Source organism: Eleutherodactylus coqui, chromosome 13, assembly GCF_035609145.1.
Source record: "Eleutherodactylus coqui strain aEleCoq1 chromosome 13, aEleCoq1.hap1, whole genome shotgun sequence".
In the NCBI taxonomy this organism is placed as follows: domain Eukaryota; kingdom Metazoa; phylum Chordata; class Amphibia; order Anura; family Eleutherodactylidae; genus Eleutherodactylus; species Eleutherodactylus coqui.
The window spans coordinates 83,993,679-84,282,036 of record NC_089849.1 but is presented as its reverse complement, the minus strand read 5'-3'; the positions used below and the strand labels follow the sequence as shown (position 1 = coordinate 84,282,036).

At 45.3% G+C, this 288,358-nt stretch overlaps 6 protein-coding genes and 2 long non-coding RNA genes across 12 annotated transcripts; 4 read left to right on the top strand and 4 right to left on the bottom strand.

Annotated features, from left to right (window-relative positions):
• Positions 1–11,355: 11,355 nt before the first annotated feature.
• Positions 11,356–83,462, bottom strand: GCGR (glucagon receptor). The gene is made up of 15 exons (XM_066588173.1): positions 83,294–83,462; positions 45,063–45,119; positions 38,392–38,528; positions 37,281–37,377; positions 32,154–32,261; positions 31,955–32,076; positions 31,054–31,154; positions 27,837–27,990; positions 27,373–27,526; positions 23,527–23,587; positions 19,711–19,780; positions 17,538–17,626; positions 17,237–17,375; positions 17,093–17,134; positions 11,356–13,302 (listed from the first exon to the last, which is right to left on the bottom strand). Exons 3-15 carry the CDS (start codon positions 38,443–38,445, stop codon positions 13,018–13,020), a joined length of 1,476 nt encoding a protein of 491 aa, XP_066444270.1. The 5' UTR covers positions 38,446–38,528; positions 45,063–45,119; positions 83,294–83,462; the 3' UTR covers positions 11,356–13,017.
• Positions 83,463–129,274: 45,812 nt separating this feature from the next.
• LOC136588575 (uncharacterized) lies at positions 129,275–132,921 on the top strand. The gene is made up of 2 exons (XR_010787587.1): positions 129,275–132,553; positions 132,660–132,921. It is a non-coding gene; the product is annotated as an uncharacterized lncRNA (long non-coding RNA).
• A 15,021-nt stretch (positions 132,922–147,942) lies between these two features.
• Positions 147,943–173,662, bottom strand: SLC25A10 (solute carrier family 25 member 10). Its single transcript, XM_066588098.1, has 11 exons — positions 173,508–173,662; positions 168,653–168,772; positions 165,774–165,888; positions 157,309–157,357; positions 155,596–155,637; positions 154,062–154,105; positions 153,910–153,980; positions 149,748–149,840; positions 149,025–149,102; positions 148,896–148,952; positions 147,943–148,769 (listed from the first exon to the last, which is right to left on the bottom strand). Exons 1-11 carry the CDS (start codon positions 173,595–173,597, stop codon positions 148,668–148,670), a joined length of 861 nt encoding a protein of 286 aa, XP_066444195.1. The 5' UTR covers positions 173,598–173,662; the 3' UTR covers positions 147,943–148,667.
• A 23,366-nt stretch (positions 173,663–197,028) lies between these two features.
• MRPL12 (mitochondrial ribosomal protein L12) lies at positions 197,029–209,305 on the bottom strand. The gene is made up of 5 exons (XM_066586317.1): positions 209,147–209,305; positions 203,623–203,800; positions 199,620–199,703; positions 199,403–199,540; positions 197,029–197,453 (listed from the first exon to the last, which is right to left on the bottom strand). Exons 1-5 carry the CDS (start codon positions 209,200–209,202, stop codon positions 197,337–197,339), a joined length of 573 nt encoding a protein of 190 aa, XP_066442414.1. The 5' UTR covers positions 209,203–209,305; the 3' UTR covers positions 197,029–197,336.
• A 130-nt stretch (positions 209,306–209,435) lies between these two features.
• On the top strand, positions 209,436–212,657 carry LOC136587895 (uncharacterized). The gene is made up of 2 exons (XM_066586703.1): positions 209,436–209,836; positions 211,494–212,657. Exons 1-2 carry the CDS (start codon positions 209,505–209,507, stop codon positions 212,404–212,406), a joined length of 1,245 nt encoding a protein of 414 aa, XP_066442800.1. The 5' UTR covers positions 209,436–209,504; the 3' UTR covers positions 212,407–212,657.
• A 10,505-nt stretch (positions 212,658–223,162) lies between these two features.
• On the bottom strand, positions 223,163–246,552 carry HGS (hepatocyte growth factor-regulated tyrosine kinase substrate). 5 transcript variants are annotated; one of them, XM_066587148.1, is made up of 21 exons: positions 246,432–246,552; positions 243,151–243,235; positions 242,914–242,989; positions 240,367–240,459; positions 239,167–239,290; positions 237,424–237,476; positions 237,263–237,331; positions 236,920–237,044; positions 236,209–236,296; positions 235,969–236,067; positions 235,608–235,703; positions 235,484–235,522; positions 235,258–235,404; positions 232,536–232,749; positions 232,261–232,433; positions 231,313–231,453; positions 231,045–231,222; positions 230,831–230,958; positions 228,780–228,884; positions 225,267–225,362; positions 223,163–224,545 (listed from the first exon to the last, which is right to left on the bottom strand). In XM_066587148.1, the coding sequence occupies exons 1-21, from the start codon at positions 246,466–246,468 to the stop codon at positions 224,444–224,446; spliced, it is 2,268 nt and encodes a 755-aa protein (XP_066443245.1). In that variant the 5' UTR covers positions 246,469–246,552; the 3' UTR covers positions 223,163–224,443. The 5 variants fall into 5 exon arrangements, with proteins under 5 accessions (XP_066443245.1, XP_066443247.1, XP_066443249.1 ...); XM_066587150.1 differs by having other exon boundaries at positions 232,536–232,746; XM_066587152.1 differs by having other exon boundaries at positions 236,218–236,296.
• Positions 246,344–259,612, top strand: ARL16 (ADP ribosylation factor like GTPase 16). The gene is made up of 5 exons (XM_066587154.1): positions 246,344–246,675; positions 254,129–254,184; positions 255,476–255,592; positions 256,537–256,652; positions 259,387–259,612. Exons 1-5 carry the CDS (start codon positions 246,615–246,617, stop codon positions 259,550–259,552), a joined length of 516 nt encoding a protein of 171 aa, XP_066443251.1. The 5' UTR covers positions 246,344–246,614; the 3' UTR covers positions 259,553–259,612.
• A 25,292-nt stretch (positions 259,613–284,904) lies between these two features.
• LOC136587986 (uncharacterized) lies at positions 284,905–286,352 on the top strand. The gene is made up of 3 exons (XR_010787526.1): positions 284,905–284,948; positions 285,260–285,301; positions 286,320–286,352. It is a non-coding gene; the product is annotated as an uncharacterized lncRNA (long non-coding RNA).
• Positions 286,353–288,358: the final 2,006 nt, after the last annotated feature.

Below are 288,358 nucleotides of genomic sequence, written 5' to 3'. Positions count from 1 at the left end.
AGCCTTAAACAGAGCAGCCAAGTCTTCTCTCACTGCTAAGGATATACAGTGGTCCTTCAAAATAAAATATTACTCTCTTCCGGAACGATCATTTTATGATGAAAATAATATACATAACTCTGTGGAAAGCTAGCAATTGGTTCCAAAGACACCAGAATGTAAACCAAAAGGAATGCATGATGAAGAAGAAAGAAAATTATGAAGCAGATTATAAAATACAAATAACAAAAGTCCTTACATGTAAAAAGTTAGAAAAAGTTGCTGAAAGTTATAAATCACTTTGTATGTAGAAGACAGGAATGTCTTCAGGGTTCTGTACAGAACATAAGGTTCACCAGAAAAATAGCATCATGCCGTCAGCAAAACAGCAGCTTATCCTGGCACAGGTAAAGGGCAGTATACTACATGCAGCACCACACTGTACCATAGAGAGGCGCTACTAAACAGCCAGTCAGTGCATGTACTTCACTAATACAGGGGTTTAACCAGTTGAATGTCCATGGTTAATGGCTGGAGTTTCAAGTGTATGTGTCGCAGATCTGGACTATTTGTGGCACTGTATGTTGGAGTTTGGTTTCAAGTTACAATGGCCCAGAAAGGATCATTGTATATTGAGAAATAAGAAATTCTGTGGAAATTGTAACTTGAGGCTCTACTGCCTGACAATCTATTCAATTGGGTTTTCAGGCAACAAGGCCATAGCAGCCACTCTCAACTCTGACACCTGTATGGTGTGACTTAAGTGGATCCCCTTTAAAAGAAGACAATTGCAGACATAATCAGTTCACGCTTTAGTGAACAGGACGGCAGATACAGTAATATAAAAGCTTAATGGTTGTGGCCCCTTTAAGAAGACACTATATTTTTAGTGGTTGTAATACTCAGATGAAACTCAGAATATGTATAAGTGGTTACAATTATATAGAAGGTGGTACTATTGTTTAAATGTTGCAAAGTTTAACTAAACACAATACAACAAGGAACAATGTTGTAATTTCCTATCTCCAACTCCTATTTACCTCACAGGAATCATACATAATGACTTTGTGCTACTTCACACACAGACCTAATTATTTATTTGACTCCCACTGACTATCAAATAGTTGGACAATTGTTCTAGGCCCTGACTCTCCTCTATTCCTCTTAAGGAACAACTCCGCTCAGTTTTGGAATGCCTCACAAGTCAACTGAGTCCAATAGGCAACACTCCAGGCAATCAGGCGCAGTGTCAGACTGGGCCACCAGAGGATCCTCCAGTGGGCCCAGGGTCTGATACAATAATGTGTGCCTCATGCCATGTAGGCCTCTAATGTCTATCAGAAATCTATTCCATTTGGAGCTAACGTTAGAACTAAACCTCCCCCTTTTCTAGACACTTTGGAAAACTGGAGTGAGAAGTGTGCAACAGAAAAAGTTGCAAACTTTTGAGCAAAACCCTACTTGCACAAAAATTTGCAACTTTCTGACAACAGGAAAGTACTGTACAGCCTTTGATACATTTCTTCTACGTCTTTTGACTTTTTGGAGCTCATCAGAATAGTACATAGTGATTTGGTTAGGAGTGTGAAGTGCGAATATTCCAATGATGCTGACTATTGAAGATGTATACACGGGGTAGTCAAAAAGACTGCTTTATCTCAGTACTGGTGTCCTATTTTTAAATAGCAGTTGTGTACTTGAATAGGAAGGGATGGATGTGCTAAACGAAGGTATGGTGCGCGGACCCCTCAGGGCCCTGAAACATGGATTTCAAATTTGTGTTGTGGCTACTATAAAAGATAGAGAGTAAAACCCAATTGCAAAGTTGAAGAATAGCAGGAGAGAAACTGAAAACCACTATCCACCTCTCTTTAAGTCAGCGTTTCTCAACTCCAGTCCTCAGGGACCCCCAACAGGTCATGTTTTTTAGGATCTCCTCAGTATAGCATAGGTGATGTAATTATTGTTGGTGCCTCCGACATTGCCACAGGTGTACTCATCATAGGATATCCTGAAAACATGACCTGTTGGTAGTCCCTGAGGACTGGAGTTGGGAAACATTGCTCTTAGTCCTGTGGAACCACTGATATGACTGAAGTAAGGAAAACATTCTCGAAGTGGCCTCCATCTGGTATGGTACATGAATGAAGCTGTTGTTGGACCTGTGTTCATTCCAGGGACTCTCAATGTGCATCTATACCTGAATCTCCTGCAGACGATGGTGGATGACTTCCTGGATGATCTGCTCCTACCGTAGCAGAAGGAGGCCACTTTGGGTATGCTTTCCTTACTTCAATCACAGCAGCGGTTCCACAGGACTTAGAGAGAGGCGGCTAGTGGTTTTCAACTTCTCACCTTCTACTCATCAACTTTGCAATTGGGTTTTAATCCATAGCCACAACACAAAATTGAAATCCATGTTTCAGGGCTCCCAGAGGCCGGTACACCGTAACATCACGTAATACATCCATGCCTTTCTATTCAAGTACGCTATTGTTATTTCAATATAGGACACCAGGATTGAGATATAGCTCTGAGTCAGTCTTTTTGACTACACCCTATATTTTAAAACCAAAGGGAACATACCTGGAAAGGGGGAGACTTCCACACCCCTAGAAGGGCAAGGATGTTTCTCTGCACAAAGGGGAAACTGCTGATAATGAGTGAGCATTCACTGACTGCTCTACCAAAAAGAACACTTTCCTAGTGAGGATCTATGGTATGCCAATAGAGACCAGTGCTAGGAGAGGAATTGACATGTGAATGACCTAGTGTTGGCCACTCTCATAGCACTGTTTTTGGTACACTTTCCCCTGGGCATTGTCTGGTACTGGTAATGGCGACACTTTGGCACTATGGTTGTCATTACTAGGGTCGGCCAATATTTGAGGGCATGGCTCGTATGCAAAAATGTTTCCATACAAAACTGTTTTAAAAGTTGGCAACTATGGCTAATTTCTTTGACTAAGAAAAAGTGTAAGCTTGAAAATACATTAGAATTCATTTTAATGGATTTCTTCTAAACTTCAGCGGAAAACAATTAGCTGTCATTTAATGGAAAAAGCAATAATACGATAAAATGTATGGCATCCATTAAAGTGTGGTTGGATCCATTAAAGTTTCACCATTTTTCTCACATAGATTAGTCTTCCTAATTAAAGTAGGTTTATTCATTTTAGTAAAACAAGTTGCATGATGTACTGAGAAACCACTATGTGGTGGGCCGTATGTAAGAAGAGCGCAGAGAGAACAGAGGAAGCTCCGACATGGAGAAATATTTATTGACATCATTCTGTAGGTTACCATAGCGACACATAGAAATCGACACGTCTGTACATATTTACAGTTATAGCACTGGCATAACAAGGAGTAAACCTGAGACACTCAACTCACACGCAGCTCACCTCTAGATGATAAAAGCAAGAAAAATCCAATGGAGCGGATAGTGTGTCGGTATAGACCACCATGGGCACAGCTAATTGTCTTCTGATAAGGCTGGTCACCATTTATGATAATAATGGTAACCGAACAATCAGATCCGGACGATCCAATGTTTCATTTTAGAATTCTGTTGCAAATTGAAATCAGTTCAGTAGTTGGTAGAATTCATAATCCTTCAGACATTTTCCTGTGGATACTTTGGTCTTTTTTTAGGTTATCGTGATATACAGTATAGCAGACATAAGTTTTCAGTAAGTTCTTTGACACTGGATGGATTGTCCCTATCTTTTTGAATTAAAGGGATTGTCCCAACTGAACAGCTCCAGTCCCAATGCACTATTTGGACATATTGACATTATGAAGGGAATCTTCACCTCTGTCCTGTATTAGCCAGGGATGAGAACTAATGCTAAGAATGGCTTCTGATTTTGAGAACTTGGCAACCTTGTATTTGATGGTCATCTATTCAGTTGGGCAATATTTAATATTACCTTTTACTTGTAGGAAATCTGTGGCTGCCCTACCTTCCCTGCTGGGAGTTTCGGTGACATTCCATAGGAGCAGGACCCTTTCCAATCCAATTTTGGATTCAGAGTTTTCTAAAAGGCTTTCTCTTTTTGCTCTTATACAATGGTACCATCTGCTGGCTAAAGCCAGTGTGTGTGCACCAGAGAGGCTCCGACAGCGGAGTGGCTGGCAATAGACGGTAAGAATACCCCGTCGGACATCTTCTGACATTGGAGCTGTACAAGTTTCAATCAGAATGTAGGAAGATGTCAGACAGTGGATTGGAAAAGGTTAAAAGGGTTGTCCGGTTGTAAGATATTGATGGCCTATCCTCAGCTTAAGTCATCAGTAGTAGATTGGCCAAAATTTGTTCTTCACGCCTGCCGATCAGCTGTTCGCCGAACCGATGCACTTGTGCATTGAGCTGATTTCTGCAGGAAGTAGACAGCTCTGTTTTTACTGTAGTGGCTATATGTGGTATTGCAGGCCAAGTTACCAGAACTTTGCCTGCAATACCAAGTCTGGCCACTACAGTAAAAATGAAGCAGGCTATTTGCTGCAGAAATCCACTCAGTGCACAAGTATGCTGGCACACACCTGATTGGCAGAGGTTCTAGGCATCAGACCCCTGCCAATTTACTATTATTTAATTATTCCAGGCCATCAATAGTTTACAACCAGATGACCACTTTAAGGAAAGACAGTATGCTTACTTGCAGTCCTATGTCTAACCATAGAGAATAAGACATTTTGATACCATAAAGAGTCGTGCTTCAGTCCTGCTACATGTTTGATAACTTGAGGAAAGGCAAATTTACATCTGTTCGTGATCTTGTGTGCATCAGATAATTTATCTTTTCGGGGAAAAATCTTTAAGTCTAAAGCCAGCTGTCCTCATCACACAATAAATCAGGTAGCTTCTATCTTTAGTACTTATCTGTGGTGCTCATCTTCTATTCTCTTCCCAGAGAAGGGGTTAATCATGTACTAGGCACTGGCTCTAAAGCCAAAGAACATGCCAGGAAAGGGTCATGGTCATGAGGGGAGGGTCTGTGACTGAGAGATTGGACTCGGCTCAAAAAGGTCTCAACAGAAGCTGGTGACAGCATGTAGATTTAGGAGACTAAATGGAGGGGTGAGCGAGAGGGGGAAGAGGGTGATCTGTGAGACAAGCCAGTGCTGGAATATTGGGACTGATGGAAAAAGCAGAGATTTGAGTGGGCTGTGTGCAGAAGAAGAGCAGACAAGCAGTGTGAGGTTCTTGCAGGGTAGAAAGTCACTTATGTAGCTGCGTCTCCAGAAATGTAAGATGTGCAACTTCAAAGCAGCACCGACAAGGCAATACATTTACAAGCAATATCTGCCAACACTTATCTTCCCCGCCTCATTTTAGGTTAAAAAGTGTTGATTTGGGGGGCACATTTCATATGTACATAATGCTGTCAAGGACACATCCTATACAGACATGTATTTGATTTTCTCATGTAGAGTATATATCATCTTCCGAGACATGAGCAACATTGGAAAATAAAGTCCAATTGGAAAAGTTAAGTTTAAACCCACATTGAGGGGTGTGGGGGTGTGGGGGGCTGTCAGGGGCCATTGGAGCAGAATATATTTCTCTTCCACCTATGTATGCTGCATGGTAGCAACAACATAGGTAATTTGGAATAGTGGTCTGAAAGAAAAGTGTTGGGCTTATTTGAGCATCTTTTTGTTGTTCTGATGCATCCAAAATAAAAGCAAAGCAGGTTTGAAAATTTAAACTTGTTTAAAACTACCTTGCCTTGTATTTCACAGAGTATATGTGTCTCCATGGTTACAGACTACAGACACCCCAGAAGTAGTCTGATCCTGTAGTAATATCCTATTCCATTTTTACTACCTTAAGGCTCCCTGCACACGGGCGGAAATTCAGCGGCGGGATTTCCCGCAGAATTTCCACCAGTGGCCGCAGCCATAGGATTGCATTACAAAACACAATCCTAGGCAGACGGACGCGATTTGTCCGCATGAAATAACACGCGGAAAACAAATCGCGGCATGTTCTATTCCTTTGCGGGTCTCGCAGAGGCCCGCAGAGAAATGTCAGTAGTGCCAGGCTGGCCCCGCTCTGCGCATGCGCCGGCTGGCAGGCAACCGGCACATCACAGAGCCGGAGCCGCAGGATCAGGTGAGACCCGCACTGGTCCCTGCAGGGGCGCAGGTCGGATTCTGCTGCGAGAATTCTCGCAGCGGGATCCGACCCGGCCGTCTGCAGGCGGCCATAAGGAATGAGGGGCAGATGGAAGAGAATACTACCTGATTGCGGAATCATACTATATACCAGTTGTTGTTTTTTCTCATATGTAAGCATGGAGACACATAGATCTGCATGGAAGCTGTAAACACAAAGCACTAAGGCAATTTTTGAATTAAGACTATTTGCAAAGTTGCTTAATGTTCTATTTTAAATCCTTTGGAGCAATAATCTACATACTCTTTAAAAGGTCATAAAACATTGGCCACATGTAAATGACTACTGCAGGAAGTAGTGGAGCTAGGCTTGGGATAATGTGTAAATTATGTGAATAGGCTGCCAGGAATACAAACTGCTGGACCCCCATGTTCAGTTATCTTTTATACTATTTTTATTATCCACACATCAGAAGAGCAGGGGTGTAGCTTGGATATCTCATGAGCTGGTTCAAAAGCCATACCTGGTCCTACCAGCTAACGATCGGTGGCTTATGACTATATCTAATGATCATGTGAATAACATACATATTTTTAAACATATTAAAGGGGTGGTCCAATTATAAACTATTGCTCGCCTATTCTTAGGATAGGTGTTACGTCCATGCGGAGCACTAAAGCACCACGCCTCAGCACGGACGCAAGAAGGTGTCCTAATAAAACCGCAACAACTCTCATAATGTTGCATAGACCAATTACACCTCTCCAGGTAAAGATGGAAGGACGCCTGTGTCTTACTAATCAGGGAAAGTGGGGAACCCCTGCCTAAAAGCGGGGTGATTGTCCAGATAAGGACAGCCCCATTGACTTCATCTGGGACCTGGCTATCCCTGATAGGAACCTGGAGAAGTGCACAAAACACAGGACACGGCCCTGTTCACACACACTGAACACAGAACATGACTGTTCACACCTCATGTCTAGCCACCTGCACAGACATTCAGAACACGTCGCTGTTCACACCAACACACAAGGTCATGCATAGCACACAGAACAGGACTGCACATAGAGCACATGTCTGGTCACTTGCACAGACATACAGCACAAGTTGCTGTTCACAGGCACAAACATGGTAATGCATACCACATAGGACAGGAACCTCACCCAGAACTCACATGCATAAAGGTAGCAAACTATAGCTAGTCCAAGTGTCCTTACTCCAAGGGGAAACAGAGTCAGTCACCGTGCTGAGATAGAGGAAACAGTGACAGGCATCACCCATCTGACACACACATGACATCAGATGCACCTGCCAAGGGATGAGGAGAAACCTGCGGGCACATGCACCTGTGTGGTCACCGTACCACACACTACTTGATGCACGCACCCTAGAACGCAAGGAGGATGGGGGACAACAGGTGTCCAGACTATCCTCAGGGAAGGTGGGAGAGACACTTCAGGCAAGCATGCACACACCAGCTCTGAATGGGTTTACAACAGAGTAAAAACAGTAAAGCTCTAGAATGACCAGCATCTTCTACCAAGAGATGCTGGTATTTATGTGCAACAGACCAGAGGGGATTGGCTGGAGCAACACCACACCCAGCCAGCACAATTAACCCTCATCTGTGAAGCTGTGCTCATGGAAACCTGTAGAACCACAGGTCCCAGAGCCACAACCTAATACTAATATACATCTACAATAGATCAGTGGGGGTCAGTATCCTTGGGGCTGTTTGTTGGGTCAGTGTGCTCATGCACTGAGCTCATTTCTGTAGGAAGCAGACAGCTCAGTTCCCACTGCAGTGGCCATGCAAAGTTCTCATTCACTTCAATGGTAACACTGCCTGCAATACCAAACTGGGCCATTGCAGTGAAGAGGGAGCGGTTTGCTTCTTGCTTCTGCAGAAATCAGCTCAATGCACCAGCTGATCTGAGGAGATCCCGGGCATCAACTTATTTAATAGTGATAGCTTATCCTACGGATAAGGCCATCAATAGTTAACGACTGGGCAAATCCCTTTAAGCTCCAACTAGCACATTAGTGCACATTTGCACCTCTGCTACACCTTCTTAGAATTCTGTGTTCTTATATAGGTAGACCATGGGCGCTGAAGGCCCAGTTGCGATTGCTATGTCAGCAGCGCCAATAGTTGTGCCACTGGATAATAACAATAACCATGTTTCTACTGCCAATTGCAGTTAAATACCAACCTCTAAAATGCCCTTACGAGGGATATATGCTCCTCAGACAACACACATTGGTTCTAGTTTTCTGTTTCCCAGCAAATGATTAGATTTTACCTATTTGGTTGAGTTCCATAGTTGATCATACGCCAGCGAATATTTACTATTATGAACCCCCTTAGGGCCACTAACAGTATATACCTGGTCTATCAGCTGAAGGGTGATAAAACTGTGTAGTATCTTAGAGAAGGTTAAACGGTCAGCACAAAGGCCGGAGAACATTACTCATTAAACATTGAACTGGCTGATGACCCTGTGATCATGTCCTCAAAACTGTTCTATATATAACAGACTGCCCTGGAATATAATCAGGGTCCTGGACACCATATACACCGATCAGATATAACATTAAAACCACTGACGGGTGAAATACATTGTATTGATTTTCTTCTGTGAACAGCCAGTTCTTTAAGGCGAGGTGTTGGAAGCAAGAAAAATGGGCAAGCGTAAAACTCAATGATTTTGAAAAGGGCCGAATTGCAGTTTCTACATGACTGAGTCACGGCATCTCCAAAGATGGCAGTTTTTGTAGAGTGTTCTTGGGATGAAGTGGTTAGTGCTTACCAAAAGTAGTCTATGCGAGGACAACCGGTGAATTGTTGATAGTGCCATGAGTGTTCAAGATACACATGGTTAGTGAAGGCTAGCCCTGTCTGGTCAGATCCCATAGAGGCGTTACCATAGCACAAATTGCTAAAGCTAATGCTGGCTATAATAGAGAGGTGACCAAACACAGAGGGCATTGGGGCTGTGTGGCACTAATATTTCAGAATTCCCATGTTGAACCTTTTCCACTGCCAAAAACGTCTGCAATGGGAACATGAGTGTGATTGCCTCATGTTTTTGTTTTTTTTTGCCTTCCTCTGGATCAACAAGGGGTTGGAAACAGGCTGAACTAGATGGATGTTGTCTCCTTTCAGCCTAACATACTATGTTAGAATTGGACTATGGAGCAATTGAAGAAGGCAGACTGGTCTGATGAAGCATTTTCTTTGACATTACTGTATGTGGATGGATGGATGTGTGTATCATTTGCCTGGGGAAAAGATGGCACCAGGATGCACTATGGGAAGAAGCAAGCCGACTGAGAAGTGCCATACTCTAGGCCCATGGTGGCGAACTTATGGCACGCTTGTCAGAGGAGGCACGTGCGCCAACATCTGGTCACCATGAAAGTGATTACCAGCCAGGGTGCCGCGACTCCCCGGTTGGTAATCACTCAGTGGCGCTGTTACAGGTGCACATACTGACAGAAGTGTGTGCACCCGGGATTCTTCCTCCCTGACCTCTCCTCCTTGGTTCCGCAAGAGGAAAGGGAGGAGGCATCCGGAGGCACACACTGCCACCCGCAGCAGCGCCAAGCAAAGGAGACAAGGAGGAGGTAAGTATATCGGTCTGGGGGGGGGGGGGCGCTATTACTACTTGGGCTACTGTGAGGGTCACCGTGACCGAAATGCACATGCAAAATATGTGCATGTGAATGAACCTATTGATTTGAATGGTCTCTATTTTCAGTATATTGCATGTGCAATTTTCTCTGCCCACAAATATACTCATGTGAATCCAGCCTAAATATGCTCATGCGCTGACTTGACCTTCAAACTCAGCAGATCTAAATGCAATCAATCATTTGTACAGGAAATAAACAAGTCTGATCCATAGGGACTAGAGATGAGCGAGCATACTCGGTTCGGGTGTTTTTGCACTCGAGCACCGCTTTTTCCGAGTAACTGACTACTCGGACGAAAAGACTCGGGGGGCGCCGGGGGCGGCACGGTGGAGCGGGGGGTAGCAGTGGGGAACAGGGGGGAGCTCTCTCCCCCACTCCCCTCTGCAACCCCCCGCTCACCCCCGGCGCCCCCCGAATCAGTAGTCAGTTACTCGGAAAAAGCAGTGCTCGAGTGCGAAAACACCCGAACCGAGTACGCTCGCTCATCTCTAATAGGGACCCAACTTCGCAGCTTATTGGACTTAAAGGATGTTCTGCTAACATCTTAGTGCCAGACACCAGAGGAAGCCTCGACAAGTCAGAGGAGTTCTGGGGGCACAAGCGGGACTACACAATATTTGGCGGATGGTTTTAATGTTATGCCTGATCAGTGTATATAGTAAGTTTACCTACAGTCCGGTGAAAAAGCACAAAACAAGTAAAGATAACGCACTATTTGGTACCAAGTAAACAGTTTTGTACCCGATCTATCTATGTTGAGTTTGTGTGTTAGTAGCAGTTTTACATAGGTTTGTAATTCAATGTCTAACTATACTCTGCAACATCTGTGTACAGGACGAACACTTCATGTATATACACCCCTGCAAAAATATACAGAATTAGAACAGTTGAAATAAGACCCATGTTGAACCAAGTAAAGGATGCTGCTAAAGGCGGAAAATGGGTTGGAAACAAGAATTCTATACATTTCTATAAGTGCTAATGTTATTTTGTTCTAAGAAATCATCTAAGAGTGTTTTGAAGCCATCGACTCTGACTGCTGTAACCGGATCCTGAAGTAGACTACTCCACTGATTCAGTTCTTATGATTTAGAAGCCTTTTCGCCTTCAGACATTGAATTTTTTAAAAATTCAAATGGAGGAAGAACTTTGTCTTTTGAGGGAATTTTACATTGAACAGACTGTCACCATATTTTTGTAAGGCCTTATTCACACTGGTGTAATTTTCATAGCTGTGCTGTCCATGTGTCCAACAGACACATAGACCCATATCAGCCAGGCTATGTCTCTGTCTCATAGGCTCATACCTTTTTTTAATACATAGCAATATCCTGCTGGCCTAAGCAGCTGATTGACATTGCATGAGGTTAGTCTATGATGTACAAGTACACCCTGATCCTCCTCTATGACTCTCCCAGTTTTGCTCCCCCTAGGACATATGGTGCATGCAGATTATTAGTACCCAGATGCATAACTTTACATTTATCCATAATGAACGTCATCTGCCGATTGGACGTCTTCACCGTGTCCACGTTGGCTTATAGCTTATGAACATCTTCCATAGACTACACTTTATTACATAGCTTGGTTTCATACTCAAAAACAGAAACAGTGCTATTAATTTCATCTTCTATATCATTAATAAATAAGTTAAATAATAGTGGACCCAGCAATGAACCTTGGGTTCCATCACTTATGATCGGAGACCATTCCGAATAAGAATCATTGACCAAAACTCTTTGGATATGGTCCTTAAGCCAGTTTTCATTCGGATTCTTTGTAAACCAATAGACCTTCCTGTACTCATTAGGTGCCTGTAAGATATTTGCAAAGTCCATAAACACTATACCCACAGCCACACCTCTGTCCAGGCTCCTAATCACCTCTTCATAACAACAAATCTGGTTGGTTTGCCAACTTCTTCCCTTAGTAGAACCATGCTGACTGTCACTTAGAATATTATTTCTATCACATACTCCAGGCTAAAGTCCCATCAAACATTTTCCCCCCAGTAGCTGTTAAATAATGAGCATTGTTTCTGGATTTATAAGTCATATGTACTAATTTGTTTGTTTATGGGTGGACTGAATACCAGTGATGTGCAGTAGTCACTTAAAGGAGGTGTTCCAAGATAGAATGTTATCTCCTACCCACAGGATACGAAATAACTTTCTGATTGGTTAGGGTCCAGTTGTTGGGACCCCAATTGATCCTAGGAACAGGGTACCAAGGTTTCCCATGTGAATGGAACATCAGTCACACATGTAGCTCCATTAATTTCAATGGGTGTGCCAAAGATTGTCAGTGCTCAATTGAATGGAGCAGCAGCACACAACCATGACTGTCACTCCATTAATAAGGGTACCTTTCGGATTGTTTTCTCTAGATCCCAGCGGTTGGATCCCCACTGATCAGAAAGTTATCAGTATCCTGTGGACAAGGGATAACATTCTACCTTGGCACAACTCCTTTAGGTCTCAGATAGTAGAGAGGTGAAACAGATATACAAAATGGCACATGTAACTTTTAGAGCAGCTTAAGCAAACTTTGGGTTTTGACAATGACAGCAACATAAATGTTAAATGCCAAGTAAAAATAAAAATGTCCTATGAACTTTGTGCAAGTTTCACAGATATACATTTGTTGAATTCATATATTCATTTGGTTCGGTTGATCCCTACAATCAGTATCTTCCGTATGTCTACTAGCTTATATAGAGTGGAAAAGTCTTCATCTGTAGGAAGGTCTTGATGCCCCCATTTTGGGCAGTGAGGATTGCGAGCCATGTTGCGGTGAGTTTGTACAATCTAGGTGTACAGGGTATGTCTGAGTATTTGCGTGTGTTGGATACTTTCCAGATTAGGTTCTCTGAGAAGCCACCTCAGAACATTGGTTGAGTCATATAATACTGCTGATTTCTGGAACATCCAGTAGTTTATTAATAGTAATATTTTTGAAAATGTTCTGAAATGCTATGGAAATAATCAAAACTAAGCTTATATCCAGAAGCAGAGGTACTTTATGTCATCTTGATGTTCTCTTCTGTTCTTTGTCAATATAGTTTTTTGCAACCATAGCTGATATCTGTTGTCTTCTTCTTCTTCCTTCACGACACCTTCTTAATAGTTTCTTTCCATCTCTACAACCAATCCTACTATCATTCCTCATTGACTCACTTAGATCCTTCCAAAATAAACAAGAACCTTCCATTCAGTGGCCTAGAAGACATGTTCCGAGCTGCTCTCAGGATACTCAAAGCTGTGTTGACGTTCACTTAAGGTGATTTCCTCCGTGGCACTGCTGCCCATCTTTTCATGGCACCACATACTGTGACTGTTTTGTGACTTTTCAGCTCCATTGTTACAGCTATCCACAAGCTTGTGTTTTTCACAGATGCTTCCGAGTCCAGCTCGAGGAGTTTGGCTATTTGTATTTCTGTATTCTTCTTCAATGTCTTTTCCAAGTTTCCAACGTTTCCATTTTTTTAGAAGCTCAGACTGGACCTGTGGGAGGACAGATTGAAAGACTGTGAAAGAAAGGTAGGTAAAAAAAAATACTAGAGTCACAAATTAGTCAAGTAGAGTAGACTGCATGCACTCCAGAACTCGTTTTTGTCATCTACTATATCTTTATGGGTATTACATGTGCCATCCTGATGGTCTTTTCTGCTTTCTTGTCCTTTTCCCTGGTGATCCAGATTTCAGTCTCACTGCATATTTCTCCCACCAGACAATTTGTGGGGAACTTTTCCATGAATTCTCTCTACATTTTCCCTACTCGGGTTACATATAGTCAGAATCTTGTGTAAATTGATATTTTGTATATGTGGAAATAATTAGCATTCTTTTAATTCCAAGAAGATCATGGAGATGACACAAGCATGAGGCAAATATTCAACCACTAAGGAATGCTACATGAAATTAAACCAACAGAATCTGTCCCAGGTCCGGAGTGAGATGTCGCATTACCTACTGTTCTCCCTTTGTGTCTTTGATCCACTGGTTCCCAGGACCCTTCTTCAGTCTTCCAAGATAGCTGCACCGCTCCTGTCACTATCGGGTGCACATTGTGCATCGGTATTTTGGGACACTTGACATTACTCTACTTGGCCACTGCTACTAACATGAGCAGCACTGGCCAATTGGAGCATCTCTCAGACTACTGATGTACCACCACCTGGTAGTCAAAAACGTGATGCAGCTATCTTGAAAGACCAATGATGGACCCAGGAACCAGTGGAGTCAGGGGACCATGGCACAAAGAGGGAGCAGCAGGTAATATGAGTCATGGCACGCTTCCGTCGTGGCTCACCTGCTTCTGCAGCTGCAAGGGGTCATAGGCATGATGCTTCTTCCTCTGCTCACATCCTGAATTCTGCCAGTAGGGCTCGTGCATGCTCCTGCTCAGTCTCTTAAAGGGCTAGTACACACTTTCATTACTCTTCCCCCGCCAATCCTGTCCTTGCATGGCCTATATTAGGCATATGCACCCAACGGTGGATGCCTGAGCAAATTGGTCTCATGCAGCCATTGTGACAAAGTGCCTGTTTGTGTGTATTCCTGATTCTGATCCTTTCCTGTGTACTGACTATTCTAATTTCTGTGCTCCCTGACCTCAGCTCTGTATCTTGGACTCTTTTGTCTGCTGTCTGCCTCTTGACTATTCATCTCTTCAGAGCTTCAGATACTGCATCTTGGCCCGCTGCAGCATCAGCAACTACAGAACTGAGACCGTATGTGTGTAATGGCTTGAAGAACCCACAGCAAAGCCGGTATCTCACCTGGGGGGAGGGTTAAGCGTGAAAACCGTGGATTCCCAAGTACTGCCACCTCAGTTAACCCACAACCAAACCGGTGTGCGGCAAAGCAGATCAATATCTGTTTGCCTGACAATATTACTCCCCACCTCCAGACCTGAGACAAATTTTGTCCAGAATTTGAGGTTTGCTTTAAAGGAACATATTTGTGACCCTTTAAGCATCATTATGTAGAAAAAGTAAGGTTTGTTGCTTTCACACTCCCACACACAGTCATGAGGTCTAGAATCAAAATCTGAAACAAAGGTCTCAGCTACCTGCTACTCAAGTTTACAAAAAAATATATATATGCCGAGTACATTTTATTACTTAAAGGGGTTTTCCAATTGTAAACTATTTAGCGCCTATCCTCAGGATACATCATCAATAGTAAATCGGCGAGGGTTTGTCACCTAGAACTACCACCAGTCAGCTGTTTGCCCTAATGCATTGAGATATTTTCAGCAGGAAGTAGACAGCTCCATTCCTACTGTAGTGGCAAGGCTTGGTACTGCAGGCCAAGTTCTCGTTGAAATGAATGAGAGCTTGGCTTGCAATACCAAGCCTGACCACTGCAGTGGAAATGGAGCTAGCTATCTGTTTACTGCAAAAAACAACTCAATGCATAAGAACAAACAGCTTATCAGCGGGGATCCCAATCAGTGGACACTCACCGGTCTACTATTGATGACTTATTCTGAGAATAGGCACTAAATAGTTTAAAACTTGACAGCCTCTTTAAGATGTTTCTAAATAACACGATTCACCATGCTAGAAATCATACATGAAAAGTAACATCAATGCGAACAGGCAGCCATGTATGTAGACTTACATGGCTGATATAGTCATCCCCTTCCCCCAAATTTCCTCTCATACGACTATGCATGATTGCTCATTACTGGAACTGCTGCCTCCGTCTCCCACATCTGTACAAATCTGCCATTAAATCTTGGCTGAAGGCTTGTGTTTACATATAGACAGGGCTTTCCATATCTTCTCTATAAATAAAGATGCAGATGTTCGGAGCAGGAAGCCGGAGTCCGCAAAGCAAGCGGAAGCCATAGACCGCTCTTACAGAATATTATGAAACTGCATATGGCAGGCAGTATGTATATGTATATGCACTTTCTTCCAGTAAGTGGTGGTGCAGTATGGCTGTACAAGTCCCCTAAGCATCCAAGTCCTCTGGCAGGTAGCTTCAAGGGACCCGTCCTAGTGATATGTTCACTGAAACTCTCACTTGCACTTGCAACCTTACTGTAGGAATGACGAGGCGCCAGAGCTGTTACCATTTTTAGGTGAGAAACATGAATATTAATATCAATCAAAGTAACGCCTGATTTTAAAAAAAATTGGGTTTGCACTTCTTTAATCCATTAGAGACCGCAGTACACTTTTTTACTGACGACATTTATGGACTCTAAACCTGTGTAGTGGCCCGGAGGGTCCTCTAGGATAGTCACAATCATTTGTCCGGTAGCACCTAGCTATGGGCTCCTAGGAAACACAGAAGGTGCTATACGTCGGAGAAAGCTTGTTTACCCCTTTCTGCTCTAAGCTAAAACTAATTGCTTGACAACAGCTGACTGCTTATTGGCTGCTTGTTGTGCTGCAACTGATTGGTAGAGGGGGATGGTGTGAGCACCCAGAGTGAGAAAATATCAGGGTGAAGACAGGAAGTGAAGGTGAAGTTAGAAGGAGGACAGTGAGAGAGTCGGGAAGAGTACCAATGTTTCTTGCAATGTGATGATGAAAATCACTTGGTCCTCAAGGCAAAAAAATAGGCTGGTCTCTTAAGGGGTTAACTCTTTCCAATCCAATTTGTATCCTGGTTTTCCTAGGGGGCTTACCCTTTTTTCTGCCGTTATACAACGGCGCTATCTGCTGGCTAAAGCCAGTACTGCATGAGGTGATACGTTGGATAGGCTCCGACAGCAGAGAGGCTGGCAATATACAGTAAGAGAACCCCGACAGATGTCTCCCAACATTGGAGCTGTACAGCCTTAAATCATAATGTCTTCAGACGTCAGACAGTGGTTTGGAAAGGGTTAATACGATGCTCTGAAATCGGACTTTGCTGCTTTGATTACTGTTTTGCTTTGAAGTTGAGGCTTCGACATCTAATGGATCCTTGAGCAACAAGTCCAGCTGGCTTTGCTCACCGCATCTTCTGTTGGTGGTTTTACACTTTAGGTGGAAGAGTCGGTGTACTTCAGAATTATGCTTTTATCTAATGTTATTTATTGGATTGGTCTTTTTAGCTATGGTTTTGGAGAATTCTGAATTCCAAGATGTTGCCATAGAGATAAGTAATTGTTATTTTATAGGGATATTTACTAAATGAGGCACAGTGTTAAGGAGCTAACAACTTTCCATTAAAGAATATTACAATGCTCAATAATTTCGGCAAAACAGTCTTTTATGACAATTTTTCTGAGGTAGTCATCTCTATCCAGTCGAAAATGTTCTACCACCTGTTCTAAAATGCACGCACTTACCTCCTTGTTAACAAAACAATACAGCACGGCTACCAGCATACCCTGCGGACAAGACAGTCAATGTCAATGATTCACATGGCACATGAAGCAACATGTTGGAGTTCTGGTGGGAAAGGGACACAGGAAAAGATCTGGAGAACCTACTTGGAATGAACTAAGGAACAGGTCAAAAAAGAGTTTGACCAGCCTCAGGGTTCCTTGTGCAGTTTCATCTGTGATCAAAGCAAATACCACCTCATGTATTCCGAGTAAAGGGATTAGGGTTAGTGTGGACCTGGCCAACCTGAGAAGAGACAAAAAAACATGTCAAGCTGTACCTCACGCACCTAGGTGTCTTTCCATATTGGCTAGTCCTTCAGTTGTGGATGGAACATTGTGGTCCCGTAGTCTGACAGCATTGCTAGCTGCTCATGATATTATTCCACTGAGCTCGTATGTCTCTCACCTGAGTTTATAGTCTGTGTACCTCATCTGATGAGCTCTCATCTTGGACAACAGAATCTGGATAATCCGCATGAATATTAAGAAGTTGATCTAAAAGAAGTAGGAAAACATGATTACACAGATGAACAGATGAGGTCACTTGGGCCCACCAGATGAAATGATGCCGAGGCCCATATGTAAAGGACCTTTAATTGCATAATATACTTTTAATCATACAAGCGCATCCTCTATGAGGTTTAAGGTTGTTTGTGAATCATCCCATAAGAATTAGACCCTAGTGGCAAGTCACTAACTCCAAAGCTAGCTCCAAATGAGATGGTCTTCAGCTTGATCTTTGGGGCCCATTACTCTGTCAGTTTGACCTTGCATATGAAATGTTATTTTAAAAAAAGTACTTTTTGGGATATTTTGACATAAAATAAACTGGTTTAGCCAAAAAAGACTATATAATATAAGAGACACAACTTCCACCTGATAACCATTCTATGTCACTATGCTGTAAATCATCAGTGGAACAGAAATATGTAAGCAATGGGTCTTCAATTACGACTTCTAAACCATAAGATTAACAGAAATGGAGGCTAAATTACTAGATAACTAAAGGAAATTGCCAATAAGGAGCATGTCAAGACCTAAATTGTAAGGGCATAGGCACTTTATCTCAGGGTCATTGTGAATATGCCACTAGGGTAACATGCCAGCACATAGCTTGGGGACAGGGCATGTACCCTTGGTGTTGGCAAGACAATGTAGAAACAGGACTAATGGTCTGTATCTAACTAAGTCCACTGTTGTAAAAGTTGTCTTGTAGATATGGTGCCTGTGATAGGATGGATGGATGGATAGATGGATAGATGGATGGATGGATGGATGGATAGATGGATAGATAGATGGATGGATAGATAGATATACATGAGATTTGGAGCTCACGCCCCTATTTTTCAGACAACATCCCTGGTTGCTAGTGTCGCATGGTTGGGCCTCCTAAAAGACCCAGTGATACTGCAGAAAGCTTGGAGCAGAGCACGGCCAGCAACCATCAAGTGTGGAAAGTTTAGCTACCTCCCTGATTGGAAGTAAAAATATTGCAGCCATCAATGTAAGTAACTATGTTGTTTATTGAAAGTAACTGGGTCAGCATAGGGACTAAATTACAAGGACCGCGGTTTATAAATGCAAGTTTGTAAAGAATTACAGTAGATTGGGATCACAGCATTTTACTGGCTTGCATGAGTGGGCAACAATGCTGGTACTTGGTGGCATACATGGGCACGGGGTGATCACTCAAACAAAGTCTGATCTTTTTCAAACCCTGAACAGAACTATTAGCCAATCAATGATTGAGTGGCTGGGTAGCTGAAGGAACAGTCAGTTATGCACAACTATTTTCATAAGGGCCCCAGGAGGATAACACCACAGGGGCCACTGCAAGTGATAGGATAAACACCTTAGGCACAGTTCTGTTGGTCTTGTTAGTCTTACAGCATTAGATTTCCAAATGTTGCAGTCTTTATACCACCCACTACTGTAGTGAGTACTAGCTAAGGAAATGAGGTTGTTGCATAAATGCTGGAGGTGACACCACTGAAACCTGTAGGCTCAGTGAACAAGGCTTGTAGTGCCTCAGTGCCTGAGATACTATGGAAAATGCACTACTGCACCTAGGAGATAGGTTCCAGGATGCAATAAAACAGAACATGCTACTGAATTTTAATATATCTGCATATATATAGAATCAGAATAAGTTGCAAATTAGAAAGTTGAACATCCAGGTTCACATCTGTGTTGGGACCTAAGGAGAGAAGTTCAGTTGCTGCATGCTGCGCTTTTTCTTCCATCCAAATCCGGGCACTTAAGTGAAAACCAAACAGACCCCATTACAGTCAATGGAGTCCATTCAGAGTTGTTTGGTTCCATCTGGAGACTGAGCCATTCAGCCGTGTGGATTCCCCTTTCTTGCTCCCCAAATGGAGCAGGAAAGTGGACGCCAGGGTAGAGGTATGAAGCCACCCTACCTTTGTTCTGATTCCAGCCTTTTGGACATTATTTCATTCTAATGTAGGACCCCTATTTTTAAATAGCCATGTTCACTCTTTATGACCTTGAAATAACTACTTTGGTTACAATCAAACTGTACATTCATTGTATATAATGAAATGTGTACTTTTAATTACCAGTATAGCAAGGAACACGGCAGACCGTGGGATCCACCAATAGGCCATGTTAACATTTATGGTCCAACACCTAAGGAGGAACATGAAAACCAAGGTTAATGGCTGCTCTTCAAGAGTGAGAAGAATGCATTTGGACAATGATTTCTCGCTGATGGCATCCACAATGGTCATTGATTGCACTGATTATGCCTCCAAGATCTTTCTTGAGTACCAAAAGACCAGACCTTCCATACTGGTCACAGGCTGATTGTTTTTACTTGACTTTTGATGTTTTTGAGAATAATAACTAGTAGTCAATCAATATCAACCCATTTGGTTTTGATGCTCGTCTGATCATTTTATCCAGGAAATTGACCTTCATAGCGTGAAAGTTGAGCAGCAACTACAGACCTTCACGTTACAAACCAGCTTCAGATTATAAATTGTGCTGGTAAAAAGCTGCTTATTGCATACATTTATCTTTAAAGAGCTGATTACCTTATCAGTACAGTTGTGTGTTTTCACCTTAGACACTTACCATGCGTTGCTAGCAACAACTTGGAGCTGTTAGCAACGCGAAAGGCTTTTTTGACTAACGAGATATTCATGGGAAGCTCCAGCTTGGCCCCACTTTAAAGATTCTATTAAGGAATTGTATACATTGTAATTCCCTAATCTATTATTAAGAAGGAAACCTAGAATCTTAAATTCCCTGTAGTTGACTGCAGACCCTCAGACACACTCATCAGCAAAGTGAGAAGCTCTGCACATTGAATATTCATTCCACTTCCATAATCCCAGGTTATTCGCTTTCATAGTGGTTCCAGATTGTGCTGTGCATCCCGTGTTTAATGCAAGTGGTCTCAATGGGGTCAATTTTGCACTTAAAGGAAGTATGTCACGAAAATATTCCCCATAATGCCCCGCTAATAGTAGACAGGTGCTATGTGGAGAGGCCAGAGCCTATCTCATTGTGCCTTAAAGTGCAGGCATATAGGAGATCTGAGCATTTCAAACGCTGCATGCTGTATGTAAATTAGCTGGAATCCATCTGATGGGTGGTCTTGCTCATAAGGAGACCCCCTGGCTGAAGCTAAGGGCGAAGCATGCGTGTTGGGGTGCAGGGATTTCCAGATCCTCGGTCACATGGTAACACTTTACTATAAACTTTACTTTACTATATGCGTGACATTGACATTGGTTGCACCTATTGTAGGTTTATATAAGCATGATTGTCTTTGGGAACTTCTTATGTGTGTCACCTGAAGTGATGGATTTCCCTTGTATTGATTCTGCGTTTCCTTTATGTTCTGTTTTTTAAATACTTTTATTATATTTGTAATTCTATTTTTGGGTCTGTCCTAGAGGTCTGGACTGTTTGTTCCTCTACAGTCCCTTCCCTTGCCTTATAATTGGAGCTGCATACTTGCAGTACTACTGAGTATATTAGCAGCTGAATATAATGCGATTATATTCAATCAGGGCAAGCCATAGATATAAGGGGGTCACCTGACAAAATGATTCGGGGCCACTTTTTCTATCACTATAAGGGCTACCGCACACTGGCGCATTTGCGTGCGCTTGTACGCGCAAAATATGTGCACGGAATACTCAGCGAATAGAACCCATTGATTTAAATGGGTTTCCTCACACTATGCTTTTTTCACGTGCATTTCAAGTGCACAGAAAAAAAAACACGACATGCTCTATTTTGGTGCACAATTGCACACCGAAGGCCAGGCGCGTAACTATAGAGGGTGCAGGGGATGCGGTTGCACCCGGGCCCAGGAGCCTTAGGGGACCCATAAGGCCTCTCTTCTCCGTATAGGGAGCCCAGTACTATGAATAAAGCATTATAGTTGGGGGCCCCGTTCCAGGTTTTGCATTGGGGCCCAAAAGCTTCAAGTTATGTCTCTGTGCAGCGTGGTTTAGTTATGGGTACGGGTACAGATACAGATACAGGGGGGCCCCAGCTTTCATTTTGCATCAGGGCCCCTGAGCCTTTAGTTACGCCCCTGCCCAAGGCCCTCGTATGCAAAAATAACACACTGAAACGCCTGATTTTGCACGAAAAATCGAATCCACCTAGGACTAACAGGTGCAAAAAGTATGTACAAAAAAGCATGGTTCATTCGGCAAACACACAGTGCTCAGGCGTGAAAAATATGCATAAGCTTGTGGGAAGGGGGCCTTATAGATCAAAAAGGCAACTGCATTGCTGAACCTGTTCTTTCCCCGTAGGTCCACACTGCCTATGAATGTGAGACTAATGTATTAATTCTACCCCAGTCTACACAGCAAAGTCAAAAAGTGAGCAGTGGAAAACAGGAATCAGTTTATTGTGTGCAGTCTGATGTCTTTGAGAAAACTAGAATATTTTAGTATAGTCCTAAGAATTGTATAGAATGAAAACCTCAGTGAAATGATATGTGATTGTCTTCTGGGTAATCGTGATAGACATTATTGTAACCATCTTAAAAAACTCTTGTGATTTTCCAACTCTTGGGCAAATACAGCGTCACTATTGAGCCCTAGACTAATACACAAGTGCGGCAGATAGAAGTGCCCCATTGAAATCAATGGGCAAACATCTCGTTCCTTTGCCACAGCTGTAGCAGGGGATTCTTTACTCCTCGCAGGGCGTGCCATCATTACTGAACACTTTGACAGTGCTGTCATAGTGCTTACTGATAAGGGGACTCCACGCGGGGAATATTGACACGCAGCACGGACCTATGCGATGCACGCATGTCCTATCTTTTGCAGGTACACGCATTTGCACGCCTGTAAAATATGGACATGTGAACACACCACAGGAAACCAATGGTTCTAATAGATGCGCTGTTTTGCTCGCACATAGGCATGCGAAACAACGCTAGTTTGACCGAGGCCTTAGGAGCATTTCTGCCAACTGAAGGAATTCCGTACAGCAGCACATTATTTCTGCAACACGCTGCTCCAGATCGTGTGAATGGGCATTTTTAACGCTAGTGAAACTTGATCGTCTTTTCACGTGATTTTTTGCGGAGTTAGCCGTGATATTTTGGCTTGGAGAAGTTTTGCGCAATTTGGTCCCTCATGTGAACGAGCCCTAATGCTGCTTTCAAAACTGCATTAGGGCGCCTTCAGACGACCGTATATCGTCCGGGTGCCGATATACGGCGTACCTCTCTGCAGGGGGAGGAGGCAGGAAGCGCCGGGAGCAGTGCACTGAGCTCCCGCCCCCTCTTCACCCCTTGCCACTATTTGCAATAGGAGGGGCGGGACAGGGGCGGAGCTAAGTTTCGTAACGGCTCCTGCAGCCTCCTCCCCCCCCTGCAGAGAGGGACGCCGTATATCGGCACCCGGACGATATACTGTCGTCTGAAGGCACCCTTAGGGTCAGTTCAGGGTTTCCATTGAAAAAACTGAATTGCTTTTTTTACCTATTGATTTTAATGGGGTTTCCAAAAAAAAACGGAAAGCAATCAGATAGGCTTCCATTCCATCAGGTTTACATTATTTTTAATGGAAAAATAGCTCAATCTGCAGTGCTATTTTTCTATCCCAAAAATCGGAAACCTGTCGGAATGGAAACCTATCCGTTTGCTTTCCATTTTTTTTTTTTTTTTTTTTTAAAACCCCATTAAAATTAAAGAGGAAAAGAACAGATCAGTTCTCTCTCCTCCATAAACGGAACAGAGAGACAGAAACCCTGAACTGACCCTAACGCAGGTGTGACAGCAGCCTAAAATAACTACGTAATGGGTTTCAATTTCTAATTTGGTTCAGGAAATCAGTATTTTTAAAACAGCAAAAACCTACTACATATTCTGGAGACCTCGTTCACGTACTTACAGCAGATTCTCGTAAGTATATTTCACAGCCACCCAGGGGATGATAAACAGAAGAGGAGCTCCTGCAAAAGAGACAACATAACCAATATAAACCCTGAAAAGGAGGGAGCAAGGAGGTCTTCTTAATTCATAAAGGTACAGTTCACCCAAATATGATCTGATTTTTCATAGAGACACGAGAGAAGACTTCACGGCAACCATCCATATATTCCTGGACAGTCCATATCATGCCAGCACTTTTTTCCAGTGTCCATAAAAAAAATTGATGTATCTGTGATTTTTAAATTTTTTTTTTAAGTAAGTGGAACTTGCACCGATTATTCTCATCATAATCATCATCATTTTATAGGACCAAGTAGATGCTGCTCATCCTCTGGTATTACTATTCTCGGTATCACAGTTTTCAAGGGTCATTATGGTTTTCCCAATGAGTCAGTAAAAATGTTGGCTGTCTGTAATTTTTGCAAAAGCTGTCCGGTAGGAATAATAAAACAGGTTGGCAACTCTTGGGGTTGGACCCGATGACCCTGGAGGTCTCTTCCAACTCTGCCATTCTATGATTCTCTGCGTCACGGGTGGATGTCATATGTTCTGACGGATTTCCAAATTTACATAGTGCCAAGACCTTAAGTCAACATTTTCTGGAGGGGTGGGCCAGTATCTCATCAATAGATGGTGATAGATAAGGGCGGCTTCATACGAGCACATTGCGCAAATAATAGAACCCATTGTTTTTAATGGGTTAATTCACACTTTCGCTTTTCCGCATGTGCAAACAATGGCATACTCTATTTTTGTGCACAATTTCGCAAGGAAAGAGAAAACCCGGTGACTAATTAGGTTGCACAGGCCTTTAAATCACGGAGCGGGTGTACCCCACATTGATGTGAGCAGTCCCCGGCAAAAAGTACAGTAAAATGCCATTCACTGCGTGAAAAGTCATGCTATTGTGAGCATTTTTGCACATACACCCATATGAGGCTCTAAGGGCCCTTTTACACAGAACAATTATTGTTCAGATTCTCATTGGATCTTGTGAATCTCGTTCAGTGTACACAACGAATGATAATTCATTTGCTTATTATTTGTCATTCAGTTAAATATCAAACGACAATTGGCCCATCTATAAACAACTGCCTGTTCCCTGTGAATGGATGCGGGCAGGCAGAAGCCATCTCCATCCCACTCCGCCTCTATTCACTGAGTGATCATCGCGCTGGGGCGATAATCGCTGGGATAACTGTCAGACGCCTTCAGAGTCACTCCAGATAGCTTGTTAATTGCTGACCACTAGAGATGAGCAAGTGTACTCGGCCACGCCCCTTTTTCGCCCGAGTACCGCGATTTTCGAGTACTTCCGTACTCAGGCGAAAAGATTCGGGGGGCGCCGTGGATGAGTGGGAGGTTGCAGCGGGGAGTGGAGGGGGAGAGAGAGAGAGAGAGAGAGGGCTCCCCCCTGTTCCCCGCTGCTACCCCCCGCGCCGCCACGCCTACCCCCGGCGCCCCCCGAATCTTTTCACCCGAGTACTGAAGTACTCGAAAATCGCGGAGCTCGATCGAGTAATTACTCGAAACGAGTAAGTTTGCTCATCTCTACTGACCACCACATTGAGTGCTCCTTTCCACATCTTTTGGTAGATGCCTTCTGCCATCCCGGGCTGAGTCCTGGAATGCATTAAATCTTAAGTAACCTCAGATCGCAAGGTTATTGTAATTAAAGGGCGCACATATTTAACATGTCTACAAGGGTCCTCGTTGTCTCGTGAGTCTCTACCCTGACAAGACAACTCAAACCCCAGGGAGTCAAGCCTGCAAGCAGGGTGATCATCCCAATAGGGACAGCCCCATGCTGGAACCTAAGGGGCCTCGCTCAACCTAGATGGTAAACGGCATGTAATCAAAACAGGACACTGTTCACACCAACAGACAAGGGAATCCCACCTAGAATCTCATACATGCAGCAACACCAAGCAAAGCATGCATGACTCCAAACATCAGGGTTCTGAGAATAAAGATAAATGACCAGCTCCCTCTAGCAAGAGTGGCTGGAATTTGTGTGCAGCAGACCGGTGGCGATTTGCAGGCTGGAGTACTCCACATCCAGCCAGCTCAATCATCCCACAACTATGGAAGTGTGCTCCTAGAAACCCATAGTACTATAGGTCCCAGGAGCACAATCTGACAGGAATAGTCAGACTGTCCAACTCATGACTCACTTGATTGATACTCCTTTGGCTGGGATATGTCAAAAGAGGGGCTGCTGACTATAGAAATGGTGCGAGGGGCACAATTTGTGTGAACAGCCCAGTGCCTATGGTACACATAATCTTCCACTGCCAAGTAAAGCACTTGGCTATTTTTTTCTCAGTCCCATAGGCTTTGAATTGGGAAGGGTATCTTTTCTCCTTAGGGAGAGCACCTGGAACATGGGAGGAGACTTATAAGGTCATCTATGTTCCTATGGGAAATATGCAAATTGAAAGATGGAGCAATACCTCTGCAGTGCCACCTATTGGAAGGCAGCATTCCTGCATCCTACATTTGTCCTTATATTAAGAGCATGTGTGGGTGGTTGTACCGCAGCAGATAGCCTGTTGTGTTTGGATGATGCTGTCAAGACAAAGTCTTATGTCATGTAGTAGGCTAAATAGTGATGCTAAAAGACCAATTATCTAAAATGAAGGGTTATCTAGTAAATATAAGTACTTAGGCCACCCTAATGATGCTATTAACCAGATGGAATCTCACACAGCCAATAATAATCTTATTCTGCAATGATGAGAAGCAACATCTCTGGAACAATGCTGTCTACCGAGGAGTGTCTCTGTTCTTGGTCAATAACGCAAGTCATGCTTCAACTAGGCGGGCAAAGAACGGTAGAACCCCTAAGCTATTCCAGTACATAGGCACCTTGCACTCCAATAACTTTCCATAGGGCACTCCCTTAGGTATCTGGAACAATCATAAGTCACTGTCAGCCATGAAATTTAATTCAGTTTCTTACATATAATCTATTAGACAGTAAGAAGTTGTGGTGGCAGCATGTCCCTTATCTACTTGGCTCCTTCGCAGCTGCACAAGTGACAACTATCTCATGTGTATGGCCAGGGTAGTCATTTGTAAAGGCCCTTTTAGATAAGCCAATTTATCATTTGAGCGAGCGAGTAACATCATCATTCCTTCCCGAAGAAAGCTAGTATGCCTACTAGCAGCCACTGGCATAACTATAGGGGATGCAGGGGATGCGGTTGCACCCGGCCCAGGAGCCTTAGGGGGCCCATAAGGCCTCTCTTCTCCATATAGGGAGCCCAGTACTATGAATAGAGCATTATAGTTGGGGGCCCCGTTACAGGTTTTGCATTGGGGCCCAGGAGCTTCAAGTTACACCTCTGCATTAAGGGGTTAAGAAAAGTTGGGGTGCCCCAAGATAAACTTTTGTACCAGGGCCCATGAGCCTTTAGCTACGCCCCTGCCACCAGCCGTAAGGACCCAAATTCCTTAGACATTTACAAATCTACCTAGTTAAATAGCAAGAAAAGTCTTGGCCTCCATGTTGGTCTATAACGTGGTAGATTTGCTGTTCAGGAGTCCAGGAAAGCAGAGTTACTAACTGGTGGGATCTGTAATGGCAGACACATAAATTGTCACCCTGCAGTTTGCTTGGAATTAGTTGGATAAACCAGACAGACAGGTGAATCCCCTACTTGTTGCCTTCTGTGCTCCCGATGACAACGTTACCACACAGGAATAACTTTAGTACTCTTCAGTATTAAAATTCTGATACTAATAGCATTTTGGTCTTGGAGGACACATCTCTAAAGCTATTTTATATGAGCTCCTTACTCACCCCATCCAATGCAGATGTAGAGAGCAAAGTAGCTTTTCTCTGAAAAAACAGCCAGGACCAGCAGGTTGTATAGATATATCCCCTCCACCAGCAGCCAGCAGTAGTTAGCGATGATCGCATACTGCATGACAACAGAAGCAGTACGACACCCAGCCTGCAAATGTGTAAGGGGGAGAAAGAAGGAATGTTATAAGGATGTATGAGGTGCATCGTACTTGGGCAGCACACATTGGAGAGGGGTTAAGAGGATGTTTTTTAAGATTGTACATGTACGAAGGTCGACCTCACTTCCGAGCCCAGCTGTGTACACCAATCCAAAACTTCACATGGGTCATACAAGTCTAAAGATTCTAAAAAGATGTTTACAGACGAGACTAATAGAAGTAATGGGCTCTTTTATTGTATTCCCAATGTCAGGTATGTATAGAATATCTTCAGGCAGACATACTGTATAACCTTCTCACCTCACTGCTGAACCAGTCAGGCATGTCTTCCACGTCTAATTGCTCACTGTAGCGACTCTTCAGCATGGTGTCAATCACCAGCACAGACACTCCCTTCAGAATGAATGAGATGAACAGGTTGATGTGAATGTAATTCCTCATACAGTGGAGTTTACTGCAAGAAATGGAAATGTGAAGACAGACATAAGAATTTGGGAGATTTAGAGGGTAACATGAAAGGCCACTAGGTAGACCCTATTCAAATCCATAACCATTTCCAACATGGGTTGGGGTAGGAAAGTTATTCTTCGTTGTCAGCCCAGTGACTGAATCAGCTTGTAACTGAGCCAGAAACGTGTAGCAGTGTTCACAGACACCAGATATCACCTATGGCAGATCCCACCGATGTTTTTATTACCTACCAGAGGTATTAGATTGTTGGCAGATCAAACAAAGACTGATGCGATCTAACAATATATCCAAAGTCTATTGCTACCTTTGTATAAGGGTGCCTTCACATCTATTGCAGGGTTCCATTTGGAGAGCAGGAAAGGGGAATTCCTTGGCCGAATGGTTCCGTCTTATGAAGGAACCAAACAGCGCCTAACAGACCCTATTGACTATAATGGGGTCTGTTTGGTTTCTGCTCAGCTGCCCAGCAATTTACCAGACCAGCAGCCAATAGGGGGTTGCTGTTATTATTGGCACTACTATGGGTGTAACCTACTACTATTGGGGCCAATATAGTATTACTTCTGTACCCACCATGGGAGTCACTATTATTACTGGGGCCACTATGAGGGGTCACTATCACTATACGGACCACTATGGGTGATGCTATTACTACTGGGGCTACTATGGGTTTACTATCACTACTGGTGCCACTCTGAGGGGTCAGTATGACTGCTGGAGCCACTATAGGGGTCACTATTACTACTGGTGCCACTCTGAGGGGTCAGTATAACTGCTGGAGCCACTATGATGGGTCACTATCACTACTGGGATGATTATGGGGGACACTTTTACTACTGGGGCTACTATGGGTTTACTATCACTACTGGTGCCACTATTAGGGATCAGAATGGCTGCTGGGGCCACTATGAGGGGTCACTATCACTACTGGTGCCACTATGATGGGTCACTATCACTACTGGGGGGGGTGGAGAATTAGCTGATGAACGGAGCCCCAAGTGGCAGCCTCCTGTCCAGAATAGGTCATCAGTAAAAAAAAAAGGGCAGACAATCCCCTTAAATTCAGCAACAATTCTTGCAATGAAATAAAACAATGTTACACTTCTAACTCCTGGAGAGGGTGAGATGTTAGATAATTAAAACGTAACATTTATTTGATATGTACTAAAATAAATGTGATCCACTTACAAACGTCCGCAAAGGACACAAAGAACAAAAACAGAGGACAGTGCTGAGCCTGGATGGTAGAATCATCTAATCTCTTTTACTATATCTGGACGGGATTATTAGGCACTTTGAGGTGCATTTTAGGTTCAGAACGTTTGAGGCATCAGTGAAGCTGCTTGCTTTAATTGTATGTGTCCATTACAAGCGTTTGTATCACATTTATTTTAGCGCATATTAAATAAATGTTACATTTTAATAAACTAACATATCACCCTCTCCAGTAGTTCTATGTTTTTGGTGATACTTTACTAGGAGGCATCAATATAGATCCCTATATGTTCCTCATAATGTTATACTTTTACTAGGACACCAAGACAAAACTGGTTTTATGCCAGGCAACGTGGTCGACATTAATAGTCATCATTGGAATCTTAGCACAGCCCTAAACTCAGAATAATCTAGCATTGTATTCTCCCTAGACAACTGCCAAGCCCTTGACTCCATTGAGTGGACTAAATTGAACTTTGGCCCTTTGTTTCCAGAGGTGGGTAAGACTCCTCTATGACTTCTCCAAAGCCCAGGTTTGCATGAATCTAAAATATACCAGAACCTGCTCACCATTTCTGCTTGCTCTTACTATTCAGCCCATGGCACTGGCCATTCGTCATTCAATCAATATCAAAGGAATATCTGGAAAACTATTTGTTGCAAAAGTTTTCTTGAGCATTGAAGACACCCTTGTTTTTCTGGAAGATACAAGCTCTTCCTGACAACTTCTGGATTTAAATAAAGAATGTGTTTCCTTCTCAGGTTTTTTCAACACCGCGCCAATCGAGGTAAGCCGCTCCGATTGTTTTCAATGGGACGGCTCAGCAGCCACTCAATCACAGCGCTTTTCAGTGCCACAATTTTCGAGTGGTGTCTGTTCTATTTTTGAGCATTTAGGGCTTCGCATCAATGATGAGGAGTGCTAAAAACAAAAGTAAGCGCGATTTAAATCGCAGCGCTTGCCACAATGCCTGTGCCAGGGAGGCCTAAGGTCATATGGACTGAAACGTCCAGTTTAATTTTGTGGCTGCACTACTACTTTACTAATCGAGCTAACTAGGCCCTGGAATTTATGTACGTGTGCTAAAAAATAGCCAATAATTAACATTCGCCTATATAGAATCTTGTTTATCGACAGTCTGTCATCATAATTTCACACCGCAAAACAATTCTAGGCCTCAGTTGGTACTCAGAAACAAGCCTAAATATACCTTCACTTCATAGTGCAGGCATACCATATAAATGTTGGTGGGGGTACACCACTTTAAGTGGGTAATTACTTGATGGTTGGTGGCTGCGTGCCTGCTTTTTATTGTCCTTCTGTTTTTGAGGTGTTATTCTCCTTTTGCTACTCGTTTCATTGCAAAATACGCCTCAAAAAATATACATGTTATTTCAATAGGAGAGGCAGCTAAGTGTTGGAATCAAACCAGTCGGATTCTCATTTCGGCCAACAGATAACGGTAAGGTTTCATTGAACAGCCTCATAAACTCAACAGTTGGTAGATCCTGTCAAAATTGGCGAGATTCCCTTAGAAAAGTCTAATGTCTACGACCAAATCTAGGATGAAACCCATCGATGAGGAGTGACTGCTAATAGAATTGGATTTCTGAAGAGTTTACCGGATAGATGGATTAGGAGTAGAGATGAGCGAGTAGTGCCTTATGCAAGTACCTGCCTGATCGTCTCTAAAGATTCGGGTGCCGGTGGGGGAGAGCGGGGAGGAACCGGGGGGGGGGGGGGGGAGATCTCTCTCTCACTCTCTCCCCCCCGCTCCTCCTTGCTCATTCCCGCAACTAATTTAGGAGCCAGAAAGTGTTATCCACCTACCTGAATCCCACAAGAATAGCAAGTGCTAGTATGAGTGCCCCCACGGACATAGAATATCCTATAGTGTATATGATCTTAAAGATTTCGTATATCCTGATTTCCTGTAAGTTAAGGACAACAGATCTGTTATGCCTAATACAGAAAAAGGAATTTCCACAAATCAAAACTTTACCATGTACCATATATTTTACAATTCAGCTTCTACCATCAGTGTTTACTGAATCACTCGGATGAGTTTAGATCACAGTACGTATTAAGCCAGGTGCCTACTAGCCGTAAATAGGAAGTGCGCTTGAGAGACTTGAGTGCAACTCACATCACACAACACACAAGCACCAGTCCATGTACTGTCCGACATACAAGGACACAATAAGTTGACATCCATTGGCATGTCCTACTTGTTGTCCGTGAAATGGACAGGATTAGGACATGGCATGAATTTAACGTCTGCTCAGGAGCCTTAAATGAATAAAATCAGGTAGATATTCTGTAACGTTTCTTGGTACCCTCTTATAAAAGCAAATGCTACATGTAGTGGATGCTCCAGGAGAAACACCCTTCTAGGTCATTAAAGAATTGATTGTTTACATCTCCATTTTCTGACTTAACAACAGCAGGATGTAACTACTCAAACACTTCTGGCAGTCTCCAGACCCAACCTAAAGCCTATGGGTGGGAATGGCTTGAGGAATGTCATGGCACAAAGCCCACAACCCATCAGGAACAGCGGGCTAGACGAACAATGAGCCTCAAGGAGCCAATGCCTTATCAGAAATGAGAGGAGATGCAATCAGTGTACGGGGTCGGCACCTCAAATCTAGAGCTCCAATCAACAAGAATTGTGCTGTATAACATATAAAATCAGCAATAGATTTTAGTAGTCCACCTTATATAATTGTACCTCCTTGTCAAAATCTTCTGGGTCAGGTTCACATTCTTGAGAATCACGTAATGGATGACCATGTGACGTGGCTTCCCATTGCCCATCTGGTCCGCATTGTCTGTACACATAGCCATGCTGCACTGAGAGCAGAAAATCTTGTTACTGTATAGCAGAACCTTTTTTCCCCCTCAATTAAAACGTATTGAAGATCTCATACCTTTCTTGTACCAAGGCAGGAACCAAGGGCAAGAGACATTGACAGTGGTATTGGGTTGAGCATCTGGCCAGCAGGAGAACCTATCAAATGTCCTGTTGCATACCAGCCCTGAGGAACACACAGCAATGGAATTAATGGAAATGAATTACAAAAAGTCAAAGTTCAGTTTTTGTCCCACAGAGTGGAACTCAGTGGAGGAGCCTTGATGGAAAGACAAGTGGAGCTTGTTTCCTTTCATAGAGTACTGCAGTGATAGCCTATGGTTCAGTCCCGGGGTTCTGCTTAAATTTCCAAAGCTGCTAAAGATATGGTAGATCCATCTTTGTATGGGACTATGTCATTAATCAACACAGATGCAAAATTAATCACTAGGATATTGGCTAGTAGAATGGTAATTAAAATAATCAATATACTGGTGACAAAAGTAAATGGGGCTTTATGCCACAAAATTCCAGAAAATATAGCATTTATCGAGCTATGAGGTGGAAAAGCCTGGGAGGTCACCACTCCATACCACTGTTGGATGATGTAAAGGAGCTTAGCAGTATGGAGTGTTGGGTACCTTTGGAAAACTGGTAAATTTCAGAGGAGTTTGGAGTAAGCCTTCTTCAAAAGTATGTTTAAACAGTGGATTGTCATGGCGCTTTTAGCTAAATAGAGGGACTCTTCCCCTTTGCTTTAACTATTGAGCCTTTGTTAATTAAGATCAGGAAAGGCCCTCTACAAACTCATTTACATGTAAAGACAATCTTTCAAATGATTGAAATATTTACACTTTTAGTGATTTTGAATAAACTGCATTTTGAATAAACTGCTAATGGACACTAATGTCCATTAGCAGTTTATTACCTTCATTTGCATGTAAATGAGCCTCCAGCAGCTGTTTGCAAATCCCAGTATGTGGTCTGGATTTTTCACTCAGCTGCATTGTCTTCTCATGGGCTGCCAGCTGAATACAATGTAATGTGGAGAACACAGTGTGTGGTCCCTGCTATCGTCTCTCTGGCTGAACGATAGATTTTATGCTCACCTAAAAATCATTGTTCAGCCGAAGAATTGAAGATGGAAGTGTTTATACGCAATGGTTATCGCTCAAAAGCCATCATTTGAACTAATTTTGCACAATAATTGTTGCGTGTACATAGGGCTTCATATGTGTAAATGGGGCTTTAGAGTGAGGGGAGGAGAGAAGACAAAATCTCACTGAATGCTGAAAAGCTGCTGTTGTTTCTAAGTAATTCTAATAAGAGTCTTGAGCATTTAATGATTAAAGTTGAAGAATTTGGCACAGTTTCTGATTTACAAATAAACTTGAGAAAGTCGGTGTTATTCTCCTTAGAAAGCTGCCAAGGCTGGAGCGGATTTACCTAGTATCCCGTGCATTGAGCAACCTTCTGTCCATGTGGTTATACTCATCATCTGTGGGCGAGCTAGTTTTTGGTTTTCTTAGTTATTCTCCTTAGACCCTGACTTGTTTTTGAGCAATGTAGGAGTTCAGATGGTTAGACTTGGGCAATACTGGAAATATTGGAGTATGAAATTGACCGCCGATTCTAAATATTAAGATTTTAATACAATTCCAGTAATTGACAAAATAAAAAAGTAAAGAAGGCAATAGGCTACCGCTCTCACAGGCAGACAAAACTGAGTTAATAAATATGGTGTTTCACAAATTACTGTAAGCAATACCCAAATACGGATTGGGGAAAAAAGTTTTTAGGAAAACTGAAAAGCTCTTGAAGAAGCGACTCTGTAATCAAAAAGTAATAGAAAAAACAGGATTTTAAGTTGTTAATGGCCACATGGTTTTCCTAAAGGTGGCTTCACACAAGCGTATGTGCAAATACACTCGCCTCAGTGCAACGTATTTTCGCTATGAACGAGGTCTCTGAGGTTGATTTGCTCGTGTGTCTGCGCATTGAACTGTACTTTTTGCGCATGCAGGGTCAGTTCACACATACGCTTGACACGCCCCTTCCATAGATTAAAGGGTTATTTCACTTAATGAGGTCCAGAAGTGTTCTTTTTTCAGAGAATTGCGCAACTTATTGAGTGTTTATTTGCACACCTCCCATAGACTTTTAATGGGGCCCTTGGTGTGCAAAAACATAGCCCTATTTTTAGTGTGTGCGCAAAACATGCTCATGAGTATGAATCCATTGACATCAATGGGTGCTATTCTCTGCGCATTGCGCACGTATATTTTACATGTGTAAAAACATGTGCCAATAGTACAGATTTTGACTGTTTTTTTATGTGGAATTTGCAGTGGAAATTTACGCTGCAAACATTCCACAGCATTTCCGCCATGTGTAAACATACCCAAGTCAGTTTGAGGTATGCTGCCACGTGCAGAGTGGCCTCACTAGTAATAGTGTCCCCTATACAAGCCCCAGAAATAATAGTGACCCCCACATAACCCCCAGTAGAATTAGCACCCCCTATACTAGCCCCAGCAATAATAGTGACCCCCACAGTGACCCCAGCCAGTAGTATTAGCACTCCACTATACCAGTCCCAGAAATAATATTGACACCCCACAGTAGTCCGAGCAATAATAGTGACCCGCCACAGAAGCACCAGCAATAATAGTGATCCCCACAGTAGCCCCAGCAGTAATAGTTACCCCCCACACACAGTAGCCCCAGCAGAAATAGTGACACCCCACTGTAGCCCCAGTAATAATAGTGACACCCCACTGTAGCCCCAGCAATAATAGTAACACACCACTGTAGCCCCAGCAATAATAGTGACATCCCACTGTAGCCTCAGCAATAATAGTGACACCCCACAGTAGCCCTAGCAATAGTTGTGAGATCCTACTGTAGCCCCAGCAATAGTAGTGACATCCCACACTAGCCCTAGCAATAGTAGTGATACTCCTAGTAGCCCCAGCAATAGAAGTGACCCCCACAGTGGCCCCATTATTATTAGCATTCCCCTATACCAGCCCCAGCAATAATATTGACCCCTCCCCACAGTAGCCCCAGCAGTAATAGTGACCCTCCCACAGTATCCCCAGCAGTAATAGCGACGCCCTAGCAATAATAGTGACACCCCACTGTAGCCCCAGCAGTAATAGTGACATCCCACAGTAGCCCCAGCAATAATAGTGACACCTCACAGTAGCCCCAGCAATAATAGTGACACCCCACAGTAGCCCCAGCAATAGAAATGACCCCCCACAAAAGCCCCATCCATAATAGTGACCCCCCCCCCCCACACACACAGAAGCCCCATAGTATTAGTGCTCCCCTTAAGATCCATATACTTACCTTTTCCTGGTCTCCACAGCACCATCTCTCCTCTCAGTGCTGCTGATCCAAAGAAGAGAGGTGAGGGGAGGAGGGAATGAAGATCCTGGATGCACACACTGCTGTCAGTGTGTGCATCCGGCCGGGGAGCTGCGTCACCGTGGCTGGAAATCACTATAATGGTGACCCGACGTCCAGAAAGTGGGATAAATGGCTGTCCCGGTGGAAAGCGGGACACAGGGTTCCAAAGCGCGTCTGGTCACCTTACCTAAAACTGTGTGGCTACTAACAACTTACAACTTGTGAAGACTGAATTCATCTTTCAGCTGAACAGACCCACAAAAGTGACAAGGTTATTGACTACATAACTCCTACAACCCAGACATGCAGCAGCTGCGCCATGTCCGATACATGTGGCTGCACCCTGAAGGATAAAGCATGTGAGACAGCCTTCTGGTGTAGTTTATGCCAGAAAACCAGAGCATTTTAAATAGTAAATCTGACCCAATATTTACTACCCTGAGGCTAACTTCACACGGGCGAGTGCGATATCGGGCGGCGATTCACCACCCAATATCATGCTTGCTGACATGTGGTTTCCCCGCATTTTTATATCAAAACCGCTTTGGGGAAGTAGCGATCCTTGTGGAGGATTGCTGAGTGTCTCCCATTGTTTTCAATGGGAGAAACCTTGCATCGCACTTGCGTGCACCTAGCACAGCCCCAATGGGCGATGCGATGGAACACCCAAAGATAGGATGTACCGCCATTTGTTTTTTGGAACGCAAATTTTACTAAAATGTTTTTTGAGCACCAAGTCGCATTTTCAGAGCTCCTGAGATATCCGTGCAATGATAAACCCAAGTAAATGACCCAATTTTTGTAAGCTTAACCCCTCAAAGAATTCATCTATCCAGAAGGGACTGTGTCACATGACCGCATCACCACTACAACGAAATGGCGCTATGGAGGGTTGGCCATCTGTGAAGAGGCGCTAGATGCGCGGTAACGGCAGTCATGGGCATATCACATGGAGAAAAGAACGCCCACCTCCAGGATGTTTTCCACTCCTCCCTAATTAAGGTAATAGACTCCTTTGCTCCTATATATACATTGCTGTATCTCTTTTACAACTAGGCTTGAGAAAGGGGAGGTAGGTGCACCGAAACGCGTTGCCTGCATACTTGTTCTGGATTCTTGGTTCGTTTGTACCTGTATTTACTTGTGATTGTTCTCTTGTAATAGAAGCCAAGTAATCTTGTAGATATGATACCTTTTAATGGCTAACAAAAATACGTGATGTTAATGTGAGCTTCCGAACCAACGCAGGGTTCTTCTTCAGGCTTAAATGAAATAGATCCGAAGAGGCATGTATATTTATACTTGTCTACATTAAAAAGATTTCCATGATGCTGGAGTCTCAGGATTAACCTGGGCTTCTATCGCCAACAGGAGGAGGAGTTGTGAGTTTATCCATACCCCCTCCTTTCAAGTAAGTGGCAGTGCATTGTCATTGACATTGCATATCAGCAATCCATTTATTTACTATTTATCCTCCTATGAGCACAAAGATTTTTTAGACATACATCTTGTTTTTGCAGAAAACTCTTTTTGGAGTTTTGGTTTTATTTGCAGCTCTCCATTACTTCTATCTGAATGCTACTCTAGCATAGGAGGTACCCTCCATAGACATTATGACTACAGGTATGACACTTAGTCCATCGGGCCCAAGTGTTCACACCAGGCGAGTCCCTCCATCTATGCATTTTGATTTCTTTAGTTGATCTGTATCATCCTTGTGAGGCGCTTTCCTAAACATTCATTCTAATATGGTATACAGTCTTCAATCTCCATATGTGATAAAGCAATTCACCTGTTGGAGGGGGCTCCATGGACATATTCTGTTGGCATTCAGTTTCATAGTTCCTCCATCTATCATACAGGTCATACATTTTCTGAGCGGATACACCCTGTGAAAGAAACATACATGGAAACCACTTCATAGACATGGAGGAAAATGCGCTATACAGGGGACAATTACATCATATTAAATTGCTACCTCATTGGCGGTAACTTGATGTGTGGCTCACTTCACACAGATATCTTCCTTCCTTCGCGGCAGGATCTTCTTCCTTCGGCCCGGCGAACGTGCCCGGCACATGCGCGGCACACAGCCGGCGTGCCGAGCACATCCGACGGGCCGAAGAAAGAAGTTCCGGCCGCGAAGAAGAGAAGACACACACGGTCCGCTGCAGGTAAGTTCATTCTTATTTTCAGCCCTCATGTCCGCGGGGCAGGAGGGACCCACTGTGGATTCTCCATAGAGAATCCGTAGCGGGCCTGATTTTCCCCGTGGACATGAGGCCTAACGCCCCCTGCATGTTTCTTACTAAATTGTGCACCTTTACATGGTCAAATTATGTACATGGAACTTCTTATGGCCTTTGCACCACTTCTCTGAGCATTAATCTAGTGCATGGCACTGAGCTTGCAGTACCATTCCTGGACACTACTCAATGTACGGAGCTGTGCTATTTTTTAGTGTACAGTGGCTCAAAAAAATGCTAATCGGTGACAGTGTTGGGTGTCAGACCTCCACGGATCTGATACTGATGACTATCCTTATTATAGTCCTGGAAAACCCTTTTAATAAATGCAACCTGAAAATATTTTTTAATAAAGTTACTCAGTAGGGGGCAATAATGAGCAGGATAGAAGGCTCCTCATCTTATGTCTTGCGCTGAACAATTGTTTATACGTGACGAGTGCGCTGCTCTCATCTGCATCGCCTGTGAAGGTCACTCTTATTTACATCCATGCATGATACATGTCACTGTGGAGGATGTGCCCTGCACTCCTGGTCATTCCCACATGAACACAGTTGGAAGGCTGCCAGGAAACACTGGTCAATCTGTGTGTTCAGGCCGAAAATAAGGTACATAAGTGAGAAAAGCAGCATCATCTCCTTCCATTCATTCCTGTACCTGGCAGATCACTAACAGCACCAAGAAGACGCGGAGAAAGGCATTCAGGGGCATCACTGGGCACTGAAAACCTCATCTGGAGGATCTTCTGGTCTCTTCTGGTGGAGCTTTCGAGAGATGTGCACAAGAGGCCAGAGCTAGAGAAAGACATACACAAAATTCATACTTGACTAGAGCAATATGAATCCAAAAACATTTCCTCGGTCCTTTCTACTGTAAATCTTCTTGCATTTGTCACCATTCAGACCCTAGAACCTATAAAATGCCCCATTAAAGGAATGCAAGTGGTTTTACGGATTAGTGTGTCTACCAAGATGGAATAAGTCCATGTGTAAGCCATGTGAAGACCTTGCTCTCGGAGCAGGGGACCTGGAAGCAATGATATAGGATGGATATAGTGCTGACGTTGGCCCATCCGAGAGCAGGGGTGTCTATCGGAGCACCCTGTGCTTAGAATAGTCTGAGAATCTGGCAGCCACATGAAGAGGAGACTGGGAATGGGACAAACTGTGGGGGGGCACGAGGGTCAAAAACATTCTGTATACATAATGGCATTGCTGTGAATCGGAGGGTCGCTTTAATAATATTAAAATCCTACCTAATGTTTTCCCACAAAACTGTATCTAAATCTGATCAGATCACACAGCAGGTTCAACTACACAGCTTCTCTTTAAAACCATGCTTACTTAAAGGGGTTCTGACACAAATAAGGTTTTTATGCTTTAGCAGCCATTGTTCCCTCATCTGCCTGATGGACACAAGGAACCCAGGTTTTTTGGCGTGCTAAAGCATAAAAACCTAATACTTACCTTTTTGAGTTGTTGTTGTTGTGCAGCGGTGGTCATCTCCCAGCAGACTTTCTGCTTCCCCCGATGAGCCAGGACGGGCCGCCCCCCTCCGGGATTGCGCACATGCGCAGAAGACAGGTGCCCTCTGACAGGAGTCAGGACGGGCCGCCTCACCACTGCGCACACGCAGATCTTGAAGTTCAGCTAGGATGGATGGACCGCCCACAGCAAGCACTGCTTGTCACATGGCGCCCGTCCATTCACCTAGGAAGTGGCTCATGGACAAAACAGAGCAGGAAGTGGTCATTTTGACAGCTCCAACTCTGCTTTAAGAAGCTGCAGAAGAAGATGCCTGACAATCGGTCCTGGCCAGGCAAGGTAGTAAAAAAAAAATTTTTTTGTCAGAACCCCTTTAAAGAGGTTGGCCACTTGAAGTCCTGTTAGGGACCTTGCCAATCAAGGCAGCTTACACAAGAAAGGTTATTATCTAGTTGGACAACCCCTTTAAAGAGCCCAAATCAAGTTACCTTCTTCCAAATGGCAACCAATATGGGCATCACTACAACATCTACACAGGCTGTTAGCCATTTTCTCCAGGCCCATGAACGAAATATCAGTTTAGTTATGCATTAATGCTGATTTAGGAGATGTAACCTTTCAGGACTAGATGTGTTAGGAGTAGTGTTGCCGGTCATGATCTTTTGGGTGATAAAATTGGGCTGATTTTTGCAAATTGGATCGGTTCATCCCAATCCAATTAAAAAAAAAAAAAAAAAAAAAAAAAAAAAAATCACAAAAAACTCGAATTTCCAATCAATGAGGGTAGGGAGGTGTGCGTTTGTTTGTTTTTTTAACTCTTCAAATAATGTAGCTTAGAGCTTAGCACTATTGCCTTGTAGAGAAGAAGGAGAAGAATGAGAAGGAGGAGTAAGATAAACAGGAGATGAAAGAGAACAAGAAGAAAATCATCTTCGCCATCTTCTTCTTTTCCTCCTTCCAGTTCTTCCTTCTCCAGAGAAGTAGGAGAAGGAAGACGCTTGGTGGCTCAGTGGATAGCACTGTTGCCTTTTAGTGATAGGGTTCTAGGCTCACATCTATCTATAGGAAACATCTATGTGGAGTTTGTATGTTCTCCTTCTCCTTTCCTTAGTTGATAGTGTTGTTGCCTTGCAGTGCTGGAGTTCTAGGTTCAAATCTGTCCAAGGGCAACATCAGAATGGAGATGTTATGTTCTCTTTGTGTTTATTGTTCTCCTCATCCTCTAAAGATGAAAGAACACGTGTGGTGACTCAGTTGCTAGCTCTGCTGCCTTGCAGAGTTGGAGTCCAAGGTTCAAATCCCTTAGAGCCTCGTGTGGCACAGAGCGTTAACGTTAAGGCAGCAGTATGCAGTCCTAAAACTTTGCTCATGACCTGAAGGTTGCGAGTTAAATCTTCACATGGTTCAGGTAGCCAGCTCAAGATCGACCCATCCTTCCGAGGTCAGTAAAAGGAGTACCCAGCATGAGGGGGGGGGGGGGGGGTATTAAATAAATTACCTGAAAGTCCTGCAGGATAAGTTGGCGCTATACAAATAACAAAATTTATTTATTTTCATGAAGGACAACTTCTGGTTGGAGGTTTTCAAAGATGTTGCCTTGATGGGATTTAAACCTAGGATCCCAGCTCTGCAAGGTAACAGAGTATGAGGTACATACTTCTTTGATGAATGCACACCTACTCCTTAGGGATTGCAAATTAGTGCACCTCATTTCTTTTACTCCCCTTGACGTTAATGGAAGTCGTAATTCACGACTATTTTTTTGAAAATTGGGTTGGGCACTCCTGATGCGAATATCCCAATAATCCAATAATCACTTAACACTAATTAGCTGTCCAGGAATCTGTGGAAGCCTTGTGACTCTTGGCATCTATACTGGTCGTTAGTCAGCTTCCACAGCAACAAACATAACAAGAAATGGCAATACAGTTTGTAGAATCCAGTCAGAAAAAGCAAGTAGATGTAATGCTTCCAACATATAATAAGCCTCCCCGCTCAATGCTAGAATCAATCATCAGGGACAGATAGATGCTCAGTCCATACACAAAACCTTTCCACCATCCAAAGAAAATGCATCCAGATCACACCGCCCATTGCAAAGATGGTATGTCTTTGCCAAGTGCAGGTGTAACACCTCCTTTATGGATGGAAATATGGATATAACGATTTTATGATTGCGATGCCAAACAGTCATTCAGGAGAAAAGCCAAAAATAATATTGCACCGCTGGGTATCAGAAGATTTTTAATCAGTATGCTCACAAATGTGAAGATAAAAGCAGCATAAAGTCAATCATCATACACATGCCATCATTAAAAGGCCATGAAGGGGCCTGAATCTAGATTTTGTCACTCAACCCTTGGCTTGGCTAGTGAGAGGACTATAGATGTGGGTCAGGAAGGGTATAGTTTCTATTTAGGGAGAGCACCTAGAACCTGCTGCACACTGATGAGGGGCAATCACCACAAAACAGCTGTCTGTGTATGGTTATTCTGGCTTTGGCTCACAATTCTCAGTCACTATTACAAGGCTTGTTAAAAAGTCTGACACTGCCTTGCAGGAATGCTGCCTTCCAATAGATGGTGCTGTAGAGGTATTATTCTATCTTCCCATTTGCATATTTCCCAGAGGAGCATGAATGGCCTTCTAAGTCTCCTCACACGTTCTAGCTGCTCTTCCTGAGGATAAATAATACATTTTCTGACCCTTTTCGGATGGTGGAATGGTTTGCTATTTTGGAATTGAGCGGTGAGGCGTGTTATATGTTTGGTGGAAATTTGTGGAACTCCATTTCCTTTGCCTCATCTGCCCTACTGCACAGCTTGCAACCTTGTCATTTAACATATATACTTTCCATTAGGATGCAATGGTGTTTAGACCCCCAATGCAATCCATTAAAGGGGTTCTCTAAGATTAGAAACTGCTGCTCTTCTTCATATGCTTTGGAGAGATGTAATCCATTCCCAGGTTATTTAGTGCTGCCGCTCACACAATGGTCTCACATCATCCTCAGTGATGGTTTAGAATGTACACAATTGTTTTTAGCAAATAGTCAAAGAAAAATCTCTTCCTTTATGCGTCACAAATCAATGAGGTCGAAGATTTGTTGCGCAAAAAGAACTTTTTAGCCCTTGATAAAAAGGGACGTGACTCCATATAACTCCCTGCCTATTGTGTTCGCAAGACATAATTCTATCTGGTTGGGGGAAATGTCATAATTACACAATGCTTGTTTGTAGACATGTCCAATTCTCCTAAGGTTCTGTTCTGCATCAGGAGATACTTTATAGACTGGATTAGAAAACTGCAGGAATAGCAATGCCCCACACTTTATTATCTGAATCTCTCCTTAGTCGTTGGAGTGCTCGGGTAATACGCAGGGCTGCAGGTGATTCGTAACATTCGCCATGATCTACCTGAAGGCTCCGGATGCTCGGGGATTTACAGAATATACAAAATCAAATATAATTAAGTGGAAAGAAAGAAAGATCTTCAGTCAATAGGAGAGGGAAGACCTCTAACGGAGAAAACAATTTCTTGAAACTCAATGAAGTTGAGGAGCGGAACAAGAAGGTAATTTCTGGACACTGGAATCTGAAGTAAAGCTTAAGGCCAGATTCATACGAGCGTATTCGTGTGCGTATTTTTGCACACATTATTTGCGCATGCAATGATTTCAATGGATTTGTTCACATGCATGAATTTTTCCTGCGCATGCCGTAAATGCAAAAAAAAAAAACCTGCAGCATGCTCTATTTTCCTGCACACCAAAAGTCCCTATAGAAGTAAATAGGGATGTGCAAATGCGTGCGCAACACGCTGCGTGGAACACTGCACAATTACACAGGAAAAAAAAAAACACACCTTGAACTCATTTTACTAATTATGGGAACATCGGTGTGTATTTTTTTTGTGTGTGAACTTGCACATAAACAGTACAGTAAGGGCGAGCACCCACTGGCGGTTTTTTACCTGCGTTTTGCGTTTTTCCTGCACAGGCATAGAGATAACATGTGTTCCTGTCCACTGGCGTTTTTTTTGCGTTGCGTTTGCGTTTTTAACATAGGAACTGTCAGTTGCATATGTGTCCCTATTTTTCTCCTAATGCACCCATGAATGTCAATGGAAATTAACGCAAAACGCCGCGAAAAACGCGCGGAAAAAACGCGAGAAACGCGGCGAAAACGCTGCGTTTTTTTCCCGCGGAGAACGCAAACGCCAGTGGGTGCTCGCCCTAAGGCCTCATGTCCACTAGCAAAATTGAATTGCGGATTCCGCGCATTCAATTTTGCCTATAGGGAATCATTGGCCCATCCGCAGTCAATTAAATTTAATTTTGTACCCGCGGATGGCGTTTTAATTGATTTGCGTTTTTAACGCGTGGAAAAAAAAAACACAGCATGCTCCATTTTAGTGCGGATTCTGCGCAGATCGGCCACATTGCTATCAATTGGTGCAGATATCCGCATGAAAAAAAATACCATTTAACCCTTTCCAATCCACTGTCAGACCTCTGAAGACATGATTTAAGGCTGTACAGCTGCAATGTTGGAAGACATCCGTCGGGGTTCTCTTACTGTATAATGCCAGGCTCTCTGCTGTTGGAGCTTATCCAAAGTGTCACCTCATGCAGTACTGGCTTTAGCCAGCATATAGCGCTGTTGTATAATGGCAGAAAAAGAGTAACCCCCCCCCCCCAGGAAAACCAGGATACAAATTGGATTGGAAAGGGTTAAAGCAAATCTGTGCGGAATCTGCTGCAGAAATCTGCGCGGATTGTATTTTTCTAGAGGACATGAGGCATAAATGACACCAATGCATGTGCAAAAAAAGCAGTGTTCGTTCTGCAAAACTCTGCGCTCATGCACATGCAAATACGTATACGCTAGTGTAAAGTTGCGCATCCCCATTGACTTCCATGGGGAGTTTTATGTGCAGAAAAAAAAAACGTGCTGCGCTTTGTTTTGCATGACTGAAATGCGCAGGAACATACGTGCATGTGAACAAACCCAATGAAATCTATGGGTCCTATTCACTGTGTACTGCGCACGCCTCCTTATACTGCATTTGACATATATGCAAGAGGTTCCATGGCATATGGTGGGTGCTAAGTACTAGTATACCTTATTCTTAGGATTATCTAATTTGATTGTTTCCATTTCCCCAAAAGCCCACCCCCAACCCCAGCTCGAGACAAGGAGAAAAAAATATATAAAATATTATTCAAGCCATTTCCACTTTTTAAGAAAAAATTCTTAGAATATTTAGAAACTGCTAAAACTTTTACATATTCCATTATTTTTTTCAAGCAAGTTTCCACTCCTAGAATACAAGCTGCCAACCAGATCCAAAAGTTGACGAAAAGTGTAAGAAATATTAATGTAGTAATAGAAATTCTTAACTCAAAGGGGCCAACAAATTAGGAGAAAAATTAGTACTGCTCATTCGAGAAAAACAGTTTGAGTCAGCGTAAATATTAGTATTGTATAACGAAGGACTGAACAGCAACAGGCCTCAATTGTAAGGCAAAATAATGTGCAGAAAGTTGGCATATACTTGCGCACAACTTAGACACTGAATTCCCCCAAGACCCCGCTCTCCACCCAAATAGTGGGTGTATAATACTAGTATAACCTATGTATAATACTGAAGTAAACCCATGCAAAGGTCCCCATAGAAGTCTATGGGGGGTGCGCAAATACGTGCGTAATATGCAAGCAGATGGGTGAAAAACAGCGCAATTACACTGGAAAAAAACACATCTGGAACTCATAAGGCTGAATAGCAATTTAAATCTCTGATCAACTTTAAAGCAAAAGGCGGTCAATATTAAATTCCACATACCTTTTTTAAGCTTTATTGAATGGCATGGTTAGGTTTTTTACTCCATAAAAAAGCATTCTGCAAAAAAAAAAGTTTAAGGTTTATGGGTTTTTGGTTTTTTTAATAGCAAGAGTTATTGGGTCACGTATGCAACTGTATGGCATATATTGCAATATTTCCTGACGTATGCTTCCAATGACATGTCTTACTAGAAGGAAGTGTTATCTTCCTTACCCTCCAGCAGCCTATAGCCTCTTTCCCTGTCTGCAGCCGCTCTGTAAATGGGACCTCTCACAAAAAAATAACTCCAATGCATATATATTATGGACGTATTTACCCTTATAAATATTGCTTCAAGGGGACAATATGGTTCTTCCCTTAGGCACCATGTGGAGACACAAAGTTTTTGTGTGCCACTTTCGAAGGTTCTTGGACACGGGTCCTAAGACGCTGTACATAGTTTGATATTTTACTGCAACTGAGTTACATGACTGTTCTGTTCTCCTTAGACAGGTCACATATACTGTATATTAGATGAAACCAAAAAGTTAAAAACATTGGACAACTAAAAATCGTATGGTAAGCCTAATATTTAATGGACTATTCCAACTTGCAAAGTTATCCTCTTTCTACAGGATGGCGGTGGACCACTGATCTAGAGGAATCGCCCTCCGTAGGTCCCGAAATTTTGACAGCTGTGGCTGTGAGGCATGTCACCATGCCTTTCACTTCAATGGGAGTTCAAGCCCTCGGCAATCTACGTAGATCCCATTAAAGTGAAAGGGACAGTTGGAGATTGCTGAGCACTTGAACGCCATTTCCCACAAATGACATGCAGTGAATGGCACAATTGCTATCACTGTCAAAATTTTTGGACCTGCCGTATGCGATTCCTCTGGATCAGTGAGGGTCCCAGCGGTTGTGACCCACAAATCGTCAAGTTATAGGATAGGTGATAACTTGCTGAGATGGGAATACCGCTTTAACAAGAACTTCAATTACAACATGCATGAAAGCTCCTTTAAACCAGTAATCAAGAAAATGTTCATGCTCCCAGGGTGATATTTACAGCTCACACTGCCCTAGGTGTGGTGACCAGATGACCACTCGGGACCTGAGGCCCGCACTGAGGAGCTGGGAGGCTAGAGTCCCTGGAGGGACGAACGATACCTCGGCCCAAGTATCACTAGGCCTCTTCCGGACACCCCTCGGACAGGGATGGCCTATAAACGTGCCGTGGACTGTAAATATGTCACGGGTGACGCCACCATTCCTTACTTACCAGAATGACCCTCGGCGGAGAAATAAATGAAGCCCACGCACACAATTAGCTTTTAGTACATCAGTCCCTGGGAACGGTCAGGGCCTGGCAAAACTTTACTTGCAGCTTGACAGATTACAGCTTAATTACACACCAGTGCAGGTAGGACAGTAAACTTGAGGTCAGGGAGGAAACTCAGGATATCATCGGTCCTGCAGTCCACATTATCTGTCAGGTACCGCTCCAGGAAGAGAAACTCCCCAGAGCAGGATGGGGTAGGATCTCTCCACAGAGACTTGCTTGACTGAGACTTGGATCTCTGCACAGCAGACTCATCACTGCTCTCTCTCTCTCTCTCATGGTTCCTGGAATTGGGGAACTCAGGAAACCTCTTTCTCCTCCATCACCTTTCACCACATGAGGGTTTGATGGTACCCCTCTGTGGCCGGCACTCTACTCCGCTCTCTACCGTAGAATATGATGGACGGCCTGAAGTAGACCATACCTTGCTCTCAAACACTCATACTTATAGTGTCTAGTATACCACGTGACCGAACATAAATTGATACTTTTCCAGACATATCCCAGTCACATTCAGACATTAACCTCTCATATGCGGCAGCTGTGCCATACACATAACAAGAGACAAGACAGTTTGCACAGTGCATCTACACAAAAGACATGACATTTATGGAGGGGCCAGAAACATAGACTTTGGGCAACTACATAGGCACTAAGCTTGAACACACATCCATTAAAGACTACATTTTTCATATAATATCAAGCAAACAGTTATAGACTACAGCAAAAAAATGCCTGAATACACCCCCATTAAAATTACATTTGCACTCGGCAATCATCATCACGGTTTGTTAGTTTCTGCAATCATAATGATGATTGGTCACTTTTAACAAAGGAGATCAATGATAAAGAAATTAAATCGCTTATCAGTGGTCATCAACAGATGTGATGACACAAAAATAGTCGTATTGGTGGCACGATTGATAAATGTAAATGCGGCTTATAATGACATTGACACAAGGCATTGCAGCCTAGCTCAGCTAAGTCCAAGTATTCAGTGTCGTGGACTGTTGATCCTCAACAATCATGGGGCAATATAGGGCACACTGTGTTGTATCAGAGTCCTGAATATGTACACAGGTGTGGTTTTAGTGCAATATAAGCGGGCCAAAATATTGCGGGTATACTGCACTAAAAATCACCTGAACAGGCAATTTTTCACACGCAGAAAAGCCAAGCTTCATATGCATTCACTGGAGCATTGCGTTGCTTAAAAAAAGTGCAGCTGCTCCAGGACTAAAGAAAAATTAAGCCCTGCAGGGCTTCAGGATTTCCCCATAGCAGGGAGAGAGCGAGCAATGTTATGGGGGATTAACCCATAGCCCTGCTTTTTTTCTCCCTGCTATTGGTTAATCCCCCATACCCATGCTCTCTCTCCCTGCTCTGGGGATCCCAGAGGGATATCCCCATAGTGCAGAGAGAAAGAGTCTGGGCTACAGGGGATCCCTGAGGGATATCCCCATAGCACAGAGAGAGGGAGTGGGGCTAGAGAGAGAGAGGGCAGGGCTAGAAGGCTTCTCCCAGGGATTCCCCTTACATTACTCACAACTTTTGAATTCTCTACAAAGTACACTGTGCAGAAATAACAAATCTTTTTACAGATATTCACTTCTCTTTCACACCTTCCATATTACACGCTTTCTAAGAGACACTCTTCCCTTAGGACTGTAGACGTCTTCAGTTCCAGTTATCTGATAGGCCTTCAGTGGGGTATGCACTCCAGATTCAGTGATCAGCATTCACTCAAGCTTTCTATTTTGTTTTAAGGCTTCTCAGCGGCTTCCCTTTTCTTTCTGTCATGGCAGAAGACCCATTACTCTACGGCTAGCCCAGTGCAGGAATGCCCACCACTTCCGATTACATTTTATCAACTCTCTTAACTAAACTCCGCCACTCAACTACTCGGGACGTTCAACCATGTCATTCATGCAGTTAAAGGGGCATGCACATAGGAATTACTCACAACAGTCATTCACATGCATCCACACCCCAGCTTCGGGCCACTACAGGCTGTTATCTTTACTCATGTCATCATATCTTCCGGGGGTTACAGTCTCATGCTGCTGCTATACCGGGTGCCCGACTCCTCCTCCATCAATGTGTTCTCAGTACAGAACAGACTGGGGGAGGAGTCTGACACCTAGTACTGCATCAGCATAAGACTGTGAGGCTCGGAAGATGTAAGTGCAGATAACACTCCAGAGTTGCAGTTCTCGGGGGAAGGTGGGGGAGGGTGGTGTGATATGGACCATGCTGGTATAACCTGGGTATCTCCTGTATATAATTATATATGTACAGCTGATATAAGTAATACATCTCCTGTATCTAGTGACCCATGCTGGTTTAACCCTGGTCATATCCTATATATAAAATCATAAATATACAGTTGGTACAAGTTATACATCTTCCTGTATGTAGTGATGCTTGCTGGTATAACCTAGGTATCTCCTGTATATAATTATATATGTACAGTTGATAAAAGTTATGCACCTTGTACATAGTGTATGCTTTATGTATGGGTACAGGTACAGATGACATTAGGCTGTATGGTTTAGGTATGGGTACAGGTGTAAATGACTGCAGGCTGTATGGTTTAGGTATAGATACAGATACAGATGACTGCAGGCTGCATGGTTTAGTATGGGTACAGCTGTAGATGACTGTAGGCTGTACAGTTTAGGTATGGGTACAGGTACAGATGACTGTAGGCTGTACGGTTTAGGTATGGGTACAGGTGCTGATGACTGCAGTCTGCATGGTTTAGGTATGGGTACAACTACAGATGACTGCAGGCCGTATGAGTTAGTATGAGTACAGGTGCAGATGGCTGTAGGCTGTGTGGTTTAGGTATGGATACGAGTATAGATGACTGCAGGCTGTATGTTTTAGGTATGGGTACAGGTACAGATGACTGCAGGCTGTATGGTTTAGGAATGGGTACAGGTACAGATAACTGTAGGCTGTATGGTTTAGGAATGGGTACAGGTACAGATAACTGTAGGCTGTATGGTTTAGGTATGGGTACAGGTACAGATGACTACAGGCTGTATGGTTTTGGTCCATGAAAAACTTACTATTTTCACTGCGTATGTACATTTTTGATGTGTATTTGATGCATGAGTGCTTTTTTACATCTGTGTTGCATCCATATTCACTGCTTTTTGCATGTGTGCAAGAAAAAAAATTGCAAGGAGGACCAATCGATATCACTTTTTTCACCACTGTCTTCTGGAAATATGAGTAAAAAATGCAGTGAATACACATGCAACTGCATATTTGCAGCATTTTTATGTGATTGCATGGACTTTAATGAGTGATTTAAGTCCATGATACGGACCAAAATATGTAATCTTTTTTATGAGCAGAAAAAAACGCATATCTGAGTCCACCAATGAAATCAATGGTGTTGTATACTGTCCAGATTACATCCATGAAAAATACGCACAGAAGATATGCCCGTGTGCGGGAAGCCTAGTTCTAATAAATAATGTTCATGTCCCAACTTGTTTCACCCTGCAATATCCAATATGGCCGTGGACCCATCTATTACTTTGTAGCTAATATGTTCCATGTTGAAGCCATCATGACGACGATGAAACAGAATAGGAAGTATTATTCTCCAGACTTATGGAAACCTTCTGCAGAGCACAATCTTCTATCAGGTAGAGAAAAGTATTTTTGTTGTGGAATGTAGCTTATCAGTTCTGCTCTTTGGAGGAAGATTGTAGAACTGATACCAGAATGAAATATGTCTGCTGAACACAAATACTGTAAGTTATTTTAGCTATTTTATTTTAGAAGTAGGTGAGGCATCTTGGCTCCGGCACTGGTTCGCCAGCCAGAAATCTTTTACGGTTTCATCAGCACTTTTTGGAGTTTGTTCAGCTGACCATTATATTTAAGAGACTGGTAAAAGCTCCTACAACCACTTTCAAACCACCTGCATGCCCACGTTCTGATACCTCATTGCCTCTATGTGGCAGAAACAGCAGGGAACTAATGTCCAACAATAAGAAACTCCTATACTAACTTATTGTTAGTACTGTTGACGAGAGTTCAGACCTCTGTCCATTACGTTTAATTATTTTCAGGCTTTGTTGATCCAGAAGAAGGCAAACCATGATAAAGTACAGTATGTTCCAAATCATTATGCAAACAGATAGCTGCTTTCATAGCTCCAAATACACCAGGATTAAAGCTGACTTCACACGGATTTAAGGGCATTTGGGTGCGCATTTGCGTCACACATATCTGCGCAATGGGTGTTGCATATTTGCACGTGCATTTTCGTGTTTTAGCACCCCTTCACATGGGTGAATTTGCACATGCAATACGCAGAAAAGAGGACCAATTGATCCCAATAGGTTTCTTCCCCATTTCCGTATTTTGCGTGCACATTTCGGTTACGCAAAAAAAAAGGGAACATGTACTATTTTTGAGCATATTTGCACACTAAGGCCTCCTTCACATGATTGTCATCTTAACACTCCGATAGCCGCACTAAAAAGTTGCGACCATCGGAGCTTAATATAGCACGAATGAAGAATAGCCGCAATGAAGTCACGGCTATTCTCCACGATTTTATCGTCCATTCACATGCCTGGCTGCGGTGAAATAACGCCACAGCCCTGAAGTCCCTTCGTTGGCAGAACAACTTTAAATTACATTTATATGCCTCAACTGCAGGCACCTGTCATTGTTTAGCAGCACTCGCCGCAGTTAAACTCCCTCCCTTTGCTGGCCAGCTATCATAGACTCCCATAGGACTCTATGGAGTCTCCTGCATTGTGCCATCAAAAGATAGGACAAATCCTATCTTTTGATGCAGAGAAATATCAGCGGTAAAACAACACACTTAGGGCGCCTACCCACTGGCGATTTTTTTTCCTTTGCGTTTTGCGTTTTTTCTCAAGAGCAATTAGTATATAATGTGTTCTTGTCCACTTGCGTTTTTTTTTTTTTGGTCCGTTGCAATTTTTCACATAGGAACTGTCAGTTGCATATGTGTCCTTATTTTTCTCTTAATGCACCCATGAAAGTCAATGGAAAGTAACGGAAAACGCGCAAAAAAGCCGCGAAAAACGCACGGAAAACGCGCAAAAAACACGCGGAAAACGCTGCGTTTTTCACGCACGAAAATCGGCAACGCCAGTGGGTAGGCACCCTAATTGTGCTATCTATTGATACGCAATTTTTTGGGGGCGCGTCACCATTGGTTCCTTTAGATGCGATTTTTTGACATGCCTATTTTGCGTTAAAATGATACTCGTGTGAAAGAGGCCTAAAAGATCCCCATAGAAATCAACGGGGAGTGCACAAATGCATGCACAATATGCAAGGAGATGTAGGAAACACTGCGTTATTCCATTGGAACTAATTAGGCATTTCAATTGGTGCGGGTTTTTTTGCCGTGCATAAATGAACATGTCTTGTGGGGGCAAAAAGTACAGGTAAATACACCGATGAGCAAGCAAAAAAAAAAAAAGCACTACATATTGCACGCGCATATTTTTCCAACCATAATACGCAGCACAAATGCAGTGGTCCAGAGTTAACGGAGCCCCTCCATAAGTGTGAATATATATGTCTTGTGCCTATGTATTATCAGTGCCTTCTATGTTGCATAAATTTGATGTGTATTGCACCTCTGCAGCACTGAATGGGTTGCTGTCTGGGTTATGTCTGAAAAATGTATCTTGTTGTATGTCATGTGCTCTTGTTTCATATATGTGTTTGCAAGAGGTTCTACAAGGGAGTCTGCTTTTGAGTCAGTGCAAGGTGCAGAGTTGGGAAGTTAGCAAGAGAGTCTGTCTTGGAGTCGTGGGAATTGAGAGACTTTCAGTGAGCAGGAAAAACTGTGCCTTGTCTTACAAGGAGCCCAAGGATGGAAGAGGCTGAGCAATTGCCTTGTGTATGCCCTGGGCCCAATATTCCCAGGCCTTCCTGCTATTAACCTGGAGGACTGAGAGAGTGAGATGAACCACCATGCAGGGCTGAGTGCCTTTCCCTTAAATGTGAGTGTTGACCGGAAGAGAGCTAGAGAGAAGGAGAGTGGCCGGGAACAGAACCCCGCAGATAACTTGGACTGTGGGCTTGTCTGTAAACCTGTGATTCCTCCCTGTAACACCACTTATTTGCTTGCAACAGTGTCCTGATGGCATATAACAAGTGTTTGGACTGTTATCTGTTGTTACAAGTAAACAAGCACTGCCGACCGTTCCCGTTTGGCTCTGAAACATTATCCCTGTGTGTGGACTCTTTAATAACAACGTCTGGATTCACTGCAGAGGATGGAACGGTGGCGTCACGAATGACAAAACAAACTTAAGGTAAACTGCATCTTGGGTTTTCCTATATGAAACTCCCCCAGCAGTAATTTGGTCAGGTCCTGTGCTATCCCCAGGGGAGGAGATAGCAGAGCCCCGTGACAAGGCCTCATTCTACCCCACTATCTCCTCAGCTGTGGGCCCGCTTCTCGGACGCTGCAGAAATACGTTCATGTGAATCGGCCTAAAGAGTGCAAGCTGGCTGCTGAATGTGAAAACCGCTGGAATGCGATGTAACAGCATCTATGCAGTCTACAATAAGGATGCATCACTGTATCTACACTGACATGTACAACCTGTTGCAGCCTATATGGAAAATGGCATGGAAATAAACAATTCTATTACAGCCGTACTCCCCCAAAACAGCCCTCAGGGACGTATTTGAGGGAGGTTTTTCAATGCATAATCTGTTTTCACCACTTCTTATGGAAAATATTCTGCTTGGAGCGGGTTTTGATAGTATTTCAGAATATATGATGGAGCAGAAATGTGGATAAATGAGGTGTCCAAGCTATTATGTGACGGAGCTGAAATGCTCTGCTACGTTCCCGGGCTGCGGAGATGGTAGGAGGTACAAAATTCAGCAATTCTTTGATGTAGAACAAACAATAAGCGGTAGTAAACAACAGATGGTGCAAAATGAAGCAACGTTACAGCTAAAAACAAGGTTAAGCAAACTGTGATGATCCAGCAGCGAGGTATGGTTGACCGCTAACAGTAGGGCATGCTTTCTATAAATGTATATAGGGTACATGAAAAATAGTCTTCTCTACATGCAATAGCAAAAAATAAGCCAGTACTGAACATTATGGATCTCTGCATGCACGTTACCAGATTTACCATATACCTGTACATATGTGCATACAAATACAAACATATGCAATATATACATGAATATATACTAGTATGTAATTTAACACGTTTCCTCCCTGTGCCACAATAGTATGCCACAGGAACCACAATGTTACCACACGATGCCATACTGTTATGGTGAAGTGATGCATAGGCTTAGGGGCTGTGAGCACATCATCACTTGTAGGTACCAGCTGTATTGCACTATTGGCCGGGATCATAAATCACTCCAATTCTCTCTCTCAGCCCACCTCCCCTTAGTTATGCAATTTAGCCATGACAGTAAAAATACCTACAGTGGCCCCCAGGCCTGGCATGCCAGTCAAATCTACATGTGCATGTGACCAGGCATGAGGTGCGAGCGGGCATGTTCAGTGTGTTTTGATGTGATCAGTTTCACGTTCATGTTCCTCTAGGATGAGGTAGGTCCCTAAGTTCCAGTGTGGTGTTGTCCCTGTCGGGATGATTGCCCCGCATGCAGGCAGGTTTCCTGGGGTTAGTTTTCTCAATAGAGTAAAGACCCGTGAGACAACGAGGACCCTTGAAGTGGGCTCATGGGCTTAAGTGAGCAATAATACACTGTAATATAGAAGTATTGCAGTGTATGATATGAGTGATTAGTTTACAGGTTTAAGTCTTCTGCTAGGATAGAGGAAAAGATTAAAAGAAAGTTGCCCAAAAAATCTACGTAGAAAAAAAAAATCATGATTTTTTTCATATATTTTCATGTAATAAATAAGTAAGTAAAAATAAGTAAGATATATAATTGGTATAACCTTATCTATAACAGCCTAACATTATTTATCATGCATGGTGATTGTAAAAAGAACAAGCCGAAATTTTATTTTCTTGTTTTAACAACCTCAAAAAAAATGCAATACAAAATTTCCTGAAAGTTGTATGTATGTCAAAGTGATACCAAAAATGACAGCAAAAGCAAGCCCTCACACAGCTCTGCGGATGGAAAATAAAAAAGTGATGAGTCTTTGAATGTAGCAATTCGAAAAATACATCATTTTCAAAAAATAAAGTGTTTCGATTGTTCAAAAGTAGAAAAACATAAAAATAAATATATAATTATTCAACTGTAATCATAACAACCCACAGCAAAAAGTTATCACATCGTTTATACTGCATGGTGAACGTCATTCAAAAGAAAAAATATCGGAATTGCTGTGCCTTTTTTCCTGCTCCTACGCCACCTTCCCCAATGAAATTGATAAAAGTTATACAATATTATATTTGTACCCTGAATTTATGCCATTAAAAAACATTTGGCCCTCAAGTAAAAAAAACTATGGCTTTTGAAAAGCGATTAGAACTCTGTGTCATGTTGTTCCTCTGTTATTCGTCCTATAAACGTCTGAATAAATTGACAACTGGGTATTAAGTTGGATGTTTACAAGATGAAAATGGTGGATTGGTTAAGAATGATGTTGAGAAGGCCGAACTTTTGAATTCCTATTTTGTATCCGTTTTCTCTCAGAAAGTAGGTGGAACATCAACTGATCTTCCCTGTGCTATTGGGGGAATAAAAGAATGCAGGCTATCTATAAGCAGAGAGATGATGAGGGAACACCTAGCTAACTTAAATGAGTTCAAGTCTCAAGGTCCAGATGACTAACATTGTAGGATACTAAAGGAAGCAGCAGAGTTAATTGCTGAACCACTCATCATAATCTTTGAAAATGTCTGGAGAATAGGAGAAATCCCAGAAGATTGAAAAAGGGCAAATGTTGTCCCTATCTTCAAAAAAGAGAAGAAGGTGGATGCAGGAAACTACAGGCCTGTGAGCCTGACTTCTATACTGGGAAAGATCTTTTAAAATATTAAACAGCATATATGCAAGTACTCGGATGAGAATGGAGTAATTAACCAGAGCCAGCATGGGTTTGTAACAAACAAATCATAGGAGACTAATTTAATGTCCTTCTATTACAGAATCACCGACTGGGTTGAGCAGGACAATGTGGTAGATATAGTATATCTTGACTTTAGTAAAGCATTTGACAAAGTATCTGTTAGAGCATTCTGCTTGGATCTGTTGTTTTACATGTTTTCCCAGCAGCTCAGCTCCACAGGTGGTAGCTGATTAAGCAGGCTGGAAGTGGATTTCTTCAGTCAGCCAATCCCCCAGGTCTGCTGCTCATATATACCAGCTCCTCTGTTGTGGCTGCTAGTCTTTTCTCTATTTGTTCAGTATGAACAGTGTTATGTTCCTGTGTGTCTGTGCATGTGGCCGGGCATAAGGTGTGAGCGGGCATGTTTAGTGTGTTTTGATGTGATCAGTGTCACGTTCCTGTGTTTCTGTGCAGATTTCTGTACATGTAATGTGAACTGTGTCTTGTTGTGGATCCTTTATTATCTAGGATGAGGTAGTTCTGTAGGTTCCAGTATAGGGTTGTCCAAGTTGGGGCGATTGCTCCGCATGCAGGCAGGCTTCCTGGGGTTAGTTGTCTCGTTCGAGTAGGGGCCCCTGAGACAAGGACCCTTGAAGTGGGCTCACAGGCTTAAGTATCTTGGCCAAAATACGAACGAATACCTCATACTCTTATAGTTATTCCATCTGGCTATGTGTGCAGGTTTGCAGGTGAGTGTTTCGTGCGCTTGGCAGTCTTTGGTTTATGCCTGTCCATGAGTATGTAGTCCGTCTCTCTGTCCTGCAGTTCTGTCAGACTTCTCCTGAGTTTGCCTGTCGGTGACTATTTTAGTCTGTCCGTGAGGTTTGTCCTTCACAGTGTAGACTACATAAATTAAAATAATATAAATTTTATTAATAATCTTTATTTTAAAACAAGCTATGGCTGCCACACATACACCAGTAGACAAACAGGGACCCTCAATAATCCACTATCATCAGGTTGCTAATACAGAGTAGTATGGATGTAGGTACTCAGAACAAAAACACGCAACTCACAAGTAAATCCAACTCAGATAGCAGGGTCTACGTTGCAGTGAATGAAAGAGTGCTGTCAACCATTTTCCTACTGAGAGGAAGGAGGTTCAAAGAGTGCTTGGGCTATGTACCCAGTAGGCACCCAGGTTAATTTTAGGAAGCAGATAGTGTCAATGCCTTCAATAAGCCTGGGAACAAAGGTATCTGAGCACGCACTAGGTAAAAATACATTAGGTGCTACAGTTAATGTTTGGCAATTTAATAATAGTAGTGCATGTGGTGCAGAGTGTTAGGGCAGCAGAATGCAGTCCTAAGCTCACAACCTGAAGGTTGCGAGTTCAATCCCTGCATGGTTCAGGTAGCCGACTCAAGGTTATAAATTACCTGGAAGTGCTGCGGAATAAGTTGGTGCTATACAAATAACAAGTTCTTTTTCCCCAGAATATCCACCAAGTGGATAGAGAAAAGAAGAGAGAGACGCATTTCATAGGTTTCAAATGCTTTAAATGTACTTCATAAATTCAATAAGAATCTATGAACCTTATAATCCAATAAAGCTTAATCACTGGGAGTGAACTTACAAAACCACTGGAGAATCTAACACCTCAGAATACATCCTATGCAATTACCAGGTGTTTATTCCCCTCAGTGGTCTCTCAGCGGGGATAGCTAACACTAGAGAAAAGAGAGAGAGAATTCAAAAAAGATCTAGACAAGCTTCAACAGTGGACAGCGACTAACAGAATGGTATTTAACTCTTTCCAATCCACTGTCTGATGTCTGAAGACATTATGATTTAAGGCTGTACAGCTCCGATGTTTGGAAGACGGCCTTCGGGGTTCTCTTCCTGTATATGACCAGCCTCTCTGCTGTCGGAGCCTATCCAACGTGTCACCTCATGCAGTACTGGCTTTAGCCAGCAGCTAGCGCCATTGTATAATGGCAGAAAAAGAGTAAGCCCTCTAGGAAAACCAGGATACAAACTGGACTGGAAAGGGTTAACAAGGAGAAATGTAACATCCTACATCTGACAAAAAAAACAACTATATAAATAATATATATACAAAAAACCTATATAAGTTTGGTATTGTAGAATAAAGTTATTGTGTCATTTCTGCTGCAGAGCGTACACCAAAGAAACAAGACCTCCCCCCCCCAAGATGGCGGAACTGCATTTTTTCCCATTTAGAATCTTTTTTTTAAGTTTTTCAGTACAATATATGGTGAATTAAATAGTACCATTGAAAAATACAACTCGTCCCGCAAAAAAAATAAACCCTCAGACAGCTACGGTAATGGATGAATAAAAGAGTTAGGATTTTTCTAAAGTTAGGAGGAAAAACCGAAAAGAAAAAAAAAAATAAGGTCCGTGTCCTTAAGGGGTTAAAGAATAACACCTTTTTGAAAATCTATTTAGGAAACGATCAAACAAAAATATATCAGCTTAGTCATAACTGAAGGATAACCCTCTGTCATGAAGCGGTTAAGCTATCTTGTATGCAGTTCAATATCAGGTCATCAAGAAATAGGAAGTTTACTATATATATGCACACGCAGCGGCTTTCATTCGGCCACAATGGCGTCATCACACGAACAGTCACCAGATATAGAAGCTGAAACATTATTCCAGCCGAAACGTGAAGTGCAAGAAAAATGTACTTGAGCAAGGGCTCATTTTTTGCAGGATGTCCTGTAGTTTATGTTAGTACCAATCCGGAATACATACGACTTTTTGATCGCTTTTTAATGCATTTTTTCTGGGAGACAGGGGGATTAAAAAAGTGCATTTATGGTGTTCTTTATTTTTTTTTCACACTACGTTCACCATGCGGGGTAAATAATGCACTACTTTGATAGATCGGACATTTACGGAAGCGGCGATACTAAATATGTATTTTTCTTTCATGATTTAGATTTTTTTTATTATAGATATGGCAAAAGGAGGGTGATTTAAACTTTTATTACTTTTTTTTTTTTTTTTAAAGTGTGAAAAAGTCATGAAAAAGAAAAAAAAACTCTTAAAATTTGGTATTGGTATAATCGTACCGGCCTGAAGAATGACTTTAATATATTATTTATACAGCTCAGAGAATGCAGTGAAAAATAAAAATTAAAAAACATGCCAGAATTACAGATTTTGTTAATCTTGCCACTAGAAAAAATGGAATAAAAAGCAATCAAAATTTTACATGTTCCAAAAAATTAGATAAATGAAGACTGGAGTTCATCCCGCAAAAAACACGGCCTTCTAGAGTACTGGCAATGGAAAAAAAATTAATACGGCTCGTGGAATGTGGCGACACAAAAGCAAACCTTTAAGAAAAAAAAAATGTTTTAAATGTACAAAAATGGCAAAACATAAAAAAACTGTATAAACTCGGTATCGCTGGAATCGTGCGACTCAGAGAATAATGTTATCACACTATTTATTCACACTATTTATTCTGCACGCTGAACGCCGTAAAAATGAAATAGAAAAACAAGTGGCAGAATTTCTTTTTTTTTCTTCTTTTTTTTCCCCCAATCTCCCTACAAATTTTTTCACAAAAGTTATGCAATACATTATATATACCCAAAAATGATGCCAGCAAAAAGTACAACTTGTCCCGCAAAAAACAAGCCCTCATATGGCCGTGTCAATGGAAAAATGAAAAAGTTATGGCTCTTGGAACGCGACTGCAAAATTAGTTGAAATTAAATTATCAGACCATTTAAAAAACCTGCCCTGGTGGGCACGACAGGGGGGTAAGAAACCCGCCACTCAAGGAGTTAAGAGAAGAACACGCTCATGTGCTTTTGCCCTAAGAATTCATTTATAATGGCGGCTTCAGATCACTGTATGTACATTTGATGAGATTTATTTGCGTGTGTATCAGCGGATAATACTGTACTTTTTGTGCATGCAGGGCCAATTCACATGTGCACATGACACCGCCCGCCCCCCCCATCATCCCTTTTAGGAATTGAAAGGCTATCTAGGCTAATGAGATCCAGATATTTTCTTTTTCCTGCAGAAAATTGCGCAGGTATTGAGTGTGCAAATAGACTTCTCTGGGGCCCCTGCTCCACAAGTGCTTGGAAAAGATGGCTCATCTCTCCTTACTTCATATTACGGCCCAACGCCCACGGCCGTATTAGCCTCCGGATCCCGCAGCAAATACTGCCCATAGGACATGCTATGGAAAACGCTTTTCCATGCCCATGAGCGAAGATCAACTGCGATTTTCCGCTCACGGTGGAAAATCGCAGCATGTCCTATTCTAGTGTGAGCCTCGCACGGACAGCTTCAGTCAGTAGAGGCCATCCATCCCCCAGTGAGTTGCAGCAGAACCGCATCATTGCCGCCGTGACTCTCTGTACTGCATATGTGCGGCAGTACGCCAGCCAGCACATCTGTAGAGCAGGGAACACAGGTACGTGGGGGTCAATGCCAGGGTACAGAGTCTGATTCTGCTGCAGGATTTCGCAGTCGGAATCCAACCCAGCCGTGGGCATTCAGCCTACATCTGACGGGTGTCATCAAATGTCAACATTCACCATGTAAACAGAAAAGTGAGTAGAACAATGGCACAGGGATAAATGTAGCATAAAGACTTTAACCCTTTCCAATCCACTGTCTGACGTCTGAAGACATTATGATTTAAGGCTGTACAGCTCCGATGTTGGAAGACATCCATCGGGGTTCTCTTACTGTATATTGCCAGCCTCTCTGCTATCGGAGCCTATCCAACGTGTCACCTCATGCAGTACTGGCTTTATCCAGCAGATAGCGCTGTGTATAATGGCAGAAAAAGAGTAAGCCCCCTAGGAAAGCAAGGATACAAATTGGATTGGAAAGGGTTAAAGGGAACCTGTCACCACCTTATATAAGTACCATAAATTAAGTTATAGTGCTAATAGGGCAAGTCCTGAGGAGTCCGCGGATGTGCTTTTTATACTTACCTGACTCCCCGTTTCTGTGCTGTCACCCTTGGAAGTTGGCGCCCCCTAATGTTGTTTATGGTAGTGCAAAGGCGGAGTCTGCTGCCCTATCTATGCACTGACTTCCACAGTTGACAGCACGGTGACAAGGAGTTGTGTAAGTATGAAAAGACTACTCGGGACCTGCCCAATGAGCACTGTAACTCAGTTTATGGTGCTTGCAAGTGGTGACAGGTTCCTTTTAGTGATGAGCGAGCATACTCGCTAAGGGCAATTGCTTGAGCGAGCATTGCCTTTAGCTAGTACCTGCCTGCTCTAGAGAAAAGGTTCGACTGCCAGCTGCGGGGGAAGGCGGAGAGGAACGGAGGGGAGATCTCTCTCTCCCTCTCTCCCCCCCGCTCCCCCGCTCACTCCCGCAACTCACCTGTCACCCGCGCCGGCAGCCGAACTTTTTCTCTCGAGCGGGCAGGTACTCGCTAAGGGCAATGTTCGCTCGAGCAATTGCCCTTAGCGAGTATGCTCGCTCATCTCTAGTTCCTTTTAAAAGATGCAGATTCTGACACTTAACTTTCCGAGGATATTATTATTTCTCAAGAAACAAGGAATTTCTCCCTATAAAGCCATATTCACACATTACAGATCTGTCAGTATTTTGCATCAGTATTTTAAAGACAAAAAATTGAATGGGATTCTGAATTCAGGTGTAATATAATAAAAAGTTTAATGGGGCTATCGTACCAAGAGAAGTTATCCTCTATCCTGTGGTTAGGGGTTAATTCTATTTCATTGGACAACCCCTTTAATACATCTTCACTTCTTTGCATTCACTGCTGAATTTGGCTTCAGAATACTAATGCAAAGTGATAATCAAATCTGCAGTATGTGTGAATAAAGCCTTGAAGGGGTTGGCCACCTCATATATACTCAGGTCAAGAGAGTCGGTAGTGGGGACACTTACAACTTTACTAATACAGTATAAAGTCTTCAAAAGCACTCCACCATTGTTTTTCTTCTTTCTGAAGAAGAGTCCAATCACCTCTTCCTTTGACTGTTGCCTCTCTGTCTTGCAAATAGCAGCTTATGGAGGGGTATGTGATAGAAGGGCAGACTCCAGGTTTAATTAGTAATTTATAGGTCCCACTGTGTCCCCAGAGTCATTTATATGCCCCACTATGCCCCCTGAGTAATTAATAAGGCCCCACTGTGCACATGAGCAATTAGGATGGCTCCACTGTGCCCCAGCAATAAAATAAACTCCCACAACATTCTCCATCCTCTGTCTTGGCCTCTTCTAGTCAGGGCTGTGTAGAACGATGCAGGTGCATGACAGAGAAGGTGCTGGGTGGTGGAGCAGAAAGCACTGTTTCCATCAGTGCTGCTGTTGTAGTGGCCCTACGCTGTAATGTGGATGTGTAGTGGCCCAGAGTTAGGGGTCCCCTCAAGCACCTCAGAATACTTGTCTTGTACTACTGTCTTAAATGTGGAATGCATCAGAGTTATGTGTATTGGAGTTTGCAGGCATGAAAGGGTTATTGTCTGTTCGTGTCTGGTGTTGTCTGGAAAATGTATCTATCACTCTAACTGTTGATTGGTCTGTGTTCACGTGATGGGTTGATTTGGTTGAGAGATGTATGTAGTTTGTGAGTTAGGGAGAGAGTTAGTAGTTAGTGAGTTAGTTGGAGAAGTGAGTTGAGGAAAGATGGAGGAAACGGAGAGATGGTCTGCCGCTTGTGGCAGAGCCCAGCCATACCAGGAGCCCTCCTTCTGGAAGCTGCCCTTAGGGGTATGAAAGCTCGGACATGCTGAAAACGCGTGGGAGTACAGCAAAAGAACTGCATGTAACTGGAGAAAGAGGGAAACCACACGTGTGCGAGAAAAAGCGAGCGTTTGGCAGTAGAGAGAGAGAGAGTTTAACTGGGAGACGAGATCCTACAGATAACTAGGACTGGATGCATAATGGCCCGGGAACCCTCACTGCTTCAACACTATGCAAATTGTTGTGTTAAAGAAATCTTTATTGTTACTGCCTGCAGAGTTTAAGTAAACGGACAGGACCGAATGTTCCCGGTTCTCATTCAGAAAATACTCTGTGTGTGTGGACTACTTTATTCTATCGGAGTGATCCGCCACAAAAAAAAGAAAGTTGGCACCACGAGTGACAAAATAGGAATTAAGGTAGCCTCAGTTCCTAATTGTTGGTCACCCCTGTAGTAAGGAGGTCGGGTTCCTAGCCACCCATAGTGAGGAGATGGTAGAGTCGCGTGACAAGGCTATTTCTCTACCATGCTGTCTCATGGGCTGAGGGCCTGCTCCTTGGATGCTACAGATGTATGTGGATGACTGTTGTGAGGGAGTACTGTGTGTGTGCCCCTTTAACTGCATGAGTGACGTGGTTGAAAGGCTCAGGTAGCTGAGAGGTGGGGTTTAGTGAGAGGGAGTTGAGAAAATGTAGTCGGAGGTGGTGGACGTTCCTGTTCTGAGCTAGGCGTACAGTAACAGGTCTCCTGCCACGATAAAAAGAAAGGAAGCAACTTTAAAAGCCTGAGAACAAATAAGAAACTTGATTGAATGCTGTTAATGAGTCTGGAGTGCATACCCCACGGACGGTCTGTCAGATAACTGAGACTGAAGACGTCTGGCGTTCAGAGGGAAGAGTGTCTCCTAGTTAGCATGTCATATTGAAGGTGTGGAAGAGGAGTGAAAATCTGTAAAGAGGATTGTTGGTATGTCCGCCTGGCGCACCAAAGCGGCACGTTTCCGGGTGGGCGCAAGATAGTGTCCTTTCAATACCGCAAACACTTACACAGCGTCTGCAAGGATTGCACCTCTCCAGGCTGAGATGGAAGGACCTCTGTCTCTTACTAACCAAGGAAAATGGGGAACCCCTGCCTAAAAGGAGGGTAATTGTCCTGATAAGGTCGGCCTCACTGTCTTCATCTTGAACCGAGCTATCCCTGATCAGGAACCTGGAGAGATGCACTAAACATATTGAACACAGAACAGGAATGCACATAAAGCACAAGTCACTATTCACACCAACATACAGTAGGTAGTGCATACGACATACAACAGGAACCCCACCCAGAGCTCACATGTATAAAGATGGTAAATGATAGCTAATCCAAGTGTCCTCACTCCATGGGGAATAGAGAGTCAGCCAACGTGCTGACATAACCGGGCATAGTGTCAGGCATGACCCATCTGACACATACATAGGACATAATACGTCTGGAGGCCGCACCTGCCAAGGGATAAGGAGTAACCTTCGGGTGTCTGCACCTGTGTGGTCACCGTACCACACACGACTCAATGCACACACCCCAGAAACCGCAAGGGGGGGGAGGGTAGCAGGTGTCTTTAACCATCTTTAGGGAAGGAAAAAGACACCAGCTCTGAATGGGCTCAAAACAGAGTAAAGCACTAAAATGACCAGCTATCTCTCACAAGAGTTGCTGGTATTTATCTGCAGCAGACAAGGGGGATTGGTTGGTGGAGAATACCACACCCAGCCAGCTCAATTATCCCACAGCTGTGAAGGTGTAAACAAGGAAGCCGGTACGGTAGAACCACAGGTCCCGGACGCACAACCTTAGCCATTGTTATTTCTGCACAGTTTACTACTTGTTGAAGAATCAAAACTAGAAAGTTGTGAGCAAAGTACAACCGTGCACCTCTGGTTGTTTTTCTGGAAAACTTATTATTGGACTGTGGACTCTTTATTTTGTGCCATGTGAATTGAGGCCCGGAAGATATGCTGGTGTCACTGCAAGTGACTCAGCTAGGCCAAGCTGGCGCCGCTGGTGGGAGAGATCGCAGAGCCACAGGTGACATCCATCTTGTTTCCCCGTGGTCTTCCCTGTCACGGCGGGCCTCCCGTTCAGGTCGCCGCACTGTTAAAATTAATTATATTCACATCTTAAGATGTGGATACAATTGATTTCAAAGCATGAGGACTAGATTAATCTCACCCCTGAGTTTGCTTTCCAAACTCAATGGACCCTGACACTTGCTCAGGTTTTCCGGGTGCTGATACCGGCCCAGTGTGACGCGATTCCCTCAGTGGCACCCGTTGAGATGCACTGCCCCTGAATCAGTTTCCTACTTGTCCAGAAACTAGCGCTGTGTGTCTCAATGTGAGACAATGTTGGACAGCATTGCATCACAGGCCATTAGCAGTGGTCAGAGGAGAAGATGAGGGGGCATAGCTTCAGAAAGAAGGAAAATACTGGTCTTCTGAAGACTATGCATTAGTCAAAATACTAATGACCACTTGTCTGTCCATGAGAGAGTGAGTTACATGTTCTGCCCCTGATCACATGACGGTGATTTCATCAAAGGCCCTTCATACCGAGTCAGTGAGTTTCGTGCTCCGACCTGATCACTTGATGGTAACGTCATCACTGGTCCTATTCCAAAGCAACTGAGGCTTCCTCAGCGGCTTCAATTGCTATTGAATAGGATTTGTGATGACATCACCGTCATGTGATTAGAGGCGGAGCATGATGTTGCTTCATTCCGGAGTGAGTTACATGATCTGCCCCTGATCGCATGATGGTGCTTTATCCGGAGTGAGTTAAATGATCCGCCCCGATCACACGACAGTGATGTAATCACAGGTCCTATTCCATAGCAACTGAGGCTGTGGAGGTTTGTAGGGGATGCCTTCCAGATGAAGGCATATAACTCACTCACTTGGGATGCAGGACCTGTGATGACATCACTGTCATGTGATTAGGGGCGGAGCAGGTAAGTCACTCACTCCAGATGATATGGGGCAGAGCAAGAGTGAGTGAGTTACATGCTTTGCTCCTGATCACATGATGGTGACATCATCACAGGTCCTTCATCCAAAGTGAGTGAGTTACATGCTCTGCCCACAATCACATGACGGTGACGCCATCAAAGGCCCTCTGAGAACATGGCTGCTGTCTGGCTAGGTATTCGTTAGTATTCCATAGAAACTGAGGTTGCAGGGGGTTTGTAGGGGAAGGAATACTAACGAACACCTACAGCAGCCGTGTGCTTACAGGACCTGTCATGATGTCACCGTCATGTGATCACTGACCTGTGTGGGAGCAATCCAGGGTCACATGACCAGCGGGTGATCAGTGTGTGCAGGACTCTGCTGTGCTGCATGCATTCCTGTTGTATGTGATGTACATGTAGCAGTGCTGTGTGTGTGACGTGCATGTAGCAGAACTGTGTGTCACATTGTGCCACCAAAAACACTGGTACTATGTAATTTCCCAATAATTACTAGTATTTTGTAAATGTGCCCAATGGCCTGCTCTCCTGAGCTGACTACATACAAGGTGGTCAATGCCTCCAAGACCCTTTTACTCCTGATTATTGGGCATAAACCCATGCAGAACTTTAGTTGGCTCGATAATCAGGCCTTGTAGAAATGCTCCTGATCAGTCAACCAACAAGCAAACTCTCGTTCGTCGGCTAGTTTTTACTGCGGCAAAAATCATCGTTGTTGGCAACACATGTCCCCACATAAACAGTTGATGTGCTACCGTCAGCGATGAAACTGTATGGACCAGGAACAATTTCGCGAACCATGATTTGTTCATCCTTCATGCAGTATGAATTGGCCTATGTGAAGGCAAGTTAAACAAGTGGCAAACTCAATCAATACTAGTGAAATGGTTGTTATTGAGCCATAGAAAAATGGCCTTTATGCCTAAATTGGTCAGGTCTGAAGAAATCCTAAGGGACATGGAGCAAGAAAGAGAGGTGTGATGCAAACCGGATGTATTTTAATCTGATTTGGACATTGGGTCTGTGTATGCCACATGGTAGAGCCTTTGAGTTTACTTTAAACAATAGACTTGTTCATTAGGCAGATTAAACCCTTTCACATTTTTGTTTAATCCGGCTAGAGAGAAGATTTGACACACGTAATATTGTTCTAGTACACCCTCAGGGGTAGCATTCCGGGGCCAGCTTAGACCAGATTCCACCGCAGGCTCCTCCAACTACACAGAAGACTATAAATAGAAAGAGAAACTACTTCAAGAAAAGTCTCCAGTGTTCAAGATAAGGTCATAGAGTAAGCCATTACCCACCTACGTGCACACAGGAAACATTCCTAATTGCTAGATAATTGCTCAAGGTTTTTCAATGTTCGATATGACCCATGACCCTCCATAACTTGAGCTCCTTAAACCAAAACATGAGGGCAGGACACCTGTAGTGGGCCAGTGTGAGTGACGGTCCAAGTTCAGGAAACATTTCAAGCGGATTATGGAAGGAAGCGACAGCTCCCTACCGCCAAGCCAACAAAGAACTTCCCCAAATAATGCACCTTCGATGTTCCTTCAGTAGGAACATAGCTTTGGTCTTGGGTATTAGCAATTATTTCCAGTAATGGAAAGAAGGTCAAAAGTTGATAACCAACAGTACTAAGTCAACCACGGAGAACATGTAAGATCCGGTAGGGATATTATTTTTAGTATGGTCAACTGAGCCTTTGAGGAGGTCAATGAATAACCATATTCCCTATTATATGCATGTAGAACTCCTAAATGTCCTAAACATAAGAAGAAAGTTATTGCAAGGGGTCCGTTTTCTTGGAAAGCAATATACATGTCATGCCTGTTTGAGTCACTGATTCCAAAAACAACATCCGAATAATTTGTAGCTATGTCCAAATTCCCTTACTGTCCAGAAACTCTTCTGATATGTTTTTATACTGAGAAGACGTACGCTAGTGTCAACACATCTAGTGCTCTATATAGGTAAAAGAGCTTCTGGGGGGTAAAGGCCCAGGCATGTCTTAGTGGGGTTATACACTTCTGTATGGCCATATTAATGCACTTTGTAATGTACATCGTGCATTAATTATGAGCCATACAGAAGTTATTCACTTACCTGTTCCGTTGCTAGCGTCCCCGTCTCCATGGTGCCGTCTAATTTCAGCGTCTAATCGCCCGATTAGACGTGCTTGCGCAGTCCGGTCTTCTCCCTGGTGAATGGGGCCGCTCGTGCCGGAGAGATGGTCCTCGTAGCTCCGCACCGTCACGTGTGCCGATTCCAGCCAATCAGGAGGCTGGAATCGGCAATGGACCGCACAGAGCCCACGGTGCACCATGGGAGAAGACCCGCGGTGCATCGTGGGTGAAGAAGTCGCCGCAGCGCGGGGATTCGGGTAAGTACTAAACGTTTTTTTTTTTAACACATGCATTGGGTTTGTCTCGCGCCGAATGGGGGGCCTATTGAATAAAAAAAAAACCCGCTTCGGCGCGGGACAACCCCTTTAAGCCCCTTAGTGAATTTATTCTCATAAGCACTTAGGACTTGCTTTGACATGACTCCAAGGTTGTGGTTGATGTAGTGCACACGGGACTTATCCACTTTATTTTGAAGGCATGTTCAGCACCAAATGTGCATTACAAACACTACTAATTCTTTATAGACAAGTTCATTTTTCCTGCAAAGTTTTTTCTGGCTGTCACAGCAAAAATATAATGAATGCATATCATCTATATAACAGTCTTTTACCTACAGTTTAAGCTTCGCATAGCATCTATAAGAAGTTGAATAACTGAGTCATTTACTATTATAAAACTTCATTAGTGATGTTCCCTTTCAATGGCGTGAAGAACAAATACACTGTTTCTTTAACATAGTATGTTAGGCCAAAAAAAGATACCGTATATGTCCATCCAGTTCAGCCCTTTTCCCCCAATGTTGATCCAGAGAAAAGCAAAGAAACCCAATGAGGTAGAAGCCAATTTTCCCCAAAAATTCCTTCCCGACTCTAATCTGGCAGTCGGAATGATCCCCGGATCACCAAGCATCCTGAAGTAATCAGTAATATAACATGTAATATTGTATCAATCAGGAAAGGCGTCCAGGCCCGTCTTGTACTCTTTTAGTGAGTTCACCATCACCACGTCCTCAGGCAAAAAGTTCCATAGTCTTACTGCTTTTACAGTAAAGAATCTCCTTTTATGTCAGTTAGAAACCTTTTTTCCTCTAGACATAGAGGGAATAAATAGATGACGGGAGAGATCCTTGTATTGACCCTGATAGGTTTATACATAGTTATTAGGTCGCTCCTAAATTGGCCATACATATGAGATATTTCTCTGCAGATTATTGGCAGATGTATATAACTACCACAGACCTCCATTGCAGTGTCCATTGCAAATATGGTGTATGGACCCCTTCCTCTCAGATAGCTTAGAATATAAAGACACCTTAAAGGGGTTCTGTTAGGATTAAAACCTATCCTCCATACATAGGGGATAACGTTCAGACCGGTGGGAGTGCAACTGCTGGGACTCCCAACTGATCCTGAGAAGAGGGGTCCCAAAGCACTGCATCAATGAACCAGTGGCCAAGCAAGCACAGTGCCACTCCATTTATTTCAATGGGACTGCTCGAGTTCAAGTGCTTAATCCTGGCATGACTGAGTTTGTCTAACCAGTCCAAATTCTACCGTGCAATCTAATAGAAAGAAGGTTTTATCACCAACACAGAAAGGGGTTCTTTACTGTAAGAGCAGTGAGACTGTGGAACTCTCTGCCTGAGGACGTGGTGATGGCAAAATCCATTGAGGAGTTTAAGAGGGACTAGATGTCTTTCTTGAGCAGAAGGATATTACAGGATATAGACATTAAGTGACCAGCAGGGTTGTTGTTCCGGGTCTTACATTCAGGTAGGAAATATCAGAGGTTGATCCAGGGATTATTCTGACTGCCATTATGGAGTATGGAAGGAATTTTCCCCCAAATAGGCTATTTGGCTTTTGCCCCTTGGGGTTTTTGCCTTCCTCTGGATCAACTAGGAGGCAGAAACAGGCTGAACTAGATGGATATTGTCTTCATACAGCCTAGCATACTATGTTACTATGTAATAGATGGTGCAAGTCTGTTTTTAGGGTGAAAGTGAGCTCCCAACTACTGGACCCAGTTGTACATAAAGTATGTACTCTTCTACACATGATATCCTCATCTAGAGCTAATAGTGTATTATCATTGTGTCAGAGCGTGGAACGTCGTGTCCTCTGCAATGTCTACTTAATATCCTCAATGTCCTCAGACTTTACTTAAGGGGGTTGTACCCTACTTGCAAGTTATCCAGAGTATAGGGGATAACTCAGTGATTGGTGAGGGTTTTACCTCTGAGATCCCAGCCAATCTAAAGAATGGGGGAACCTATGTCCCCCATCCACCTCACTGCAGGGTTACTGCACTTCCGCACTGAGAAGGAAACTGAAGTGAGCGCTGGTCGCGCAAGCTCACTAGCGCTCCATCCACTTTCAGATACCTGAGTTGGTGCGCTTGACTATTTCCATCAGCCCTACTGAAATGAATGAAGGGCTGACTGTAAATGCTTGGCCAGCGCTCCATTCATAGTGACGTCACTGCGGGGAGAGAAGAGTAATGTGATGTAATGATAGGAGACAGAACACAGGAGTGCTGTTCTTGAGATCGGTGAGGGTCTCAGTGATGAGACCCCCATCGTTCAGCAAGTTATCCTTTATCCTGTGAACGGGGGATAACTTATAATTGTGGTACAACCCCATTAAGGATATGATGCCCACAAGGTACATTTACACGGGCCAACATTTGCCCAAATAAGCGATTATGAGTGACTGTCAGTCCTTGTACGCCCGGCCCCCGACAGGGTGCTGAGCGAGATATTGCTCAGTAGTCACTATGGTAGTTGTTCCGTTTCAGTACGCTAAAATGGAACGACTACTGAGTAACTTCCCGCTGAGTGTAAACAGGAGTCACTGGATCTTTGAGCGACTGCCTGTTTAAGTAGATCGAACTGGCCGATCGGGAGAGATCTCTCCGACCCTCTTCCCCTCTACTCTTGAACAGACTATCACTCCTGTGTGAAAGCACAAGAGTGCTAGCCGCTGGGAGGGCTATAGTTGTACCAAGTAAGGGTACCTATAGGATGAGCGGATGAACAAATGGGCAACCAGCCATACGTGTCCATGAACAGCTTGCACTACTTCCGTGAGCTGAATACATACTTCTTGCCTCTTCATATCATATATACTTCTGCAGAAAACCCAGACAGAATAGAAGCGCAGCAAAACCCACCACAGCTACTTCTTGTTAGCGCAGAGAAAAAGGTTACTTCACAATTCCCAACGACTGACACAGAAAACGCAGATACACCAGACCACAACTGGTTAAACCCAACTGTATGCATGTGCCGCATTTGTTGCAAACGCTCATAGCCCTAGTTTTTAGAGGAACTGTTTCTCACCGAAGCCATGACCACAATTACAAGAAAACAGGTCAGGAAGCTATTTAGCACAAGTGCCGCCGCTTCTAAAATTGTTAGCAGCAACTACGACACTCGGAGCGAACCCACGATTCACATATGCAAACCTTATGACTTAGTAGCTTTCTTTAGTTTGCATGGCCCCAACATACTCTACTCAGCGCTGCGCAGAGACCGGGCCCCTGTGCTGGAAGATCACTTAGCTAAGGTCGGCCTCACGCGGGCGTAGGCGTATTTATGCATGCATGAGCGCAGTGTTTTTGCGAAACAAACTATGATTTTTCTGCTTGCGCATCGGCGTTTATAGCTGGACTTTTTCCGCGTACAAGACATGTGCTTTTGCACGTTCCAAAAAAAATATGCAGTGATTGAAATGGCTAATTAGTCTAATGAGTTGCAGATGTGTTCTTTTTTCTGCGCAACTACGCAGTGTTTTTCGTGCATCTCCTAGAGAATTTTAAGCGCATTTGCGCAATCCCATTGGGATTTTGGATGGGCAAATACACAAGAAAATAAAGCATCCTGCGCCATTTTTTTTTGCGCGACCAAAATGCGCAGCAAAATACGTTTATGTGAACAAACCCATTGAAATCAATAGGTTCCATTCACTACGTATGGCAAAATGCCCATGTGAGGGGGCCTAACAGCCCTCACTAGCTTGGTATTTTCAGTGGTCCTAATATATATTATCCACCTACGACTAGATCCCCTCTGATAACCGTATATCACTGTATATACTTCGCCATTGCTATACCTTCTGCCCTCTGGTTACCTCCTAACTTACCATCTCCCTCTGCTACATCACACGGACACATCTGCACAGCACAGCGTTCCTGAAAATTACCTGAAGATTGTTTTTTGGGGGTCCTCGTTTCTCTCCCTGGGGCTCCTGATTGTATGATTTCCATCCTGCACATTGTAAATGGCGAACACGGTTTCTAGCACTTGGCACTTCAAGAATTGGGCTGCTTGCCCCCATGGTGAGAAACTTTTCCAGCACTTACATTATATGGAGTTTCATGCTGAGAGAAAATCACACATAAGATTGCAAAAACTTAAATCAGAAGTAAAGACTACAGAGACCGGTATCATAGCAGATCTTAGTCTATGTGCTGAGCGCGCTTAGAGCTCCTCGTCCATCCGCACAACTTTCTTAGGCTTGGATCACACGTGCGCTCAGACTCCCAATTTCTTTATAGGAAGGGAAAATAATGGCAGTACTGGATCCACAATATGACAAACGCAGTGAATTGAACCCACATGATTTCAACGGGTTTGTTCACATGTGCAGATTTTTTCCTGCACAATTCGGTTGGGCAGAAATAATGCAGCATGCTCTATTTTCCTGCATATTTGCGCACCAAAAGTCCCCATAGAAGTCAATGGGGATGTGTAAATGTGCGAGCAATACGCAAGGTGATGCATAATAAGCTGCATAATTGAGCAGGAAAAAGAACACATCTTAAACTCATTAGACTAATTAGCCATTTCAATGACTGGGAGGGTTGGTGCATATTTTTTTGCAGGGCGCAAATGCGCGTGCCTACCCCGCGCAAAAAACAGCAAAATATACACTGATATGTGTGGTGAAAAGACAATGTTTGTTCCGAAAATACGTAGAGTTCATGCACACACAAATATACACCCATGTGAAGCCAGCCGGTGTCGCACAGGCGTAAGCACATTTGCGCTGTGTATTTGCGGGCGCATGTGTATGTTTTGCTGTACTTTTTGGGCGCACTAATCGTGTGCATATGTAAAGGACACAGGCCTAAATTCAAGTTGTGCGTGTGCAATACACAGTGAATACAACTCATTGATTTCAATGGGTTAATTCACATAAGCGTATTTTGCGCAGCACGCTCTACTTTCTTGCGCATTTGTGCAAAGAAAGATCACATATTGATCTAATTACACTAATTGCCCATTTCACTGAATGGGAGAATGGTTATGTGTTTTTCTTGTGAACGCAAAAAGTACAGTAAAACATGGAAACGCGCATTTAAGTATGCCCCGCCCATTGCGTAAATACGCCTGTGTGACACCAACCTACTAGAAGAGCCCAATAATCAATTACCTCTGTTCTGTCATCTTTATTTTGTTTATTTCCCAGATTATTTTGCACTCCAATTGCCTGAAACAAGTGCTGGACTATGAGAGTGGATGAGAGTGCCTTCACACTAGCGATGAAATCGCACAATTTCCCAGCGGTGCTAGGCTGCGAGAAATCACAAAATTCTGAAGTCAATGGCTTCCAATGGCTCCATTCACATGTGTGCTGTTTTAATGCTTGTGATGCAGCGTGAAAACAAAATCGCAGCATGTTCATTCTTTTTGTGATCTCGCCCATTGTTTCCAATCAAAGGGAGATGATCGCAATCCCCTGCCACTGCTGTGACAGTAGTGGCAGGGGACTGCCTGCTGCAAGGATTTTTGGGGGGCTTGAAATATAACCCTTCACCCCCTCCCCCTGAATATAATCCCTAACTGCAGGAAAAAAAATAAAAAATAATGCACCCCCTTAGAAGCGGTGTAAACTCTGGCGTGTCTTCTAGGAGGTCCCTGTCACTCTTCTTCAGCTTCTCTTCTGGCCGGGGATTGAAAAATCTCCATCTCCTGAAAGCACTGCCTCTGATTGGAATAACAGCTGAGTGCTGCCTGTGATTGGTCACAGCGCTCAGCCAATCAGAGAAAGCGCTTTTAGGAGGCAGGGATTTTTCAATCCCCGGCCAGAAGAGAAGCTGAAGAAAAGTGCCGGGGACCCGCTAGAAGACATGCTTGAGATGATAGCACTTCTAAGGTGATGTGTTTTTATTTTTTTATTTTTTTCCACAGTTATTGATTATTTTCGGGGTAGGGCTTATATTTCAAGGTCCCTCCCCCCCCCCCCCAAAAAAAAATCTTTGCCACAGAGAGTCAGAGGCAGTGGCAGAGGATCGCGACCATCAATTCCCATTGATTTCAATGGGGCTGGCGCTACTGCTGGCCCCATTGTAATCAATGGGAGAAAATCACTATATCCCTAAAGCATAATTACAGAATATGTTGTCCCTTTTCACTTTTAGGCCTCTTTCACACGAGTGTTATTTTGACGCTAAGTAAGCTGCACTATAAAATCACGAACATTAGAACCAATAGTTTGTTATGGATTCCTTCACATGAATGATTTTTTTGGCGCACGCAAAAGTCAGACTGCAGAATATGGGACGTAAGCACATGATTTCGCTGCTCGAAATTTCTTGCTGCACTAAAAGAGAGGTCTCGTCCTATCTTTGGACAGAATAATGCTGGAAGCTCCATAGACTCTAATGGGAGTCTATGGGAGATGCTGCTAAACACTGACAGATGCCTCTAGTGAGGCATTTAAAATGATTAAATTGTAGTTCTGTCGATCGAGGGATTTCAGGGCTGCGGCGTTATTTCACTGCATTACACTGCAGCCAGCCATGTGAATGGATGGAAGAATCGTGAGTAAAACTGCTTTCACATGGGCGATTTTGTAACAATGCGACAGCGCTACAATTCGCATGTATTTGGAGCACATGCTTACCTGTGGGTTCTTCCACACAAGCGATATTCTGTAGCCTACGACATTGCAAGACTACAAAATCAAAGCATGCTATATACAGCCGCGATTTGCGTTTTTTGTTTTTTTTTGTAGTCCATGTTTCTCTATGGAGCCTTCCTATGTGTTGCATTGCATTGCATGAAAACTTGGTTTTCATGCCATGCGATGCAACTTCTACAGTCGAAAATCCTACTGTAAAAGCCCTAAACTAAGCCCTAGCTGCATTAAAAAATTAAAAAAAGAATACATCACCTCTTTGGCGCTGTCAGCTCCCCGCACATCTCCCCTGAAGCTCCCCAGCAGTTGCTTGAAGTTCTCCTGCAGAGCTTCATGGTCGGACTTTGAGAATCCCTGCCTCCAGGAAGCTCTGCCTGTGATTGGTTCCTTGAGCACTGGCTCTGATTGGCTGAGCCGTGCGCTCGGGAACCTATCACAGCCATTCATTGAATCATGTCCCAAGATGCCCATAGAAGACTATGGAGAGGTGGGATGATCTGCTGTAGAGGAAAAATTGATTCACACAGATGCATGCCTTCCAATTGTCTTGGATTCTGCTGGATAGTCCTGGATTTTGGGGGCTATCCCGATGTCTGAGGAGGCAGGCAACATGTCCCCGCTCCCCATTCCATGCTCCACTACCCGCCGCCACTCCCAGAACTCAATCCATTAGTAGTAGCTAGTAACCATCTTCCTCCTTCATACCTCACATAGGACTCAGCTGCCATCCAGAATCCTTACTTGACTTTTTTTTACCCCGTTGTTAGACAGAAATATGCTCAGAGCTGAAGAGGGGGAATGAGGTAGGTGATGCTTTACACAAAGTGCGCTGTGCGGCAGCTGAGTCCTGTGTAAGGGATGAAGAATAAAGATAATTACTGTTACTAATGGACTGAGGTATAGCATCAGAGAACTTGCCTATCTCATCACCGGAGAAAACTACACTGTAATTACTATGACTGTTTAGAACTAGCATCTGACTAGTACTTAGGGGTATAGTAGTACTGTAAAGCGGTCACTGAGGGTCACTATTATTTTGAGAGGGTCACTAAGGGGCAGTATTACTGTAAGAAGGTCATTGATGGACACATACTGTGGGGAAGGTCACTGACAGGCACTATTAATGTGGGGGGACACAAAGAGCATAGAAGGAGGATGGCCTAATGTGAAAATAATTTGTTGCAGTACGTTATTTTTTCATTGTTCAAAAGTTGAGAGGTATGTGACAGACATGCTGCTGCAGCTAATAGTAAGTGATTTACTGTGATACGGCTACTGGAATCACATCTATACTGCTCAGTAGTGCTGTACACCGTCTTACATGATATTGCTATTTCTCTGTCTGAGCTCCAGAGAGTTAGAGGGTAGAATCTGCTGTTTTCTCCATTTGCAGTATATGGGGGCCATCATAGCGGTTAATCTTTACCCAGCAGCTCACGGACAACTTAAAATTAGAGATGGAGTCTGAAGAGGGGAAAACTGGTGGAAAATGCAGGATAAAAGACATGATGGCTAGAAGTAGTTTTATTCACTGTGTAAAAACATATGGCAGTTTATTTTGAAAGGTCACGTGAAAGTGCGGCTACACATTAAATAAAAAAAAGGAACGAAAACCACTAAGCACGGAGGTTTTTCTCGCAATAAATATATTTTTTCCAGTGGCCCACTATTTATTTAATTTACACATTCATATAGCATATACTTATTCTGCAGCGCGGTATACCACTTGATGTCCCCATTGGGGCTCTCAGTTTAAGTTCTAAAAAATATCTGGAAACATAAGATAATATCATATTAGGGTGCATTTGCATGACTTTATTGACTGTGCTGTTAACCCTTTGCAATCCAATTTTGGATTCAGGGTTTCCTAGGGGGCTTTCTCTTTCTGCCATTATACAATTGCGCCATCTGCTGGCTAGAGCCAGTACTGCGGTATGGAACATGCTGGAGAGGCCCCAGGCAACAGAGCGGACAGTAATATACAGTAAGAATACCCTGCCGGACGTCTTCCAACACCGGAGCTGTACAGCCTTCAATCAGAATGTCTGAAGACGTCAGACAGTGGATTGGAAAGGGTTAAAAGTGCATCAAAAACCACATTTAAAACTGCACTTTGTTTTAGCATGAATTGCCACTGTTTAAAGGTGCAGTTAGTTTTATGTAAAAACTTGCTTTCCACATGGAATCTGCACAATTTTTCAGATATTTTTATTTTACTGATCATTTCCCATTTTCACTTCTTGCTTTCCCAAGACACTGATATTGAAAGGTGGCACCATAAAAAAAGGCAAAGTCAGCTTTAACCCCTTTTGGGCTGGGTTCACATCAGTATTTTGTTGTCATGCACAGTTGTTGCCAAGCCTGCTTAACACCCAGCAACTACCAGCAGATTCATACAACTGCCAGCGGCCAGCAACAGCTCTGATCAAGGCCATTTCACTGCTTAGATGTTGTGGTCAATGCTAACCATAGCATCACGCAGATAGCCAGAGGGAGCCTTATTAGGTTGACATCAGAAGCACAATATACTGCAATGCTGAAGTATTACAGTATATTGTATAGGCGATCAGTTGACTGGAAGTTTAAGTTCCCTAGTAAGACTAAAAAAAAGTAAAAAAACATCTTAAAATACAAACGTTTTTAAATATAACTAAAAATATTAAAAGTAAAACAAAATTAGTCCCAGTTTTCACATAAACAGTCAAAAAATAAAATACCTAAATAAATTGGTATCGCTGTATCCATAAAAGTCTGAATTATTAAAATATTACATTATAAACCTGCATGGTGAATGCCGTAAGAAAAAAAAATCTGAACGCAAGTAGTAAAACATAATAAAAAGTTTATACATTTGGTAATCATACCGACCCACAGAGTAAAGTGAACATCTCATTTTACCACATTGAACGCTCTAAAAACAAACCCACCCCCTAAAAATGTTGCAATTCTTTTTTTCCATTTTAACCTGGTAACAAATTGTTCGAAGTTTCTCAACACATCATAGGGTACGTCAAAGGAGAGTTCCATGACTTCACTATTGATGACCTACACTTAGAATAGACCATCAGGAGTTGATTGGTGGAGGTCCACCGCCTAGAATCTATGCCGATCAGCTGATTGAAGAAGCCAAGGTACTTGGGTGAGCGCTACGGCTTCTTCTCAGACAAATGACATCACCTTCATCGGTCATATGGCCGAGAGCAGCTCAGTCCCTTTCAAGTAAATAGGACTGAGCTGCAATACCAGGCATAGTCACTATACAACGTATGGCACTGTGCCTGCTATGGATTGAAGTAACAGCGGTGCTCACCAGAACACCGCAAAAACAAGCCCTCATATGGCTCTGTTGACCGAAAAACTAAAAAAGTCTTGAAAAGAAGGGAGAAAAATTTGACAATGATCGGTCTTTAAGGGATTAATATTTGCAAATGACTTAAAGTGATTTGCAGTGTTTCTAAATAAAAATATTTTTCTTTTTTTTCCCTTACAAGCGCTCTTCTTGGTGTTGGTATTAAGCTGCTGTTGGGTTGGGCTCTGGTCAGATTCTGTCTCCTTTCCCCTTTGGCAACAAATAATTTAGTCCCTTCTTACTTTCCCTGTAGACGGATTCTTCTCAGCTATAAGGCCATGTTACTTCAGCTCTGCACCTTCATGACAAGTTGGGAAGGAAGCTATTTCTATAGGCTACTCGGCAGAGAACAAAGGCTCACTATAGTCACATACCGTGTTTCCCCCAAAGTAAGACCTAGTCTTATATTAATTTTTGCCCCAAAAGAGGCACAGGGTCTAATTTTCAGGGAGTATTCTATACTCACCTAGCAGGCATCTCTTGATGGTAACGGGGCTTGGATAAACCGCCCCCAGCAAGAGATTGCTCTGATTGGTTCGCAAGCGCCGCCTCAGTCAATTAGAGTCGGGGCTTGATTTACCAATCATAGCCATTCAATGAACGGTAGAACAGCCAATCAACAGCCATCGCATTGTAGAGGCGGAGTTTATGAATTAGCTGAGCCGCGGCTAATCAAAGCCATTGGTTCATCCAGCGCTGCATTTATTGGTTCTTCGACTGCTGCTCAGCCAATCACAGCCATCACTTCCTGAAGGTGGGATATATGAATCCCGTAACCAGGAAGTGATGTTGCATGAGTGGCTGAGGACTTCGTGAAGTGTGCCAAAACTCTACATAGCAGCAGGAGGAGCCTGGACCGAGCCTACTAGGTAATGTATTATTTTTTTAGCGTAGTGTAACTAGGACTTATTTTCAGGGTAGGTCTTATATTTCAAGCCTCTCCAAAAATTAGGCTAGGGCTTATGTTTAGGGTAGGTATTATTTTTGGGAAAACAGGGTAGTTATTAGATCATCTCCTTGTTACAGTCCTGGGTATAAACAGATGGTGGGAGAGATTTCTGTATTATTTCCTGTTATATTTGCACATATCTAATATGTAGCCCCTCAGCCGTCTTTTTTCTAAAGTGAATAACCCCAATTTTGATCATCTCTATGTATTGTAGTCCAGTGTTCCCCAACTCCAGTCCTCACGGACCCCAACAGGTCATGTTTTCAGGATATCCTATAGTAAGAACACCTGTGGCAATGTCTGAGGTACCGACAATAATTACATCACCTGTGGAAATCCTGAAAACATGACCTGTTGGAGGTCCCTGAGGACTGGAATTGGGGAGTACTGTTGTAGTCTACCCACTCCATTCATTACTTTAGTTGCCCGCCTTTCTACCTGCTCAAACTCTGATATGTCCTTGAGTAGTGGTGCCAAAAACTGTCCACAATATTCCATGTGTGGTCTGACCAGTGACTTGTCAAGAAGAAGAACAATGTTCTCATCATGTGCCCCTAGACCTCTCTTGATGCACTCCATGATCATATTTACCTTGACAGCAGCTGCCTGACACTGGTTACTCCAGTTAAGCTTACAGTTAACTAAAACCCCCAAGTCCTTTTCCATGTCCGTGTTCCCCAGTGGTTTCCCATTTAGTGTGTAACGGTGACATGCATTTCCTCGGCCCATGTGCAGAACCTTAGATTTATCAGTGCTTGACACTTTTCTGTCCAAGTCCCCAACTTATCCAGATCCATTTGCAACTGCATTCTGTCCTCTTGTGTTAATTTCTTTACATAGTTTTGTTTCATCTGCAAATATTGATATTTTACTGAGCAATCCTTCTACCAGGTCATTAATAAGTCTATTAAAAAGACCATGCAGAGACCTGGGTGTGTGGACAGTGACTGAGCATGTGTGTCCACCAGCACGCCGCTCATTGGGTGGACGTACACACTGGTATACACCACTGGATCAGTTGTTAACAGCTTGCTAACAGTAAACATTGTTCATTTTTTGTGATATACATTAGATCTGATATTTATTGATAACCCTTCAAAAGCAAATGCAGCAAGAAATAAGCACCCGTACTGGTCGTATGATCCAGTAAAACAATAAATTGCCTGCGTTTGGGTGGTTTCACACAGTTTTACGCTTTGTTTTAGAAGGCCAGTTTTTGTGGCAGTTTTCTCGACATTTGTAGAGCCAAGTACAGATGTAAATTCAAAAGATATGGGAAATATAACGATACTTCTCCTTCCTGCTGATCCACTTTTAGGTTTGGCTAAAAAAAAACTGTATGCAGAACTTCCATAAAAAACAGGGTTTTTTTTTTGGAAAACCTGTATGTGAAACGACCCTTAAGGCTGGTTTCATACGGAGAGGAAATCCCATGGAAATCTCGCAGAATATCCACAGCGGGACTGCACGGAAATTCTGCGAGATTTCCACAGCTGAAGTCCCGAGACATTTGGCATGGGTTTTGAAAGTGGCTTATTCTGCTGTAGCCAATTTTATTGTATCGCGGAAACGGCGATACAATTGACATGCCGTGGCTTTGAATGCCAGTTTCAGCATGGCTTGGCGCAGCAGACTGTCCGCAGAGTGTGGAAGAGATTTTTGCAAATCTTGTCCACTTTGCTGCTTAGTCTCAGGTTTAAGATTGCAGGTGGAATTTCTGTGTGGAAAGTACACCGCAATTTCGCCCTGTGTGAATCCAGCGTAAAGATGCCTTTATTGAGCAGCTAGATGATATATTTTCACCAACTTTATGGCACCCAAATGATTGAATATAGGATCAAAATGAAGCAAAAACAAAAGGTAACACCATCTGATGTCGCCCAGCGAGCCTCCCTATCTGACTGTAAGAGCGGAGAGGGTCACATGCTTACATTTACTCATCTGCTAGCCATCTATACTGTTAAAAGGTGCTTATAACTTTTCCAAATAGTTTATGGATAGATGGGTGTGCTGTACGTACCAAATACTGTTGGCCCCCAGTTGTAGATGGATGGTGGGGAGTATTAAGGCAATGTACCAACTTATCTTTATAACAGCATCTTACAGACATTCTGATATAAAGGGATTGTGTCATTGGAAAATGATTTGTTTTAGGTAAGTTTTTATAGGCACATGTTTTAAAAACGTCCTTGGCTACTTGTTTTTATTTTCCATGTCAATATATAATTATTATTGTTCTTAAATCCTAATACATTGTAGTTTTTACTCTGACCACTAAGGGTCTGAATGTTATAGTCAATGGGGTCCGATCTGTGCCATTTGGTTACATCATATGACGGTTCAGTTTGGGGAGTCGGTTCGGTTTTCCTGCTCAATAACCTCAAACACTGAATTCTGCTAAAAGCAAGATTAAATAGCACAGCATGCTGTGCTATTCCATCCTGTAAAATTCTGGAAACCTGGCAGGAAACTCAATGGACCTCATTATAGTCAATGGGGTCCGTTCTGTGCCATTCGGTTCCGTCATATCACGGTTCCATTTAGGCAGTGGGTTTAGCTTTAACTGAGCAGGAAAGTGGAACCCAAAAGTACAAAAGTGAACGAGACCTTAACCTAATGACACTTCCTGTCCTATAGAGAAAACTTTTCAGCAGTTATCTCATTATCATCACAGCAGGATTACAATGAAAGGTAAGACCTATATATAAATGATGATGGATCCACCATTCCCAAATGGGGGTGATCAAAGCTCACCTCCTCCCCAATCCTGCACAGTAACCTCTGCAAAGATAACAGAGCATACCTACAACACTCTTGCAAGTCAATGAGTTCCCTCCAGTCTATAGTTTCTATGATCCAAAGCCGAACAGAACAGGAAATGTCAGAGTTTAGTGGCCAGAGTTAAAACTGCGGGAGATTAGAACTTTTTTTTGTAAATACATACATAGTGATATGGAAATTTAAAAAAAAATCATCATATATATATAAAGAAAAAGTTTAACATTTAAACAGGTCATTTTCTGATGCCACATTGCCTTTAAATGAATCTGTCCTAGCAATCCTCTCCCTTTAAACTGCCTTTCAATGCTGCCGTTTAGAAGCAGATACTTATAAGCTGTAGTTTTGCTCACTTACACCCAATATACTACTTCATCCATAGAGTCCAATAGCTTGCACATACATAGATTGGCGCTCCCTTATGTGATATATACCCACCTGGTGTATCCCAGCTTGTACCCACATTACGTTTAGAGTTATTAGGTGATCAGTAACCTGCAGCTCATTGCACAACTCAGGAAATACACTGCTAACAAGATGCATTATAAATTAACAAAGTCCAAACAAGCGCCTGTAGCAAACACGCACTTGCCAGTTCCGGAGCAGCAGACTTGGATTGCTTAGAGGGTTTTTGGAATGAGTTGACCAATAGTCAGGTCTCTGGCATCAAGCAAGTCACAAACTCCAGGGGGGCAAATACTGACATATACAGTATTATACAATACTCACCATGCAGTAGCCTACATGAATGTGACCAGAAGAGCGGACGCATATGGCAAAGGGGTTTCAGTAGATGTCTCTAACAAATCTTATCAATGCATAAAGTCTTTATCTCCATTCTGGGCAGTGCACATCATAAACACTTCATCAATAGAAAATCCCTAAGTTTCCTGCATCACGGAACATATGGGACGTCCTTGAAATTGGTATGATAAATCCAATCGAGTGAGAATATGGAAATTGTACACTAGTATAAGCAAACCCCCTGCTCAAATGTCGTAGCCATGGAGGGATTTGTTAGCTCCTTACTGGGGATCCCCTGCAGCACTCTATCCGACTTGTAAAGGCTCCTTCACACGGGCGTATATGTTTTTTGCGCATTCCTTAGCGCAACCTATGTGCGCTATGAGCGAGGTTTTTCTGTATGCGTATTTCACTGTACTTTTTCTCACTTGCAGGGAGGGCATGATCATTCGCACGTGACACATGAACACAAGCCAATTTAAATGGCTATTTAGCCTAATGAATTCCACGTGTGTTCTTTTCCCTGCGGAATTACCCAGTATTTCACACATCCATTTGCGTATTGCGCACGTATTTGCAAACTCCCTACTTCTTTGGGGACCTTTGGTGTTCAAATGCACAGAAAGATGCAACACGTTATATTTTTTGCGGGTGTGAGAAATGTTTACATAAAAAAAAGGAAATGTGAATTAACTCATTGAAATCAATGGGTTCTATTCACTGCGTATTGCATGCGTAAATGTTACGTGCGCGAAGGAGCCCTAAATCTCCTGTCCCTTGCTCCTCATCACTCATTGATCTGCACAGTAGCTGGTTCCCACACAAGAATACGTGACTTCTAACCCGAACTCCCATTGGGAAACTTTAGATAGACAAATCTGTGGGAAGAACGGCCGGCGAATCCACACATTACTAACAAATAATCACCCCTAAAGCTGCATTTAAATCAGCAAACAGCAGCAATCCAAGAGCAAATGCCAATGTTAGAATGAGTGGTGTAGAATACAGAAGAGGTTGTCATTGCAGAACTACAAATCCCAGATGAGACTGGTAGCTCCACAGCAGGATCAAGTTGCTAAAGCTTATCTTCCAAGCAAATCATACTATACAATGTATCATCTCAGGTACAACAAGTGTTAGAAGCAGAAGGCTACAAGTGTCAGGTGCGCTTAGATTGTAGCCATTTCATAGAAACAAGGAAACATTTATGTAACAAGAGCAGAAGATATACAGTACTAGGAAAGCTTGTATCACAGAGATAGTAGATTGCACTCACAATGTTCTTGGTGAAGTTTGCAAGAGACACTTGTGGAATTATATACACCCAGAAGAGTTCAGAAAGTCATCAGTCAGCATCCATCCTGGACCCTGCACTCACTCATGTCACATAGTGCAGGGGAAGAAGCTTCTTAGCTCTCCTGTGTCTTCTTGTAACACCCAGAGCAGGTTAGATGTCTCACCAGGAGCTGGTGGATTTGCCAAAGTCTCTAACTTGACAGATGCAGTAAGCAGCCAGCCCAGTGGGTGGGGATACAACCTGTCACTTATCCTGGCTGAATGGCAAGAAGGAGCAGACTCTGCTACTGGGTCCTAAAATCACTGATATGTATTGCAGTAGATGAACAGCTGATGCATGAGACAATGTTGTGTTTGCAACAAGTGTGGGATGATGTGAACATTAACAGTGAACTGATATCATAACATTTACTTCTTATAAGACATCAGACGCGTTTCATCTAGATGGTCATCAAGCAGCACATCAGGTTTCTTGTCTTTAAATGTTGCTGGGCTCGCCACATTCTTCTTGGTGTAACAGAAAGAAGTTTCAGAACTTTTTTGAAACTAAAGAATAATCCTATTTACCTGCATCCAAGGACATAAACGGCATGAAGACTAAACTGGCACTGATGCATGACAATTGCTATTACGCTATCTTTTCTCCTTAGGGAGAGCACCTAGACGTTGAGTGGGTGAGGAGACTTATAAGGCCATTCATGATCCTCTGGGTAATATGCAAATAAGGGAGATGGAACAATACCTCTGTAGCGCCACCTGTTGGAAGGCAGCAATTTTGCAAGTCAATGTTAGACTCTTTATACAAGCCTTGTAACAATGACTGGGAATTGAAAGCCAAGCCAGAATCCATACACAGACAGCTGTTTCGGGTTGGGGGGGGGTTGCCCCTCATCAGTGTGCAGTAAGTTTCTGGCTTGGCTAGCAAGAGGTCTGTATGGATTCTGGCTTGGCTTGCAGCTCCCTGTCATTGTTACATGAAGCGTGCAAATGAAGCCTTTAGCTGAATGCAGTTAATAGCTGGAGGTCTCTTATCTGCATTCAGCTCCTTTGTTCTCCAATGGGTTAAATAGCTGAAACAATGCTGTCAGCACTACCCACAGAGAACTAAGCGTGCGGTCCTGATAAGACTGCACAATGATTTTTAAGCTGGCTTGATTTTAGCGATCAATGAGCAGTGCACGAAAAGTGCACGATGGCCGTGCGTTTAGACGCAACGATTATCGCTCAATCGATCACTTTTGAGCTGTTTTTGAGCGATCACCCTTTTTTTGCACTATTTTTCCATTAAAAAAGCTCAGAAACCTAATAAAATGGAAGCAAATGGAAGAGACATATAAAAATGGAAACTTCACTGAAATAAATGGGGAAAAATGGAAGCATATATGTTACTAAAGATGGAGCAGAAAAATGGAAATGTACTAGATGTACAACACTAGTATGAATGCACCCTAAGGCTCAGCTTCACATGCAAGTATTTGTGTTTGCGCAATATTTGCATGTACAATGCGCATTGAATAGAATCAATACATGCGCCTCTTCAGTCGCACAAAAAAAGATAGAACATGCTCTATCTTTCTGTATGTCAATATGTAAGCTACACGAGGCAAGCATCTCAAATGTAGCAGGAAAACGGATGATTTCCAAAGATATATGGTCACGGAGAATCAACTAGTCTTTAAAAACCTATGTTTGGAATTTCAGAGGTTTATTTTCATTTCCTAAACCCAATCTAGAGAAAAGTTTACATAATATGCAGAAGTATAGATAACACGAAAATACATACACTACATTTTGCATGTTACTTCTTGCAGGGAAATCAAATGCAAAATTCATCCATTTCAGCTATTGTGCAGTTGAATAAAATCTATTGTTCCCTGTAGAGATGAGCAAGCATACTCGCTAAGACAAATTATTCGAGCGAGTATTGCCATTTTCGAGTACATGCCCGCTCGTGCCAAAGAATTTGGGGGCCGGCGGGGGTGAGCGGTGGGTTGTGGGAGTGAGCATGCCTGCAGACACTCATTATTGTACCACTCTCCACCATTCTTCACTGTTGCCTGCAGACACTCATTATTGTACCGCTCTCTACCATGTTTCACTGCTGCCTGCAGACACTCATTATTATACTGCTCTCCATAATACTTCACTGCTGCTTGCAGACACTCATTATTATACTGCTCTCCAGCATGTTTCACCGCTGTCTGCAGACAGTCATAATTGTACCGCTCTCCACCATGTTTTACTGCTGTCTGCAGACTCTCATTATTGTACTGCTCTCCACCATGCTTCACTATTGCCTGCAGACACTCATTATTGTAGCGCTCTCCACCATGCTTCACTGCTGCCTGCAGACACTTATTATTGTACTGCTCTCCACCATGCTTCACTATTGCCTGCAGACACTCATTATTGTACCGACCTCCACCATGCTTCACTGCTGCCTGCAGACACTCATTATTGTACCGACCTCCACCATGCTTCACTGCTGCCTGCAGACACTCATTATTGTACCGCTCTCCACCATGCTTCACTGCTGCCTGCAGACACTTATTATTGTACTGCTCTTCACCATGTTTCACTGCTGTCTGTAGATGCTCATTATTCTACCACTCCACCATGCTTCACTGCTGCCTGCAGACACTTATTATTGTACTGCTCTCCAGCATGCTTCACTGCTGTCTGCAGACACGCATTATTGTACTGCTCTTCAGCATGCCTCACTACTGTCTGCAGACACTCATTATTGTACCGCTCTCCACCATGCTTCACTGCTGCCTGCAGACACTTATTATTGTACTGCTCTCCAGCATACTTCACTGTTGCCTGCAGACACTTATTATTGTACTGCTCTCCAGCATACTTCACTGTTGCCTGCAGACACTTATTATTGTACCACTCTCCACCATGCTTCACTATTGCCTGTAGACACTCATTATTGTACTGCTCTCCACCATGCCTCACTGCTACCTGCAGACACTCATTATTGTACCGCTCTCCACCATACTTCACTGTTGCCTGCAGACACTCATTATTGTACTGCTCTCCACCATACTTCACTGTTGCCTGCAGACACTCCTTATTCTACCGCCCTCCACCATGCTTCACTGCTACCTGCAGACACACATTATTGTACCACTCTCTACCATGTTTCACTGCTGCCTGCAGACACTCGTTATTGTACTGCTCTCCACAATACTTCACTGCTACCTGCAGACACTCATTATTGTACTGCTCTCCACAATACTTCACTGCTGCTTGCAGACACTCATTATTATACTGCTCTTCAGCATGTTTCACAGCTGTCTGCAGACTCATAATTGTACCGCTCTCCACCATGTTTTACTGCTGTCTGCAGACTCTCATTATTGTACCGCTCTCTGCCATGCTTCACTATTGCCTGCAGACACTCATTATTGTAGCGCTCTCCACCATGCTTCACTGCTGCCTGCAGACACTTATTATTGTATTGCTCTTCACCATGTTTCACTGCTGTCTGCAGATGCTCATTATTGTACCGCTCTCCAGCATGCTTCACTGCTGCCTGCAGACACTTATTATTGTACTGCTCTCCACCATGCTTCACTGCTGTCTGCAGACACGCATTATTGTACTGCTCTTCAGCATGCCTCACTGCTGTCTGCAGACACTCATTATTGTACCGCTCTCCACCATGCTTCACTGCTGCCTGCAGACACTTATTATTGTACCACTCTCCACCATACTTCACTGTTGCCTGCAGACACTTATTATTGTACTGCTCTCCACCATGTTTCACTGATGCCTGCAGACACTTATTATTGTACCGCTCTCCACCATGATTCACTGCTGTCTGCAGACACGCATTATTGTACTGCTCTTCAGCATGCCTCACTGCTACCTGCAGACACTCATTATTGTACTGCTCTCAACCATGCTTCACTGTTGCCTGCAGACACTCATTATTGTACCACTCTCCACCATGCTTCACAGCTGCCTGCAGACACTCCTTATTCTACCGCTCTCCACCATACTTCACTGCTGCCTGCAGACACTTATTATTGTACTGCTCTCCAGTGAACAAATTGCCTTCTGTTGCAGCCAAGTATTTCAAATGTAACTCCTCAGTCCTGAATCCCTGCTGCCATTTTTCTGGACCCCAGTTCCTATCTTTTCATACATAGTTGAGTTCCTAGGTCTTTTTTCTATGTTGAAGGTATGGCTTTTTGGCTGCAGTTCTTCCATGAGGATCACTTCTGGCCAGACTCCTCTGAGCAGTACATGGGTGTACCTGGGTCCCACTGTCGAGTTCCTTCAAAAGCTGTTTTGAAGGCCAAGGGCATCACTCCAAACAGTTTTGATTCAGATTTCTGTTTTGTTCAATTACTTTGCATTTTGTTAACTATTAACACTTCTATTACCGAAAGCATTCTTACTGTGCAACATTTTTTCCCCACCTGCCTAAAACCTTTGCACAGTACTATATACGTGAGAGTGATATTGGCAGCCTTTTAGTGGTCCTTGAACCCTTGAAAAAATAAATATCTGCATTCCAGTAAATATTCTAATGGAGGATACAGGGATTTTTTCCCCTGTCTATCATAATATCTCTCACTTTTTTCTAGTATTGAAGGTAGATAAAGCTATAAACTCATTTGGATGTGCCATTAATTCGTTGGGCACAAATAGCACATCCATAACCAGCTCTACATTGATGATGGGGGCCACAAATGTTATCAAAACAATCAGGGGTAAAGAATTTTAAGATATTTTGTATCTGATGCTATCTGGGCATTTAGGCGTTATCTGAGGGTATCTGTGGCCAGAAATAGTCCATGGCAAATGAAACATTTAGGTGAACAAAAAGAAAGACAATAGATAAATGCCAGAACCCTGGCTCAAGTGTATCATAACTAAATAAACTGCTTTATATTGACTGTATAATACTGCCATATAGTGCCCTCACTTACAGTGCTTGGCCTCCTGAGATGTAGCTTTGTTAACGCCGGACTAAGATTTAACATCCTTTACACAGGTAGATAAATGGCCATAACGAGTGGCAATTATAGATGAGCGAACCTACTCGGCCACGCCCCTTTTTCGCCCGAGCGCCGCGATTTTCGAGTACTTCCATACTCGGGCGAAAAGATTCGGGGGGCGCCGTGGGTGAGTGGGGGGTTGCAGCGGGGAGTGGGGGGGGAGAGGGAGAGAGAGAGGGCTCCCCTCTGTTCCCCGCTGCTACCCCCCACTCCGCCACGCCTCCCCCCGCCCCCCGGCGCCCCCCGAATCTTTTCACCCGAGTACGGAAGTACTCGAAAATCGCGGTGCTCGATCGAGTAATTACTCGAAACGAGTATATTCACTCATCTCTAGTGGCAATCGATGATATAGCAAGTGGATCGGCGCTTGTTTATGAACCTTTTGCAATTGCCTGGGATGACAGGCCTCACGATCGTTCATGCAGCCATTCATTTCTATTATTTTCCAGGCAGCGTGCTGATATAATAGTTTCAACTACAGTGCCCATTACAGTGCAACTTGGGATATAACTGGAGAGAAAAGGTAAGAGACGTGGCACATTGTTAAGGGCCTTGTGTTTTACACTGTTCATTCATTCCCCATTAACACTTTGCAATCCAATTTTGGATTCAGGGTTTCCTAGGGGGCTTTCTCTTTCTGCCATTATAAAATGGCGCCATCTGCTGGCTAGAGCCAGTATAGTGGTATGGGACATGCTTGAGAGGCCCCTGACAATGGAGCGGCCAGTAATATACAGTAAGAATACCCTGCCGGACGTCTTCTGACATCGGCGCTGTACAGCCTTCAATTAGAATGTCTTCAGACGTCAGTCAGTAGATTGCAAAGGGTTAAACGTGTCCAGTGATCAATCAGCAAATGATAAAATGCTTATTTATTGTTGATCACATCTTTTATGTGGGCATAAGAATGTTCACCTGTCAGTAGTGCGTCTCATGTAAATGTAAGGCCGCTTTCTCTTCCTCCACACCTTCACACCACCTTTCAACACCCTCCACATCGGCACAGATATCTGTATGTAACAAAATCCAACGTGGTAAATGCCAAAATGCTGTCCGAAAACTCATTTGTGTATGGGAGTGCAGCCATACGGCCAAAGAGCTGTTGACGGCTCTGCATGCCCTGGCTGAGACGTGGCTGACACCTGCACAATCTGAAGCCAGGCAAGGTTGGGTGTGATAGTGGGGCCAACCTGCTGGCAGCCTTTCACCTTGGCAATCTCATATACATACCTTGCCCAACCCATGTGATGAACCTGGTAGTGCAGAGCTTCCTATACAATTACCCAGGTTTATATCCAGTGCTGGAAAAGGCCAAGAGGCTGTGCTCACACCTTCGGTGTTTAAACCCAGACACCTAGCAGAGGTGCAGCAACAGTTCATGCTACCACCCGACTGCCTCATTTGTGACATGCCTACATGCTGGACTTCCACGTTGCAGAGGCCAAGCCAGCAGCTGAGAGCGTTCACAGACTACAAGATGGTATATGCCGTTAGTAGATGCTGTATGGAGGTCGGTTACTTGACACCTGTGGAGTGGCTGCAGATCAAAGACGTGTGCTGTGTTAGCTAGCTTTGAGGAAGCAACCAAAATGGTCAGTCATAATAATGCACTGATCAGTATGACCATCTCTGTTGTCTCCTTGCTGGAACAGACGCTACAGTGCCTTAGGGACAATGACGTATTGTCACAGCAGGAGGAGGAAAGGATACCAATCTCGTAACCAGAGGCGTAACTTGAAGCTACTGGGCCCCCCAAAAAAACTGTAATAGGGCTCCCACTATAATGCTTAATTCATAGTACTGGGCTCCCTATATGGAGAAGAGAGGCCTTATGGGCCCCCTAAGGCTCCTGGGCCCGGCTGCAACCATGTACCCTGCATACCCTATAGTTACGCCAGTGCTCCTAACTGTCTGGCCAATCTGCTATTACTTAACACTGCAGGGAGGGTGGTTTTTGGGCAAGAAAGAGGGGGTCTTCCTAAACATGTTTCTCCACCCATGGTAGAAGTATAGAAGAGGAAGAAGATGAGGAAAATGAGGGGGAACATATAGCACCAGAGCCAGGGTAGGGGACTATGTAACATTTCTTCCATCCATTTCTAATCTCAGCTATTCTATGTGGATAGCAGGAACAGCTGAAGCATACTCTTGGGCCAAACCCCAAGGAATGTGGGCCATCACTCTTAGGCACTTTGATGCATATGAGTGTTTTTATGCTGCAGAGCTTGCAGAAGGACCATCGCATAGCCCACATCAAAACATCAGATCATTACTCGGTGGCCACCCTCCTTGATCCCCACTACAAGACCAAAATTGCAAATCTCATTCTGACAGTGGAGAGAGTCTTCAAAATTCAGGACTATCAGGTCAGACTGTTAGGCAGTTTGAACAGAGAATTTCCCCAGGACCGTTTGGATGCATTCACAATGAATAACAGCTCTGTGGCTCATGGCAGACGAGCAAGAAGCCACCACAGCAGCACCACCACCAATGGCAGGGGACGTCTAACAGAGGTGTGCATAGTTTTTGCAGCCTGTTGCAGCCTACAGCAAAAGCGCAGAGTAGAACTGGCAGTAACAGGCAGTGCTTATCCATGATTGTCCAAGAGTATGTTTGCTCCTGCTTGAACGTATGCAGACATAACGTTGTTCACCTTGACTTCTGTGTGTCTCAACTGGATGAGTGGCCAAAATTAGTACAACATTCTTTAGAGGTGCTTGCCTGCCCCGCTGCCAGTGTGCTATCAGACAGGGTGTTCAGCACAGCTGGGGGTGATAAATGACAGACACATCTGCCTGTTCACAGACAATGTGGATCGCTTGACCTTTATAAAAATGAACCAGGCGTGGGTTTCACCTGACTTCTGCCTCTCCCCCAACCTCGGCAGATTCCACTGATTAGTTAGCATGATGGCAATTTTTACTCTCATATGAATGAGGATAGATTTATATCAAAGACCACACTGTGCCCTCAAGGTGCTGTTTCTGCTGCTGCTGGTGGTGGAGGTGGGACTGCTGCTGCTCTCCTTCTCCTGCTTCCGCCATGTTTTCTCCTCCTATTTCTCCCCCAAATTAAAAATATGTCAATATGGAAATGCAGAGCTACAGCACACATTTTCAAGAGGAACACACTCTGCCCTCAAGCTGCTGAACTACTGCTCCTCTCCTTCTCCTACTTCCATCAGGTTTCCTCCTGCTCATTCTCCCAAAATGAAAATTTTCTAAAGCACAAGAAGCAGTTGTAACTCTACAACTTTTCCATGCAGAAGGTCTGAGCTTGGCTGTTCTGTTTACCTGCTAGAATTTGTCCTTTGCGAACTATAGGACATTACTTTTAAAGCACGCAGCACACCCACTGTCTCTCTTGGTGTAACGTTTGATCTAGGAGACCCTATGTGGGCTTTCTTTTGTTTTCAGTGACACCCCTGTGCTATGAGTGACCCCTACACCGCTGTACACTATTTTGACTAATTTTTGGGAGGGGAACAGTGTTCTCAAAATGAATGGCTCTGTTCCCATGCAATTTGGGGGGGGGGGGCAGGAACTTTGGCTGCATTGGGGAACTTCTGGAGGACAAAATAGTGAACCCAATTTTTACTCTATTTGAGTTTAATGGGAGTTGGAATTGACCTCCCCCTTTCACAATGATGTTTGTGAAATCGGCCTGATACTGACCCGAACTGATTCTTTTACTCAGCACTAATGACTAGTCACTAGCCCTTTGTTCTCTTGATCGATGTGAATGCTGGAAGCCAGATCCCAATTAATCATACAGACATTGATGTTCTTGTCTTAGCTCAGCTCCAGCTACGTGATTTATGATAGTGAACTGCCTAAACAACCGTAACTCTTTAGTTGGCTATCCTGACTCCCTCTTCTTATTAAATGAAGTCCAACATAACTACGCTATGTTAAATGATCTGGTAGTTAGAACAGTTGCTCTTAACTTTCACGTAAAGTAGTTCTATTCTGCAGTGCCAGTCCAGTTCACTACATCCCTATAAAAGCTACTATTCCCAGCAGCTCCACCAATTGTAGCATGACTTACTGACCATAATTTTATTTAATTAAAAATATAATATGGTTATCTTTTAAAATCCACTTTTTTCTCCATCCTTGTACAATGATGCAGAGCAACACAATTCCTGGTTGATGAATAGAATGCCAGAACTACAGTCAAGAATGATATACACTTAGGTAGTTGGGGTCAAGAGGGAATGAAACTAACAAGTGGAAAGCGCTATGAGCACTATAATGGTTGTGACCAAGTGAACTTTAGTTTTTTCAGATATGGCTTGCCACATCATGCCAGGTTCTGCTAATTCTTATCTGTTTTTATTTGCACTCCTTGTTGCTACCTTGTGCGTGAATCATATCTATTATTCCTGCTCTTTTTTTTTTACATAATAAAATGCATTTGGAAATGTGTTCCTATTTTATTGATCATAATCATAGGGGATCCACAGCAATGCAAATCTCCCCCTTTGTGCTGCACATATGAGATGTACTGATGTGGCAGCGGGAGACAGGCATAAATAATCTAGAATAAAAACATAATTGTATGCAATACTTTAATTGTTTCTATGGAACCCAACTCTGAAATATCCGATCCTCACAGGAATAAGCACTTGATGACAGACTCGATCACTCTGCTCATCCTGCTAATAGTGTCAGTATTAGTAATAAGCATATCTTGTATGTAAAGGTTATGTTTGTTACTTTTCACATCTCAGACAGAAGACTGAGGTAAGGAAACTCATGGGGTCACAAGAAACACTTGTGAATGTGTAACACGGACTACCGTATCTTTTTACTATGAGGTTTCCACTAAACTAACTAATAGTACTGTTAGGTAAGGTGGCAGGGCACCAGGTGACGTATTGTTTATGCCTACTGCTCCCTGGATCCCGTGGTGTCCACCGCTGAAGTCCATGTGGCACACAGAAATCGGACTCTTTCCAGATTGCTGTGTGAGATCTTTCGCATAGACTTGTATGAGGGAGCGCACACAAAGAACTCGCAAAAGAGTCAGATTTCTGAGTGTCTCGCTGCTAAAATGCCTCCCCTCCCTTTTTTTTCCCCTGCTCCGATAGGTGTCTATGGCACCCGCCAGCGTATATTGGGCAAAAGAAGGTTCCCGAACTATCTTTTTGCCTGCCATATATACGTCAGCACGTATTTTGGTCGTGTATGTTACATTTGTCCCGGTCTGACGTATTTATGCGCCGTATATTCGCCTGTGTGAACTATTGCATTGGAAACCATGCCTCGCGTATATATGGTCGGGTATAAAAACGCGCTGTATATGCACTCGTGTGAATGACGCCTTAAGTTCACCTTAAAATTATTGTTCAAACGAAAAGTGCCCGATGCCCGCATTTACATGTAACAATTATAGCTCATTTTTGCGATAATTGTTGCATGTAAATGGGCCTTTAGCTTAGTCTTAACCCTCCTTTGTGACTGTCTCCCAGAATACTACCATTCCCCTGTATAGTCACAGCGTCCCCCTCACACAGCGGTACTGCAGTGCACTGTGGTCTGTCGCCCTGGAAAGCACAACATATAAGTACAGGGCACCCAAAATACATGAATGTACCCAGTACAAATAAATGGGGTATCTGATCAGTTCCTAAAGGTGCTTTTACACCTAACGATTTCTCTTTTGCACGAGCAAACAAAGACAGACTTCACTTGTTCGCTCGTGCAGCCCGCTTATACAGGCAGATAACTCGTTCACTTGGTAAATCGCTCAGTCATTCACATTCACTGTATAAGTGAATGAGAACGACTGAACGATCAGTATGTAAACCGAACGGACGAGCCCACAATGATTTTTATGCTTGCATGAAATGAGCCATAAGCGAACGCATTATCATTCATCTTTCCAATTGTTGGCTGCTTTTACTCTAAACGATTATTCTTCATTTCTGTTCATTTAGGCTGGGTTCACACTCGGCGGATTCTGGGCAGAACACTCACGGTTTGGCCGCTGCGAAAAACCGCAAGATTTCCACCGGGAATCCGCTGCTTCAAAACCCGCGGCACTTAGCCACAGGTTTTGAAGCGGCTTGGCCAAGTTTATGCATTGCAGTTTTTAACATTAGAAAGTCCCATTGACATTCGCGTTAAAAAAAATGTGGCGATATCACGTGAAAAAAACGTGCAAGAAAAACTCAAGTGTGCAAGAGCCCTAAGGCCTCATGTCCACGGGGAAAATCAGGCCCGCTCCGGATTCTCCATGGAGAATCTGCAGCGGGTCCCTCCTGCCCCGCGGACTTGAGCGCTGAAAATAAGAATAAATAAGAATGAACTTACCTCCCGCCCGCTCCGGATCCTTCCTTCGCTGCGGTGTCATCTTCTCTGCGTCGCGGCCGGATCTTCTTTCTTCGGCCCGGCGGATGCGCAGGATGACGTCGGTGACGTGCCCCGCGCATGCGCCGGTCCGAAGAAAAAAGATCCGGCCGCGACAGAGAGAAGATGGCGCCGCGGCGAAGAGAAGAAACGGAGCGGGTGAGTAAATTCCGATTTTTGTCTCCCGCGGATCCGGGCGGCTTCCATAGGCTTCAATAGAAGCCCGCGGGAGCCGTCCCCGCAGGAGACCCGCACGAAAATGGAGCATGTCCAGATTTTTTCATGCTCCATTTTTAAAAAAATCACTTTCATTGACCATCCGCGGGTATTTATCTACCCGCGGGTGGTCAATGCATCCCTATGGGCAGGAGAAGAGTTAAAATCTGCTGCGGATTTTAATTCTTCTTTTGCCCGTGGACATGAGGCCTTAGGAAGCCTGACGCCAAGACTAATAGCATGTAACACAGGAAGAACCAGATAGGAGACGTTATGAAAGAACCCTCAGTGGCACAGACATCAGCTGGAGGTGAGGGTGGTCGCTGAGATGCAGACCATTGTAACATAGTAGGTTAGGCTGAATGAAGACAATGTCCATCCAGTTCAGCCTGTTTCAACCCCCTTGTTGGTTCAGAGGAAGGCAAAAAAAAAAAAAACAAACAACGAGCCAATTTAGCTCATTTGGAGGAAAAAAATTCTTTCCTATGTAGTGGCCTAGAGCTATAGAGCACTTCAGAATGTTTTTCATGTTTGTCATGTGCATTTGATTTGTCAGCAATTTCTGTATGTATGAAGTATATGTGGTGCACCTCTGCAGCGTTGAAAGTGTTAACTGTCTGGTATGTGAGATGTCTGGAAATGTATCATTTTACGTTGTGAGTTTATGGTCAACTGACCATGCTGTATATTAATGTTTGCAGAATGTCAGTACAAGTCAGTGTGTAGTGGAGTCAGTCTAAGGCCGCCTGCAGACGAGCGGGTCGGATCCGGCAGCGAGAATTCTCGCCACGGGACCCGACCCGAGAGCCTGCAGGGACGAGCGCGTACTCACCCGCGCCTGGCGGCCCCGGCTCTTTCATGTGCCGGCTGTGGCGCAGCCGGCGCATGCGCAGACCGGAGCCGGCGGCCGGGTGAGTACGTGCCCCGCACAAAAATAGGACATGCCGCGGTTTGTTTGCCGCGCAAGATTTCGCGCGGCCAAACCGCGGCCGTCTGCATAGGAGTGCGTATTGTAATGCACTCCTATGCAAACTTTCAGTGGCGGAAATCACGCGGGATTTCCGCCCGTGTGCAGGCGGCCTAAGGCCTCCTTCCCACGAACGGATTTCCGCCGCGTAATTCGCGGCGAAAATCCGCTGCGTTGCCCGCAGCTATTAGGTTCTATTGAACCTAATAGCTCAGGGCACACGGTGCGGAATTCCACCGCGGAATTCCGCACTGTGAAATCTCCCGTCCTCACCTGGGCATGCTCTATTTGCCACGGGTGTACGCGCGGATGGCTTCCATTACAGTCAATGGAAGCCGTCCGCTCACGCTATCTCCCGCTGTAACACAGCGGAAGATAGTGTGAAAACGCTTTCCCGCCTACCGCCGCCGCGTCATATGACGCGGCCAGCACATCACATGACACGGCCGACCACGTCATGTGACGCGGCGGGTGTGTCATGTGACACACCGGCGGTGGGCGGGGAAACGTCATGCGGGACCCAGAACGGCGGATCCGCTGGTAAGTATGGGGTCTCTGGGGGGCGCTGTGACGGGCTTCGCCGCGGAATATTCCGCGGCAGAGCCCGTCACGCTCCTGTGCAGCCGGCCTAAGGCCGGCTGTCCACGGGCGATGGGGTATCCCGCAACGAAGCTCCGCCGCGGGAGCCGCTTCCCGGGAGCAGGAGTCACCCCCGAATCTCCGCCGGTCAGCCCTATCTAATAGATAGGCTGACCGCGGAGAATCGGGGCAATTCGCAGCATGCTGCGAATTGCCCGCCGCGAGCGGAGAACCGCAATGCTTCTCCGCTCATGAACAAGTGCCGGCGCTTTCCATAGCAATGATACGGGAAGCGCCAGCCAGTGTGATTTGCCAGCGGTTTACCGCCGGTGAATACACTACCGTGGACAGGGGGCCTAAGGGCTCAGACGCACTTGCGTTTTTTTTAACGCTGCAATATCGCTGCGTTTTTTTCACGCGATTGTCAATGGGACTTTCTAATGTTAAAAACGCATCGCAAGTTGGTGCTGTGCAACTTTTGTGCAATGCGTTTTTAGCATTAGAAAGTCCCATTGACAGTCGCGTGAGAAAAACACGCAAGAAAAACGCAAGTGTGCAGGAGCCCTAAGGCTGCCTGTCCATGGGCGTAGCGATATCCCGCGATGGATCCCCGCCACGGAAGCTGCCGCCCGGGAGCAGGGGAGAGCTGACGGTTTTCCGCACTGAGCCTATCTGACAGATATGGTGCGATTAGCCGCCAGCAAGCGGAGAATTGCTATGATTCTCGGCTCGTGGTCAGGGGGCTGCGCTTTCGACAGCAACGATATGGAAAGCGTTCAGTGCGTTTCCCGCGGCTGGATTATCGCTGCGGGGAACGCAATAAAAATTCGCCCGTGGACAGGCAGCCTGAGTCTAGTCTGGAGTCTGTTCTAGTCAAGTCAGTCTGCAGAGAGCCAAGACATTTGGAATATCTGTTGGTGTGTCTTTGAAGTGCTGTGGAAGTGAGAATGGAAGAAGCCGAAAGGTATCCCCCATCTCCCTTGGACATCTCTGATCTCAGGAGACCTCGGGATAACTACAAGCCCCTGTGATAAAGAGGAGTTCGCCAGGCAGCACTGAGTGGCGTCTGAACGAGTGAGTGTTGACAGGTTAAGAGTCCGGAGAGGAAAGAAGTGTGTTGTTTTCAGGAGCGGAGCTGCACAGATAACTAGGACTGTGGGCCCGATATTCATCCAGTGTTCATGCCTCCCTGTCTCACTACTGTACCAACTCTGCCTAAGCCCATGCTGTGCTTTGGCCTATGTACTGTTGAACTGTTTAGTGTTGGCATTTCAAGTAAAGCAACATTGCTTACCGTTCAACTATGCTCTGTTTTTGTGTGGACTATCATTTCATCATCCAGCTTCATTTCCTAGGAAGGAACAGTGGTGTTCCCCGTGACAACCCAAAAGAAAAACCAAGGTAACTTAGTTCCTTGTTACCCACTACTTTAATAGCCTGCCCACGGCCTTGTGTGACGTGTCCCTGGCTACCCTCCGGGTGAGAGACAGTAATGCCACTGTGACAAGGCCTAAAACTCATTCCTGCTGTCTCCTAGGCTAGGGCCCGCTTCTCGGACGCTGCACCTGACTCCATAATGGTAGCCAAAGTAATCCCTGGATCAACATTTGAGATTAACAATCCCGCTGGCCACCTAATGTCTATATCCTAAAATCATAGAATGGTAGAGTTGGAAGGGACCTCCAGGGTCATCCGGTCCAACCCCCTGCTCAATGCAGGATTTACTAAATCATCATATATGATCATCATATATTTTTCCAGCCTTTGTTTGAACACTTCCATTGAAGGAGAACTCACCACCTCCTGTGGTAACCTGTTCCACTCATTGATCACCCTCACTGTCTAATATCTAATCTGTGTCTCCTCCCTTTCAGTTTCCTCCCATTGCTTCTAGTCTTTCCTTGTACAGATGAGAATAGGGCTGATCCCTCTGCACTGTGACAGCCCTTCAGATATTTGTAGACAGCTATTAGGTCTCCTTTCAGTCTTCTCTTCTACAAGCTAAACATTCTCAGATCCTTTAACCGTTCCTCATAGGACATGATTTGCTGACCGCTCACCATCTTGGTAACTCTTCTGTAATATCATAGTGTTCTGGAAAGACATCTAGAGGCCCTCATAGAAGGAAGGTGTGCCAATACGTGCTCAATATGCGTGCAAATGTGCAATTCCATGAAATAAGCGCAATTGTATGTACTAATAGGTTCGCCGCAGCGCAATATATTTGTGCATGAACAAGGAGGATGAGGTTGATGTGCGTGTGTGTTTGCGCATAGTACTGTACTTTTTGTGTACGCAGGGCCAGTTCATCTGGACGTGCAACACACCCCTTCTGTGGAACCAAAGGCTATAAGTCTAATGAAGTCCAGATGTGTTCTTTTTTTCGCAGTTTTGCGCAGTGTTTTACACACCCTTTTGCATATTTGCGCACCTCGCACAGACTTCTATGGGGGCCTTTGCTGCGCAAAACACAGAAAGATAGAGCAGATCTTGTGGGAACGAACCCATTGAAATCAATGGGCTCTATTCTCTGTGTAAATATGGGCGTGTGAAGAAGCGCTAAATGCCATAAATTTGCGATGTAGTATCAGGCGTGTATTTCATGTGTATGAAAAAATTTGCAGTATGTCTCATTTTGGTCAGTATTACGGACTAATATTGCCCATTAAAGTCAATGGGGTTGTGTAAATACACGATACGGGCATATTCACGCATGAAGGCAGGAGAAATCTGGATGACAGGACAGGACAAAGCTAGACCATTGATTTCAATGGTTTTGTTTTCAGTAGCTCTTCTTTTCGGGCGTGAATACTACGCCCAAGAAACGATAGGGTTTGCCCTATCTTTCCCGTAGTATCTTTAATTCTACGTGCAGGAAGGTTAGGGCAGGACCTATCCCCCCGCTGTTTGTTTTCAAATTCCTGCACAAGTATGCTACCTAGCAGTGAATGTAGTCGGGCATACGGCCGCGTGAAGCCGCCCTTTCTTGCATTTTCTGCACATGTGAAAAACAGTCACCACAAAAATCCTCAAGAAGTTCCAAATATGCAGTAAATACACACAGTTTCAGTTCAGGAAAATCTGAGTATTCACTGCGTATTTGTCCAGCAAAACAATGCGCCCTTCTGCATATTTTTGGGTGCATAAATACGCAGCGTGCGCACACGACAGCCCATAGAAATGGCCAAAATAAGCAAGGAATGGAACTCATTGACTTCAATGGGTTCATTCATATTTCCCTTACTAGCGCACATTTCTTCAAGTAGTCTTGTGGATTTTGGTGTGGAATCTACCGCTACTTGTGCATCTTGCGGGCTAATTCTGCCCATATGAAAGGCCCTTAACTATTCCTATAGCTACGGGTAATCAAACAGTATATCGGATACCAGGCTATAAGGGCTGTGAGCGGAGAGAATGAAGAGTGTAGGACAGGAGCTATGAGAGGAGGAAGGAAAGACTGATCAGGGTGAAGGTGCCTTTGGACAGAAGGGGTGAAGGCTGTATAAGGAGAGGTATATGGGGGTCTATAGGGGAGTGGGGTAAGATACCTTTCAGCCTCCTCCCTCCTGCCTTTCTTCTATCATATGTCCTCTTCAAACCCTTTCTAGGCATCTCATGACTTGTTGTCATCTCATAGGAGGATTGTACATTTTCGGATGGAATGTATCTCTACACTCCCAAATATGGAGAGTTGCACGTTATTTTTGGCATTTATGACGGTCTCTAAGTTATTACCGCCAGGTGTGACATGGATACCAGAGTTGTACATGAAGGAACTGATAATGATCAGCTCACGGTGCATTCAATCATAAATGCCTGATACACCCAACGCTATTTTATTGTTATATGAACCCTACATATCAAAGCCCTGCGCCAATATGTCCTGACTATACACAGGAATTCACCGACATGTGGTAGACATGCAAGAACCAAACTAGTAACATCCAGGAGGGGTGAAAAGTTGACCATTAATATAAAACTTTATATTAACTGCTATAACTATCTTCGTGCACTTCCCTTTACAAAGGAACATGATATGTGTGCTGCACAGAAATGAGTCTATCTGCTGTTTTAACCCCTTACAGACCGCAATACACCTTTTTATTGACCTCACAAATGGACTTGAAACCTGCACATAAATCTTTTTTAGGCGGTGGCTTGGCTAACTACTGACAGCCATGCTCCTGCTCTAACTGCCAGTACCTGAGAAACCTCAGATCCTGCTAGTTTAACCCTTTCATGCCACTTTAAATAGCAACCGCAGTATGTAGGCAGATGACAGGTGGAGGGGGCTCCTCCTGTCTCTCATTGGCACCCTGCAATGCCGGAAGCCTGACACAAATTTCTAAATCGCCATGGTACACATTAGGAGAACTCCAGTGTTCACCATGTATTGTGATGCTGTGTAAGCTTGTGAAAAAGTGTAAAGTGGTGGGAAAGTATTGAATTATATTTTATGTAGTAGTGTCATGTGCATAATATTTCTGCCTAGTGCATAGCAGGAAGTACGTGTGCAAAAGACACATTGTAGTAAAATTGTAATAACAGGCTCTCAGACACTGAGCATGCAGCTTTGTCACAATTAACCTTTGTAATGTTTTACTAAGAGAGAACTATTACACATGCTGTAGACTTTGAATTGTTGACTCTGTAGGGGATAAACTCTTGCATTAGAACAATAAAACAGAAGAGCTTGGAAACATCACTTGAGTGGTTTCTGATTGTATTCTTCTCCGATGCATTGAATAATAATTAGGTATACCTGAATGATAAGGCTACGATACCACTCGGGGATCACCTGAATTAAGTGATTACTTTAACAGTGGCCTCCTAAATGGCTCACAGGAATAGGTTAGCAATTGAAAATCTGTCATTGCTTTAATAAATGCAGGGTGTAGTTTGCATGCAATTGCTTGCCTCGAAAAGGTTTCTCTTGATGGTGTGTGGTGTACCCTCAAGAGATATATCAAAAACAAGGGTACACATAATTGACCACCACCTGGACAACATCAAGTGACCAAAAACAAGAAGACAAATTTATCACTGTGGGTTCTAAAAGGGACAGATTCAAAAAGGTTCTTCAAATCCGTGCTTCTATTATGGAAACAAGGAAGAAAAGTGTGTCAACCATGACCGTCAAATGCTGCCTTGTAACCGGTGGTGTGAAGAGGTGTGTTGCAGCCAGAAAACTATTGGTTACACACATCAATAAAACGCAAATGCTCTTGTGGGCTAAAAAACACAAGAGCTGGACCACTAGTCACTGGAAGAAGGTTCTCTTCACAGACAAGTCAAAGTCTAAGAAATTCGGGTCCAAGAGGAGAAAGTTGGTTTATCTTCAACAGGTGAGCGCATGCTTCCTACTTGGATTCAGCTGACAGTCAACGATGGAAGAGGTTTCATTGTGGTCTGGGGATATTTTGGAGGTGGTGCTGTTGGTGACTTACTAAAATCTGAAGGAATCATGGACTCAAAGTGCTACCACAACATTTTGGAGCACCATGCCATCCCTTCCAGCAGTCATCTTATTGGTCATCGTTGGACTCTAAGGCAACATAACAAACCAGAACGTACCCCCTGTCTATGTAAAAAGAATCTTCATTCAAAAGAATTAGAACAGGTGCTGAAGAATGTGGTTTGTCACCCCAGAGTTCCAATCACAATCCAATTAAACTCCTTTAGGTTCATCTGGACAGGTATTATAAGCCAAAATCACCTTTAGGAGTCGCTACAAGAAAAGTGGGCTACAGTCGGAGCTGAAACTTTAGAGAAGTTGGCTTGCAGAATGCCTGTGATTGCATGGCTGTTGTCACTGCTGATGGTGAATACTTAGATGAGAGAAAAATGTTAGAAAATCAAGGCTCAATTCATTGCTAAACAATATACAGCATATGAGTACAAACGCAGGTCTTGTGTTCATTTCTCAATGTATCGAAATTAAAGGGGTTTTCCTATGACTTAAAATTAGTTGCCAACCGCTCTGTCCTTCTTGGTTGCTGCTGAGCAGGACATGTCACTGCGGCAGCCAATCACTGCTTATAGAAGCTTAAACCATGATATTGTACTCATTGCATCCCATGAATAATGTCTACCAGAGGAAGTTATGCCATTATGGATGGAAGGGGACTGCGACCTACAGCTGGATGACATTATCATATAATGTTGCATGATAATGGACACTAAAGATCTTTGGCTGATTATCAAGGCTGAGCGTTTTCCCAAATGCTTGAATGGGAAGATGGAACAGTACCTCTGCAGCGCCACCTATTGGAAACCAGCATTCCTGCAAGTCAATGTTAGACAAAAAAAAAAGTCTTGTAGCAATGATTGGGAATTGTAATCCATTTTTCAATTTGCATATTTCCCAGAGGAGCATGGATGGCCTTATAAGTCACACACCTTCTAGGTGCTTTCCTTAAGGAGAAACAATACCCTTCCCGGACCATGTCTATAGGCCTCTTACTAGCCAAGAGAGAAACTTACTGCACGCTGATGAGGGGCAAACACCCTAAAACAGATGTCCGTGTATGGTTTCTGGTTTGGACTTACAATTTCTATCATTGTTATAAGACTTGTTTAAAAAGTCTGACATTGACTTGCAAGAATGCTGCCTTCCAATAGGTGGCGCTGCAGAGGTAATATTCCATCTTTCCAATTGCATATTTCCCAGAGGAGTTTGGATGGCCTTATAAGCCTCCTCACACACCTTCTAGGCGTTCTCCTTAAGGAGAAACTATATCTTTACTGATCCAAATGCCAGTTCATGCAATATTTGGGCCATGTAAAGTGACCTATGATCAGTCAACGAACACTTGTTCAGTTTCAAAGAGCATAAAAATGCTTGTGGATCAGCAGTACAGCTGCCTGTGTGAACAGGGATATGTGCAGCCGGCCAATGCTGCCAAATGATCATAGAAGCAAACATTCATCCCCATAAGCCTATTCTCTGCCGATGTAAAAGAAGAAGCACTTATTGACATGCGTGTTGATTGGGCTGAGGATCACAAGTCACAGAATGGATGGATAATAGCGCTTGGGAACGGAAGATGAATTTTATCAGCAAGTATGTATTACATAATTCTTCTCATTTCCTAAAAGGTCCTGAATAGACATGGGCAAAACTAGGAAAATTCTCACCACTGACGGCCAAACTGTCTATTATGGAACCTTATTTTCCTGTATATAAGAGAATGGAGGCTGAAATGTTTAATATACTGTATTGCTTTTGATACGCCTGTTTTGTACAAACAATTTCAACAAATATTGGTGATAGAAAGATAGATATGAGAGGGAGAGATGAGAGAGAAATAGATAAATATGAGACAGATAGGTATCAGAAAGATAGATATGAGAGAGATATGAGAGAGAAAGCTATATAAGAGAAAGAGATGAGAGTGATTGGTATGGAAGAGATAGATAGATGGATAGATAGATAGATAGATAGATAGATAGATAGATAGATAGATAGATAGATAGATAGATAGATAGATAGATAGATAGATAGATAGATAGGAGATAGAAAGACAGATATGAGATAGATAAATATGAAATAGATAGATAGGAGATTAATAGATAGATAGGAGATTAATAGATTGATATGAGAGAGAGAGAGAGAGATATGAAATAGATAGATATGAGATAGATATGAGATAGATGATAAATAAATAGATAGATAGATAGATATGAGATAGATAGATATGAGAGAGAGAGATAGATAGATATGAGATAGATAGATAGATAGATAAATATGAGATAGATAGATATGAGATAGATAGATAGATAGATATGAGATAGATAGATAGATAGATATTAGATAGATAGATATGAGAGAGATATGAGATAGATAGATAAATATGAGATAGATAGATAGATATGAGATAGATAGATAGATAGATAGATATGAGATAGATAGATAGATAGATAGATAGATAGATAGATATGAGAGAGATAGATAGATAGATATGAGATAGATAGATAGATATGAGATAGATATGAGATAGATAGATATGAGATAGATAGATAGATAGATATGAGATAGATAGATAGATATTAGATAGGATAGATAGATAGATAGATATGAGATAGATAGATAGGAGATAGATAGATAGATAGGAGATGGATAGATAGATATGAGAGAGATATGAGATAGATAGATAAATATGAGATAGATAGATAGATAGATAGATAGATAGATAGATAGATAGATAGATAGATAGATAGATATGAGATAGATAGATATGAGATAGATAGATAGATAGATAGATATGAGATAGATAGATAGATAGATAGATATGAGAGAGATAGATAGATAGATATGAGATAGATAGATAGATAGATATGAGATAGATATGAGATAGATAGATATGAGATAGATAGATAGATAGATATGAGATAGATAGATAGATATTAGATAGGATAGATAGATAGATAGATATGAGATAGATAGATAGGAGATAGATAGATAGATAGATAGGAGATGGATAGATAGATATGAGATAGATACATAGATAGATATGAGATGGATAGATAGATATGAGATAGATGGATAGATAGATATGAGATAGATAGATAGATAGATATGAGATAGATAGATAGATAGATATGAGATAGATAGATAGATATTAGATAGGATAGATATGAGATAGGATAGATATTAGATAGGATAGATATGAGATAGATAGATAGGAGATAGATAGATAGATAGATAGATAGATAGATAGATAGGAGATGGATAGATAGATATGAGATAGATACATAGATAGATATGAGATGGATAGATAGATATGAGATAGATGGATAGATAGATATGAGATAGATGGATAGATAGATATGAGATAGATAGATAGATATGAGATAGATAGATAGATAGATATGAGATAGATAGATAGATAGATATTAGATAGGATAGATAGATAGATATGAGATAGATAGATAATGTGCTTTTGTCTTCCATTTTTCTATTTCCTTGCTACTGTATATTGTGCAGTAAACACCCCTCTGGCTTGATAAGTAGTATTTACTGAATACATAAATAGTCTAAACTGTGTAGCGGGTACATGCCAATACTATCTCCCACACACGGAGGTCAGAGCTAGCGGTGCACAGTCATCACGTGTCACACAATTGATTTCTGCCCGTGACTTCATGTTGGCTTCTGTAACAGAAGCGCACCAGCTCGGTCTGTTTACTCAGGCAGATCAACCAATTAGTCCGCAGTTGCCGGGTCATACCCAATACCAATGGGCTCTTAGCTAATGTTACAGGTGTAGGTGCACGTCTCTGTAAATATTCACCGTTCTCATCAGGCTCTTGCGTACGCTGGGATATTGAGCTAAGTGTTTTTCATCAGATACAACTTTTAATTATGTGTGGTCAGCACTGCAGCGTTATCAGTTGTTCCATGAATCCATTACATGCCTTCCTTATCGCATTACCCCTTTAACGACTGAGGACTGAAAAATACGTCACCTAAATGCAAGCTCCGTGGTTTGAGTTAAGCGCTATGCAGATTTACAACCGCACATTCTATTTGTAACAATACATTAAACTGCAGTAAGGGGGCAGTAGATACACCCAGTGCAAAGAATCCGTTGTATTTTCGTATGAGTTTTGTGTGTCTCGCAACACACAAAACTTGCATGATTTTCTCGCCGGTATGAATGCACCCTTAGGCCTCGGTCAGACGGGCGTATTTTCACCCGACTTGCGCATGCAATCTGCGCATATATAGACCCAATGCTTTGCAATGGGATCAGTCACATGTCCGCTTTTTATGCGGATGTGTGATAAATTATAGGACACGACGAATCGCAGAAAGCGCCTATCTGCGTTCTGTGATTCCTTGTGTTCTATATATGCGCTCAATGGGGCCGGCGGCAGCAGCTCCGACCCCATTGAGAACATATACTACAAAGATCATTCTCCTCTGCCACAGCTGTAACAGCTGTGGCAGAGAAGAACGATGTTAGCCCATTGAATTCAATGGAGCCGGCAATACAGCCGGCTCCATTGAAAGCAATGGGCTGCCGGCGAGCGCGGGATGAATTTTCGGGACGGGCTTTTTTGGCTCTTTCAGTGAATTTTCGGGAAGGGCTTAAAAATATAAGCCCTTCCCTGAAAACCATCCTAAAATGTGTGAAAAAAAAAAAAGGTATACTCACCTTGTCCCTGCAGACGGAGTTCAGCCGTGTCCGGCCGGCAGTTCTCCTGAACTGCTCTGTGTAGTATTCAGCAGGTGGGGATTTAAAATCTTAGTCCCACCCCTCTCATTGCAAATAGTGCAGAGGGGCGGAGAGGGGGTGGAGAGGAGGCAGAGAGGAGGCGGGAGCTCAGTGCACTGCTCCCAGCTCTTCCAGCCTCCTCCCCCTTCAGAGAGAGACGCCGTATATCAGCTGGGCGTGAAAACCCAGCTGATATACGGTCGTCTGAATGCAGCCTTAGAAGGATATTTCCCAATGACAGCCGTAATGCTCCTTGTGATGACCAGGCACAGTGCCCCCATTTGATAAATTGCAGGTCTATTATACTGCAGGATACTAGATAATAGGGATTACACCATTGACAACAGCAGAGGGAAGAGTGTAAAGATACTATTGTATGCTATTAGTCTTAGTATTAGGTGATTGTAATCACTGCCTGTCTTTTACCCCCTTTGGAGTACATTGGCACCACCTGGAGGAGAACATGCAGGCTGGATACAGACAACAGTATATAGCAAGAGTGCACAACGTTTTATGGTCTGAGGGCCACATTGCCATACTGAACCACTTCCAATGGCCACAAGGGTATTCCCTTCTGAGACATTTATAGTATATCGTAAGTATATCCCATGGTGGGTTGAAGTATTTCAGGACTCCTACGTATTGGGAGTGTAGTGGCCCAGAATTAGTGTGGCCCCTCCATAATGTTATATATCTGTCTCGTGCCATTGGCATGTCAGAGTCTTATATGTAGTGTGCATTTGGATTATGTGCACCTCTGCAGCACTGAATGGGGTAATGTCTGGATTATGTCTGGAAAATGTATTATGTTGTATGTCATGTGACTATGTTTTATATATGTGTTTGCAAGTAGGTCTAAATCAGTCTATGCTAGAGAGTGTGTGGAGCGTAGTATGAGAGAGCCGTGCAATAGTCTACTCTGTGCTAATCTAAGTCTGTAAGAAGTGAGTGAACCCCACAGACACAGATAAGTCTGTGTGGACAGAATGGAAGGAGCTGAGCGATTCTCTTCTGCTTGGCCTGGGACTAGTTTACCCAGGATGTGCCGGTGCTACCACTGAGCACTGCGTGAGAAGGAAGGACTGCTGCTTGGCGAGAGAAAGGCACCAGAAGTGTGAGTGTTGACCAGTAGAGAGTTGGAGAGAGAGAGTCACCGAGAATGGGATCACACAGATAACTAGGACTGTGGATTGTCCGGAATACCCCGAGAATCCTCTATGTCACACCGCCTTATCTTGTTGTAATTGTGCAAACCTGGTATTGTAAAGTGGACTTTGCTAAAGTTATAGTAAATGGAGACTACCGACCGTTCCCGGTTTTGTCCAGAACGTTTTCCCTGTGTGTGGACTATTTTATTCTACTGCTAAGATTGACAGCAGAGGACTGAATGGTGGTGTCACGAGTGACAAGAAGATTACAACTAACCTCCGGTTACTTTTCCTTGTGACCTCCCCCAGCAGGAACTTGGTCAAGTCCCAAGTTACCCTTAGAGCAGGAGATGGTAGAGCCACCAGTGACAAGTGGCTCTCTCCATTGTAGATGATGGATGATGGTAGAGATGGCTACACAGTGCACCCTTAGTACTTGTCCTAATATATAGGATGCCCAGACATGACTACATAGTGATCCTTTAGAACTTGTTCTAATATATAGGGGACCCAGACATGGCTACACAGTGCACCCTTAGTACTTGTCCTAATATATAGGAGACCCAGACATGGCTACACAGTGCACCCTTAGTACTTGTCCTAATATATAGTGGACCCAGACATGGCTACACAGAGATCCCTTAGTACTTGTCCTAATATATAGGGGACCCAAACATGTCTACACAGTGCACCCTTAATACTTGTCCTAATATATAGTGGACCCGGACATGACTACACAGTGCACCCTTAGTACTTGTCCTAATATATAGTGGACCCGGACATGACTACACAGTGCACCCTTAGTACTTGTCCTAATATATAGGAGACCCAGACATGACTACACAGTGCACCCTTAGTACTTGTCCTAATATATAGGAGACCCAGACATGTCTACACAGTGCACCCTTAGTACTTGTCCTAATATATAGTGGACCCGGACATGACTACACAGTGCACCCTTAGTACTTGTCCTAATATATAGGAGGCCCAGACATGGCTACACAGTGCACCCTTAGTACTTGTCCTAATATATAGTGGACCCAGACATGACTACACAGAGATCCCTTAGTACTTGTCCTAATATATAGGGGACCAGACATGGCTACACAGCGCACCCTTAGTACTTGTCCTAATATATAGGAGGCCCAGACATGGCTACACAGTGCACCTTTAGTACTTGCCCTAATATATAGGGGACCAGACATGACTACACAGTGCACCCTTAGTACTTGTCCTAATATATAGGGGACCCAGACATGGCTACACAGTGCACCCTTAGTACTTGTCCTAATATATAGGGGACCAGACATGACTACACAGTGCACCCTTAGTACTTGTCCTAATATATAGGGGACCCAGACATAGCTACACAGTGCACCCTTAGTACTTACCTTAATATACAGGGACCCAGACATGGCTACACAGTGCACCCTCAGTACTTGTCCTAATATATAAGAGACCCAGACATGACTACACAGTGCACCCTTAGTACTTGTCCTAATATATAGGGGACCCAGACATGACTACACAGTGTACTCATAGTTCTTGTCCTAATATAGATTGGACCCAGACATGACTACACAGTACACCTTTAGGGCTTATTTACACGAACGTATATCGGTCGGGTTTCCACGGCTGTCTGATATATGATTCCATCTATATACAAAAGGATGTCTGCAGCACACTTTCAAACCCATTCAGTGCTGGACGGATACATGCAAAGCCACTGTGTTAGATCCTGATCCAGAAAAGATCCATAGACTCCAATAGAAACAAATTGATGGTAGCAGCATATGTGGTGCTACAAAACTATTTCCTTCATTCCTCCAAAAGAAAAAGATACAACGTTTGACAAGAAGTCTTGAAAAAGACTTCTTGTCGAAACGTTGTATCTTTTTCGTTTGGAGGAATAAAGAAAATACTTTAAGGCTGGGTTCACACGGGGCGTATTTTCGTCGGAAATCTCGTGGTTTGGCCGCAGCAAAAAACGCGAGATTTCCACCGGGAGAACCGCCGCGGTTTAAGCCGCGGCGGCATTGAAGCGGTCCGGCCGTAGCTTTTCCGTTGCGGCCGGCTCTCCCATAGAGGAGAGCGCGGCCGTAACATAAATAAACAAAAAACCGACTGTAAACAGACATGCTGCTTCTTTTAAAACCGCGGCTGCGGCCGGTTTCAACCGGATTTACCGCAGCGGATTAGCCAACCCGTGTGGACGAGGTTTCTGAGAAACCTCGTCCACATGGCTGGCTAATCCCGAGATTAGCGGCCGCGGGCGGATCTGCTGCGGCAGAACCGCGGCAAATCCGCCCTGTGTGAATCCAGCCTTATAGCACCATATATGCTGCTACCATCAATTTGTTCATATGCTTCCATCTAAGCAGTTCCCCCTTCTCTCCCCCTCACCGGCTTTCTGCCTCCCTCCCCCACTCCGGCATCTGCAATTGGAGGGGGGCGGAGCTAAGCTCCGCTCTGTCCTACCGACTCCCATTGCTGGCTAAGGACAAGGGTCGGGGAGGGGCAGGAGCTTAGCTCCGACCCCCGTCTAGCCCACTCCCATTCCAAACCGCTCGGAGGGAAGGAGAGAGGCAGAGACGGTGAGTGGGAAGGAAGGGGGGAACTGTTCAGATGGAAGCGTATATTGGCCGGTCATGAAAACGCTGGCTGATATACTCTTGTGTAAATAAGCCCTTAGCTATATCATCCCTAGCCAAAGCACAATGTACAGAGCTGTCCGCTTATTGAAGCCAAGCAGGTAGAAGTAGGAACACCTCCTTAAGTATTAGAACATCTTACAAAACAATATTAGAGCATTTTAATCCATCACATTCTACATATAATGAGGCATGCATGACTTTGGAGTACCGCATATCTGTTTCAGGGTATCACACTTTCGGCTCTCTACAATGTAGAATATGGCAGATGCATTAGACAACCACCTTTCCTCCTTATCTTTTGTGTCCCCATTCTCTTAATATGGCCACTTAGTGGACCATTAGTACTTGCCTTTCTCCCATGTTGTGTGCCACTCCTCTCTGACAAGCATCGTTGGCCCTTTCACTTATCGTTCGGTTTAAATACTGATTGTTCCGTCCTCTCAGTCACTTATACAGTGAACGTGAAAGGCTGAATGACTTCTCATTTGAACGAGCCAACCATGTATTTGCCGAGCCGCACGAGGGAATGAGCTGCCTTTGACTTTATTCTATCATTCAAATGATAATCGTTTGGTGTAAACAGACCCTTTGGGCTTTCTCATACCAGCACTATAGGTTGACTTTCCTGCTCAATTATGGAATGGAACCCATTGGCTGAATGGAATATCATGAAACCGAACAGACCCCATTAATTATAATAGGGTCTGTTCGGTTTCCAGTTGGGCTTTTGGCATTTAACAGGATGAAATGCATTAGGCCGCCTGCACACGGACCGGTCGGATTTTGCATGCGGCAGTGGCATCCATGTATACCCGTCTTTTCTTATTCTTCTGTACTGCGGCTGGTCCGCAAGGTAAGCCGATGGTCATGCCCAGTACAGATTTGTTTTTAAACCCCTGCTTTCCCCATGTCATCGCCTAGCAAAATCCATGACCTTTCCACAATATCAATTCCCGAAGGGCCGCGGATCGGACGGCTTCTATTGACTTCATGGGCGGTATTTGCTGCAGAATCCGAAGGCCGATGTCCACTCCAGATTCCGCAATGGAAATCCGCTCGTGTGCAGGTGGCCTTATTTCATCCTGTTTGTAATGGCAACACTAATGGGAATGAGCCCTTAGTAAGATGAGTAAGACAAGCAATAGATTTATGTTCCCTGTAGCAGCATTGGTGACCGAGTGTACATGATGTAATACATCTGTTACTTGGGCTTCCTCTATAGTGGAAGTTCCTAGTAAAAAACCACACACTTTGAATTCAAGTTTAGTGCTCAAAATAATTAAGGATGTGCAGCTCTGTCGAACATTTTATATACAGAAAGCCAGCATGTAACAGCCATCTGTAATGGAGAATAGCATGAAACACAAGCCAGACAGAGTTCTGATGTGTCCTGAATTTCTCATGAGGATTATTAAAAGTGGACATGTTGACTTATGACAGATTTCACTAGAATTCAGAAGCCCGATATGTCTGATGGCTCATATATCTACATTTAATACAGGGTATGGACTCTACTGTGGACTCAAAAGCTGAGAAATAAAGAAGCTTGACTTGAGACAGCTACAGATAGCAAGGGAATCATATAAGAAGATCCTTGACCAAATCAGGTCTAGTCTGACATCTGAGCCATGAATGACCAGGTTGGAAATATCTTACCTTGGGAACGTTAGAACAAGATCCACTGGAGACAATATTTGTACTTGAGGGACAAGAACATTTCTCTTCCTCTGTACAAGTCACTGGTCAGACCACAGATGGAATATTGTGGACAGTTTTGGGCACCCGTACCCAAAAAGCACATATCAGAGCTTGAGCGAGTACAAAGGCGGCAACTAAAGTAATAATTGGAATGGATGGGCTACAATACCAAGAGACATCATCAAAATTAGGAATTATTTAGTCTAGAAAAAAGATGGCTGAGTGGTGACCTAATAACCACATATAAATATATATATCAGAGATCTCTCCCAACATCTACTTATACACAGGACTGTGACTTTAACAAAGGGATCCCCTTTACATTTAGAGGAAAGAAGGTTTCTACACCGACATAGAATGGGGTTCTTTACTGTAAGAGCAGTGAGACTATGGAACTTTCTGCTTGAGGACATGGTGATGGCGAACTCAAGAGAGTTCAAGAGGGGCCTGGATGTCTTTCTTGAGCGATACAGATATTATATGTTATAATGATTAATAACTTTAGAAGGGTCGGTGATCCGGGGATTATTCCGATTGCCAGAGTAGAATCAGGAAGGAATTTTTTCCCTTAAATGGGAAAGATTGGCTTCTAACTCATTGGGGTTTTTTTTGCCTTCCTCTGGATCAACATTGGGGGTGGGGGTGGTAATAAGCTGAATTGGGTGAACATGTATTTTTTTTCAGCCTTACATACGATGTTACTTAATAGTCAGAAGGCAAAAAGACAGTAAAAAGAAAACCAACAAGATGAATAGATACAATCCCTGAAATCATGAAGAAACCTAAATAGGAGGAGAGGACATTCTGAAGAAATACTATTCATATGGTTGTCAGAAGACAAAAATGACTTGATGGCACAATAATAACTCACAGTAGCCTCCGCATGAGTCCTATTTTTGTATCTGGGTAAGGGCATTCATTTGAACATATGTCCTGGTGTTGTGCCATCTATGTTTTCCATGGACAGCGCACAACAGTTTGAGTGACAGTTTTGAGCGATCATTTTTGCATAGTCTATAATAGCTAATTAGTTACTAAAGAACTATGCAGATGGAATGGGACACCGCCACTATTGCTCTGCAAACAATACAGCTGTTTTGGGTAAGCAATCAGTGGCAATGGTCTTCGCGCTTACAGCTCGCGTGCCGCTGTGAACTACCAGCGGGGCACGAGCTGAAAGAATATTATCAGCGCTGCTGACTGTGATAACAGCCTGCTCCGCTGATAAGAGTTCATCGCTCAATTGTAGAAAACCAGAATTGAGCGAGGAACGAATCGTGCACGAAAACTGCACAATGTCCGTGCATTTAGATACAATAGTTATTGCTCAAAAGATGGTTTTAAGTGAATTATGAGCGAGAATTGTTGTGTCTAAATGGTCCTTTATTCTCATCCATTTTTGCGAATGAGAATAGCATGTACAATACGCAGGATCCGTGAATAGCTGACAGCACATGTCCATATGCTGTCCAATGCAAGTAGCGTCTGAGGCTTTATGGGTGTTCCACATCTTATGGGGCCACTGTTTTGATACACATCTTCAGCGTATGGGAGTATTAGTTCTCCTTACTTGTGCAGATAACAAAAGACTGCTTGCACTTTGCAACACAAAGGAAACCCAACCCTCATGTCATTGCATTAAATATATCTATTAAATGTGTTTAGGTATCAGGGTAATGTGGTGGTCGCCTTGCTAGGGGGAGCAGTACATACTTTGTAGGTTAGATAGTACTAACTGTGATTGTGTAGTTTGGTAGGCTATTACTGCTACTCTGTCCCAGTGTTGTACTTGAGTGAACAGGGCCAATCAATGTACAGCTACAAGCAAGTATTACCTGATTAGCAAATTCCCAGCGGCTGCACTCTCCATACTCTTCAAGGGTAATGTCATTGTGTTTGTATGAGGTCCTGCCTCCACTGAAGTAAGACTCCGATTTACCAGACAGGTGCGGATCCCAAGGTGGAATTTATGGTATGTCTTGCAAAGAAATAGAATAGAATATAGTGTGAAAGTATTAAGTTGATTTGGATGGGGGAAGGGGGGGAGGTAGGCTGAACTGGATGGACATATGTCTCTTTTTGGCCTTACATACTATGCTAGGCTGCATTCACATGAACGTCCTGTATTGCCTATGCCTAGGATCGCTGTATAAGCGATAAGGCATGGGAGAGCAGTAGCTCTGCCATGCCTTATAACAGCGATCATCAGGGCAGTGATTAAAGTCCCTCAGAGGGACTCAAATAGTGTAAAAAAAACAAAGATTAAAAAAATGAATTAAAAAAAATGTAAAAAAAGAGTAAAAAAAACATTTTTTTAATGCTTTTTCTCAGATTAGCATAAAAAAGGTAAAAAAAAAATAAAATCCCACATATTTGGTATTGTCGCGTCTGTAACGACGCGTACAATAAGTTGCACACGCTTTTGACTGTGCACGGAAAAAAACGCTAAAAAAACACTAAAAAACTGAGGCAAAATGCTAATTCTTAGCATTTTGCCTCACTAAAAACGCAATAAAAGTGATCAAAAAAGCCATATGTACCCCAAAATGGTATCAATAAAATCTACAGCTTGTCTCGCAAAGAATAAGCCCTCATAGAGCTCTGTACATCAAAAAATAAAAAAGTTACAGGACTTTGAATGCAGCGATTTAGAAAAAAAAAAGATTTCCAAGAAAAAGGGTTTTTATTGCAGAAAAGTGGGAAAACCTAAAAAAAATGTAAGAATTTTGGTATCGTTGTAACCGTACCGACCCGCAGAAAAAATGGAATGTCTCATTTATGCTGCATGATTAACACTGTAAAAAAAAAAATCTATGGCAGAATTGATGCGTTTTCTCTCCCTGCTATCATTAAAAAAAAAAAAAAAGTTTTACAATATAGTCTATGTACCCAAAAGTGGCACCGATAAAAACTACAGTTCGCCACGCAAAAAACAAGCCCTCATACGGCCGCGTCGACGGAAAAATAAAAAAGTTATGACTTTTGATAAACGGAGAAGAAAATCCGCCAAAAATTGTTGCGTCCTTAAGCTCAAAATAGGCCATGTCATGAAGGGGTTAAAGTAGCCCAGACCTGACTGAGCTATTCTTGGTAGTGGGGGATTTGGACAGTCCATGAAGACCAAGTTTGGTGATTGTGTCCTAATTCTTTTACTACCGTATTTTCCTGAAAATGAGACACTGTGTTACATTAATTTCTGCCCCAAAAGAGGTACTAGGTTTTATTTTTGGGAGATGTCTTATTATACTTGCAATGGCTGTGATTGGTTTGTATTAAAGCACTGCATTAATTGGCTGATCAGCGGTGGAAGAACCAATCAACAGCCATCGTTTTGTAGAGGTAGGATTTATTTATTGGCTGAACTGCGGCCAAATCACAGCCATCGTATTGGTTCAACCAGTGCTTCAATGATTGGCTGAGCAGCGGTCAAAGAACTAATCACAGCCATCGCTTCCTGGAAGTGGGATTTATGAATCCTGCAACCAGGAAGTGATGTTGTACAAGTGCCTGAGGACTGCGGGAACTGAACCGAGCCTGCTAGGTAATGTATTTTTTTATGTAGTGTAACTAGGACTTATTTTTATGGTAGGGTTTACATTTTAAGCCTCCCCCACAATTAGGCTAAGTCTTATTTTCAGGGAAACAGAGTTGAAATTGTGTGGGCAAAGGGTCACATAATTATTCATTAAATTTTGCCATTATTTGTTAAGTTCAGGAAGGTGGTCCACCCCGATAGGCCACTAAACGCTCTTTGTCTGCTTGCACTATAAATAAAGTTAAAACTGGGCTGGGCTCTTTAGAAAGAGCACAGTGGTGATTTCACACAGTTGACGCTTCTTGTTCTTTCTCCAATGATCATCGTTATTTTTTTTTTTTATTCTTTATTTAGTAATTTTTTTGTATAAACTGTGCATCACTAACAACATAGTGCAAAGGTAATACACATTTATACAAATTGCATAGTATACTAGAATATCCCACAAAATATAAAACCAGAGAGATCATGACATAATATTCTGTAGAAAAGGAGTAAATATCTCTATTTGGTGATAAACAACTGAACAATAAACTAATATTCCAATTTGCTGAAAGCTAATGCTCCCTTCAGAATACGAAACTGTGGTTAACCCCCACAACTTGGGAGTAAAGGAAAGAGGAGGGATTCCGTGCTGCGGGGAGAAAAGAAGGGGACAGGAAAGGTTTTTGGGGGCGGGGAAACCAAACTGACAGGGTCCCAGGCTGATGGGGAAAAGGAAACAAAAAAATAGAGAGGGGACCTCCCCCCCCTCAGAGGTACCGGGTCTGTGACATCGGCCAGCTGACCTACAGATAGTTATTGCCCTCCCGAGATAAAGTGCGTTGCTTTATACCTGCCATTGCGGAACCAATATTGAAACCCACCCCCCTCTAGGCTTGGAGGGAAGGCCGGGTTCCCCAGAATGGGAAATAGGGGAGAGGGCCCTGGTGAGACCCCTGATTTGTGGAGAGCTCTAGAAATTACTCTAAGGGTGGGCCCTATTGTGGGATGCAGCCTAATCTCTGACTGGATGTCTCCTTGTATCCAAGGAAGAACCGACAAGGGTATTGAGGAAAACATCTGTTCCATTAATATCCATTGCTTACTATCTAAATCTCTAAGCCAGTCAACCACTCTCACTAGTTGGGAGGCCTGATGATAAGCCAGAAGGTCTGGGAGGCCCTCCCATCACCTTGGGCCTCGACAAGAGGCTCCGTGCTATCCGGCTTGGTTTATCTGCTCAGATGAACTTCGTGAGTAGGGAAGACAGGAGTCAGAAGAAGAGTCTGGGAATGTCAATGGGTAAGGCTTGGAGGGTGTACAATACTCTGGGCAAAATATTCATCTTAAATATCGAGCACTTGCCAAACCAAGAGAAAAAGCCCTTTGTCCAGGCGTTAAGGCCTCTTTATATATTGTTCAGCCCAGGAAATTGGCTGCATAGAGGCTGGTGGTGTCCACCGTCAGATGGATCCACCGGTATTTGATACTGTCTCTGGCCCACCTAAAAACGAAGGAGTCTGGTATCTCATCCACCAGGGAGCGGGGTAGGGAAACATTGAGGGCTGCCGATTTTTGATATATATTTTGAAATTGGAAAATGTATCATAGAGATGGAGCTCGTTCAGGAGAACAGGAAGAGAAACCCTCGGGGAAGAGAGAAAGAACAGCAAGTCTACGTATGCGGCTACCTTATGCACAACACCCCCCACCTGGATGTCCCCGATACTAACGTTGGATCTAATGTGACCAAGAAGGGATTCTAGGCACAGGATAAAAAGTAGAAGGGAAAGAGGGCAGCCCTGTCGCGTACTGTTTGAGATATTAAAAGAGGAGAACAGGCCGTTTGCTTTAACCAAGCCTGTAGGGGAGGAGTATAGACTAAAGATCCAATTTAACATGTTATGCCCCAATCCCAAGTAATCCCAATCAATCCTGTCAAAGGCCTTATCAGCATTCGTAGAGAGAAACCATATGGGCATGGAGGGTATTTTGGCCTGATGGATGGTATTAATGGCCCTGACAGTATTGTCCTGTGCCGCTGGTAGTGGCACGAACCCCACTTGGTTTCTGTGAATTATATCACTGATAGGGGGTGATAATCGATTGGCGAGAATCTTCGAGAAAAGTTTTAAGTCCACGTTGAGGAGGCATATGGGACGGTAGCTCTGGCATTAAAAGGGATCTTTACCTTCTTTAGGGATTACCGTGATATATGCTTTCAGAGTGTCTCTTGGGGTGGTGGTACCCGTAGTAAGGGAATTGAAGGCTCGAAGGAAGTGAGGGGAAAGAGTTTTGGCGAATATCTTATAGTAATGGAGGGCAAACTCATCCGGGCCTGGTGTTTTTCCTGTGTGGGATTCTTTTAATACCCGAGCGAGTTCTTCTTGCGAAATGGGAGATTCTAATGTTTGAATTATATCATGTGGGAGCTGAGGCATGCCCGGATTTTGGAGATAATCTTGAATTAGTAATCTACGGGAGGAACGGTCTTGTGCAGAGAGAGGAGGGGACAGGTTGTAGAGAGACTGGAGATAATCAAGGAAGGCCTCGTGATCTGTTGCGGTACGTGGAGACTGCAACCAGAAGGGGAGGAAATTTGTGGCAAGTGTACGGCTAGGCTTATTGCCATACTCGCAGAAATGTCTCCTACATTTTGCTGATCATCGTTAATTAATTTGAACACATGAGATAACTCAGATCCCAGTAGCCTTATTACCGAATCTAAATGATAAAAAGTACTCTGAGAATAGCAAATGGAATCCAGCCCTAATCTAAAAATTAAAAATCAATCCTTTATTGAAAGCCGCATTAAAAATCCAATGTGCAGACTTTTAATGCAGCTTTCATTAAAGGATTGATTTCTAATTTTGGGATTGGTGCTGGATTCCATTTGCTATATTCTATTTCTATACTGAAACTTGGCGTGGCGCTTATACTTCCGTGTACCTTTTGGCTGCCTGTCCACGGGCGCAGCAATATCCCACGCTGGCGCCCGGGAGCAGGGGAGAGCTGTCGGTTCTCCGCACTGAGCCTATCTGACAGATAGGCTCACCGCGGCAAATCGCAGCATGCTGCGATTTGCCACCCGTGAGCGGAGAATTGCTATGATTTTCCACTTGTAGACAGGGGACATTCACTACACTCCCCGCAGCTGGATTATCGCCGCGGGGAACGCAAGGAAAATTCACGCGTAGACAGGCAGCCTTTGGATATTCCAGCAAGGACACGATTGAGCCCTTTCAACTATTGTGCAATTACTGAAGGACGCTGGATGGTGAGCTGGATGTATTGAATGTCTTGTGTAGGGTGATATCCCACATAACGGCAACATGACGAAAAATGTGCCGATATGCAGTTTTATCAAAAAGCAGCAAATAGATAAAAGGGGTCCAGCTCTCATCCAAAAAAAAGCAATTCATGAGCTATGGCGCAGATTACCATTGAAAGCTATGGGAGGGAGATTTATACATGGTGTTCATGCAAATTTCACTGTAGAATATAATTTGGAACCCGCATTACAAATACTCTGTCAGCATGTCCTTATGGGAAGAAACCAGGATTTTCTTTAAATATTAGGGAATTGCACTGAATATTGTACCGTAATATACAAGACGCTACAGTCTGCGACTATAAAGAACTCGCATGTATCCCTCCGCCAGAAATATCAGTCAGACGTTTTTTGTTACAGACTATACTGTGTGCAGGATAAAAGTTATAGCTACTGAGTACGAGAACGAACAAACTAGAGTTCATGACTAACACGGAAAATGTAATAACTCATATCCCTAGTCAGACACTCGATAGCAATACACCGTTACATTGCTGCAACTGGGAAACAATGAGGAACATTCTACCCCATGAAGTCTATACTGAGGGCTTATTCAGGTGAGTTACGTGTGATGCGAGATGCACATAACTTGCACGAATATGGAATCCATTCTTTTCAATAGGTCTGTTCACAAGCGATTTTTTTTTGCTTGCAGCAATCCTATGAGCAAAAATAAATTGCATTGTGTTCCATTATTTCCTATGGGATCTTTAAAAAAATTGCATCGCCCATGCACACCGGTCTATGGGAAGCACTTGTGATCTTTTCAGCTGTGTGAAAACCGCACTTTCATAAATGCAATGAGTTTTTTAAGCAAAAACCCATCTTACACTCAAAATCACAAGCTTGCAAGTGCGATATCAGTCTGCGTTTCTCGGTCCGATATCGCGCTCCCCCATGTGAATTAAGCCTATGGCTGATTTCACATCTCTGTTTATGGGTTCTGGTTTCCTGTTCTATTATGGCAGGAATGGATCCATCTTATTATGGAACTGAACAGATCCTGTTGACTAGAATGGAGTCTGATCGGTTTCCGCTCATCTGTCCAGCATTTTACTGGACGAAATAGTCCTGCATGCAGCGCTATTTCTTCCGATATTGTGTGCCGAGTCTGCGACAGAACCTCCTAACAGCGGTTGTGAAAACAGCCTAACCTGCGCAGATGAGCTATATGGATAGGTATTCTTGGATATTAGTAAGAACAAGTAGCTGGAGGCTTGGGAGGGACCTTAGATCGGAAATGTAAAGGAAGGAAATCAAACATTAGAAAAGAGAAGCTGGCATTCCATGACTATAAACTACTTAGACGTGGCACCATGGGGTACTTATAATGGTACTTTATTTTTAACATGGCAGAGCTTGCATGTATTTCCTTTGTGCACTTGAGTTTCCTCTTACAGCCCAAAACATTCTGATGAGGTAATCAGCCTTCCAATTAACTAACTTAGTGGTATGTTAAAAAAGATTGGTGACAGTCAACTGTGATGATTGCGTAGTGTACAGAAGTCAATGTACCAAACTGTCTAGGTGTTTCTGAGTGGTCTTTTGTATGTCTTGTGCCTATGTGTTGTCACTCTTTTTTTATGTGAGTGAATATAATGTGTATTGCATAGCTGCAGCACTGAATGGGTTACTGTCTGGGTTATGTCTGGAAATGTATCTGTTGTATGTCATGTGACCTTGTTTGATATATGTGTTTAGCAAGGTACATGAGTGGTCTTCTTCTGTGGGTCTCCTACTTAGAGTGTTCCTGAGAGGAGCCGGTGGGCACACAGACACCTTCAGTTTGTAGGCCCAGAAGGTGGAAGAGGCAGAGAGGATGTTGTGTGTGTCCAGGGCCTATCTCATCCGCTGCCTATGCAGTACCGCAAAAGGAACTAAAAGACCGCGTGAACCCACTGTGAAGCACTGAGTGTGGATCTTCAACCGTGAGTGTGTACCGGTAGAGAGTTGGTAAATGGAAGTAGGAGTGTCCGGGAATAGAGGGCCACAGATAACTTGGCCTGTGAGGATCCCTCTGTACTCCCGTGTTTCCTCCCTTTCATACCACATTTTCTCCTGCACCAGTGTCTTTTGCCAGTGGATGTACAGTTGTTTTGGAGTGTTCCAAGTTTGCAAGTTATCCTACAGTAAATGGCTTTACCGACCGTTCCCAGTACTGCCTTTAAAAAGTCAACCCTGTGTGTGTGGACTCTATTACACCGTCTAGAATTCACCGTTGAGGACGGAATGGTGGCGTCACACGTGACATAAGGACCACAGGGAAACCATTGTTGGGTTTCCCTATTTAATAGCCTGTCTTCGGCCCCTTGGATGTGTCCCTGGTTACCCTCCAGGTGGGAGACGGTAGAGCCCCCGTGACAAGGCCCAAACTCTACCCCGCTGTCTCCTAGGCTGGGGCCTGTTCCTTGGAAGCTGCAATTGTGTAATGCAGCTCCTATAACAGGGGTGTCAAACTCATGTGCACTGAGGGCTACATCAGCCTTATGGTTGCCTTCTGGGGTCGATTGTAATTGTAAGGCCTCTTGCAGTTGAGCGTTGTTTTGACGCTGAGTAGGTGCGTTAAAAAAGCGTATCTAAAAGAACCCATGGGAGCAGCCAGGAAAGGGAGGTGGTGGTGGGGTGGAGGAGGAGTGGCATACTCGCTAATAGCAGCCGCTCAGATAGCCGCATTGCTTTAGTGTGGCCATAGCGTGGCTATCCGAGCATTAAAAAAACGACGCTCGTCTGAATAAGCCCTAAGGCCTCATGTCAACGGGCATGCACGGTTTCTATGTGTGGAATCCCGCAGCGGTTTCCACCCATGCCCATATACATGAGACCTGAAGAAAACATTTTCTTACCTGTCTGGAGCCGTTGTGGGTCTTCTCACTGCAAATGCACTCGGTGTACCGATCGGCGTGCTGCGCGCACACGGTCATTTATTTTTTTTAAAACTCTTGCTTTCTGGTGGATCCACGGTACGTCCACAGTGTCAGCCGCGGATCAGACAGCTTCTATTGACTTTAATGGAAGCAGTCAGTGCGGGAGCCGCATAAAAATGGAGCATGCTGCGATTTTTTTCCCATGCGTGCGATACGCATACCGGGAAAAATGACATCCGCATGCTTTTAATTATTTTGAGGGTGCTAATGCATCCCTATGGGCGGCTTGATTTGCAGATACCCGGCAAATCAAATCCAACCGTGGACATTGGGCCTAAGACTGTATAATAAGGGCTTGAGCAAACTCACGCAGGATATTACGTGCACAATTTTTGCTCGTGTAATACGCATTGAATAGAGCCCATTGATTTCAATGGGTTTGTTCAAATGAGCATATACTTCATGCAATGCACAATTATCTGAAAAAATACGTGGCATGACTTATTTTTGTACATATCGCACAACACAATAGGCCATTGCAGAAAATGGGCCAGCACAAATACGCAGGAAACTTGCGTGCTCACAGTATATTTGTGCACCATTTTAGTGGACCAATCTGTGTTCTTTTTCGCTTGCGCAAATGCACAGCTTGTGAGCCCATGCCATCCATAAGATGCAAACGTACATCCATTTGCGGGAACACTTTCACAGCCAGCATGTACACTTACGTCCTGTAGCGGGAAGGAGCTACATTTTTATTGAGAAATACATCAAGTTTAGCAAAAGACTCCATATTTACATTGTTAATCCTTATTTTTCAAGACTTCTGCAATTCGCCGTGGCCGGCTGGACATCAGCTTCTGGGCCAAATCCTGACTGATGGCAACCCATTCTTCCTAATTGGTGCTTGGAGGTTATCACAATTTCTGTGTTTTAGTTTGTCCACCCACTTTTTGAGGATTAACTACAGGCTCTCAATGGGATTGAGATCTGATGAGTTTCTTGGCCATGGGCCCAAAATTTCAATGTTTGTTCACTAAACTTCTTAGTTAGCACTTTTGCCTGATGCCATGGTCAATCATGCCGGTAAAAACATTGTTCATCAAATTGCTCCAGGATCGTTGGTAGAAGTTGCTCTTCCAGGAAGTTTAGATGCCATACTTTTTATAAACTTTTATTACATTTTTAAAATATCAAAACAATATGGTAGATGCCATTCTTTATTCATGGAGTGTTCTTAGGCACCCCTTGGATGAAAGCTAGCCCACACATGAATGGTCTCAGGATTCTTCACTGTTGGCGTGACATAGGACTCATGGTAACGCTCACCTTTCCTTCTCCGGAGTTCTTCCAAATGTTCCTAACAGTCTGAAAGGGCGTCATCATAGAAAATAACGTTTCCCCAGTCCTCTGCAGTCCAATCCCTGTACCTCATGCAGAATGTCAATCTGTCCTTGATGGTTTTCTCGGGAGAGAAGTGGCTTCTTTACTCTCCTTCTTGACACCAGTCCGGCCTCTGACCTCCTTCACCTCACTGATCATGCACTGATATCTGTCCCCTGCCGTTCCTGAGCAAGTTCTGCACTGATGTTGAACCGATCTCGTAGCTGAATCCTATTTAGGTGACGGTCCGGGCACTTGCTGAACTTTCTTGAGCAACTGGTAGCTTTCTTTACATAATATGACCCTTCTCCTTGAAGTGGGATTTTTGTGATTAAGTTAATTTTCATGGCAAGGAATGACTTTGCAATTTATTGCAATTCATCTCAGTATCTTCATAACAATCTAGAGTTAATGCTAATTGCCACAGTACAAAATGAAGCAGCAAACTTTGTGCAACACTTTTGGCCACGACTGAACTTCGCTCCCACATTGTCCCAAACTAGCTGGTTGTCACTGTGGCACGATCCAGGCGATCAACGACAGTAGGCCGGTATCTACTTTTTGGTGAAACCATTTTTTAAAGCTAGGCAAGTCAGAACTATAATCTGCACCTGCAGAAAGGCTGATCTCCAAAAAACCATGCATGCCCATACGAGAGGGCATATTTATGGGGGAGATTAGAGGCATAGCTGTTAGTTGAACGGGTGATCGGCAGTCACTTATATCATTTTTCCAGCCCGCTTATGAAGAAAAGAAAAACTCATTATAGAAAAACAATTACCCCAAACTGAATCTTAAGGGATGATGTTCCAGTGATTCTCCAGCTTTAACGATGATGTCTAACGATCTCGGAAATTCTAGACGGAATACTTGTGGAAAGTTCAGAAATATTTACACTTCGCTAACATCCATCTTCCTGGTTTTACATTAGCAAAACAGTGTCAGAGGGGGAGGGCGCTGAACTCTTTAAAAAAAGTCATTTTTAGCTAAGATTTGCAGAAGATAAGTACCACATTTTGTGATTGCCTTATTTAGCAGTATTTCATGCGCTCAGTAAACTGGTCTCTTCTTCTCTCCTGCATTTGTCATATGGGTGAAAATTGCATAGGGGATAATAAAGAAATAGGAATATGTCCATTTTATTTATTTTTTGTCCTATTTCAAGTTTATCTTCTAACTAGAAGCAGCAATACCCATTACCTTGTTCAACCGCAGCGCCAAACACTGGCATGGCAGGGACAGTACATTCTTAGCTATAAAGGGAGTATGCCAACTCCTTTGAGTCCCATATATCAGCTGACCCGCTGAGTCCGGGGAGGTATTATTCTTACCTTTCCTGTCGTTTCCTCATTGCAATGCACCCCGCAGACTACATGGCGCACTTAGAATGAGGGGACTAGTTCTATCATTCTATGCTCACGTTCAAGTAGTCCACCGGGTGCGGATCTGACAGCGAAGGAATGGAGAGGAAGACAAATATAATACCTCCCCGGACTCGGCCCATCAGCTCATAAGTTTAGCTTATGGGGCTCAGAGGAGCCGAGGGATTCACTTTAGTTTTTATGCAGAGAGTTCTTAGTTGTATCTCTATGAGAACACCTATGGATAGAATTACTAATTTCTGGGGGGTTTACAAACTTTCCCTGAATGGTAAATTTGCCTATTTATGTAGTGATAAATCTCCTGCTGCCTTATTATTACATAGCGTCAGCTTTGGTGTTCAGGACTCTGAGAAATCTTGATGAAACTGAGTTTTTGTCAACTTGACAGGAAAACCATCACTCAAATACTGGTGATTTATCTTGGGTAGACACGGCTGGTGTAACACCGTCATTAAAGGGGTATTCCGGGGAAAATACTATTGACCTATGCTCAGAATAGGTCATCAATAGTTGATTGGCTGGGGTCCGCCATTCAGAACCCCAACTGATCAGCTGATTGTGCACCTGCTGACAGTACCGCACATACACAGGGGTGGGAGCAGAAGCAAATACTCTGACCCTTGTGTAGTTGCCAGCGCTTGTAACTGTAGGCATGGCTCCTATCGATTCCAATGAGAGTTGCGTTTGCACTTACACAGCGGCCAGAGCAGCTGGTGCTCGTATTTGCGTACTGTCAGCAAGTGCAAAATCAGCTGGGGTCCCGAGTGGTGGACCCCAACTGATCAACTATTGATGACCTATCCCATCTTGTTACTTCTCATGCGAGACTAGTCCAGCATGCAGGACTATGTAAGGCACAGCTTCAGTGTGAACAGAACCGTTCACAGGTGCTTCTGCTGCCCATAGGATGCAAGCAGGTTCTGAGAACAGGGAGGCTCACTAAGGGGATGTTCACTGCAGATTTTGTGGCACATTTTTGTGTAGATCTGCAGCAGATTTCAAGCCTTTGAATCCAATCGAAATCGTCCAATCTGCTACCGATACGTGCTAAAATCTGTGACGCAAAAGTCTGCAGCAAACCGTTAAAGGGGAATTTACATGGGACTACTGTCATCCTAATAGTAGTTCGATAGAGTGCATGCAAGCGACAGTTGTTCCAAGTGAAGACAGCCACCAGCCAGGTGACTAGCGAGAATCCGTTTACTAGCCACTTCCTTTCAGCTCACCTAAATATAGTTGCTGGTTGTTAATCATCTGGTGTAAACAGGTAATCAATCTTTCCACCACTAGTCAACAACTTTGCAGGGAGATGTGCGCTTATTTGGCCTGATAGGCTCTTGACTTTTTTTGAACATTCTGCCTCTCCCACTTTACGCTAATTGGTTCCCAAAAACTCAAATACGTGTGAATAATCCTCAACTGGACAGTTCCCACTGGCCTTCAATAACAGATGAATCGAGGCTCAAACTAAAAAAATAGGCAATTGTGGGCTCTCACTGCTGCCCAACATACAGGATGCCCAATATTCAGGGCTGGTCACTCGTATCTTGCGGCATCAGTGCTATATATACATGTATTTGTCTGATAACCACTTTTACGTAGAGGCGTAGTTTACAAGGCTGAAAAAAGACATATATGCACTTCAGCCTGTCACCCCGTTTCTTCAGGCTGATTGGCATTAAGGAATAATTTTCAGCAGGTAAGTCCCATCCTCAAAAACCGGCCATACCCCCTTAATGTCAACCAGAGCCCCCCACAGAACACCACGGATCAGAAATCATGGAATCCATACTAATATTATAAATGCAAAAGTAACCGTCTGTTTGCTTGTTTGTTACCTTTGTACAGCTAAGGCCTCATGCCCACGGCTGTGGCGGACTCTGCCAGCGGAATATCGCAGCAGAGTCCGATACGGTGCCCCCCCCCCCCAAAGACCCCATACTCTCCTCTCCGGATCCACCGCGTGAGTCCCGTCTGACGAGCCAACGCGTATGCACAGTACAGCGCATGACGCACTGGTAGTGGGCAATGATACGGCCGGCAGTGGGCGGTGATGCGTAACACGTAATGGACGGCTTCCATTGACTACAATGGAAGCCGTACATGCGTTTTCCCACGGCAATTAGAGCAATTCTTTCACGTTGTGGAATTCCACGGTGGAACATTGAGCTATTAGGTTCAATAGAGCCGAATAGCTGCGAGATGTCCGTGGGCATCAGCCCTAAACAGGTGAAGCACGTTTGATGAAATTTGGCAGGGAGACAGCTTGCATCTTGAGGAAGGACATCAGCTATGTTTAATCTGAAAATGTATAGAGTTCTCCAGGGAGTGCGACAAGACTGGTTTATTTGGGGATGCACAGGAGCACCTCCGCTCCGGCGCCATGTGGTGAGGTGGAGAGGAAGGGGTGCACATCATAAACTATGCCTACACACATGGGCAGACCCGTGAGGAAAGACGTAATTGCAGCACATATGTGATTATTAAGTGCGGCGAAGAGGAAGGGGGTGCACATCATAAGCTAGGCCTCCTCAATCGAGCACACATGAGGGCGCAGACGTCATTGCTGCATGTATGCGATTATTAAGCTAGCAGGAGTACCCGGCGTTGCCCAGGGTTAAAACTCGAACAAAAGACACATTAACATGGATTGAGATTTTAAAGAAAATCTGTTGCCCATAGCAACCAATCACAGCACAGCTTTCACATTACCTCAGCAGTATAATATGTAGCAACCAATCACAGCACAGCTTTCACATTAGCTCAGCAGTATAGGAAATAACAACCAATCACAGCGCAACTTTCATATTACCTCAGCAGTATAATATATAGCAACCAATCACAGCGCAGCTTTCATGTTACCTCAGCGGTATAATATATAGCAACCAATCACAGCGCAGCTTTCACATTACCTCAGCGGTATAATATGTAGCAACCAATCACAGCACAGCTTTCACATTACCTCAGCAGTATAGGAAATAACAACCAATCACAGCACAACTTTCATATTACCTCAGCAGTATAAGAAATAACAACCAATCACAGCGCAACTTTCATATTACCTCAGCAGTATAATATATAGCAACCAATCACAGCGCAGCTTTCGTGTTACGTCAGCGGTATAATATATTGCAACCAATCACAGCGCAGCTTTCATGTTACCTCAGTATAATATATTGCAACCAATCACAGCGCAGCTTTCATGTTACCTCAGCGGTATAATATATAGCAACCAATCACAGCGCAGCTTTCATGTTACCTCAGCAGTATAATATGTAGCAACCAATCACAGCACAGCTTTCATGTTACCTCAGCGGTATAATATATTGCAACCAATCACAGCGCAGCGCAGCTTTCATGTTACCTCAGCGGTATAATATATTGCAACCAATCACAGCGCAGCTTCCATGTTACCTCAGCAGTATAATATGTAGCAACCAATCACAGCACAGCTTTCATGTTACCTCAGCGGTATAATATGTAGCAACCAACCACAGTGCTGCTTTTATTTTACCTCAGTATAATATATAACAACCAATCACAGCGCAGCTTTCATATTACCTCAGCAGTATAATATATAACAACCAATCACAGCACAGCTTTTATTTTACGTCAGCAGTATAAGGCCTCTTTCACACGGGCGACAGTGATACCGCTGCTATGGACACACGATTTTGCAGCGTCAGTGATGCTTTTTTCTTGGAAACAATGTAGCGCTGTGCCGCTGCCGCCCGTGATTATATAGTAAGAAAGTTAATCGGCCTTTCTAATGTTATAACCGTATCGCACGTTTGTTCTATGCGAGCATGCCACAATTCTATAGAGCATGCCACAATTCTATAGAGCATGCCACAATTCTATAGAGCATGCCACATTTCTATAGAGCATGCCACATTTCTATAGAGCATGCCACATTTCTATAGAGCATGCCACATTTCTATAGAGCATGCCACATTTCTATAGAGCATGCCACATTTCTATAGAGCATGCCACATTTCTATAGAGCATGCCACATTTCTGTATTCTTGCAATGTAGCCGCCTACAAAACATCACTTGTGAAGGAACCCATTGGAAAGCCTGGGCTTCACATACATAAGATTTGTAGCGCTGTCATATAGCTACAAAATCGTGCGATTATGTAGCCTGTACGAAAGAGGCCTAAGAAATACCAACCAATCACAGCGCAGCTTTTATTTTACCTCCACCGTGTAAGGAATGGTTTCCTTTTGATAATCGTATATCCCTGTCCATTTTTTGGTCTTCTTTTAATATGCTGCACCAGTCAGACCCAGCGCGTAGCTCTTGCGAATCCGAACTGCAAAAATGACTAGAACCTAAGGCCTCATGTCCACTAGAAAAATACAATCCGCGCAGAATCTGCTGCGGATTTAATTTAAATGGTACTTTTTTCGTGCACATATCGGCACCCATTGCTAGCAATGTGATGGCAATGTGGCCAAACGGCGCGGAATCCGCGGTAAAATTAAGCATGCCAAGTTTTTTCTCCCGCACATGAAAAACGCAAATCTATTAAAATGCCATCCGCAGGTGCAAAATTAAATTTAATTGACCGCGGACGGCCAATGATTCCCTATGAGCAAAACTGAATGTGGATTCCACAGCGGAATTGTGATAGACATGATGATTATTTATAAAATGTCTATCGATATTTGTATATAACCCAAATGTATTTTGCTATTGTAATGACTTCAGCCTAATGTGGAACTCTGCTGCATAAGGAAAGAGTTAAATTACAGTGTTATATGTTATTGCTTGAGTGTTTTCCCAGTCCTCCCCATCCCCCACACACAGAATCTTCTTGAACAAAGGGATATCTACTTTCACTTTCAGATTTGGACACATGTTAAAGACAAAGGCTTCTACTTGAGAGAGGTGGGGAGAAGGGGAGGCGGGGGATTCTATATGATCCGACAAATGAGAATCCTATATGTTACTGATGTAACCTGTTGCACGCCCATTGTGTGTCTGTACAATAAAAGGCCCTGTCTGGCTGTTTCTGGGCAGAGAGCCATTTTGGATATGAGGCTGATAGCTTGTGTCTAATTTGCTCCACGATGATGTGTGCACACGATACAATTAGGAAAGCGACAAAATACCCCAAAAGCCTGCTGGAGAAAATCATAATCCAGTTCAGTGGCGTCTCCTGGGTGGACCGAGTTAAGAGATTTTGATTTCTTTCATTCTGGAAAAATACAGAGATCGGCGGATGGCACGCAGAACTCAGGGGCCCGAAAATCTACAGAACACGGTAAGATTGCTTTATGTAAATCTACCGATGTGATCTGGGTTCTGACTGCTTTTCTGCCTGTTCCTGGTCCAGAGTGATAAATCAATGAAAGGCAGGTAATATAGTTCTTTCTTACTCGGAAAAGACCACCGTTTTAACCTGCTTAAGGGGTATTTTGTATGCTGTGTCTGTTATGTCTGAGACGGTTAAAAATTGTGTATACAAGACCAAGAGATAAATTCTGTGAGGGTTAATGTGTAGGGAGGGCGGACTCGGCTGTTTAAGTCTGAGGGAACACGCCAGTGACACGTGCTCCTAGGTAAAACTAGTGTGAGGTTAGGAAGATTTATGATACGAATACTTACCATATGATTGAGCGTGTTATGTTCTCATATGTGGAAAGGTATTTACGGGTGAATATAGCCGTGGTGTGACGGCTGATTTCTCCAGAATATTATTGAGGTTTTGGTCATTGAAAATAATCGTCAGTCTCTGTGTATAGCTAAATGTCCTGTCTAGATCGTGTACAAGGAGTGCTCTTGGGGATTACTAGTATACGGTGGGCTGTTATAAAGGTAGATGAGATATATACCTTGAGCCGTTGTGGGTATTCTCCAGTAATCCCGTCTGTCTGGTATTATAGAAAGAATGTGCAGTGTTTATTGTTGGGGGGAGGGCTGCTGATAAGAGTGAACTGAAAGCTTTTTCCAATTAACCCTTTCTATTTACTTTGTCTTTCCCTGTGTTTTATAGAATTAATGCGTATTGTAATCGGAGTGGGAAAGAAGGGTTATATGGGAAGGATTTGAAGAAAGCAGATTTTACAAAAGAAACAGTACTGTGTCCAGAAACTTTGAATAGAATAGAATAAGCAGGTAGCATAGAATTGAGCAAAGTGAGCAAGGACAAAGGTCATAGAGCTTGTGATTTGGTTACTGAACAATGGGAAAGGATCAGGAAAAGTTGCAGAAAGAAATGCCAGGTTATAGACAGATAAGATAGATTGTAGAAAGTTTTCAGAAGATGAGCAGGAAGCCTAGCAGAAAGAAATGTGTTTTTAGATTGCTAGAAGGAGGTATAATGTAGTTAAGAGATTGAAGAGGGGAAAGCATGTAGGGGGGGTATGTGTATTGCTTATGAACAATGTAATGTCTTTGTGTTGACTACAGCCCCTCCGTGTAATGGCGGCCGTGCTTGCAATGTTTACAATCCAACATAGTGTGACTCTGCAGTAAATGTAGTGAGGCCTGCCCCCACCCTGAAGTTATTTCCCCCCATGTGCTCACTTTCAGGGTGTGTGATGTTACTTCCGGTCCCTCCCCATCCGGGGCAGGACCTGGCCCCGCCCCTTCCTCCTCCAGCGGCCATCTTGCCTCACCTGGAAGTGCTGCTACTCAGCAGCCATTTTGCCTCACCTGGGAGTGCTGCTGCCCCTGGCCCCGCCCGTTCCTCCGGCAGCCATTTTGCCTCACTTGGGAGATTTGTAGCCCCGCCCCTTTCTGCCTCTGGCGGCCATTTTGCTGCATTTGGGAAGCCTATATTTCCCAATGCCACTGTATCCAGTGCTAACATCATGATTGTCTGAACAAAGGTTTCGTTTGACCAGACTTTGTTACGCTCCAAGATGTGGCCACTTTGGATGTGTGATAAGTTCAGGGAAACAAACCTTTGTGGAGATGCAGCTTGGGACATAGTAGATGACTAAGCTGGTTTATAGTGCATGGAAGATTGGAGTTGATGCATGGGGGACAGAGGCCAGGAATACATGACAGGGGACGCTCTCTCATGTTCCCAGGGGCTCTGTTTTCCACTGCCCGCTTCTCCAATGGATGCTCAGACAGATGATGTTACGGAAGGCTCCTACAGATGAAATAATTTCCCTATAGTCACCCAGCAAACTTTTTCATGCAATTTGGTGAAGTAATTTTACTTTTTATGTGAAGAAAGAGGGACTGAATTGCCCAGAGTAGGATGTTAATTCATCCGTATTTTTTAGTTTTTCTTTAAGTCTTTTGTATATTCTAGTGTCAGTCTACACTGAAGCTATAATTATATTCCGACAGGAGAGTAAAAGCTAAACGCTGGTCATACCCTGAAATACTATTACACTGGGTGACGTAAAATTTTACTTGTGTTGCGCCCCCTTGTGTTAAAAAATGCTAACTGCGACCTGAAATAAAAAAAAAAATTTTTTAAGGAGATTTTTGCTCAGACTTCGCTGCATACAATGTCACCTTGACCTACAAAGTGCTTGTTTTTGTGCCTCTTGGTTTACTAGTTTGAACGCAATGACTCTTTTTCCATTGAGTATTGCGGTTCAAAAGGGGGGAGGCATAGGTGATCTGGGTCATAGATGATCTAGGTGTTGTAGATCAGCTATTGGGTTTGGAAAAAAAAATAAATAAATGATTTTGTGCTACAAGATTCCGAGCCATGTGAAATAGAACATCAGAACGATTATTTAGTACTAATTCAGTAAGAAACTGCAGATATGCAAACAGTTATCAGAACCTCTGTTGATAATGCATATGTTGAGCTTTTTGCAGATGGTACCAGGGTGAGGATTGATGACTCCACATCGGATATGCAGTGGTCACACAACAAGATGTCCTAGAAGCAGAAGCTCTGCCTCCGCATGTCACAGTACAATAAGCGGAATGGAAGGCCCTCACTGAGGCGAGTAGAGCGGCGAGAGGTAAGACCGGCAATCCTTTACACTGACTCCTGGTATGCATTTGGCATAGCTCATGATTACGGCCCAATATGGAAGGCCAGACAGTTTTCTACCTTAGCAGGACAACCAATTGAGAATGGTGCAGCGGTACAGAGTCGCATGGAGGCCCTACTTCTACCTGACAAAGTTGAGAGTTCGCACCGATTCCTACACTGGAGAGGCGAGAGACGACACCCTCGCTGACAGCGCAGCAAAGGCAGCGGCCCTCAAGCCGTGGAAGAAAGAAGAAAGATACTGACAGCATGAGTCAGTGGTAAAAAAAAAAAAAAAAAAAACTTTGGACATTGACAAAAATTTGGACTTTGATATGCTAAAGACTTTTACAGTTACCAGCCAGCAAGGAAGGAAAAAATAAATGGACTAATATGGGAGCAGCAGAAACAGGACAGCGTGTGGTGAACGGTCAACAGCACTTGCCCACCACAGTTCCTGTATCCCATGATGGCCCAGCTGATGGATGGAAAGACCCACCTAGTAAAGCAGTAATGACGACGACGCTTGAAAGAGGTTGGGCGACTTCTAGATTCTCTGTAGCTGCTGCATCATTTGTCCGGTTTAGCATGATCTATGCCATGGGTAAGTCAGGGCAGAAGTAAATTTGCCACACCACACTTGCCGGGACCACTCTACCCATTTCAGGGATTGCAAATTGACTACGTTCAGCTCCCCACTTGTTGGGAAGTATGACTACGTGCTTGTTGTTGTTGATGTCTTTGCAGGTTGGAGGCCGACCCTGTTACCAAGGTAAACAAGTAGGTAACCGCAAAGAAGCTCATGAACGAGGTAAACTGTGAATATGGGGTACCAGAAGTGATTCAGAGTCAGACAGAGGTATAAACTTTGCAGGTGAATGTAACATGTCATGTCTGCTCTGGATGTATCCCAGGCCTTTTACATACTGTACCACCTTTAGTGTAGTGGAAAGGTGGAGAGACGTAGTGGCACGCTAAAAGTAAGATACTTAAAAATGACGCCACTTTGGAAAGACTGTCATCCAATAGCCTTATACAGTGTTAGATATGAACCCAGGGGGGATTATACATTATCTCCCTATGAGATTGTTTGGGCTAGCCCCAAGGCTAGGTCGTTACTATCCTCAGTGGTTACAATTACAATCTGATGTGTTGACTGAGTATGTGATTTCCGTTGTTAAAGAACTAACCAAAGCCTATGCACAGGTGTTCTCTTCCAGACTCAGAGGCAGACACTGGGACACATATCTTGCAGCCTGGGGATTGGGTGTGCGTCAAGAAGTTCCTCAGGAAGCACCCTCCTGAGCCCAGATTTGATGGCCCCTACCAGGTGCTTCTGACTACTGCCACAGCTGTGAAACTAGCCGAAAGACTTACATGGATCCATGCTTCATACTGTAAGAAAGCTTCAGATCCGGGAGACCAGTCTTAAGTTGTGCCAAAGACATTACTCTGGTTAGGGCTAGTGAGAGAGGAGGGTGGCAACCGGAATCCCTAGTCGGAAGAATATGAGGGTATGGTTACCTTCTAGTATAACTCGTCCAATGCTCAAGTAGCCGCATATTCCTTCGACTATTGTACTGTGGTCCCGTGTCTAGGCGCAAGATCCCACCGCAGGCCAGATTTAGCCCAGTCCAGCTGGTTATATGACTTATATACCCGGGGAATACAATATGTTTGCGCCACTGATAACGTCTGGGGAGAAGACTGCCGTTATTGGGGATTAGTGGGATGGAACACAGAAATAGACTAGTCCTATAAACCGCGAAGTGCCTTAAATAAGAAAGGGAGGAGCGGGAAATCCCTAATTAGTCGTATAACCCTCCTTGAGAATAATAAGGACAGCAGGTATTGGAAGGCTGAACTTAGTATGTTGCTTGGTTTTAATGCGGTTTTACATTAACCATGGGAGATCCAAGCCCGGGGGACGGGGAGACTTATAGTCTGGGGACATACCGGTACGGGAGGACAGATCCCTTAGGGAAGTTTAAAATAAGGGATATGGTAGATGCAGCCGAATGGAAGCCTTCACTTAGTCCCGTGCCCATAATTAACCCCCTCCGCCGTAAGATAAAGACCTTGACGAACATGATGATCATAGCCGACCCTACCTTTTGAGGACACCTTGACAGTAGCGACTGGCTACTCTGACCAGAATCTCTGGTTGGAGTTGATGAGGTACAATGCTAACAGGAGCAACAAGTCTAACTGTTGCGTGTGCGGTAGTGCCCGACCACACTTGGGGATGGTCCCCCTAAATCTCCCTGTAGATGCTGAAGAGTGGTTTATTAGTCTCTTCACGAACATTTCCGCTAATTACACTGTCCGTGAGAAATGGAAGAAGGAATACTCTATAACTACTTAAGTGTTTTGCACCGGAGAGAGTGTTACTGACTACCCTGGAAACTACACCTGCCAGGCAAATAGGCAGGGTGGAGGGAGATTTTTGGGGAACTCACCAACGGGTATTGCTCCTCCTACAGTATGATAGGAGGGGAATAGATGCAGAATCAGGTCCAGTCCTTAGGAGACGTTTACTGGCTTTGTGGAGACATGAGGTAGAGGACCCGCCTGGAGGGTAATTGGACAGGGGAGTGTGCCTTAGTAAAGCCCTTATGCTCCTCCACATCCTGTCAGACACCAATGTTTTCCTTGTTTGAAAAAGATGAAGAGCCAGTTCCGATAATGCCAACCACATGCGCTACCAAAGAAAAAGGAGAAATGTACTAGTACTGCGCCTGCCCCGATCTCCTAAGATGGACTGTCAGTGGAATTCCCATTTGCCTAGGGATAGTGCAGAAGACCTTAGGTTCCGGCGAGGGCACACCCTGTGGGGTGTTAACTTGTACAGATAGAGGGTATGGATGCCCGGAAATGAGCCCAGGGAATCCATGGCCTCCCTCTGAGGTGAGGTAGGGATCCCCCCCTCTTAGGAGTAGGGACTTACGGGCAGTGGGAAAACCCTGACGCAAGGGTGAGGCGACTTGGACGTGTTCACCATTAGGACTATCTCCAGGAGGGACTTTGGTGTGGGTGAAGATTAGGGAGTCCCACGCCGTGCGTACCTGTGCACGCTACTAGTATTGTAACATTATGCTAGAGCGAGAAGAGAGACCCCTGGTGGTAGCTTTGATCTACACGTGTACATTGACGTCATAGGATAGCCAAGGGGGGTACCTGACGAGTTTTAAAAATTAGAGACCAAGTTAAAACTAGATTCGAGTCCATTTTCCTGATCATTAGGGTAAATAAATGTTGACTGGATTAATTATGTTTATTATAATTAGCAGTGGTTTATAAATTATACTAGAGACGCCTTATAGGGACTAGTCGACCAATAGGACCTACCTCGACTATGACTTTTTTAAAAATAGAATGGCCTTAGAGACGACTTTAGCTAAAAAGGAGAGTGTCTGAAAGATGATAGGGGAGACTTGTCATACCTACATCCTAGACGACACGTGACCCGCGGGTAAAGACGCAGTTGCCATTAAGAAGCTGACCGCACTAACTAAAAAGAGCTAACTTTTGGGACCAGCACTCGCCATGGATGAGCGGGTGGTAAAGGATCCTGGCACAGACGGGCGTCGCTGTTGTATGTGAACTGATGGTTATCTTTTCTGTTCTAGTCTGCTGTGTTATCCCCTGTGTCAGAGAGACCTGTGAAACTGATGCTGGAAAAGCCGCTCCCACCATAAGTTTGCTGGATGCATCCCCAGAAGGAGTGGACAAGTCCTACACCCCCTTGAAGACCCTAAAACGAACCTTCAACGCGCTCCAGTTATAGGCTCACGCGCAGAGAACTGTGAAAATTAGAGGATAGACATTTTAAGGGGGGATTGTGATAGACATGATGATTATTTATAAAATGTCTATCGATATTTGTATATAACCCAAATGTATTTTGCTATTGTAATGACTTCAGCCTAATGTGGAACTCTGCTGCATAAGGAAAGAGTTAAATTACAGTGTTATATGTTATTGCTTGAGTGTTTTCCCAGTCCTCCCCATCCCCCACACACAGAATCTTCTTGAACAAAGGGATATCTACTTTCACTTTCAGATTTGGACACATGTTAAAGACAAAGGCTTCTACTTGAGAGAGGTGGGGAGAAGGGGAGGCGGGGGATTCTATATGATCCGACAAATGAGAATCCTATATGTTACTGATGTAACCTGTTGCACGCCCATTGTGTGTCTGTACAATAAAAGGCCCTGTCTGGCTGTTTCTGGGCAGAGAGCCATTTTGGATATGAGGCTGATAGCTTGTGTCTAATTTGCTCCACGATGATGTGTGCACACGATACAATTAGGAAAGCGACAAAATACCCCAAAAGCCTGCTGGAGAAAATCATAATCCAGTTCAGAATCTGCAATTTAATTTTGCTAGTGGACATGAGGCCTAAGAGTCTGATGACCACGCTGAGGCAACAAGGCATCAACAAGCTGTCAGAGCAGTGGAGACCCCGGAGCAGTCTCAGGCCCGCTGGTGGCGTGCTCACGTCTATACAGCCCACAAAACCTAATCTGAGCAAAAGATGACAAGACCAAAACCATACAGAACGGCGCTGACAGCAGATCGCAGTTACATTCTTTTCATTATTTCAACCATGCACCAAGTGAATTCTACATGTTGACTTTGGGGCAGATTTACTTTGCGATGTGTGATCATACGCTAAAGGACACTTCATATGGGCGGATTTGTGCGCCCGATCACAGAGAATAGAACCCATTAATATAGATGGGTTTGTACATATTTTCAGTTTTTTGCACGCGAGTAAAAAAAAAAAAAAGGACTTTTTTGTGCACATTTGCGCACCAAGGGTCCCCATAGACGTCTATAGAAGGTGCGTAAATGCGAGCTAAATACACAATATGCTGCGCAATTGCATTTTAAAACACACATCTGAACTTCCTGAGGTTAAACAGACATTTAAATCAGGGTGTGTTCATCGGCTGTGCGCAAACATTCAAATGCACCGGTACGCGCCCAAATCAACCTCATGCATAGTGTAAATACGTTGCACATGTGTGCATATACCGGTGTGATGCCACCTTAGGGCGGCATCACACAGGTGTATTTGCGCACACAATGCGCATTAGCACACCGAAAGTCCCCATAGAAGTCAATGGGAGGTGCGCAGATGCTTGCAAAATACGCTAGATGTGTGAAACACTGCGGAATCGCACAGGAAAGAGAACACATCTGGACTCATTAGACTAATTAGCCACCATTATGGTTAGTCATTTGTTAGTGGAGCTGATTCATTAGAGACGAGCCCTCCGTTCTGCCAGAGCAGGTCTGAAAAGCTGGACAATCTGAACACCAGTCTTCTTGATCAGGCACAGACGGAGCTGCAGCTTCTGCCCGCCGCGGGAGTTCTCCTCAGTAGAGTTCATGGTACAACGTCTTGTTTAGAGTAAAGGTCATCTTGGCCTCGGGTCCATAGGACGAAGAGCTCTACTGAAAAAAACACGACTCTTTCCCAAGATCTTCTTCTTGCTACTGACAAATCGAGCCAGTGAGTTATTGTTTGTTAATGTAAGCAGTGGTAAATATTTAGGCTGGCACAGTCCCTTTCCCTTCTGTCCATGCCAGCGGCCTCTACCCTGGGTACTTCAGAAGATAACTCTGGCCCCATGCCCTTGCTCTACTCCTGCACGAGCCGGCTCCTTCCAGAACTCACTCTCACAACTTACTTCTCATCCAAGTATATGTAGCACTGCCAGCAAAGACGGCCCCTATACCGCTGCCTGCAGTTGGCATCGTCTGCTAAACACATCATCCGACAGTGGGATTCCACCGAGGAGCGTCTATTATACACAATGCAGGTCTAGATCTTGTTGGCGTTCTATTTGCCTCCAGTCAAGGACTTGTTATCTGTGTAAACAAGATGGGCTGATGGTACTGCTCTGCTCAGACTAGGATGTGATAAAGCGACAGGAGTCACCTTGTTCTTACAACATACCTGGCGGCAGACATGGGCAAGGAGTTATAGAGTGCAGCGATGAGGAGCAAAAGCGGGCACAGTCACACAGTGCAGTGATCCAAAGTCATTATAGTCTGCGCTCCTTCATGTCTCAAACCAATGCCATTTTTTAAGCTATACACTGGCTGTCAAGATTTAATGGAGCAGTCTCGCACTGGCCGATGCTACCACAGCCAGGGCATGCCATGGTAGCCATCACATCTAGACTCTAGAGACTGAGGGGGTGCAAATATCCTACCACATATGATGGCAGTATTATAAATGACGCAGGTAGTTGGGGGGCCTGTTAAAAAAAATTCCTGCTCTCCCAAGAAGTTTGAAGTTACACCTCTACTCATAGTAACATTTGAGAATAGGGCAGAGGAAGGAGATGGGGCCAGGGTGTAGATTAGAGGGTGGCATTTAAGGAATAGACTGCAGGACTCCCCAGTGGATAGCTACAATGGGGTCTATACAAATCCCCCCCCCCCCCCTTATCCTATGAAAAACAAGTTGCACATCACACTTAAGGCCCATTTAGACACAACGATTATCACTCAAAAGCAGTCTTTTGAGTGATAATCGTTGGGTGTAAACGTGTCCATCTTTCAGGTTTTCTGCTGAACGACGATTTTCAGTTCTGCTTGAAAACCATTGTTCAGCAGAAGAGCTGATAAGCAGGACTGCACACTATGTTCTGCCCACGGAGAGCGGATTACAGCTGATAACATTGTATCAGCTGTTTTCAGTTGTCAGCCCAGCTGGCAGATCAAAGCGAAAGTAATCAGGGAACAGCGGAAGGTCTGTTCCTTGACTACAGCTCCCTGCAGCTCACATGCTGCTAATCGGTACTAATAGGCATTAGTACAAAGTAGTAGTGTATGCAAAATGATCGCTCAAAAGCCATCATCTTTTAAGCAATCATCTTTGCAGTGTAAACGCACCCTTACATCTAGTAGATAAGACCGGCTTCATACGGGGGGATTTGAGTGCACAATACGCAGAGAATAGAACCCATTGATTTCAATTGGTGTGTTCACTCGCACATATATCTTTCTTGCACATTTCAGTAGTGCAAAAAACAAAACGGAGATGTAGCATGCTTTATTTTCTTTCGCATTTGCACAATCAGAGTCCCCATAGAAGTCAATGGGGGATGCGCAAATGCACGGAAAATACGCTAGATACGTGAAATACTGCAGAACTGTGCAGGAAAACACATCCTAAACGCAGACTGATTTTAGTTGGTGTGTCTCTCTGTTTGCCGCACGCACATGCTCATGCCTTGCAGGTGGAAAAAGTACAGTAAAATACACTGATGCATGCACAAAAAGGCTTGGATCATTCCACAAATACACAGAGGCCACGTGCGTGCAAATACGCTTACGCTCGTGTAAAGGCGGTCTCGTTTACACAGGACGAGTATCGTTCAGAGTTGTTTAAATCCCTGCGCTCCCGATACACTGGGCGAGCTGCACTGGGATGCACTGTCGGGTATCATTTGCCCGACAACTCGTGCCGTGTAAATGGGGTTTTACGGTTGTTACCATATAGCAACTCAACCCCTGGCCCATGATCCCTGGAGCGGTGGAGCAGCTCTGACGGCCCTGCCAGGAGCAGTACATTAATGGCACTCACAGTACGCACCAAGTTACTGCAAAGAGGCCAGAATAAGTATAATGGATCCTTCAACATCAGCTAGTTGCTTTTTTTTTTTTCTAATAAGGAATTTTTAAAAACTTTCCATGCTGAAGAGAATAAAACTCAGTGAAGATTGCTAACAAGGCAATGAGAGGCGTAGCTTGAAGCTTCTGCGCCATAAAGGGTTTGTCCCATTCGCAGGATCGGGCATAACGATATGATTGGTAGGGGTCTTAGCAATTGCAAGGACGGTGCTCCGCCATAAATAAACGGGGAAGTTGCGCACGTACGCAGGCACTCCATACATTTCAATGGAATGGTCGGCAATCTCCAGCGGTCCCATTGAAACTAAATTGCATGTACAACCTCCCCTTCAATCATACAAGAACCTGTAGGATCTCAATTTCCGGGACTGATGGAGGTTCCAGTGGTCCCCCGAGCCGGCACCCGAATCTTTTGTCTTGAGTGGGCAGGTACTTGCTAATGGCAATGCTCACTCGAGCAATTGCCTTATCGAGTATACTCGCTCATCTCTAATAATCTTCTATCCTGTGGATAACTATCATTGCACAGCACCTTTAATGCAATATTTGTAACAATTCCCCACCTAAAATATGGCATTTGAAATAGAAGCCTGTGAGCCCCCTCAGGTTCCGGGCCTGGAAGGGACTGCTACTTGTGTACTGCTTATAGCTACATCCCTTGAAGAAAATAATGATATAGTACAAAAATATTAGATTTTACATTTGTCTATTTCAGAGCCAAAGGTTTAGAGCTGCAATAATCTATTTAATATTTTAAACACAAAGATTTGCAGAAACTTTAAAATAAAAGTATGTCATTACTATACAGCAGGGGAGGGGGAGTACAAAATTATTTTTCAATACAAAAAACCTCAAAACAGTAGAAGACTGGATATATTATTATACTGGAGGTGGCGGTCTGTAATACAGATTATAGACCAGTTCAACAAGCATGTTATAGTATGTTATCTTGACACACAGTGCCATCTGCTGGCAGAATTAAGATATTGCAGTCAGAATTCTGCCTTTTTATTTTTGCCAACAAACATTTTTTATGGCGATTCGATACAAAGGACAAAGAAAAGTACTGATTAAAAGGGCATCTGATAAGTCAATTATAAACATGGTGTCTCTAAAACATAACTGCTAAAAGTATGAATGCAATTCGTCCTTCTAGCACACAGCAGTAGTATGGACTAGATTTCCATCCATTGCAATCTTCAAAGCTTCACCTCTGAGGCAGCATTAGGCAGTGCTATTATAAATGCCTGTCACTTATTTCTGAGGAGATCTTACCTTTATAAAAGGACTCAAACTCCCGAGTTAAACATTTGCAGGTTCATTAAGTTTTTGGCCTGTGTACATACTGCTGGAAGTAATCAGGTCTACAAAAAAAATGCATAGATGTGAAAAAGGCCTTAATTAAGCAGCTCAGAAGCACGGCTAACCTCATGGGCTAGTACGATCCGGAGTGTAGCTGTAGAAACAAGCACTTCAATACTAAGCCATCTGCCATGCCATATAATGCCTTAAAGGGGTGGTCTCGCGAAACCAAGTGGGGTTATACACTTCTGTATGGCCATATTAATGCACTTTGTAATGTACATTGTGCATTAAATATGAGCCATACAGAAGTTATTCACTTACCTGCTCCGTTGCTAGCGTCCTCGTCTCCATGGTTCCGTCTAAATTCGCTGGCAGCTTGCTTTTTTAGACGCGCTTGCGCAGTCCGGTCTTCTCCATTCAGCACGAGCCGCTTCAGTGTGCTCCCCGCTACAGCTCTTCTGCGCATGCGCAGACGAGCTGTCACTGCTCGGGAGCGCGCTGCAGCGGCCATTCTGTACCTTCCTCTGTTAGAGGAAGGTGCAGAAAGTGGAGCTGCCCAGCGGAGAAGCCCAGCCCAGCCCAGCCGCCCCGAGAAGCCTCCCAGGTAAGTGATTTGTCGGGGGGGGGCTGCCGCTGCGCCGGGCTGCGCCGGGGGGGGCTGCCGCTGCGCCGGGGGGGCTGCCGCTGTGATGGGGGAACTAGCGCTAGGCCGGGGGGGCTGTCGCTGCGATGGGGGGGGCTGTCGCTAGGCCGGGGGGGGCTGTCGCTGCGCCGGGGGGGGCTGCCGCTGTGATGGGGGAACTAGCGCTAGGCCGGGGGGGGGGCTGCCGCTAGGCCGGGGGAACTAGCGCTGGGCTCCGGAACCTAGCGCTGGGCTCCGGGGCCTTCACCTGGGCTGAGGGTCTAGCGCTGGGGAGCCGGGGGCTAGCGCCGGTTACCTGCTGCCTGGCGGTGGGCGTCTGGTCGGCGGCTGCGGGGCGTCTGGTCGGCGGCTGCGATGCGTCCGGTTGCCATGGAGACACAGCTGGCGGCGTCTCGGGAGCGCGCACGTCGGGCTGCAGCGAGCGACGGGGAAAGAGCCGGCGGCCATCTTGAGGAAACTTTTATAAGTTGCTGAAACGCTGGAACGGTAAGTACGAACCAGCTAGAAATGTCATTTACAGGGGGGCTTAGTAATGTATGCTTAATGGGGGGGACTGGGCAAAAAAAAAATTTAACTGCTTCCTCGAGACATCTCCTTTAAGACGACTGTCAGTGTTAAATAGCCGTACATAGCTCCCAAATCACAATGATGATTCAATACTTCATAGGTTAAGACACCCAGATGCAACCCTAAGGCCTCATGTCCACAGGGAAAATAACATTTTAAATCCGCAGCGGATCACCCACGTGCGTGATCCGCACCTAAAATTTCCCATTGGAATGCATTGACCACCCGTGGGTTGATAAATAGCCGCAGATGGTATTTTAAAGTGATTTAAAAATTTCATGCACGTGAAAAAAAACGCGACATGCTCCATTCAAGTGCGGATCACGCGTGCGGGAGCACATAGAGCTCATAGCACAATTGATCTCCTGCATGAAAAAAAAAGTAAATTTAAGCTCATCTGCACTGCATCCGCAGCAGAAATCCGCGTTACATATCCGCAGCGGATCTGATTTTCCCTGTGGACATGAGGCCTAAGTGCTCCCAGGCCATCAGGGACAGTGGTTCTCCTTTAAGAAGACAATCCTGTGCAAGGGTTTTCTTCTGGGTCGGAAAGGGTATCATCCCTCCTTAAGGAGAGCACCTAGAAGATGGGTGAGGAGATTTCTAAGGCCATTCATGCTCCTCTGGGTAATATGCAAATAAGGAAGATGGAACAATACCTCTGCAGCACCACCTACTGGAAGGCAGCATTCCTGCAAGTCAATGTAAGACTCTTTATAACAGTGATTGGGAATTGAAAACCAAAGGCCAGAAAACCATGTTTTTTTGTTTTCTTTGGGGGGGGCGAATTCACTTCACATGCCACAAAAAGCACCTTGCAATTTACTTGCTCATAGTCAGACATTTCTATGAGTTTTTACACCAAGGAAATTAATTTCTAGTGATAGAAATCTACATATAGCTCAGAAGGGACTCAGATCCTTTACAGAACTCCTTGCACCCTGTGAATAGGAGATTTGTGGGGTCCCACGTAAGGCTGGTTTCAGACAGTTGCATTTTAATCTTCATATAGCAGCTGCAAGACCCCCGCATGGGTCTGCTGAACCGAAAATCAGGTCGTCAGAGAAAGCTATGATAAGTTCAGATCAGTAGAACCACAGAGCTCTATCAGGAGGCCATCATGTGAAGGGTTAAAAAGGTATGGGCATTTTAAAGTGCCTGCTATGAAGAGGTATGGATTTTCTTATTGTTCATTTGCTTCCTTAATGTAAAATGTAGGAGCGTTCTGAATAGTCTTCAATAAAAGTTTACTACCATTGTGCTGCCGGGGCTTCACATGGGACAAGAGTTACCCAAATAGAGCAGGTGTAAGGGACGGCTCAGTGCAAACACTACCGCCAGGATGGCGGGCGATGATGGCTTCATTGGAACTCACCTAAAAATAGTGGCTGTTTGATCAGCATCTGCTGTAAACAGGCATTCGTTTGCCTTTCGACGACTAGCCAATAGCGCTGCAGGGAGGCGTGTGCTACAGCGGCCACCAAAAGGAACACTGAGTAAAAGCACACAGTCGAGCATACGCCAACAACTCAGAGCAGTAACTATTTGGGCAATGTGTCAACCCACCCAAAGTCCTTCACCTAGGTAAGGGTTCTGACAGGGCACTACTGTAGGCTGTGCCCACTCACAATGCTCACCCCCTCTCTTCTCTCAGCACCAGACCACCTTCACACAATATTTTGGCAAGTATTTTGCTTCATTTTTTTTAAAGCCAAAACCAAAAATGGAACAACAGAAAAATAGAAAGACTTGCATCTTTTCTGTTTATTTGACTCAAATATTGACCAAAATACTGCTATTTGAAGGCAGTCTTAGAGATAGCAGCAAGGAACACAGCAGATCGGAGTGTGGAGAGGGGGGGGGGAAAGCATCCAAGTTAGCAGGGAGGGCAGATTACACAGGCTGTAGATAGGAGGAAAGAAAAAAGGACACAAAAGTAGAATTTGTGTAAAGGCAGGTAAATCACTGTTTATCAGTGTAGAGAAAGCAGAGCACCCCATGGCAAACTCTGCAGAGGACGGTAAAAACCCCCCTTCCCACCCTAAATAAAAAAAAGATACATGGCCATCTAGAATTAAAGGGACTATACCAAGACTGACTTTTATTACAGGATAGTTGGTAAAAGTCTGACTAGTGGGGTATCACTACTAAGACTCCGACTGATCCGAAGAACGGGGATTCCATTTTCCCCTCTCCCCTTTACTGTGGGCTCACTGCACCCTTCGAGATTGAATTGGGGGTGTCGAGCATGCATGGAGCGCCCCCTTTCATCTTCAATGGGATTGCTAGATACAAGCATTTGGCAATTTCCATCAGCAGCATTAAAATGAATGGAGTGGCCCCACTGCTTCACATCACTGTGGATTGGTGCAGCAAGCCCATAGTGAGGAATAAAGGGGAACACTGGATCCCCACTCAGAATTAGTGGGCGTCTCAGGAGGGGAGCCTCCCACTGATCAGACTTTAAAAAAAAAAAAAAAGAAGAAGAAGAAGGACCACATATGGGTGTAAAAATCTCAAAAACGCTGATTTATTCCTCCATCACCAACGTTTCAAACCAATAGGTCTCTTTCTCGAAGAGAACATTAAATGACCATATGGAGACATTTACAGCAAACAGATCGTGATTACCCAACCACAATGAACCAGCTCCCCATCCATGTGTTTGTGTCTTCGGGGTACCTGAAGACACAAACACATGGATCTTTAAAAACCCTTGCTAGAGAACATGTGACGGCATACATTCAAAGAGGGAGCAAAAGTGCGCGGACATCAGTGTCCCACCCAATGTATAAGCCTATCGATCCCCTGGGGTCTCGAGTATTTTATAATGTGTTGTTTTAGCCATCAGTTGGATGCATTGCTACTGGCACCACTGCAAGTTCACACCGCGGCTGCCAGGTGATCACACACATGCTGGCCGGCGGAAACAGTTATTAGTCAGGCGACAGCTGTCAGCTGATGGCCATTTCCTAGTAATGGGTGATGCTTGGCATCAATAGGCTTAAGCTTTAACAGGACATTTTAGGCTGGCTACATGACCGGGTGTCCGCAGTGGAATCTGACCCTGTGCCCAGCCAGTGACCCAGAGTACCCGTCTTTTCTTGAATTACTCTGTCTTGCGCATGGTCCTGCCGGCAAGCTGTCAGACATGAGCAGTACAAATTTTCCCGCGCTGTCGCTATGTGAGGACGCGGGTCCCGTGACCTTTCCACAATGTTAATTGCGGAAGGACCACGGGTTGGATGGCCATCCGTGCCGACACTGCACGAAAATAAAGCATGCTGCGATTTTTCCTCCACAAGTGTGGGAGGTGGGAGGGGGGGGGGTAGAGAGAAATAAAAAATAATCGCAATTGATTTCAGCTTGTGTGCAGGGAAAAGCGCTTTTTCATTGCATGCTATGGGTGGTATTTGCTGCATAACCCGGACACACGCTCCGGATTCCGCAATGCAAATATGCCCGTGTGCAGCCGGTCTTAGGTGCAGGATTTAAATATATTCTCGAGTACTGGATGATTACAGAGTAGAGGGGTATATTTACTTTAACTAAATTGGATTTTTTTTGCATTTTTAGTATGTAGATACAGTGCTGTGCAAAAGTTTTAGGCAGGGGTAGAAAAATGCTCCAAAGTAAGAATGCCTTCAAAAATAAAAAAAAAGCGTTAATAGTTTATCAATTACCAAAATGCAGAGTGAAAGAACAAAAGAGAAATTAAATGAAATCCATATTTGGTGTGGCCGCCCTTTACCTTCAAACCCGCATCAGTTCTTCTAGGCACACGTGCACAAAGTTTTTGAAGGAATTTGGCATGGAGGTTGTTCCAAACATCTTGGAGAACTAACCACAGATCTTCGGTGGATGTCGGCTCACTGAGATCCCTCTGTCTCTTCATGTAATACCAGACAGACTGGATGATGAGGAGATCAGGGCTGTGTCGGACCATAGCATCGCTTCCAGGACTCCTTGTTCTTCTTTACAGATAGTTCTTAATGACATTGACTGTATGTATGGGGTGGTTTTTCTGCTGCAGAATAACTTTGGAGCCAATCAGATGCCTCCCTGATGGTATTACATGATGGATAAGGACCCACCTGTATTTCTCAGCATTGACCTGACCAAATCCCCAACTCCACTTGCTGAAATGTAGTCCTAAATTAGCAAGGAGCTTTCACCATGCTTCACCGTTGCCTGTAGGCTCACACGTTTTGACCCATCAGTCCTGAGCACCTGTTGACATTTTTCTGCACTCCAGTTCCAATGTTTTCATGCATAGTTGAGTCACTTGGCTTGTTTGTATGTTGAAAATGTACAGCTTTTTGGCAGCAATTCTTCCATGAAGATCACTTCTGGCCAGACGCCTCTATACAGTAGATGGTTGTACCTGGGTCCCACCGGTTTCCACCAGCTCTGAGCTGACGGCACTGCTGGACATATTCCAATTTCAAAGTGAACTAAGCACGCTGCGTCTTCCACTTTCTGCATTAAGCTTCCTTGGCCGACCATTGCGTCTACAATGTTGCCCGTTTCTTTGTGCTTCTTTAAAAGAACTTGAACAGCACATCTCAAAACCCCAGTCTACTTTGAAAGCTTTCCCTGGGAGAGACCTTACTGATGCAGTAGGATTACCTTGAGTCTGGTTGCTGTGCTCAGTCTTAGCAGGGTGTATGACTTGTGACATGAAACTGTCTTCCACAACCTCACCTTTGTAGCAGAATTTGGCTGTTCCTTTATCCAGTTCTAAGCCTCAGATACAGCTGTTAATTACCATTTTGACCTACATATGAAAATGATGATCTTTAGCACCTGTTACTTGTACAATCAACCAAAAACACCAGGCTATAATCCTACAAAGTACCTGTCTTTGTATAAGTGTACCGAGGAGAATGGATGCAGTTTGAAGACAAAAGGGAGGCCGCACCAAATATTCATTTGATTTAGATTTTTCTTTTCTTAATTGACAATTACTATTAACACTTCTATTTTTAAGCATTCTTACGCTGCAGCATTCTTAACACCTGCCGAAAACTTTTGCGCAGTATTGTATATTTTCAATATTTAAAGTATTCCTCTATAGTTCTTCTATGAAAGGTAAAAAAACAACCAAAAAAAAAACAAAAAACCCCCCTAAACACCTGAAATTGATTAGCACTAGAAATATCACTCTAACAATAGGAAAACCATTCATTTGATTTATTTTACAGTAAATATACATACCGAGTTCAATAACCGCATTGTTTCTATCCCTGGCAACATTAACCATATGTTTACCGCATCATAATTGCTTCCTATTAAAACATTCATTACTCCAATTATAAAACACAAAATGACTGTTGAAACAATTAAAACAGCCCAAGTATGTATCCAGTGAACCCGATCAGCAGGTCAGGATGACATAAAAGACATTAAGAATTACGACAATTTATTGGCTACCACCGTATTAATCCAGAGGAACATACTACATCATTACTTCACTTCTGGACAGAGGAGTCAACTCATGATTGGCTGATGCAGCTTTGGGCAACTTTGCCACCCAAATACAATTCTAGTAAATGGGGTCTTCATTGTTTCTGTCTCATGTCAACCATGTTTCACATAGGAGAGCTACTGGAAAGACTTTTTAGTAGTGGTATCTTGTAAGAAATCAGGCATTATCATGACAATTAACAAGTCTACAGTTAGGATCACATTATTTGATCTAAGTTCTAGTTGGCTGGAGAAGTCTTCTTCCCATGAACAGTCCTGTCAAACTCATCCGTTCCATTCTTGGTGAGATCGACTTCACTGAAGCAGATCCCATCTGCCCACAAAAGAAGCAACAATACGGGAGGGGGACACTGTTGGTCCACATGCCCTGCTCAGTAGTGGCTGCAAGTTGGTCAGCAACGATCCCACAACCGGTATTATGCAGGAACGCTGATTCCAAAATGTTTCCGTAGCTGTTCCAGGAACACGAAGGTCAAGACGGTGTGAGGGACCAGTCTGATTCCAGCTGGAACGAGACCCTGATGGCAGAAGGGAGATGGTTAGAGAACAGTGGAACGATTTACCATCCTAATGTATTATAAATAAGACTTTCAGCCAGGGGAGCAAATTCTCAGTTTTATCTCCATTTCCAAGCTCGTAATCACCTTATAAAAGGCCAGTGGTCCAAGCTTTGCAGTCTCCATTGCACAGTGTGCAACACCCTAGAGCAGAAAGAAGAGGTTACAAGTAACCCAAGATATAAACCAGCCCCTGTACAAAGACTCAACTCTTACCCTGTACTCCCCCTTGGAATTCATCAGTCGCGTCTTCAGGACATCCAGGGGTTGACAAAGGAATGTAGCACATCCGCCCTACATGGGACAAGAGGTGGATGAGCTTCCATTACTACTCTACTACAGCTTCTTAGTATGTAACTGCATTCACGTTATAGGGTTTCTACATATAGGAGTTCCATCAGAGGTAAGAGAAACGGGAGCAGAAATCACAATCCTTAGGACTTGAGGTTGCAGAATGTTAAATGCTTGTGGCTGCATTCACTTCTGTCAAGGTCAATGTTAGAAGGGGTATGGCTTGGATCCATAGCACCATCCATATCAGTATCCACACAGACAGCGAGGATGGGAGCAATGTGAACATTAGATGCACACGTCGTCCCTTATAACACGGGTGCACAAGGCCAGAGAACAGGCTGGACAGATCATCTAGCAGTAAGGCAGCTGAACCCAATGTACTAGCTTTTTAAAAGCACTGAAACGTCTGCAGCACAATGAGGGACCGTCCATAGGTCACCGGGTATTTCTCCTGCATGATAGAGGTCTTCTTACTAGTGACTGTAGTGGATGCACTCGGCCCAGTACCGGGTTATAATGGTTGCTCCTCAGAACTAGAAGCGATTACTGACCCTTCTCTTTCTAGAAACCTTAGATACAGGATTCTATGCCTATACAGAGAAATTACTGTATATTAAAAGTGAAGGAGAAAAAAGAAAACCTTACCGCTATGGAACTCGCCATAAAGTGTGTGAAAATGTTGTCAGACAGGTAACCGGTGTTCAGCACCAACTGCTTGGCTTGATCATAACAGGCTAGCTGGAAGAAAAAAGGGGGTTGTGAGAGAAAGAAAAAAAAAAATTTAACGGCTAGACAAGTGAAAAAATAAGGGAGAAAAAAAGAAGTGTGCAGCAGTCACCTGACTCACAAGCCGGGCCGAAGACAGGGGAATATGCGCTTTTTTTTTTTTTTTTTTCAATCACCTGTCTGGCTGTTTATTATTTTTTCGCTTACCCAACTCTTTTAAAACAAGAAGAACAAGGACTGAAGAATTAGATATTATGGAAGTATACTAAAAAAAAAAGTCCCCATGCCAAAAACCAATTAATTTTAAGTACGGCCTTTGATGGGACTGCACTCTCATGCAGACAGTGCAATGAGGCAGTGTTCACAAAGTGGTTTCTGCTTAAATTAAAAAGTTAATGCATACATCCCAAAAGTGCAAAGCCATATGCAAGGCTATACTTCATTTGCCTGTATACACTTCATTTCAATCCACCACCCGGCCTGCGCCCTCCACTAATGAAATCAGATTAAGCGCCCCTTTATTTCGAACCACTCATTCCCACCTCCAAGACTTCTCCAGAGCAGCACCAGTCCTCTGGAATGCGCTACCCAAAACTATGTGGGCAATCCCTGACATACAAAACTTCATGCTTGCTCTAAAAACGCACCTCTTCAGGGAGGCATACTGTATCCCCTAAACCAAACCCCTCTGTACTCCGCCTGATAACATGCTCTGTCCTAGTGACTGCAATCCCTGCTAGCCATCATAAACCGCTCCTGCAGTCATACTGATCCTGCCGTCACATGGCTTAATGTCTGACCATAGTATATGTGCATAGCATGCCTCACTCTCCACCTCGCCATACCGCACCCATCTCCAGCCCCTTACCTTCTGTATCACCCCATTACTTGTAGTATGTAAGCTCGTTGGAGCAGGACCCGCACCCTTATTGTTTCCATCAACTGATTACTATGTAACCGTGGTTTTTGTATCTGTTCTGCCCAGTTTTGTAAGTGCTGCAAAATATGTTGGCGCTATATAAAGATTATTATATATATAAAATTAGGCTATCACAATGACAGCCTACCCCGTACCACGACAGGAAACTGCAATAATCACAACCCTCATAATAAGCAAGGTCCCCAAATCTATATATATAAAATTGAATGTATGCGTGTCTGTCTGTCTGTCTGTTTGTCCTTTATGCGCTACTACACCATTCATCCGATCGCCATGAAACTTTGGGAAGTTGTTGAGTACACTCCTGGGAAGATTCTAGGCATAGTACATTTATGCTACGATAAATGGCGCGCGTGTGTCGTCGACAGTTACGCCCCCCCCCACGTAGATCGTTCGATTTCCATCATTGCCACTAATTCTCTCACTTCCCGATGTTGTAGAAACATGAAATTTGGCACGAGCATTGATTATGTCATAAATATGAAAAGCTAATGGGTCCCAACTCGATTATTCAATTCTATGCGCCAAAGAATTAGCGTCCAAATTTTACGTACGGAATGTAATTTTCTCGCTTCCCAATGTCATAGAAACTTGAAATTTGGCACGAGCATTGATTATGTCATGAATAGGAAAAGTTAATGGGTCCAAACTCGAATATTTAAACTATAAGCGCTAAAGAATTAGCATCCAAATTTTACGTAGTACGGAATCTAATTCTCTCACTTCACGATGTAATTTGGCATGGGCATTGAATATGTCATAAATAGGAAAAGCTAATGGGTCCCAACACAATTATTCAATTCTATGTGCAAAAGAATTAGCGTCCAAATTTTACGTATAGAATCTAATTCTCTCACTTCCTGATATATATAAATGAATGTGTCTGTCTGTCAGTCCTTTATGCATTACTACGCCATTCATCCGATCGCCATGAAACTTTGGGAAGTTGTTGAGTACACTCCTGGGAAGGTTACTGGCATAGTACAACTATCCTACGATAGGTGGCGCGCGTGCGAGCATCGTCGACAGTTATGCCCTCCAGACAAAGATCGTTTGATTTCCATCTCAAGCACGAAAGCAAAAGGCATTACGAGCAATGGGATGAGTGTTCAACTACAAAATGATGCATCCGCCGAATGTTTCGCTTGACAATTGCTGCATATTGAGAATGCTGAGGTAAAATGAAAGCTGTGCTGTGATTGGTTGCTATTTCTTATACTGCTGAGGAAACATGAAAGCTGTGCTGTGATTGGTTGCTACTTCTTATACTACTGAGGTTACATGAAAGCTGCGCTGCGATTGGTTGTTATATATTATACCAATGAGGTAACTTGAAAGCTGCGCTGTGATTGGTTGTTATCTAGATATTTAAAAACAAATGTCTGTCTGTCTTCGCAGCAACGCGCGACGGGTAAGCTAGTTGAGATATAAAGAGGAACCGCAGCCTTCAACAGCCACAAACGTACAGCAATTACCCAACCAATAACCTATGGCTATTCGAACCCACCGTTATCTGCTTCTGCACCTTCACTTCAGAGAAGTCATAGTGATGTACAGGCTAAAAACTTTCCATAGGCCCATGAACCACTCCCAGAAAAGTAGGAAAAAAAAACAAAAAAAAAAGATCAGACGGCAGAAGCTCCGCGGAGGAACTTGTGCCCTTTTGTTCAAAAGAGCATTCAAGTAGATCAAAAAAAACTTAAGGGGCGCCACAGACAGTTCCCTGCTCCCCCGGAGGATACCTATTGTAACAACAAGGGGCTCCACAGACAGTTCTCTGCTCCCCCGGAGGATACCTATTGTAACAACAAGGGGCTCCACAGACAGTTCTCTGCTCCCCCGGAGGATACCTATTGTAACAACAAGGGGCGCCACAGACAGTTCTCTGCTCCCCTGGGAGGATACCTACTGTAACAACAAGGGGCGCCACAGACAGTTCTCTGCTCCCCCGGAGGATACCTATTGTAACAACAAGGGGCGCCACAGACAGTTCTCTGCTCCCCCGGAGGATACCTATTGTAACAACAAGGGGCGCCACAGACAGTTCTCTGCTCCCCTGGAGGATACCTATTGTAACAAGGGGCGCCACAGACAGTTCTCTGCTCCCCTGGAGGATCCCTATTGTAACAATAAGGGGCCCCACAGACAGTTCTCTGCTCCCCTGGAGGATACCTATTGTAACAAGGGGCGCCACAGACAGTTCTCTGCTCCCCCGGAGGATACCTATTGTAACAACAAGGGGCGCCACAGACAGTTCTCTGCTCCCCCGGAGGATACCTATTGTAACAACAAGGGGCGCCACAGACAGTTCTCTGCTCCCCTGGAGGATACCTATTGTAACAAGGGGCGCCACAGACAGTTCTCTGCTCCCCTGGAGGATACCTATTGTAACAACAAGGGGCGCCACAGACAGTTCTCTGCTCCCCTGGAGGATACCTATTGTAACAATAAGGGGCGCCACAGACAGTTCTCTGCTCCCCTGGAGGATACCTATTGTAACAATAAGGGGCGCCACAGACAGTTCTCTGCTCCCCTGGAGGATACCTACTGTAACAACAAGGGGCGCCACAGACAGTTCCCTGCTCCCCCGGAGGATACCTATTGTAACAACAAGGGGCGCCACAGACAGTTCTCTGCTCCCCCGGAGGATACCTATTGTAACAACAAGGGGCTCCACAGACAGTTCTCTGCTTCCCCGGAGGATACCTATTGTAACAACAAGGGGCGCCACAGACAGTTCTCTGCTCCCCCGGAGGATACCTATTGTAACAACAAGGGGCTCCACAGACAGTTCTCTGCTCCCCCGGAGGATACCTATTGTAACAACAAGGGGCGCCACAGACAGTTCTCTGCTCCCCTGGAGGATACCTATTGCAACAACAAGGGGCGCCACAGACAGTTCTCTGCTCCCCTGGGAGGATACCTATTGTAACAACAAGGGGCGCCACAGACAGTTCTCTGCTCCCCTGGGAGGATACCTACTGTAACAACAAGGGGCGCCACAGACAGTTCCCTGCTCCCCCGGAGGATACCTATTGTAACAATAAGGGGCGCCACAGACAGTTCTCTGCTCCCCTGGAGGATAGTTATCATACAGAATCTGCAGAAAAAGGAAACCACACAGATGTCAAGTGGCCTCACCTGTCCCACCGTTACAAGGGCTCCTCTGCTGGACGCCATGGTGGCCCCTGAGAAGAGCCTCCTGAACCCCTCTAAACAAACAACAACAAATTAGCCGATACATGGACAGTGAGGGGAGCGTTCTGTGTCTGCCATAATGACAGTGGAGTTACCTTCTCGGATGACGCGATACATGCCGTCTAGTGCATGGGCGTAACTGGGGAAAAAGGGAAAAGTAGGATAAATCAGCCAATAGAAGAGTCATGAACAGCATATACAAGTGCAATCACATGGAGCATAAGACGCTGGGGCCTAGAGGCCGAAAGGAGAGGATTAAAGGGGTTGTCCTGCGAAACAAAGTTGGGGTATACACTTCTGTATGGCCATATTAATGCACTTTGTAATATACATCGTGCATTAATTATGAGCCATACAGAAGTTATTCACTTACCTGTTCCGTTGCTAGCGTCCTCGTCTCCATGGTGCCGTCTAATTTTCAGCGTCTAATCGCCCGATTAGACGCGCTTGCGCAGTCCGGTCTTCTCCGTGTTGAATGGGGCTGCTCGTGCTGGAGAGCTGCTCCTCGTAGCTCCGCCCCATCACGTGTGCCGATTCCAGCCAATCAGGAGGCTGGAATCGGCAATGGACCGCACAGAAGACCTGCGGTCCACCGAGGGTGAAGATCCCGGCGGCCATCTTAGCAATGTAAGTAAGAAGTCACCGGAGCGCGGGGATTCGGGTAAGTACTATCCGTTTTTTTTTTCAACACATGCATCGGGTTTGTCTCGCGCCGAACGGGGGATCTATTGAAAAAAAAAAAACCCATTTCGGCGCGGGACAACCCCTTTAAATCCTAACCATCTAAAAGGCCAATTTAGACAACAATTATCGCTCAAAAGCCGTCTTTTGAGCGTCAATCGTTGTGTGTAACTGCACTGACATCGTGCAGTTTTCGTTAAACCATCGCTCATCGTCGTCTTTCAGCGTGCTGAAGGACAACAATGAGCCTCATCAGGGATTCACAGTGGGATACAGCTGATACTATTGTTTCAGCTGTATCCTGCTCCCTGATGACAGGCGGCGTATGAAGAACAGAGCGGTCCAGCTGTGTTCTGTATACCAGCCGGGCGCTCCGTGCAGAAAACAGCTGGATGCAGAAGACAAGCGAGGACACCCCGCTTGTCTTCTGCATCCTCCGCACCGATCGCTCAGCTGTATAACAGCCGGGCGCTCGAAGCAGGGAACAGCTGGATGCAGAAGACAAGCGGGGGCACCGCGCTTGTCTTCTGCATCCTCCGCTGGCAGCGCAAGGTGATCGCTCATCTTGCACTGTAAATGACACAACGATTATCGCTCAAAAGTGGCTTGAGTGACATCTTTTGAGTGATAATCGTTGTGTCTAAAAGGCCCTTTAGACTCTGAACCTGCCCAATTACTTATCTAGAAGACACTTGGAAATGGACATCAAAACAGTCCCCATTGATTTAAAGGAGATTCAGTTTAGCACACAATGGTCTCAAATGAAGACAAATGTCGCAGACAGAACTATACGGCACGCACTGTTTTCCATTCAAAGTCTCATCTGAAGGATGGAAAGAACAAGTCATTCATTTTTCTACATTGAAATCAGTGGGACAGACGTCAGCAGGCAGGCTGAACACGGTGTGCTCGTCTACATCGACCAACCATTCTTCAACTGCATCTTACTTGCGTCTTAGATGTGCTGGCAGTTTCACATCATTCTGCATCCTGAGGGGGAAGGACAAAAAAAAAAAAAAAAAGAATTGTTAATAAAATAGGCGATTAAAGAAAAGTCCATCTAGTTCAATATGTTATACTGCACTATACATACAGAGAAAGAAAAAACTAAAAGCTCATTGGAAGTATTTGCCGATTCTATTTGTGACTCCTATCAATGATTCCAGTACCGATAACGTATTTCTTTATGGGAAGACATCCAGCCGCCTTGTCAGTAAATTTACCAAGTCAGCCACCCCAGCATGCTGTGGTAGAGATCAATCATCTAACTGCTTACTGTAAAAACCCCTTCTAGGCTGGTAGTGAAATCTATTTTCCTCTAGATACCATGTATCCCTGATAATAAGGCCTACCCTGATAATAAGACCTACTCCGGTTTTCTGAGGGAGGGGGAAGTGGCGGTTTGAAATATAAGCCCTCTCCTGAAAATGAGCCCTAGCTAGACTACATGTAAAGGAAAAAAAAACAAAAAAAAAAAACACAATACTCACCTAGCAGGCGGCGTTTGGGCCCTCGCGATGGGCTTCGGCGCTGCTGTAGGCTTCCATGTCCTCCTTCACGCCGACAGAGCAGTTCTTCCTGGTAGCGGGGCTTGAATACCCCACTTCCAGCAAGCCAATGCTCTGGTTGGTTAATCGAGCACCGCGTCAGCCAATGAAAGCCGACGCTGGATTAACCAATTACAGCCACTCAATGAATAGCTGTGATTGGTTAATTGAGCACCGCATCAGCCAATGAGAGCGACGCTCGATTAACCACTCAGAGGATTAGCTTGCTGTAGGCAGGGTATTCATACCCCGCTTCCAGGAAGAACTGCTCTGCCAGCGCGAAGGAGGACATGGCAGGCCATCGCAAGGGACCTGGACGCTGGCTGCTAGGTAAGTATTATATGACCCCCAGAAAATAAGACACTGTGTCTTTTCAGGCAAAAATGAATACAAGACAGTGTCTTATTTTCAGGAAAACACCATATAATCTATTCCTTTTGTTCTAGTTATAAGACTGCATATGATAAAAATTTGCACAGAACTCTGTATTGGTCTTAAAGAGCCTGTCCATGACAGGCTATCAATAGTAGATCAGTGGGAATCTGCCATCCAGGATCCCTGTTGATCAGCTGTTCACCAGACTAGTGTGCTCATGCACTGAGCCGATTTCTGCAGGGAGCGGACAGCTCCGTTCTCACTGCAGTGGCTAGGCTTGGTATGACAAGCAAAGTTCTCACTGAAGTGGATGGGTTAAATACCAAGCCTTGCCACTGCATCGGGAACAGAGCTGTCTACTTTCTGTACAAATAAGCTTAGTGGATACAGACGCTGGTCTGGGGAACAACTAATTGGTAAGGATCCCAGGCGGCGGTTCTACTACTGATGGCCTATCCTCAGTAGTTTACAACTGAACAAGCCCTTTAAATATTAGGACACATTCATTTGGTGTCCCTACCCTTTTGGTACTGCATTTCACCCATTTTTTTTTTTACATACTGGGGCCCAAAATTGTACTGTCTGACTAGTTTCTTATTCACCAACATCTGTCTGCTTCTATATTAGTTTTACAAAGTTAATACACTACGATATGTAGTATTACACATGGATATAAAATATATACATAGACGTGTGACACTCGGGGCAGTCACTGATCAATAACCCGAGGGGCACTCACCTGACATTAACCATATCTGCTGGGGTCCCCACAAATCCTCCTGTAAAACCTAAAACATAGAAGGCAGACAAAAAAAAAAAAAACTAAGAAGTACTCCGTGACCATCATCACATCCCCCCTGTGGATCCAGAGGCAGGACAGCTGCTAAATGTGACACGTTATATACATAAAGCTGACAAGTCCCAAAGGCCAGAAGCACAATATGAGATCACGGCTAATGGGAAGGTCCTGGGAATAGGCTGCAGCTTGGCAGTACTAATGAAGGGGACGCAGCGAGAGGCAGAACATTTAATTAAAACTCCATTACACAGCAGGAATCTGTGTTAAGAATATACAAAAGTTTTCCAAAAGTTACTGGGAAGTTCCAGGTCGGTATAAACATACAGCATCCGCTGGGGTGATTTATTACCCATTGTACCTCTTCAAAGAAACCGACACAGCCGGCAGATAAGAGTCTGTTCGCATCCGGAGAAGGCTCCTAAAGTACATACTAAGGCCGCATGCACACGGGCAGGTCAGATTCCGATGCGGAATCCCACATCAGACTCTGGCGGCAGTGGCATCCGCGTGTACCTGCTTTCTGAACCTTGAATCCGGACTGCGGATGGTCCGCACGGCTCGCTGTCAGAAATTCACAGCAAAGATTTTTTTTTTTTTTTAACCTCCTGCTTTTCTCGCGGAATCCGCAATGCCAATTGTTGACGGGACGCAGGTCAGATGGCTTCCATTGACTTCAATGGAAGCTGTCCGTGCTGGAACCGCAGGAAAATGGAGCATGCTGCGTTTTTCATCCACGAGTGGAAACCGCAATTGGTTTCCGCTCGTGTGCATAAAGAACCATTTTTCCATAGCATAAAGAAGATAAAGATGGATAGCGCTCCAAGAAATGGATAAGACGTGGTTGTCAAAAAATACAGAGAATATACGTAAATAAATATGGGGCAATCGTGTGCAGAAGGTAACTCACCCCGTGACGCCGGGCCCGTCTGTGGGGTGCCCGTGCGTCAATATCCAAGATGGCGTGTCAATCCAGAAAGAAATTCCTCACACCGGTCTCATGAGACATCCTGAGGAGAGCGTCTTGGTTGCTCCCGGCGATGAAAAAACCACCACGGGATAGGGATAGATCAATGTGAAAAACAGAAAATTAACCAGCGCTCCGGTGCTTTGGAAAATGGCAGATGATGCAAGGTAGTGCAAACGAGGTGTATATGATGTGGATGTTTACTTACTTCGCAGGGGTGCTAGTGGTTAAGCACCCCTGAATCCAAGGTAGCAGGCAGAATTCAGAAGGTATATATAGTAATTCCTTTTTATTGCGACGCGTTTCGGCCGTTATATCGGCCTTTCTCAAGCAGCTTGAGAAAGGCCGATATAACGGCCGAAACGCGTCGCAATAAAAAGGAATTACTATATATACCTTCTGAATTCTGCCTGCTACCTTGGATTCAGGGGTGCTTAACCACTAGCACCACTGCGAAGTAAGTAAACATCCACATCATATACACCTCGTTTGCACTACCTTGCATCATCTGCCATTTTCCAAAGCATTTTTCCATAGCATGCTATAGAGGGTTATTGCTGCGGAACCCAGAGGCGGACGCCCATGTGTGGGTGGTGTGTCCACAGGGTCCACTAGTCAGAGTGGGTCCTTTTGGCCTTCAGCTGTATGATATAGCAACGTAGGCTACATTATTCCAACCCAAGGAGTCCTGCAAAGAAGTAGCCGTAAAAATGAAAAACTACACTCAAAAAATAAATAAAAAAATAAAGTGGAACAACAGGGTACTAGAGCCTCCATGCCCACCCATATCACATCTAGTACCCAAGCTAGAGGTGGTACAACAGGGTACTACAGCCTCAATGCCCACCCATATCACATCTAGTACCCAAGCTAGAGGCGGTACAACAGGGTACTACAGCCTCCATGCCCACCCATATCACATCTAGTACCCAAGCTAGAGGCGGTACAACAGGGTACTACAGCCTCCATGCTCACCCATATCACATCTAGTACCCAAGCTAGAGGCGGTACAACAGGGTACTAGAGCCTCCATGCGCACCCATATCACATCTTGTACCCAAGCTAGAGGCAGTACGCAGGGTACTAGAGCCTCTAGCTTGGATACAAGATGTGATACGGGCAGGCATAGAGGCTCTAGTACCCTGTTGTACTGCCTCTAGCTTGGGTACCAGATGCGATATGGGAATAGTGGCTCTAGTACCCTGTGTAGCGCCTCTAGCTTGGGTACAAGATGTGATATGGGCAGGCATGGAGGCTCTAGTACCCTGTTGTACAGCCTCTAGCTTGGGTACAAGATGTGATATGGGCAGGCATGGAGGCTCTAGTATCCTGTTGTACCACTATTAGTTTAGATACAAGATGTGATACAGGCGGGCACGAAGTCTCTAGTACAATGTTGTACCGCCTCTAGCTTGTATACAAGATGTGATACGGGTGGGCATAGAGGCGGTACAACAGAGTACTAGAGCCTCCATACCCGCCCATCACTTACATCAACATTACAAATCATACATAGAAAGTTTCCTTCCGTCCGACAACTTCTAGGGGAGGGATTGTTTTTTCCCTCCGAGTATATATTAGCATATGAGTGATAAAAGCCGCTGTCAGGCATCCTTCACAGCCTACGCTTACTGTATATGTTGGGAGCTTTTCTCAGCATATACACTAAACATAAGAAGAAAAAGCAAGATGTGAACGGCCCACGCATCTGGAAGAAAGCAGTTATGTTCTAATCTCATGCAACCATAGGCCATAGAGTCCGCTACTTCTTGTAGAGATATACAGTCTCCTGCTCTTCTCCGTACGGTTCTGCCTATTCTATACTGCATCCATCGCAGCGCCCTGTAACCCGGCAGTGATAAACTGTAAGCTCAGAGAAGACTTCTTATTTTTAATCTTGCTGAAATATTAGGTTAAAATCTCTACTATGTCTAGTAAAACCACAGAAGATCTATGGACGGAATACTGTCCATTACAGCTCATGGGCATCCTTGTAAATAGGACGATCCATACATACAGGGGAACCTCCGCTCTGTATATTTTCAGAGACCATGTTCTTACACTGAAAGACTAAAAAAAAGGAGAAAAACAACACTTTTCTGGGCCAGAAATATGTCAAGGCCAAACAAAGTCAAATAACCATTTCTGCGAAGGAAGTAACATTCCATAGCAGCCTTACACGACCTTAATCCCTTCTGCAGAGGGCGCACCATGGTTGCCAGTACTTACAATGGCACCATTATTGTGTTAGCGCCAGTCTTCCTCATATAGATGATCTATAACAATCGTACTGACAATCGGCTATTGAAGAACAATCGGACAAAGATAACATTGTAACAGCATACACTAACAAAGGCGGCAGTGTGATTGTCTGGAACAGTCCGAGTCTGTCTGTGCACGGTTAGCAGTCCGTTTAGTTCTATACATCAAGATCAAGTCAAGATGTGTTCTTGCTGCAAAAGGACACATCCTGCAAGTCCCTCCAGTAGAAAAAGGTACAACAATAAATATATATATATATATATATATATATATATATCTTCAATCATAGTGACTCAATCCGCCTTCTAAGCACAGATGAAGCAAAGTTTAACTTCTTGGTGCTAACTTTCTGCAACAAGTAATGTTATCCTAAATGGACACTAATTTTTCACACAACGCATCCGCATCTAACAGCCTATGTGTGTATCGATCTTGTAATAAACTTGCATTAAAGAATTTTTTATTATACCACTGAAAATCAAATCCGAAGTGCCTGCCACTAGAATTCGTTTTTCAAGCAGCTTTGCAATACACTGCCTGTCGTTAGGCTTCTCTAGTAACAGGGACATGGGGGCAATGTTAGTTACTACATGCAACAGAGGGGCAGGCATTCAAATGCTGCCTTGCAGCTGACTGCAGCAGGGCTACACAAGGCAACATGGGAAGTTTGGGAGAGGAGGTCTCAGCTAGTGCATACTGGCAGAATAGTTGGCTTGGGAGTCATGCCCCTTTCGCCCACCCCACACCACTTGCAAGCGAATGGCAAACAGCAGAAAAATGTATATGGAAAGCTTAATTGATAGAACTCAAACGAGGTGCAAACAGCAGTAAAGCAGTGGCCAATGAGGACCTGAGCTGCTTCAGGTCCTTTTAAATTATGAAGACTGATGTTAACCCTTTGCAATCCAATTTTGGATTTAGGGTTTCCTAGGGGGCTTTCTCTTTCTCCCATTATACAATGGCGCCATCTGTTGGCTAGAGCCAGTACGGCGGTGTGGGACATGCTGGAGAGGCCCCCCGACAACAGAGCGGCCAGTAATATGCAGTAAGAATACCCTGCCGGACGTCTTCCGACATCGGAGCAGTACAGCCTTCAATCAGAATGCCTTCAGACGTCAGACAGTGGATTGGAAAGGGTTAAAGTAGAACAGGCAAATGCACCCAATGGCCGAAGAACGAGCTGTAAAATACACTTTTATATTTTGTATCATGAAGCAGCATCTGAACTGAACACTAATGAGGCAACAGAGGATGAAAAGGTCTACCGTTCCCACAACGTGGATCATAGATGGTGAACCTGGTGGTAGTGGTGGTGGTGGTGGGGGTCGAGCTGTGGCTGCAGTAGGTGGCAGAACTGCTGTGTAATAGGGGGAACTGAGCCAGAGACTCCTCTATAGACATTAGTGAAAGGTTTTCCAAGCCTGCCAGTTTGAGGCGACCATCGTATGTGTATGGGGGCCTTGCGACTTTCCACCGACAGATGAAGGATGTTGAGTATGGCTGCAGCTCTCTCCACTCTCCATGGAAAACGCATGGGCACTCGGTCAAACTGAGCACTCAGGTGTTTGGGGAGTCGGAGAAGTAGTCATCAGCTAAACGAGTGTTACTGTGACAGCTATGGAGAGTGCAGGGGCACCATCACAAAATGCTGGAAGGATCTGCTGCGTATAAAGACTGAGGAGAACATCTCATCGTACCCAACAGAGCTGATCGTCACTACTGTCACACTCTGATCATAGAGGGAACCTCATACACCCCCATGTAACACCCAGAAGGGCCTTGTTTATTCGGAAGGACTTATTTCATCATGTCAGCACTTAACAGTCAGACAAACATTCCTTGGGAAACAGGAAGCTGAGGCAATGAGGATCACGTCTGCATTAAAGAGGCAGTGTAGCCATATAGCTGTCATATGGCAATACAACATTTACTTACAGTTCACACCGATAAAATCATGGCTGATCAACGGTTTGTAGAGGAGTTATCCAGGCAGCATCGGCTGTCAGTGCCGGGATACACCAGGTTCGGGGTGGAAGCCACTGCTCCGACCCCTGTGTAGTGGCCAGCGCTCGAAATTGCAGGTGCAGCTCTCATCAAAATCAATGGCAGTCCAGCCTGCAATTACAAGTACGGCTCCCATTGATTTCAATGAGCGCTGCGCCGGCAATTTGGAGCACCGTCCGCTACACAGGGGTCAGAGCAGCAGCTTCCAGTCCGACCCTGGTCTTTTCCGGCTGTGACAGAGGGCACTGTTGGAAACCCCCTTTAAAATGGGTTTACTTGATTCTAAGTAAGACTGGCTTCACACGGGCATAAGCAGATTTATATGCATATTTGCACGCTCGCTGTTGTGTTTTTGCACGCTTGTGCGCATTTTACTGTAAGTTTTGTGCGTGCAAAAAGAAAAACATGCAGGCATGCGTCAACTGATTTCAATGGGCAATTAAGTTTAACCCTTTCCAATCCACTGTCTGACATCTGAAGACATTCTGATTGTAGGCTGTACTGCTCCGATGTCGGAAGACATTCAGCAGGGTATTCTTACTGCATATTACTGGCCGCTCTGTTGTCGGGGGCCTCTCCAGCATGTCCCACACCGCCGTACTGGCTCTAGCCAGCAGATGGCGCCATTGTATAATGGCAGAAAGAGAAAACCCCCTAGGAAACCCTGAATCCAAAATTGGATTGCAAAGGGTTAATATGTACTATGTTCATGAGCAATACACACAATGAAGCATTTTCCTAATCTGTTTTTATGTTACGATTGCTGATTATTTTATTCTGTGCTCGGTACATGACTATCGGGGCCGAGCTGCACTTCATATTAAGAGATTTGCTTTACAGCAGAAATAACCGGCTATTCACGAAATGGGCAGAACTAATCCTCTGACCGTGCGCTCGCATGGTGGAATCTGGGTTTTCCGCATATATTCTGCCTCTAGAACTGCAGCAGAAATCCGTGGCTCTTCTGCCGCGGGTCTGCACGCAGATTTAGCCCTGTCAATATCCAAATCACCACGTGAAAATGTTGGTGGTCCTACTGCTGCCAATAGCACACACAGTAGTAGACTAGATAACAATATGCGTTCTGCGGAATTTCTAATTTCATTATTAGATATACGCAATTACCAAAGATCACAGTGTGACAGCAGCTATAACATGATAGTGTGCATTATAATTGATGAATGCTATGCTATATCGTCATAGTAGGTGATATTACCAAGGATTACCGGCTAACCACCACTATGTGGACCCTAAAAAGATTCCATTTATGAGCCCTGACTAAATCTGCTCAAGTACATAATTGCCAGCATAGCTGGCACAGAAACGGTTAAAGACCCCAACAGCTGATGGGGGCACCTTCTTGGTGCCCTCCCTGAGTGATGTTACCCCTGCCCAATGAGTGTTTAAACTGCCCAACCAGTGAACGAGCCGGTGCTGATTTTTATGCCGGCCGAAGCGGAATATAAAGCGGAATATGCCTTGTTAGTCATTGGGGATTCTTGTTCACGCACTCCTTCGAACGTAGCGCAAGCCCAGTACTTGCAACGCTGGGCTTAGTATGATTTCCCATGGCACACAGTGTGTTTGGGGACCGCTGTCCATCAGCTGATCGCACAGCCCGCAGTCCAGATGTTGCGGACAGGGGAGGAAGTGCACGAACTGGCTTCACTCCCACTGAAATCAATGGGAGCGCCGCGCTGCTGCAGCACTTCCTCTTCTGCTAAGGAATGAATGCGATGTCCTAACAGCAGACAAACAGGAAGTGGAGAAGCAGCGCGGTGCCATTGATTTCAGTGGGAGTGAAACCGGCGTATGCGCTCCCTATGCGGATGGCTAATGACAACGTCCAGTCTGCTGCACTGAAAGCGGGACGGACGATCAGCTAATGGACAGGGGCCTCGATCAGGCAGACCCCTGTTATTCACTTACTGCTCACCCATCCAGAGGATAGAGATATCCGTGAAAAAGAGGGCAGACAACCCCCCTATAATAGATTAGGAATGATACAGTCTGATATAAAGAGTCATATTCCACATTAACGGCGCCAGGATTCCTCCAGCTTACGGAGCCTTTAAGTTTAACTGGAAGCTCCTTCAGATCCAATAAGGATTGATCAAATCATCAAAGTCGCGGCAGCACTCCGCTGGATCCAACCACAAAAGTGGGAGGTGGCAAAAAAATAGTGCGCAAAAGGCTCACACAGGAGGACCCGACTCCCTTGGGTCCTCAAAAGGTCATCAATTCAAAAGGATAAAGTAGCGAGCAGCGCCAGAGATGGATACTTGTTTCTTTAAAAATGCATCAATGGATGCCTCTTTATTGCATTAAGAAAATCCAGTAGCGCACAACGTTTCGACCCAGCAAGGGTCTTTCTCAAGTGCATGTACTTGAGAAAGACCCTTGCTGGGTCGAAACGTTGTGCGCTACTGGATTTTCTTAATGCAATAAAGAGGCATCCATTGATGCATTTTTAAAGAAACAAGTATCCATCTCTGGCGCTGCTCGCTACTTTATCCTTTTGAACCAATAAGGATTGATTTCTGGAAGTTCCTGCCTAATATAAATGGCTTTCTGGCAACAGAGCTAGCAGAAGCGGATCTCCAGGATCAATACAAACTACCGCCCTGTGAATAGGATGGAGTGTGGCTTGTACGGCAGGTAGGTGTCCTTGAGTCGTCCTCCATGTGGCATCTCTTAAATTGTTATTCAGCCATGCTTAAAAGTTATGCTGGTCTCCTACAAGGATCGCCAACATTGGGGATGACTAATAATGATAGTTATTGCATCCACAGACTGTGAATGGCATACAAGGCTTCTGGTCCTGCGCAGCCTGTAAGTCCCTGCAGTTCCAGCACCCAATTACTGAAGAAAGGCGACAGCGCGTTTCATCCCAGTGACATACCGGACCCCATTATAGTCAATTAGGTTTGTCCGGCGCTGTTTGATTCCATCGCAAGACAGACCCGGTCGGCCAGGAGATTAACCTTTCCTGCTCCCCGAACGGAGCAGGAAAATGGAATTCCCAGCGCAAATGTGAAGGCAGCCCAACTTACCTGCACGGAGTGGTTCTACAATACTGTGACACCACCCTGATGCCCGCTGGTAAGACGTTCTCACAACCCCAGAAGTACTGCGCCAAGGGAACCATGACATACGTAGCAGCGAGTGGACTTACCCCCAAATGCTCCCAGCAACACTTTCTGGTAGAATGGAATTGGGCCCTTGTTATCCTGTGCCAGGCGGTCTCTCGCAGTCTCATAGATGGCAAACCGGGTAAGAGAGTAGGTGATCTGTAGGGGCAGAGAGGAACAAGGGGAAGTTATTAGGATGTACCTGAGGCTGCCCTGGGCGTTTATAATGTAGCACTATACAGTAATAATTACACTAGGAGAGCGGTGCTGTCCTTGTGGGGTGGAGGGGGGGGGGGGTGAAATTAGGCTCAGGCACCCACTATGCCCATAACCGAAAGTGGCTTTGTAAAAGAGGCGTCCATGCATCGGGACGTGTCCATCCTGTAATATTACATTTCCCCTACAGTGGACGCTGTAGAGGAGGTGGCTCACTGATTGCTGACCAAATCAGCTGCTAAAGAGGGGTGCTGGGAGCAGGACCCGGAGCGATCAGCTGATCACCTCAGACCCCACATTTTGAGAAGGGCTGTACTAATTGGTACAATCCCTTTAAGGGAACACAGTGCAAATCCCTGGAGAGATGGGCAAAGTGAACATAATACCCTGTTTCCCTGAAAATAAGACACACCCTAAAAATAAGACATAGCATGATTTTCCAGAATTTTTAAGGATGCAAAATGATTTTTCAGGCTTTTTGAGGATGCTTGAAATATAAGCCCTACTCCAAAATTAAGCCCTGCTAACAGTTAATTAAAAAAAGTCAATTTAAATAGTGTCCAGGCAGCTATACATGTAAAAAAGTTAAACCTTTTTTGGAAAAAAATTAATATAAGACACTGTCTTATTTTTGGGGAAACACTGTATACGCAAAACTGGCGTGGGAAGAAGGCAGAGGGAAGGTTAGCATTTACAATTTAACAAACAATAGTAAACCATGGTAACCAGTGTCAGGCAGCTGCTGCCAAGGCAAATAAGATAACGGGATGCATCAAAAGAGGCACATGACAAGCACGTGGTACAAATCATTACCCAGACCGCATATAGAGTATTACATACAGTTGTCGGCACCAGCGTACAAGACAGACATAGCAGGAACGGCACCAGCGTACAAGACAGACATAGCAGGAACGGCACCAGCGTACAAGACAGACATAGCAGGAACGGCACCAGCGTACAAGACAGACATAGCAGGAACGGCACCAGCGTACAAGACAGACATAGCAGGAACGGCACCAGCGTACAAGACAGACATAGCAGGAACGGCACCAGCGTACAAGACAGACATAGCAGGAACGGCACCAGCGTACAAGACAGACATAGCAGGAACGAGCAGAAAGTGAACAACCAAAGTAATAAATGGAATGAATAAATTCTAGTAACCACAAGAATTCTCAATACTAGATTGGCTCGTTTGCTACATGAACATATAATGTTTGGTAAAGTGGTCCTCTCTCCCTGCTCTCATTCTCTTCTTACTCCTATGGGCGCTAGCTTTCTCATTTGGCTGTGGGAATCCAGCGTACCATCCTCATTGCTCCTCTCCTCTGCAGCCTCTCGACTCTCAGCTACCTCCCCTTGGCGCTCTGGGCGCCATTTTTTTTTTTAAACCTGTCTCCGTGTGTATGTAACTCGATCACAGCTCTTCTCTGCACACGTTTCCCCAGCACTACTCCTGCGCAGGAGATGGGAGGACCGGGGGAAGCCCTCTTACCCTGCTCAAGTCACGGGGAATCCCCAGGGCCTGCCGTCATCTTTGGCTAGTCTGCATCTCGTGTCTTTGGCCCTCCATCATTCCGCGCCGGGAAGAATTCTGTTAGTCACCTCAGTCCTTCCTTCATGGTCCGCTTCTTGGGCACCTTCTTTTCTTCTCCTTCATCCCTTCTTCATTTTAGCACTTTGTCACTTCTTAGGTCTCTCGGCGGAGCTGACACTAGCGTCTGCCCCTGTCCCGATCCAGGCCACACGCCCTCAACATAGGAACTTTGGCCTGGCATGACAGGTCACTCAAAGTCAAATAGTATTGCGGTGGTGAGGATGTCACAGATCTCATGACACCAGAATCATCCACCAAAGGTCATGCAAAGGGGTCAAAGTGTGGTGCAAGAGAAGCCTGTAGGCTTTTTAGTATTAGATTAGGCTACATTCACACGGGTGAGCCCGATATCAGGCCGAGAAACTGGGACCCATATCTCAGTGTGCGTTTTTGATGCCGATGCGAGGAGATTTTCCATTTAAAACCACCTCACATAGTTTCTGTGACATTGCAGTCGTCCGGCACACATTTCAGGCGCGTCAGAAGATCCCAAGTTGTTCCCACTGATTTCAATGGAAACCATCACACCTGCATGCACTTCGCACAGCATGCCAGTGCCAAACAACATTTTTTAAGGTCTCATTGAAGATTATGGGTGAGGTGTTCCAAATGATAGAACATGCTACGACTTTTGTCCTTGCAGCGTCGCCATGTTTTTCAGAGCCATCCAGCCCCCTTAATAGTGTCAGTGGGTTTAGGGCATTCTTTTTTTTAGGAGGGGAGGGGAGTTCATTATGGTCATTTTTGGTCCACACAACCCTTACGTTTTTTTTTTAGAGCCATGTCAAATTAAAGTTTAGTGTTTTTTATAATTTTTCCCATTGGGCGAGCTGGACCTCCTTTTTTCTTTATCTCGGTCATCGTCAAACTGTCTAGGCACACAAAGACGCCCTCTCCTGGTAGTACCCAACACTACAGGGATATGTCTAAAAGTTGGCACAAGTTTCTGGCATAGAAAGCCATTAGCAAGTTGTAGACTTGAGCCCTGGCATCAGGAAGTCACGGAGATTTACATATGTTGTCAAGCAGGATGAGAAGGGCATGCACTGCAGTAACGATGTAGTGTTCAGGATCCTGGCAGCATCAGCTGGGCTTACCGGGACCGCTCACCTGTCTGAATAGGGATGCGCTCAGGCCGTTATACAGTGCAAAGAAGCCATCGTTTTTAATCACACTTAGGGCCATGCCCGTCATCCTCATCTTCACCTCCTGCTGCGTCTGCAGATGAACCTAGGTAGGGAGACAAAGGCAGTGATGTGAGACGGGGAACATTACACAACTACATTCTTCCTGCTGAGAAAACATAGCAAAGGTCACTGCAGATCTGAGGGACACAACGCCTGTGCCACACTCTGCCACCCGATGCCCTCCTGGTCACTTTGGGAAGCGTTATCTCCTACCTGCTTAATCACTTTAGATCCTTCATCTCAGAGATAGAAGCCATCATGTGATGGCAGCGGCAAGTGTGTGAACACCAGAAGCAGCAATAGATCTATGTGATGGGCACGGTGCCACCTAGATCAAAGTGCCCTTAGATTAGGGCCATTAAACACTTAGGCCAAACCTCAGCTTCTGTCCAATATCCTTCTGCATGGCGGTAAGTGCCACCCGTCACAATGAATCAGCAGCTCCTCAGACGGCTCTCTTCCGTCCATTATGTTTATGCCATAAAACCAAAGGCAGAAAAAAAAAATGTGCAGCATGCCGCGCCATTGTTCTGCAGTTAAAGGCCAGAATGTGGATGTAACCCGATAAAGGGGTATTCTGGTTAGCTGTCGAAATTTCAAGTTTTCAACTATCCAATGGATGGGGAAAAACTCGTAGATCAGTGGGGGGTTCGACCGCTGGCACCCCTACCGATCCTGAGAATGAGGGTCCCACTGCCCCATCGTCCTCACTTCCTTTATCCTCCCATGGCAATAAGAAGAGGGCAGGTGGCATAAGTTCACGGACGCTTCATTCAGTGTCGATGCGACTACCAGAGACAGGACGGCGGGACATAGCAGAGCGGGGACTATCAACAGTGAATGGGGCGGCTGTGAGCTTGTGCGACCTGCCCACCGCTTATCACCATGGGAGTATAAACCAGGAAGTGACGACGATGGGGAAATAGGACCCCCGTTCTTGGAACTTGTGGGGGTCCCAGCAGTCTATCAGTTTCCGCCCATCCAGTGGAGGAGTAAAAACTTTAACTTTAACACCCCTTTTAGCCGGTTCCGTCATTTCACAGATCTGGGCTGATGCTTTTTTCCAATTTTTTTTTTTTTTAAGGGAACGGCAAAGCAAAAAAATTGCCGCCATGCGAACAGAGCCTCAGATGTGACCATTGGTTGCATCCGGGTAACCGGCCGTGTTCTTGTGTGTACTTGGATACATTATAGACCAAAATAGGTCGCTCAAGACCATGGAAGTACGCAAATCCGCACAATACATGCCGCAGTAAGGCAGTTGGGGCCTCTTGCTTTTTTTTTTGGTGGACGTGAAAAAAAAAACACGTATGCAAAAATAACAGTGTGTTTCAGTCTGTAAAAACGCTGCGGATTTCACGGACCAAAACAGCATACGCCCGTGTGAGCGAGAACTACTGCAGGGGTCTGCAAAGCAACTCCCCCTGCCACATATTAGGCTGGGTTCACACTGGACGGATTTGCCGCGGACGAGATTTCTCAGAAAACGTATCCACACAAGATGGCTAATCCGCCGTGGCAAAGCAGACATAAGCCTGCGCTGCGGCGCGGAGTCGCCGGCCGCAGCATGTGCATTTTTTTTTCTTCCGCTGTAGCCATGCTCTCCTCTATGGGAGCGCCGGCCGCAGCGGAAAAGCAAGTGGCCGGGCCGCTTCAAAACCCGCAGCTAAGTGCCGCTGGTACTGAAGCAGCAGATTCCCGGCGGAAGTCTAGCGTTTTTTCGCTATGGCCAAACCGCGAGATTTCTGCCCCGAATCTGCCCAGTGAGAGCCTAGCCTTACAGTGCACATGTATGACAGAGGTGTGTGTGTCTGAAACATACAAGGTGACTGCAGACACATACAGGATGACACGCCTCTCCATGTACAGATGTAGCAGAGCTTAGAAAGGAAAGACAAGCAAACACTAACCGCTGCATGTCCTGCTCAGTCCCATCATGGAGAATACTAGGACATGCAGCGGGACCCCTGCTAGCAGATATACTGTACATGTGGTATATAGCACATGTCTAAGGTGTCCATGTATGGTCTAACTGTAATGTATAACGCTACATTAATATAACCATCATATGTATGCACAGCAGGGGACACACATGTAGTATACATATATAGCCATGCTGCATATATGGTCAGCAGCTGTCACCTATAGCATGTACAGGCTGCACATATATACACATTATACACACAGCAGGTGTTATACATGTACATATCTGTAGCCATGTAATACATGATCAGGTGTCATAGTAAGTATGGCCAGACTGCATGCATTAATATAACATATATGATCATCATCTGCCATGTATGTAACAGACGTGTGGTATATACACACTGTATACTTACATGTACAGGGGATGGACAAAAATACGGAAACCAATGGGACCTTGTTGCCCAGACAGAGGTTCACTTCTGCCCGGGGCACAGTGTCCCATCACCTCCACACCTCAGGCTGGCTCCACACGGGTGATCGCCATTTTAGCGCGAGAAAATGGCGGCAAAATCGCACCTTTATTTCCTGTGATTTGTGAGCGTCAGCGCTGCTTTTTTTTTAGAATAATCTCGCCTCGTATCGCTGCCGCCGGTGATAAAGTCACGCAATTTATCATATAAATCAATGGGACTTTGTAAGGTTGGAATCGCGTCGCGCGTTTGTAGCGTTTGATAGAAAGAAGCCTCCATAGGAATACATGGGAGGTGAAAAAAATACGCACATCGCAGAAAGATAGAGCATGGCACGAGATTTTATCCCCTCCACATCACATCAGTGAAAACATCACAGACAGAAGGGAAGCGTTGTAAGTCATCGGGAACATAATCTGCTTGTTTACTAGACTATAGCAGCGCACGAATACGGCTGATCTCCTCGCGGCGTGCGGCCCGCCTTATTGAGCTAGTTACAATGTACTGATGGTATTGGGAAATAGGATATACAATCCCATGTAACCTGAAGAATGCATTTCATACAGTGTTTCCATATTTCTGTCCCCCCCTGTATATATAGTCATGCTGCACACATGTACTACTATGGCCGGCCTCAGACGTCCGGAATTCATTTTGTGCGGCACGCAGCAAGTACACTGTGACATTGCATACCGGCCTGTGTAATACACACCGAGACAGAACATGCTGGGATCTGTTTTACATGCGTATTATTGAGCAATTCACATGAGTACACGCATTATATATATATATATATATATATATATATATATATATATATATACACACATACATACATACATACACACACACACACACAAGCTGTCATGTATGCAACATGCATATATACTCAAGCTGCACACATGTACTATTGTAGCTATAATACATGGCCAGCAGGAGTCACGTATGTAATATACATGTATATACAGTCATGCTGCACACATGTACTATTACAGCTGTAATATCCAGCCAGCAGGCGTCACGTATGTAACATACATGTATATACAGCCATGCTGCACACACGTACAATGACAGCTGTAATATACGGCCAGCAGGTGTCACGTATGTAACATACATGTATAGTCATGCTGCACACATGTACTATTACAGCTGTAATATATACGGCCAGCAGGTGTCACGTATGTAACATACATGTATATACAGTCATGCTGCACACACGTACTATTACAGCTGTAATATCCAGCCAGCAGGCGTCACGTATGTAACGTACATGTATATACAACCATGCTGCACACACGTACTATGACAGTTGTAATATACAGCCAGCAGGTGTCACGTATGTAACGTACATGTATATACAGCCAAGCTGCACACACGTACTATGACAGTTGTAATATACGGCCAGCAGGTGTCACGTATGTAACGTACATGTATATACAGCCAAGCTGCACACACGTACTATGACAGCTGTAATATACGGCCAGCAGGTGTCACGTATGTAACATACATGTATATACAGTCATGCTGCACACACGTACTATTACAGCTGTAATATATACGGCCAGCAGGTGTCACGTATGTAACATACATGTATATACAGCCATGCTGCACACATGTACTATTACAGCTGTAATATATACGGCCAGCAGGTGTCACATATGTAACATACATGTATATACAGTCATGCTGCACACATGTACTATTACAGCTGTAATATATACGGCCAGCAGGTGTCACGTATGTAACATACATGTATATACAGCCATGCTGCACACATGTACTATTACAGCTGTAATATATACGGCCAGCAGGTGTCACGTATGTAACATACATGTATATACAGCCATGCTGCACACATGTACTATTACAGCTGTAATATATACGGCCAGCAGGTGTCACATATGTAACATACATGTATATACAGCCATGCTGCACACATGTACTATTACAGCTGTAATATATACGGCCAGCAGGTGTCACGTATGTAACATACATGCATATACAGTCATGCTGCATACATGTACTATTACAGCTGTAATATATACAGCCAGCAGGTGTCACGTATGTAACATACATGTATATACAGTCATGCTGCACACACATCTTACTGCAGCTGTACTATACGGCCAGCAGGTGTCATGTATGTAACATACATGTATATACAGTTATGCTGCACATGTACTATGACAGCTGTAATATATGCGGCCAGCAGGTGTCATGTATGTAACATACATGTATATACAGTCATGCTGCACATGTACTATGACAGCTGTAATATACAGCCAGCAGGTGTCACATATGTGACATACATGTATATACAGTCATGCTGCACACGTCTTACTGCAGCTGTCATACACGGCCAGCAGGTGTCCCAGCGCTCACCTTCAGCAGGTCCAGCGGGTGGGTGCAGCACGCCGCCCCGCAGGACGCCAGGCCCCCGAAGTACCAGCGGGATACCCTGCGCTCCGCCATCCCTCTGCCTTCTCCCCCAGAGCCAGCCGCGCCGGACAGTCCAAGGGCCAGAGGCGGGGCCTGCTCCACCGCGCCGGGACCAATCAGAAAGCACCGAGTGTGTGGACCCGCCCACCTGGCTGCCAAACCACAAGAAGCAGCATGTTTAAAGTGGCGCTGCCAGGAGGTGGGGCCCACGGGGAACACGTGGTGAGCTGCGGGCTCTGCGGCTGAAGTCGGGGAAAGGTCGCGGGGTGCGGGGTTTCCGATGTCACAGCGGTGTGTGGGTGACGTAAATAGTACGGCCGTGGGGAACGTACAGTATATAGATACAGGGCACGTGTCCTATATAGTCCGGCCTGTGACACGTGACTGCAGCCGCAGCGAAACTACAACTCCCAGCATTCCACAAGAGTGTTGTAGTTTGTGCAGCTGCAGAGTCACAGGCCGCTCCTCGCCTGTAGAGCTACTCAGGGGCCGCATGCACACAGATGTATGAGTGGCTGCCGGCATGTACTGGCATTTGGGAGAAGACCGGCACATGGCTGCTCCTGCTGACCAGCAAAGGGCACGCATACACGGGCGGAACCGCATTTTGGCTGCGCTAATACGCCACATGCTTGTGCGACCAAAATGCGCTTGCACCCCGTGTATCTGTATGCGACTGCACAGGGTTTCCGCATACAGTAAGCCATGCCAGTTTACACAAGCCCATTGCTCTCAGCGGGCTCCTGTGGCGCTCAAGTGCGCACTGATGTAGGTAATACCCTATTAAGGCCTCAAGGGTGTTGTGATCCGCGCGGATTTTGCAAATTAAATCCGCCCGTGGACATTGACCCTAACACGTATTTCTTCAGGTGATCACACATCGATTGAATGGGTTCAATTCACTGCTTATTACATTGTTATGGGAATAAAGCATATTCCCGAAGATTTCACTGGTCTGCTCCAGATTGGTGATAATGAGAAGCTTCATGCATGAATATATGTATTTGAACTCACGAATGCTCTCCGTCAGCCCCCATACCCTTCTGGTTTATTGACAGGAAGTACAATACAGTTATACTGAATAGGACACAGCAATTACATGCATACCCCTCCCAACATCATAACAACTCATGATTGGCCTAGTATGTAAGGACGCTGATGATTAACATATGTTTGTGCCCCAGGTGTATGTTGCTATGTGAACACGTAATTCCTATATACCCAAGTAGCATAGACTTTATTAATATTCCAATCTGGACCAAGGAATCCTGTGTGCGCGTGCTGGGGAGAATCCACCAGTCCCCCGTGTGCGCGTGCTGGGGAGAATCCACCAGTCCCCCGTGTGCGCGTGCTGGGGAGAATCCACCAGTCCCCCGTGTGCGCGTGCTGGGGAGAATCCACCAGTCCCCCGCGTGCTGGGGAGAATCCACCAGTCCCCCGCATGTGCGTGCTGAGGGCAATCCACCTGCCCTCCGCGTGCGCGTGCTGAGGGCAATCCACCTGCCCTGCGCGTGCTGAGGGCAATCCACCTGCCCTCCGCGTGCGCGTGCTGAGGGCAATCCACCTGCCCTCCGCGTGCGCGTGCTGAGGGCAATCCACCTGCCCTCCGCGTGCGTTTGCTGAGGGCAATCCACCTGCCCTCCGCGTGCGCGTGCTGAGGGCAATCCACCTGCCCTCCGCGTGCGCGTGCTGAGGGCAATCCACCTGCCCTCCGCGTGCGCGTGCTGAGGGCAATCCACCTGCCCTCCGCGTGCGCGTGCTGAGGGCAATCCACCTGCCCTCCGCGTGCTGAGGGCAATCCACCTGCCCTCCGCGTGTGTGCATGCTGAGGGCAATCCACTTGCCCTCTGTGTGCGCGTGCTGAGGGCAATCCACCTGTCCTCTTTGTGCGCGTGCTGAGAGGAATCTAACTGTCCTCTGTGTGTATAGACTGAGGAGAATATACTGAAAGGCTGTAAAGTACATAAGGAAGCCGCCATGGACTGCAGGGATGGAGCATGCCTTTGGGGCTAAGAAAGGGCTGCAGCATTCCAGTCTGAGTTTAAAATTGAATAAAAGGGGCATTACTTTTTAAAGGTAAAAAGTGAAGAGAGTGGGAGGGGTGGCACATTCTCAGAGGGACATCGGTACATGCAGTCTGAGGAGAATCTAACTCTCCTGTATGTGTATACATATATTATTCCTCGGTTCCTCTGCAGTAACCACGTCTTCATAAAGTTTTCTGTGTGAACAACAGGTAAACACCGGCACCAAATGAACTCGGGCGAAGCCGGGTGTATCAGCTAGTGTGAGAATAAAGTCTCTTGACTCGCTGCTCAGTTTCAGCTAGTATAGAAATCAGTGCGGCTCGTTTACTTGTTGGGCAGTTTAAACACTGATCGTTCGTGGGCTGCATTCCCACGAACGTATATCGGCTCGGTTTTCACACTGAGCCGATATACGTCGTCCTCATGGGCGGGGGGCGGGGCTAATTCTCAGAACTTAGCCCCGCCCCCTTTCATTGAAAATAGTGCAGAGAGGGGGCGGGAGCTCAGTTCCTGCTCCTGGCTCTTCCATCCTCCCCTCCTGCACATGAGGACGACGTATATCGGCTCGGCGTGAAAACCGAGCCCATATACGTTCGTGGGAATGCAGCCTTAGGGTGAAGTCACACGAACGTATATCGGCTCGGTTTTTACGCCGAGCCGATATACGTTGTCCTCGTGTGCAGGGGGGGGGGAGGATGGAAGAGCCAGAAGCAGTAACTGAGCTCCCGGCCCCCTCTCCGCCTCCTCTCCGCCCCTGTGCACTATTTGTAATGGGAAGAGGTGGGGTGGGGGTGGGGCTAAGTTCCGAGAATTAGCCCCGCCCCGTCCCACCTTTCCCCATTGCAAATAGTGCAGAGGAGCGGAGAGGAGGCAGAGAGGGGGGCGGGAACTCAGTTCCTGCACTTGGCTCTTCCATCCTCCCCCCCCCCCTGCACACGAGGACAACGTATATCGGCTCGGCGTGAAAACCCAGCCGATATAAGTTCGTGTGACTTCACCCTTAGTGGTGACCTCAGCTCTTGTGCAGTCGTTTAGCTGACCATCCTCCCATGTAAAAGGGCCATTAAATGTGTCACTTGGGATTTAGAACTTTGGAAGAGTCACTTGTATTTATTTACTGCTTATCCATTTTAATTTTTGCACATATTACTTTTGGAGCAGGACCCTCACCCCTACTGTTTCCATCCTCATGTAAGCATGGTCTAGTGTTATTTCCCCTGTCTTGTAAGCGCTGCGGAATATGTTGGCGCTATATAAATAAAGATTATCATTATTTATCTAATCTGTCTGTGAGATCCCCATTTGGAATGTGCTCCATGTTTGGCAATGTCATCCAGTGTGCATCTTGTGCCATGTATGAAGTCCTTGACAGCCGTTGGAGGGTACATACTGTTATACAAGATGTGAGCGTGTCGGGTATTTGGAAGCTCAGATCTTGGATCTAAATGAGCTGCTTGTAACACTGAGATCCATTGATAACATGGAAAGGAGTTCGCTGCTCACTGAGCTGCACCCGCTGGGGTAGATGTGGGGGTGGAGGGTAGTATGGGAGAGCAGGATAAGCAGGCAGCTAGCTGGGTGACAGGAGGGGGAGAGGGAGGCTGGTCCTGAACTGGCACACCCCAACAAGTTTACAAAGTTGGCAGATGAGAGGAATGCCATTCCAGGATTAGTGCTGCTTCCATTATTTACAGTCATTGTGATTTGCCCCATATAAAGTTCAGCTGAACTAGTAGGATTTTTCAGACATTTTCTCAGTTGCACTTTTCAGTAAAACCCGTGGTCCGTGTCATCATTAAAGGCCTGCACCCTAGGGGGATGTTTACGGGTAAGGTACATGCTGCAGATTTTCCGTTTAAACAATTTGAAGCATTTACAATACAAGCCATGTAGATCATATTTTCACCAATCTCATCCACATAGGAATTGATATTTGGTGCAGACTTCCATTGACGGTCAAATTCCGTATATGGATCTGCACCAAAATCCTGTCGATGGAGAATAACTTGAAATTCTGGTACAACCCCTCTAAAGGATTGTACATTTATAAACTATTTCATGCCTATTCTTAGGATAAGTCATCAATAGTAGATCGGTGATGGTCCACTGCTTGGGATCCCAGCTGATCATTTGTTTGCCCTTGTGCAATGTGCTGTTTTTGGCAGCAAGTAGATAGCTCTGTTCCCACTGCAGTGGCCAGGCTTGGTATTGGAAGCCAAGCTCTCATTCATTTCTATGAGAACTTGGCCTGCAGTACCAAGCCTGGCCACTGCAGTGGGAACAGAGCTATCTGCTTTCTGCAGAAAACAGCTCTGTTCAGCAGTGCAAACAGCTGAACTGCTGGAGTCCTAGGTGACAGACCCTCGCTGTTCTACTATTGATGATGTCTCTTGAGGACAAGCACTAAATAGTTTACTACTGGACAACCCCTTTTAAACTTTGTTTGTTTTCAGACATTTTTTGACCTTCAAGTCGATTTGATTGTTGGTGTACTGCACTGAAAATTGAACGATCTGAGCTACTTCGAACAAGACATGGTCAACGGTGCTAGAGTAGTTGGTGCCAATATTTCAGTACCTGCCAACCTTGTGAGGTTTACTGGTGCAACTGTGTAGAAAGTATATCTAGAATGGTGTGATTGAGGAAAAACGTCCAAAAAAAAGGGATCCCATGGATGTAAGCAACTTGTCAATGAAATGGGTCAAAAGATGTAAAGAATCGCTCTGACAAATAGGCGGTGCACAGTCAAGAAACACTGTTGCTCCAGTTAATGTGTCCCGAATGCACAACTCGTTGCTCCTAAAGGCCCATTTACACAAGTTGATGATCGCTAAAAAATCGCTAGTCAGCGATCGTTTTAGCGATAATCGGTGCTTGTAAATGTGTGCCCATCGTGCACTTTTCGGGCACTGTTAGCTGATCATTAAATTCAGTCCAACCTAAAAATCATTGTTCAGCCTTATCAGCAGTTCTCAACGGGTAGTGCTGATAGCATTGTTTCCCCATGGAGAACAAAGGATCTGAGCGCAGATAATAGCCTTGGGCTATTGGCTGCATTCAGGGAAGGCTTCATTTGCACACCTAATTGGTATTTAAGTAGCTGAGTAGCTACTTAAATACCAATTAATTTTTATGCAAAATGATCGCTCAAAGCTGTCTCTCAAACTGTCCTTTCAGCGATCATTGGCCCGTGTATACCAGCCTGTAGCGCGGTTGGGCTGTAATCAGTGTGAGCGGCACTACTGTCTAACATAGGTGATGATAGATGAAAAAAGGAGTGGAACAACCCCAAATGACAAATTATTATAGTACGGTTGGGGTTTTCAGAAGTGGAAAAGAGTTAAAAATGTGATATATCTCGTCTGTGATGGGAAGCATCAGATGTAACCAACCCATTTGGGCTGGGGTGGCCATGTCAGCCGTAGGAACATCAAATCGGAAAAGAAACTGGGAATAAGGAGCAACCCGATAGTGTAATAAAAATGCCACACATTCACAAGATGTTCAGCCCGATTTCTCTGTGTATTAGTAGTACCAGCAGAAATATACGTGTTTTGAGGCAGAAATTCCTCTTCCTCAGTATTGCTGAGACACATCAGGTGAGAGCGGAGCTGTTTGGACATGCATCATTGTACAGAGAAGCTAGTAGCACTCCTTACAATATCAGATCGCGCCTTATTCCTAGTACTCTATCTTTCCCAATGTGAAGTTCATTTTGTTACCTAAGGGCTCCTTCACACGGGCATATTTGCATATGCAATACAGAGAATACAACCAGTGATTTCAATAGGTTTGTACACATTTCCATATTTTACACACAAAAAAAAGCAGCATACTCTACTTTTGTGCGCATTCGCGCACCATAGAAGCCTATGTAGGGGGTGCGCAAAAGCTGGAAAAATTCTGGATCTCGTTAGATGAATTAGCCATTTAACTCGAGGCATGATTGAGTCCTGCGTGAAAAAAAACATGTCCTGCGGGCGCAAAGAGCGCACAGGTGCATGCAAAAAAGACTTGCTCGCGACACAAATTTGCTGCATAATTGTGCATGCACATGTGTGAAGCCGCCCTAAGAGAAACACAAAGACAAGACTCTAGTAAACAAAACAGCATAAAACTGGATGACTGAGCAGTGGGAGAACATCGCCGGCTCAGACAAATCCAGATTCTTATTGCGCCATGCTGATGGGTGGATCAGAATTCGGCACAAGCAGCATGAATCGCTGAACCCTGCCTGTCAGCTGTTCCGAGGATTTCAGTACCTCCATCTAAATTTTCGGTAACTTTAAAATGATATTTTTATAGGCCAGTTTCAACACCCAGTGGAATCTATGCCATGATGAATTACTGCGCTTGTGAAGGGTAAAGGGGGCTTAAAGTGGTACTATATGGGTGTCTCTCATAAAGTGGCCAAGCAGTGTATATTACACGTAGGGCCCAGAGGGCTTGGATGGGACTTCTGCCATTGTGGACATATTATTAACAAGCAATTGTGGACTTTCGATTGTCGGGACAAAACTTCATTCATTCTACAGGATTTCATCCATATATTTCTGCATGGAAAATCCTCAGTATTTACACTATGTGGGAGTGTACCCTAAGGCCTCATGCACACGGCAGGTCTGGATTCCGCTTGCGGAATCCGGCCCAGACCGCGACAGGTGACCCTGCGTACCTTTGTGTGCAGACGACCTTCTTCATCGGCATCCGCCCGGACCTGTCTTCTTACGGATTCTCTGTACTGCGGATGGTCCACATGGCTCACCATCAGACATGCACAGTACAGATTTTTTTTTAACTGCTCCTTTTCCCGTGGAATCTACTTCCCGTCCGCAATGTTAATTGTGGGCGGGCTGCAGGTTGGATGCCTTTATTTGACATCAATGTTAGTCCTCCGTGTGGGAACCGTAGGAAAATAGAACATGCTACGATTTTTCATCTGCGAGCAGAAACCGCAATTGGTTTTCGCTTGTGTGCATGAAAAATAATTTTTCCATAGCATGCCCGCTCCAGATTCTGCAGCAAAAATCTGCCCGTGTGCATGAGGCGTAAGGCTCCCTTAGTAAAAAAAAAAAACAATGTTTTTTTACAAGCATTTTTTGGTGGCGTTTCTTGGTCATTCATTTGTCTTGTAGTCTTGACTTTAAAATGCCATGAGTTGCCAGCATGCTAAACATGGTATGGTAGATGATTATATTTAATACTCACTTCTCGAAAGTCAACTTTTTGGGAGAGGAAAATACATTTTACTGTCAAAATTCCATTTCCCATTCAGTGTAGGAATAACCGGTTTTCGTACCCTTGACTAAACTCTTCTCAGCCCCAAGGTGTATTTTGGAGTTCAGGTTGGATAAGCCAAATTTTAATTGCAGATTTCCACACTGCTCTTGTGTCTTTGGACAAAGTGGAATGCTTAATCTCCTGTAGTGGCCCAGAAATGTGGTATGTAATAAAGCATCTAACTGCCAAGGGTGAAATCAACTGGATACTAGAGCCTAGTTAAAGTACAAATCTGAATCCAGTCTGATCCATAGCAGAGGAGGCCTGTCACATCATACCTTCCAATATCAGCACAGAAGCACTGTCATCTTGGTTGCTTTTCATCATTGGGGTCCTGGATTCAAATTGGACCAAGGGCAATATCTTCTTGGAGTTTGCATGTTCTCCCTAGTTTTACGCGGGTTTCCTCCACTACTCCGGTTTCTTCCCACACTCCAAAAACATACTAATAAGTTAATTTGGAATTTAGAATGCCTTTTAGACCAAATGCACGAGACAAAAGCAGTTTGTAGTTAATTCACATCATAGTGTTTTAGTAGTAGTGGTCATATCTCCAGCTAATAGAGGAGCTTAAAGAAGTGCAACATCTTCACAGGATGACTGCGTCCCAGAAAAGACAAAGGTGGTTCCACCTCCAGTTCTACAGTAATATTTGGTATAATCGGGGGACTGTTTAGTCTGTAAATTGATGCTAAAGCCTTCACTATTCCGATTCAAAGATATTTTAATTAAGGTGGCCCATGGTAAGATATCTAATAATTCACATTCAGATGTGTTTACTCTGAAGCTAGACTGTGCCCCAAAGTTATTTAATAGTTCTTAGGGCAGGCGAGATTCTTTTATTACAGGTGAAGGATCAGGCATCAGAAAGCTTAAGAGTGGTCCAGAAACAACCTGAGTTCAAGAATGCAGAAGACGGGAAAACTGAGTGGAACATCTTTGTATACCAGACCAGACTAATTGCTCAGCTACTTGCTAGCCCGTAAAATAGCAAAGGCTTGTCTGGATTGGCCAGGGATGGAAAAGCTTGGCACTGGACCTTTAAGAAGTAGGTTGGCCATGTGCACACATTCTATCTGCACCAGGAAACTGACTGCTGATGTGGCATCTGCTACAGAGGACAAGGAGGACACAGGCTGGCCGCAAGCAATAACTATAACAATATTTCCCTCTTACACACACTTTTCTTAGGCCTGGATTGCAAATAAGAGTGTTGAAGAAGGGTTGGGGCATTGATATTCTCTGCAAACTCTCAAGTTCTGTCTTCAGGCCCATAACCCTTCCAGTCCACCAAGTAGTGTAATCTCCCTCTAATTCTCTTAGCATCCAAAATTCCCTTCACGTCAAATCCTTCCTCAGGAAATGCAGATATGGGAATAGGAACTGAGGCCCTTGGAAAGCAGTTAAGAATTAAAGGCTTCAAGAGGAAGACATGGAAGGAGTTGTGAATATGCCAGATAGGAGGTAGACGAAGCATGTAGGTTACCCGATTCAGACTTTCTCAATACTTGAAATGGGCTCAGATATCCAGGTACAAATTTAAGAGAAGATACTTTTAGGTGTGTTTCTGGAAGACAGTAATCCCCAGAGAGAAGCAAGGGGGAGGTCTCTATTTTCTATCAGCATTTCGTTTCACCTGGATAATTGCCTTGGACAAAGACTTCCTGACAGCTTCTAAGGAAATCCTGGTGTGTGACATTGGCTGCTGGTACTTCAGAGGCTGCGGCCATAGGTAGAGGTACTCATGGATGACAGCCATAGTTAATAAAGAAGGGTGAGACTCACTGGTGAGATTGTTATTGGAGAACCCCGCCTACGGTAGAAGTAAGACCCGATCATCTTGTCAGGAGGACACAAAATGTCGCAGGTGGGTTTTTAGCATCTGGTTCATCTCCTCAATCTGCCCATTGGATTAAGGGTGAAGTCCAACAACCCACACATTGTCGTGCAGAAGCAAGGGGTGAACTGCAGGTCTGGGTCCAAAATCATGTGCTGAGGAAATCTGTGAAGGTGGAAAACATGCTCTACAAACGTGAGCCAGCTGAGCAGCAAATGCTAGACCAGGCAGAAGAACAAAATGTGCTATTTTTTAGAATTTGTCTATGAAAGCCCAGATAACTGAACAATTGGAAGAGTTTGGTGACAAAGTCCATAGCAATATGTTGCTTCGAGGATAGGCAAGAGGAGTCCAGCAGGACGCTGGCGCCAGGGTTTGTTTCAGGCACAAATCTGGCAGGTGGACACAAATTTCTTGAGCAACGATGGCCACTACTAATAGAGAGAGATGAAGTCAACAGCTTCCTCTACTCCAGGATGACCAGCCAGTCTGCAACCATGACAGCTGCACATGATCTCACGATGCTTATATCATTTACACATCTAATATGAATAAGGGTGCATTCACACGAACGTATATCGGCTCGGTTTTCATGCCGAGCCGATATACGTTGTCCTCATGTGCAGGGGGGGAGGATGGAAGAGCCAGAAGCAGGAACTGAGCTCCCGCCCCCTCTGCCTCCTCTCCGCCCCTCTGCACTATTTGCAATGAGAGGAGGCGGGACAGGCGTGGGGCTAAGGTCCGAGAATTAGTCCTGCCTCTCCCCATTGCAAATAGTGCAGAGGGGCAGAGAGGAGGTGGGAGCTCAGTTCCTGCTCCTGGCTCTTCCATCCTCCCCCCTCTGCAGAGAGAAACAACGTATATTGGCTCGGCGTGAAAACCAAGCCGATATACGTTCGTGTGAATTCACCCTAAGCCTGCATGCTTTTTCTTGCACCGCACTTTGACCCCTTTGCTGTAACTTTGGTGTATGGTGTTGGTGTCACCATAAAATCACATGTGAGTTTAATACATTCAGGGAGCTGTCAGGTGGGGTGAAAGTTACAATGTTAAGTCTATGGGCGGCGCTGTTGTGCTTCAGGCATGCGCTGGAATGAGTGAAGCGTTACTAAGCAACACAGCATACACTGCCCAACCAAGAGCCATAGAGAGACAGACAGACTGACAGTGAGAGAGACAGCGATAGAGAGAGCAACAGACAGAGTGAGAGAGCGATAGAGACAGTGAGAGAAAGAGCGATAGAAACAGAGAGAAAGTGATAGAGACAGAGAGAGCAATAGAGAGAGAGAGCGATAGACAGAGAGACAGAAAGAAAGCAATAGAGAAACAGAGAGCGTGATAGAGAAACAGATACAGAGTAGAGAGATAGCCATAGAGAGACAGAGAGAAACAGAAAAATAGCGATAGACAGACAGAACAAGAGCGATAGAAATACCCAGAGAAAGTGATAGAGAGACAGAGAGAGCAATAGAGACAGAAAGAGAGAGCGAGAGACAGATAGAGAGGGACAGACAGACAGAACAAGAGCAATAGAAATACCCAGAGAAAGCGACAGAGAGACAGAGAGAGCAATAGAGACAGAAAGAGAGAGCGAGAGACAGATAGAGAGGGACAGACAGACAGAGAGAGACCTGTAGGCTTTTTTATATTGGATATCTGCTCCAAATACAAAGTGACCCTCTAAATAATCACCAAACAAAGCAGATTTAGAAGTTCACAACCACCACTTTGGAAACATTTTATGTTCGCATAGTGCACATCAGGTCAATCTAGTACTGTATATGTAAAACCATCGTCATGCCATAGATCTACAAAAGCGTCAGCCGCTGTATACAGATAATGCACGGCCTGCAGACGAAGACAGAAGCATTCTGATATGCAGCCTGTTTATGCCAGTGGAGCCGTGGGCAGAGCTGAAATGCCAGCCAACTATTTGAATATTGCAGTGACCTTGTCTTCTCTTCCAATGTATCTTGTAAGAAGGTAAACCACAAACTGCTCACACCGGACCTCTGCGGAAACATCCCACCAAGCACCTATACAATATACTCAGTGTCAGGCTGCTTTCACATCTAAGTTGGGGGTCCCATTTTTCGACTCCTTTTGGGGAGCAGGAAAGCGCAACCCCCTGGCTGAATGGATCCATCTTATGACAGAACCAAACATTATTGTCTATAATGGGGGACGTTCGGTTTTTACTCTGCTGGACGGCATTTTGCTGGAAGAAAAAGTGCTGCAAGCAGCGGTATTTCTTTTGGTATTTTCTGCCAGATCTGCGAGGAACCTCCAGATGTGAACCCGGCCCAAGAGTGTAAGTTGAGCTGTTTAGCGCTCCCTCTCAAAGGGTTCTCTGCTTTGGGAAATCCCTGCTTGTTAGAAGGGTTCCTTGACAATAAGCTAATCACAATGTGTCCCCTTGCCAGGACCAGTTGGAACCTGTCAGTCGGGACCTTTTACACGGAACAATAATTGTTCAGATTCTCTCTGGATCGCAGGAATCAGAATAATGAATCTTCAGTGTAAATGCTGCCAGCAAATGAGCGACAAACAATAATTTGTTCACTTCGTTCAAAAAATCGTTCAGTTTAGGCAAGGATAAAAACTGAACCATGATTGGCCTGTGTGAACAGGCAGTTAGTTATCTATAAATGACTGCCTGTTTACTGTGAATAGAGTCGGGCAGCCGGAACGATCTCCGGTCCGCTCTGTCTCTATTCACCTGATCATCATTCCTGTGTGAAAGCACTGGAGCGATTATCGCTGGAACGATTGTCAGGCATCCAATAATCGTCCAGTGTAAAAGGGCCCTAAGTGTTAAATGGTTACTAACTTTTCAAATAACTTGTGCTTATGCGATAACCAATGTGATAACTAGCAAAAGTGCAGTTCACTGTAACGTTTTTGTCCTGAAAACTCACTCTAAACTACTGGCTACTAGGGGTCTTTCTTCCTCCTAATTTGCTGTCAACTGGTTGTTGTCAAGTGCCACTGCCTGTTGTCTAGTAAAAGGAGATAACAGGAAGGGAAGGAGGGTCCTGACTCATGCTGCCCATTGGAGTCTATAGAAGAAAGAAACAGACTCACACAGATATGCCTGCAGATAATAGCAATTGTACTGGTATACAGCACCCACTGAAATCACATATACACTGCTCAGTATTTTTCTAGCATCCTCCATGATAGTAACATAGTATGTAAGGCCAAAAAAAGACATAAGCCCATCCAGTTCAGTCTATTACCCCCCCCCCCCCCCCCCCATGTTGATCCAGAGGAAAAACAATGAGGCGGAAGCCAATTTTTCCTATTTAGCGAAGTCCAAATCTGTTCAAACAATAAAAGCAATGGTGCTTACCAATCCTCAGGCGATCCAGCACTGCAGCCCCACAGTCCTCCTGGTCTGAATGGCTACCACTTGACCACTACTATTTAATTACTCTCAGCATCTGAACGGGAACACTAGGAGAATGGCAGGTGAGCGCTGTGGCTTCTGATTAGAGAGTCTGGACTCCGGAGACCATCATTCTGATGATACATAGGAATACCAAAGATGGTTAGACACTACACAATAATGGCATCAGGGGTTGTGAGTTATACACCTCTGCTTTAAATCATAGAATGGTAGAGTTGGAAGGGACCTCCAGGGTCATCGTGTCCAACCCCCTGCTCAATGCAGAAAGAGTAAATCATCCCAGACAGATGTCTGTCCAGACTCTGTTTGAAGTCTTCCATTGAGAGCATAGTCTTGTAGCATATGGAATCCAGCAGAAAAACAATTGATGCATGAAACTGGAGGCATATAAGGGTTTGAAATAACAAGGACCCATAGACTTCTCTTGGTACTGTGTTACAGTCCCACAGAGCAGGTATGGATCCAAGTGCACCAGGCAAACCGATGAATTGCTTCTTAAACCTTCTAGATACACAAAGCTGTTTTTACAGATTGTCAAAACTTCTCCTAGCCTGCAGGCTGATGCATGAGTGTCGGGACGTGCCGCCTCGGAGGCCTTGTTGTTGTCCTGGATCTGGCAAGCTGTGATGCCACCTTATTTACAGTATACTTGTCCCTGCCAGAAAATACTGCTTCTGTGAGAAACTAATAAATTCTGTAGCTCCCGAGGGTTCCAACCTCTTCTCCATGACTCCAAGGGGATTGCATGTATTTGTGGGAGCTTCTTTCCTTTGCAGGTAGCTCTTTTGTAACTGAAGTTTCCCTGTTTGGAAATTAGACACATGCAGCAGAATCCGACGCCGCCCCTCCAAAAACCCCATTCTCACCTCTCTGGATCCGCCGCACGAGTACCGTCTGGCGAGTTGGCCTGCATGCGCAGTGCAGCACATCATGCGGCCGGCGGTGGGCAGTGACATGTAATCACGCGATACTTCTGCCATGCTAACAGTGGAAGTATCGCGTGACGGATGGCTTCCATTGACTACAATGGAAGCCGGCAGCGCGTTTTTCAGCGGCAATTAGAACATGCCGCGATTTCTTTCACACTGATGAATTCCGCAGCGTATACACTGAAAGGCAGAAAGCTATTAAGAACCTAATAGCCACGTGAAACGCGGCAGAGATCCGTCCATGGGCATTAGCCCTTACAATGGGAAAATGAAGTGATAAGAGCAGCTTTGAACAAGGCTTGGTCATCGGGCTGGACTAGCCGGGGCCGGGAATTCACTGCTGACTTTGTGGGGTTTTCCCAATAGTTCGGAGAGCCTACTAAGAATAGTGTGCTGGAGGAAAAGAAATCCAACGAAAGGGGATCCTGTGGAAAGAAACAACTGGTTGACAGAAGGGTCGGGAGGATGTCATCAGAGATACAAATGCTGTAAAGGCGGATGTGAAATATAGAGGCCGCTTATTTTTTCAGCTCCATTAACCAAAGACAATCATCAGTGAGTCATGCAGTGTTTATACACACAGGGATAATAGTTAGTTAACGAGGTACGTACTGTACCTCGTTAACTAATTATTTACTGCAAACAGCATTTATAATTTGTATCACACACTTCTGATCTGTTCTCAAATACACTATGACCCTTTGTTGGGATTTACATCACTTTGGACAGCAAGAATAGTGCAGAACGCCAGAAGCCTTCTTCACACAGTGCAGAGTTGTGAAAAAAATAATCACCTAGAAGGAGTTATCGCTCTGCTGCAAAATTCAGCATGCAGTTCCATCTCAGGCAGATCTGTAAATGATGAGAGTTGTGGTGATTAGATGGACGGTCTTGTCACCCGAGGCTCTAAATGTGGTTCCCCCCTTGGCCTATAAAAGGCTCTCGGAGGCTCCTTGTGTGTAGAGACCTCTTCTTCCGGTTCTGTAGAGCTTGTTGGCCACTAGACGCCTCTACGACGCAGTTAAAGAAATTTCGCCCCGTTAACTGAGTTTGACAGGGGGCGCACTAATGGAATGTGAAAAGCTGAATTGTTGTATCAACAAGTTGCCCCCCCACCTGGGCCGTTCTGACCCGACTGTTAGGAGGTATTGGGACCAATGGAGGGCACACAGTCAAGGCGTCTGAGCTCAGGGTGCCCTCGACAGAGCATCAGTAGAAAGGATAATATGACCAACTGAGAAGCACGAGCAGCTCCAACTGTTTCGTTGTCCGCCATCCAGAGACAGGTGGCACCATAGTTACACCCCTGTGTCTGTCGGAACCATTTCCAAGTGCTTAGCTGAAGGACATTTGGTCTTATGAAGCCCATTACATGTATTTCCCTTCATACCCACCCACTGTCGCCTCCGTTTGCAGTGGTGTTGTGAATGATGAAACTGGATGCTATGGAGTGGAATTGGGTTGTCTTCAGTGATGAAACCAGATTTAGTTTGGGCACTGGAGACCACTATGTTCGTGTCTGAAGACCTCAATCCTGCCTTTGCTGTGGAGCGGCACACTGCCCCCTGCTGGTATGATTGTCTGAGGGCCATCACATACGACAGTCGGTCACCCCTAGTAGCGGTACAAGGGACAATGACAGCTCAGCAATATGTTCAGGACATCCTGCAGCCACATGTGTTCCTCTCATGGCGGCTTCCAGCAGTATAATGCTCGGCCACACACACGGGGGTCACAGGAGCCCCCACAACATTGTCACACTTCTGTGGCCGCCCGGTCACCAGATTTATCACCAATAGAACATGTATGGGACCATCTGGGAGGCCAACTTCACCAGCCTATAGGTTTGCACGATCTAGAGGCTCAGTTACAGCAAATGTGGACCGACATGTTGCAGGATATCATATGGAACCTGTATGCCGCCATGCCCGCCCGTATCACATCTTGTATCCAAACTAGATGCAGTAAAACTGGGTACTAAAGCCTCCATGCTCGCCCATCTGTATCACATCTTGCATCCAATCTAGAGGCAGTACAACAGTGTACTAGAGCCTCCATGCCCCCCATATCACATCTTGTATCCAAGCTAGAGGTGGCACAGCAGGGTACTAGAGCCTCCATGCCCGCCTGTATCACATCTTGTATCCAAGCTAGAGGTGGTACAACAGGGTACTAGAGCCTCCATACAATGGGTCAGTTTTCCACAATAACTCTTTTGCTCTGATATTATAATCACGTACTTATATCAATGTTACACAGAGAAAGTTTCATTCCATTCTGACAACTTCTAGGGGAGTTTTTTTTTTACATTTTTGACAAGGAGTGTATGAACGGGGTTAAGGACTGCTTTGTAAATTAAAACACAGGATGCCGCACCACTTACAGCTTTTCATACTGTATGGGAGATTAAAATGTAGTCTCCGCACTTCCTGGTTAATTTTTTTTTATATAGCCCCATGGTTACATGCGGTAAACGGATCGACACTTGAATCATGCAGGTACCATCTCTGTTTATTAAACGTACCCATTGACTTGAATGGGCGATTTCCATATGAAAAATCGCACCAATATTGGACATGCTGCAATTTTTATTTTTTTTACTCTGAATGTTCGTTTGAGTAAAAAAAAAAAAAAAAGCCCAAGTGAACATTATATGGAGATTAATGAGTTTTATTTCCGTCTCATTTCGGACTGGGTTTTTCAGGTCTGAAAATGGATCGGAAAAATAATTTATGTAAATATAGCTATAGGGTGTATTCACACGGGCAATTTTCACACGCGAGGTCCGTGGAATTGAGATTTGGATGCACTTACATGTGAAAAGCACACCTGTATTTCAGTCTGTTTATTCACATTAGGAAATGAGCAATTTTTTCCTCAGACCAATGGACTGAAATAAAAAAATCGCAGCATATCCTATTGTGGGCAATTCATATTTAGGAATCGTATGCTACTTAGTATGGTGGAGCCTGAAGAAGAAAATTTGCCTCACACATGCATGCTGTGCGATTTCCATGCGAGCGTGATACAATTTTTTACCATTCTAACTATTGGAAGCACATTACATGTTTTTCAGATGCGTGAAATCAGCACACAGAACATGCTGCGATTTTATTTCCGCTCGCAATCACTGTCTCCTCATGTGAGCGGTCATGCAAATGTTCTATTCTTTGAATGGATGCAGAATACCAAGGATTGTCCACACGGGTGACGATCACGGATTCCACAATTCAAATGCGATTGTATGCCACCAGCCTTAAGACCCTTTTACACACAACGATTCGCTTAAAAGCCATCTTTTGAGCGATAATCGTTGCATGTAAATGTGCCCATCTTTTACTTTTCTGCCGAACGATGATTTTATGTTTAGCATAAAATCCATTGTTTGGCAGAAGAGCTGATAGCAGGGACTTCACGCTGTGTGCTCCACAGGGAGGGCTGATCACCTTGTCTCAGTTGCAAGCCCGCGGCAGAACAAAGAATGTATTCAGAGAACAGACCACCCCATTCTCTGAATAAAGCTCCTGGCGGCTCACATGCATTAAAAAGCTTCTAATTGGCATTAGTACCAATTAGTAGTTTATGCAAAATGATCGCCCAAAAGCCATCTTTTAAGCGATCATCTTTGCGTGTAAAAGGGCTTTAACTCTTACTAGTGTCATCACACAATAGCACAGCATAGTTTTATGATGTCTTTATTCCAGCACAGAACTGAAGTTCCCGCTACAGTATTAGCAAATGTCAGTGAGACCGACCCGCATTATGGCTTCCAGCACATAGCCTTCCATGTTCTCAATGGAAATTGTGTGGAATTGCACTCAAAAATATACAGCGCGTCAGAAAAATGATGCCGATCTGTGAGTGATGCTGCCAGGAGAGGAGGTAGCGACAAGGCAGTAAATGTGTAGCTCCACACAGCTGGCAGACAATGGCTTATCTTCTTTCTTATAGGAGGAGGCAATGACGTACCGCCAGGCAGATGTTCAGAGATGGCTACATGGTCTATTACTGTTTTTCTTCAGTAGACTTTTTTTCTCCATTTTTAAGCCCCTAATCCGGAGCCTTGTGCAAACCTGGGATTTTCTTCAGCTATTAGTGTTGCCAGAAATAAAAATTAATCCGTGAGCGGCCGCGTGACTCGGAGCGCACAGTAGTGCTCAGAACAGCCATACTACATCATGAAGCTGAGAAATCACGGTTTTGGTACAATTGAGATTTCTACATAGCGAGTAATTTACTTGTAAGTGTAGTAGAGTAACAGAAATAAAACCAGAGCCAACAATTAGGACGGACGTGCCGCTCATTCGGAGGGATGGAATCATTAATTGAAAGGGGAGTTTTTGAAGTAGTAGCAGTGAGGAGATAAATTGGTGAAGTTATTGATTCTGTGGAGTATCGAGTGGTAATTTTGGCCCTTATCTGGGGGGAGGGGGGGGGGCAAATGTTGTTCATGTTGGTTAGAGTGAATTTCCTTCTGAAATACTGGTGAAAATGGGTCGTTCCAGACATTGTTCTGATGAAGAATGGAATTTTAATTAAAGGGAATCTGTAAGCTTGAACATGTTGTCCACCCTGCAGGCATGAGGTTGTAGAGCCGGAGGAGCTGGACAGATCGATATATAGTTTTATGGGGAACGATTCAGTAGAACTTGTGTTTTATTCATTTATATCTTTGCACGCTCTGATCGGAACAGTCCAATGGGCGGAGCTATCAGTGATTGACAGCTACCCCTGTATATACAGTCATACACATAACTATCAAATCACTGATAGCTCCGCCCACTGGACTGTTCAGCTCAGGGCGTGTAGAGGATTAAATGAATAAAACACACAGTGCTCCGCTTCTCCCGCTCTACAACATCATGCCTGCAGTTTGGACAGAGTGTTCGAGCTGACAGGCTTCCTTTAACCCCTTAATGACACGGCCTATTTTGGCGTTGAGGACCAAGCGATTTTTGGTATTTTTCCATCTCCCTTTTTCAAAAGCCATAACTTTTTTATTTTTGCGTCGACGCGGCCGTGTAAGGACTTGTTTTTTGCGTGGCGAGCTGTAGTTTTTATCGGTGCCACTTTTGGGTACATAGACTACATTGTAAAACTTTTATTATTTTTATGATAACGGAGAGAGAAAACGCATCAATTCTTCCATAGATTTTATTTATTTATTTTTTTACAGCATTAATCATGCAGCATACATGACACACTAAATTTTTTCTGCGGGTCGGTACGGTTACAACAATACCAAAATTCTTATTTTTTTTAGGTTTTTACACTTTTTTGCAATAAAACCTTTTTTTGGAAATCTTTTCTTTTTTTCTCTATAGCTGCATTCAAAGTCCTGCAACTTTTTTCTTTTTCTATGTATGGAGCTCTATGAGGGCTTATTTTTTGCGAGGCGAGCTGTAGTTTTTGTTGGTTCCATTTTGGGGAATGTACGGCTTTTTTGATCACTTTTATTGCATTTTTTGGGAGGCAAAATGCAAAAAATTAGCATTTTGCCTCTGTTTTTTAGCGTTTTTTGTTACGCTTTTTGCTGTACAAAATAAAAAGCGTGTTCAACTTTTTGTACACGTCGTTACGGACGCGTCCATACCCAATATGTGGGGTTTTAATTTTTTTTACCTTTTTTTATGCTGATATTAGAAAAAGCATAAAAAAAGGGTTTTTTTTACATTTTTCTTTTTTTTACGTTTTTTTCTTTTTTTTTTTTTACACTATTTGAGTCCCTCTGAGGGACTTGCAACACTGTACTGATGATCGCCGTGATAAGGCATGGCAGAGCTACTGCTCTGCCATGCCTTATCGCTTATACAGTGATCATAGGCATAGGCAATACAGGACGCCAGTGTCTGGTGTCCTGTTGCCATGGTGACAGGCCAGGCTCTTGAGATGACATCGCGAGTGCCGGCCGAAGACACAGACGGAGAGTGCTCGCTCTGTGAACTCTTTCCCTGCCGCGATCTACTTAGATCGCAGCAGGGAAGGGGTTAACAGTGGGGGAGGGGGCGCATCTCCGATGCCCCCCCCCCCGCTGTTGCAGCGGGACGCCGGCTGTGACTGACAGCCGGCTTCCACTGCGGGATAGCGTGGGATCTTATTTGATCTCGCGCTATCCCCAGAACGTACCGGTACGTCCTGTTGCGGGAAGTACCAGGCTCCCGGGACGTAACGGTACGTCCTGGGGTGGGAAGAGGTTAAAAAGTTGGAGAGGGAAAAACAGACAAGTGCTGCAAGTTATAGGCTGCTCAGCTAAAACCATCTCAAATGCCTTTAAGCTGCAACGCAAACCTGAAAGACGTAGAAGGAAGCTGGGAAGTACCGTTCAAATGGATAGAATACCCAAAATGGCGAAAACTCAGCCAATGATCCCCTCCAGACCTGAACCTACCAGCGAGCACTGCTCCAATCAGAACATGATTGAGTGAAGCCAAGTTACCAGCAAGGACTCCCCCAAACTACCTTTGTTGAAAGGGACATGTTCTTAATAAGTTAAAATTTGCAAATAAACACATTGACTGGCCCAAAGAGAAATGGCGCAACATTGTGTGGACTGACGAAAGCAACGTTCTTTTTGGGTTATTGGTTGCAGATAGTTTGTCAAACTACACCCAAGTATTAAACTGAAGCCGCACTACACTGTGAAGACAGTAAAGCCTGGTGGTACACACATGATATGGGGAGGGTTCTCAGATTGGGGCGTTGGGTCTATTTATCGCATACAAGGGATCGTGGATCAGTTTGAATGTATCAGAATACTAGAGGAGATCATGTTACCCTATGCTGAAGAGGAAATGCCCTTGAAATCGGTGTTTCACCACGACAATGACCCAACACACCAGTGAGTGACCATCTTGGTTACAAACAGGATGGAAGTCATGGAGTGGCCGGCCCAATCCCATAGAGAACTTGTGGGGGACATCAAAAATGCGGTTTAGGAGACAAAAACAAAAAAAATGCAGAACTGGGGAATGTAGTAAATCTTCCTGGACTGGAATGACTGCTCAGAGGTGCCAGAATGTCCGCCAGTCCTCAGAAACAATGGCCGTGCCACGAAGTATGAGTTCAGTAAGTAAGAGTCAAGTGAAATCTTAATATTTTTCCAGTGTATACATTGTGTTTTTATGGAAAAATGCTATTTTATCAAACAGCCAAAAATATACGGATTACTTACCGTTAGTCCTTTTTCCGGAAGTCATCACGTCGACCCCCTTTACTATGGAGGTTGCCCTCTGACCTCGGTAGGGACAGGAAGAGCCTTTAAAAAGCACATCCCTTCCACCATTCCTCAGTGGCTTTCGAATTTTTCCGGTGGACAAGGTTTACTAAACCAAAATTTACCTTTATTCGGTCATATTTCCATTGAAAAGAACATAATTATTCTATAAGGGAGGGAACTATGGGCCGTTGTGATGACTCCCGGAAAAAGGACTACTGGTAAGTAATCCGTATATTTCCAGGTAGTCATCCCTACGGCCCCATTTACAATGGAGCAATACCAAATTATAGGTGACTTAGGGTGGGACTACTGCCTGGAGGACTTATCATCCATATCCCAGCTCTTTGTTCGACTGGACGTTAACCCTATAATGTTTAATGAAAGTATGTAGACTAGACTAGGTGGCCTTTCTCTGACCATGAGGAGGAGAGAGAGCGTGTGGAGTGGGCTCTGATTTTTCCTGGGGGATCTAGACCCCTAGCTTTGTACGCCTCCTGGATGGCAGTTTTGATCCATCTCGCAATAGTACTTTTAGATGCCGTCTTTCCTTTGCCTGGCTCCTGAAATTGGACAAAGAGGTTGTTATTTTTCCGAAAAGAATGGGTAGCCTCTAAATATGTTAGAGCGTCCCTTCTGACATCTAAGTTGTGGAACTCTCGTTCTCTGTCGTTACAGGGGTTTTGGCAAAAGGAGGGCATGGTAATTGTCTGCTCTCTACACCACTTTCGGCAGAAAAGCTGGGTCTAATTTAAACAGGATTCCCTCATCTTGTATCAGCATGGGTTTGAGGTTGAAGATGGTTCTGATAGAGCCATTTGGTTTTTTGATCAAGAAGAGGGGGAAATAGAATCCATCACCCCTTTCGTGTTCGGGAACCTGCATAATAACTCCTAGGTCCTTCAGTTCCTGGATGCCCTTTAGCAGATTTTTCTGTTCTTGTGTTTGGACCCTGGTGAGCTTAGGAAGAATCTCTTAGGAGGTAAGGAGTTAAATTCGATACCCTGTTTCGACTATCTGAAGTACCAGGGGTTGGATGTTATCCCCCGTCACTGGACCAGGTATCGTGCTAGTCTACCCCCTGTTGAGTCAGAAATTGGTTGAATTTCCTTACCTCGACCTCCTTTGGGGTATGACCATCTTCCCGTTTCTTGCCTGCCTTGACCTCTTAGGGGACCTTGAGGGACCAGGCTGAGGGTGAGAGAAGGGCGCCCTAGAGGCCTGCAATTCCTCTTTGATCATGCACCTGATATCGGTTTTAAACGCTGCTTTTTCCTCCGCTAGGATCTTCCCAGTGCACTCTTCACATCAGCGTTTTTTGTAGTTATCCTCTAGACTCTTACTACATATAACACACTTCCTAGATTTTTTCCTGGGGTCAGCTTTAGTCTTCGGACCTCCTTTATCCATCTAACCCACACAAGAAAATGGAGGGGGGGGTGACATATATGCATCCAATCAATCACCATGATAAGTTTGCATATTCCATTTTTTGGCATATAGCCACTCATGGTTTGTAGGGTATCTGTTTCTCCATCTCGCGCTGAGCTGTCACATGAAGACATGCTGAGGCACTTCTGGCAGTTGCAGGATAACTTCTATGAAGAGTAGAGCCTGCTTTATGGAGAAGTTTTTTTGAATTTGGCGCCATTTCCAGGTCTGCGCCAGTAGCCACGCCCCCTATGTTGTGCACGTGACGTCACCGGTACGCGCCCCGAGGACCAGGGACGCCGCCCTTGCCGTTCTCCTGCCGGGAGGAACTACCCGATCGCAGCAGCGGCGGCCAGAAGGTGCAGACCTGCTCAAGGAGGCCTGCGCTGCTCAGCGGCTCCATGGTGGCGCAGGTCAGAGATGCAGGGACTACTATGGTATGCCGCCTCTACCTCCTCCCTCCAGGGGATCTCTGGAACTACGTGCCTCCGGTAGGTGAACCTCCCTGGAGCTTGCTTCATCTGGCCACCGTAGGGACAGGAAAACACTGAGGAATGGTGGAAGGGAGGTGCTTTTTAAAGGATCTTCCTATCCCTACCGAGGTCAGAGGGAAACCTCCATTGTAAATGGGGCCGTCGGGATGACGACCTGGAAATTCCCTTTACTTTCTGTAAAGTATCAACACAAAGTAGATCCATTTGGTTATGATTTGGGATATGAAGTATTTCTGGGGCATTTATGAAAAAAAAGGTTGTTCTAATGATTTTATGCGTTATTTGCTTTTCCAAACTTACTGGTATTTTTGAACAGCGCTGTAGGAGACGGGAGAGTAACAGCGGCCAGCAGTATACAGCTCTCTTATTCTCAAAACTGCAAGCCATCTTTTGAGCGATAATCATTGTGTGTAAATGCTCCTATCTTTCACTCTTCTTCTGAACGATGATTTTTAGGTGAGCATAACATCCATCATTCAGCCGGAGAGCTGGTAGCAGGGACCGAATGCTGTGTTCTACATGGGGAGTGCTGATTACATTGTATTCAGCCTGCAGCCCCGCGTCAGAACAAAGGAGCTGTATGCAGAGAACAGACCAGCTGCTGTTCTCTGTATACAGCTTCCTAAGGTTAATTTACATGCAAATGAAGGTAATAAACTGCTAAAAGGGATTAGTGCCTATTAGCAGCTTATGCAAGATGATCACTCAAACGGTCATTCTCCCTATGTTTTGAACGAATTTTGATGGATCATCTTTGCGTGAAAATGGGGCTTATTGGTGCGGCATAAGCACTTAGTCCAACATACAACAATGCAAGCATGAACAAAGAAAAGAGGGAGCGGTCTCAAAGTAATAGTTTAATGTATAAAAGAAGAGCAGATAACGAGCATTAAACAGTTAATTAGCGGTTAAATGCTTTAAAAGGTCAATGTACATGGAGGGAAGTGGACAAAAACTGTACCCCACCCAGACCATATACAGTGGGCTGTTCCCATCATAAACTTCGATGGAAGACCTTACAGCAGCACTTCCACAGGTTTGGGGGATGACCACACACGTTCTGTCTGTCCTCGGCCGGTCGCACCAGGGTTTTTGAAGTTTGAGTCTTAAAGTAAACCCCAAAAAGTGATTATCTTCAAGAGTCCAAGTGCTTCACTCAAGCACCACCTTTCCTCCTGCGGCCTCCAGCGCAGCCTTCATCTTCTCGGCCTCCTCTTTGGACACATTCACCTTGATTTCCTGTGGAAGGGACTCCACCAACTTTTTGGCCTGTTTAGAAAAGTAAATAAGAAACATTTATCAAAGTCAATTTACAGCCAAGGTGCACAACGTACCGCCACATCACACTCCAACGAGCAAACGTTACAGGAGGAGACTATGCAGCGATTTACGAAAGACAGGTTATAAATATGTAATCTGCCGTATCGTCCACCAATCAGGACGAGGGGTCCCGGTCTCAGGAGGGGGCTGTGCCTGCCATTTCCTATTCACCTCAACGTACAGAGCATGCCCGTGCGCTCCCTCTGCTCCACCAGACTCAGGGACCATCAAGCCATTATTCTCCAGATGTTAGACCCCACCAATCAGGCGTTTATGATACGTCTGACTGATTTGCCAAAGGAGAAGAAGAAAAACTGCTACTGGGATGAATTCGCACAGGCCGAAGTTTGTGTGACTTTCCAATTCATCACACAGGGACTTACAGAAAGCCAGCGGCTTGCGGAATTGGATTTTGAGCCGAAGAAATTTCTGCAACAAATCTGCCATGTGTCACTACTATTAGGACATATGGAAGTCAAGGGGAAGATGATGGGTGCAGGCGCAATGTCTGTATACACCAACGAGACGTGTATTCCCAGCTAAGTACTGAAGGGGCGTCACAGCCCTGAAACGCGTTTATATCTATGCTGGCCAAAAATAAAAAATGGAGGGTTTTAACTAAACATCACGTCTCGTGCTGCGAAGCTTTCCGTGATGTTAATATCCGATTGCTGGAAAAGGCTTTAAACCCCATTTAGACGAGATGAATATCAGGGCAAACGATGCCCGAGACTTGTCCCCGTATGTCCTCGCTGCCATGCTGTGGCACAGGCGCAAGTATCGTTGGCTCACAGCGGGCGGCTGGAGATTTCTCTCCCCGGCTCTCCCTTGCCCCTCTCCATTGACTTAACACAGCGGTCGTTCAGTACTGAACGGCTGCTATTTACACTGAACGATCAGCGTTGAGGATTTTATGCAGCCTCAAATTCTGATCGCTCAGTGTAAATAGCAGTGTTAAGTGAATCGAAAGGGGCGGGGGAGAGCGGGGAGAGAAATCTCCATCCGCCCTGCCGTGAGCCAATGATACTAGCTCCTGTGCAACAGCAAAGGAGCGAGGACGAGTCTCAGGCATCATTTGCCCGACAGCCGTCCCATCTAACTGGGGCTCTTGATGAAAGGCTGTCCTGTTAGCACAGCAACTCTTTTACAATGATAACTAACATCAGTCCTGTCTCCACCGGAGCCGCTCCACTACTTGCCAAAAGGAATTGCAGTTTTGAGAGTCGAGTAAATGGGGTTTTAGCATTGAAGATGTACGGTATTCACTTACTGGAGATCAGTTATTAAAATGGGACAGTACACCAATATACAAGCGGACCACTGCAGCCAATCACTGAATGCTACGAACACCTGCGATTGGCTGCAGCGGGAAGTCCATCACAGAATACCACTGGCACCTGTGATTGGCGCCCTATATCTGGGATGATGCCACGGAGAGCCGGCTGGTAGAACAGCAGACCTGGCATTGGAAATACGGGGGTCTCAAGCTAGTCAGTATGGGCTCTTATTTTTCAGGATGGCCAGCTGTGTGGTTTTTTTTATAGCCATCTACATCTGTTGTTGGGAGAAGGTCAGGAGGCCCCAAACATATTAGACGAGCGACTGGACCCGTGAAATGTGTGGGTTTGACCGATACATACATGTAATGTGTATGGCCCCCTCAAGACCCCCAGGCTGTTTAAAACCATGCATAACAAAGAAATCCCTCAACAGCAGCTTGTGGACAGCTTCCACATAACCCCAGTACATACAGCACAGGGCTACTTTTTGTCTTTGCTACTAGCTTGCCTTCACCTAAAATAGTGAAAACCTTTTTTTTCTTGCCATAAAATATACAGCGGGAACATGAGGGACAAATCTGATAAAGTAAATGAACCCCCGGTCTAGGTTCCTGTTACCTGCACTAAGTTGATCCCCTGCACGCAGTTCTTCACTTCCTTGATGAGCTTCACTTTATCTGTAGCATTCATCTCCGTTAGTTTTACCGTGAAATGGGTTTTCTCCTTCGCCGGCGCGGCCTCCTCCTCTTCTTCAGCCTGCGTTATTAAGAGAATATTCAGCATATTTATATAATCTACCATCCTACTAATTATCAGGTCTTCAATCCATAATTACCTGCGCAGGTGCTGCTGCCCCAAATGCACCTGGCATCATTGCGCCCATTGGCATCATACCAACATCCTGAATCTTCAGAGTTTTCTAAAAAGGAGAAAAACACAATGTCAGCATGCTGGATGTGCGCCAACAAGCCCAGGTAATAATCGCTGTATCTGCCGTTCATTTATAAAGAGGGGGAACGTTTGTGAGAATTGGCCAATTACTGTAGGGACTTCTACAGAAGAGTATGAAGAAAAATAAATAAGGCCAAGAACACTCTGAATGCCCAAATACTGAATACTGTAAATGGAAGACGAGGAGGAGGAGGAGGAGGGGGGGATGCTGCTGCAGTAAAACAGTATGCTGGGAGGGAAGGACACATCAGATTGGCTCCGAGCCGACAGCTCTTACTTCACACCAGGGGGGCACAGAAAGAGCTAAAATACTCATGACAGACCATTCTGGCCGCACTAGACCTAAAGGCGGCTTCACATGGGCGTTACTCACTGCGTGCCGCCCGCGAGGCATGCAATGACATTGTGCACTTGCTGCATGCCGCTGATTGCCATGCACCATCTTGGCATGTGCGAATGTAATACGCGCCAAAATACGACTTGCTGCGATCTTTCTTGTGCATTTTGCGCAGTATATGTGATCAGCAACATGGAAGCCGACGACCGATCGGTACGGCGTATTACACACAAAACTCACACGGGTAATACGCTGCCAGCGCACGTTGCGCTTGTCCAGACTAGTCACTAAGCCCCGCTGACATACTGGAGCAACGCCTGAGGTTCAGTTTCATGAACACTTCCCACAATGCAATACATTTGGAGACACTAAACCGGCCGGCAGGTCCATGACTGTGATGATGCGGCCTGCAAACTATACAAACATTGCCAAATGGCTGAAGTGTTCAGTCCAACACAGCCGAGCTGGAAACATGGTCAATTACAAGGTGGTCGGGATGCCAAAAACAGATGCTCAGCTGAGCTACACAGTGTCCATAACTCCCATGGAAGTCAATGGGAGACACAATGGCCGAGCACAATGAGCTACACTGTTTCAGCAGCTCCCAAGTTACAAAAACAGCGCAATTCTTGGCACTACACAGTTTGCGTAACTCCCACGGACTTCTATAGGAGTTACAAAAACAGTAAAGCACAGGCCACTAGGCGGTTTCCGTTTTCCTGGCCACCACATTCAAGAGGTGGTGGGGGGCACGAACCCAAGATAGATGCGGGTCCCATAGGTGGGACCTACAGCCAACAGACATTTATGGCATATCCTGTGGAAAGGCCATGAATGTCTGATATGGGAATATCACTACCTAAGCTTCATGGTTCAGATGTCGTGAGTCACAGTGCCCTCTGCTGGTTATTTCATGGACTAACAAATAAGAGCAACTTCATATGAATATTTGTGCAGCCTGGACTTTTATCCCTCGGCATGCCCTCTGTAAAATCTGGTGGGGAGGTAAGTCCTCATTCTGCAGCACCCCCCTATAGTGCAACGTGGGGTACTCGGACCAACGACACGTGGACAAGCTCTTCCACTCCTGTTCTAATATCTATTGTTTCAGCAAATAGACTATTGTGTAATGACGTTGGACCGTCGGGGGTTCCATAGAAGATCCGGCTCAAAATACCAGCACCTTTTCTTCCGTCCAAGGCCGGGCAGCTGAGCCGGAACCAAAACGAGCCCCATTATAGTCAATGTGCCCCATTCGGCCCAGTTTGGTTCCCGTTTAGCACTTCCCGAATGGAGCAGGAAAAGTGATCCACGAACACAGATGTGAACCCAGCATTACTGTATGTAGTTTATCAATTCAAAGATCACTGCTTGTATTCAATGAACGGAAACCTTCATTAATCACTTCCAACACAGGCCGTAGATTGTAGTGCAGATCTGGACCAAAATACGCTACCTGTGAACAGACCCAAAGACCGTTCTCATAAATGTGGCCCAGTGTCATCTACAAGGTTTTCACCCTGCTGACCGTAAGGGTTACTCAGCGTATTCTACGGTAGAGCGTGTGTTTAGGATGCGCACATCCTGGCTAAGCGATTTGTTCGTGGAACGTCAGTGACTTTCAGGCAAAGTTTCGGGGGTCGCAGTGTACCCAACAAGACAATTTGACGACTAGCAAACAAACTCAACTGGAAATGAGGAACGTTGCTGGATGCAAATCACGGGGAGCAACTGAACAGGTCAGCAGCCGCAGGCCAGGATGTGAGAACATTTACTCCATTTCCCACGAAGGACTCTTTACTGTTTATCACAAGAAGTCCTTAGCGACGAGTCAGAGAGCGGCCAAGTAAGCGAAGGTGGAACCCTAAGGCCCAATGTCCGCGGCACACACCGATTTTCAATATGGATAAACGCAGTGGATGCACTGCGGATCATCGTAAACATGATTTTTTAATGGCTTGTGGGGGATCGCGGATTGTGCGTTTTCATCTCCCATAGAGATGAATGGAGCCACATCCGCGATAAAAATGGAGCATGCGGCGATTTTAGATCTGTGAGGGGCATCCACAGAGCACCTAAAAATCAAATCCGCAGGGTTTCATTCAGTTGCGGACGCCCCACTGTTTCCTATGAGCGGCTAGAGCTGCGGATCTCCTGCGTAGATTTAATAAATCAAGTCTGCATGTGGACATTGGGCCTAATGGGTCAAGGTTGTTCAGGAACTGCAGCCGCCTGAAAAATGGACTGATCTATATAGCAAACCATCCTCTACTAACTCCATGCTGCATGAAAGGTCTTCCCATCACCCTCAGGTCCAACCGGCCAATGTTTACAAGCCCGTCGTACCTGCTCCAGTAACCAGATAATTCGAAATCTCTCCAATCGCTTTCGGGAAAGAGGCTATGGTCGTCAATCCCTCTTTACGCTGGGGGCACACGGGATGGAATTTCAGCAGAATTCTCGCGGAATGACCGCACCGAAAAAACACAAGAATTCCACTGGGAAAGTGCAACTTCAAAACCCACAGCCTTTAGCCGCGGGCTTTGGAGCTGTTTCACCACTGGCATTCCGCTGAGGCTCTCCATAGAAAGGAGAGAGGCCGCTACGTAAAAGAGAAAAGAATTGACATGCTGCGGAATTGAATTCCGCGCCGCATCTCAGTTTCAGTGCGGCTTGGCCGCAGCGTGTGGACGAGATTTTTGCAAACTCTCATCCACTTTGCTGGCTAACCCCGGGATTAGGAGCCGCAGGTTGAATTGCCGTGCGGACTTTCCATCCCGTGTGAACACAGCCTTAGGTGTTATATAAAACCCGGCGCTCCATGTCAAAAACGCATTGCAACATGCCCACATGGATTGTAGTAATTTCATGTCTAATATTCAGTGGGGTTTATTGGCGAACACCAAGTGGCCCACAAGGAAGAGTTTCCTGGTGTAAGAGCTGGTGACTTCAATGGGCACAGCCCCTCGAGATGGTCCTTTTCCTGAAGAAGGAATGACTTTCCGCCATGCTATGGTTGGACATGTGACGAGTCGCCCAATCTCTCTGGGAGGAACCATTCTGCAGCTCCTCCTCATCCAGCCAGTTCACCAATTCCGAGAAGCTTGTCCGGTGGTGGTGATGTCATTGAAGGGGGTGATGATGTAGCCACTGGATGACACGCATCACATTCGGGTGGGCCGGACTCAGAGGTACTTGGAAGTCGGTGGTGGCCACTTTCACCACCTTCTAGGACGACTCAGAGATCACCAAGGTATCAGTACTCACTCTTGTGAGATATTGTTGTCTCAGACACAAATATTGTGAACTTCCGAGTGAAACGCCCTGTACTGTAACATCTAGCACACCTTTTTATGGGCCAAAGTGACCAGTGGGGGCAAAAAAAGCCTGAAGGGGAAATCCTATTGTCACCAGACTATGCAAACCACAGCTCTTACTCTGACTCCCACATGCCGCTAGTTTGTTGGACCACCGGTGATCACGGCGCTTCCTCTACGGGTGTAGAATACACCGGCATGATATAAGGCAATGGCTAATAAGCGGCACCCACCTTCAGTAGTTCGTTGAGGTCAGATACTTCCAGTAGAGTGAGACTCGCTATTTGGTCTACTAGTTGCTGTATTTTTGGAGGGTATACTTTGGGCTCACTATCCAAGGCCGGGCTGGGCAAGACCTCATTGTTCAGTGTGCTGGACGTCCGCAGATACCTCCACGCAGGAAACTCTGACCTGTAAGGCAAGAACCAGTTATCACAATGATTAATAATATATTAACACCATCATCATCCTCATTAGCACTTACTAGGGTATAGGACAATCATAGAGGGGGCTCCCCTGATCACCCCATAAATGCAACAGGACCAGATAATACATATGGCACCAGGAGGACCGTCATAGCATCATGAACAGTTATGCAGACAATCTACTTTTTGTGTTTCTCAACATTTTCACCATCTCTGCTTGCCATCGCTAAATAGAAACCGCCTGTGGCAGTAATATCCTAACACTTCTCATGGCTGAGGGTTTGCTACAGTTGCATCCAGTCTATATAGTCTTTTGTGAGGCTGGACTCCAGACGGCTATACTTTAGGATACTATCATGACCAGAGGCCTCTGTTCGCACCGCCATTTGTAAGTTTCTGACAGGAAGAACTACAGAGCACTATAGTTGCCACCAACGGACGCCCAACAGTCCCTGGTTGGGCATGAGGTTAGTGTACGGTAGCTCTGGCAGAGGAATAGGGCTTATGTTATACATGGAAGAACGCACATCTGAACATAACCTGAAGCGGCATAAATCTGCCACAGGACCTCACCGGAGGCGGATGTGGCCATAAGATAATCACCCGCTGTAAGACCACCATAGCGGCACACTACAGGTAGAACAGGCCCTGCCAGCATGACGCACCAAGGCTGACCACCACACCAACCCTGCAGAGGAGTGCAGCCTGTCCCTCTCCCAGAAATACTGTGCATTTACTGATTCCTTGGTTATTCTGGAACCTGTAGTGCCCCTGCACTCCCCTGTATCTTAATAGGTTCTAAGTTCCACCTGAGCTGCGTGTACTTCAGTGCAGAAATACTTCAAGGTAATGTTGGGACTTGCAGTAACTCAGTGCCCACTAAATAATTATCCATTATTAGGTCATGCTGGGACTTCTAGTGCCTCCACATATATTCGTTTGCAGTTGGGTTTGTCTTTTCGGCCCTCCGTCTGTCCCCCATGGCGAGTCCCATATGACTTGTAATTTTCCTGTGACTAATACATGTGGAATGAACAGGATATCTAGACTGTTTACACTGGAATGAACATACATTCAACAGAAGCAGATGTCTAATAACTTACCTGTGTAAAGCCCCATTTACACGGGACGAGCTGTGGGGCAAACGATGCCCGACACACATCCCAGTGATGCTCGCTCCTGCGCTGCTACACAGGAGCGAGTACCGCTGGATCGCTCAGAGCACGGCTCCCCCTTCCCGCCCGCCGCCATTCACTGTAAGCAGACTAGTAAATGCCTAGTAATTTTCCTATGCCCAATAGACATGGAACAAACATGACATATACGGTTTATGGTGGAATTAACGTATATTCCACAAAAGTAGATGCCTCATTTTCCTGTGCAAGGTAGATGTAGAATGAACAAGATATAGGTGCAGTTTTCAGTGGAATGAACAGATATTGCACACAAGTAGATACCTAATAGTTCTCCTTTTCAAGATGGATGTGGAATGAACAGGACAGATGTGTCACTAGTGGAATAAGAAGATATTCCGCATAAATAGATGTCTAGTAATTGTCCTGTGCAAGATAGATGTGGAATGAACAGGATGTAGATGGAATTTACAATGGGAGGTACAGATATTGCACATGAATAGATACCTAATAATAGACATGGAATGAACAGAAAATATGTGTAGATTATAGTGGAATGAACGAATATTCCACAACAGCATATTCCTAATAATTTTCCTGTACAAAAAAAGACGTGGAATTAACACCATAGAGGTGTAGTTTATAGTGGAATGAACAGATATTCCACATAAGTAGACGCCTTAATAATTTTCCTGTGCCTAATAGAAGTGGAATGAAAAGGATATGTATTATTACTTGCAGTGGAATGAACATATATTCCAGGACAGTAAATGCCCAATAATTTTCCTGCCTTACAGGTGTGGAATGTATAGGACATATGTACAATAAAGTAGTGAGATGAGCATACTCCACATAATTAGGCACCCAATGCTTCTCTTGTGTCCGATATACATGGAACAAACAAGATATATGAGGAATGAACAGGCACAAACAAGATATATGAGGAATGAACAGGCTATATGTATAGTTTAACATATAGTGACTACATATTCCACATAAGTAGATACCCATTACTTTTCCTGTGCCTGGTTTACATGGAATGAACACAATTCCCAGAACTACATGCGTAATACAATTCCTGTACCTTATACATGTTGGAATGAATAAGATATATGTAGAGTGTGTAGTAGAATGAATACATGTTCCCCGTGACTAAATGCCAAATTTCCCAATACACATGGAATGAACAGGATAGATGTGTACTTGATAGTGGAATGAACAGATATTCCACATAAGTAGATGTATATGCAATTTCCTTTGCTTAATAGAAATGGAATGAACAGGATCTCTGTATAGTCTATACTGGAATGAATTCCTATTTGGCTTAAGCGGACGCCTTCAGGGCTTGACAGAAGGAAGCGGGTCTTTTTGTAGTTCCTACCAAAATACATACATTTTCATTATAAACAATTGTGTATTTAAAGGGACCCGTCACCTACTTATAGCTAATGGGCTGACCGTAGGTGACGTCTGAGTCCGGGGTGGTAAGTGTTTGTATACTTACCTTTCTCCTGTCGTTCCCACGATGTCATTGTTGGAATTCACATATAACCTGTTCATTCCATCTGTATCAGGCAATAGAAACTGATTACGCATGTGTTTATATGGAATTCCATGGGAAGAAACATAAGAAAAGTATTAAAAAGGTGAAGTCCCGCGGTGCGAGCAACGAGTCGCGACATTAAGTGGGATCTACGCGGTAGGTTTATTATTGCTTTTCGTCTTCGCACCGGCCTTGAGATCCCATTTTGAATCAGTTAAAGGGGTTGTCCCGCGGCAGCAAGTGGGTCTATACACTTCTGTATGGCCATAATAATGCACTTTGTAATGTACATTGTGCATTAATTATGAGCCATACAGAAGTTGGCCGCCTGCAGACGAGCGGGTCGGATCCGGCAGCGAGAAATCTCGCCGCGCGATCCGACCCCAGAGCCTGCAGGGACGAGCGCGTACTCACCCGCGCCTGGCGGCCCCGGCTCTTTGATGTGCCGGCTGCCGCGCAGCCGACGCATGCGCAGACCGGAGCCGGCGGCCGGGTGAGTGCGTGCCCCGCAGAAAATTAGAACATGCCGCGGTTTGTTTGCCGCGCGAGATTTCGTGCGGCCAAACCGCGGCCGTCTGCATAGGAGTGCGTATTGTAATGCACTCCTATGCAGACTTTCAGCGGCGGAAATCCCGCGGCGGGATTTCTGCTTGTCTGCAGGCGGCCGTTATCAGAAGTTATTCACTTACCTGTTCCGTTGCTGGCGTCCCCGTCTCCATGGTGCCGTCTAATTTTCAGCGTCTAATCGCCGGATTAGACGTGCTTGCGCAGTCCGGGTCTTCTTTTCTGAATGGGGCCGCTCATGCCGGAGAGCGGCTCCTTGTAGCTCCGCCCCGTCACGTGCCGGTTCCAGCCAATCAGGGGGCTGGAATCGGCAATGGACCGCACAGAAGCCCTGCGGTCCACCGAGAGAGAAGATCCCGGCGGCCATCTTCAGCAGGTAAGTAAGAAGTCACCGGAGCGCGGGGATTCAGGTAAGCACTGTCCGGTTTTCTTTTTTAACCCCTGCATCGGGGTTGTCTCGCGCCGAACGGGGGGGGGGGGGGGGGGGGTTAAAAAAAAACAACAAAAAACGTTTCGGTGCGGGACAACCCCTTTAATACCCAGGGTAATGTCAGCTTGTGATGTTTTTGCGGGGTGGTTTGCCACTGCCTTCCCCGGTCATCTTTAGACCGCCTGTCCACGGGTGTTGCAATTTTCCGCTGCGGGAGAACACTTAAAGTCATTATGATAGGTAAATTGCAGAAAATCGTGGCGGGTTTCCACTTGTGTACATCGGGCTGCGCTTTCCAGTTACCCTATGGAAAGCGTTTCATGGCAGGTTATCGCCATGGATAACGTAATGAAGAATCGCCCGTGGACAGGAGGCCTTACCGCCCAGCCAGCTGGGGGCTCATTTTACCGACCTCGGAAGGATGGGAGGCCGAGTCAACCCTGAGCCGGCTACCTGAATGAAGCAGCTAAATCCCGCCTCCAGGAAGTGATGGCTGGGATTGGTTCTTGAGCGCTGCTCAGCCAACCACAGCCGTGCTTGAAGAGCCAATCACAGCCGTGCTTGAAGAGCCAATCACAGCCATCACATTGTGGAGGCAGGATTTATGAATTGGTCAATCAGTGCCACAGCTCAGCATATTTATAAATCCCACCTCCACAACGCGATGACTGATTAGTTCACCAAGCAGCACTCGAGAACCAATCATAGCCATTGCTTCCTGGAGGCGGGGCTTATGAAAGAAGTGCACCGGAGCTCTGGAGACCAGTGGGAGGGAGCCGGACCGAGCCTGCTAGGTGAGTATAATAAGACATCCCCTGAAAATAAGACACTGTGCCTCTTTTGTGGCAAAAATTAATATAAGACGGGGTTTTATTTTTGGGGAAGCATGGTAGGTCAGATATAGGTATAGATATGTATTGGGAACCCAAATATCTGGCAGGGAGTAGCATGTGGCCTTCACCAGAACGTCCTCAACCGTAGGGTATTCCCATAACTGCTACACCCTATTCCTGTATACCTGTGACTGTGACCCCGAGCAAACTGCGGCGTCCACCAACTTAATAGCTATTTATTCGCAGTGGACCAATCCTCACTAGAAGGCTGTGCCCGAATGGGGAACAGCCACTGGGATCAGAGGGGGATTAATCCCCTAGCAGTTTTATGGGAATACCCTACGGCTGAGGGCATCCCGTGCCCATTTCACGTCCATCTTTCATGGGGCCATCACTGGGCATTCCTGATGTGGACTAGATGCTCCTTCTAGTATAAACACACGCTGCTCATTCCTCCTCCGGCACCAGATTATTATCAGTCATCTGCTTACCTGGAATATCATCCATTCCCCCTTAAACCCCACGGCCATCTTGTACAGGAAAACCCTTTATAGTCTCACTAATGGACATTCTTCGCTTCTCTGGAGGCCACAGGCTGCATGGTCTGTCGCCAGATACAACATCCTGTCCCTCCATCCCACCTCCTGGCACTGGGAAGAATTATGTCCTCGGGGTAGACATTTTGGAGCTCACCCATATGTATGCATTCTCCATCTCTGCCAGCAGGTGGCGGACTGCAGCAGGGGACAAAAAATATACCAGAAACCCCGAGAGAAGATTCCTGCAAGTCTCCGGTATCTAATCCCTCCCAGTGTGCTGCTATCCTCACCTACACCGGACGGCGGCGCTACGCAGTCTCCAGCAGCAGCGGGCGGCGGGAAGCATGACGAGGCGGCGGACTAGGAGGACACTCCACGAGCTGCACGCTACTGCCGGCGGTAACACATGGAGTCCTCAACACTGTGACCTACCCACAATGCACCGCGCCGCGCGGCACAACAAAACTTTATTGTTCCCACCGTCGCGAACATTAGACGTCACCATACTACGCAGCTGTCTGTTTACACGAGCAGGCGAATTGTTCTGGGAAGTGACTCCTCCCCCTGGGCACGCCCTTCTCGTGGTCACATGACCGCACGGCCCCACTTCCGGTGTGGCTGAGAGCTGTGAGGTAGCAGTTGACAACGATGCCTTCCCGGCTGGAGGACGCGCTGCTGGCCTGGCTGATTTACAGCGCCTTCTTTGAGCCGCCGCCCGTGCCGATGCTGGAGGAGGAGCCCCGGCGGAAGAAGCGGCGGTGCTGGGCTCACCTGCTGGTGGCGCCGCAGGGCTGTAAGAGCCACTTCTACAAGCTGTACGGCGGGCTGCGCGCGCACCCCGACAAGTTCTCCGCCTTCTGCCACATCTCCGTGGACTGCTTCGACAAGCTGCTGGCCAAGGTGCGCTCCCGGCTGGTGGCCGACGACACGAACACCAGCTGGTGCGTGTCCCCGGAGGAGCGGCTGCTGGTCACCCTGAGGTGGGTACAGGGGCGCCCCCTGATGGTGGGGGTTGGGGTCAGGTACATAGTGGTAACCCCTGGCCACGGGCGCTGTGGTATCCTGTGGTGGATCTTTGCGGTCAGCCTGACAGGCTCACCACAGAGAATCGCCATGATTTTCGTCTCGTAGATACGGGGCTGCGCTCTCCATAGCAACGCTGTGTATGGCGTGCACTGTGTCATTGGCCAGATTATCGCATGTACAGGCCTGTCCACCGGTGTTGCGGTATCCTGCGGCGGATCTCCGCCCCGGCACACGGATCTCCGCGGTCAGCCTATCTTACAATGATTCTCCGCTCGTGGACAGGGGGCCGGCACCTTCTGTAGCAGCGCTATGGAATGATTCGCTGGCGGAATCGCGCCTGTGGCCCGCGGCCATAAGGATGAGGCCCTTTTCCATCCGCCGCCGTCTTGTTGTTTTTGCAGCAAATGTTGTATTTTCCAATATAAAGTACTGAGAAGCTAAAAAATAAATCTTAGTGGAGTGAAATTGGTAAAAAACCAAAAATCTTGTTTCTACGGCGCACAAACTGCAGCAACAATGTCCCGCTAACGTTATTCTCACGGTCGGTACGATGACGGCCGCACCACACTGATAGCGGGGCTTTTATTTTCGCTGTGCTACTTATATTTTGTTTCCAAGGTATTTTAAATTTTTTTTTTCAATTATTTTCTGACCGCCATAACTTTAAACTTTTTCGCCAACGTGGTCGTGCTCGGGTTCGCCCTTCGCGGGGCGGCCGGCGGTTTGTGGCCGGGCTCGCCCTTCCGTGGGGCGGCTGGTTGTTTCCGTCGGTATATGCAACTATTTGGTTTTTATTACATTATGACCAGGTGCCCCCTGCTATGGCTGAGCTGCAGGGTCCTAGCAGACCCTGATCAGCTCTGCCAGTGACTATCACTATAGGGGGATGTTTCCCCTGTAACTGGGGCTCCTATGGATGATGCAGCTACAGTGGAAAAAGGGGGGGGGGGGGGGGGCTGCAGGCACTGATAACACTGACATGACATCCTGCCTGCAGGCGGCTGACAGACTGAAATACAAATTAATGAAATCACTTGGAGACACAATGAGGAACCCGTTCTGTACTTTACTTTAGGCCCCCTGCCCACAGCAGTGTATTCGCCGTTGGATCACGTCCTCTGAAGCTTCCCATAGCATTTCTATGGAAAGCGCCGACCCCTGTCCACGAGTGGAGAATCAGTGTGATTCTCCACTCACGGCCGGCAATTCGCAGCATGCTGAGATTCTCCACAGTCGGCCTATCTATCAGATAGGGCTGACCAATGGAGATTCGGCGGCGGCGATCTGCCACGGGATTTCGTGACACCCGTGGACAGCCGGCCTTAGTGTAAATATACAGAGTTAAAAAATAAACATGTATAAACTTAAAAAAAAATAAATCTTTTTTTAGCCTTTTACCCCAAATAAAATAAAATAAAAGTCAGTGAATAAATATATTAAATCACTGAAGTGAAGAGAGAACGCAGCAAACATAATTTTGGTAGCAGAAGAGAAGTAAAGAGGGGCAGTTAAACCGCCACGAGGGTAAAATCACTAGAAAGTGTCTGGTTTTGTTAGGACTGACGCACCCAGGTACTTATGGGGTTAATTTTTGTGTCTTTTTCCCCCCAGATTCCTGTCCACCGGGAACTCGTTTGCGTTGCTGCGTTCGGAGTTCCTGTTGGGCCGCTCCACCATCGGCGGGATCATCCGGAAGACGTGCGACGTGATATGGAAGCGTCTGAAGCCCTCGGTGATGCCGCCGCCCTCCCTGCAGGCCTGGCTGGACATCGCAGAGGATTATTATTCGGATGCGCGGTTTCCCAACTGCCTGGGCGCCCTGGGCAGCAAGCACCTCCGCGTGAAGAAGCCACCAAACTCTGGGGCCCGGTACTACAACACCAAGCAGTACTTCTCCGTGGTCTTGCTGGCCGTGGCCGATAGTACCTATCGCTTTAAACTTATAGATATCGGGTCGTTTGGCAGCGCTACAGATGCCCGGGTCTTCAGGGCATCCCGAATGGCGCAGCGACTTGTTTCTGACCAGCTGGACCTGCCCGAGCCGGAGAAGCTGTTTGGTTATCCAAGTCCGCCAGTCCCATATGTTGTTGTGGCGGATGAGAGCTTTGGCCTGACGCCCCACATTATGCGACCGTTTCCGCGCAGAGGGCTGGACGCCAGGGGGCGGGTATTTAACTCCCGCCTCGCCCGCGCTCACAGCTTTGTTGAAGGGGCCTTAGCAATTTTAACCAGTAAGTGGAAAATCTTCCAGGGCACCATTCAAATGGAGCCGAAGAACGTGTGTGCGGTCATCCAGGCCGCCGTGGTCCTACACAACTTCTGCAGGAGCAACGATCCCAGTTGGATCATGGATGAGGATCTGGAGGAGGACATGGCTGCAGCGACCCCACAGAGTGTGGCGGTGGACCAGACCCCACAGAGGAAGCCTGCGCTGCTTGTCCGAGACCTGTTTGCCGACTATTTTATGAGCCCCCAGGGAAAAGTTGTATGGCAGTCGGACGGGACCGACGATGATGACGCCTGATCTGGACTCTCTAAACAGAGTTGTTTTTGGGTTTTTTTGTGGCTGTTTTTCACCGGCTTCCTGTTTTTCGTTTTTTGTTGTTCTGAGGCAGAGACTCACAGGAGACTGAGGACGATCGATGAGCTTTACAAATGTTGTTTAAAAGACCTGTTTTTTATTTGCTTTTTCTGTGCATAATTTGGCCATATTGTAATCTAGTACTTCAATACCACTTTTTTTGGAGCACTTTAAAAAAATGTTTTAAAAAAAAACAAAAACCTGTGTGCTGTTTTTTTTTTTTTTGTTTAATCCAATACAAATACTTTGCCAGATGGGGTCATACACATGAGTGATCCGTTTTTTTTTGTTGCCCCCTGCATGGCATTGCAGCACATTGTATCTTTCTGCGATATCGCCCATTGCCTCTAATGGGCAGTAGCGCCGACCCCATTGAAAGCAATGGGAGAACTCTGCGATCCTCTGCAGACGCTCTGACAGCAGCACCAGGGGATTCCTTCAGCCACACAGGGCTGCGAGGCTGTTCCCACGTGAAAAGGGGTTTCCCATGGATTGTGGGGGCGATATCGCCGGTGTGAAACCGTCCGTATTGTCTGGAAACACAGAAGGCATGTATGACGAGCAGAGATGCTGCATATGTTATCTGTTCTGTTTTTCTTTGGGGGGGTGCATTTAAGGTTGTTTTGTGTCTGCACAGGGGATTCCACTTCCCTGCTTCGTTTGGGGAGCAGGAAAGGGGAATCCTAACGGCCAAACTGCTCTGTCTCTGGATGGAACTGTGCAGACCCCGTTGACTATAATGGTGTCTTCATTTTCAGCGGGATCAGTTATGGAGTTTCCGGCCAACGCAGGCGTGGCCCCAGTTAAGGCCGCTCTCACACATGCAGTCGGCGAAACGCTGCGATCGCATTATTTTGTCACAATTTTACTTTTATTTTCGAGGCAAATTCCTGCCTCTGACAGCGGATTTTAGCGCACCCCATCATGGTGATGAGGTGCGGTAAAATAGAGCAGACGGCGCTCGAAAATCGCAGTGTTATTAAACACCGTGGTCGAGCACCTGTCTGCGATGCCCCATTGAAGTGGGCCCTTTATACCGCGATTAGGTTAGTGTTCAAAACTCCATGGCAAAAACCGGATGTGTAGGAGCGGCCTAAATGGGCTTTTCTATTGAAGTATGAGCTCCTTCGCCGCTGGTGTCTCACTGCTGAACTGCACGTCTGGAAGGCCATTGTTGACAACACAACAGGGAGTCCCACGAACGATGCAGCTATTCACCGGCTGGATGGCGCTGTTTATTCGCTGTTGATTAGCTGCACTATTCACATGTGCCTTTCATTGGGGATGGCAATGCCAGCTCCAACCACATGGCTGTAAAAGCTAGCGCGGCATGAGGAACCTGTGATGCAGCAGTGGTGGCGGATACAGGGGGGGGGGGGGTGTATTCTGTAATTCTACATGTCAGGCTGAGCACATTTGCCCATAAAATAGGGGATGTTGAGAGAACATCTGAAATGGCGCTGCCATAGCGAAACTGTTGGCATGTTTTTTTGCATGACGGTCATTCTACATGAATAGTCTAGATGTTATACGTTAACCAGTAATAAAAACACAAAGGTTTAGGCCTCATGTCCACGGGGAAAATCAGGCCCGCTACGGATTCTACATGTAGAATCTGCAGCGGGTCCCTCCTGACCCGCGGACATGAGGGCTGAAAATAAGAATTTAAAAGAATTTACCTATCCGTAGCGGGCGGGGAAGATCTGCTCTTCCTCACGGCCGGATCTTCTTTTTCGGCCGGCGGATGAATTCGTCACGCCGGCGGCACGTCGCCGACGTGCCGCGCGCATGCGCCGGGCACATCCGCCGAGCCGAAGCAAGAAAGATCCGGCCGTGAGGAAGAGAAGACCTTCCCCACCCGCTCCGGATGGGTTAATTCTTTTAAATTCCTATTTTAGGTCTCCCGCGGATCCGGACGGCTTCCATAGGCTTCAATAGAAGCCCGCGGGAGCCGTCCCCGCGGGAGACCCGCACGAAAATGGAGCATGGTCCAGATTTTTTCATGCTCCATTTTTAAAAAAATCCCTTTTATTGACCATCCGCGGGTATTTATCTACCCGCGGGTGGTCAATGCATCCCTATGGGATGCGGATCCGCATGCGGGAGATCCGCTGCGGATCTTAAATCATATTTTGCCCGTGGACATGAGGCCTTAATGCAAACATTTGTTTAATAGAGAAAACATAAGTATAGAATCTGTAACTCATTTCAAAACATAAGCAAGCATACGCCTCCCCAGACACTACAAATCAGTGAACCACGGGCCAGACTCACCGGTCTGGAAAGGAAAGAGGCTGAAATCCCTGGCACTGTAACTTCAAGTCCTTAGTGGTATTTCCAAAGTGCGGTCACTGGGGCCTGATACCGTGTATTGCGCTGCTCAGGAAACCTACGGCTGTACGTGGGACTGTAAAGATGGCTACTTTGGGGTGGGAGTGGTGAAAGTATCAATACATGCAAATTTTGGTATTGAGGCCTCTGTACATCGGTACTGCAGAATATTGTTTTTCTGCAGACATGCCTAAATGGGCAGAAATACACAATGGTCCCAGGCTGCTATGGCACCACACAATTTCATTGAGGAGAGCTGCTCAGTAGACGGAGGGAACCCCCTCCCTCTGTCTGGCAATTTAAAGGGTTAATGGCGGCAATCCATTCCCTCCAGTTGCAGTGGCTGAGTGTCAGCTGTGCATGAAGTGGGCTTAGCCCCCAAACCCATTTCATACAAACATGGCGGATGTTGTCAAGGGGATAAAGGGGTCTTCCCATCTCAGGCATTTATGGCCCGGCCACAGGTTATTGAGTCAATGGGAGAAGCGGGCACATGGGGCAAGAGTCTGATTTTCCAGCGCCACACCATCGGGCGACAGCGCTGAATTGTGGGAGCAGATGAGTATTAAATAACCCACCTCAGCAGCTCCTTGTCACGTCTCCTTAGTATACGGTTCGGTGGGGATGTGAAGGCTCCCTTTAATACTGTGAAGAATTGATACACAAATTATATTGGAAAATGTTATATTTCATTAAAGGGGTTATCCATGGATTTAAACATCATGGGAGGCACATGTGACAGGAGGGGCTTCTGTGGACACCATAGCCCCCTCCTCCAAAGGAAGTTTCCATTACTTACGGAACACTTCTATTCATAATCATCTGGTGAACCCTCTGAGCGCAGCGTTCTTTGTAACAAAGTTCTTTCTTTTCTCATATATACACGGGGGGCATCTCCTTGTGAGGACCCCCGTAACTCCTGCAGCCACCAGGCCTAGGAGCCAGCACACCAAGAATTATCCTGAAACCAAAGGTTAGGCAGCTGGTACCCTGTGGCTAGCTGTCCAATATGCTTTAGGGTTTGTTCACACGTGGCGGACATGCTGCAGGATGTCCGCGGCAAATTCTTAGCCTCTCTGCATGCAAAATATAGTCAAAATCCGCACCATTGGTGCCCGCAGCAGATTTAAGAAGACACACCGCGCCAAAGTCTTCGGCTGTCAGCATACTCCACCTGGTGGCCTGTTCTGAGTACAGCAGCCCTGGTCAGGTGATGTGGAAGTGCACAGCGGCGCTGCGCTTAGTACAATCCTTGGGGGAAGCAAGTGAAGTAAGTGCGTTGACAGCCAAAGACTTCAGAGGTGCGCGCTGATTTCAGTCAAAATCCGTACCAATGGTGCAGATTCTGACTGTGTTACGGAAATGCTGCAGACGTTCTGCAGTATTTCCGCCACTTATAAAAGTACCTGTAGCTATACCCGCTCCATACACATCAGGTATCGGCTGTGTTTGACCATTGACACCCGCCCGCAACAGCCCCTATTGGGGATAACACAGATTGCACTGTTACCCATTTAAATGTCATTATTAGGGATGAGCGAGTATACTCGCTAAGGCACTAGTCGCTCGAGTAATGTGCTTTAGACAAGTATCTCCCCGCTCGTCCCTGAAGATTCAAGGGCCGCCGCAGCTGACAGGTGAGTTGCAGCGGGGAGCGGGCGGGAGAGGGGGAGAGAGAGATCTCCCCTCCGTTCCTCCCCGCTCTCCCCGCCCTGCACCGGCTCCCGAATCTTCACGGACGAGCAGGGAGATACTCGGCTAAGGCACATTACTCGGACGAGTAGTGCTTTAGCGAGTATACTCGCTCATCCCTAGTCATTATCAGTTTTGACAGCGGCTATTTTCCTACATATTTGCACACTGAAGGCTCCATAGAAGTCTATGGGAGGTCTGCAATTCTGTGAAAGAGAGGAGACATCTGGACCTCATTAGCTAAATAGCCTTTTAAATCAGTGCTGGGGTGTGTTGCGCGCATGTGAACAGTACAATACTATGCGCCGATATGTAAACCGTTCACTACACAAATACGTTGAACTGAGGCCGGCTTCACACGAGCACATGTGCGATTAAGTTCACCTCGGTACAACATTTTTGCGCTATGAATGTGCATAATACTTGGTCTAGCTAAATTCTTCATTTTCTAGGTAACATGACCCACTGCCTAAGGGCTCCTTCACACAACCGTACAGGATAAAGTGCTTCTATAGAAACCAATCGTTTCCTATAGCCGCGTTCACATGAAGGATTTTTCAATGCACCCGCCAAAGATTGGACATGCATGGCTACAATACCCACATCTAAGGTTCATGTTGCGAGTAAAGATAGAACCTGACCTATCAATAGACCATCTATTGGTGCAAGCTGCGCAGGAGTTTCCATAGACTCCTATGGGAGCAGGAGTCTATAGAAACCCCTGCGCAGGAAAAGATTATTAGAAATCATTAGGAGGATTACAGTGGGCCATTTAAAACCTGCAGCCCAGAAGCACATTTTAAATGTTCCGCTGTAGACTCCCATTAGTCCCCGTGGGGATGAGGGGATGCTCCAAGAGTTCTGTTCATTTTCCTGGAGGTTCCCTTAATCCCCACGGGGACTAGCAGAAGTTTACGGCTTGACATTTAAAACATGCTTTTGGGTTGCAAGTTTTAAATGCCCCCCTGTAAGCAGCGGGCACTTCCTCTAACCCCGCAGCTGGGCGATTTCCCAGAGGCAGGGGACTCCCCCCACTTCTCTCCCCAGCATGGGAATCCCAAAGGAATTTCCCCATAGTGGGGAGAGAGAAGGGGGGCGGGAGTTACAGGGCTCTCCAGAGTGTTTCCCCAAGAGCATGAGGCGGAGCTGCATGGATCCACCCTCTAGCCCTACCCCTCAAGTTGCAATGGGGAAATCCTAGGGAGAAGACAACTAGCCCCATCCCCGCTATGGTAATATCTCTTGGAGATCCCCAGAGCTGGGAGAGTGAGCGGGCTATAAATTAATCCCCCATAGCCGGGGGAGAGAGAGTAGAGCTATTGAGGATTAACCCATAGCAGGGAGAGAGAGTGGAGCTATTGGGGATTAACCCATAGCAGGGAGAAAGAGTGGGGCTATTGATCAATCCTGCCTCTCTTTTCTCTCTCTGAAAAGAACTGAAACTTAACTTTTAGGCCTCATGTCCACGGGGAAAATCAGGCCCGCCTCGGATTCTCCATGCAGTATCCCGCAGCGGGTCCCTCCTTTCCCGCGGACATGAGGCCTAAAAATAAGAATTACTTACCTGTCCGGACGCTGCGGACCTGCCCTCCGTCGCGGCTGGATCTTCTTTCTTTGGCCTGGCGGATGTGCTCGGCCCGCCGGCAGTGTGCTGCGCGCATGCGCCATGCACTCTATTTAAAAAATTTTTTTAAACTCCTGCTCTCCCGCGCCAGAGAGCAGAAATTCAGCTGCGGGTGTGCCGCGGATCTGGACGGCTTCCATAGAAGCCTCGGTAAGATCTTTCTCCCTTCCCCCCACTCTGTTTCCCCCCCCCTGCAGCCCACCCGAGCCTGCTCGGATCACTAAGCGGTTACTCGAGAAGAGTGATATTCGCTCGAGTAACTGTCTTTGGCTGCCTGCAGCCGGGCAGAATTTCCGCTCTTCGAAGCTGCCATAGGATTGCGTTAGCAAACGCAATCCAAGGCAGATGGCTGTGGTTTGTCCGTGCGAATTCTCACGCAGCAAACAAACCGCAGCATGTTCTATTTCTGTGCGGGGCTCACTCACCGGCCGCCGGCTCCGGTCTGCGCATGTGCCAGCAGCCGGCACATGAAAGATCCGGAGCTGCTCTCTGCAGGCGCTCGGGTCGGGTCCCGCGGCGAGAATTCTCGCTGCCGGATCCAACCCGGCTGTCTGCAGGCGGCCTTAGTGAGTAGGCTCACTCATCTCTAAAAGCGACATAAACTGGTCCTTTTGTAAACAATATTATCAGGGCATCAAATGGTCTGAATAGTTTGAAAAATAAGTACTATAGAGTCAGTGTAGGGCTACCTTTGCATGCGACTGATACAATAATAGTGAAGATACCTAGGCATTTGGTCATCATTTATATTTTTTTGTGCTGATATGAATGTCTGCACATAAATAAGTTCAAAGCAAGATAATCCGGTATAAACACTGACTCATTGCATCATGGATCCCTCTGGACAATCAATTGAATAATATACTGAATTCATGCTGATGCCTCTCTAAAGGTCCATTTAGACAACGATTCTCGCTCAAAGCCGTCTTTGTGCAGTTTTCGTGTACGAGTCGTCCCTCACTCAATTCTAGTTTTCTTGAATTGAGCAATGAATTAAGAATGGTGCCGGTTATCACAGTCGGCAGCACCGATAAGATTCTTACAGCCCGTGTCCCGCTGGTAGTTCACAGCAGGATGCGAGCTGTAATTGCAGAGAACAATGCAACTGTTTACTTATGCAGAATAGCTGTATTGTTCGCCGAGTGATAGCGGCGGTATCCCGCTCCACCTGCATAGCTCTTAAGTAGCTACTTAAGTACTATAGACTATGCAAAGATGATTGCTCAAAACTGTCACTCAAACTGTCATTTGAGCGACCATCTGTCAGTGGAAATGGGGTCCAAGGCATAATTTAGTACTATTTGTATTTGTGTATTCATGCCTTGTTTAGATTTTAATCTTTATCCCTTAATAAAAGTTACATTTTAGTTCTTTTCAGTGACCCCTATATATAATTTGAAGGACTTAATCTGCCACGGTCCCAGTAGGTTTAGAGTTTACAGCTATCCTAACAGGATATCAGCAGGTCTTTCTTAGTGTTACTTCAGATCGGAAACTGTGTTCACTATTGTTTAAAGTTAGTTTTTCTTTTGCCAAGGAATAACGCCACTCTTGTCCACAGGCTAGATCTGGTATTGCAACTCAAGTCCATTCAACTACAACACTAATCCACAGAAAAGCGGAATGTTGTGTCTTATAAAAAAAAATCCTTTATTACAAGATACCATAGTGTAGCCACTCCTTATAGATATCTCTACTAAGAGTAAAACTTCTATACTTGAGCACCAGAAGCCACAAGACAGATTTATACACTGTAAATGAAAAGAATGGCTCCGATCATTTTTCTGACATGCTAGTGATGCTAACATATAGTTGTGGTCAACATTATCAGCAGCCCTGAAGATTAAGTACATCAAGAACAAAAATCCCAAAATAAATGCTTTGTGAAACAGCGTGGATACAGAAAACTCATGTTTGATATAGAAAAGCTTAAGATAAAACAAAAAAGTACCGGTAGTAAAAAAAATTGGAACCAATACCAGGGTACAATGAGGCTAGGGCTCCGTGACGACTTCTGGCCCTGGTACCTTGCAGCCATTGAAGGATTCCATGCCCATACCGGTAGTTATGTTAGAAGTCATGATTTCACTTTATCAAAGTTTGTTATTCCCCGAGTTGGAATACTTGCTTTAACAGTAGATGGATATGTGACAAAATGCTGATTTTGATCAGGTGATGTCTCCATTTACATGTATGGCAATGTGTATCTGCTCCCTATAAGTTATTGTGTAACAGTCTTGGGTTGAAGGTTTGATTTTATTGAAAATATATATTTAAAAGAAATGAATAGGGTCAGTGTGTATGTTGCAGGTTGCTGCAACTGAGCTGCACCAAAAGTCATAGTGTAGCTCTAGCCTTAAAGGAGATGTCTCGAGGAAGCAGTGATTTTTTTTTTTTGCCCAGTCCCCCTAATTAAGCATACATTACTAATTACCCCTGTAAATGACTTTCCTAGCTGGTTTGTACTTACCGTTCCAGCAACTTATAAAAGTTTCCCCAAGATGGCCGCCGGCTCTTTCCCCGTCGCTCGCTGCAGCCCGACGTGCGCGCTCCCGAGACGCTGCCAGCAACCGGACGCCCCGCAGCTGCCGACCAGACGCCCCGCAGCCGCCGACCAGTCACCCACCGCCAGGCAGCAGGTAACCGGCGCTAGCCCCCGGCTCCCCAGCGCTACGCTCCCGGCTCCCCAGCGCTAGACCCTCAGCCCAGGTGAAGGCCCCGGAGCCCAGCGCTAGGTTCCGGAGCCTTCACCTGTCAGTGAACATCACCCCCGACCCATCACTTACCCCCCTGGCCCAGCGCTAGTTCCCCCGGCCTAGCGACAGCCCCTCCCATCGCAGCGACAGCCCCCCCCCCCCTAGCGACAGCCCCCCCCCCCCCATCGCAGCGACAGCGACGACAGCCCCCCCCCCCCATCGCAGCGACAGCGACGACAGCCCCCCCCCCATCGCAGCGACAGCGACGACAGCCCCCCCCCCCCCCCCCCCGGCGCAGCGGCAGCCCCCCCGGCCCATCACTTACCTGGACAGCAGGACAGCTGGGCGGCTTCTCCGGACAGCTGGGCGGCTCTGCACCTTCCTCTAACAGAGGATGGTACAGAATGGCCGCTCCAGCGCGCTCCCGAGCAGTGACAGCTCGTCTGCGCATGCGCAGAAGAGCTGTAGCGGGGAGCACACTGAAGCGGCTCGTGCTGAAAGGAGAAGACCGGACTGCGCAAGCGCGTCTAAAAAAGCCAGCGAATTTAGACGGAACCATGGAGACGAGGACGCTAGCAACGGAGCAGGTAAGTGAATAACTTTTGTATGGCTCATATTTAATGCACGATGTACATTACTAAGTGCATTAATATGGCCATACGGAAGTGTATAACCCCACTTGGTTTCGCGAGACCACCCCTTTAACCCTTTCCAATCCAATTTGCATCCTGGTTTTCCTAGAGGGCTTACTCTTTTTCTTCTGTTCTATAACGGCGCTATCTGCTGGCTAAAGCCAGTACTGCATGAGGTGACAAGTTGGATAGGCTCCGACAGCAGAGAGGCTGGCAATATACAGTAAGAGAACCCCGATGAATGTCTTCCAACATCAGAGCTGTACAGCCTTAAATCATGTCTTCAGACGTCAGATAGTGGATTGGAAAGGGTTAATGGCACCCTCCGTTTAATCTGAAACAAAGGACAAAAATCAGAGTGACCGGTGCTTAAATAGAATTTACTCACTTCTCCCCATCTTTTCAGGATTTGGACAGTCTTGCTCTTCTGGACACAGCACATGGCCATCATAAGGGCAATTAACCAGAGGACAGACAATTCTAAGTGGAGGTCTGTCCTACAGAGAAGTTGCCGAGAAAGCCAAGGTGGCCGCCGATAGTTTCCTATACCATCAAAAGGAACTTGGAAACTGACAGGAAGATGTCTGGCAGACAACAAAATCAGATGACAAGTTTTTGAGAGCCGACCGTTTGCTTAATCGGCGCCTCACAGCACAAAATCTTCAAGGACAGCTTAGTGCTGTAAAAAATAAACAAGTTTCCATTTCAACTGTGAAAAGGCTTCTAGCTGCAGGTCTGACAGAGGATCTGTAAGGCTGGGTCCACACAGGGCGGATTTGCAGCGGAAATTCCGTCCAGAATTTCGTTGCGGCAAATCCTCCTGCAGACGCTTATCCCAGGATTAGCCGGCCACGTGGACGGGATGGTAAATCCATCACAGCCAAGCCGGCGTTGCGGCGCAGATTCCCCGGCCGCAGCATGTCCATTCGGAAAAGCGTGCGGCCAAGCAACTCCAAAACCTGAGGATAAGTGCCACGGATTTTGAAGCAGCACTTTCCCGGCGAAAATCTTGCAGGTTTTTTTTGCTGCGGCCAAACCGCGAGATTTCCGCCAGGAATACGCCGTGTGGGAACCCAGCCTAAGAAAGCCATGGCTAGGAATGCAAAATATAAAAAAAATTAAAAGGCTTGCAGAACCCCCCGGTGAACTGCTAAACAGTGTAAGGCGTTATGGACTCCTTAATCAAAACGTGGCATCTTTGGTACATCACACAGGGTTGTGGAACAGCGTCAAGTAGGTAAAATGAGGTTTCCTCAATGTGAAGCCAACTATCAAACAGAGGAGGAAGCGTGATGGTCTGGGACTTTTGCTGGATTCCAAGTTGGCAACTTGCACGTGGTAACTGGCATACTTGGGGGAAAAAAGTAACACCATGGTATTTTGATACGCCTCTGGTGTACGCCTAGTTGGTCAGGGGTTCATATTACAGCAAGACAATGATGCAAAACATACTTCTAGGTTATGTCAGAACTACTTAAGACAGCAAGAAGCTGGTAGGTTTCAAAGAATGGGATTGCATGCACAGTCTCCAGACGTCATCTCAAAACGAGCACAATAGGGTTTAACTGGACAAAAGGGCAAAGCAAAGCAACCTACAAGTGCAGCACATTTGTGGGAGCCCCTGCAACAATGCTGAAATGACATTTCTGATTGCAGTTGTAGAATGAAGCCTTGATGGTGTAAAGCCGTTCTATCGGCTACTTTGAAGAATCAAACCTCTAGAATTGGTGAAACAAAGTTGATCCATTTTTATTCATCTTGTTTATTTGTTCTATGCTTTCATTTCACAGTACATTTGAGACATTAAAATGTGTAAATACCAATAAAAACTGGAAACATTGAAGTTTTCTAAAACCTCTGACTGGTAGTGTACATATCCACTGATTCCTGGAGAGATGGTATATTAAATCAAGGATGCAATATGGTGGACCACAACTGTACATCCTCTGTCCTACTGAGGAGACAAGAACTGTGAAAACTACAAGTAATGCTTCATATATCTAGATGGGATAGATTGATTATTATTTAAAGGGGCTCTGACAACTATCACTGGGGGTAAAGGCCCATTTAGACACGATTCTCACTCAAAAGGCAGTTTGAGTGACAGTTTCGAGCATTCACGTTGCATAAGTGTGTAAATGAAGGCTCACGCTGTATACAGAGGACAAGCGGGACCGCTATCTTCTGCATACAGCTGTTGTCTTCTCGGAGCTCTCAGCTGGTATACAGCTAAGCGCTCCGAGCGTGGTGTGTAGAAGACAGCTGGAGCACTGTCTTCTTCATATTCCGGCTGTGTTCTCCGAGCGGGATACCTCTGAAACAATAGTATCCCGCTGAGAACTCAGCGCACGGTCCTGATGAGAGTCATCGTTGTCTATCAGCTAACTGAAAGACAACGATGAACGACTTGTTAATAAAAACTGCATGATGTCTGTGCAGTTAGACAACGATTCTCGCTCAAAAGACGGCTTTGAGCGAGAATCGTTGGGTCTAAATGGGCCTTCACTCTGCCAGGATCCCTGACAATCAGCTGCTATTGCCACTTGCCTAAATCATATTCAAATCAATGGGCAGCTGTACAACTGAATACAATGGAAGTGACTGGTCCTCCAGAGTGTGACGTCTTCCCTCTTTTCCTCCATGTGTCTTAATACATCATACGAAAAAGGGATTCTAGAATGCGAACAATTCCTTTAATAAGACAGGTCCAGTTAGATTGGTTTCACATCAGCAGCAGCAGCTGGCACTATGTTAGACCCGCTATCAATATAAAGCAATTCTAAGACACAGAATCTACATGGAGTTTACAATATTAGTTGACAGCAGCAGTTTACCAGCATCATGGATGTGAAGCAGGCAGGCAAACAGGAGGTGAAGCTAGGCAGACACTGAGAATGGCCGTTACATGAATGTAGTGTTTTACTGCAGCAGTATGCATGCTACACGCGTTGGTGGGAATCGCCAGCGGGGATCGGTTAAGTGAACAAATAGTGGGTCTTCTGGGATCAATCGAAGGAGATCAACTGGGCCTCGCTTCCGCCCTGCACCTGCTGACCGTGCGCCGCCTGCTGCTGCGGAGGCTGCTGCTGACCGGCACCGACTGGCATCTACAAAACATAATGCAGAGTACTGAAACATACTTACACTGTAATAACTGGTACATGAGAGCGCTGAATTAGGGGTATACCTCCTATCTTAAAGCCGTTTTCAGCTTAATGATACCAAAAGCAGAAGAATCTGTATGACATAGCGCAGTGGGCAACAACTTGCAGGCACTTAGTGAATGCTGGGAGTTTCGCATCAGCCGTGGGGGCAGGCTACACCTATTTTACCCCATGCACAAATTATGCACCAGGGTCGTATGGAATCCTTACAAAGGCAAAATGGAAATCCGGTCTTCAGGGTTCAAGTCCTTTAAAACAAATTCTCACTATGTGCCACATGTTAAAAGGGGTTGCATCAAGAGGAAATATGTCATTTTTAGAACTGCATCCCCTTCTGGATCTGGCTTGTGGATGTGCCAGCTGGGGGGGGAGGGGGTATGGGGAAATCGCAACTGAATGCTGCTCATAGACATGGAAAAGCGATTTTTAATAGCATGTCTACGGGCAGCATCTGCTCCGGATTCCAGAATGCAAGTACGCCGTTGTACATTAGGCCTATGGCCAGCTTCAGAGAGCACATTATGTTGCATATTTTGCACCCGTTGTATGGTAGTGTCCTGACCATATGACTAGTGACCAGAACTCACATCATCATAGTGTCCGTCATGCGTTTTTATATATGGCTCAGTTTCTGCAATATGTATAAATCAGATGCGACACTTACAGGTTGATAAATAGGTTGTTGTCCGGGGAGGTAAGGCTGCTGGGAAGGCATGTTGCTCATTGCTGGGTCTTGTCCAGGGAGACTAGTCATGATGTTCTAGGATGAAAAAACAAAACCTGGATTGGTCTACAATGCACAGAGAGTGGATATGGTGCAGAAGAGCTGCTCCAGTGGTGGGAAGGTACTTATCCTAATTAGGTATCCTGGTGGTGAAGTAGTAAAAGATGCATGCACATGGGGAAATGGGTGCGGCCAACCCAGTATCCGTACAATCCATGGGTTGACGTATAATAAAGGTAGTGATGAAGGTCAAGAAAAAAAAAACATTAAAGGACATTAAATAATAATGGCGCTAAAAACAATATAACTACAGGAAGAGGTACATTGCTGATCGTGATAGCGGCATACAGAGAGGAATACGTAGTGGGTTGCGATCAGACACAAATGGCAACAGTGTTTACTAGGCTGAGAGTTTGGAAATAAACAAGCACGGCGATGGACCCTTCCAAGCAGGAGTGGAAAATGAGTGTTGTGAATGGAATGCAGAGAATGTAGGGATAACAATTGGATGGGAGTAGGGCCCAATGTCCACCGGCAGATCCGATTTGTGGAAGATCTGCAATTCAAACCGCCATAAGGAAGCACAGGCGTCCGCAGCCAAATTAAAGCAGACCTTTTGTTCCGGAAAACATATCGCTGCATGCTCCATTACCGTGCAGGTCCACTGAAGTCGTACAATCCGCGGCCCATTCGCAATTCAATGGTGGACGAACCGCGGATTCCGCTAGAAAGCAGGCGTTCAAAAGAAAAAATGTACTGCGCATGTGGGGCAGCGCGCCGGCTAGCACTTACACACACAACTGCAGTACAGAGAAAGAAGACCCGGGACAGGCACGCAGAAGAGACCCGGGACAGGCACGCAGAAGAGACCCGGGACAGGCACGCAGAAGAGACCCGGGACAGGCACGCAGAAGAGACCCGGGACAGGCACCGTAGGGTCTCCGGCCACGTGCAGGGTCGGATTCCGCTGCGGGCTCCCACATGCAGAATCAGATCTGCCCATGGACATGAGGCCTAACTAATAAATGAGTAAAAAAACACACACAACACATGCAACCTCACATGCGGGTGCCCACAGATACTACTGCCTGAGATAATGCAGGACGCATGAAAACAGAATGGGATGCAGCTGTGCGGAAGTGTGACTGAGTTTAAGAGTCAAATTTGGCAGGAAAAACTGCGGACATGCGATTACACCGCTGCCAGGCACTCATGGCTTCCCAACGCGGCAAAACAGCGCATGCACGAGGGAGAACGCAGCGGCGAGCAAGGGAAACAATGCTCATCACTGCACCTAGTGTCAGAGGAACGGAACAGTGGGAGTAGAGTAGGTAAGGAACAATTGGGCGCTGGGGGGGGGGGGGGGTAATCTGATTATGCAGGATAGAAGTGCGAGGATCATCTATTTGTACAGGAACAATGGCAACAGGAGGGGTGGTGGTGGTGGGGTAAGCTGATTATGTAGATTGGAAGTGTGAGGATCACTGAGAAGATAAAGGGAGGAATGGGTATATTAACAAAACGGATGTATGGAGTGAAGCATGCGTCTAGTTTATAGGAATGTACATGGATGGATGACAAATGACAAAATATTGTTATTAATGATAGCTGTATATGTAAAATAATAAAATGGGGAGAAGAACGAACACTGGTGTAATTACTAGATTAACTAATGACATGTTATTGTTATACCACAAATGTATGAAAGCCCACACGAGCGCAACTTAATAAGCACGCAGACCGCTACGTATTACTCTCCAGTGTGCCGCTACTAGGATCAGCAGTACTCATCCCTGCATTGTTTTTATTGCCAGTATCATTATTTTATGTCCTTTAACCTATGCTGTATATTTAACCCCTTCATGACGCCCCCCCCCTTTTTTCCCCCCCATTTTCGTCCAACCCCCCCCCCCCCCTTAAAAAAAAAAAAAAAAGAAAAAGTAACTCCCTTATTTATCCATCAACGTCGCTGTATGAGGGCTTGTTTTTTGCAGGACAAGGTATATTTTTCAATGGTGATATTTAAAGTACCATATAATGTACTGAAAAAAATTACAAGTGGAGTAAAGTGAAAAAAAAAAAAAAAAAGACATTCCACCATCTTTCAGTGCGTCTTGTTTCTCCGGCGCACAAACTGCAACAAAAACGACATGAATACTTTATTCTATGGGTCAGTACGATTACTGCCATACCAAACTTGTGTAGTTTTTTTTTTACTATACTACTACTTTTTTTTTGAAAGACTTAATTTTTTTCAATTATTTTCTGTCGGCATCTTGTACATGCAATAACTTTTTTATTTTTGCGTCGGTGCAGTTCAGCGAGGGCTCATTTTTGCGGGATGTCCTGTTATTTCCATTAGTACTAATTCGGAATATGTACGACTTTTTGTTCGCTTTTAATTGCGGTTTTTTTTCTGGGATACAGGGTGACTGAAAAAGTGCATTTCTGGCGTTCTATTTTTTTACAACGTTCACCGTAGGGGGTAAATAATGCACTACTTTGATAAATCAGACTTTTACGGAGGCGGCGATACGAAATATGTATTTTTATTTTATTATTTAGACTTTTTAATTATAGATATGGCAAAAGGGGGGTGATTCAAAATTACTTTTTTTTTTACAATTAAAAAAACCATTGGTCTTTTTTTAACTTTACTTTTAAGTCCCCCTGGGAGACTACAATATGCGATTATTTGATTGCTCCTGCAGTATGACGTAATGCTATAGCATTATGTCATACTGCATTCTGACAGGCAGCCTATCAAGCCACTCCACAGCCTTTCAGAAGGCCCCCAGCAGCCATGAAACCTGCACGGCTCCCCCGATCTCACCACGGTGGGAGGGACACACACGGGGCCCCCGAACATCAGGGGCTTTAAATGTCGCCGTCAGAACTGACAGCGGCATTTAAAGAGTTAATAGCTGCGATCGGCCGAATGTCCGATCACGGCTATTGCCCGCGGGTGTCAGCTGTACTACACAGCCGACGCACGCGCTGCATACATACCCCGACGCTCCAGGAAGTAAATGTACGTCCTGGAGCAGGAAGGGGTTAATATGTCCTTTACACGCAATCATTCTACTTCTATCATTCCACAATGGTTTTGCTCCATAAATACGGTATTACACACACACATTGTGTCTTATCTCCCCCCCCCCCCCAACTTCTGTTTCCTCTGTATCTCCCCACTATGCCTTCATGTATATTGTATACAGTGCGCTCGCTGCAATACTGAAGCACGGCGTCATCCAAGCTGGTTTTATCAAGTAAAAACATATTGTTTCATGACCAAGGACCCGTGTATCGCATGTACATGTGAGGGTTGTCCCTTTTTCTTGACCTTCATCACTACAATGGACAGAGGGATTGAACAGGTTTTTTTTTTTACATTGATTAATTCAGTTATTCAAGAAAGATCCTTTTAAAGTATTTCACCCCATTTGGACTGACCTGCATATTGTAAGGCTGATAACCCATGGGTACGGGCTGTGCACCCATATAAGTCATTCCGCTGGCTGGAGGATTCTGGGAAGGGAGGCTCTGGGAGGCCACGCTCTTTAAAAACAAGCAGAAAAACATTTAGTTGACTTCTAGATAATACACATTGTAGGGTAGATCCGCCTGAACTAATTCTAATCCAGCCTACAATGCCAAGGAGCAATGCCAACCCACATTCTCCTCAATGCTGCTCTATTCTTTGCTCGGACAGGCGGTTCCTGCATGAAGCTTGTAAGAACTGAACTGAAGTCTCCCATTATAATTCTTCAGACTATTAGATTCCCTAATGAAGCATTCTCTAACCCGCACAGCGGCCGTCCGCAGGCATTTAGTTTATGCATGATTGTGGTGGGAATTCACAGGCTGAAGAGTCCTATTTAAAGGGGTTCTCCAGGTACAATACTATTAACGACTTCTCCTCGGGATAGGTCACCAACAATATTCTACCTGGAAAACCATTGAGAAGCAATATTGTACCATTCTGTGTCTTTACGAGTCATCCGGGTATCACAGACAGAGGAATGTGAGGTTATCTCATGGAGGTCACAGAAGGAGGGGGAGAAGCTCCAGTTAGTTCTTCCCTTCATACAGAGTGAACTACATGCGGCCCCAGGAAGGGGCGAAAGACGAGAGACTGTAAAGCTAGTCTTTGTTCAAGAAATACACCCGCCTATAATAAATCTACACACATTTATTAGGGCAAACGTACTCCGTCATGTAGATATATAATACTTTATACACATATGATGTTTATATCCTTTATGCAGCTCCAATACTGCCAGTGTACAAGCCAAGAAATGGAACTAATTAATGATCCTAGAAATAGGTAACATACAGGTTTGGCCAGAGAAGAGTTAATAGACCAACCAACAACCCAGAGGAAAGTTCTGCCTTTAAGCCAATGTCACCGCACAGACTGAGGTTCAAGGACTAATGAGAACAAGTGGATTGTAATAAGCTATACGTATTCACAAACCAGGTTATCTCAGCCCATTAACCCTTTGCAATCCAATTTTAGATTCAGGGTTTCCTAGGGGGTTTTCTCTTTCTGCCATCTGCTGGCTAGAGCCAGTACTGCAGAATGGGATATGCTGGAGAGGCCAGTAATATACAGTAAGAATACCCTGCCATACTTTATTTTAGCGTAAATTTAATAAATTTACTAATAAAAAAAAAACAAAACCTGTAAATGTTAAAAAAGTAATTTTTTTAGCACTTTACCCCCGACAAAAAGTGTCAGTGAAAAAGATATTAAAAAATTAGCCCTATATGTCATGGAAAAAAAAATGCAGCAAAAATAATTTTGGTAGCTGAGGGGAAAACAAATATGGCAGTTAAACCACCACATGGGTAAAAGCCCTAAAAAGTGTCTGGTACTTAAAGTACAGAACAGCCTGTTCCTTCAGGGGTTAATGTCTGTGTAAAACCTATAACTATTAGCGCCTGTTCCCAAATAAAGGAGAAATGGTCTTGATTACACAAGTTCTGTGTGGCAGTCAGTTTTGTGAGCGGCTCATAACTCAACCTGTTTTGAATTCGGAAAGCAGGACTCTACCTGTAGCGCTCCATGGCACTAACACCCCTTTACACTGCGCCAAGGTCTCAACATTTATCTTTTCTCTCCAATTAAAACAAAACAGGTGAGAGTTGCTGTGAGGACGGTTTCACACAGGTGTTTAGGGAAACACCGCCAGCTTTTGATGCAGTTTTGTGACCCCAAACCAGACCCAGATCCAGTAATAAGTCCTTGCTTTATGCACAATGTAGTCTAAACGACTGATCCAGCACTAAATCTTAGGATGGTGTCCTATACTGAAACAACAACAGTGTACTTGAAGAGGAAGGCATGGATGTGCTCCATGATGGTACGGCACACGAGCCAAGTTGAAGAGCGGCATGTGAGAAGCAGAAATTAACTTTCCACAGGGACCCAGCGCACTACACCATCGTGTAGTGCATCAATGCCTTCCTATTCAACGATTCTATTTCAATATTAGCCTTACCTGGTAGGGCTGTGTTGGGGTAGGCTGGTAAGACGTATATGCTGGGTTGGTAGTTGCCACAGGTTGGCCCTGTTGAGCTGCTGGGGCAGATCCTGCTGGGTACATGTATGCATTTACCATGTTGGGATCTGTAGGAATACAATAAAGAACGTATAAGAAACACTAATGGGTACATGAATACATAACTACCATTCCATACCCAACTTGTACTTACCAGCACCAGGCACTGGCATGGTAGGATAAGGAGCAGACGTAGTCTGTCCAGGTTGATTCATGTATACCCCATGCATAGGGGACCCCTCCACTGACCCAGAAGGACTAAACGTACCGGAATAAGCATTAGGGCCTGAAGGTGGATACATGACCCCACCAGATGATGGCAGTGACTGCAACTGCAAGACAAGCAAGCAGGAGTTAAAATTTTACCATATCACATATCATACAGTCTTAGAAAAGACCTTTAGCATTAAAGGGCAGCAAACCTGTGCATAGGGAAGCTGAAACGCTGGCATCTGCGCCCTCATCTGAATGGTTTGTTTCTGCTGCTCCAACCTCATCTGTCTCTCCTTTTCTTGTTCTTGCAGGCGCTGGATGGCAAGTTGCCGCTGCATCTCCAAATATTCCTGCAAGATTAAGTTTGACATTTGTTAGCACTCACTTTAGCGTTATTGATATGGTCAGCATTAATGATTTATTTTCTGAGCTTTCTAGCCTGGGAATAGCAGCACCGCGCAGTGTAGAATGGACAGAAAGCAGAAACCTCTTTGCACATGTTGATGGCCCATAACAGTGGTCCTAAAAATACAGGTCATCAATAATAGATCGGTCAGGGTCCCAAGCAAATGACCCTGGCCAATCAGCTGAGCGGGCGCATGCTGTCAGCGGCGCAAATACACAGAGGTCAGCGCTGAAGCCTCTGCTGATCTCCAATGTAGTGGTCTGTGCATGCAACTGCTGGCACGGCTCTCATCAAAATCAATGGGAGCCGTGCCTGTAGTTACAAGTGCAGGCCACTACACGGAGGTCAGTGCGGGGGCTTCCGCTCCGACCTCTGTACATTTGCGGTGCTGACAACATTCGCCTGCTCAGCTGATCGGTCGGGTTCCCGAGCGATGGACGGTCTATAACTATTAATGACCCATCCTGATGGTAGGTCATCAATAGAATTTCCCTGGAAAACCCCTTTAAGGCTCAATGCAATGTACTCCTCTAGGCAGCTAATGTTCACATGCGGACATCAGAGACAAGAAGTCTGTATATTCCCGGCATGTGGTATACATACAAGACTCAGATTACATTTTCCTGTTAGTCCAGAAACCTGCGCCAAACTAATTGGTATCAAAATAGTCAACTTTTTACAGAGCGACAAAAATTGATAAAAAGTGAGCAAAAAAGTTGCTCCCTAAAAAAATAGCTTATTGTTGACTCACCTGTTTCTTTTGTCGCATAATCTCTAGCTTCTGAGCCAGCTGAATCTGCCGCTGTCGCTCTGCTTCCTCTGCAGCTCGTCGCAGCTTTTCTCTGTGCTCCTCCCTCAGTGCGTTCAGCGCCCCACGAGCGTCTCGGATCTGGGCCAGCTTGTCCTGCAGACCTTCATAGTACACTGTAGGGAACAAATACATTATATGCCTGATTGAAACTTGAAGATCTTTGTATCATTCCAGAAACTGGTTACACAATGACAAATGCTCTGAGTAGCACGTACATCGCCTCTCATCCAGCTGGTTGAGCAGCTCCAGAAGCTGTGGGTGCATGTTGTTGATCGACTGGAAGAGCGACAGGACGGCAGAATCGTTGGTGATGCTCCTGCCGCGCATGTGGTTGCTCTTCATGCGGTTCACGAAAGTGGTGACTGCGTTCTGGAGAGCCTTCAGGAACTGCTCATGATTTTCTTCAGATTCCCCATTCTGGTATTGCTGCTGGAAGAAAGATGTAATTCAGTCCAGAACATATTTACATATTAGGGCCTGTCCTTGTTCCTTCATTGTTGGCCAGAATCCATTTACAGTTTTCATACCTGGAACCTGCCCTGTTCTCCAAACCCTAAAACTTCTACTTACGGTCGGCTGATTCTACTTCTAGTTGGCAGAGCTTTGTTTTCAATTTGCGATATGCCAGCAAACAACCCCCTCCTCCAGCGAAGGGGGACTTGACCCTGTGAAACTGTAGTTCTCATACCTGCTAGAACGATGCAAGGGTTTGCAGACTACAACACTGAGTTTATACTGGAGCCTGCCGTTCTATATTATGGACAAAGGACAGCCCTCTTCCACACTACTACAAATAATACAGAATTAACACAATAGTGAAAAGACCGGCCTGTAGGATTCCGACTGCAAGATCTCGCAGCGGAATCAGACCCTGTGCCCTGGCGATTATGACCCCTGGCTTACATGTCAGAGGTCTTCTCTCTGCGCTGCAGATGTATCGGCTGGCGCACCACCGCACATGCGTAGTGCAGAGCCATTGTGTCGGCGATTAAGCGGATCTCCGCAGCGACTTATCGCAGGACAGACGGCTTCCAGTGACTGCAATAGAAGCTGTCTGTGCGAGCCTGTGGAAGGCTCGCACTTGAATAGGGCATGCTGCAATTCCCCTCTGGCAAGCGGGAGAAAAAAAAAAAAGAAATCGCAGTTCATTTCCGCTTGTAGGAATAGAAAAGCGTTTTGCATTGCATGTCCTATGGGCTGTATTTGCTGCAGGATCTGGAGGCGGACGCCCACTCCTGATTCCGCAGTGCAAATATGCCCGTGTGCGTTGGGCCGTAATCATAGGCACAGATGACTCCAAAGAATTAAAAGTTCATTAGTAATCTATAGTAATTTATTCCAATGACATCCCAGAATGACAATTATACTTTGTAGAAACACAACAACCGTGCATATATGCCTTTGATTGCACAGTGTTCGCTACCTATAGCTTGTAAACAGAAGAGAGACTTAAGGCCCATTTACACACAACGGTTATCGCTCAAAATTTGTTCAAATGACGGCAGATGAGCGATAATCGTTACGTGTAAACGCTGCCATCGTGCACTTCTCGTCTGAACAATGATTTTAATTTGAGCTTAAAATCCATTGTTCAGCCGCAGAGAGAAAGTATCTCTCAACAGACCACATGCTGTGTTCTCAGCGGGTGCCGGAAGATTACATTGTATTCTGCCAACAGCCCGTGTAAGAACGCTGCATCTGTGAGCAGACCCCAGCCCACATGCTAGGGCTCTGCAAACAGCTCCCGGAGACCATTTCACACACAAATTAAGCTGATAAAGTGTTAATGGACATTAGTGTCCATTAACACTTTATGCAAAATGATCGCTAAAACGGTCAATCGTTTGAAAGATTGTCTTTGCGTATAAATGGGCCTTTATTGTACATGTTACATGTAGGTATCACCCATATTTCTTAACAGATTGTAAGCTCTTCACTCACATTTACTACTATATGCAATCTCTGATTTTGTCTGTACCTGTACCCTCTCATATTTAAAGTGCTGCAGAATATGTTGGCGATCTATAAAGAGGATTACTATACAAGTGCTAAAACAAGTATGTACAGCCCCTTCTGGGCCAAGTGCCACACTGTCAGGTTGTTGAACTTGAAAGCATCACAGCAGCATTTAAATGGGTTGTGCTGCTGTACACTACTGATGACCTATCCTGAAGATAGGCCATCAATAGTAGATCAGCAGGGGTCCATCGCCAGGGACCCTCACCGGACAGCGCACTTGGGCACCAAGCTGATTTCTGCTATAAGCACACAGCCTTGTTCCCACTGCCATGGCCCAACTTGTGTTGCAGGCAAAGCTCAGGTTGAAATGGATGGCAACTTGACCTACAATACCAAGCCATAAAGGAGCTGGCAATCTGCTATTAATGATCTATCCTGAGGACAGGCCACCAATAGTTTACAACTGAAATCCCCTTTAAAGTACAAAGCAGTGTATACTATTCACTCAGTTAAATGGGCTATACTTAGATTTATGTAGAACACTTCCTAAGAGGAGAGCAAGACTCCCACTACATGGTGACATGGGATACAAGTGTCACAGAACAGCAACACGTCTTAATGCCATTCGCTGTACCACATCAGTCTGGAGAGAGGCTACCAGCTGTAACCTTCAAAGCTACGTCAATGCTCAGTGGCAATTTAAGTGACCGCACTATAGAGGGAGCGACGTACATGCCGCTGAAATAAAGCTGCCAGAAAGGCAATGTAGCCCTAGCGTAACTGCAACGGGTGCTACTACATCAAAACCATGTCCGTGCCCCTTTGTTAGCAGTGTATCTAACATTAAACACACACACTACAGTGCATTATACATAATCTGTGTTCCTCTTGTGATGGGCCACGCACAAAGGCATTATGGCTGGATCGCCGTCCTACGTTGACAGAAAACCCGGATACAGATGAGAAATGGGCATTTACCTCCATGACGTTCACCATGCTCACAGGGGGCACCTCAGCCACCTGCACGGCAGGATCACTCATTGGTACAGGAGCAGAAGGAGTTGGACTTTTCCGGACTTCCTCCTGTTTTTTCTCCCAGTAGTTTCGGTTGAGGTACCGGGCCAGCTGTGTAGATTAGGATGGAGATGAGTATAGAACATCAACCTGACAATTACTGCATGTGGTCATTTACCGGGAAACTTACCTCTGGATCTACTTCTTCAGCAAAGGGAGCAGACGAATTCTGGGAATGAAAGAGAGGAGATCTGAGAACTGACTGATGAGGAAACTCAATTGGATCCAGGAAAACAGTCATGTTTGTTCCTCACCACAGCAGAAGAGTAGAGAGTACTGACAGGCGGAGCAGAGGAGGTGACAGGGGTGGGGTCCGTTTTCGGATATATGCCATAGGTGTTTTTCTGCTTCTGAAAAGCATTGATTTTACAGAAATTCAACATTAGAAAATGAAAGATTTAAATAAACTTACCATATAACCTCTATTTTAGTGCGGGCTATGCACAGACGACTTCCATTGAAGTCAAAGGAACCCTCTGTCCCTTCTGCAATCGTTGCGGAAAGGCCCCGGGGAATCCACGCCATCACCTAGCGATGGCACGGTCAAGTCTGTACTGCGCAGGTTGTGTAGTATGGTGTAAACGCAGTAATAGGATATGAACTTGACCCTCTTACCATCCTTTCCTTCTCTTCAGCCTCGGATTGTGACAAGGCTATAGCGAGCTGCAGCTCCTCTTCCTCTTGCAGCGCAGTTTCATCTCTTTTGGGAGGCATCTAACACACAGCAGTGCATGGACAGAGAGCACAAGTGTTATACGGCTTCAATACAAGCTCTGTATGCCCCACCTACATTGATGAATGTGGTTGTAACAAACGGAAAAAAAAAAAAGAAGAACGCTTGAATTTATACCTCACCTCCCTCACCTGTGACTGCTGAGATAGGGGGCTGGTCAGGTACTCAGGGGGCAGTTCACCACTAGTGGCCGATTTGCCTTCACCTTTCCTGAAAAGGAAAACAAGTCCATAAGAAATGGAGGGAAAAGACAAGGGTTTTACTAAAATAACAAAATTATCCCCCATCCGCAAGATAAGAAAAATGCAAATATGATACATTATAAAATGGGAGGGGGTGGAATTAGGTATATTTAATATTTCGTGAAATTAAAGTTTTTAACTTTTTTTGTACTGCAGTGTACTATGTCTCTAGCACCATCTCATTAAACCCTGCTGGAATGACGTGGCATCTGAAAAGATAGACAGAAGGAGAAGGCTTCCTTTGTCACCTAAAAGGCGGGGTATAATAAAAGTACTCAGGGGCAACCCTGGAGGCAGTCACTAGGCCCCATGCGCTCATATCAACCACTCAGCCTGTGATCATGTCACTGTAGACTGAATGGGTGACAGAGGGAGCCTCTTCCCTCTAATTACTCAGGTGACACTATTGACCGCAGCATCTGAGAGGTTAAATGGCCAGGATCAGAGCTGCATCCTGAGCCTGCTCCACACATGCCCAATACCCATATCCTAAGGTTAAAGGGGTTTTCCAGGCAAAATACTATTAATGACCCCTTTAAGACTGCTAACCCTGACAGTCAGTGTCCCTATATGCCGTAGGAGGAGTCTTACTTGTTCAGCTGTTCATAGCAGGGCTCACATACACGCACTTCCTTCTCAATACCAAACTTGGGGATGGTGGAATATTTAGAGGAGCATTTGCCACAGAAAATTTGGCCGCAGGCTCTGCAGTGATGCTGTAAAGGAGAGAATACCCATGTGACCACGGAGGACACTACACAATAACCTGCATACATTTAAACGGAAACTCTACCTTTAGCGTTATATCCCTGCTAAGGTCTGCAAAGTCTGTGTCCATACAGTATAAAAACAAGGACACTAGATATAAACTAATAGCTGAAAACATGATCTGGATGAGTAATTACACGGACGTGGGACATCGGCAGCCTCTAACCTTGCGTGTGACCACACCAAACTGAACGCGGCAGCGATGACACTCCTCAGCGTCCACCCAGTCAGGAGCCTAGGAAATAACCAGAAGGAACATTTTTACTCAAGAGTCAGTTTACATCAGCTCTTCGTCCCATCATAGACTGAATAATTAATCATGCTTACCCGCTCCGCTGCAAACATGGCATCGCTTTCCTTGAACTCAGGGAAATTGTGTCCTGAAACAAAAGCAAGAGGAAAATATATTAGAAAACTGAGAAAAAAACCTTAATGATGGAGTTTATTTTAAGACTACAAGAAAAAAAAAAGCCACGGCAGTGAGGCACTTGGTGTCACGCAACAAGCTACAGAGTCCCATCACGGACTGCGCAGAATAGAGTACAGCAACCATAATAAATTGATGACATTTAGCCTCGTACACAGGTAAAGAATCTGTTGGCTCATAGAAGGTACAATGCCGGACTATCAAGATCACCTGTATTACTGAATGAGAGAAAACAACTAGCAGAAAAGTAAATGGCGCAAGGCCATCCTCACACGGCCGGGTCGGATTCCGTACCGGTCCACCGTCTTCATATTATGTGCTGTGGATGGTGTGGCACACATGCGCAGTACAGATTATGCCGCGCTGTCGCTAGGCGATGACGCGGATTCCGTGACCTTTCTGCAATGATGATTGTGGAAGGGCCGCAGGTCGGAATGCTTCCATTGGCTTCAATGGAAGCCGTCCGTGCGGAATCCGCCTCAAAAACAGAGCCTGCTGTGATTTTTTTTCGCTGCGAGCAGAAGATCACAATTGATTTACGCTTGTGGGCAGGAAAAACGCTTTTCCATAGCATGTTATGGCCAGTATTTGCTGTGGAATGTGGAGGCGGACGCCCGCTCTGTATTCCGTAATGCAAATCTGCCCATGTACAGCCAGCCTAAGGCTTCGTTCAGATGGCGGAATTTTACTGTAGATTTGGGCAGAATCATTTCAGTACAATGCTAAATGCTATGTAAATCCACGTCGCAGTTCATATGCTCACAGATTCTGAAATCCATGTTACGGGGAAAAAGAAAGAAATTACATTATTAGCACAGAATCCAAGTCTGGCTGCCACACACAGATTTGGCCCATTGAGAGGGTTTAAATCCATGTGTGACTCGCAATAAAATCCACGGCTCAGCCTCAGATGAAACTGTTAGGTATGTTCCCAGGGCATAAGTCACAGGATGTTCATGCAGTTCCACATGCGGAGTTTGCTCTGTGAATGAAATTCTGCATGTGGATTTTGCCCAATTAGGAAAATATTATTTTTGTGCGATAACACTTGGAAAGTCCATATATGGATTTGCGTGAAAGTGAACATCAAAAAGATGCAGAATTGGACGCAGATTTAGGCCGCCTGCAGACGAGCGGGTCGGATCCGGCAGCGAGAAATCTCGCCGCGCGATCCGACCCCAGAGCCTGCAGGGGCGAGCGCGTACTCACCCGCGCCTGGCGGCCCCGGCTCTTTGATGTGCCGGCTGCCGCGCAGCCGGCGCATGCGCAGACCGGAGCCGGCGGCCAGGTGAGTGCGTGCTCCGCACAAAATTAGAACATGCCGCGGTTTGTTTGCCGCGCGAGATTTCGCGCGGCCAAACCGCGGCCGTCTGCATAGGAGTGCGTATTGTAATGCACTCCTATGCAGACTTTCAGCGGCGGAAATCCCGCGGGAAATCCCGCGGCGGGATTTCCGCTCGTCTGCAGGCGGCCTTAGAGGAAGAATTCACCTAAAAGTTTTCCCCTGTATATATACTCTTAGATCCAAGTTTGAAAAGTTCGATGTAGATCTGACAGTTTACCAGCCTGTGTGAACAAGGCCCAATAGAACAATCCAGCCCCTACAGCAGTAATATGACAAACTCTGAGCGGGCATCACTTACCTTCCACTTTCATGATCTGGTAGGTGTCCTGTACAACTTTATACTTGGGTTCGTTACGGAAGGCATGGGCCCAGGCCTGGATCAGATACAGAATCTTGTTGCGCACATTTGGTTCCACCTGACGCTGGATAAAATTTTCCGTTAGAAAAATCAGCAGCTATGACCCTGGGTAATAATAAGCCAGCGGGTCTGTAAGAGGGTTATACAAGTGCAAGCAGCTCTAACTGTACAGCACAGAGACAAACACACGAATGAGTCAGATCCTCAATGACACGGCTCACCTGACCGGGCAGGAAGTGGTGACACAGCGTCACGTTACACCCCAGTGCTTTCTATGCAGGACTCCACCCACAGGGAAACACCTCAAGTGTACACAGGGGCACAGGAGGTGGATTCCAATTTGGGAGTCTGTAGGTCCTGTAGAGTTCCTGCTGCCACCAGACTGATCCCTCACCCTTTTATGCCCTGTGTTATTACTGATGAACTACAATCAGGCTGTCAGTCTGAAGGATTCATATTCTTTTAGATAGGGCGGTGTAAATAGTTTGTAAAGTTACGTTCACATGCAGTGGATTTGGTGTGGAGTTTCTGCAGAGAAAACCCCACATTAAAATTTGCCCCGTTTGGTAGATTTTGATGCTGATCTGCAGCAGACCTCACTCTTGCAATTGACACAGTGAAATGTGCTGTGGTTCTGCACCAAAATCCACCCCGCATCTTGAGAGGCTTACAGCGAGATGTTCGTAAGCAGCACAAAACTGGAGCCGTGATCTGAAGTAACTGCATTAAAACTTCAATTCTGTTCCGGGAGATAAATCCCATTCCCCCACTCCCACATGTCACACTCCTAGCAGTCCTGGGAATGGAGTCATGGGAGGGGTTTAGGGGAATCCACACACTTTTTAGCGATTTTAGCTGCACCCCTACACCTGCCTGTGACATGTAGAGAATACTTCCAAGCAGGACCGCATATAGAAGGGGTCGCCAATATAGGTCTGTTTTGTTATGGCATGGTTTTCCCCAAATATGGTGCCACTTTTGCCCATGCCTGGTATTCTCAGTCCCGTTCAAGAAACTCTACACAGTTGTGATATAATACAGGCCAAGGACAAGAGTGGCGATGTGACTGAGAACAAACAAGGCTTCCATTTCCTTCAAATATCAGAAATCCCATTAGATAAGCAATGTAATCGCTAGCACCTTCTGCAGCTCCTTCAGTTCCTCCATCGTCTGCTTGTTGGCCACTTCATCATGTACGGTTGATCCACAGTTTTTCACCACAGACTCCAAGACCTGCAGGAAACACAGACGCCAGTGAGGATCTGCAAACAGCTGTGGCTAGACTCATTGGGGAAAGTTAAACCCCATTTAGACGGGACGACTGTTGGGCCAATGATGTCCGAGACTCGTCCCCGCATGTCCTCACTCTCGTGCTTCTGCACAGCAGCAAGTATTGCTGGCTTACAGCGGGGAGGCTGCTGGAGATTTCACTCCTCGCTCTCCCCCGGCCCTCTCCATTCACTTAACATAGCAGCTGTTCAGTACTGAACGGCTGCCATTTACACTGAATGATCATCGTTCAGGATTTCATGCAGCATTAATGATGTACGATCAGCTGAATGATGATCGTTCAGTATAAACAGCAGCTGTTCAGCACTGAACGGCCACTATGTTAAGTGAATGGAGAGCAGCGAGGAGCGAAATCTCCTCCAGCCGTCCCGGCCCCCTGCTGGCCGCTCTGTCAGAAAGCCAGCGATACTCGCTCCTGTGCAGCAGCATGGGAGCGAGTGTAAGCGGGGATGAGTGTCAGGCATCGTTTGCCCAACATTTGTCTTGTGCAAATGGGACTTTACACAAATACAATGTAGCTGTATGTAAAAGCTAGAGGTGCCCAAACATCCAACAGATAGAAACAGGTTTTGAAGAAAAAAAAACCCAAAAGAAACAGAAGTTATAAATTTTCTTCCGCAGAAACCGCGTCATGTAAACGGGACTGAGCTGCAGTAATTACCCAATGCTGCCCACGGAAAAGTGCTGAAGTTTTGGGAAGAAAAAAAATAAATAGAGCCCCTCTTTCTCCTTACACAGTCCCATCTAATGGCATCGAACCCCGAGGTGTTAAGTTGGTCAGTAGATCACATGAGGTCACAACAAAACCACTTCTTACAAAGTATCGGAATATGAGGTTTGGATAACATGACTAATAAGATTCCAATGCAGCGCATCACTGCCAATCTACAGTAAATTCAGCTAATTATGGGAAGCGCAACACATGATTATTGTTATTATGCTGCAGAGATGGACTAAGCAACAACGGCGAGGGCTTCAGTTACTGGATCTGTCAGCCGACGGCCAGTGGGGCCGCTCTTGGACTACGCCGGCTAGCTGGAGAAAGGGACCATATAATCTTATTCCATTTGTGTAGTGTATAAGGACAATGAGGGGGGCATTTATTAACATGATCATTGGTCAGCCAGTGTCTGTATATGGAAATGGTATCAGACATCACAAAAGGTGCACCGAGGTTTGTATATTCTTGGCACAAGTACAATATACTGGGGGAAATCTGCTAAAAAGGATTCACATAAGAATGGACAGTGTAACAAACAGCATTGTCTGTTACTGATGACATCAAATAAATGTCCCAGCATCCACAAATGTGTGTGACAGGAGAATACAAAGTGCACTAATAAAAGGGAACGTCTCATGTACATTTTGCTGCACTCACCGAGGGCAGCATCAAGTAGTGACAGACATGTTTCAGTGGTGTGTCACTGATCGGGTAACGTGCAGTGGTCCTGAAGACCCCATTTACACCGTAAGATCATCGCTCAAACAACAGTTTGAGTGATAGTTTTGAGTGATCCTCTTTGCATAGTCTAAAGTAGCTACTAAAGAGGTATGCAGGCGGAGTGGGACACCTGCGCTATCGTTCGGCGAACAATACAGCTGTTTTGCATAAGCTTACAGCTTGCGTCCCACTGTGAACTACCAGCGGGACACAAGCTAAAAAGAATCTTATCAGTGCTGCCGACTGTGATAACAGCCTGCACCGCTAATAAGAGTTCATCGCTCAATTATAGAAAGCTAGAATTGAGTGAGAAACGAATCGTGCACGAAAACAGCACAATGTCCGTGCATTTAGACGCAACGGTTATTGCTCAAAACACGGCTTTGAGCGAGAATCATTGTGTCTAAATGGGCTTTCAGAACTTACAACTGGTTGCTGCAGCTCCCAACAAGGAGCCCACCTTCCGTGATTGGCACTTTTCTTTGTATGCTGTGTAATAGCTAGGAAACTATCAGTTTGGTTCTTGCACGTCCCCCTCACATCAGTAAGTTCCTGTGTTTGCCCCAGGAGGAATGTTAGTCAGGAAATACTGGTTTGGGGTATTGATATGTTTGGAGATGTGAGTGTATACCAGGTACAGTGCTGATGTATCCGGCGGTTGTGAGGGATTCTACAGTGACCTGGACAAGGTCACCCACAAAACCAGTTCCTTTGCACGTCCCAAACATAAACCTTAAGTACAGTCCTAAATGTGGTAAACAATGGCCCACTTTCTATATTTGGAGGTATATAAGCACATTCCATCAGAAAACGTATAGTCATCCTATGAAATGCACTTTATTTAGTGAGGGAGCCCCTTTAACAAACAGTTTTGCACCCTGGTTTTCAGATGTACAGGGGGAGGGGCAGCAGCAACACTACGACTACATGTCTGAGTCAGTAGTCCTTGAGCTTACCTCCAGAGCAAATAGAGCAACATGTGGGTTTTTGTCATTGACTTTCTTCTTGATGGACGCCACGGCATATTTGGCTCTAAAAGTGAAAAAACCAAACATTGAATCAGTCACATTCAAACAAAATGGCAAACAGTGAACACCCCTCATCCCACCCACCCGTCTATGTGGGGCACATCCTCAAAAAACAGCTGTAGGGTCTGTTGTAAGCTCAGTGAACAAGAGGACTTGGTTACTTACTGAGTGTCGCCCTGGCGGATCATGTCACAGATCTGCAGAATGGATTCCCAGTCCGTCTCCAGAAGAAGCTGGCTGGTGGCTTTATCTGGAAAGAGACAACAGTTCAGCAGAAGGGAGACAACAGGTGGGGCGCTCTGCTACAAGCGGTCACAGTTCAGATCTTACTATCTGGTCATCAGGGGGTCAACGTTTCGCAGCTTTTTTCAGTTCCGAGCAGGTTAAATTCTAATTGGCTGCAATCATCAAACTAGTGATGTCATCACAGCCGTGTCTCAGTTAATGATGTCACTAATAATTCACTACCTCACGGCATATACTAAGCTATTTAGGCCCCATTTACTTGTCACTATGGGAACATATTCAGGATATTGCCTGGAAAGCTCCGGCACACACTGACCGCATAATAAGGGGTCACACACCTGATCTATGCCAACAGTGCCCACCCATTGGGCGCGTATGCCTCAATATATTGTATAGGAAAGCACACCATCCTATAGGTTCATTTGCTTCTTCTCCGCTGCTTAATGACCACAAAGTGCAGATACCAAGGAATATCCAACAAAACCAAGAGAGATCCATTTTCTTCTATTTTGGCTTGGTAAAATTAGTATTGCATGTAATACCAGCAGGGGCCACTGCGCACTGTATGGAGCTGTCTGCTTCTGGCAACAAAGACAGCTCTGCACTGACAGCATCCGTCCACAGGGTTCCCCACCCGTCGGCTACTGACCTAGCCTCAGGATAAAAGTCATCAACAGTAAACAGTGGGACAACTCCTGTCATTGCCTAGAGGCACCAGAAAACGGAGTCTATGGGCTTGTAGGACAGGAAACGTGGAGATCAGGGGTGCCTTCTTATACTTACCCGTCTCCCTATTCCTTCAGTGACAGCTTTGGGCACTGGACTCAGTTTGTGCATTGGACCCATCTCTGCATACACAGTGCCATCTATGGAGGTGCCAACTGCAGAGAGGAGTCCGATGCATGAACCGCCTGTCGACAGCAAGAGAACAGGGAGCCAGGGAAGTATGAAGAATGCCCCCTGGACTCCACCCTTCATGTCTGATGAGCCCATGAACTAAGCTGATGGTGCTTATAGCTGATGACAGCTTCCCTTTAACAGAAAAATCGCATCTCTGTGCCTCGTGTGGTGTGTGTATATATATATATATATATATATATATATATCACATAGCAGTGGGAGTATTAACGCAGACCGCCACCACCGAGCTATAGGCCTTCCAGGACACGAAGACGGCGGAGTGATCACCCAACGGTGGAGAGAGGACGATGGTTGGACAAATCCTCTCATTTTGCCCCTTTCAGTCCACTTCGGCTGTTAGTCATTCAGCGACTGCGGGTGATGGAGCCCGTGTGAGCGCCCCCTATAGAAGGCGTCGTCTCTTCTTGTTTCAGCCGCGACCATCACAGGCGAGTAATTTCTCGTAACGCCATCCCCTTCCCGCAGACCACCAGGGCGGGGTCACACGAGGCGGAATTTCCGTGCGGACTTCCTGCACAGAAATTCCTTTGGCAATCTAAAGCCTAAGCAAAAATCCCGCCCCCGCGCTGCTGAAACGGACGCGCGCAATTCACAGCCGCGACAAGTCAGTTGTATCGGCTCTCCTCTGTGGGGGCTGCAGCGGTATACAGGCAGGACGCTTCAAGGTGCAGGTTGTGAAGCTGTGGACATCTTGCAGAATTTCCGTGCGTCCGGCTGCAGACGTTCTATGAGACGTCCGTCCTGCGGGACCGCGGCCTAAAGGGCGCATCACACGGGCGGACCGCAGTGGACGTAATACAGTATTGCGGCACATAACTGCGCACACGGACGGGGTGATTTATTTACACAACCAAAATACACGAATGTGAAGGAACCGACGGAAAGCAGCGGCGGCTATTAGGGGAGCTACGTGCGCAAAATAAGAGCATGGAGAAACACAGGGCGTATATCAGCACCTGTGACCGGCCCCCAAATGTCAGAGATCCCCAGATACCTCCCCACAATGACACCCTCCGTGGCAGCCCTCACGCCCCCCGACAGCCCGGCCCTCTATGGCAGCGCCTCTGCGACAGCCCGGCCCTCCATGGCAGCCCCCTCACCCGGTGACAGTCAGGCCCTTCGTGGCAGCTCCTTCCCCCAGTGACAGCTCGGCCCTCCGTGGCAGCACCCCTGCGACTGCCCGGCCCTCCGTGGCAGTCCCCTCCCCCATCGACAGCCCGGCCCTCCGTGGCAGCACCCCTGCGACTGCCCGGCCCTCCGTGGCAGTCCCCTCCCCCATCGACAGCCCGGCCCTCCGTGGCAGCACCCCTGCGACTGCCCGGCCCTCCGTGGCAGTCCCCTCCCCCATCGACAGCCCGGCCCTCCGTGGCAGCACCCCTGCGACTGCCCGGCCCTCCGTGGCAGTCCCCTCCCCCATCGACAGCCCGGCCCTCCGTGGCAGCACCCCTGCGACTGCCCGGCCCTCCGTGGCAGTCCCCTCCCCCATCGACAGCCCGGCCCTCCGTGGCAGCACCCCTGCGACTGCCCGGCCCTCCGTGGCAGTCCCCTCCCCCATCGACAGCCCGGCCCTCCGTGGCAGCACCCCTGCGACTGCCCGGCCCTCCGTGGCAGTCCCCTTCCCCATCGACAGCCCAGCCCTCCGTGGCAGCACCCCTGCCTTCCGTGGCAGTCCCCTCCCCCATCGGCAGCCCGGCCCTCCGTGGCAGCACCCCTGCAACACCCCGGCCCTCCGTGGCAGTCCCCTCCCCCAGTGACAGCCCGGCCCTTCGTGGCAGCACCCCTGCATTCCGTGGCAGTCCCCTCCCCCATCGGCAGCCCGGCCCTCCGTGGCAGCACCCCTGCAACACCACGGCCCTCCGTGGCAGTCCCCTCCCCCATTGACAGCCTGGCCCTCCGTGGCAGTCCCCTCCCCCAGTGACAGTCAAACCCTCCCTGGCAGCCCCGTCTGCAGTTCGCTGACGGCCACCGATGCTGATTGGCCATCAGCACTCCTGGCTACCAGGGCACAGGGGCCACCGCCCCCAGCTGTATGGCTGTAGTGTGGCTCCCAGAGACATGGCGGGGCCTCTATAATGCGGGGGATGGGAAACAACAGTGGTGACATGTGAGGATGACCAGTGGCGCCCCTGAAGGACGGAGCAGGAATGACCACTACACACAGGGCGGTGACGCCGCGGACGGTCAGGATGTGATGACTGTGCGGAGACACAATGGCGGCCTCCACAGGGAGAGCCGTGTCACTGCAGCGGCACGTCCTCCTCACACCCGGCGCTCCTTACCCAGAAGCCTCTCGAACGTGCCGCCGCCTTTCCCCATCGTGACACCGGAGAGCAGCAGAGTCTGACACCGAGAGCCGCGAGCGCAGGGGACTTCCGCTTCCGGAAACAGGTCGGAAGACGATGACGCGGCTGGCGGAAGTGACGTCACGCGGAGGCTTCCCTGGTTACTGACGGCCGGGGGTCATGTGCCTCGTACTGGGGGCCACCGGCGTGGGGAAGACCCTGCTGATGAAGAGGCTGCACAGTATCCTTCTCTGCGGGAGAGCAGGCCTCTCATATATATATATACATTTAGATGTGTGCTTACATATACACACCTTGTCAACAACACTCCACTGATAGAAGAAGATGGCGTTTGCAGTAAAGCCCGTCCTGGGGTTCCATCTCAGGCAGATATAGAAATGCTGAGAGTTGTGGTGATTAGATGATCGGTCTTGTCACCTGAGGCCCCTAAAGCAGTTCCCCCTTGGCCTATAAAAGGCTCTCGGAGGCTCCTTGTGTGTAGTGACCTCTTCTGCTTGTGTAGAGCTTGTTGGCCACTAGACGCCTCTACGACGCAGAGAAGAGATTTCACCCCGTTACCAGAGTCTGAGAGGGGCGCATTATTGGGGTATAAGAAGCTGGATGGTCATATCAATGAAGTGTCCCCCACCGACCGTTCTGACCAAACTGTTAGGAGGTGTTGGGACCAGTGGATGTGTGAGGACACACAAGGTGACTGGGCTCAGGACGCCCCCTACAGACCACCAATAGAGAGGAGCGTCTGACCAGACTGTTAGGAGGTGTTGGGACCAGTGGATGTGTGAGGGCACACAAGGTGACTGGGCTCAGGACGCCCCCTACAGACCACCAATAGAGAGGAGCGTCCGACCAGACTGTTAGGGGGTGTTGGGGCCAGTGGATGTGTGAGGGCACACAAGGTGACCGGGCTCAGGACGCCCCCTACAGACCACCAGTAGAGAGGAGCGTCTGACCAGACTGTTAGGAGGTGTTGGGGCCAGTGGATGTGTGAGGGCACACAAGGTGACCGGGCTCAGGACGCCCCCTACAGACCACCAGTAGAGAGGAGCGTCTGACCAGGCTGTTAGGAGGTGTTGGGGCCAGTGGATGTGGATAAAGCGCTGCGGAATAAGTTGGCGCTATACAAATAAAGATTATTATTATTATTATGTGTGAGGGTACACAAGGCGACCGGGCTCACGACGCCACCTACAGACCACCAGTAGAGAGGACGGTCTGACCAGATTGTTAGGAGGTGTGGGGCCGGTGGATGTATGAGGGCACACAAAGTGACCAGGCTTAGGACCCTCGACAAACCACCAGTAAAGATGAGCGTCTGACCAGACTGTTAGAAGGTGTTGGGGCCAGTGGATGTGTGAGGGTACACAAGGCGACCGGGCTCACGACGCCCCCTACAGACCACAAGTCGAGAGGAGTGTCTGACCAGATTGTTAGGAGGTGTTGGGGCCAGTGGATGTATGAGGGCACACAAGGTGACCAGGCTCAGGACCCCCGACAGACCACCAGTAGAGAGGACAGTCAGACCAGAGTGTTAGGAAGTGTTCGGACCAGTGGATGTGTGAGGGTACACAAGGTGACCAGGCTCAGGACACCCCGACAGACCACCAGTAGAGAGGAGCGTCTGACCAGACTGTTAGGAGGTGTTGGGGCCAGTGGATGTGTGAGGGTACACAAGGTGACCGGGTTCACAACGCCCCCTACAGACCACCAGTAGAGAGGAGGGTCTGACCAGATTGTTAGGAGGTGTTGGGCCAGTGGATGTATGAGGGCACACAAGGCGACCGGGCTCAGGACCACAGACAGACCACCAGTAGAGAGGACAGTCGGACAAGACTGTTAGGAGGTGTTGGGACCAGTGGATGTGTGAGGGCACACAAGGTGACTGGGCTTAGGACGCCCCCTACAGACCACCCAGTAGAGAGGAGCGTCTGACCTGACTGTTAGATGGTGGTGTGACCAGTGGATGTGAGGGTACACAAGGTGACCGGGCTCAGGACGCCCCCTACAGACCACCAGTAGAGAGGACAGTCGGACCAGACTGTTAGGAGGTGTTGGGACCAGTGCATGTGTGAGGGCACACAAGGCGACCGGGCTCAGGATGCCCCTTACAGACCACCAGTAGAGAGGAGCGTCTGACCTGACTGTTAGGAGGTGTTGGGACCAGTGGATATGTGAGGGTACACAAGGCGACCGGGCTCACAACGCCCCCTACAGACCACCAGTAGAGAGGAGTGTCTAACCAGTCTGTTAGGAGGTGTTGGGACCAGTGGATGTGTGAGGGTACACAAGGTGACCGGGCTCAGGACGCCCCTTACAGACCACCAGTAGAGAGGAGGGTCTGACCAGACTGTTAGGAGGTGTTGGGGCCAGTGGATGTGTGAGGGTACACAAGGCGACCAGGCTCACGATGCCCCTTACAGACCACCAGTAGAGAGGAGGGTCTGACCAGACTGTTAGGAGGTGTTGGGGCCAGTGGATGTGTGAGGGCACACAAGGTGACTGGGCTCAGGACGCCCCCTACAGACCACGAGTAGAGAGGAGGGTCTGACCAGACTGTTAGGAGGTATTGGGGCCAGTGGATGTGTGAGGGTACACAAGGCGACCGGGCTCACGACCCCCCTACAGACCACCAATAGAGAGGAGCGTCCGACCAGACTGTTAGGAGGTGTTGGGGCCAGTGGATGTGTGAGGGCACACAAGGTGACTGGGCTCAGGACGCCCCCTACAGACCACCAATAGAGAGGAGCGTCCGACCAGACTGTTAGGAGGTGTTGGGGCTAGTGGATGTGTGAGGGCACACAAGGTGACCGCGCTCAGGAAGCCCCCTACAGACCACCAGTAGAGAGGAACGTCTGACCAGGCTGTTAGGAGGTGTTGGGGCCAGTGGATGTGGATAAAGCGCTGCGGAATAAGTTGGCGCTATACAAATAAAGATTATTATTATTATTATGTGTGAGAGTACACAAGGCGACCAGGCTCACGACGCCACCTACAGACCACCAGTAGAGAGGACGGTCTGACCAGATTGTTAGGAGGTGTGGGGCCGGTGGATGTATGAGGGCACACAAAGTGACCAGGCTTAGGACCCCCGACAAACCACCAGTAAAGAGGAGCATCTGACCAGACTGTTAGAAGGTGTTGGGGCCAGTGGATGTGTGAGGGTACACAAGGCGACCGGGCTCACAACGCCCCCTACAGACCACAAGTCGAGAGGAGTGTCTGACCAGATTGTTAGGAGGTGTTGGGGCCAGTGGATGTATGAGGGCACACAAGGTGACCAGGCTCAGGACCCCCGACAGACCACCAGTAGAGAGGACAGTCGGACCAGAGTGTTAGGAGGTGTTCGGACCAGTGGATGTGTGAGGGTACACAAGGTGACCAGGCTCAGGACACCCCGACAGACCACCAGTAGAGAGGAGCGTCTGACCAGACTGTTAGGTGTTGGGGCCAGTGGATGTGTGAGGGTACACAAGGCGACCGGGTTCACAACGCCCCCTACTGACCACCAGTAGAGAGGAAGGTCTGACCAGATTGTTAGGAGGTGTTGGGCCAGTGGATGTATGAGGGCACACAAGGCGACCGGGCTCAGGACCACAGACAGACCACCAGTAGAGAGGACAGTCGGACAAGACTGTTAGGAGGTGTTGGGACCAGTGGATGTGTGAGGGCACACAAGATGACTGGGCTTAGGACTCCCCCTACAGACCACCCAGTAGAGAGGAGCATCTGACCTGACTGTTAGATGGTGGTGTGACCAGTGGATGTGTGAGGGTACACAAGGTGACCGGGCTCAGGACGCCCCCTACAGACCACCAGTAGAGAGGACAGTCGGACCAGACTGTTAGGAGGTGTTGGGACCAGTGGATGCGTGAGGTCACACAAGGTGATCAGGCTCAGGACCCCCTACAGACCAACAGTAGAGAGGAGCGTCTGACCTGAGTGTTAGGAGGTGTTGGACCAGTGGATGTGTGAGGGTACACAAGGTGACCGGGCTCACGACGCTCCCTACAGACCACCAGTAGAGAGGAGGGTCTGACCAGATTGTTAGGAGGTGTTGGGGCCAGTGGATGTGTGAGGGCACACAAGGTGACCGGGCTTAGAACCCCCCTTACAGACCACTAACAGAGAGGAGGGTCTAACCAGACTGTTAGGAGGTGTTGGGACCAGTGGATGGGGGCACACAAGGTGACCGGGCTCAGGACCCCCACCAGTAGAGAGGAGTGTCTGACAAGACTGTTAGGAGGTGTTTGACCAGTGGATGTGTGAGGTCACACAAGTTGACCGGGCTCAGGACCCCCGACAGACCACCCAGTAGAGAGGAGCATCTTACCAGACTGTTAGGAGGTGTTGGACCAGTGGATGGAGGCACACAATGTGACCGGGCTCAGGGCGACCAATACAGACCACCAGTAGAGAGGAGCGTCTGACCAGACTGTTAGGAGGTGTTGGACCAGTGGATTGAGGCACACAAGGTGACCGGGCTCAGGGCGCCCCCCTACAGACCACCAGTTACAGCAAATGTGGAGCAATATGCTGATAAATCTCTCCAGGTGCTTGCTTTTTATAATAAGTGTCCAACTCTACATTCACACTGCTGTGTATTTTGTGATAGAAGTCACATGACACGTTGTGGAACGTATCCGGCACTAAAAACTCCTGAGCACCTTATTGCAAATTTTGCATTAAAAGATAGTTTTCTGAAAAGTAAGAAGTAGAGATGAGCGAGCGTACTCGGAAAAGCACTACTTGCTCGAGTAATTTGCTTTATCCGAGTATCGCTGTGCTCGTCCCTGAAGATTCGGGTGCCGGCACGGAGCGGGGAGCTGCAGGGGAGAGCGGGGAGGAACGGAGGTAAGATCTTTCTCTCCCTCTCTCCCGCCCGCTCTCCCCTGCTCCCCGCTGTGACTCACCTGTCAGCCGCAGCGGCACCCGAATCTTCAGACCCGAACACAGCGATACTCGGATAAAGCACATTACTCGAGCGAGTAGTGCTTATCCGAGTACGCTCGCTCATCTCTAGTAAGAAGCATGAAAAGAAAATCATGTTTATGGCTAAAGGTCACCCAAGAAGATCCACAACTCAGTGTCAACAAGTGGCCTGATTAGGCTTGGGGGATGATTACAAGTGCAACGGCTCATTTCCTTAAGGTCATAGACTGGTAGAGTTAGAAGGAACCTCCAGGGTCATGTGGTCCAACCCCCTGCTCAGTGCAGGACTCACTAAATCATCCCAGACAGATATTTGTCCAGCCCCTGTCTGAAGACTTCCTTTGAAGGAGAACTCACCACCTCCCGTGGTAACCTGTTCCACTCATTGATCACCCTCACTGTCTAATATCTAATCTATGTCTCCCCCCTTTCAGTTTCATCCCATTGCTTCTAGTCTTTCCTTGTACAAATGAGAATAGGGCTGATCCCTCTGCACTGTGACAGCCCTTCAGATATTTGTAGACAGCTATTTAGGGCCTCATGTCCACGGCCACGTTTTCACTGCGTATCACAGATGCGTCATACGCAATGAATGGAGTCAACGAAAATCAATGGACCTTCATTGATCCTTGCATGTAGACACTGCGTATTGATACGCTACAGAAATAAATCGCTAGCATACTCTATTTCTCTGCGTACGTATGCAGCATCAGCCCTATACACTTGTATGGGCAGCATTTCCATACGCATCCACCGCTATAAAAGAGAGCGGGGAATTTTTTAAAAATCGCACTGCATGTGAGCATGTGATTCGCAGGCATGCGCAGTGCCATACACTGCCATATGCAGTCTCTGCCGGCAGAGCACATGGTTGCCAAATGTATAAAACAGTGCCGGAAGACCCGCAGCGGTTCATGCATCCGGCCGTGGGCCTGGGCCCTAAGTCTCCTCTCAGCCTTCTTTTTTGCAACATTCCCGGATCCTTCAACCGTTCCTCATAGGACATGACTTGCAGACCGCTCACCATCCTGCTTGCTCTTCTCTAAACTTGCTCCAGTTTGTCGATGTCTTTTTTAAGATGCTTCTAGGCAAAATGATTATTGTTCAAAAAGTCGTTCAGATGATCAAAAGTGAGCGCTAATTGTTTGGTCTAAACGCAGCCAACGACCAAACGATAAATCGTTCGCTTTTCGTTCTTCGTTAATTTTCTCCAGGCATGAAAACCATCGTTGGCTCGTTGACTTATGGTTCGGGTTATCCAGCACTCGTTCCGTCGTTCTCATCACTTATACAGCGGATGTGGAAGACTGAAGGATTCTCCATTGACCGAGCCAACGATGTATCTGCTGTATAAACAGGCTGCCCGAGCCAGCGGTGACGTCACCCACTTGTTCACACGATAAGTGGCTCGTCTAGAAGGCCCTGCTAAGAGGGGTGATAATATAAGGGTTCCTCCATCTGCCCCGGGGTGGCTGGAGGTTGTACAAGGGGGTATGACAGTAAGGGTGCCTGTACTATTCACTAGCTGTTATTGGAAAGCTCCTGCATCCGCCAGCTATTTCTCCGGACCCCCGTGGACACGTGAACGCTCGGGTTTTCCATGGCGAGAGTGGAGAAAGCCGTAGACGGTCAGCACTGACAGCGGCTTATCTCCCGGGATAACAAAAGGATTTGGCATTGACGTTTAATGTGCCTCATCCTTCTTTTCCCTGATATCATCTGTGGGGAAAGTTGGGAGGTCCCCAACACATAGAGTAGTCAGCCATTCCTGCCCAAACTGGTAGATTCGGATGACTTTTCACTAGTATTTATGCGGAATGTATGAACTTTAAAAACATTTTTTTTACTAATTAAAACAAGATATGAAACGTGTTCCTTTTTTCTAATCAGTTTTTTATTTTCTGTAGATTATTTTTTATTGTGTTTTTTGGTACTTTGATTATAGAGGCAGCCTTCTTCTCTGCACTGCAGTTAACAACATTTAGAGATTTGCTTTACAGCAGCGACATAGACAGGAGCTGACCTACTGACCTCTATGGGTGTTCCAGGTATTCTCTGTAACCTGTGCAGAGCTCATTGTGCAGGGAGCGGAGGAGGTGAGCTGTGACCATCACTTAATGTGTACGGTGGATCCTGTATTATCTATATACAGATGTTACCTTTGTAATCCTGCCTGTGATGACAATGAGATGACGTCTGAAACGTTTTTCCGTAGAATAGGAGGTGTCTGACTATTATTAGGCCCAATGCTCAGTGTGAAGCCTGCAGGATTTTAGTTTTTTTTTTTCAAAAGTAAAAAAAATCACGAAAAACTCTTAGATGTGTTTAATATAAAACTTGATTTTTTCCAACAGGGCATTTCCTGATGATACTTTCCCTTTAACAGGCTGTGCTCTTTCTTCTGGATGTCACTTGCATCTACCAGAACCTAACATTTTTCTTGCTGCTCCCCAAGTTCAGATGAGTGCTGTGCCCCAAATATTTTCCTTTGATCCGGGCATCATTTGAAAGCTGAGATTCTCTGCTTTAATATGATGCCACGGTCTTCAACTCTAGTCCTTATATTGTATTGCAACAAGACTATAAAGTTATGTGTAATATAACTCCATGACAAATAAAGGGTTAAACCCGAACCAGTGGGAGGAGTACCCCGATATACTTCACTATGTGGAATGAGTCTTGTTTTAGCACTAAACCTAATCGTATGTACAAATGCTGTAGGAATATTCCTTAACATTCCACTGTAGAGCTGTGTGCTAGAGACTCCACCGACCCAGGAGATGTGCCGCCCACCCAGCCCACTGTAAGTTACCAAGATCCTCCACCGCACACATTCATAATGGCCTCAGAGTATGTTCCCGTATGGCGTAGACCCTGCATATTGTTGTGGTAATTGCAATAGGTGGTATGGCAAAAAAAAAAAATCTAACATAGGCCGCCTGCAGACGAGCGGAAATCCCGCCGCGGGATTTCCCGCGGGATTTCCGCCGCTGAAAGTCTGCATAGGAGTGCATTACAATACGCACTGCTATGCAGACGGCCACGGTTTGGCCGCGCGAAATCTCGCGCGGCAAACAAACCGCGGCATGTTCTAATTTTCTGCGGGGCACGCACTCACCTGGCCGCCGGCTCCGGTCTGCGCATGCGCCGGCTGCGCGGCAGCCGACACATCAAAGAGCCGGGGCCGCCAGGCGCGGGTGAGTACGCGCTCGTCCCTGCAGGCTCTGGGGTCGGATCGCGCGGCGAGATTTCTCGCTGCCGGATCCGACCCGCTCGTCTGCAGGCGGCCTAAGGTTTATTGCACCCTGGTGGCCAATCTAGTGAACTACGCCAACTGCAATATGTCATATGTTAATAGGCCAATGAGAAATTATCAAATTCTCTCTTTCTATAGGAGGAATTAAGATGATGGGGCAAAATGGCAATGTTTGTTGCCTCTCCTGTAAAGTTTGATAGATTTGACATACCACCTATTGCAGTTACCACAATAATATTTTGTACCATGCAGAAAATGCTCAGCGTATTACAGTACAGGCCAAAGCAATGTTGGGCGTAGTCTTACAATGTCTTCACTTCTGTAGTATTGCATTATCAGCGTCATCACATCTGAAAGTGCCGCAGACATGCCGGGGGGATTATTCAACATAGTTGGGAGTTTCACCGGATCTTCTTTCTTTTTCTCTGTGGATGTGCAGTACTTTTTTCTTTGAACTCCTGCTTTCCTGTGGAACTGCGGCCCGTCTGCAGTGTCAGCTGCGGGTGAGCCGCGGATCGTACGGCTTCCATTGACTTCAATGGAAGCCGTCCGTGCGGGATCCCCAGCAGAATGGAGCATGCTGCGATTTGTTTTACAGACCGAAAGGTTCCGCAAATCAAATCCGCATGCTTTAATGCATTTGCGGACGCCCGTGTATCCCTATGGGCGGCCTGATTTGCAGATCTTCCGTGCAGATTCGGCAAATCAGATCCACCAGTGGACATGAGGCCTCAATGGGACATCACAGGTAATTTATAAGGGTTTGTTTCTAAGAACTCATTTATACAGTATTTGCATTTTTTTCATGAACTCCTCCATTCTGGGCGTTCTGCTGAAGGTTGGCACAAATCTGACTGATCTGACAATCCAGAGGACGCGTGTGACCGTGCGAGAGGTGGGTGGTTCCATGGTTCCCATCTGGCCCAGTTATTACAAGGACTGCCCGGCTGTGCTGGTAAGACTTAGTTGGGTGATGCCTCATTACCGCTCACTTGATAGCGCTTGTCCAGTTTAGAAAACCCATTTTCACATATCCTGTTTGGGGATTCTAAAGGGTCCTTTTAGACGAGCCGATTCTTGTATGAACCGGTGAGTGACGTCACTGCCGCCTCGTTCGCACTCGTGCAGCCTGTATAGACCGGCAGATGCATCGTTGGCTCGTTCAACCAAGAATCGTTGGGTTTAAGCAGCGCTCATTCCGTTGTTACTTATACAGGGAATGTGAACGAATGAACAATTTCTCATTTGAACGAGCCAACGATGTATCTGCTGTATAGACGGGCTGCCCGAGCGACATCGTTGGCTCGGTCAAACGAGAAATCGGCTTGTCTAAATGGAACCTTATTAAGCAAAACCGTGAGGGGATCATGTTGAAGGGAGAGTGCTTCAGGGTCACTGATTTGTACTTTAGTAGACCAATTAATTAATGAGTTTACACCCCTTGGATCAGCTGTGATACAGTATATTGTAGATAGAATGGATGTGACTGTCTAACCAATGACAGGTATATTAGTTCAAATATGTAAAAGAGGCAGCATCCACACTGCTGGATGAAGTAAAACCGACTTTATTCCCCCTGGTCCATAGTGGCAACGTTTCGACCTGAACTGAGATCTTTGTCAAGCCCTTGACCTCAGTTGAGGTCGAAACGTTGCCACTATGGACCAGGGGGAATAAAGTCGGTTTTACTTCATCCAGCAGTGTGGATGCTGCCTCTTTTACATATTTGAACTATGTGGTGGATCTGGGTCCGATCCTGATGTGGGCTGCGTCCTAGTCCTTTATCCATTGCACCAGTGCACTGGTATATATGTGAGCGCTGCAGGTTATTATTTCTGTATTTTGCAAGGTATTTTAGTTCCATTAATCATATAATTGTATATTTTTCCCCAATTCTAGTTCATTGTGGATGCTGCTAACATAAATCAGGTGTCTGCCTCTTGTATCCAGCTTCTGTCCGTGCTCTCGGCTCCTGCTCTTTCCACGGTGCCGGTCCTTGTTGTCTTCAATAAAACGTAAGTAATGCTAATGACATCCCGCTTTCAGATGTGTATCAGTAGGCTCTCCCATATCGTTAACCTAATGAAAGGGTTTTTCTTTCCTTTTACATGGACTCCCTGCCCCTCCCTAGCTATGGTAAGTCCAACATGCTGCTTATGTACCTAAAGGCCCATTTACACGGGATGAATGCCCGGCAAATGATGACCGACATTTATCCCCATATACTCATGCTACTGCAAAGGAGCAAGTATCGCTGGCTCTTTGACAGAGCGGCCAGCAGGGGGCCGGGATGGCTGCAGGAGATTTCACTCCTCGCTCTCCCCCGCCCCTCTCTATTGACTTAACATAGTGGCCATTCAGTACTGAACGGCTGCTATTTACACTGAACGATGATCGTTCAGCTCATCATCCATCCTTTACTGCTATTAACCCTTTAAATGCCACTGTCAGTTCTGACAGCGGTATTTAAATCCCCCCAAGGATGTTCGGGGGTCTCGTACGGCCCCTCCACAGTGAGATCGCAGGGAGACGTGTGGGTGTCATGACAGCGGGGGGCCTTCTGAAAGGCCCCAGGGCTGCTTTAACAGACTGCCTCTCAAGCCGTGGGGTGGCTTAATAGACTGCCTGTCAGATCGCAGTATGATGTAATGCTATAGCATTACATTATACTGCAGGAGCGATCAAAGCATCGCTTGTTGTGGTTCCCTAGGGGGGGGGGGCTAAAAAAAATTAAAATAAGATCAATAAGCTGCCCATCCATAGACTGGCGGCGCGGGTCTGGTGCCAGGCTAAGGAGGTAAATGGGTTCTCTGACATAGTCATGGACATGCCATTATGGAGAAACCCTGGGCTACCGAAGCTACTATCACTAACTAACCTTGAGGCATGGGAACAGTACGGCATAACGTGCCTGGGCGCCCTATACGACTCAAATACCCTGCTATCCTTTGAACAGTTGCAAAATCAATACCGAATACCCCGAACCCACTTCTACAAATATCTACAGATCCGGCATGCAATCCAGGCGCAATTTCACCGTCGAGTAGCAATATATCCCATTACCCCTTAATAGGAATATTAAGATCGCAAGGTCCCAGAGGACTTATTTCAACACTGTACTCCCACCTAACAACCTCAAAAGCTGCTCGAGAGATTCCTCCAACCCTCTCTAAATGGAAGCTCTTAATCCCAACGCTGACAGAAGAAACCTTCCAAGAAGTCCTAGAATCTCATCTATTCGTTTCCCCCTCTGCAAACAATAAAATGACCCAGCTATATATAGTAGACCAATGCTACCTCACCCCGGCGAAGCTACGTAGGATGGGCAGAAACCTGTCCCCACACTGTACCCGTTGTACATGCACATATGCTGATTTCTGGCACATGATTTGGGACTGCCCAGCGATCCGGTCATACTGGGGTGAGGTCATAAGCCTGCTGTCCACAATTCTGGTCGTCCCGGTTCCCATCACTCCAGAAATCTGCCTCTTTGGCGTCCTTGACGCAGAACATTGGCAGCACTATGACAGAGTCTTCTTACGGGAAGTCCTATTCCTTGCTAGAAAGGTTATCGCGCTGCGTTTGATGGATCCAAGAGGCCCGACTTTGGGGATGTGGAAAAAGATCACCAACACAACCATACCCTACAAGAACCTAGTCTATAAAGCACGTAATTGCCAGGACAAATTCCAAAAAGTGTGGGGCCAATGGTGCGACTCATCGTTAACCCTGTTCCCTCAGCAACCACTTACTTTAGCCATATCAGCGATGCAAAGACGGCATTAACAACCTGAGGAAATGATTGACCTAACCCCTACTCTTGAATACCTATTCAATACACCCCGCCTATGAGTCCCCAGAGAATCATATTCCACGCTGTGGTAAGCCCTTTCTGTAGATATAACCATAACTCTTCTCCCATCTTTTCCTTTTTATGTATAAAGTCTATACACTAATATACTTCCAGCCCTAAAATTGATATGTAACCCTCACTATGCACTCTACTGCTACTTCCCCTGCCATGAACCCCCATGACTCTTTGGTCAGCCAAGGTCCCGAGCGATGGATCCCGGCCAATCAACTATTGATGGCCTATCCCGAGGATAGTATTTTCCCAGGAAAACCCCTTTTAAGGATGCGTTTACACATGCGTTTTTTGTTTTTTACGCAGTATTTGAAGTGAAATCCAGAAGTTGGTCCAAAAAGAGTAGATAAAGTAATTGTTCTTACTCTCTTACCTGATTTTTGGCTTCAGAAACCGCATAATAAACCTGAGGACAACCTGCATGTGTGATGCACCCTTAGGCCTCTCTCACACAGGCGCTTTTTACCACGATTAATGTGGTGTTTTGAACGCCGTGTTGATTGCAGTATAACGCGCCAATTGAAATCAATGGGGCTTTGCAGACATACGCTCGATCACAGCGCTGGACGATGCTTTCCAGCGTCGCGATGTCCGTTTGGTGCACCTCATCACCCATCACAATCATGGGGCGCACCAAAACACCCTGTTGGCCGCAGGATCTGCGGCTGAAAGCAAAATTAAAGTCGTGGTGAAGCACCACATTTAAAATTGCGGCACTTTGCCACCTTCATGTGTGAGAGCGGCCTTAGTGTTGCACATTTATTCAATTAATTGGGGTTGCAGTAATTAATTAGTCTGTGGCATTGATATTTGGAATGATGGGCGCTGCACTTCCTTCTACATTGCACGCTGGAGACTAATGCATATGATCTGATTACTTGTAGGGATCTGCCGTGTTGTATGTCACTGGTGGAGATGAAATCACTGTTCCGATTGAATGACGTTATGGCCTGCGCTAAGCAGCCAATCACAGTCATGGAAACTAGCGCCCTGGAGGGCTCGGGACTTCAGGAGGTCTTACAGTGGCTGCATTCATCCGCTGGCCCCTAAGTATAAGATGCAAGATGAAATACTTTATATTTCTAATAGAATAAAACTGTCTAAAGGATATATTGTTCACCCATAATATTATATCCACCATCTTATCCACCATCCTACAATTGTGTAGGTGTCCCTCCTGCCACCAGAATGCTTTGACCCGTCCAGACAAGGACTCCACAAGACCTGTGATGGTGTCCTTTCGTATCTCGCACCATCATGTTAGCAGCAGATCCTTTTTGCGAGGTGGGATCTCAGTGGATGAGATTTGGCACTTTCCACAAATGCTCGATTTGATTGATATCTGAGGAATTTGGAGACCAAGTCAACACTTTGTGCAGTGCGGCAGGGCATATTATTCTGCTGAACGAGGCCATTGCCCTGATGGATATGTAGCAATGTTTAGGTCGGTGCTACGTGTCAAAGTATCATCTACATGAATGCCGGGACTCAAGGTTTCCCAGCAGGGCATTAACCAGAGCACCACACTCTCCGCAATCTTGCCTTTTTTTCCATAGTGCATCCTGGTGCCATTTCTATCTCAGAACTGTCCGTCCACATGGTGTAAAAGAAGATATTCATCCGACCCAGCTGCCACCTTCCATTCTGTGGTCCAGTTCTAACAATCATGTGCCCATTGGAGGCACTTTCAGTGTTGTACCGGGGTCAACATGGGCACTCTTCTCAGTCTGCGCCTACACAGCCCCATCCATGGCAGGCTCCAATGCACCGCATGTTCCGACACCGTTCTATCATAGCCAGCATTACCTATCTCAGCAGTTTGTACTACAGTAGGTTGTCAGTGATAATGAAAGAGACGGGCTAGCCTTCACTCACCATACACACTGATGAGCTTTGGGCACTTACGACCCCGTCTCCAGTTCACTGGTTCTCCTTCCTTGGACTACTTCTGATAGGTAGTAACTACCTCATGCACAGAATGCTCCACAAGACCCGCTGTTTTGGAGATGCTATGACTCCGCCGTGTAGACATCATGATCTGGCCTTTGTCAGAGTTGATCAGATCCTTTCACTTCCCCATCTTTCCTGCTTCCAAGACATCAACTTCAAGAAGTGATGGTTCACTTGGTACCTAATATATCGCACCCTTTGAGAGGTGCCATCGCCGGTAATCAGTGTTATTCACTTAACCTCTTGGTGGTTTTAATGTATATATAAGGTATATATTAGGTACCAAATGAACTGTCACTTCTTGAAGTTGATGTCTTGGAAGCAGGAAAGATGGGGAAGTGAAAGGATCTGATCAACTCTGACAAAGGCCAAATCATGATGTCTACACAGCGGAGTCAGAGCATCTCCAAAACAGTGGGTCTTGTGGAGTATATATATATAAACTATTGTATACTTGACCTATAGAGCCGCATTTATGTCATGTTAAGCAGGAGGTTTAATTTGCGGCTGTGAGCCGTGCTCCAGCGAGACAGATGTGTAAGGGCTCCATCACAGCAGCTTTGAGCAGTTCAGTTTTCCTGTTCCGTTCGTTGAGCTATAGGGAAAATTATCGCGCTCCTTCTGTGATGTCATCAGTCCTCCGGCTTAAAGGGGCTGTACAGGAATGATAGAAAATAACTGTCATCAGTGCATTCTGTGGAAACACTGCAATGCTTATAAACAGACTAGCATTCGGCTCTGACCGCCGCTCCTTCCCCCTCCAGTTGGCTCATACATTTTCCTGTCCTAGGACGTGTTTCCACAGACTGCAGGACATCTTGTGACATCCCTGTGCAACGCCTTATGACATTGTCAATTAGAATTTTAAAGCTCGCCATAGGCCAGTAGTCGTTAACTCTTTCAGATGGCCGACATCACCCGCAGCTCCACCAGACACCGCTGGGATTTTATAGTCTTTTTATTTCTGTTGATCGGTCTCAAAACAATCAAATGTGACAAAGCCCAAGAGATGTGAACACTAAGAGGCGCTAGGTGTACACAGTGTGACCATAAAGAAAGGATCCGCATTCAGAGAGGTCTACTGGGTGTAAGTGAACCAAACCAGGTAGTAATACTATCCAGGACATGCAGAGGCCATTCATGGGAAAAACAAGTACTTCAAAATAGCTAGTGGCGGCCATCTTGGATTCAGCCCAATAATCTTCATCACAAATCTATATTCTGTCCTGGATTGTTAACAATGTGTTCTGGTCCCTGAAAAGACATGTGCTTAGTGTTTGCCATACCACCAAATTCAGCATAACGTTATTAATACTCAACATCACGTCAGCCATAACTCAACAATGGTTGAAGGTATTGAAAAAATGACTGCATCTATCTATGTCTGATGAGTCTACCCGTAAATCATTTATGCCGTGAATCCAAGATGGCTGCCAACAGCAAGATTCAACTTATTTTTCACATGGATTACTTCTGCAAGTCCTGGATAGTATCATTACCAAGTTTGACTCCATTACACCCAATAGAGGTCTGAGTAGGGATACTGTAGTTATGATCAGTCTGTATATGGAATGGATATATATATATATATATGAAATGTTACTGTTTTATGCCACTCTGTCTTTTTGATGGTTTTACAGTCTTGGATAATTTTGATATGTTTTTAAGATGTAAGTATTTTGGTTTCCTAATGTCACCTCCCACAAGGACATCATGGGGGAGATTCATGAAAGCTCATGCACCTAGATTGTGGTCTAAAATGTGACTTTTTTCAGGCTAAGGCCGCCTGTACACGGTCGATCTCGATTCTTCATGTGGGAGCCCACAGCGTAATCCAGCTCTGACCGCGGCCGGCGACCCCGCGTACCTTCTTTCTTTCGCACTGTGGATGACTGCAGATGCCCACTGTCGGTCATGCACAGTACAGATTTCTTTTCAATGTTTGTTTTTCCATGCTGTCGCTAGGCGATGATGCGGGTACCCGCTGCCTATCTGCAGTGTCAATTGCAGATGGGCCTTAGGTCTGACTGTTTCCATTGACTTCACTGAAGGCCGCCTGTACAAAATTTGCTTCTGCGAGTCTGAAGGATAAAGCACTTTTTTTTTTGCTCCGGATCCTCCGTACGAACACCGACCGCGGATTCTGCAATACAAATCCGCCCATCTGCAGCCGGCCTTAGTGACATGGGCCAGATTTATGAAAGCTGTGAGACTATTTTTTATTATTCCCGCCTGGTCAAGACATTTTACTTTTAGTCTAAGCTCGTGGCCATGATTTAGGTGGTGCCGTGGTTTAGACCTGATTTATAATGTGCAACTTTTTAAAAAAGTTGTATAAAAAGTCCCACAGCTCCTCCGGTGGCGTGGAGGTGGATTTCCAGCTCCAACTTTCACAGCAAAGAGAATAAGGCTATTTATCTTAATACAACATACCCTGTGCAACTTTTTGATGAATTTGTCTCTTAATTGCTCAAAAGTCACACATAAAAGTCGCATATGTGTTCCCGCTCTACACTCACATTTCCTGCAGGACAGCTGCTGCTCAGGAAGCATTTAGGTTGCCGTATAATACACTAACACTTTATGGTTCTCACCTTCATCATTGTAGGTGGTACCTCGGGATACTGGGGGGGGGGGGGGAGGGCAATGGGTTTGTTCTGTCCGTTTTGCTAATATAAGAATGTAAGTTTTTCAATAAAAATCTATTCGATTAAAAGTTGTTGTAATTATTTGGGATCACTGTAAGGTTTGGGAATGTTAATGTTTCCCTAGAATTAATTAAAGGAAGGCTGTCACGTCATTTTTGCTATATAAACCAATAAAGTGTAAGATGTGGGACCTGTTGCTGTTTAAACCGGTACTATTATTTCCTTGATTAGATGCCGCCATCCTGAGACGTGACCTTAATGCGCTTCCCACGCAGTATGCTAATGCTGGGTGACCTGTTCGATGTGTGATTCAGCTCCATCTCTGGTCCGTGCTCTCTCTCACACCCGTCTTGTAAGCACCATCCCCTGGAGTGAAGATTGACGTCTCCAACTCCGGCTGCTGTAGACATCTTGCATTTAGGCCTCATGTCCACGGGGAAAAGAAGAATTAAAATTCGCAGCGGATTTTAACTCTTCACCCGCACGCGGATCCGCGGCCCCATAGGAATGCATTGACCACCCACGGGTAGATAAATACCCGCGGATGGTCAATAAAAGTGAATTAAAAAAATCATGGAGCATGAAAAAAAATGGACATGCTCCATTTTAGTGCGGGTCTCCCGCGGGGACGGGTCCGCGGGAGACCCGCGCCTGAATTACACTCACCTGCTCCAGGCGATGCAGATCTAACTTCCTTCGCGGCCGGATCTTCTTTCTTCGGCCGGGCGGATGTGCCCGGCGCATGCGCGGCACGCAGCCGGCGAGCCGAGCACATCCGCCGGGCCGAAGAAAGAAGATCCGGCCGCGACAGAGAGAAGATCAAGCTGCAAAGAAGGGAAGATCCATGGAGAATCCGTAGCGGGCCTGATTTTCCCCGTGGACATGAGGCCATAGAGTTTTCAGTGCATGTGCCGCACTGAGGCATCAGATGCCTGTGCAGTGACTTACTCTCAGGCCAGCACGTCATAAATGACTTCATGCACTGGTACTGCTCGCATCGTGGCACCATTGGCTGTGAAGCAGCAAGAAAAGCAGCACATAAAGTTGAAATCCAGTTTATGATAGATCTGACACTACCAATTTGTTGTCCTGCTCCTATAACGGTTTTTACCCACTAGCGTTTTTTTTAATATTAGAAAGTTCCATTGAAAAAAACTCAGCGATATAGCAGTGTTAAAACAAAACAAAACACTAGTGGGTAAAAGCCCCAACAGCGATGTAAGAGAGGCCTATTTACACACAACGATTATTGCTGAAAATTCGGTCAAACGGCTGAATGACGGTTTTAAGGTGAGCATAAAATCCATTGTTCAGCTGGAGAGAAGATAACACGCACCGCAGGCTGTGTTCTCCACGGAAGTCGGAGATTACATTGTATTCTGCGGACAGCCCGTGCAAGAACAATAGAGCTGTGTGCAGAGCTCAGATCACATGTTGTGCTCTGCAAGCAGCTCCTGGAAGCCCTTTTACATGCAAATGAAGCTGATAAAGTGTTAATGGACATTAGTGTCCATTAGCACTTTATGCAACACGATCGCTAAAACTGTCAATCTTTCAATCATTTGAAAGATTGTCTTTGCATGTAAATGGGCCTTTAGACCGAAACCTTGTTTGCTTAGATAGAACAAGAGGTGAAGAAAGTTAGTCTAAATATTTTCGTACACATTAATACTGTGATGCCACCTTCAACAGGATCCACCAACAAATATCTAGCATGCATAAAGGGGACCTACCAGAAGAAACATCTACATTTGTGTTTCAGCTTCAGAGAGATTTAATACTGCGCAAGTCTAGTGGCCCAGCAGGTAATACAGGACACTAGCAGCACACTTGTTCTGTCTCACCTTTCTATATGCCGTCCCTGGATGCAGATGGTGCCGTCTGTGGGAGAGACCCTGTGTCTTCCCCCTCTGCTCTAAGCTAGAGTTCATCACTGACGTCAGCTGGCCTCTCATTGGCTGACAGTCAAGTTTTATCTCACTGGTGCAGAGCCCCAAGGGTGGGAAACAAACATACGAGTACCTATGCAAGTGGGCAGGTAGTGAGAGAGGTGATAAAACGAAGCGACGCAGAGCAGTTAGCAGACTTAGCCAGGAGAGCGTAAGGAGAAGGTTGTGGTTTCCGTAATCGGCGAGGGGGAGTGTTCAGCGAAGTTATCTTCAGCCAAGGTCGAGTGTGGTGACAACCTGCTCCCTTGCTATTCTACAGAAGAGTTTCAGAAGTCCCTTTCAGAGGTGCATCTTCATCAAACAGTGAATTACAGTTACCCGGTGAAATCAAAGCCAGGATCAGCATATAGTCACTAGTCTCTCTGCTTCACAAGTACACCTTCAGTTAAGTCAAACTCAAACCTGTTCATCTAACTTCAATAGTGGGGAGAATTGTCTAATTCAATCAATCTTAAGTTAGTATTAGAGAGAGCATTGAAAATCAGAGAATCATCAAATCAATCTTACTGTATCTTGCCTGTCTTATATTGCATCCTTGTTCACCTAAGACAAAGCCCTCCACAGAAAGTTGTAAAGTTAACCTGTTGTTTACCAATACTAAAGTAATAAAACTGCTCACTCTCAGTTTACTAAACTATACTGGACCGGTCTCCGTTATTTCTGCATCATCATCATCCGGAGTGTCCACATAGTGTGTGGCGTCACCGTGACAACAAACGGCCTCTGGCAATATGAACTGTAAGTGTATTGGGGTGTTACAGGTACTCATTTTACTGACCTTGGAAGGATGGAAGACTGAGTCAACCTTGAGCTGCCTATCTGAAGCATGTGAGGATTGAACTATGCTGCTATGTCCGATCGGCGCACTAAAGCACCGTACCTCTAAACAGATGCAAAATTGTGTCCATTTAAAACTGCAAACACTCACAGAGCATTTGCACTCACAACTTGCACCTCTCCAGGCAATAAGGGAAAGACATTTGTCCCTTACTAACCAGGGAAGGTGGGGCAGCCCTACCTAAATGCAGGATAATTGTCCCGACAAGGATAGTCCCACTGTCTTCATCTGGGACCTGGCTATCTCTGACTAGGAGCCTGGAGAGATGCACTAAACACAGAACACAACACTGTTCACACACACTGAACACAGAACAGGACAGTTCACCACTCATGTCTGGCAACCTGCACAAACAGAACATGTCGCTGTTCACACCAACACACAAGGTTACACACACCACATAGAACAGGAGTGCACATAAAGCACATGTCTGGCCACTTGCACAGACATACCACACACATCCCTGTTCACACCAACATACATAGTTGTGCATACAATATATAACAGGAACCCCACCCAGAGCTCACATGCATACAGAAGGTAAACCATAGCTAGTCCAAATATCCTCACTCCACAGGGAAAGAGTCATCCACCATGCTGAGATATGGGGATCGGTGTCAGGCATCTCCCACCTGACACACACATATGATATCAGACGTCTGGAGGCCGCACCTGACAAGGGATAAGGAGAAACCTGCAAGCTCATACACCACAGAAACCACAAGGAGGGGAGGGACAGCAGGTGTCCAGACCGTCTTCAGGGAAGGAGAAAGAGACAATACAGACAAGCATGCAAACACCAGCTCTGAGTGGGATAAACACAGAGATACATAAAACGTAAGTTACTGGTATTTATCTGCAGCAGACAGGGGAATTGGCTGCTGGAGAATACCACACCCAGCCAGCTCAATTAATCCTGTGAAGGTGTGCGCAAGGAAACCTGTAGAACCACAGGTCCCAGACGCACAACCTTAACAGCTGCCTTAGCACTCTGCACCATAATTCCATCTGTGTCTATTTCTCCAGAAGTTACTTTCATTATTTGCAAAATATCCCTCCAAGTGGGATTGTAACTAACTGCAATATTATAAAGCTATTTTGCCAAACCCATAGGGATTAGTTTGTGGTGTAGGGATTAATAAGAGGAATTCTTTCATCTCCCCCGGCGTTCATGAGACATGTTGAGTTAGTCTCCTATCTGGCTGACCATTTGTACCAGGTATACATTGCTCCCTAACTGGGAATGCTGAAACCTGACAAACTGATTGTTCATCAGCCATTCTATCTGAATGCCAATCCCCTTATAATAAGCCATTTTTTCCAGTATATGTACCTGGACAACCACAGGCTTATCGCTTGGTTCATGACTTATGGGATATTACCAAGGTAATGGTCATAGGCACCCTATAGTGCCCAAACCCGCATACGTTGCTAAATCAAATCCTCCCCAAGTGCCACTTTGTTTTCAGCAATACGTATTATCGTCTTGGCACCCAGAAAATAGCTAAACACAGTTCTTGCAATATGAGGTCAATCTGTTGCTTTGTCCTCCTACAAGAAATGTTTGTTTGGCAGAGACGGCTCCTTTCAATTCTGTCTGAACAGAGAAGGGTGCAAGGTCTGTAACGAAAAATAACCAATAGCAAAGACCAAAGTGATATCTCTAGGACATGAAACACATTACAAATGACAGAAAGAAAGTGCTAGAACAAACAATGGAACCCACTACTATGAGGGCTCTGAGAACCTTTCTTGGATTAGTGAGTCATTGCATGGAGTGGATGCCATCTGTATCCTCCCTGATGCAGCCTTTCTTTGATGTATTGGCTGCCTGTAACAAAGGGCACCCATATGTGTTAACCGAAGAAGCACAAGAGGAGTTGAAAAAGTTGAAAGATGCTATTGTGTCGGCACCTGCATTAGGAATGCCTATGTTCCTCATCTTAACTCATTTTGTCATAAGGCACTTTAAAGGGGTATTTACCCAAAGCCATGGGGGAAAACCCACCCTTGGGGTATTACTCTACCTAACTTAATGTAGTAATAAAAGGCAGCCTGTCATGTATCAAGGCTGTAGCAGCTTGTGTTATACTCAAAGAAAAGGTTATATAGTGTTAGACCATGAATTGGTAATACAGATATCGCACGCTGGGCAAGAATTGCTGATGCAAGCAATGACAAAACATTTGTCAATGGCAAGACTAATGAAATAGGAGGTTGCTCTGTTAACACCTCCCAATGTAACTGTCAAGAGGTGTACAGCTCTAAATCAGCTACATTGCTTCCAAATGCTAATGATGAGAAAATGAAAGAAAGGGTATTATTGTATCTTGAAGCCACCGGAAGCTAGGGGTTTGACAGGAGAAATGCCCCTGTCACACCCCTAGCTCCAATTGGCGGAAGATTTAAAGGCCCTACAAGGTACACAGCCCCATGGCATGTCAGTGAGCCTTAGTATGTTAGCCGCCACTGATGTGCTGTACCCCTGTGACCCGGGTCCCTGTCACAGACCCTGCGCTGTTGGCTCCCTGCTTCAGGAAGTTGTGCTTCCTATGGGAGTCCCTTGCTGCAGTAGCCTCCCTTCTGTACTCATGCACTCAGCCCTCTTCTCGTCCGCCGTCTGTCAGTGTCTCCCCCCCTCCCCCCCCAGCCAGTGGCCTCTCAGAATCCAGCCGCGATTTGTATGTGAAATGGGTGGGGGTGGGGGGGGTTGTTGCTTTTGTGTGAGCCATGCAGTCCTCGGGAAGTGTGCGGCCAGTGGATGGGAGTATCTCTCCCCCTGGTCCTCACCCGGCTGCAATGTCAACTATAAGTTGCGTTGCGCTGCGTCGTGTTGCGTTTTTAACATTAGAAAGTCCCATTGACAATTGGAAACGCAGCGAATTCGCAGCGGAAAAAAAACGCTAGTGGGTAGTCACCCTAATTCATATATTTTTATTCTATAATGTTTTAAAACATTTTTTGTCACTTTTTTGTACATCTATATCCCCTATGTCATCATATAAGTCCTCTGAGGTCGTTTAAATTGTCTTTTTTTAAATTTCACACTTTTTCATAGGAGCCCCAGTTACAGGGTAAAACATCCCCCCTTAGTGACAGTAGTCACTGCCAGAGCTGCTCTTGGTCTGCTAGGACCCTACAGCTCTACTCTGCTAGGGGGCACCCGGTGTTCATGTGAATGCCATGCCGAATAGCGGAAGTAATATTTCCACTTTCTCTCTTCACTACAGATTGCTCATTTAGCACCATGTAGCCTGTAAAGGAGAAGGCAGAAGGAGATGACTAACAGCTGAGGACCTGAGCTGCTCCTGCTTGATTGCAGGAGCTTTAATCCTGCGTTGTACTTTTTCTATTGGCCGGGGTTAAAGACAAGGACCGAGCGCTGTATATTTACCGCTCTTGGTCCTTAAGGGGTTAAGTATTGATGAACATATCACCATGGTGAAGCTGAGCTCAAAGCACTCACTTAAGTGTGTATCCTGGCAGAAAACTCAACTGCGAATGTTTATAAAGATAGCCGTCACATAATATGGAATAGCAGAAACTATAATAGGTCCATCAGACATACAGAATTACATTATAACATAGGAAGTAAGGCTGGAAAAGGACATCTGTCCATCCAGTTCAGCCTGTTACCCTCCAATGTTGATCCAGATAAAGGCAAAAGAAACCCAATGAGGTAGAAGCCAATCTTCTTCATTTAGGGGAAAAAAATCCTTCCTGACTCCATTTTGTCAATCAGAATAATCCCCGAATCACCGACCCTTGAAGTTATTAATGATTGTAACATGTAATATTGTATCCACAAGAAAGACATCTGGGCCCCTCATGAACTCCTCTTCCTCTATCGAATTTGTCATTACCATGTCCTCAGGCAGAGAGTTCCATAGTCTCACTGCTCTTACCGTAAAGAACCCCCTTCTATGTCGGTGTAGAAACCTTCTTTCCTCCAGACATAGAGGGCTCCTCATTGTTACAGTCACAGTCCTGGGTATAAGCAGGTGATGGGAGAGATCTCTGTATTGTCCCCTGATATATTTTTGTTTAATCTGTTTACTGATTTTCACATAAAGATTACACCATCGTATTTCTGTCCCTGATATATTTATACATAGTTGTTAGATCGCCCCTCAGCCGTCTTTTTTCTAAACTAAATACCCCCAATTTTGATAACCTCTCTGGGTATTGTAGTCCGCCCATTCCATTAATTACTTTAGTTGCCCGCCTTTGTACCCGCTGAAGCTTTAATATGTCCTCCTTGAGTGGTAATCCCCAAAACTGTCCACAATATTCCATGTGTGGTCTGATGAGTGACTTGTAAAGAGGAAGGACCAAAACCCCCAAGTCCTTTCCCAAGTCAGTGTTCCCCAGTGGTTTCCCATTTACTGTGTAATGCTAACATGTATTTTCTTTGCCTATGTGCATAATTTAGCATTTATCAGTGTTAAACCTAATTTGCCACTTTTCTGCCCAAACCCCCAAGTTAGGGTGCATTCACACGAACGTATATCGGCTCGGTTTTCACGCCGAGCCGATATACGTTGTCCTGGTGTGCAGGGGGGAAGGGGGAGGATGGAAGAGCCAGGGCCAGGAACTGAGGCTCCTGCCCCCTCTCTGCCTCCTCTCCGCCCCTCTGCACTACTTGCAATGGGGAGAGGCGGGACGGGGGCGGGGCTAATTCACGGACTAATTCACGGAAAAAAGTGTTAAAAACAACGCTAAAACACTGAGGCAAAATGCTAATTTTTAGCATTTTGCCTCACTAAAAATGCAATAAAAGTGATTAAAAAGCCGTATGTACCCCAAAATGGTACCAATAAAGACTACAGCTCGTCTCGCAAAAAATAAGCCCTCATAGAGCTCCGTACATCACAAAATAAAAAATTTACAGGACTTTGAATGCAGCGATTTAGAAAAAAAAAGATTTCCAAAAAAAGGGTTTTTATTGCAGAAAAGTGGAAAAACCCCAAAAAATGTAAGAATTTTGGTATCGTTGTAACCGTACTGAGCCGCAGAAAAATGGATTGTGTCATTTATGCTGCATGATTAACGCTGTAAAAAAAAAATGTAATCTATGGCAGAATTGATGCGTTTTCTCTCCTTGCTATCATTAAAAAAAATAAAAGTTTTACAATATAGTCAATGTACTCAAAAATGACGCCGATAAAAACTACAGTTCGTCACGCAAAAAACAAGCCCTTATACGGCCGCGACGACGGAAAAATAAAAAAATTATGACTTTTGATAAATGGAGAAGAAAATCCGCCAAAAATCCATTCGTCCTTAAGCCCAAAATAGGCCATGTCATTAAGGGGTTAATGCCCCTTATGACCCCCATTAAGTGATAAATCCTCTAATGGCCCCATTTAATAATATTGCCCCTCATGGCCCTGTTTAGTAGTAATGCCCCTTTAACCCCTTGAGTGGCGGGTTTCTTACCCCCCTGTCGTGCCCATCAGGGCAGGTTTTTTAAATGGGCTATTCATTTAATTTCAACTAATTTTGCAGTCGCGTTCCAAGAGTCATAACTTTTTCATTTTTCCATTGACACGGCCATGTGAGCGCTTGTTTTTTGCTGGAGAAGTTGTACTTTTTGATGGTATCATTTTTGGGTATATATAATGTATTGCATAACTTTTGTGAAAAAATTTGTAGGGAGATTAGGGAAAAAAAGTAATACAAGTTAAATCACCCTCCTTTTGCCATATCTATAATAAAAAAATCTAAATCATAAAAGAAAAATACATATTTGGTATCGCCGCGTCCGTAAATGTCTGATCTATCAAAATAGTGCATTATTTAATCCCCACGCTGAACGTAATCCAAAAAAAAAAAAAAAAGAACACCAGAAATGCACTTTCAATCACCCTGTCTCCCAGAAAAAATGCAATAAAAAGCGATCATAAAGTCGTATGTATTCCAAAATGGTACCAACGTTAACTACAGGACATCCCGCAAAAAATGAGCCCTTGCTCAAGTACGTTGATGGAAAAATAAAGGAGTTATGATTTTTTAAGCGGGGGGAGGAAAAAAAGAAATGGGGAAAGAAGAAAAAAAGGGACCGTTTCATTAAGGGTTTAAATAATGTACTAACTTCCTTCTCTGGGTCATTACGACGCAGGGATACCACATGTGTGATTTTATTTTTAATTTTTCACAAAGTAAAGGGAGACAAGTGTTTTTAATTTTATTTATTTTATTTTTTTTTAACTTTTTTTAAAATTTTTGTCCCTTTAGTGGAGTTCCACAGAGACCCATCAGGACTCCCTGATCACATTCTGGGGGGAAGGGGGGGTCCGATGGTGACAGCCCTTTACATGCTGCAGTGACAGCCCTTTACATGCTGCAGTGACAGCCCTTTACATGCTGCAGTCACATAGACTGCAGCATGTAAAGGGTTAACACAGCAGAGATCGGAGGTTTTCTCTGATCTCTGCTGTAAGAGCTGGTACCTAGCTGTCCTCTGGCAGCCAAGCACGAGCTCTCCCTGCCACAGAGACCATCGGCTTGCTTCTGACAAGCCGATGGTCTCTATAGCAACCTGTAAACAAAGCAGGACATTAGAAGCGGAGATTGCCGGCATATCGGCAATATCTTCTGCTTCTGTCATAGCCCTTGCTTTGTTTTCTGTGGGTCTGTGCAGGCAGAGCACAATGTCACAGCTTGTGGCATTGTGCTCTGCAGCTCCCATAGCGATACATAGCCCGGAAACCTTCCGGGCTATATCACTATGAGCAGTGGAGCTCGCCCCGGAAAATTTCCGGGTGTGCCACTCAAGGGGTTAAATCATAATGCCCTATTGCCCCTCATGGCCCCATTTATCAGTAATGCCCTTTATAGCTATTACAATTAATAAAGCAGCTATCCTTGCCTGCATCGATCCTCTTGCTGTTGGCCTCTGCAGTCCGCACACCTGGTCTCTGCTACATCCAGGTAAAGTGATTGCTACAGCCAGTACCCAGCCTCAGGATTATAGAGGATGGAAAATCGTCATAGCAATCAGGTTTTTGTCACATGATTGGCCTACCTGAGAGTAAACTGGGAAACAGTAGCATGGACTGCAAAAGCTGGGAGGGAAGGAGCGATGCGAGTGAGGGGAGTATAGCTTGTTCTGTATTTTTATTGCAGCGCATTTCCACTAACAGTGGATAATAATAGGGGCTAGCGAAAGGCCTATGATGTAGGTTGGAAGGGGTCATTTATTAAAGGAGCCCACTGGAGTCTGCAATGGCATCTGTATTTAATTCGAGGAGTGACCTGAGGTCTGAGACCACCTTGGGGTTTTCTACTTTCAAGCCTGATAGCCTGTATGGTAACGTTGTTTGTGTTCGTCCCCCCCAGATTTTATCCATGATTTGGCTCCTATGATCAGCGCGACACATCAGAGAATCAGTACAGCTTGAAGAGAAGAGACTGACAGCCAAATCGAGGGGCGATTACTCCCTACTGATCCTCCTCGACCTTTCTGCAGCGTTTGACACTGTTGACCACAAACTCCTCCTCAGTATGCTACGCTCCATTGGCCTAAAGGACACTGCCCTCTCCTGGTTCTCCTCTTACCTATCTGACCGCTCTTTCAGTGTCTCCTTTGCTGGCTCTACCTCCCCTCCTCTTCCCCTTGCTGTTGGGGTCCCCCAGGGCTCAGTCCTTGGCCCCCTTCTCTTCTCTATCTACACAGCCCCTATTAGACAAACCATCAGGAGTTTTGGCCTCCAATACCACCTGTACGCTGATGACACCCAGCTATACACCTCTGCCCGTGACATCTCTGCACCCTTCCTCCAAAACATCACTAACTGTCTGTCCGCTGTCTCTAACACTATGTCCTCTCTCTACCTAAAACTAAACCTCTCTAAAACTGACTTACTGGTATTTCTGCCCTCCACTAACCGACCTCATCCTGACATCTCCATCTCAGTGTGAGGCGCCACCATAACTCCTAGACAACATGCCCGCTGCCTTGGGGTCATATTTGACTCTGATCTCTCTTTTGCCCCCTACATCCAATCTCTGGCCCGAACATGTCAGCTGCACCTCAAGAACATCGCAAGAATCCGCTCTTTTCTCACTGTGGAGACGTTAAAAACGCTTATTGTCGCCCTCATCCACTCCCGGCTCGATTACTGCAACTCGTTGCTGATCGGCCTCCCCTGCACCAGACTCTACCCTCTCCAATCCATCCTGAATGCGGCAGCCAGGCTCATCTTCCTGTCCAGCTGCTACTCGGACGCCTCTGCCCTGTGCCAGTCACTGCACTGGCTGCCCGTTAAATACAGAATTCAATTCAAACTCGCTACCTTCATCCACAAAGCCCTCCACAGCGCAGCGCCCCTCTATATTGCCTCCCTCATCTCAATCCATCAACCAGCCCGGGCTCTCCGCTCTGCTAATGAAACCAGACTGAGTGCCCCTTTCATTCGAACTTCTCATTCCCGCCTCCAAGACTTCTCCAGAGCACCGGTCCTCTGGAACGCACTACCAAAGGCTACCGGAGCAATCCAGGACTCGCAGAACTTCAGGCGTGCTCTAAAAACGCACCTCTTCAGGGAGGCATACCGCATTCCCTAAACAAACCTCTCTGTACTCCGCCTGATAACATGCTCCCTGACCTACTGACTGCAATCCCTGCTAGCCATCATAAACCGCTCCTGCAGTCACACCGTTTCTGCCGTCACACGGCTAAATGTCTGACCATTGTCTGTGTATAACATCGCTCACACTTCGCCATACCGGGCACATCTCCAACCCCTTTACCCTCTGTATCACCCCATTACTTGTAGTATGTAAGCTCGTTGGAGCAGGACCCTCACTCCTATTGTTTCCATCAATTGATTACTATGTAACCGTGGTTCTGTAATGTTTGTACTTCTGTCTTTCTGTATTCCCTCTGTCTATGTAAGCGCTGCAGAATATGTTGGCGCTATACAAATAAAGTTCATTATTATTATTATTATTAACACCAGCGCCAACTGCAGTACAGAGAGAGAACCACTGGGGTCACCCTCCGCAGCCTCCACAACCTATTAAATCTGGAGTTTAAGACCATCTTTATTCATGTGCCTTATTAGGTTATATGGACATCACAGAGGGACTTCCTCGGAGACCTCCTCTATAAGTCAGAGTTCCTAAAGGGGCTTTACAAGTAATAAGGCATTGGTGGCATTGGGCGTTGGGGTGGAGTCATGTGGGTGATTAGGAGAGGGGCAGGGCAACGAGAGGAGAGAAATCTCCTGCTGCCTCCCCGCTGAGACCTAACGATATTAGCTCCCATATGTGCGAGGATGAGTGTCGGGCATTGTTTGTCCGACACTTGTCCCGTCTAAATCAGCCTTTAGCCTTACAGACATTCTCCATCCCTGCAGTCCATGGCCGCTTCCTTATGTACTTTACAACCTTTCAGTATATGCACACAGCAGTCGGTTAGATTGTTCTCAGCAGAGGTGTAACTTGAAGGTTCTGGGCCCCAATGCAAAATCTGTAATAGGGCCCCCAAATACAATGGTTTATTCATAGTACTGGGCTCCCTATATGGAGAAGAGAGGCCTTATGGGCCCCCTAAGGCTCCTGGGCCCGAGTGCAACCGCATCCCCTGCATCCCCTATAGTTACACCCCTGGTTCTCAGTATATACACATAAAGGGGAGGTAGATTTTCCTCAGTATACAAATCATTTCCCAAGGCTTTATGCTTTCTGACTAAAGAACTATCTCATGTATTGTGGATTTTCACACGGGTTTTCATGCTTAGAATTGAATATTGAAGTTGCAACCCCTTTACTTTTCCTATTTAGGACGTAAAGAATGGCTGTGCAAATGTCATTTTTGTACAACACCGGGAAGTTAGACGATTAGTTGCGAGTCACTATGTCAGTGAGTCAGTCTGTGAGGGCTCTCACATATGTATTTATATATATATTTATATATATATCCCTCTAATGCACATAAAGTCCCACCTGCCCTATGTGGTTTCTGTATTATCGGCATATATGAGTGATGGTCATGGATCTCTCAGTGTTATAATTGCTAGACATAGCCACACAATTACAGTCTATTCAAATAATGACATTGTTGCCCATTGTACAAGGTTTGGGGGGCTGAGGGGGGTTTAGAGACCACTTTGATTATACAGAATATGATTGGCTGCTCAGGCTCTATTGGTCCCTAACAGCTGCAGTGTGTGATGTCACGGAATGTTGTGGCTGTTGGCCCCTCCCTCTTTCATTATGTCCATTATGACATCACACAGGTTATATAAGGAGCTGCAGCGCCAACATTCCATAGAGCGTTGCAGTTGGTGTTGGAGGTAAGTCCGCTATATGTGAAGCTCCTGTATTGTCTTTCACTATCTTCCATCTTGGGTCCTCTTCTTCAGTTGTGATCACTTCTTTCCATTCCCTCCTTTTCCAGTAAATCCATCTGTGTTGTAAATGTACAATGTGACATTATGGGGTGCGGGTACACGTTGTTATATAAATGTGGCAAGTGTTAGCATGTCATCCAGCCCGCCATAATGCTTGTAGGGAACGTGATATCCACTATAAGCATCATCTAAGTTCTGGTGCTTTTAGTTTAGATGATATGGAGTCCGGTGAGCCTCTTTTCTTTCTCACCTGCTTGCACGTTCCTGCGGTGTCCCCGTCACAGTCAGCGCACAGCAAGTTTGCCTCTTTACAGAAGGCTGTGAGCGCGCTCTCAGAGATGAATGGGTTAATATTTATACGTATTATTAGTATTGATATCTATCAGATATTAGACATGGATTCTACTGTTTTTCACCATGTTGCTGGTGGTACAGTGGTTGATGGGTTGTCCACCATACTTGGGGTCTGGTTGATGGGCTGTCCACCATACTTGGGGTCTGGTCGGTGGGCTGACAACCATACTTGGAGTCTGGTCTGTGGGCTGTCCACCATACTTGGGGTCTGGTCTGTGGGCTGTCCACCATACTTGGAGTCTTGTCGTTGGGCTGTCCACCATACTTGGGATCTGGTCGGTAAGCTGTCCACCATACTTGGAGTCTGGTCGGTGGGCTGTCCACCATACTTGGGGTCTGGGTTCACTTCAGTGGAGGGTTTTGTCTTTCCTCTGACCAACATCCAGTAGTTACATGTGATAAGTACGGAGTGTGATACTCATTTACCAGCTGCGGACAGTGGAGCCTATGATGCCTGTTTTCAGGGTTCAGTTTCAGTTGCAGATTATAATTGTATCTAGTTGATGCTTATTTGTATATCCCCTATTGCCTAATTATAACCTCCCTCACTATATTACTGACTATGGTTGATTCAGATTCTATTAGGCCACATTCACACTTGGCAGATTTAGTCTAGTTCTATATGGGCAATCGCAATTTTGCTGTGAAAATATCGTGCCAAAATTACAACTTTTTTCCTGCGTTTTTTGAGCGTCAGCGCTGCTTCTTCTAACAAACACATCGCTGTCACTTGTAATTCTTTCACACGTTTTTTTTCGCTCAATTTTGCCGTGATTTTTTAGCAGGAAAATCAAAAGGACTTTCTAATGTAAAAAACACATCGCATCGCGTGAAGATCGCAAGTTCGTTCTTTGTGATGCGATAAAAAGGAGGCTCCATTGAGAAGCATGGGAAATAGAAAAGAATGCCAAACTAGAAAGATAGGACATGCTGCGATTTTTGTTCTCACCATATTGTATGAGTGAAAACATTGCAAATGTAAAGGAAACCATTAAAAAAGATTGATTTCCTAATTCTGCATTTTTACTCACTCTTGTGTTGTGCAAAAATCGTGTGATTTTCTCGCCCCATGTGAAACCACCCAAAGGGCTCCTTCCCACTGGCGATATAAGCACGCGATTTCCATGCAATGAGAGAGTGAGTGAAAACGCAGAATTATGAAACCAATGATTTCCAATGGTTTCCTTCACATTTGCAATGTTTTCCCTCATGCGTCTGCAGCTCTGCAGAAATCTGTCCTGCACTGTCTTTCCCTGCATACCTGCTTGCTTTTATTCATTGTTATGTGGTCTCCAAGCAACCTGTGAACTATCTGCCTACAAATCCGCGCCCATCCGCAATTACATTGAGTGATTTGAACGCTCCTATAGAGATTAATGGAGTCTGTCTGCCCAGAATCTGCGCTAAAATAGAGCCTGCTGCGATTTTTTTTTTTGCTCGAAAAAATTGCAATTCCCGTCATCACGTCTGTTTGAAGCTGCAGAACTCAATGCCTTCTAATGAGTGAATATTACAACGGATCGTCTGTGCGGGGGCCGATAATAGTTTCCGCTATTCAAATCTGTTTGCACGCAGACAGCCTCAGTCAGTGAGTGAATCAGTCTGTGAGGGCTTTCGCCTTTATATATATCGATTACCCCCCTCTATTGCCTATACAATCCCCTGTCCTGCCCTATGTGGCTTCTGTATTATCACCATATATTAGTGGTCGTGGATCTATCAGTGTTATAATTACTAGACATGATCACACAATTAAAGTCTATACAAATAATGAGATTGTTGCCCATTGTACAAGGTTTGGTGGGCTGGGGTGGAATTTAGAGATCATTTTAACTATACAGAATATGATTGGCTACTCGGGCTCTTCTGATCCCTAACAGCTGCATTGTGTGATGTCACGGAATGTTGTGGCTGTTGGCCCCTCCCCTTTTCATTATGTACATTATGACATCACACAGGTTATATAAGAAGCTGCAGCGCCAACATTCCATAGAGTGTTGCAGTTGGCGTTGGAGGTAAGTCTGCTATATGTGGATTATGGGTTGCGGGTACACGTTGTTATATGGAGGCAGCAACTGTTAGTATGTCACCCGGCGCACCCGAATGCTTGTAGGGAACGTGATATCCACTATAAGCATCATCTAAGTTCTGGTGCTTCTAGTTTAGATGATATGGAGTCCGGGAAACCTCTTTTCTTTCTCACCTGCTTCCACGGTCCTGCTGTGTCCCCATCAGAGTCAGCGCACAGCAAGTTTACTTTTTCACAGAAGGCTGTGAGCGCACTCTTAGAGAAGAATGGGTTAATATTTATACCTATTATTAGCATTGATATCCACCAGATATTAGAGATGGATTCTACTGTTTTTCACTATGTTGCTGGTGGTACAGCTATCCATCATCCAACCATCCAAAATTTCCACATCCATCCTCCACAATTACATTCTATAGAGATAACAATTTCGCCCCATGTACAAGGTTTTGGCGGCTGGGGGAAGAATTTACAGACTAATTTATCCATATGAAATTTGATTTCCTGCACGGCCTTGTCTTGTCCCTAATTGCTGCTTGTGATGTCATCAAATGTTGTTGGCTCCTCCCCCACATAGTATGACATCATGTACATTATATAAGGAGCTGCTGAGCCAACATTGCATTGAGGATTGTAGTTGGTTGGAGGTATGTCCTCTGTATCTGGAGCCCCTTTGTGTCCTTCTTTATTTTCTAGCATGTCCATAGCTTTCCTTGAGGTCACGGTCGAGGTTGGGGATGCTCTGTTATAGAATAATGGCTGACCCTCGTACCAAGATTTTCACTATCTTATTTACTCTTTTACAGTTTTGAGAGAGAGAGAGAGAAATAGCGAGTTAATTACTGAGAAAGAATTAAAGCAAGCATATCCAGTTAGGATGTAAGTATCTTATTGTATAACCCTTGCATGAAATGTAGATAAATAGATGGACACTACAAAAACAAGTGTGACGGGGTGCAACCTACTTATGGCAAAAAAACAGGATAATGGCAACAAAAACAAACAGTCCATAAGGAAGAACCTGGTGCGCCCTCAGATATCACAAACGTATAACACATTTTATTAAAGTCATACAAAGTTACCGTAAAAACCATGTATGTGCGTACGTGATCTGCAAGGATGGATTCAGAACCAAATTGGTTCAGAGTGCCCTCCACATGGATGAGCGGCCTAGAGAATGCCACAGAGAAATCCCACAGACCGTAGCTCTGCTGCCACCAGCTTGTGTTCTTCCAGCAGTGGTTGCAAGGTGTTTGTTCTCTGATGTTTCTCATCTGACACGCCAATGTCCATCTATTCATCCATCAGTATCAGAAGTGCTGCCTGTATCTGGAAAATGATGGCGGGCACTGATGTTCCTCAATTATATACCCTGTATTAGAAGATGATGTGCAAGATACTCACCCTCTTTACTCTCCAATAGGACCCAGGAGGAGCAAGTGGCGGGGGTCTCCCTGGAACCAGCTTATTATGATCTGTATGCTGATGAGGAGCCACAGGAACAACTTATAGATTTCGTGCAAAAGATGTAAGTATTTCACTGTAGGACCCCCATGATAGTGACTGTTACCACAATATCTGGTGCTGTTCTTCACAGACATAACCCCACATTCATCAGATAATCACATGTCAGGGACAAGGGGGGCCATAGATAACACAGTGATAAGAGCGGGAATGTAGAGGGACATATTACACAAATATCAACTATTACCCAGGAGCCCCTATTATCATGTTACTTTTCTTCATTGTTCTTTTGGAAGGGGAGAGAAGCCGATAACACTGACTGGCCATGGCATGTCAATCACACAAAGTAGACCTTCATACAGTCACCAGAAAATGTCAGCTGCAATCTGATTAGTTGTTACTGAAAATTCCTTGTTTATAATTCTTTCTTTTTCTTCTCCCACAGGTGGCTGGATACCATTGAAAATAAAAACACCGTCTATTACAGGTAATTATCTGCTAGTATGACAACCCTATTGTTCTAGAGTTATTGAAATAGCTGTTTTTCTCTTTTTTAATTCTCCTCCTGATAAAAGGACAGAAAGGACTGACATTTCATTAGTAACCCCCATCTACCCCCAAAATGGTGCACTTAATGTAATCAAATGATCCCACAATAATAAATTATAGTTATTAGAACATAAAGATGCAAAAAGATCAAAAATAGATGCTTCCTGAAAGCCCAAAACAGGCCGATCCTTAACACTACAGGACGTACATTTACATCCTGCAGTTTCAGGGTATGTAAGTAGGGGGATTGCACAACAGCTCTGATAAGCTATGCTGCTGATCAGAGCTTTTGACCTTTTAAATGCCTTGATTAATATTTGGGTGTCCTGCACTGCCCTCCTTGCAGTGAGTTGTGTGGTTGCCACGGCAACTTGGGTCCCTCTGAAAAGCCCAAGGGCTTCTATTGCAAATTGCCTATCAAGCCGTGATGGTGGAGTTGTTTGATAGATTACCTGTCAGATCGCAGTGGGATGTAATACTATGGCATTACATCATACTGCAGGATCTAATCTACAGTTCTTGTCCCTTAGGGGTACAAAAAATGTAAAAAATAGTTTAAAATAGTTTTAGCAATTATTACAAAAAATAAAAGGTAATAAAAGTAAAAAAAAAAAAAATTCATATATGTATAAAAAAAAAACTAAGCAATAAAATAAAAAAACATATTTGGTATCGCTGTGTCTGTAAAAGTCCGATCTACCAAAGCAATGCATTATTTACCCCGTATGGGGAACGTCGACAGAAAAATAACAGAACTCCAGAATTGCACTTTTTTGAAAATGTAAAAATAAAAGCGATGCAAAAGTCATATGTTCTCCAGAATGGTACCAATAGAAGCTGCAGGATGAGCACAACTATGAGTCAATGGGAAAATAAAAAAGTTTTGGCTGTCAGAAGATGGGGGCAGAAAATAATTTAAAAAAATGAAATATCTTTGGAAAAAAAAATAAAAGTAGTGCAGAAAAAAAAACTATATAAGTTCAGTATCGTAGTAATCGTACCGACCCATACAATAAAATGATCAGGTCATGTTTGTTGCATTGTGTACACCGTATGAACAAGATCCCACCCGAGAGATGGTGGAAGTTCATTTTTTTCCATTTCCCTCCTCTTAGAATACTTTAAAAAGTTTTTCAGTACATTATATGGAACATAAAGTAGTAGCATTGAAAAAAACGTGTCCCACAAAAAACAAGCCCTCATACAGCGACGGCGATGGAGAAATAAAAGAGTTAGGATTTACTATAAGAGGGAGGAAAAAACAAAAATAGAAAAAAAAAGAGGGCCGCACCCTTAAAGGGTTAACCCTGCCACCTATATGTTTTTGTTATGTGTACTGTTATATTATCCTCTGGCCCAATTAGCCACCAGAACTAAATATATATATATATATATATATATACATATATATATGTATATATATATATATATATATGTTATGTGTTGTTCAACAGAGACGAAGACGAGGAGGAGGAAGATAGTGAAGAACCCTCCTACGATGAGGCATATATGGATGAACCGGATGACATCACCATGTAAGTACAGAATCATCTCCTATAGGCTTGTTGTATAAATACACCATATATCACACAACACTATATATATATATAATATTTATGTATTGTTTAATAGCGATGAAGATGAAGAACATCCTAATAATTATGCGTACCTCGACGATTCTGACATCGATCTGTAAGTACCACATCCTCTACGATGGGCTTATTGTACACACCATATATGACACAACATTACACCTAGTTCATTGATAATGACTTGTATTATCCAGACAGTAATAAATAACATGGCGGTATACACTGGATATCACATAGATGATGAGTCGGGTCGGTACACAGGACACATTCACAGGATGACTGGATAGGACTTATGTTAGCATACGATTATTATTGCCGTTGGGTGGCGCTCTTGTGCTGCACATTACAAGACATGGCACCATTAGTTCAGTCATGGATATCCACACATTACAAGGGGAAGAATGTATTTAGAGTCTGTGGCCAGTTTTCTGTTGGGAAAAAAATGGCTAATTTTACAGCACACTGAACTGAACAAAAATCGTGATGTTTTATATTTTTTCACCTCAATCACCACTTTAAAAAAAAAAAAATGAGACTAGCAAAAGGGAAGTTCAACTGCCTGAGAGCTTTACTATGATTTATGCCAAAACCTGGCATAAGTTATGGAACAAATCTGTAGCAGCTGACAGCTGGCATAGACTCCACATTCTGACGCACAGATTGGCCAGAGATACGCCAACTTTAGTAAGAAATGTTCGCCTTTTAATATATTTGGCGCACTTTGGATTTAGACTGACATATACAGCAACGTACATTTCCCCAAATGTGTGTGACTAGTTCCATGTAGAACCATGTATCAGAGACAAGATGGGTATAGATGATTTTAATGGAGGGTTGTCCATCTTGTGGTGATGGCGTGGGGTACGAACGGCTCTGATAGACATCTATTCATCCATCATTTTCCGAAGTGCTGCTTGCATCTGGAAAATGATGGCGGGTGCTGATGTTCCTGAAGTGTAGTAGGGAGACGATGTCCTATATTTCCTAGATTGTCACCATCTTCTTTACTCTCCAATAGGACCCAGGAGGACGAAGTGGCGGAGGTCTGCCCGGATTTTGCATTTTTTGAAAATTGTGCTGATGAGGAGCCAGAAGAAGATTTTAAAAACTGCTGGGAAGAGATGTAAGTATTTTACTGTCGGACTACCATGAGAGTGACTGTTACCACAATACCTGGTGCTATTCTTCACAGACATAACCCCACACTCATCAGATAATCACACGTCAGGGACAAGGGGCCATAGATAACACAGTGATAAGAGTGGGAATGTAGAAGGAAATATAACACAAATATCAACTATCACCCAGGAGCCCCTATTATCATGTTACTCTTCTTCATTGCTGTCTTGCAAGGCAATAGAAGCCGATAACACTGACTGACCATGGCAACTCAATCATACAAAGTAGACCTTCATAGTCACCAGAAAATGTAAGCTGCAATCTGATTGGTTGTTACTGAAAATTCTTTGTTTTGTCTGTTCTAGATTCTTCTTCTCGCACAGTTGGCTGCAATATACGGAGGACAACCGAGTTGTGTATAACCGGTAATTATCTTCTAGCATGATAACCCTATTGTTCTAGTGGTTTTGGATCTGCTGGGTTTTTTTTTGTTTTAATTCTCCTCCTAAAAAGGAAAGGGATAACAGTTCATTTGTAACCCCCATCTATAGATTATCTTTTTATACAATTATATTATCCTCTGGTCTCATTAGATGGCAGAACTAAATGTATATATATGTTATGTGTTGTTCAACAGAGATGATAACAACGAGGAAGTTGGGGAAGAACCCTCCTACTACGAGGCAGTTATGAATGAACCGGATGACATCCCTGTGTAAGTACAGAATCATCTCCAATGGGCCTATTGTATAAATACACCATATATCACATAACAGTGGCAGCACTATATTTATATATAATGTTTATGTATTGTTTATTAGCGATGAAGATGAGGAAGATCAGTCTAATTATGAATACCTGGACAATTCTGACATCGATCTGTAAGTACCGCATCCTCTACGATGGGCTTATTGTACACACCATATATGACACAACATTACACCTAGTTCATTGATAATGACTTGTATTATCCAGACAGTAATAAATAACATGGCGGTATACACTGGATATCACATAGATGATGAGTTGGGTCGGTACACAGGACACGTTCACGGGATGACTGGATAGGACTTATGTTGGTATATGGATTATTATTGCGGTTGGGTGGCGCTCTTGTGCTGCACGTTACAGGACATGGCGCCATTAGTTCAGTCATGGATATCCACGCATTACAAGGGGAAGAATTTACTTAGAGTCTTTGGCCAGTTTTCTGTTGGGAAAAAAATACTAATTTTACAGCACACTGAATTGAAAAGTGATGTTTTATATTTTTACACCTCAATCACCACTTTTATAGAAAAAAAATCAGAAAAAGCAAAAGGAATGGAATAACAGATCATTAGTAACCCCCATCTATAGATTTTCTTTTTGGCCTTACAATTATATTATCCTCTGGTCTCATTAGATGGCAGAACTAAATGTATATATATGTTATGTGTTGTTCAACAGAGACGAAAATGAGGAGGAGGAAGATGATGTAGAATCCTCCGGCCACGAGACATCTGTGGATAAAGAATCCTCCGGCCACGAGACATCTGTGGATGAAGAATCCTCCGGCCACGAGACATCTGTGGATGAATCAGATAACATCCCAGTGTAAGTACAGAATCATCTCTAATGGGCTTATTGGGATACATGATGAGATGGATCTCATTGTAGGACCCCGCATCAGTGATTGTTACCTCACTATCTGGGCTCACCCCCTGGATATCCCCCACACTCCCTCATCAGAAATCACACTTCAGAGACAAGGGTCGGGTGATGAAAGGGAATTAATGCGAATAACCTCTCATGCAAGCATTCCATCATCAGTTCATGGTATGCCGTAGACGGCCATAGAATACAATGTTTTAGTTTTTGTTTTGGGACGTTTGGTTTTATCATCTTATACATTTTTTTTCCAGCAGCAGAAGCAGCCGACCCCTCGGACGATGGGCCAGATTCACCAGGTAAATACAAATTCATTTATTCTTTATGTCTGACGGTATTTTTTCTGTGAGGTTCATGGAGGTAGGGTAATAAAACTTCGGTTATGCTCACATTTGCTTGCATTGGGGATGGGGATTTTGTTTTTTTGCTCTATTATGGGAACAGGAGAACAGAATCTTCAGCAAAACGGTTCCTTTTTATAAAAGAACCATATGGCGGTGAGCTGACCCCATTGACTATAATGCGGTCGGTTCAGTTGCTGTCATCCGGCAGCATTTTACCGGACATGCAGCATTTCTTTGTCCAGCGTTTCATGTGTGATCTGCGCCAGCGGCTCCGAACAGAGACTGGCACTGATGTGAACAAAGCTTTATAGCTTTATTCTCTCCCTACATTTGTCTATGTACAGATTAGAGGTAATGGTGATCCAATGGTTATTGGGTACCTGTATTGTGCTCAGTGTATACTACTGTATACGGGAGTTATATGTTGTGCAGGTATATGAACATATAATGACCAGTAGTGATAAGTGAACTTTTCAAAAGTTCACTGAATTTCAGCATAAAGTTTGGTTCATTCCAGATTAGTTTGACCTGAACTGGAACTTCACCAATACCCCTAAAACTAGTGTATAACCGTGGTGGAGGTTCAGCTGAAACAAACCACCCGAGATTCAGGTTCACGCTAAACCGAACTTTTAGTGACATTTAACCCAAAACAGGGTTGGACTGTTTCAGTTCACTCATCACTAATGAGCAGATTCATGTTCAGTAGCTAAAATCACAACTTACCAAGATAAGGATAAGTACATCTAGTCCATGTAGGGAAGGATAATGGGGGTCAAGCAGCCCCTGAACCCTCACATTGGTTTATTGTATTGCCTGGAGTTGAAGCTGCACTGCACTTCTGGCTTCGGCACCCACTAAACCTCCCCAACCCTCCATCCTCTGGTATGAAACCTGTTTTCTAGTTACTACTGTTCCCATAAGACTTGTCTCCTCTCAGGAATGTCTCACACTTGTTTTCTTCTTTATTTAGAGCCATCCGAGGACTATTCTGCTGTTGCAAGCCGAGAACATTAGATGACAACGGCTAGAGCCTCTCCCTCCCCTCCCCCCTCCCCCTCCCCCTCCCCCATATCCTTCTCCTTTCCCCACTCCCATAACCCCCTCCCCATACCCATCAGATAATCACATTTGGGAGAGCATAACGTGGAATAAACTTTCACACATTCATTCAACACTTGGCATCATTGGTTTGTGTTTCTTCCTTATTTAGATACTTCAGAAAAGTACTTTGCACAGTATCTTGGATGACCATGGATGATACCTTTCGTCTCACTAATTTTCCTCCTCCTCCCTCCCCCCCTTCACCCACTGACATATCTCTCTCCACTCCACAATTCCCCTCCCATCCCCAAACATAAAAAAATGGACAAACTTGTACAGGACTCTCCACTGGTTTAGCGACATGAGTGCCCAAAGAAGGTCTGAACCAGACCCTTGGTCATGACCAGCTCCAGGTGTACATGGACTCTTGGTCAACAAAGTCAAAGTGCGCCCCTTTAGCAACTATAGACCCCACTCTGCCCTCTCAGTATCTTATTAGCCCAGATGTACCACCTGAGTCAGTAAGGCCCTATTGTCTTCTCCAAGTCATTTATAGACCCCGCTGTGCCTCGGCAATAAAATAAACTCACTCACTTCCATCATGTTCCCACGGCATCCTCTGTCCTCTGCCTTGGACTCTTTTGGGCAAGATTGTGCGGTATGATATTATTATGCACCTTGTGTGATGGAGAAGGCACCAGCATGAGCTGCACATGTTTTTGCATATGTAAAAGCTGCATGCACTAAAAACAGAGAATAGAACCCATGGGTTTCAATGGGTTAATTCCCATAAGTGCATTTTGTGCGCAGGTCTATGGCAGGTGCGCAGATACTCAAAGGGAAGGATAAAACACTGTGCAAAAGGCAGGAAAAGAAGTTAGCTGGCTCTTATTAGGCTTTAATGGCCATTCAGTTCCACAGTAAGGTGGGTCACGCGCACATGTGAACAAGGAACAACTGATATTACTGACTAATCAGCATACAATAGCTCTTGATTATGTGACAGCCTTCCAGGAAGGGCTGTGCCAGTTAGCTGGATCACCCTATTGGTACTTTATAGATCCTGCAGATACAATGCGAATTACCATGATTTCGAGCAAGCCAAAAAGGTTAAAGAAGAGCACAAGAAAGGCAATTTGGCATTTTATATAACTATCAGATGAAATATGAACTTTGACCCTGATCATACCACGTTCACTTAAAGACCTGCATATATAGACAGTGACCTATGTCGCATTTCTCTAGCTGTCAACAAAATTTCTGCTCTGCTTAAGGGTTTCTCCACTAACAATATGCACCATTATCATAGTGTGGTGCATAAAATATGCCACTTATTCCGCAGTGATTTCAGGTATTTATTTATTACACCACACCAAGCTGGGTACTCCTTTTACCGACCTTGGAAGGATGAGTCAACCCTGAGCCTGCTAACTGAACCTTACAGGGATTGAGCTTGCAACCTTCAGGTCAGGAGTGAGAGCTTAGGACTACCTTTCTGCTACCTCAACCCTCTGCGCCATATTACATGCATATTTGCTGGGTACTGTGTATTGCACCCAAAACAATGTATGTGCAATACGCAGGCTAAACACACTCATCTGAATGAACCCTTAGTAAAAGGCACATGACAGAACATCTGGTTTCCAAAGGGGACTCTCAGACCATGGGAAACAGAGGTTCTGGTCTTGTGAGAGCAATATTAAAACTTTTAGCCTTTCATAGGCTTTCCAAGATATTTTTATGCAGCTGGCCAAAAAATAATAAAAGAGCCTATACTCCCCAGGCCTGGACCCCGGCTGGGTCTGTTTACAAGCTGAAGTCGACCAATATACAAAACATCACAGACTGCTGCAGCCAATCAAAGGCCTCATCAGTGCACCGCTATAAACAGACCCAATGGGAAGAGATGTGGCAGTGAAGCCGTAGGGGTCTGGTGCAACACTGAGGCCTCTGATTGGCTCCATGTAT

Excerpts from the sequence above, each read along its gene's own strand:
- ARL16 (XM_066587154.1), top strand. The coding sequence starts at position 246,615 with ATGTGCCTCGTACTGGGGGCCACCGGCGTGGGGAAGACCCTGCTGATG. Across the intron at positions 254,185-255,475 it reads TGCCGCCCACCCAGCCCACT|GTTGGCACAAATCTGACTGA; the intron begins GTAAGTTACCAA and ends GTTCTGCTGAAG. Across the intron at positions 256,653-259,386 it reads CTTGTTGTCTTCAATAAAAC|GGATCTGCCGTGTTGTATGT; the intron begins GTAAGTAATGCT and ends GATTACTTGTAG.
- HGS (XM_066587148.1), bottom strand. The coding sequence starts at position 246,468 with ATGGGGAAAGGCGGCGGCACGTTCGAGAGGCTTCTGG. Across the intron at positions 239,291-240,366 it reads AACTGAAGGAGCTGCAGAAG|CGTCAGGTGGAACCAAATGT; the intron begins GTGCTAGCGATT and ends AATTTTATCCAG. Across the intron at positions 237,332-237,423 it reads CCATGTTTGCAGCGGAGCGG|GCTCCTGACTGGGTGGACGC; the intron begins GTAAGCATGATT and ends GTTATTTCCTAG.
- SLC25A10 (XM_066588098.1), bottom strand. The coding sequence starts at position 173,597 with ATGGCGGAGCGCAGGGTATCCCGCTGGTACTTCGGGGGCCTGGCGTCC. Across the intron at positions 168,773-173,507 it reads ACCCGCTGGACCTGCTGAAG|GTTCATCTGCAGACGCAGCA; the intron begins GTGAGCGCTGGG and ends CTCCCTACCTAG. Across the intron at positions 154,106-155,595 it reads CCAGCACATCTAAGACGCAA|TTACGCCCATGCACTAGACG; the intron begins GTAAGATGCAGT and ends CTTTTTCCCCAG.
- MRPL12 (XM_066586317.1), bottom strand. The coding sequence starts at position 209,202 with ATGCTTCCCGCCGCCCGCTGCTGCTGGAGACTGCGTAGCGCCGCCGTC. Across the intron at positions 199,704-203,622 it reads ACCTCAACGAACTACTGAAG|AAAACTCTGAAGATTCAGGA; the intron begins GTGGGTGCCGCT and ends TCTCCTTTTTAG. Across the intron at positions 197,454-199,402 it reads AGGGGATCAACTTAGTGCAG|GCCAAAAAGTTGGTGGAGTC; the intron begins GTAACAGGAACC and ends TTTTCTAAACAG.
- LOC136587895 (XM_066586703.1), top strand. The coding sequence starts at position 209,505 with ATGCCTTCCCGGCTGGAGGACGCGCTGCTGGCCTGGCTGATTTACAGC. Across the intron at positions 209,837-211,493 it reads CGGCTGCTGGTCACCCTGAG|ATTCCTGTCCACCGGGAACT; the intron begins GTGGGTACAGGG and ends TTTTCCCCCCAG.
- GCGR (XM_066588173.1), bottom strand. The coding sequence starts at position 38,445 with ATGCCCCTGAATGCCTTTCTCCGCGTCTTCTTGGTGCTGTTAGTGATC. Across the intron at positions 23,588-27,372 it reads CTACATCTGCATTGGATGGG|GAGCTCCTCTTCTGTTTATC; the intron begins GTGAGTAAGGAG and ends TCTCTTTTGCAG. Across the intron at positions 17,376-17,537 it reads TACACAGACTATAAACTCAG|GTTGGCCAGGTCCACACTAA; the intron begins GTGAGAGACATA and ends GTCTCTTCTCAG.